At 46.2% G+C, this 288358-nt stretch overlaps 4 protein-coding genes across 7 annotated transcripts in view; 1 reads left to right on the top strand and 3 right to left on the bottom strand.

The window, feature by feature from the left end:
* Positions 1 to 72506, bottom strand: part of LOC119433924 (transcriptional activator protein Pur-beta-like) — a 186046-nt gene extending 113540 nt beyond the window's left edge. The window contains exons 1-2 of one of the 2 annotated variants that reach the window (XM_037701209.2): positions 72249 to 72506; positions 9294 to 9347 (exon numbers count right to left, since the gene is read on the bottom strand). In XM_037701209.2, the coding sequence (XP_037557137.1) occupies positions 9294 to 9347; positions 72249 to 72291 (97 nt within the window). In that variant the 5' untranslated portion in view covers positions 72292 to 72506. Of the gene's footprint in view, positions 1 to 9293; positions 9348 to 42581; positions 42694 to 72248 lie in introns of those variants that run through there. The other variant, XM_049659105.1, reaches the window with a different exon arrangement.
* A 12408-nt stretch (positions 72507 to 84914) lies between these two features.
* Positions 84915 to 95949, bottom strand: LOC119433925 (60S ribosomal protein L32). Its single transcript, XM_037701211.2, has 4 exons — positions 95835 to 95949; positions 95147 to 95247; positions 92796 to 92948; positions 84915 to 85089 (listed from the first exon to the last, which is right to left on the bottom strand). The coding sequence occupies exons 2-4, from the start codon at positions 95237 to 95239 to the stop codon at positions 84931 to 84933; spliced, it is 405 nt and encodes a 134-aa protein (XP_037557139.1). The 5' UTR covers positions 95240 to 95247; positions 95835 to 95949; the 3' UTR covers positions 84915 to 84930.
* A 15302-nt stretch (positions 95950 to 111251) lies between these two features.
* On the bottom strand, positions 111252 to 237050 carry LOC119433923 (leucine-rich repeat protein SHOC-2-like). Of its 3 annotated transcripts, XM_037701205.2 has the most exons (16): positions 235566 to 237050; positions 176021 to 176146; positions 172468 to 172599; positions 168565 to 168663; positions 165476 to 165544; positions 163079 to 163294; positions 161481 to 161576; positions 160044 to 160164; positions 157896 to 158004; positions 155856 to 155949; positions 140800 to 140904; positions 139463 to 139577; positions 133384 to 133596; positions 131033 to 131170; positions 126329 to 126498; positions 111252 to 113590 (listed from the first exon to the last, which is right to left on the bottom strand). In XM_037701205.2, the coding sequence occupies exons 1-16, from the start codon at positions 235845 to 235847 to the stop codon at positions 113555 to 113557; spliced, it is 2121 nt and encodes a 706-aa protein (XP_037557133.1). In that variant the 5' UTR covers positions 235848 to 237050; the 3' UTR covers positions 111252 to 113554. The 3 variants fall into 3 exon arrangements, with proteins under 3 accessions (XP_037557133.1, XP_037557134.1, XP_037557135.1); XM_037701206.2 differs by lacking the exon at positions 168565 to 168663 and having other exon boundaries at positions 235566 to 237045; XM_037701207.2 differs by lacking the exon at positions 176021 to 176146 and having other exon boundaries at positions 235566 to 237043.
* Positions 237051 to 279007: 41957 nt separating this feature from the next.
* On the top strand, positions 279008 to 283637 carry LOC119432425 (uncharacterized). The gene is made up of 2 exons (XM_037699592.2): positions 279008 to 279482; positions 282669 to 283637. Exons 1-2 carry the CDS (start codon positions 279228 to 279230, stop codon positions 282894 to 282896), a joined length of 483 nt encoding a protein of 160 aa, XP_037555520.1. The 5' UTR covers positions 279008 to 279227; the 3' UTR covers positions 282897 to 283637.
* The last annotated feature ends 4721 nt before the right edge of the window (positions 283638 to 288358 follow it).

Genomic DNA, 288358 nt, shown 5'->3' with positions numbered 1-288358 from the left:
AGGTATGACACCGGTACAAAATTTCACTGGGAGCTGCGTCTAACGCCGCCGGTTTCCCGTCGGGCACATCTCAGACACACCATCAAAATTCAAAGCGACTCGCGGCTTTTGTAAACACACGCCAGCGTTTCGAGACACCTGGTACACAGCTGCCGGGGCGGTTTTGGCCTGCATGCAGCAGGTGCCATGCCCGCTGCGTCGCGCCAACACGCCACACCCACGTATGGTTTATAGAATACCGTCCGAGGAGAGTTCGAGCGCAACGCTATAGACGTTGCTGTCGCTGTCAATTGCTTCACCCGTCCGGGCGAAACTGCCAAACATTTCCAGTGGGAAACCCAACGACGTGCGCAGTCTACTTACAGACCGTTTTCGTGTCTATGCGCACGGAGCTCCCAAAGTATACTTCCTGTTTCGCCATTCAGAACAGCCCGCTAAATTTAGCGGAGTAACGAACTGCGTATTGCGATAGCTTGCGAATGTTTGACGTAATAGTACAGCGGAAACCATCTAGTGGATAGAAGTAATTAAATGGAAAATGAGACATCCACCCATTCGTAGCAATTGCTACAAAGGAAACCCGTACGGTTTCCCCGAAAGAAAAGCCTCGCAGCTGAAGAAAAATTCCTCCTGGTGCGGGACTCGAACCCGGGACCACCGCCTTTCCGCTCTACCATCAATAACACGCGAATGTGCAGGACACTCTATATATACTCTGCTTCATGCATAGCAAGCGACGCTACTAATTAGGCTGGATACATTGCTCTCGCTGCTCTCATTCACGGCCGAGAAATACAGTGCGTCACATGTGACAGAAAGCTATAGGTGCGCGTCATGTAATTTGATGCAGCATTATGTGTGACACTTTTTCTGTCGCAAAACATGACGCATTTACTACGTTGAAGGGGTCGCAGGTCTGAACGTATATTTGCCACCGAACGAGCAGAATGACCATGTTTCTGTAACCAGCAGCCACAGCGCACAGCTCGCGACCAACACATGGTCAGTTAATTTAGTCAGATCGCACACTGGAAGCACAAGGCTGTGCAAATAATACGTCATTTGACATAGCCACGAGTTGAAGTAGTAATACGTGAAGTAGTTATTCCGTAGAAAACGTGGCAAATCTAAAACTGCATTGCGAAACGCGCGGAGTGACATTTCTTTTCTACACGCCAGCTGCACACCAGACATTTCTACACACCAGAGTGACACCAACTTTTCTACATACCAGTCAAATGGTACACTGATTTTATCTAATTTTACTCCGAAATGCACGGGAAAGCTGGATACATGTGCTCGGCGCGCTAGGCGCGTTTCCTATATTTGAACACACCAAGAACATGTACCTGTATACAGGGTGTTTCAGCGAACACTTTCAAAATTTATTTAAGGTTGCCTGTGGCAGATAGCCCAATTCTAGTTCATGAGCTGGTCTACTCGAAGAGGCGGACATTACTTGCACAAGAAATTGAAATGCATAATCGAATGATTAACGAAAATTCACTAATTAAGTTTTTAACTAATTACCTGATGGCCCATATTGCAATTTACAAATTGTAGCCGTGGAGTTCGCAAGGCGGATCCACTTCAAATTAATTCTCAGGTTGACACCAGTTTCGAGATATTCCCGAACTTTGCGGGAAAAATGCATTGACGTTCCAGTTAAGTTTGTGCTTCAAGGCAGAAAGCGACGTTTTGTTAAGAAACTAACTGGAACGCCAATGCATTTCTCCGCAAGGTTCGGGAATTAATATCTCGAAACTGCTGTCATCTCGAGAATTCGTTCCAAGTGGATCCGCCTTGCTAATTCCACGGCTACAATTTATAAATTGTAATATGGGCCATCAAGTAATTAGTTAAAACTTAATTAGTGAATTTTTGTTAATCATTCGAGTATGCATTTCAATTTGTTGTGCAAGTAATGTCCGCCTCTTCGAGTAGACCAGCTCATGAACTAGAATTGAGCTATCTCCCACAAGCAACCTTTAAGATTTTTTGAAAGTGTTCGCCGAAACATCCTGTATATTCGAATATATACGTGACAAAACACTTAGTTTTTCTTCAAGAACTTGGCTGCACAAGAACACGCTACCGGAAGCTGACTGGAATCACAAACACACTGCTACCGCAGCGAATAAGAGTGATCTACAGAGAGGCTCGACTTCGTATTGGCTTAAACGGAACAGCTGCGGCTAAAGAGAAAAAGTACGGGAAAAAATTTACCGCCCTTGCCCTGTCGAGAAAATGAGGGTAGGCGAAGCTTGTGGCAAGACGACTGTGTCGCAAGCGTTCCGCTTCGTTTGCTCTAAACTCAGGGTCAGCGGCTCTTCGCTGACGTTTGGCCTCAACATCGCGCTCCCGCAACTCGAGGTCCGCGGCTCTTCGCCGACGTTTCGCCTGGTCTTCGGTCGGAAGCCCTCACACTACAATCGGGACGTCGACGACGAGCCCTTTCCCGAGCGAGTTCGCGGCGCCGTTGCTCAAACGCAGCCTGCTCCACGGCGGAAGGCACCACGTGCGGCCTTCCCATCCGGGCGCCGAAACTGATCTGAGGCGAGGGAAGCCCGGTGGAGCACGCGCCAAGCCCCTTTCCTTCCCTTTCCCTCCCCGTGACACACCAAACGACGGTCGCACGTGTCACGTGATCCGGCACCGGCGCAGCTTTTCCCGCACCTGCTCTACTCTGGGAGCAGCCGGGTTTTAGCGTGATACCCCCACCACCACCGACACTTGTGAGGCAATACAAGCTTCGCTGGAATAAAGCGGAATGCATGTGGAGCCTCTCTCTCTCTCTCTCTCTCTCTCTCTATATATATATATATATATATATATATATATATAGCTGTTCTTTAGCACTCGTAGCTAGCGAAGGCTAGCAAAAAAATCTAATGGCGTTTAACGTCGCAAAGAAACCATCGGGCCATAGATGCAGAACGCCGTAGTGGTGGTGCTCTGGATTCATTTTGACCTGCCGGGGTTCTTCAGCGTGCACCTGAAACTTCAGTGCACGAGCGTGCGTTCGATATGCGGCCGCCGATGCCGCGACTGAGCAGTGCAACTTTACTGCCACTGACGCGCATGCACCTCGTGGCGGGTAAACTGCAAGACTTTCTTTATTTCCTACTTTACTTCTTTCGCTTTGTTTGTTTCTCGCATTTCCAGGTGTCCGGTAATTTTGAAGACGGCCACGCAACTTCCAAGCAGCTTTCGCTGCGCGTAAATAGAAATGCCGGCACGTGAAGCAGCTTACTCTTAAGCCTAAGGCGGCTCCAAAAGACACTAACGTAAAATGTATACAACAACGACGACGACAACTTTATTCGGGTGCTGATGGCCGCAATGACACTAGATGTGCGTGTGTGCTTGCGACTTGCGTCGCATAGTGCGTGCAATATTATTCTCAAGTTGTATGGTCGTTTTATTTTTCTCTGGGTAGTGTCTGGGGACTTCGGGATGACCTCCCTAGACAGGCGCGCCTTACTTTCTTCGCATAACTTAAAGAAAAAAAAAAAGGAAGACAACGGAGGCCGCTCACAAATCAGTCTGCGACGCCTTTAGGCCAGCAACGACAGAAGAATAATGAAATAAAACCGTCTCCCTGTATGTATATCACCTCCTTATACGAAATGTATAAAACGCTTCGCGGGGCCATAAGACTAACTATACGTCATTTTCCTTTGATTAAAAAATATGTTTTTTTTTACTTTCTTTCCCAATGGGCGAGGGAATATCAACGGAGGCATTCCCTCGCCTTTTTGCTCTCTCCCATTACGGTCTCTTCTGCAAGGAAAGCAGCCGTCGGAGCTATCAGGCGAAGGAAAAAGAGGTAATGAGGAAGGCACTTTATATGTCACGGGTCATATCGCTGGTCTACGCACAGCGAAATTTTCACCGGTGCACTGTTCCATGGGAAGGTTTATGTATCGTCGGCGAGCTAGCGAAACCCAGTACGTCGACGAGCCATAAAAGCGACGAGACGGTGCAAAGAGGCAGAGGAGAGGCACTTCGTATAGTTAACGTCTCGCCGAGCGGGACCAATTAACAACCCAACGTCACTCGCGCTCTCTGAGCAGTGCGTATAGTTACATGTAATGTGGCGACCGTAAACTGTGTCCGTGGGCTGCTCTTAGAAGAGCCGACGCGTCTTGCATAACCACTTCAGACCCTGTGTCCGCGCCCCTCCGGACAACCGCTTTCATCGTTTTCGAAGTTAAACCGCGAATGACAAGCTAAAATAATCTGGTGCAACATAAAGATAGGTGCAGTGGACACCATATGTCAAGCACGTAATAATTTTGCTTCCACTGGTTTTCAAGAAAACTGATACGTACGGCTGCACCTTCATCGACGACGAAGAATGTATCTGTTGTGCATTTCAAACGCTATTAGACGACGCGGCAATCAACGCGAGAAACCGAGCCGCCATGTTAAACCTGTATCTGCGTGTTTAGGGAAACAACAGACGTTTTCATCTAGCGAACTGGAGTAATGGACTCTCAATCAAGGTGTATGTATACGTGCTGATGCGAGCAATGTACCCGAGCAATCTGGTCGTGTAAGTACTTTTTCGGAATCGAGAGAGACCGGTTGACAATGAGGACTGACTTTAAAAGGTGCTGCGTCACTGAGGCATTGTTGGATCTGTTGACGGTTTCCTCCGTTTCATAGACAGCAGACAGCGCTGCGATTGCTGGACTTTCTCAGTGCTCGCCTTCGCGACCAAGAAAATAGTGCGTCACATGTCAAAGATACAGGTACGGCTACAAACCCCTTCCCTCCCGTCCCCCCGGTGTCTTGAGCGCGACGGAAGACGGTGCGCTTCCTCCCCGCTTTCCTTCCTCCTTGCGCGCGCGACACTGAGCCGCCGTCGTCGGCTCACACTCGCACGCTTTCACTCGCACATACAGCATAGGGCGCGCGGCGACGATGCTATCGCCCTTGGACTTTATGTGGAACAGCACGGCGACGCCGACGGCAGAAATGCGCCTGGAGTGTCCATATAATTGCTATCGCAATAAAAAAAGAAACGAAAATAACGGCTTCGGTGGGGGCGAGCCAAAACGATATAGTGTACGCAGATTTAGATGCACGTTAAAGAAGTCCCAGCTGGTCACAATTAATACGGAGCCCCCCACTACGGCGTGCCTCATAATCAGATCGTGGTTCGGGTGCGCAAAATACCAGAATTTGATTTATTTAAATTAAAGAAACGGGCGATGAAACCAGAGATAGCGCAATCTGTGGTTTCGTCTATCATATCAATTACGTTTAATAGTAATTCTGGACGTATATGTATCTTGCTCTGATCTTGAAGATATTGTGTCTCTACAAGGTATTGTGGCTTCTTAACCTGAACACTAGAACATCACCCGGTCCTGATGGGCGTTCCTTCGTCGTTACGCTGAAATGCTCGCCCCATTCCTTGCATGCATTTTTCGCGCATCGATATCATCTTGGGATCTAACGGTTGACTAGCGAACGGCGCGTGCAGGTGCCCATACACAAGAAAGGTGACACTGCGGTGATTTCAAGTTATCGGCCTATATCTCTCACTTCTTCGTGCTGTAAGATGCTTGAACATATTGTTGCTAACTACATAATCGAGTTTTTAACAGATAGCATTCTCTCCTTTTCAACATAGTATTAGGAAGGACTTTTCTACGGTCACCTAACTAACCACAGTAATTCACAATTTTGCAAGCGTAATGGCAAGTCTAGTCAAACTGACGTTTTCTTTTTTTTTTACTTTCGAAAGGCGTTCGACCTTGTTTCACATCGAAAGTGAATCTTCAAGCTAAAATACACTGGCCTCCCCCTTTCAGAATAAATTAAATTTCCGCGTACTTAGCAAGCCGCGTGCAGTCGGTTTCTGTTAATGCTCACTACTCGCGTCGTTTGCCAGTCACTTCCGGGGCACCACAAGGCATCGTACTGGGACCACTCTTGTTTTTTTTTATTATTAATGATATTGTTACCTAGTTTTTAAACCAGTACAAATTCGTTTATTTGTGGACGACTGCAGTTTGCTTTATGAGATTGTTTGCCGAGAGGATCAGGAACTTTTGAATACTAACCTTCACAACATTTATTCGTGGTGTAAACAATGGGACATGAAGCTGAATTAAGAAAAAAACAGTATACATGCAGATAACCAAGAAAAGACATAGGTGGAAGTTTCGCTATAGTCTTCCTACTCATCCTCTCGTTGAAGTAAATGAATATAAATATTTAGGTGTGACAGTAACTAACAACCTAAGTTGGAATTCACATATCTCTAACGTATGTGCTGCCTCATTTCGTAAACTCTGTATTCTGCGTCATAAACTAAAACAACCGCCCCCGAAAACTAAGCATCATGCAGACAGATCACTCTTTCGGCCTAAATTGGAATACGCATGCACAGTCTGGGATCCACATAATAAATAAACACAGTATTAATGATCTAGAAATGATTCAGCGGAAAGCAGTTAGGTTTAATTTGTCTAAGTACCGTATAACCGGCTCACCAAAACTATCATGCACAATTATACAAACGTTACAACTACGCCGGAAAATTCTAAGGCTCAAATTTCTTTTTCTCCTCAAAAATAAATTCTCGATCGATTCGGGCATGGCCTGACTGTCCCAACGTGGGAGCGGCCCGCTGCGCGCTGAGTCGCGTACCTCTGAACGTTCATTAAAGTTTTACATCCATCCATCCATCGATCCTGCTCCATATGCGCGCTCATTAACTACAAGAGTAATCAGACATCACCACTCTGAATCTTTCTTCTTTCTGGGGCTTTACGCGTCAAACCAGTTCTGATTATGAGGCACGCCGTGGTGGAGGGCTCCGGATTAATTCTGACAACCTGGGGTTCTTTAACGTGCACTACAACGCAAGCACACGGGCGTCTTTGCATTTCGCCTCCATCGAAATGCGGCCGCCGCGGCCGGGATTCGATCCCGCGACCTCGTGCTCAGCAGCGCAACGCCTGAGCTGACTAAGCCACCGCGGCGGGTGACTCTGAACCCTTAACTTCCTATCAAACAAGAACTAAAACTTTCAAATTTTCATTTTTACCACCATGCTATTGAATAATGGAACGCACTACTTATCACTGCTAAACAGCACTGACTCAATAGATCTGATTAATTTTTATATCTTAATTTCGCAACAGAGACGTGAGCGTTTTTGTTTGTTTTCTTCTGAATGCTTGTATGATTATTTTTTTTTAACTTGACCCCTCCTGCTTGGGCCCCCATGGGCCTGCAGTATTTTGTAAATAAAAAAAAAAAACAAATAAATAAAAAAAGCCGACAGATCCCACGCCCTGTGGGAATCGATGTTATGCGAAGCAATGTGCTTTAACAATCTGCAAGTTAACGAAACGACCATGACAGCATCAAGACGTAGGCGGCTCTTTCATGACCTACATGACACGCATGTCATGAGTCCTCAGGAGTCCCTTTAGCTACACCTAAGATAACTAAGGGCGAAAGCCTTAGTCATACTCATGACTGACTTCTACCACCATCCTTTAGTGCTTCCTTCACTTAGTACCCACGTCCGAACCCATTCAGTGTTTTTGAGTGTTAATGTTTTTAAACCTGCTGTTGATAGCAATCTTGCCTCGTTCAATGAGTATTATAGGCCACTTACGTTCACCACTGAATTTCCTGCGCAGGGCAATATCAAGTTTTTAGATTTGCGTTTGCATTTCAAAGCTATACACGTGTGTTGGGTGTATGATGCCCAGAGCAAACAAGCAGCCCTTAAGGTACGGTTCTGCACACTCAAAACTCATAAAAATAAGTATTGTACGTTCTTTCTTGTCATGCGCTCTTTCTAAGTCTTGTACCCACATGCTGGATGAAGGACTTAGAAAGCAGGTGGCTCGTTTGGAAGCAAAGAACTATCCGAGGCATATCATTATCTCGGTTGCTGAAAGCCTGCATCGTCGAAGGAAGGCAACTTCACGCCTGAGTGAAGAGCAGAGAGCGGATGACGAAAGAAAAAAGAAATAACTAAGGGACAAACAAAAGGCGGCTGTAATTCCCTACTTTCATAGGGAACGGTCGGGTGTAAACGTTGTTTTTACAGCACCTAACAAACTTTTGAGTTTGAGTGGGCTGAGCTGTCCTACGAGGAAACGGAAGACAGTTTCCGCTACCGCGCATAAGGATCCTTTTGTTACATGCACTCGGAACGATGTGTATAAGGTTCCACTTTCGTGTGGGAAGTACTACGTGGGCCAGACGCGCAGATGTCTAAACGTGGGTCTGGCGGAGCATGGTAATAAAGTAGAGAGCACCGCAATAGACGGGCACCTGGCTGCCCACTGTAGAAAATGTGACGCGAAGGATCCATGCTACCCTCTCTTAAAACAAACTGTTGTCGTCTACCGCCACAGTAATAAGATAACGAGGGAAATTGTCGAAGCAGCAAAGATAGCTAGAGGAGGTGACGATTGCGTTAGCACGCCGTCTATTCTTTTATCCAAGAAAGAGCTTGAACTTTTTGGCATAGTAGCCACATGACTGCTTTTCCTTTTCTTCTTTCCCTTCAGTGCGTCTATTGCAGTGCCTTCCCTGTGAGTATAGATATGCTTACCACCTTCAATAAATCAATTGTTCAAAGTTAGCGCTCGTCCTGTGCTCTTCTTCGTCCTCAATTGTGTCGTTTTAGCGCTGTGTATCCCAGTTGAAATTACAATGACCTATGCATACCGTCATTCCCAATATCGCTTACATTCCAGTAATACTGTGCAATGAACAGCGTTTCCTGCAGAATTTTCTAGCGCTGCGATTATTCTGCTACCATGGGAATGGAATGGCTGTCTAAGTGTCGTGCTTAATGGCTTCAGACGTTCTTGCGGATTTACTTTATGCGCTTTATATCTTTCTAAATTTTCAATCAATCAATTTCTTTTTCTAAATGTGCGAAGACAGTGAGACTCTGTGCGCACATGCATAACCTTTGCGAATTGTTGCACTTACAGCGCAATATTGTGTTGAATGTGATCGATTTCCAAATTCTCAAAGTCGTTCGAAGCCAGAAGCACGAATATTAGGCAAATATACACGTGTTATGCATCTTATTACGGCTGAACCGGTCGCCATGCTCGAAGCTCCTGTAGAATCTGCCGCCACATTTCCTATAACAATTTATTTAAGAAACTATAGGCGAATCATACCACGATATATCTGCCGAAGGTGACGCGGGTGTCAGGTGGGAAAGTTTTACCTAGGAAATTAATCTTCGTTTTCTAAAACCAGAGAAAATAAAAAGAGGTGAACTTGTCACTGACCATTTTCCGAAGCGCCGTCATCTTCACTGGAGGAACCGTGCCCTGCGGATTTACCTGTTCGAGAGAAAAGAGAAATGTTCTGTACAGACGACATAACTTATCTTTTCCGTTTCTATATTACTACGTACCCGATTCTTGGCCTATTCAACACAGCGAGTATGTACAGTCGAGAGCAAAAGTCTGGGTTCAAGAGGTGCCGCTAAATTCTTCTTTTTCTTCGGCATAAAGGCTGAAGTTCGCCTGTTTGATCAGCGTCGTGAATTAAGACAATTTCACATCGCACGGTTAATTGTGCTACAATATTTTTCTTTTTCTCCCTTATGCCTGACTTTTGCTCTCGGCTGTACTTTTTTCAACATCGTCACTATCATCATACCTCATCGTGCTCCAGCGTGAAACACCAAACAAAACGTCCCTGCTCTTGCAGCAGCGCATTACGAAGACGTGCGTTCGATGTGGATGGCTCAACCTTCGCGTATAAACTCCCGACAAGGATCAAAATAAATGTTTATTCTATACCTCCCTCCAAATAACCGCGACAGCGCACTAATGCGCGTTTGCCCTTTACAAAGGTCTTTGAACCTGTTGGCGGAGGAGTGCTTACTGTACAAACATGGACGGCAGGCCCGAACACGCGGTTCAATTCGAACAGCCTTTGTCATCGTAGAGTGGCCGACTCCTCTATATAGCACCAAGTTAAAATGCAATGATGAATTATGCCAACCCCGCGCACTACGGAATCGGCGCAGGTGAAGCCTCTTTCGTTTATATGTTTGTGTTAACGCTGAACATGTTGACGTCATGTCATGTTAGATTATTGTAGATGCTATGTTACGTTATGTAGATGTTGATGTGGTGCATGTGACTTTGCTTGTGCTGAAGCAATACATGAGAAAGAACCGAGTGATCGTCACTGCTTCACATTCGATGATAAGCTTTTTTTTTTCTTCGTACATTTCAAGAAATATACAGGGTGTTCATTTTTAAGTTTTACAGAATTTTTAGAAATCACCTGTGGCAGGTAGCATAATTCTTATCATTGAGCTGGGATTATTCGATGAGGCGGACATTAGTAGCACGAGAAATCGAAACACATATTCAACTAATTAACAAAAAATCACCAATTAACTTCTTAGTTAATTACTTTACGACGCTATATTGCAATTTACGTATTGTAGCCGGTGAGCTTGTCAGGCGTATCCTGTAGGAATGAATTCCCAGAATGACACTAGTTTGGAGATATGCGCCATCAAACTCGCTGTAAAAATGCACTGTTGTTCCACTTACTTTTTTAACAAAATGCTATCTTCTGCATTGAAGCCCAAAAGTAACTGGAACGCCCATGTATTTCGTCCCACACTTTGGGAAATAATATCTCGAAACTGGTGTCATCCTGGAAATTCATTTCAGGTGGATGCGTCTTGCAAGCTCACCGGCTACAATTCGTAAATTGCAATATGTGTCGTAAAGTAATTAACTAAGAAGTTAATTAGTCAATGTTTATTAATAATTGACAATGTGTTTCGATTTCTCGTGCTACTAATGTCCGCCTCTTCCAATAACCCATATCAACGATAAGAATCATGCTACCTGCCACAGCTATTTTTAAAAATTCCAGTAAAACTTAAAAATTAACACCCTGTATACATGAGCTAAAGGCGCACAGCAGCTAGCGGGAGCTCCTGCACCTTCAGTATACAAACGCACATCACACAGAATGGGATCGCACAATTTTCACGGCTAGGATGCGACAGAATTCGATCTCTCTCGCTTTCTTTTCAGAAACTATTGTCACACAAAATAGGTTCGTACATCGCACTGTAATAATAAGCACACCAAACAATAATCACAATCTCTACAAAATTGTAGTTTTAGTGTATGGTCCTCAAACATACGCTAAGAAAGGTTTGCACCCCTTAGGGCTTATCACTTGCATTCCCCGATCGAGACGTTGGAAGGTGCCTTTTACGGTCGAACCAAAGTATAGGCACACGCGTTTATCTCTTAAAATCGTAAGAAAAAAAAAAGGTTTTGCGATTGCCGCTGCTCTGTCCTTACTGACACTTTGCAGAAATACCGCATTTTAAGGGGAGATGATACTCGGAAAACTTTTCTTTAAATATTTATGACAGCTCAATGAAACTTTCGCCATTTACAGAGTTCGAGCTCCTCTATTCAAATCTGCTTTAAGTTTTTGAATAGCTTAGTTGTTTATTTTTTTTTTTTTGCACACCATGCATTTGTAAAAACAATGCATTTTTGTGCAAGCTTAGGCGATACAGTAAGCACAGGAAAACACTTAAAATAGCTCATATTGCTCCCAGTGAATAGTAGAATTCATTTCAGCAAGAAAATAGTAGTGTAACGTCTTGTGATTTTAGTCTAGAAGAAAAAATTACAACGCTGAGCTTCAGTTTTACCATTCTCAAAGAAGAAACTTGAAATTATCTTACTGAATATGTTTGTGGAAAGCTCTGAAAGTAATTCCTTTGAATTTAGGACATTTTAAAGCATAAGCATCCCAAATTTTATTATAATCAGACTACATAAAGCGTAGAAATTTTAGTGCACAAACTCTAAAAATGATACCGAAATGAAAAACTGAGAAAAACACGTTTGACAGTATGAACAAAAAAAAAAAAAAAATAACGCGCACGCTAGACTTCGATAGGTGAAACCTTTTTTTTTCTTTCGTATTTTCAGCAAGAATGCGGCGCTGCCGAAGTGGGCTCTGTGAGAAGAGGGTTAGGCCTACATCCTGACGAAAATTCAAGAGCAGGCAACGCCGCGGAGCGAAATGCCGCGCGCGCGAAATTCGGGTAAATTCGCACTTTCACGAGCCATCACGAGTGCTTCTTGCATTTTTTACTAACTTCTAGTTGATTCTCAGCTTTGATTTTTTAATAAAGGAGGACGCCCCTTGGAGGAATACAAAACACAACAAAACACAAAATCGACTTCGGAAAAAAAAGTTAGTTTTACAGCGGAGTTTTACCGGCCGTTAATGTGGGCCGATCCTGGCGTAAGTGCAGAAAGGCTCCAAGCGCAATGGCACATACCCCTGTGAACTTGCAAAGCTGAGCCTGGCTAAGTCTAACTAAGCATGGTTGGGACTACTTAAGCATAGTCACAATCAATAGATAATCGGTAATCGATCAATAATCAACGAATTCCGGAAAATGCTGGGGATAACTTGATAGTGCTTAGCCTAGCCCAAAAGCCAGGACTAGCTATAGGACTAGCATCAGCTCCGCTGTCTCTTTACTCCAGTGCAAGCTACGCTAGCTTTTCTTTTTTTTTTTTAATCCTCATCTCCCCTTAAGGTCCCCGTATCTTTCAGTGCAACACTTGGCACATTAACTCGCCTGGGTTTCAAGCCAGAAAAAGTAAGCGAAGTTGCCTGTGTCTGTGGGGAAGCTAGCTGCTGCGAAGGCGGCGCTACCATAAACTTGTGTCGCCGCCTATCGGCAGCTACAGAAAGCAGCCGTTCCGAGAGGGCAGCCGCGTGTTGCCCGCTCCTCTACAGTACATGCAATCGCACCGCGCTACGGAAAAAAAAAAATGTACGCAAAAGATAGGCGCCCATCGGCTCGTTCTGTTCCTGCGCCTGAACCAGGACGCGCATTGCTTCGAAACCAGTACGGCGAAAACCAGTTTCGGAGAGCATTAACTACTATTAACAGCGCGTGCAGTATTACCGAGCCCGTCAGTTGCGCGCGGGCTTCCATCCTGCCTATCCCGCGGACGGGACCGCACTGGCAGTTTCCAGCTCACTGCACACAACTACGGGGAGCGGGTGTGCTGCCATTACGAAGAAGGCACACATCGTGAGAGACAGCAGCACGGCTGCAGGTAGCGCCAGACTCGAGGCGTAGGATAACTTTGATGTGCCAGACGAGGCGCCCATGCATCAAGCCTTGTCGTGATTCAGATCCACTAATCATCGGTCGTTATGCATGAGGAGAGGCGAATGAGCTAAGGATGATGGTACTTGGGCTCGCTTAATGATCAGGCCGCGCCGCACTGTGTATAGTAGTAGCCGAAGGACGGGCTACACACTGAGAGACGACTTCTTATTTTTATTGACACGCAGTTAAGTGACCCACAGTTTACACAAAACTTGTTTTAAACCCATAACCGCAATGGCTAGTACAGGGTCAAATTCTGAAACGCACCTGGCATGCGGCAGCATGTCGACACAACGGATAAATTATACAACAAAAGCGCGCAACACTTACAAAATCATGTTCTAAGCTTGCTTGTTGTCAACAATTGAACTAGTCGGAACTGTCACCTCCAAAGCAAGTCCTCCTTATTAAATTTCTTCATAGGCTTAGAAACAGTGCACATTGATTTACCTTGATTGAGTATCGTGTTCCAGTGAGAGCACCGGTAAATTGCGATAGCCGCCACCCGCGTGTGTTTCTAGCAATTGGTACGTTAGGAGTGACGAATGTACCAATGGTCCTAACTTAGAACCATTGGTACACTCGTCACTCGAGCTTCTAGCCTCTGCTTAGCAAGCACGAAACATATATACGAGGTGTGTCTGCGAAGACATTTCTCGATTTTGAAAAATCGCTTGCGCCAAACAGCATAATTCTGGTCCGCGAGCTGGTCCACTCGAAGAGGCAGACGTTACTTGCACGAGAAATCGAAACGCTTAATCGACTAAGTAACAAAACATTCACAAATTATGTTTATAACTTGCGGTATATACTGCAATTCACAAGTTGCAGCTGGTGAGACGGCAAGGGTCGACTTGAAGCTAATTGTGGATGGCACCATTTTCGAGATATGCACCATCAAACTTGCAGTAAACTGTCGTCTCACTCACTTTTTTTAACCAAACGCCCCCTTTTTTTTTCATTGAAGCACAAAGGTAACTAGACCCTTAATGTATTTCTCCGCAAAGTTCGGGAATTAAGAGGAAGCTTTAGCTCCCCATATGTAAGTGCATGGGAAAGGACAAATCGTATTATTCGGCAACCCCTGCACCAAATTTGATGACGTTTGCTGCATTTAACCCTTTAACTGGTAGCTAACAATATTGTTGACCTAACAAAAGCACCTGCAAGAACTAGACAAATCACAATATTAGTCTGTACCTTTCAATTTACCTTTACTTATGCATACCTGCTCACCAGTGGCATTCACTAAAATGTCAAGCGTGAGCAGCAGCAGATGTTTTGGTCATAAAACCTGAACGCCTCGTCGTTATCTTCTGAACGCACGTGAGGGTCATATTCTTGCCAGCGTGATTTTTTCCCCCCCCTTTTTTTTTTTTATTTAAACAAGCTCTTATTTCTTAACTCCACAAAGGTACATCTCATGAGCCCACATTGACCTTGCCATAGCAAGTGCCAGAGCATAGCAAGCGCTTTGGACCATACATTTACGTTTCACTCTCTGGTCATCAATAATTTTGACCTACTGTATCTCGCAATTAGTTTTTAGAGAAGCCGCTTAACATTTCAATTGTTATGTATTTGACGAAAGTAAAGAATAACAAATCAATAAAACCATGTTAGGTCAAGTCTTTCTTATCTTGCTCCTTCTTGCCACTTAAAGAGTTAAAGGGACACTAAAGCAAAACACTAAATCAGTTTAGGCGAATGAAGCGTTCTTTGAAAACTCTGTTGTCGTTAATTTCGAAATAATACGTTGATTATTAGAAGAGAAAATGAAGGTCACAGTTTCAGTTCTGGAATTTCGAGCCGAATCGCCAGCGCCGATACGTCACCGTGACGTCAATGATTTCAAAGAATTTTCTTTTTTTTTTCGTATTTACGCCGCGTTGGGTCAGCAGAAGTTCCCGAAGATCAATCTTTGTTCGATCTTTGGCTCATTTAGAAGGCGATATAGTCTACCTCTAACCCGCCGCGGTGGCTCAGTCAGCTAAGGTGTTGCGCTGCTGAGCAAGAGATCGCGGGATCAAATCCCGTCCGCGGCGGCCGCATTTCGACGGAGGCGAAATGCAACCCCCCCCCCCCTCCCCCTCGTGTGCTTGCGTTGTAATGCACGTTAAAGAACCCCAGGCGGTCAAAATTAATCCGGAGCCCTCCACTACGGCGTCACTCATAATCAGATCGTGGTTGTGGCACGTAAAACCCCAGACAGAAGAAGAAGGTAGTGTACCGCGAAAGGATTAACTATAGGCCCTAGAAGACGGTGTCAAAATCTATGACGTCACAGCGAGCTGGTGCGGAAACATCAAGGAGGCGTCGCCACCCGGCCGTCTGTTGTTGCCGCGCATTTTCCGGCTTACCAAGCGCCTTATCGCGGCGAGGTATTGGGTTTTTTTTTTTTTTTTTTTTTTTTTTTTTTGCTAGGGTAATTTACTAACACAGAAGAAATCATGTTTCCCTTTAAGGTCCCTGTAAAGGAAACGGTTAAAATGTAGCGACTGTTCGAACCCGATTTTTTATTCAAACCGTCAATGTTTACACCGAAAGCTGTATATGGCTAGGTGAAACGAAAAACCGTTCGCCACATGTTTCGATAAAGTTCTCCAATGGCTGCGCCGTCAGTTACGCCGTCCTCTACGTCGCACCCAAGCGCGCGCGCCATTGGCAGCACCGTTAGTGACGTCGTTCTCTGCGTCGTACCCAAGCACGCGCGCCAAGTGCCGCTCAAGAAACTCCCGCCGAAAGCGGGCGTTGGCCCCGGCGAACGCGTTCCCGCCATTGCCACGTTGGCGCTGCTAGAGTGTACTAGATTGGGGGAGTGGGTCCAACGAGGGCTCTGCGCTGAGGCATTTTTTTATTGAAAATCAAGGTGACGCTACCGTCGCTTTCTCCCGAATGAGTGGTCCCGCTCGCCGGCCGGACGCTTGTCGCGTCGGAGACCCTACCGCAGCTGCATGGAGCTTTGACAGGCGGATACTCGGTGGCGATAACACTGAGATTATTCCCCACCGATCTATTGTAAATAAAATGGAAAAAGAGCGGCGGAAAGAACGCAAACCACGCAACAACGACGGTGCGTCGAGCAGACGACAGTTACTCAGCCCGCGAGCTCGCCTCAGCCTCAGCCAATGAGCGCTGCCGAAACAGTCGGAGCCAACGTTTATTGGCCGGAGATTTAGAAGAAGGCGATGACAGCGCCGCCACATTTTCCGCGTTTTTTGCTTCACCCTCGGCGCTTGCTAAGGCGTCCGCAGGACCCACTCTCCCATTCTAGTACACTCTAGCGCTGCTTTGCCCGCAACGCCGCCTCCTCGGCTCGCCATTGTCGCATGCGTTCGATACCTCGAGTTAGCTCTGAGTCGTGTTTAGCAGCATCCGCCCGCCATTGGCGCTTGTGTTCCACTAGAAACACAAACATGTAACCAATAATTGAGAAACGCTTCAATACAGCGTCGGGATTAACCCACTGCTAAAAACCGGGGCCGCACGTTTCAGCTTATCTGGTTAACCATCTGTATGGAGTGCTTGGGCGGTGTTTTTTTAATAAAAATTGTTGGAAAACGCAAAATTTCAGAAAACGATACTTTGAAGTTTACAACTCTATAACTTGGCAACGAAAAAAATATCTCAATTCTGTCAATTGCATCTAGTAAGACATCTAAAGCGGACAACTGTTGTACTTTACGTGGTATTTAAGTACAGCACTAATGTACGAGTAGGACTTTCGCAAAACCCTTGTAAACATTGTAAAAATTCACGCATGATTTACCTTAATGTGTCAAATTTGACCACTTTGGATGTTAATGGATGCAGTTTACAGAACATCGATAACTGTTCCTGGTGCAGAGCTCCGGATTTGTTAACTTCGCGCTATATATTTTTTTTTCAAGATTACCGATTTTCGGCAATATTAACCCATTATCAAAGAAAATATTTGTTAATACAACACGAAAAACACCCGATGCAGCTTTCTGTTGCTAAATACGTGCCACATAAAAGTGTTTTTCCGAGCGTGAAAGAAGCCCGCGAATACACACAAAATTGCCGTGCGACTGGCCGCTCGAGCCACTTTGCGTGTATTCGCGGGCTTCTTTCTCGCTCAGAAAAATACTTTCATGTAGCAGGTACTGAGCAAAAGAAAGCTGTATCGGGAGTTTTTCATGTTGCTCTACAATTTTCTCATTGACACTTTTCATCTAATTATAGTATTTGAGAAGTTAATTAATAACATCGCAGTTAAAGCACGGATACGCTACAATTCTGCCAAGTGGAACTCTGCAGAAACACGACTGCATCTAACTTTTCAACACAAAACGTGCCTGCTTACTGCAACCACTTAAAATTATTCATTTTTTGTTAACTGCACTGCTAACTGCGATAATTATCTCACTTTGTGTCCCCCTCGCCACATAAGCCTACTGTAGAGGTGGTGCTCACGTACGTCTCAGCACCTAATTACAATACCTGTGAACTTAACTTTGATTAACCTGTATGTATATGTATATATAAAACTGCCGCCTATATGCATTCGCCTTGCAAAGACACCGGCTACAATTCGGAAATTGTAATATGTGCCCTAAAGTAATTAATTCCGAATTAGGGAATTCTTGTTAATTAGTTGAACATGTTTCGATTTTTCATGCAAGTAATGTCCGCCTATCAGAGTATTCCAGCTCAAGGACTGCAATTGTGTTATCTGCAATAGGCTATTTATTTAATTTCGTAAAACTTAATAGTGATCACCCTGTATGCTACTCAAATAATCTCGTGGCAAAGCTGGTAACTGTGTTACTATACTCGGGGACAACTTCTCTCGTCAGTGCAGGAAAAGCTATGGGACCGAAGCACACAGTCTCGTTACGCGCCAAGAAAGAGTTCCCTAAATTCATTACAAATTTTCACATCTCCCTAGGTCAAGTAAATTCTACTTGATAGATTATTATGTGAACAATGCTATGAGAAGCCATACATGATATACAATAACTATTGTGCGCTTTGAAAAAGAATTCCTTGCATTTATTTATTTTTTGCTTCTCGGTTCCAACAACACTTACTGAGCACCTGTTCTGTACAGTAAACAGGGTGCGGGCTCACGGACAACCGAGCAGAGGGGCGCGTTTGTTGATATACCCGATAAAAAAAAAAAAAACGCTTTGGTGAAACATGCGGGATCTAGATATGACATTTTCAACGGTAAAATCAATAGTTTCGTCAAATTTTATTAAACACCCAGGGCTATATCGGAGGTTGTGAAAACGGGCAACGGCCGCAGACACAGCGTATAAAAAACAACGAAAAAAAAAAGCGAAACTTTCACCGAAAGCAGCTGATAGCTGCCACACTACTTGGCGGAGTAACACGATTGTGCAGAGGCTCCGCCCCCTCTAGCCTTTACTTCACTGCCAAGATGAGTTGTCCGCGAGTATTGCAGCCTTTGAATCGCACCTAGACAGACGACGCGGGCAGCTGGTGGTTAGCGAGTATGACGTTAGTCCCGGCACGTGTCACCTTCGAGATATGCTTGAGCGCACCTTATCTCGGTGGGCATGCCCAGAGTCATGCTGCGTAAGACGGCTTTTCTTTCTTTCTCCTTTTTTTTTTTTTTGTGTGTATAAGAAACGCATAAGTTTGAAACGTATTTCAAACTTACGCGGTCCAGAATTTCGTTCCAGTTGGCCTTTGATGTGGAACGGTGTTTAGACTTCGTGGGGATGACGCAACCTACTCCTATTATTACTGCTGCAGCAGTTGTAGGCAAAGATGCAACTGTATCGATTCGCCCGACCAGCTACTGTTCGTGCAGCAGTTCAAAGCTTGAAAGAGGGTTATCTGAGCGTGCGTTCGTCGTTTCTTTTACGCCAAGCGCGGCAGTCGCCGACTCATCGTCGTCAGGCCACCTCTTCAACCTCAGCTTGAATCTCGCGATATAGAGAGAGCGAATAAAAACAAAACATCGCAGAGCCCACCAGTGGGATTCGAACCCGCGTCCCTGCGGCAACGTGCAGTCGGGATCTGGATGGAGGACGCTCTACGGCAGCAAAACGAGACAGCAGCTCTCTATACAAATGCTGAGGTTCTATAGGGCAAGTTGAGCACACACCACGCAAATACATTACGTGCATAAACCAATTTCCAGAAAAAAAAAGAAAGAAAAAACTATTTCGAGGCATGCCAGGTTTCGGCATGCCAATCGCGAATCCTACTTGGGCTATGAAGATCACTTAATTAGCACATACCAGAGATCTTCCGTAGGATATGTATTTCTTAAAGGCGAAAAATTCCGGCAGGACAAATCTCGCTATGACTGTTGACGTCAATGTGATTAGCGATGCAGCGAGTGACACACCGTATTGCTCAAGACACCTGTACTTACAACCTGTATAGTATAGGCTAACAATGTTAACCTCATTAACACACACACGCGTGCCACATGCAGCGCCGCCACACAGCACAGCGTCCTTTGGAAGCCACCAAGCGAACTTCACTAAAGGTGGCCTCCCAACCTCAGCCAGTTTTTGTCACGCTGCAGACACTGTAGAATTGGGGTTCAGCGTATCTGACCGCAAAACAACGGCGCGGTTGAATTTCGGGCATAAAACTTTAATTTACACTGTCACCCAGAAGATCGCGTTCTCAGATTAAACAGTCAGACATGCAATTTATTTGTTTCGCAAGCGAGAACAACGTTCCGGGGGCCAGACGGCAGCTTCCGGTGAAAGTGGGCGAAGTAGGCTAAGTATGCTAAGCGCGTTAAAAAACGAATTCAGATGGATGTCGACGAACTGCCGCCTATACACGTGATCGTGAATGTGGGACAGTGCTTCGTATGTATACAGCAGGGACGCTCTCTTTTTTCTGGCGCTGTCGCGAAGCTTTTTTTGTTTTTTGTTTTTTTGCGCTGAATAATTTGTCCAGATTTGCGTGTCACGCAGAATCCAGGAGTTGGTGGCGTCTGTGCGTGTATTTCAGACGCCACATAATGAAACACTGCAGCCGAGGAAAACGACGTTACATACATCGCAAAGAAGTAGCTCTCAAAGTTATTCACGTTAAATCCCGCGTATCAATCAATGATTCGTTCAATCAGCCACAGCAGGAGATGTGTTCATTTATCGACTGGCTGAATCAATCATTCAACCTGCGAATCACGACACCGTGCTATGAACGCACAGCCCACTGTCAGATGCGCCCTCCGCACGAGATCTCAATCCGGCTCGGCAACAAACTTCGGTTCTTTATTTTTTTCCAATATTCTAAAAATTACCGGAGTTTGTCGACCTTGTCTGCGCTGCGCAGACACGCCAGCTTCGCGATTGCCGAATCCGGCGATTGGATCAATAAGCGCGCCACCGGGGGCTCCTAAGTGGTTCGCCCACATTGGGAAACCGCACGACAGGTCGGAAGAAATGAGTGAAGGCGGGTACTGCCCCTCAAGCCTTCGTTTGACTTGGCAGGTGAAGCTTTTGTATAATATTATTATTTAGTAGTGGTAGTAGTAGTAGTAGTAGTAGTAGTAGTAGTAGTAGTAGTAGTAGTTGTAGAAGTACTAGTGACCTTCAAAAAAAAATTTCTCACTCTCAAACTGGTGTAGATACAATACGCTACTCCTACATTATTCCGAAACTATGGCTTTAAGTTCTACGCGGAAAACACACCGCGTGCAATTTCAATACACCCTTCGGGAAGCTCCGCAACCCACGGTGGATGAAAGACCTTGTTTTGTGTGTACTTCGACAAAACGCTAAGCTTCTCTTCACACGCTAAATACGCGAAACAACGTGCCCTAGTTTCGCGCTATTGGAATTGTTTGTCGTATATCGCATGACTGCCATTTTCCTGTAGCGTTTCTGAAATTGTATTCGACTGCGTGCATTCCACTACTACAGTGTGTGTCTCTGACCTCATCGAACAAGTCCCCCCCCCCCCCCCCCCCCCAAATGAATTTATATTCATTTCCAAGCTCCGCTTTTGTCGTTCTAGCGACCATAGTACAGCCCTCTCAAACATACCTCATCTCCCACCTCTAAAACCAAGACGTATAATAAGTCAGACCCTTTATTCCTCTATATAAGGTTGTCCATGGCATTATGCAATGCCCAAAGGTTCTCGATCACGTGCCATTTACCGTGCCGCAAAAGTATACCAGCCAACATTCCGCATTTTCTGCCCGGCCTTGCTGCATTAAAGACAATCCTATAAGGCTCGACTACAAAAAAACATGTAATACGTATTCTGCCTGTATTGACACATTTCAGAGTTCCTTTCCAGCGTTTTGTATAAATGTAGATAATCGTGTTGTATCATTAACTCCCTTTTACGCCCGCCTCCTGGTTTTCTGTTTCCCTATTTGTTACTCCATCTCGCATTGTTTTTCTTCTGTGCACATTTTGTCTGGCGTGTTACTTTTTAAGTGCACCAGTACGAAGGCTCCGTAGCTGTACCTGCAGTGGGTGCTATAATAAACATTTGATTTATTGCAGCGTTAGCTACACTGGCCTAGCCAAGCCCGTTTCGCGCGGCACATCAAGAGCCGTGCTGCGCATGCGCAAGGATCAGTGATGTCACACGGCTTGCGCACCGGAGCCACCGGAGCCGGCACCTCTGGCGCACTCCGCCGCCGCCGCGCGCGACTCACCGCCGCCGGTCTGCGCATTCCAGAGGAGTGACGTCGTAGCCGTGGTAGACGCACTGGCGCCGGCGCGCGCTCGCTGTGCAGTCGCCGTCTGACACTGCGCTGGAGCCGCTGCGCTTCTGACTGGCGTTTGCCAGTCTGGTATAGCCATGGAGAAGGAGAGCGCAAATACTGCTCAACAGCGCAGAAGAACGGAGAAGCTTGACTCATAAGAATAATCTTATCTTAAGAATAATCTTAAGAATAAGCTAAGAATAATCAGCTGAACCTTTGCTAACGCTACGTATATCCTGGCATAGCCGAGCTAAGCCACTGCAACTTTTTGATTCATTGATTGATTGATTGATTGATTGATTGTCCAGGATAAACCCTGACCACCTGGGGTCCTTTAATTAACGTGCACCCGCAGTGCACGATACACGAGCGTTTCGGCATTGCGCCCCCGTTGAATCGAAATCGCGACGTAGCGCTGAGCCGCGTAATACACAGACGATGACAGTGAGAGTCAAACGTATTCAAATAACGGTGCACTTGGGACCTTAAAAAAAGCATTTCGTTACACGGGTTACTCTGTGTTGTAAAGACGGCGCACCGTGCACCACTCGCAGTGGAGCAGCTCGCGCGCTTTCAGCAACACATTCAACGACTTCGCGATATATTCAGTGGAGGCTCTCGAACAGCGAAATTTCTCAATCGAATCGAATAATCGAGAAAAACGACCTCCGAATATCGAGTTAAATACCGAAGATTTCCCATTTCCAAGCAAACTGAAACATAAAGGTTTGGTAGAGTAAGTTTTGGCAAGATATATAGGCTTGTTCAGGTCCTTTGATACACGCAATGCCGTTAACAAACGAATGTAAAGGTCAACTGATTGGCTTGCGAAAGAGATACAACTGAAAAGTGATCGCACCTGGTCAAGCACGACGATGAGAGCAATGAAATAAAATAACAACACGTCACTACACATGCGCGTAACTTAGTGTGTTGCGTTCGTTGAAAGAGCTGAGTGCTGCACTACTATACAGCACCGCGCGTAGTAATTTGTAGTAATGTAGACATTGCGAAATTGCTCAAATAACACGATTATTTGTGTAAATCGATACAACCAATCCGTAGGCTGCCTATGACGAGGCACGCTTACATATTTACGACCGCAACCTATTACGCACAAGTTATCCCCCCCGTGCGTTCTCTCAGAAACGGGCGCGATCTGCGCAAAACCCGCGGTTTTCCCGCAGCGAAATCATTCATTGGGATGAGCTTCCACTTGCATCGATATTTATATCCATAGACTACTACAACTAATCTTATCCCTTGCAGTATTCCAATCGATTGCGAATAATCGACGACTCCCAATAGCAAATTATCGGATCGAGTGTACGCGAATCGGACAGCAATGACTATTAACGCGAAAGCGTTATACGGGCCCCGTGTCGCAGAAAACCCGGCGTCGGCGGAAGCATCGGCGTCCGGGGCATCCGTGGCGGAGAAATTCATCCCGAACCAGCCCGACCACGCAGGCCCTCCGCATGGAGCGAGAGGATCGATAGTGGACAATAATTGAATTTCTCAAATTAAAATCCACCAGAAAAATCGCTAAGTAAGACTGAACTACAACCTACAGACATGATAGCGTCGGACTGTAATTTTAATATACGAGAAAAAAGCCTGATAAGCAGCAGCCGGGGATATTTTAAAGCTATCGCGTTCCACTCTTGAAGGCGAAGTTTAAGCCTCCTCCAATTCTGATGGTGCGCGGCTCAAGCAACCAACGCTCACGCAACAACTTTGGACATGCGCGCGCCTCGGGGCAACAGCAAATTGATAAAATAATGAAAAAAGGTCCTAGGGCCTTCACATTTTGATATAAGACGGCATATACTGTCCCTGTAAAAATGTCTTCCCAGCAATGCATTCATGTTTAAAAGTGAAGCCGACTTTAAGGGGATCGGTGTAAGCTTGGTCTCGGTAAGCTGGCTTTCCCACGTTGTGTGTTGCAGTGAAGCCTACTCATAAAGAAAAATGCGATGCCAACGGGGCCCGATAACGCTATCGCGTTCCACTCTTAATGGCGAAGCTTAAGCGTCCTCCAAGTTTTTCGATTCGTATTCGAAATCTCGAAATCTCGCTTCGACCGACGGATTGTGTGACTGCAGACGGGGTTCACTGCACTCTCCGCGGCGAAACCCGGGAGCGACGCGAGGTACAGCTGCTGCGCGTCGAAGCATGTACCGAAATTTCTTACCGTTTACTGGGTTAACCGAAGCCGTGGATGGCATGATGATCATATGACTACAATTGATGATGATTTATTGGCACTTCCTTTGAAACGGGGCGGGTGACAAATAGTCACAAAGACTGCTTGAGTTAATCGTGGTATGCTAAACATGCTTTTCCGTTTAGCATTTTGGTACCATCATCATCATCAGCCGATATTTATGTGTATATTTTTCTCTTCCTAAAAACGTCTATATCCACCTTGTACCGCTTACTTATGCGTGTAACGGATTCGGTTGTATTATTCTCTTCCCTGCCTCCCCCCCCCCCCCTTTTTTTTTTAATTTTTTTTTCCAGTACTCCTCCGATACGACCCTCCCAAAGCAGGTCTAGTGAAGCGATCGCTTTGTGACACTTCGATGCGTTTGAAACATTTTTGTGTTGCGTGACTAGTCGACATCATGATCACTACGAATGCTTTACAGCGGCAGTTAAAAGTAGAACACGGAAGGTCACGGCGGTGTTAGCTTTGTGTGCTCTCGATGCGGTTAAACTCTGCGTCACAACACGTCGGCTACCAGCATTGTTACTACCGTACACGCCTCTCCCGTAATCCGGCATTCCGCAAAGCTAATCTACACGGACAAGCTCTAGCCCTTGCCGTAGAAGTTACCATCAGTTCGACCCTTCGTCGTTGGTGCTTTCGTCAGCCGTCGCCTGCTTCCCGTCCTTGGTGGCTTCGACGACGTCGTCAGTTACGAGCACATCATCTGCAGTTACGCGTCGTCGTCAGCCACGATGTACTTGTCACACGGGGCGGGGGTAGAGGGTCTACCATATAGCTACCGCGAATTCCTTATTAGGAATTCCCAGGAATAGGAATATGCTGCGAATTCATTATTAAGGACTCGCAAGTACACCGGTTGCCGAATCTAAAATGCCCGTCGTTGCAAACGTGCAAGTACAACCACGGTATATAGGCGAAAGAGAAGCGGGTTTTCCACGAGGAGAAAAGGGCGGCATCGCGGTTGTAGGTAACGAGGGTGCAAGGATTGTCTCTCGTAAACAACCTGACTCTTCTAACTGCAGAGTATTTTCTCCGCGGTATATATAGTATGGCTGCAGTGTGTTTGCGACATTGGAAAGCTTCCGGTCACGTATATTTCGCACTCATGTCAAAAAAAAAAAAAAAGGAAAGGTATAGCATTTTGTCCCGCCGTGGACAATGTGATCATAGGTTTATGTTCTTCAAGTGTTCGACTATGAGAATTCCTCGTATCTCGAACTGACTGATTTCTCGCGCAATTCCGAGTAATGTTCATTCGCAAATCTACGATTCAACTGTGAGCGAAAGCTGGTAACAGCCACAGAAGGCCCTGCATATATCCGACTATTGCAACTCGGTATTCTATCTGTCACCAGCGAAATATGGTGGCCGGCGAAATATAGCCGCCAGGCAGCTCTTCCTCAAAGTTGGATGCGTATATTACATATATACTAAACAATTATATGCGAGCTTAAGCGACGTCCCGCACCCATGTGACCACCTTCTGTGTCATCGTCGTCCTGTGTTATAGCGTCACGACAAATGCACCTCCTGGGAAACGAAACCCAACGAAAGTGGTTCGTAAGAACCTGTTACACTAGACTATTTATGAAGCTCTAAGGCTGTGACAGTATTTACTATGGTGTTTCGAGGTCCAAGACGTAAGTCTAGAATGTCACTTCAGTATACTCGTTTACAAGTTTAGCCAAAGTGGTTATTTAGACGCAAACATAAACCTCGGTGCTCGGGGATAAGTGCATTTCGCCCACCCCAGACACGGTGCCAACCCTGGGGTCCAGTTAGATGTGGGAATATTTTAGCAGTGTTAGCGCAAAACGAGAAATTGATCTAAATCGAGGAACATTTTCAAATGTTACGTCAGGCTTCCCGCTCTCAGCTAGTACAACATAAAAATCCGTTAATCTTCAACATCCCTTACATTGTGGATATACTATGAAACATACCGTACTTGGCGGTTGATATTCTGAAAGAATTTCTTGCTTTAAACAGATCGCTGTCCACAGTCCGAAAGTGTCGAAACTAAATACGTTATAGTTACTTATAGTCCTTTCTGATGGGTTAGGTGGTAAAAAAAACAGTACTTGTGAAAGCCCGATAACTTATATTCAGATCTCGTTGAAGGTTCTAAAACATTTAATTGTGGGGCCTAACGCCCCGAAATTGCCGTAATGAAGGATCCCGGATTAATTTGGGCACCTGTGGTTCTTTAAAACGTGCGCTCAAAGCACGTTTCACAAGCGTTTTAGTATTGCTAGCTCCCCGAACAGAGATTGCGACTATCGCGACCAGTAATAGAAGCCGCGAGCTCGTGCTCCGCGCAATAAAAGGAACCCGCAATTTGTTGGAATCCCTGTAGGTGTTCTGAACGATCCACAGCGCCAGCCAGCACTGAAACTTAGCACGGAAACTGTTGGGCTATATATAGTTGGTGGGAGAACACTGCGCACTTTACAGAAGCCCCCCCACCCTCGTTGATCGAAAAACAGGCTTGTCAACAGATCGGTCGCTTCAGCTAAAACATGTCCGCTTCCACGACTGCCGCTTTTCCCGCTTCTGCTGCGCGAATGCGGCCCCCGGAACATGTTCGCACCACAGCGACTCGTTAGGCTTAAGTTCTGCGCTGCCGGCCGCTTCTGTCTTAAAAGCACGTTTTGCACAAACACATACGCGATACTATGGACCAAATCACATTTAGCTTTAAGGCTTTTTCTTTCTTTCTAGGAATCAGTTGCCGCAAGAGGAAGCGCTGTTTGAAGGATGCAAGAAATTTTTGCGTACGCCAAAAACAACACCCCCTTTAGCAGAGAGAAAAAAAACGCCCGAGTGCCTCCGGCTGCCCTTCGTAGGACCCCTCCCCCCACCCTCGGGAAAAAATGAGCGGGAGGAAGAGGGGGTGGAGCACAGATGAACGTAGAACGCACGGACGTCGGCGCCCCTCCTGAGTCAGCGGCCGCTTTATAACCAAACCGGACTTGGTTCGAGGCCCCAAACCAGCCAGCCAGCTAGCGAGTCATCCAGACAAGACACACACACACACAGGCACTCACGCACACATGGCGGCGTCTTCGTCACACGCCCCTAGGCCCTCTCTCTTAATCTCACCCGCCACTACACACCGAGACCGGCAGCAGACAAACTATAACGAAACCAAAGCATGACGAACCTAACACGCCTTCCCTCGCCCTCCGCCCTTTTCATGCGTAACTCTTTCTGCCACGACGACTTCGCGAACGCTGCGCGGCGCGAACGAAACGTCCCATGGCGCGCACACACGACGCCGCAAGGTGACGCGACCGCGGGCCATAGGAGAGCGAGAGATAAGGTGAGAGAGAGAGAGAATCCGCACGCTCCTTCTACGCGCCAGTTACGTGCAGCGCCCCGAGAACACCCAGGAACCGCCGGATCGCACACAACCGCCGTATCCGACCGCGCGATAAAATAGTGCCGCACTACGACTGCATTGTGCGACGCCGAACACACAAGTGCCCTCGAAAATATTGGCACGAGAACCCCGAGTGCTGCGCCAGAAAAGACTCCCGAAGAGACGCTGAAGCAGAGGGCGGTCACGTGACCGAAGCACGCGGGCCGGCGTAGGTACACAGTCACTCGGCCGAACGCCCGTCCCGCCACCCACCTGATCAGTCACGCCGTCTGGTGAATTCATCGGCGCAAACCAGACGCGCGTAAAAGAAATGGGACGAGACGACGCGGGCGTCAAGTACAGCCGACAGTCACGTGATCGCCGTGAACATACTCGACACACAGAAAAAGGAAAAACGTGAATGCCAATTTAGCTATGAACATTGTGTCGTACACGTCTTCCTTGCGTCCTGAAGTATGAATCACTACGAGGGCGCACGTCGTTCGCCGATAGTTCTGAAGCGCACGCAATTGCGTACGTCGGGCATCGAAGACTTGGGGGAACCGCCGGACGCCGGACGCATTGACGGACGCCATTGCAGCGTCGTCATCCCTGCCTATCCGACGCACGTGTCCGGGGGGAACCGCCGCGGTATATAGACCAGTGGTTGCGCTGCTGAGCTCGAGGTCGTAGGCTCGATTCCCGGCCATTTTTCGTGGAAGCGAAACGCGAACAACGCACGCGTACTCAGATTTTAGCAGCACGCTATACGAACCCCGGTGGTCGAAATCAATCCGAAGTCGCCCACTACGACGTGCCTCATCGTAACATCGTCTATTTTGTCACTCTCGTGCTTTCAGCCCCCCCCCCCCCCCCCCCCCGAAGCCTCGTACACGTAGCGCGGAACACATGACGTCCGCAGAGAAATGGGAGACCAATATGCAGGCGAAGACATACGACAACAGTGTTTCCTGTAAAAAATTAGTACGTTCGTGGGAAAACTACGAACAGGACCAACTTTCTGTGCAATTGAAGGGGGAAAGCTACGGAGGCAGAGCGCGCACAAGGGCGCTCCGCAAAAAAAATTTTTTTTTTTTTAAGAGATCCCACATTTTCATTCGCGTTAGTTTAAGCTGATGAAGAGACAACATAAACACCCTTATTTAAAACCGCCAAATAAGTTCACTTATTATCAGGAAGTTCCCCATTCCGTGTCTGGGCAAACTAACCGTCGCACGTGGAAGCTGCGTCGATTCAGCGTCTGTTCCCAGAAGCCAAAAAAGCGCCGTCAAACGATGCCGGACTACTTGGCGCAGAGACACGCGTACGGAAGCTCCGCCCCCGTAGCTGTCTCTTCGTTGCCAGAGAAAAATCAAGTTGTTCGGCGAGCATGGGAGTGTCGAGGTGACGCATGCTATTACTCTTCGTCCTTCCAACTGCTTCGTGACATTGCAATGTCACAATTGGCGATGATTGCGCCTGTGTGCAGACGGGGTCATGGTCAGCATCGTTACCATGGCCATCATCAGCCGAGCGACGGCAGCGCCAAACTTCCCCGGTGATTTTTTGAAGGAAACTCCGTGCATCAACAACATCTGCATCGTCATCTACGTGCGCAGTGACGCCTCGTTACACACTTCGAGCGTTCGGCGCAGGAAGCGGTCAACCGAGACTCGTCTGCAGCGCCGTGCGGCCATACAAAACCACGCGTAACGAATGGATATACCACGTGACGCGGTATCTCGTTATAGTTGGCAGGCCTTCTTTAACAGGCGAGAATAGAAGCCACGCAAGATAGCGTGACGCAAGCCATTCGAAATGGATGTTCCCGAAGTCGCTTATAACGCTGACATGTGTGCTGTAAACATCGTAACGAAGTTACTTAATTAGTTACTAAATTAGTAAAAATACACAATAGAAGACGCTTCTTCAGGTTGCTGCTAACGACATGGAATTGCTTTCATCCACGTAGAAGGCTTCCATTGTGCGTGCAATTAAACGACAGCCCGAACATGGTGAACCCTAGAACAAATACTTGCAAGCGTCAGAGCGTGCTAAACAATTGTATGTGTTATTCGTTTCAATAATAGTTTCGGTACCCACAAGGCTATGACACCACAATACACCGGCTCGCTCAGTTACTAAGATCACTGCATGTAAGTGTCCACCTAGTGGACACATCAATTTCGTCTGGTGCTGCAGTTCTGATTGGCTGGGCTGGGGTACGCGTCAGAAGGAGACGGGCGCCCCAGCCAATCATGTACTACAGCAACAGACTAAATGGACATATCTACTAAAGGCGGTCACTTACAGAATAACCCCCCGCCCCCCAACCCGTGTATTGCGGTGCCGAAGCCCCGTTCTGTAACCACTACAGAGGGAGGTGGCAGCAGAGGAAGCCTGTCCTTTCCCCGAGCACTCCACCACCACGGCATGCAGACGTTCAGACGCCTCAAAGCTGTCGCGCGACAGAGCGCGCCGGCAGGCCCGGCTAATCTCGAGCAACTTCTGTTAGGCTTAGCAGGCGATGTCACGAAGGCATGTCTGCAACTGAGCAGAGCTACACCTTCGCATTGTCGTCCATTGCCTACATATTTATATTTCCGCAACCACCACAATAGCTCTGGAGTTGACCAAATACACGAGCGTATACCCACAAGCGGCTTAGCGTATACAAAAGCCCAAATATGACTGTAGGCCCCTTGTGTTCTTTTTTGCTCATGCCCGGCAGTAGGCCTCCCCTAACTTTGGGTCCCCTAAAACTCCCTGGTTGGCGTTCACTGACAAACGTGTTCCGCAACTCAGTAACGCGAGAGCACGCGTGTTTGCATCGAGAGTCTGATCACCGAACACACACACACAAACGGGCGATAGAGTGAAACAAATATATTCGCTCTAATAAAATGCCAAAAAGAGTGTGGCGCACGGGTCGCGACGGATGCCCTGTCGTTCCAATGAAGAAGGGGCAGCCAGCGCTGCCATCATAACCCGCGCGAAAATTGTGAATTGCGTTCATCTCGATAGTCATTCTGTTGACGCCAACAAAAGAAGTCAATTCAAACGCAACAAAGCATCTCCGGGGGCATTTGTAATGGGAAGGGAGTCGTGACCACATCCGGGCTTCCGGAGGTTCGATGCCTTTCCTCGGCCCCGACGTCCAGACGCGCAGCGCGCGCGGGAGGTGTCCGCCGGGGTTGACCGAGCGCCCGCCACCGATGCCGCTCATCGTCCACCCACCGCCAGCTCGGCCGCGCAACCTTCACCCAAATCCCGCCAGACGGAGCGTACAATGCCCCCGCCGCCGCCATCACCCCTCCAGACAGTCTCGAAAAACCCTTTCTCGTCGAGACGAATTCCGCCGCAGCCTCGCCTTCCTGCTGGGCAGCCAGCCGCGATCGCCACACGCTGGGGATCACGACTCTCGCCCTCCCCCCCTCTCACTCCCTCGACCGTCTGCGCCGCCACGCCCTCCTTTCCCCTCCCCTCACCCCGGGGACCGTCTGGGCCGCGCGCGGACACGAGGTCCTTCCACCCACCGCCACCACCTAGCCGACGACGTCACGCCGTCTCAAGCACGCTGTCCGACTCAAAGGAGTGTTTGTTGAAAGAGACGTTGTACGAAGAGAAACACTATATCAGTTCAGACTCCTCGTCAAGTACTCTTTCAAAACTCCGTATTTCGTTCGGTAACTTCGCGGTGTGAAGTTTAGTGGTACAGAAAATGAAGGCCAGACTTTTATTTTTACTTTTTAGCGCCGAATCCTCAGCGCCGGTGAGTCAATCTGAAGTGAGAAATTTTAACGACCCCCCCCCCCCTTTTTTTTTTCTTTTTTTTTTTGCGCCTTTTGGGTCTTTGAGATTTCTCAAAACTTCGTAAATTTCGTCTCCCATTTCATCAGAATACAATGCAGTCTTTCTGCCCAGACAGGGAAAAAAAATTAACTAAGCTAGAGCAGACGAAATCCATGACATCACGGGCACAGTCGCCACCAGTCTTTCGTTATAGCGAATTTACTGCGCTACCAAGCCGCTTCTCATAGTGGCTTTTTAGAACACTTTGTTAATACCACTCCAATTAGCCTTCCTACAGGTGATGTCCAGAATTCGACGTCTATGACGTGTTTCCGGCTCCCAAAGTCGCTTCATCCGCATTCAACCAGCAGAAGCGTAGCCTTTAAGAACCGCATTTTAAATGCAGAGAGCGCGACCCTTCGGGACGTGGATATAGACGCCACCCCTTAGGTTTGTTCGATTCAGAAAAGGTGTACGGCACCACAAACGAAAAGGTGCAGGTGGTGCCAATTATGGTGTGCCGGGCTGCACCCACTCACTGCAAGTTTCAAGGGTGCACTGCACCGCGGCGGCACCTTGCCTTGAACCCCGTGCAATCGAGCACGGGCGTGCAGGGTGCACCGCCGCCCCTCGAGGAATCGGAGGCTTAGGTGCACTGCACCGTTAATAGGTGCAGAAGCTTCAGAGAAACTTGGCTGAATCGAATAAACCTACTGTTATCCCTTTAGGGTAATCGAAGGAATAGACGTTTATCCTGAACATAAGCATTCGAGGCAAGCTATCAAATATGCAAAGACCAGAAGTGGCCCTCGGGAGATTCTTGGCTGCGAGCAACATTCAAGAATTAATAAGTTTCAAACCTCCCACACGCGTACAGCTTCGCTGCAATGTAAGAGACGCCGTAGCCGGCGTGGTTGCCTACAGTCGAGCCTCGATGTAAAAAAAAAAAGAAAAAAAAAACGGATATAACAAGCTATCGAATATAACGAAGTGAAGCTAATTATGCAGTCTTCGCGTTTCTCGCCGGTGTGAGCGCGTAATAAATATACGCTTACAACGAATATCGGATTTACCGAAGGTATTTTCTCGTTTCCAGCGACTTGGTATTTTATTTTATTGCAACATACTGCAGCCCCGACGGGCTATCGCAGGAATGGGGATTACAGGATACAAAAATCGCAAAGGGGCACAAAAATCAAGAACAAGAAACAAAACAGGATGCAACGCAAATCAGTGTTTAAGAATGCACAAGAGGAATTCAGCAGGCGATAATGATCGAACATTACCGAGGACTTTCATAAGTTGGATGCGAGTTCGTCATAACGAGGTTCCACTGCATATGCGCTCTTTTGACAAAACATTCACAGTTGCGAGTTAAAACGTGTGGTGTTTTTTTTTTTTTTTTTTTTTTTTTTTTTTAAGGGGGGGGGGGGGGGTATCCTTTTTCGTTCTGGGTAGCATGCTGCATACGACTACCGATGAACCTATGGACTAAAGAACTCGGGCCTCGCGTAGACGCCAATCCCTAGACGCTCCAACAAAAATTGGTAGAGGAAACTAATCATAGCTTTCTAAACACAGTAAGACAATAAGCATCTGCAGACACGCATAATCGCTGAATTGTAGCATTTATAAAGCAGTAATTTGATAAAGATGATCAATCAGCAACATTCACAAATCCGTTTGACGCCAAAAGAAAACGAAGTACAGGCCAAACCGTGTTGACAACGTTAATGACGATTATGATGGTGGCTTTGATGACGATGACAATAAGCAACGACCGACTGATTTTAACAAATTCCAAGCAATCGTAGTTTTCTTAACGCCGCGATGCAATAGGTCTCGGCACCACACATGATCACCGCGAAATGTCGCCTTTGTAAAGCAGTATTTTGTTGATAAATATGCAAAAGTCACAAAGCTGGTCGAAGTCAGAAGAACGATGTTTGGGCGAATGCTTGTATCCTATATCTACCATTCCCTGACTGGCTGATCCGTAGCACTTGCAGCTTCCGTATAGCGCCGCCATAGTTCAAACTCGCAATTTCCGTGCAGCAAACTCTGTATAGTCCGTCACGATCAAAGTGAGGCGCGGCGATACTTCCGGAGGGAACTTCCGGTCACGCGTCATCCTTTCCCGTCACGTGTTCCTTCAGCATACCGCCAGAATCACGCATTGGCGCCATGTATACACGCACTGCTCCACCGCGAGGATGTAAATTTTAGGCGGCGTACTGCACAACACCGACAGCATAAAAAATACAGCGAACAGATGTAATTACGAGACACCCATCCTGCGCGCGAATACTGAAAAGGGAAGAAGACTCTTCCTCTCATGACGCGCATTTCACCACAAAAGTTTCATTCCAACTTACGAACCCTTAATTACACGCGCCTGTGAGGAAAGGCACACATGTTGAGAGGAGAAAGTAAACAGCGTTAATTTATTATGTGTATTTAGCTCAAAGGCTGAAGGTTATTAGTTACAAGAAAAATTGGCGAAACTGAACTCCTTCGAGCCTGTTCTCGCGATTTCGTAAGAAGGTAATGACACGATATTTTCGAATTTTGATGTCTGTGTGTTTCTATCGTACGTAGTAACTGTTAAATGAACTTCATAAACATTCTGATTATGCTCCTGGGCCTCGAAACACTAGAAAAAAGAAAATAATAGAGTGCCTCAGCTCGGCCAACCTAGCTTCACTATATGTAACAGCATTTCTACATGGCGGCCCTTGTGGTGCACGTTTGGTGTGCCGCCACGCCCTCGCCTTTTTCGCGCCACTGCATCTGTTACTGGATAAGTACCGCTTGTGCCAGGTCGCTCCATCCCATCTACGCTTGCAAATTTTCTAACCATATCGCCCCACCTCATGAGCCCGTGCCATCCAAGACTGCGTTCACTTGCCACCCGCTCTGTCACTCCAAAGAGATCACCGGCAATCTCTCTTTGCACAACTGCATGTTACAAGCCGGCCAGCATACGCCCGCTCGCTAGAAATACTGCGCCTTGAGCGATGGATATATACACAGCCGACGCGAAAATAACGACAGAAAGGCACGAAGAAACGCCCCGTCCGTGCCTGCGCTTTCTTTTTCTTTCTTTTTTGTTTGTCCGCGTGCTCTTCGCGCCGCTTATGCGAGCTGGCATGCAAGTACCAGCTCGCCCGACGTGCTCTGTAATGCGGGCCTTGCGCCACTTTCGAGTAATTCATATAGCCATAAGACATCTTTGAAACTCGCGTATGAAAACTGCTACCTTCTTGTATGAAAACATACGAGAAAATATTCCATCGAAGAGCTGACAATTCTCGCAACCTATTGGGAAACGTGCCGAAAAGGGTTTACCAAAATGCGTTATTCAACTGATGTGTGCATTGGTTCATATTAGACTGACATGCTAAGTCCTCAGGTGATGCAGAAAACCGGTGCAGCGTGAACATATATACCACATCGACAGCGCACTCGCGGAGTGATGTGTTGTGGACACACTATAGTCCCCAAAATGGTTATTTACCGCTCGTTGTTTGTGCACCCATAAACTGCACAGTGCTGGCCTGTAGCCTTTTGATGAGTATATATGCCATTATTTACGAGCGTAAGTCATTCGCGACAAAAATAAAAGGAAACATCGAAGGAAAGCTACCACTCCGCAACGCAAGCGCAAGGCAAGCTCACAGTCCAGACCAAACAGGCAACACTGACACATACTCTCTACGCCACACCGTCGGAAGCGCCCTCGTGAAAACGCCTGCGGTGGCGACCGGCAAAGCGTGACCTCTGAAATCACCGGCGCAGGTTACGATACCTACTTAAGTGGCCCCGTCGTCGTGGAAGGCTTGAATTGCGAAATGATCGTATCTGAGAGGGTGATCGCATTGCCGAAGCATCCTGATAGCCCCGGACTGGTGCCCAAGGCGATGATTACAGCCAATGAGCGGTGAATATGCCGAGTCTCGGACAACTGTCAGGGAGAGATAATCAAAGAAGCCCACTGAAAGTGGTCGCATCCTCGAAAGTGATCGCATCGTCCTTCTACGCAGTAAAACGTCGCGGATTTATCACATGAAAGGCGTCGGAGATCTAAATCTACTAACTACCATATGAGTGGAGTAACATATACTTCTGAGTCGACCAGCCAGGGTGCATCACTTGCGCCGGGACCAAAACATAGTACGTCGCCTACTGGAAACAGAAACATGCACAAGTATTCTGTGGTTTGACGTAAACTTCCGTCCACAAGTAGTAGTTGGAATAAATGACGTAGTTATTTCGTAGGGAAACGTTGCAGATCAAAGCGAGCGGAATGACACCGCTATATGACCACACTACATTGCGTAGCCTCCGCGCGCAGCGTTGTCTGCTATATATGTATGGAACGGGGTATAGCTGAACTCAACGCCGCAAGATGGCGCCACCAGCTCTGCTGCTGAAATCTACGTCTCCGGCATTCCGTAACTGGCAATACGCGCCACGGCCATGCTAAATTTCCGTAGTACAGCTGAACAAACAGCCCCGTGCAAATAAGCGCGCAACAAAGCGCAAGCCCACGTGGGGTACAGACAAGAGCCGCGTGGGAGGGCTCGATGCAGACGACGTCTCTGCCAACAGGGCGAACAGACGGCGCGACCAGACGAACAACGCACAAGCACTAAATCAGACGATTGGACAGAGCGACAATCAGACGAACAACGCACAAAGAACGACGTACGCCGAAAGGAAGAAGACGTGGCGCCCCCCAGCGGCAAGGGAGTAAATTAAAAAAGAACGGAGAATAAAAAACTGCGAAACAGACGGGGTGGCGGAGGGTGAGGAAAGGCTATATACGGAGAGCGATGCCCCAGACGTCGAAAACGACGCAGCTACCAAATGGACAGACGCGACGCGCTACAGAAGAGATACTCGGCGCACGCCGAGACGTAACGTAACGCATATGCGACACGCCTCCACTATGCAGAGCAAAGCCCCATACCCTCGGAGCAACTTTGCAAACGGAGACTAGAAGAAAAAAAAGCAAAACAAGGAGCAGACGACGGCATACAGGGGCCGCATTGTAGGCAGCTTAGAACGACGAGCGTACAATGGCCGATATACGAAATGGCACGCCAAGTCAGTGGATGTCGAGGACCAGACGACGACCATATATAACAACAAAAACCACAACACCACCACCAACAACAACGACGACGGCCAAATGAGCCGCTCCATAGAGGAGCAATGGCACAGGACGGTGAAGACTTGGTCACGCTATTTCTTATAGTTTCTTATAGTTTATTAGTTTCGTTATCCCTTTTTTCTCTCTGGTACCCCTCCGAACGCTATGCAAGGCAGACGGTGAACTATAAAGACGCAACTTGGCCAATCGGAGCGGCCGGCCCTCCACATTCGCTTGGTGAACGAGCAATCGGCGAATACGAAACATACCAGACAAAGAGATAGAAGAACCGTTATGCAGTTCTAGAAAGACAGATAACCAAGAAGCTATCTGCACACAACATTTAACTTAAGACAACAGCTGCGTACATTACTGGGATCATTTGCTTACTGAAATCCTTCGTATTACAGTATTTAGAATCGCATTACTGTTTAAGCGTTACCGCTATGGATACGAGAGAGTATCCTATATCAGCTATCACTGCAGTGGCCAACCATATTCTACTTAGCTGCCGATGTAAAGCGTCGGCACCGACATGTGCGCGTTAAAACACAGTCATTATTTTTCCCTTCGAAGAGAACATCCATGTTACTCAAAGATGTTTCTAACGCGGTGATCGAGGTCGGAAAAAGCGGCGCAAGATGTTACTACCACAGTTGCTATCGCCATTTACTTCCATATTTCTCTGTCGCTGTGCTTTGCGATGATTAACTCACCCTCGCCAAGCCCATGACATTCGAATAGAGCCAATAAGCGATGCTAGCGCCACCTGGATTATAACGGTAGTTGCACTGATACCAGAAAAATGTTTACTTACTAATACTAGGTGATGTTTGGAATATTATTCATGCACTTAAAATCTAAATTTAGAAACCACAGGCGACGCCTGAATAATTTGTAGTTGCTTGGAAAGTTAAACGTGTATGGAGAGCGCAATGACGCTTCTCTGGAAAAAAAACAGCAGACGACCGACGACACAGCAGACGACCGACGCCGGCGTCGTCCGCTTCTGCTATTGCTGCTGCGCTGCCTGCTTGCTTTGGCCAGGTATATCCCAGTTTTGTCTCGCTCACATATTATATATATTTGTCACTCAGAATTAGCTTGGCCTATGCAACAGCGCGAACCCTTGAAGGTTGGCACTGCTGCATAGACCGAACGAAATCACAACGCCAATCACACCAACTTGCAGCAAATAAACAGTTTTATTATAACAGAATCGATGTTTACAGTAAATAAAAGGCACGTGAATAGCGTCTCAGAAGAAATACTGGTGCGTGTAACATGTATAAGTGTTTGTGTGCAAGAAGATACTACGTACAGTCCCACCAAACATTTCTGGTGAACACAAGCTGTCCGCCGCTGAATGAAGAAATACATCCGAACTCATAGCGCCGTCGCAGGCTGGTATGTTGCTAAAGTTCCTCCACTTTTGTAGCTGAAGATGTCACACCACTTCGTTCACAATATTCAACAAATTGCAGCTCGATTTGGGCACAATCACGTAGCTTTCACACAGGCGAATTCTGTCGCGACTGTTCGTCTTCTAGTCGAGACTGCCTACTCTCTTGCCGTTACCATGGTTACCCATTGGAGAAGCTGTCACGATATAAAACCTTTCATCGTTTAAGCGGAATTTGCTTCAAACAGTTTCAAATTTGAAAGATAATTTTTTTAGTGTACGTATTGGTTTATTATAAGCGCTACAAAAGTTCACAATATAAAGGTTTAGCTGGCGGTTCGATTACCGCCGCCGGCGGTGCGCTGTCTTCGTTCCGATGGTGGCGACACCCCAAGGCTTGCACGCGAAACACGCCACAAGGCACAGGCTTGCCCTCGCCTTGCGATCTGCTAGAGGCCTGATTAGCTCAGATAGCAGAACGATCGCCACGGAAAGGCGCTGGTCCCGGGTTTGTTCCCCGAAGAAGGACGAGCTGACCAAGTGCGAACTTTTCATTCTGAGAAGCACGCATTACCTTGCGGAGTTCGGCAGAACTCATTCACCATGGACTACATTCAGTGATAGAAGCCACATTTTACTTTTTGGAGCAGATTTCGGCGCAGAAAAAATGCTAGATTGGATGGAGCATGCTATTGGTGTTTTCGGAACAGATGGCAAACTATGCCATACTGTATACTCCTGGAGTTAAAAGCATCACCGAAGCGGCTCATAAATATTAATATTTATTATGGAACACACTGCACATACAATAATCAACGCAAATCGCAAGAAACAAACAATTAAGAATAAGTTTATCGAACGCGCAGTAAAATGAGCTATATATTTAATATATCAGTACTTGTGGCAGAAATGAGATCAAACCAATAAATTGAGCACCGCATTATGAAAGTAACCACAATCACATATAACCGTTGCCAAAGCAGTAGTTGATAATCGGTATGAGATCTAAGTAACCTCAGTCACCTTCACGTTTCACCAAAATAGTGTGCATGTCAAGTTCAAAAGTACAGCTAAATGAGCTATATGCTCAAAATGCCAGTTAGGAATGAGATCAAAGCCGATAAAGCTGAGCATCACAATGTAAAAACAATCATTCACATATCACAGTTGCCACAGCAGCACTTGGTAATCAGTATATATAGGAGATCGAATTTCCCAGCGCCGTTTCGGAGCAGCTTCGGAGCAGTTACTAACAAAAATGACAGTTTAGAGCAGCATTTCTCTTTCGGAGAAATTGGAGCAGCACTTTCATCACTGACTACATTGCATTCTAAAGGAGCCAAAGATTGAACTTAGCAAGTCTTTTTCCAGCGCCACGAGGGTCCAAAAACATAACGTACTAAAAAAAAAGAAGAAAAAAACTCAGAATTTGGAAGGAAAACAATTTTTTCCAACGGAGAGGCAATCGCGTTTAGTGCCCCAATGCCGTGCGCGCACACCGAATTTTCGCACGCTGCCTACACTGTAAAATAATTCACACAGCTTACACGTGAAAAAGGGTGTAAATCTGTCTCTAATTCACACCCTTATCATCAAGAAGCGTGTAAGGGTGTGAGTTAGACATATTTACACCCTTTTTCACGTGTAAACTGTGTGAATTATTTTAGTGTACTTCCGCATGCCACTACTAGATGGCGAGAGCCATCTACAGCGGATCTTACACGGGACGAACCAAAAGGTTCGGTCCCTTGTAAGGGCCGCACCTTGTCCAAATTATGAAAAAAAAAAGTGTGGCCCTTACACGAGTCTGTACGGTATGCCCACAGTAATCCGATAAGAATGCCTCGCTTTCAGACATCCTAAAATTTATTGTCTAGCTTCAGGCAGAACAATTAATTATTTCGCCAATCTCCCCGCGTTTCCGTGCCTGTCAGAACTGCCATATTTTGGGCTAAAATAATAAACTTTTTGGGATTTCACGTGCCAAACAAACAATGAGATCACGAGACACGCCGTGGTGGGAGACTCCGGATTAATTTTGACTACCTGGGGTTCTTTAACGTGCACCCAACGCTCGGTATACACGGCCGTTCTTGCATTCCACGTCCACCGAAATGCGGCTGCCGCAGCCGGGGATTCAATCCCGCGTCCTCGGTATTAGCAGCGCAACACCAAAGCCAGCCACTATACCACTGTTGGCAATTAAGGTGTGCGTTCCTTTAAAATCACGTTTGGTCTTGTAGTATTACGCATTCCTCTCATTCAGCGAATACCGCACGCACGCTCCGACACCCAACGACGCAGCAAGGGCGTCGCTGTTGAATTGTGCCCGCGCATGTCCTCCGTGCACTCACGCGATAAAAAAGCATGCATGCAGCAGCCACGCCGAGACAGACGCAAAAACAAGACGACGCATAGCGGCCATGGAGTATTTCTAGCTCCTCCAATCGAATCCGGTGCTTGCAGTACACAAAAAGAAAAAAAAATGGCCTTCAACACCGGCTTCTTTTTCTCCAAGTGAGCAGTTTCCTAAAGCGAAATTTCATTACGTCACAACCCAAAGTAGCCACACTGATGTACAATTTAAATGCCGATATAAAAGAAACACAACTCGAAATACAAATGTTGTACAGCAGCGAATGCGCTCATATTTTGTCAGCTTGCTGTGTGACGCGCAAGGTTTAACAAGCAACGCGTAACTTGACAATTAGATAAGCTCGGAAATTTAGCAGGAAAGCACAATATATACGGGACCAATGAGAGGCCCAATATATTGAAGGGATTATGTTATTTACTCGATTTTGTCTGATTCAGCCATTCGGTATATGTGCCACTGGATGTGCGCCCATTCCTGGCAAACCACCAGGGATGGGTACCGCAACCGGTACCGCAACCGTAAGATGGGTAGCCGCAACTGTGACACTTAAACGTAGCCATGCAGATATGTGTCGTCTCCGTGCATGCATCTGTCGTTGCCGTTCTTCTTCCCTCGACTAGCATCCTTCATCGCATCCGTCCTCGTGAAATCGCTGCGTATAGATTTTGAAGGTGAAAAAATTCGGCGCGAACACGCAGCACAAACCACAAAGAGACGAGACAATCACAGGCGCTCACTAACAATGATGATATGTGATGTTTAGTGGCGCAAGGGCCAGGTCTGGCCAAAGAGCGCCATGCAAATGATTATGAATATTTAATTGAACAGTGAAGTGGAAAGGATTGAACACGGCTGTATATGGGCCTAAAAGCAGAGTCGCTGTACAATGCGTAAAATATAAATGTATTAAAATTATGGCAGTGGCTTTAAAGTGTCCTGTGAGACATAAAACATGTTTTGAGAGGATGATTTTCAAAAATTTCGCTCACTAACAATAGTTGATAGTCAGCGCCAGTGCTTGTCTCGTCTCCTCTTTGTGGTTTACCCTGGGTGTTTGCGCTGAATTTTTTCACCTTCAAAATCTACGTATGCAACCCAGCCGAAGTTTTTATCGCTGCGTAGATGTCTCACACTGTGCATGTGCCTGATCTGGTGCTTGCATTTCATATTAGCCTGTTAGCGGTGCAGCGAGTAAACATGAAAAATTGCACGAGAATGAAGCTGTAACCTTTGTGGTTGATAAATGTAAACATTGCATGAGGTTTCCACGCTGCCCAGAAGTGAACACAATTGTTGGCATCGCGGACGTGGTGTAAAGGATTTAATTGACACCGCTTGGCTGAAGCTTCGCTTCACGTAGATTCCGAAATGTGCGCTGGATCTGCATAATTATTTTGTCTCGAGAAACTAGGCATGTAACAGTGCCCGGTGTCACACTGAACGATGGGGAGCGCAAATTCGTATTTTGCTGCGAAACTTCAGGAAGAACGGGGCCGGGGTAGCGCGGAGTGTCTTTATTACTATGTGCAGGGGAAAACGGGGATGTGTGTACGGTTGGCGGCTGCAATAAAGTCGCGTTTTCCGCGCGCTCACGCGCTTCGCCACAAGATGGCACCACCAACTCGGCTGTACTAAAGTCCCGATATAAGAAAAGTACCGCCATCCTTTGATAAACGCCGCTTCTCTCTCTCCTGTATCTCCGATTGGACGATGATAGCGCGCGCTTTTCACTTCTTTATGTTTTCTTTTTTTCCGCCTCAGAGCCATGTTGAAAGTCCTCTGCGCAGGCGCAGTCGCCGGCGGCGGCGCGCGCCCGGCCTGAAAGCTTCAACGTGGACTTTCTAGGCGCGCCACCGTCGACTTGGCTTTCGCAAGCAAAAAGTAAAGAAAAAAAGCAAGCGCTTTAGGAGAGGAGGCGGCGGAGGAAAGAGTAGATGGCGGTACTTTTCTTATATAGGGACTTTAGGCTGTACGCGCCAGTCTCCGGTAGCCCGGTTTACCTTGTCCGTAAACGCTTCACCGATTGCAGGATACCGGGCTACCGGAGTGATGCAACGGCAGCAATTCAACGCTAGTTGCTACATTTCGCGACGCTGATTTCCACCAGAGAGCACGCAAAACTAATACTCCGTGACGTCTCATATTTGACATCGCTGCTGGTGTAAATAGCGGTATATACCAACCGTTAACGTGCCGAAGTTTACGGGCAATCTAAAAAACTCACTCGGATTAACCCTCCGCTGTCAGCGTCCCTCGTACAGCGCGAGTCGCATTAGGACGCTAAACGCACTGATTTTGATATGAACGTAACGCGCAGCAGACGCTCGCCGCGACGCGGTATTAAACAGCAGCGGGCGCGCGCGCCGGCCTTCACCTCGAAAAGCGGCGCACTTCCGCTCCAATGGCGGCGCCCACAGCCGGCAGGAAGGCGGCGTCCCCCTCCTCCTCTCCCACTGGCATCGCCGTGCCATCGGCCTCGTGTCCGCGCTCTTTTGTCTTTCACCCGCCGCCACCGACGGAGAGGGCAACCGTCTGGGTCAACTCGACCCTCTCTCTCTCTCTGGCGAGCTCCACCCTTGGACTACGCGTGCTTTCAATACCGCGGCATCACCACCGCCGTCGGCGACCAAATGGCCAACGCCGGTGCGCGTCCGAGTCACGTGCCGCGACGAGACAGTCGGCGCTAGTGCGGACATTATGAAAAAAGGAAACAATACCTTCAAATGGACCCTAAAGAGAAACATTTCTTCTGTATCAGAAAGAACCCTTCCACAATATCAAAAACACCACGATAAGGCGCTTGGTACGCCCGAAAAACCGCAACAGACGCCGGATGGCGACGCCTCCTAGAAGTTTCCGCACCAGCTCGCTGTGACGTCATGGATTTTGACACCGTCTTCTATGCTTGTAGCTAATGCTTTAGCGGTAAAAGAGCCTAAGGAGTCTAAAAGAGCCAAAGATCGAACATGGCGAGTTGCGGTAACTTTTGCTGCATGAGCCAACGTGGTGGCCTAAATACGAAAAAAAAAAAATAATAATTTGAAATCCGTGACGTCACAGTGACGCACCGGCGTTGGGGATTCGGCGCGAATTTCAAAAACTGAAACTTCGACTTTCATTTTATATTCTAATAACCAAACTACTCTTCCGAAATTCACGACAATAGTTTTCAAAGAATGATTTATGCGTCTAAATTTGCTTTAGTGTTTTGCTTTAGTGTCGCTTAAGACATGCAGTATAAATTCGGTTCTTTCTTTTTCTGGTTTTTTTTTTCTAGACTGAACATAATTTATAAAAATAGTGTGCGGCAGATAGCGCAATTCTAATCCTCGAAGTGGATAACGGACATAACTTGCACATAAATCGAAGTGCATAACTGAAGGGCAAATTTTACTAATTAAGTTTAACTAGTTACTTTTACGGCACATATTGCAATTTAAGAAATGTAACCGGCCGAGTTTGAAAGGCATATCCGCTTGAATGAAATTTTGAGGATCCATGGCAGGGATCCATGCGCAAATCATAGGACATAAGAGAGGCACGAGGCTGTCCACTACTGTCCTCTGCGCTAGCTATACCTGAACGATGAATTCTAACCAACCCGCCCAACTATCCTTTCCTTCGCAGTGAACGAGTATCGTGCGCTATAGCGCGCTTGCCTCATATTTAACCTTGCTAGCAAGCGTCACAAAACCTCAGTCCTGTGCATGTGCATTTTTTTGAGAGACATGTATCTCCGGAAGCACTCCTCCGAGTGGTGGTCCTATCCGAGAAACTGTGCCCCAAACACCTGCTGCCTCTGTTTCGCTAGTCGGGCTCAACGAATCGAGGCACATTGCTGGCTGAAAGAATGAATACTTTGCTAGCCAGCGACGTTTTGTCTGACTTCAAACTGCCTCTCTATAGCAGTACTATTCCCTGCTCCTAACAGGGCCTGCAATTCGCGCGTCTGCAGCAAAGCAGACAAAAATTTCGAAATTACTACTACTACTACGACTAAAAACTAATAAGACTAAGACTACTACGACAAAAACGGCAGCAGCAACATCAACGACACGGCCGGCCGACGGCGGCGGAGCCCGCCTTCTCCATGGCGGTCGTAGATACGAAGGGAAGGATCCGAGTCACGGCATCAGCGAGGCTGCCGTCGGCCGAAGCAGCGGAGGAGATGGCCATAGCCCTCGCGGTACTCCACGGAGGTACGGAGGATAGCCTGATCATAAGCGACTCCAAATCAGCGATCCGGAACTACACCAAAGGTTGGGTGTCCGCGGATGTGGCGCACATGCTCAACGCCAGAGCCGGGGACTTCGTGTCCGGCACAATTACGAACAAGTCCCTCAAATGGTTCCCCGCGCACGTCGGGGAGCTCGGTAATAAAGAAGACAACAGCCGCGACAACAACAATACTAACGGCCGAAAACACACCGGCATCCCGCACAACCACAACGAGCGTGCCCATCTCGTCGCGAGGAAACTTACCCGCCGCGACGCGATCACCCAGAGGGCAGCCGCCGTTGTTGTGCGGGACCCCAACGGAGGAATTACCAACACAACCCAAATCGCGGCGGACGGAGCTGGGGGCCACGGGGACGCCGACCGCGATATCGAGGAGTTTCCGGCCTCGTACCGAGAGGTTCTTGCACACTACAGGAAAGAACGTATGACATATCCACAACCACACGGGCGGCTGGACAGGTCCCACGCAGTCGACCTGAGGCGGTTGCAGACGGGCACTTTCACCAACCCCTACCACCTGCACCGCCTGTGGCCCGCGCTGCACCCGTCGCCCGGCTGCCCGTGGTGCGAGCACGAACGGGCTGATATGGCCCATATACTTTGGGAATTGCAACGCCCTGAAGAAGAAGGACCAAGAGGAAGGGGGAAGATAACAGCAGGACCCTCTGAAGCGGGGCGCCTCGCTGAGAGATGACAAGCCGCCCTCCTCAGCGAGGCACCCGAGGACCATGGAGTGGGCCGTCCAGCGGGCCAGGGCCATTGCCGAGAATCTCGAAAGAGTTTTCTCCGGCGATGGACCCCTGGCAGCCTAGCCCCGGGCACCAAGAGCCATAACCGCTGGACAAATAAAGTTTATTCCTATCCTATCCAGCAAAGCAGCTCCAGTTCCGAAGCAATGCTCCCCAATTAAGTAGTTTTATTGCGAAGCCCACGACGTCACGTGCAAGCCATACACAAGCGAAACGCCGAAGACGGGCCGATCGAGTCGAAGACTGACGAGGAGGCAGAAAAGGCACCTTGACACATTGTTTACTGACGCGTTGTTATGCGAGTATACAGCTGGCCTCGCAATAAAATTTCGTGTTGAAAGTAAGAGCTGTGCGTCTGTCGTTTCTTTTGCAGTGCCTATGTCCCTGTATTGCGTCAGGATTCAACGAGACTGACAAATAAGCCACTTTCATTGAAGACGCTGTAGCGCCCGGAGCCCCGAAGAGGGAGGCTGCGCCGCAGTGCACCTCGCCGCCACGCCGTCACGGTATGGGAACGGCGGCTTTGATGTGAGAGAGAGGGAGAGAGATCAACACAAAAAGTCGTGGCGCTGTACTAGACACACTGGTTTACGCACTGCTGCGCAGTGGGCATGCGCGGCGCATCGTTTGAAAGAAACCGCGTCCCCCTCCCCTTCTCTCCCTGACTCCACAACTTTCTTCCTCAAGCAGCCAGCGAAAATGGCTATACAGTTTACGCTGCACGCCGTCACGTCCAAAAAGCGTAAAGGCCCAAGCCACAAGAAACAAGTTTTCCGAAGGATTTCCGGCGACCGCGTGCCGATGTCGGCCGGCTTTCATGCTTTGCGAACCACATGGGACGTCGGCGCTCTGATCTGGCATGGGGGCAGACATCGGCGGCGAGCGAGCGTCGCCCTCAGCGCCGCATTGTTCTGACGACGCCGGCCGACGCCCAAAATCCGTCGGAAGCTTGTTCCTGGTGGTTTAAGAAAACCCCTTCCAAACTAATGGGCGCGTCGCTCGTGCTAGGTTCGCTGTACTAGCACGAGTGCCTCGTCATGCTAATGCGAACATTCACGCAGCTCGAATAGTCAGTGCTCAAATATTCGCGAACCTCAAATATGCAGCTCTATCGTAGAGCACGAAAGTCGGGACGGCGCGCGAAAGAAGGCTTATTTCTTAGCGACGGTACAGGATATGATATATACGGGTAAGTCAACGATATGGAAACTGCAACCAACTTCATACCCGTGCCATAGAAGCAAAATTAGTGTCATCAAGTGTCTAGGATCTTAATTGATGTCATTGTACCTGTTACACAACCACTTTCAATGAAATTAAACGTCGCGATGACCACAGCTGCAACGAATGTAATAAGTTTTCGTCATACTCCCATATCCTCTCAAAAAAAAAATATTTGGCGAGCAAACGTTCAAAAATAACACTAGAAACATTAACAGGCATAATTTATGTAAAATTACTTCAGTTTGCTTCAGAAATTTATTTTTCAACTGCAGCCATAATTACAGTATTGGGAGCGAGAGCACGCATTCTACGGCCGACGAAGTTGTCAGAACGCACTATATATGCGTATGTTCATATTGCGTCAAATCAATTGCACTAAATACTAAGGCGTCAAGCAATTGGCATTTACCTATTCTTGCCCGTGTGGCACGCGTAATAGGACAGCGCAAGGGCAGTCAGCTTCTTGAAGCGGACGACTTAAGGGCAGACGGCTCAAAGCTGCATTGTTCAATGAACGCCACAATCAACGCGCAAAAATGTGCCTTCGTAAGTCACGCGCCGACACCGTCGTGTCGATGCGCCATGCCGGTTCTCCACGAAGGCCCAGTATAGTTCTGGGTGTCCGAACGGTAACTGTGAAGTGAGAAAATGAACAAAAAACTATGACTCGCTATCCAGGTCCTGCGAAAGTGAATGTCCAGCGCCAGCTGTGGAAAACCACCACTACAACTGGTGAGGGGGGTATTCTTTATAAATACGAAATCATTATATGGCCCATGAAGCGAAAAATCCGGCGTTAACATCCGATGGTACCAAAACCCATGTGACCAAGTGGTGACGTCACGTTTGACAGGATGACGAAACGTGATTAAATCATCACCTCAAACGTCGCGTCGTCGTCACACCAAAGGTCGCCTGATGACATCACGTTACGTTGCGTGACAACGGCATCGCACGTCACGATATAGCCTGATAACGCCATGTGATGACGTCATTACGTCAAACGTGACGTCACGCGATGACGTCATTGTCAGTTGATGTCACCTGATGACGTCATGTGATGCCGCCTGGAGAAGCCGCACACTGCAAAGCAAAGCAAAGGTCGCGCACGCGGACACGAAGAATCCCGGCCGACTACAGGCTATAACAGCTTTGCTGTAAAAATTATGCTAATGATGGTGAATGACAGACAGTGCAAGACCGGTCAAGTCCCCATTGTGGCATAGCTTACTGCGTGTGCCACATCGATTGCAAGCTGGCGGAAGCTGATAACAGCTGCGCTCTTGATGTCGGCCAGCGATAACAAGAAACGACTTTTTTTGCCATTCCTTCAAGCTGACGATCCCTCGCAACTTGGGTAGAGATCAACGCCCATGAATGTGAAATTAGCTGAATGAGTGTCAAATTTGATGACGAATATCTCGGAACAGAACCGCTCCAGGAGAATCAAACAGAGTGAAGTTATTTTCAAATACGATTACCTTAACGTTTCGGATATAAACATATACCATAATCGTGACATCAAAGAGGTTACTTAGGAAGTTTTGTTAATTATATTTTTCATTACTAATTGTTCGCCAAAAATTGTGTCCATCAAAGCGCATAAACCACCTGTGCAAGCAGGTTTTATGTAGATAGCATAGCGTTTTTTATTAGAGGTTGCCGGATATCAATTTTTTCGAATGCGTATCGAATACGCATAGTATATATGCATCCGATGCATCAAATATCGAATCGAATATCGAATGTTCAAACGCAGACGCACATAGCAGGAATATTTATTTCGGTACAATTAAGTACCACGTCTCAACTTATAAGTACAAGGAAGAGAGTTATACTACCGAGGACAAAGTATCAGTTTTAAACACGTAATCACTAATTGCCATTAAAAAGTGCTGTAATGCAGTGATTTGGGCTTGTTGGTATGACATCGTGAGGCTTATAGCGCGTGAAAAGACACGGATCCTCCGCCTTCGTTTGGCAGGTTACCCTACACATGTCCTTATTAGCGTTGCTGAGTCTGCTCAAGTCGAAGTTATCAAAGAATCCTTCCAGCCTGCCTTGTGTAGATAAGAACGTAGCTGTCATCCCGTATATCCACGGCCTATCACACCGTTTAAAGAAAATAGGTCAACGTGCGAATGTTAGGGTTGTGTTTTCAGCATCCACAAAATTGCAATGTCTGTGCAGACTAACCAGACAAGGCCTGTCTGAGAAGCGCATGTGCAAAAAGAAACACCAGGACCCGTTAGTTGAATGTGCGGGAGCAATTGTTTACAACCTTCCTTTAAAGTGTGGAAAAAATTACGTGGGACAAAGCGGAAGGTGCCTCAACGAGCGTTTAAACGAACACCGGTATAACGTAGCAGAAAAGCGGGGTGGGTTCCTTGACGCTCACTGCAGGCGTTGCAAGTGCGCTGTTGCCGGTGCCGATGATGGTGGCCAGTCGACGTGAGCTCCAGCACACAGAGACTGCTCCATCGTGGGGAGAGCCCGAGGAAGGTTAACTGGCGAAATTATCGAAGCAGAAATTATTGATAGGATCGGGGAGAACTGTGTTTCAAAACCATCAATTGCCCTTTCCCGCAAAGAGTTAGCTTACCTGCGTAATGGTGTGTAAGGTATTTTTGTAAACAGCGAATGTATGATGATGTATGCGAAACAGTTGTATATATGTGTGGGTCCTTTGCTCGACATAAATATTGTTGCAAGTTAGCGCCTGTGTGTGTCACCTCTTCCTTCGTCCTTGTCTTTTCACGCGCTATAAGCCTCATCATTAAAAAGGCTGCACGAATAGCCTCCGAGCAACTTTGGATTTGGTTGCAAACAAGCTTCCAAGAATGAATGGCAGCTGTGTAACGCTTTTCAAGAACGCTAAATAAATGGTTCCCGAAAAAAAAATCACAAATGAGAAGTTGATGAAAATTGAAATAAAAAGAGAAAAGCTGGCGAAAGACTTGGCATACGTAAAAATGCCAGTTGTGCCAGGAAAACAGCATTGGTTGTAGCGTAAAAGATAAAACTGCTACATGAATAGCCATGGCGAAAAACACTAAATGACCGACCTCGAGCAAAAAGTCGCAGGTTCTCACGTTGGCTTCTGCCGCGAAAACGAAAGGAAAGCCTGCATTACCTATTTTATTCCGGCACTGCTTCAAAAACATTGTCATCGTTTCACTTCTCATCATCTGAGAAACTCAGTTTAGCTGACGGAGAACAGCTAGTAGGCACACTGTAGCGAAATAAATGGTTAGTTTCGAATAATCGAAAATGCCCAATAGTTCCTTTTCAAATAGGAATAGTTAGGTGCACCACATGCACACACACACGCGCGCACACACAAGCGACAGTTGCTTTCGCAAACAACGAGCGTCGAGCGAAGGTGGTTTTTCACGCATCTGCGACTACGCGGACCACACACGACGAGCATCGCGGCACGTTCTTATCTTGCGCGCTATGCGCGTAAAAATTGCGGGAAATTGGCCGAAATTGCGCGCGTTCGCTCCTCAGCAGTCGCTTTACTATACAGCGCCGCCACTCAAAATGCGCCGACTGTTTTAATCGCGCTGCCGTAATCATTACTAGCGCCGTGTGTGTCCCTGTTTGTCTTGTTTTGCCCTGTATTTTAATCGCGCTGCCGCAAACCCTCCAAGATGCGTTACCAACAAGCCCACATTACTGTTACGAGCCCGCGCATACCGCGGGCTGCGAATACCCGTTAATATACTTTGACCCTTACCTTGTCGGATGGGCTAGAAAGGCTGGCATGCATCTGTCGGAACCTGCGGAGCCGTGCTGCCCCTTGGCCGCTTAGACGACAGACCGTTCACGGAAGACGAGGCCCCGGGACCCGAGGAATGCATTGTATACGCGCAAGGACAACAGAACGACGCCCTGCGATGCACGACACAGCACCGCTGCGGTATATATATAGCCAAGCTGTGTATGGCTAGGGTTCCACGTATTTCTCGTGTTCGTGCGTCAACAATACACCTAGGTGAGCGTGGGCCGATCCCGGAGATAGTGCAATATCGGGCCGACTCGGCGGCGGCGGTGAATCGGCCTTCAAGCATTCCGCCAATAATAATAATAATAATAATAATTCAAGATGCATTGTTTCAAGTCGAGAAGTCTATCTGACCAATCTCGCCACAGAAGTACTCGGGGCGCCTACGCAGATGAAGTGGTTTTATTTATTTATTTATTTACTTATACATACATACATACATACATACATACATACATACATACATACATACATACATACATACATACATACATACATACATACATACATACATACATACATACATACATACATACATACATACATACATACATACATACATACATACATACATACATACATACATACATACATACATACATACATACTGCAGCCTCAATGAGGATACTGCAGGAGTGGGATGAACAAACATACGAACATTCATGAACATGAACAGGTTTCCAAGAATTCTGTCAATGGTAGTGAACGGATGCTTCCCGGCAACGAGTTCCAGGATTCAACTGTTGACGAAAAAAAAAAGCTATATTTGATTTAAAGAGGTCGGTGCGAGCGAAAAAGGTTGAAATGTTAAGGGCGTGGTTGCTCCTCGTAGATATAGGTCTGGAAAAACTATGATAGTTATCTACATTATCGAAGCGGGGAGAATTGATTAAAGTGTAAAGAAATTTCAGTCATTCAAGATGGCGACGCATCGCAAGTGTAGTGAGACCAAGCTGGGGAAGAAAACTGGACGGTGAAAAATCCTTGTAACATCTTCAAAGCGCTACAGCCCTTTCTTGAACGGACTGTAGATTTTTTTTTTTTTTAATATCACATTTTCTATAGGGGTTCTATAGGTTTTCTATAGGGTTTCTATAGGTTCCAAACAATGCAACCATATTCGAGAATGGGACGAATGAGAGTTTCATACGTAAGAAGTTCGGTTTCTTGAGGAGCAAGACGATGTAAATAACCTAGTCCTTTAAGGGCCTTGTTACAAGGGAGATCAATGTGTTTGGTCCATGACAAATTGTGTGTTACAAGGACACCGAGATATTTGAATTCAAACACTCGGTGTAACGTAACATTGTTAAAAGCATAGTCAAAGGACAAGGGGCTTGGACGTCGGGAAAATGACACGATGACGGTCTTGGAAAAGTTGATATTCATTTGCCATGATTCGGACCAGTTACAGAAGTCAGAGAAGGAATCGTTAAGGGTGGCATGATCAAACGGAGATTTTATAGTATAAGACACAATAATCTGCGAAAAGGCGTATCTTAACAGAGGTGTGTAAGGAGAGATCATGAATGTAAAGCAGGAACAAAAGGAGACCTAGCACTGAACCTCGGGGAACCCCTGATGAAACAGGCATCAAAGGTGAGTTAGTAGAGTTGAAACATACATATTGTGAACGCTGGGAAAAAAAAAAAGTCTGATATCCAACCAACCAAGGATGCGTTTTTTTTTTTTAGTACAACGAATAACTTATGCAATATTTTGGGATGTGAGACAGTGTCGAAGGCCTTAGCAAAATCTATGAAAATGGCATCAAGTTCATCACGTATGTCTAAAGAGCTTCTGATGCCGTGAACGAATTCTGTCAGTTGAGTTATAGTGCTAAGGCCACGTCTAAAGCCATGCTGGAAAGTGCTTAAAATGTTGTTCGTTTCAAGGAATTCTATGATATTGTTACGTAAAACGACACAAGGCGGGACTACTGACACTGTATTTACAGTATGGGAGAGACACAGTAGACAAGATGGTGGACAGCCACCAGCACCAGAGAGAACCGTCTTCTTCGTCGTCTGCCCCCGGCTGAATGTCTCTCTCGTAGCAATATGATTAAAGATAATGTGTTCTAACAATTTACATGAATGCGCTGTTAAGGAGATGGGTCTATAGTTAGATAATAATTGAGCATTACCTAGTTTCCACGATGAAGGAAGCGTGGCTGATGAGAGAGCTTTTCTAAAAATAATTGTGAGGTATCTGCTACACCAAACAGAGTATCTAACTACAAAAGCGGTCTGGATGCCGTCGGGGCCACAGGATTTTTTGGTGTCCAAGTTTAAAATTAGATTAAGTACACCCTCTGATGACACCGACACATCGTCGATTCGGGGGTGAGGTTCTGAATCAAAAGGAGCTGGATTACTGAATTCTCAGTCGTAAAAACAGGGTGGAAGTAGGCGTTAAAGGCAGAAGCAATTGTCAGTGGATCATAAACTGCAACATTGTTAATTGTCAGCATGTGCGATGACGACCCAGATGGTAGGATAGCCTTCCGGAATTTGCAGGGATTAGCTTTCATTAGCTTCGGCAAGGTAACATTGTAATCAAATTCCTTTTGCGGCATTCATTTGAGCACAAAGCTCGTTTTTGCCGCTAACAAATTGCATGTGCTTTGTCGAGTCACTGGAGCGTTTTGATCGACGTAATCTGGCCACACGGCGTGATAAATGCAGCAGGTCCCTAGTAAACCAACGAATTTCTTTGTTTGTTTTCTTTGTTTTTAAAGGAATGAAACGATTAACACACTCGCTGACAAGTTTTTCGAGAAACGTTTATAAGGTATTAATATCACTAGTGGTGCTTATTAGCTCAAACTCGCGAGGAGAGTCGCATAGGGCGTCTGTTATTGCCAGATAATTAGCGCGATTAAAATCAGGAAACGTGCAGTGGGTAGAACGGGATTTCGGTGCGATGTCCGGAACTGAAAACAAAATACCCTTGTGATCGAATAATCATATAAATAATATCACACTCATAAGCGGTATTAATTAGAGATGAAGTGAAAAAACAAGATCAAGGATAGCAGCTTGACGAGCAGAATCCTTAACTATTTGGTGAAGGCCACAGGACAATGAAATGTAGATTAACTCTCTTCCGATGGCTACTTCATGTCCGCTCGCTGTCATAGATGACCAGTCCTCAAACCATCGCCCATGCAAATAATGTTAGTTGACGAAGTAATATAACTACGCAGAAATTGATTTAGATTGTGTAAATGTTCATATATTGGAACCAGGCGGACGGTAAACTACCCCGATAATCAAGGACATCATTTTTAGTTGGACCTTACACCACAAGTATTAGGTGGGGTAGGAAGTACAGCAAAGTTGAGGTTAGACTGAAGAAATAGGGCAACGCCGGCCCCCTCTCCCGAATTCTCTGTCTCTCCGAACAACCTTGAAGCCAGGGAGTGTTCCGTCAGAATCATGAACGCCATCATGCAGCCAAGTCTCAGTAACGCCTAAAATATGCGGGGAATAAGAGGAGACTAAAGAAAGAAATTTGGAGTAATTACTGACAACACTTCTTGCATTAATATTTAAAATGGAAAGTTTATTGCAGGTACCGCGTGGTCAAGAGGATGTAGCCTTAGGAATTGTTTCGGCGGATTTAGTTAAGCCAGGAGATGATCTGAGAAGAGTATTGGATGTGCTATCCCAATCATATCGCACCTTGTCAATAAATACATGATCAAAACGAAGTTGAACAGATGAGCCGTTATACCCCTAAGAGGCAGACGCCTCCCAGAGCCTCTTGCGAATATTGCGAACCTGGGGAGAGAAGTCTTCTGAAACACGGAAGCCAGTGTTTCTAAGTTTATAGCAATTTTTCAACACGAGCACCTTATCCTGAAAATCCTAGCGCTTCATGATAACGGGACGCGCCCAGCCTCTAATATCATTGCCAAGTCTATGACACCTTTCTATGCGCGGGCATGTCCTGGAACCACTTGGCAACATTGGTAGAAAGTACTTCATAATTCTCGTTAGCGCCTTCACTGAGACCACGTATAATGATATTGTTTCTACGCGACCTGTTTTCTAAATTTTCATTTCTGCAAGAGAGAGTTGAGATAGTGCTTTTTAATATTGCTGAATTTGAGTACGCAGGTGATCATTCGAAACCTGCGCAACACTAGACGTTGAGGGTGATTACAGACAACATGCACGGTGATCAAAGCCTCAAACCTTGCGCTGACAGATAACTGAAACATTTCGATTTCAGCAATATCCTGAACCAATTTCTTTTGATTATATGAAGTTCAGTAAACATTTCCGCAACCGTGGGTTGATCATTAAGATCTGTCAACTGGGGTTGTGAAGCAGGATCGCGCTGAGAACAAGCGTCAGGGCCTGGGTTAGATTCCACATATCTGCATGGTAAACTAAAAGTCCGCGGACGGCACTTAAAAGTACAGAATACAATGAAATATAGACAAAGCCGCGATAGCGATCATGTGGGCGAGGAAACAGCAGCATACATCGGTCATCAGAACGGATGCACCGAGAAGATCTTTATATACGAGATCAGGTGGGGCGATGAAGTTGGGAAATTTGCAGGCGCAAGTTGGGAATCAGCCAGCACAAGACAGGAGTAATTGGAGACCGCAGGAGAGGCCTTCGTCCTGCAGTGGACATAAATCTAGGCTGATGATGATGATGTGATCACGTCCTTCGAATAGACATCTGCTTGGAAGTCAGCCGGTGTCCTTCGTCTCCCTTGTTACCGCGCTATACACCACCTCGCATCATGGAACGCCGACTGGGCCCAATTAAACCCGCGTTCTTGCGGTGTGTGTGTGTGTGTGCAGTGTGAAAAACCATTCTGCCCACAGGAATCCGGAACACCGCAACTATTGAAGAGACACCTCGTTCCAAACCTTTAAACCAGTTTTGGAAGATCGTCATCTGGTATAGTGGAAGCCTGAACTGTTAATTCACTGTGTTTTGGACTATATTCTTACGCATAAAAGTGAATGAACCGCTTGTTGCTCGTGTGAAGTGAAAGTTGATCGCGCGTCAGCAGTTATTTACTGAAACACAGTAGTAGAAAATAGTAGAAAATTTTGAAAATGTAGATTTTGCTATCGTTTCCCGAGAAGACTAAAAAAAAAAAAAAAACAGCGGATTACAAAGTTTTGTCTCTGTATCACTAAAAACGTGAAAGAACATCAGCCGACCTAGCGACAAATCAGTAGATGTGGCAACGCCGTGTCACACTAGCTGCCGCTATAGAAAAGAAAGGGGGTAGACGGGCGCGTTCTCGCGATTATAAGCATTCTATGGGACGTATACATCACGAACGCGAAAGGCAGCGGCATAAGATTGCAATTCCCACGTTCCATTCCTGCGTCTGTAGCCTATAACTGTGGCATCTGATCGGCACCTACAGGTTGGTGTGTCGTCATGGCAACAAGCCCGGCTAACAACAATTTTACAGCCCAGTGCGCGCGCGCGCGTGCACTCGCGTTTCTCAGCGAACTGTTGCTATGCAACGCGGCACACGCACCAATCGCCACAGCGCGCTCTTGCACAAGCGATGTGTATATGCGTGCAAAACGGTACAAGTGCGAACGTTAAGTGTGCCGTTATTGCGTGCATACGCACAGTAGGTTCTGAATTGTTTCGTCGGCGTCAGTCAACAAAGATTATCGCCTAATGGTTACAGTATCGAGCTGCTCTGCTGTGAGATCCGACGTTCGGTGCCACCATCAGACACTAAATTCTTTTTGAAGATTCCCGAAACGAAGAGAGACAGAAACCTACTGGTATAGGCAAACAATGCTTCGCCTAACTACTCTTCCGCATCTCTTTCACGACATAAACTCCGCAACTCTACGACCAAGTGACGCGAGGAGCCCTGTCCGCAGCAGCAGGAGCAAGACAAGACATTCCGCGCCTCTAACGTGGTGACGCTCCTGCCTCTCTATAATATCCAGCGGATTACTACACACTCTTTCCTCGGCACTGCCTCCATAACAGACGACGCATTCTTGGCGGCGCAGACAACTTATGCGCGACGAACCCAAGAGGTGGCAGCACAAGTGGGCGAGGCCCATACTTTGCAGACGACAGCTACATATAACGCAGTGTCGTCACGCCGGGTTTTTGACACTATAGCCGCTCGAGACGCTAACGTATACGAGCACGCCGGTTCAACGACCTCCGGTCATTCTTTCTTACGTGTACGCACTCAGCCGAGAAATAAAAGTCGACAGAGGGCGCCGCATACCAACGGAACGAGAAGAGGTCATGGAGGAAACATGTCTGACTGACGCTTATAGTGCCGATGGTGGCGCGCGAGGCTCGCGATCCGAGTGCGTGGTTCGAAGCAGTATTCGAGAAAAGAAACGGACAGCTTTCATGAGTACGTGTATATCAATACGCTTCCGCAATATCAATAAGGTCAATCTTAACTGTGACAGGAAGTGTAGTAAGACAGGAAATACTCCTATAGAACAAACAGGCAACGTTCCCTCACCAGATCGTTGTAATGAATTCATGGATTTCTACCGCATCCGCTCGCGCCTAATGAATATTTAAGGACAATGTTGCAATCTTAATAGAAGCGAAGACTGAACTGGACTAAGAAATTCATAAAGCTTTTCTAGCGCGGCGAAAATGGCCCAAATAGCAGAAAATACTATTGAAATTTGACATACGCTGGCACTGACGTACCAGCGTAAAGGTCCCGTAGACCCACGAAAGGGGCCGGTTGTAAGGAAATATCCCAGGTTGTAGCACTGCTACATGACTAGGCTGCCAAAAGCTATACATACTAACACAATACAAGCAAAAGTCACAGGTTGCCATGACTAGCAAAAATCGGTCCCCCTCGGTCCGCCTTCTCGTTCACTGCGCGGCAAAGGTCACCACTCCGGCAGGTCTTCGCACACGAGAGTTTACTGTTCAGCTACGGGCTTCTAAATGTAAACACGTGCTACGTGACGCTATTGGTCAAAAGGATATATGCGCCGCCATGTCTAGGGATGACTCTGGTTAACACTCCCCGGCTCATATCTGGTAAACATACACGAATGCCCAAGAATGTAGACGTGGCAACAGCCGCCCGCCGTAGCATTGCCGGTATTGCAACGCACCCGTAATGCGGATTTTGTAACAAGTGTTTTCGTCCACTTACGAGCCTAAATTTACAATTAAAACCGCAGTTAATTTCGCTCACGCTTTCCTCGGCTTCGTTACCTGTTGCGCTCGCGTGGTTGTGACTAACGAAAATCGGGCACCTCGGTTCCCTTTCTTCTCGTTCGTGTGGACGCCGGTGTGCAGAAGGTTCGAATCTTCGCGCATATGCGGAAAGGATGGACGCTCAGAGCAAATCTATTTCACGAGCTTTCAAATGATGTCGATGCAACACTGAACCAACGCTCGGCAACAATGCAAGCAGGAAGCAATCTTTCAACCGGAACGGAGGTACACACAGTGATCTATAGAATCAAGGACATGCGAGAGGAATGACCGCGCGCCTCACGAGGCTGCCGCGACCACGGAAGTGTATATATACTATATGGTGCGATTACACGAGATATTATCCCATACAAGACATTTGCGATCATACTTCTTCGGCTGTTTAGCCTTAATATCTTCATAATTCATTTTTTTAGTTTTTGGTCGGGAAGAATGGTCAGACTTTCCTATCTTGAATGTTGTGCCGAACAGCAGCGCCGATGACGTCACTCGGGCGTCACCGATTTCCCGAAACTTTAGCGTTTAGCCAGGTAATTGTTTACCAATTAGTAAATAACTGCGTTACAGCGCCAGTGTCGTGTTTTTCTTCTCTGCTTGTGTCCTTGTTTATCCAGCGCTGTTATTTTCCTAAACGTAAATTCTCACCAACTCGCCCAAGTATCTCTTCTAGTAACTGCGTTACGTTCGTTCTATAATAAAGAAAAAGAAAAGTCCCCAAATATTGCTTTTGTCCTGACGTCATGTTAATGTCGCCAACAACAGGTCCAGCTTTTTGAGACTAGTTGCAGCTAAATGCCGTATATACTTGTTAAATGTCCAAATTTGTTGTGTCACACGTTTGTGTGCGACAGGCGGGCGGTAGAGTTTTTGCAACTTCGGCAACGTGTGCGTCAGTATAATGTTTCAGGGCCGGAAACACTTCGCCATTGTCGGAGCCTGTGTGCAATAGACCGCTAAATGTCGGACGCTAGAAATGTTAGTTCGACTGAAAGGGCACCTGAATGCCACCGAGTGAAAAAAAAGAAGAACAAGAAAACAGCTATTGAACTGATCTTAATAAAACTTCTTCGTGGGCAAGTTGGTGCAATTTGGAAAACACGATTTTAGGGCGCTAAAGACACACGCAAGGGAGAAACACACAATGTGTCTGTGTGTTTCTCCCTTGTGTGTGTCTCTTTAGCGCACCAAAATCGTGTTTTCCAGTTATGGAAGTAGCGATAACTTTCAACGCGCCGCGCATGTTTTGGAATCGCCGTTCGCTGCGCCGCCGCTCATAAGAGCTGTTCCATATATGATGCGGAATACTTTATTTCAAAAAGAAACTCACTTTAAAAAAAAAAAAGACGTCCCTGCCGTTGTAGCTGATAGGCTCTATGCGGACATTGGCAGCAACAAAATGTGAACGATTATTTCGCAAATTAACTAAAATGTGCTTATCAACTTTTTTAATTACTAACTTTAGGGCACAAGTTGTAATTGCGTAATTGAAGCCGAGGAGTAGTGAAGTCACCTTAAAATGTGCTACGAAATACGCGGCTGTTCCAGTTAACAATTTGATTAAATCGTAGCAGTTCGGAACTATCTGAAGTGGTACGCCCAGGCTTCTTCCTTTTTTTTTTTTTTTTTAAAGATTTTGGGGACGGATATCTCGAAAGTACTGCTAGTTCTAGGACGTCTGCTAAGCAGACGCCTCGGCTTCAATTTCGCTATTACAAACTACATGGGCCTTATAGTTGGTAATAATAACGGTAATTAGCATGCACTCGTTAATTTGCGAAGTTATCGTGTGAAATGTTCTTGCTGCTAACGTCCGCCTAGCCGCGCAACACATCTGCAAAAACGGCAGGGGCCCAGATTTGTGTAATGCGTTCCGCATAAAAAAGAAACACCCGGTAAGTCGAACGCCTCTCAATGCCCCTACAGCGAAATGACCTGTATAACGAAGGATTAATTATGTCCCGGCCGAATTCCTAGTCTTTCATGCGCACGGTGAACGCCTCTACAGCTAAATCCACTACAACGAATTTGTCGGTACAACGAAGGAACCGAGGCGCGTCCCCGACAGGCGAGTGGTTGATTTTTACAGCGAACGCCGCCTGCCGGCGCCATCCCTGTTCGCAAACATCACCGAGATGCGCTCTTCACTAGCGCTACAACGGCGAAGATACACTCGACGAGCATGCCGGTGTCAGCGAGTGTTACACTCGTGCTACACTGCTCCAGTAATCGCTGCTGCTTGATAACACAGCAGTGAGTGCGACGGCTGACGAATACGTCACATTTGATGCATCGACGTGGTGATGTAATCGTAACCGATGACCGACGACGTCTTCAAAGCTATATAGGGGGAGGGAGAGGGGGGAGCCAAGAATTTTGACGGCAAGGGGGGTATGATCGCAAATGTCTTGTATGGGATAATATCTCACTCAACGACCTGCCCCCAGCTTTATGCCTTACCCAGCTCCCAGGTTTCACCGCGCGGCATGCCCTGAACCTCGGCGCAATAATTAAGGCCGCAGTCGCACATTCCGTCAGCCGTATAAGTGTTCGCAGCCCAATTATAGCGACTCATTTCAACCTGTGGATATCGCAAACGCATTAGTGATGGCGCTCTACGGAAACGTCGTTCAAAGCGAGTTATTTCGTCGGGTCTCTCTCGAATTCACGTGAAATAAAGGTATTCGCTCGTCGAACATGCTCAGAATGCTCCATTGTGAGCGGCGCGGTGCGCGATCGCTATAACGAAGTGACCCGTGTTGCGAAGAATATCGAAAGCCCCGAGAACTTCGTTATGGGCGTTCGGCATATTATCGCCCGTGTAGGTCACGTGGCATAATCCATTCAATGCGGCGAATCTTCTACCGCCCAAGAAATTCGGGGAGGGATGTACGACTACGGAATCAATGCACATTTCTCTTTAGACTCCGTTTAATCGTCAGCGACGTTCTTCGATCTGCAACAATTCGTTGGCGCGGCATTTCGCTCAATCTGAAAGAAAGGAAGAAAAAGCGCCGCCATAAAGCTAACCTCACTGTGCCTTTTATTTTTTATTTTCTTATTCCCATAAAAAGAAATCGCGAAGGATAGAAATTCATTATTCCAGCGAAGCTACACCTGGCTTCTAAAAAAGCTGCGGAGGAGGAAGACGCCCGAATGCGCACCGGCAACAAAAGCCTCAATTTACATTTCACCGAGCACACGCGAAGTCCCATTTTTGCTTTCAAAGGAGTTCGAGCTGAAATTACTATATTTGATTTGTAAACACAATCTACAAGCCTGTGCCGAACATGACAGTGTCTACAAACAACACGACAATGAATAAAAAAAAATGGGAGGGGGGGGGGAATTCGGCGGGAAACCAACCAGAACATTTCTCAGAGACAAGCCGTGACAAGACGGTCCGTTGCGACGCAATATACGTCGTGCAAATAGGGCTTCGCTTTGACTAAATAAAATTGTAGTAAAAATTAAAAGAGAAAAAAAAACCAAGGCCGAACAAAGAGACAGCAAATTCAACGAGACAACTTCCACGTTAGGTCCCCAAGTGCTGCTTAAGAGCGACCGTTTCGTCATAGCCCCGCCTAATGAATAATAAATTGGCGAAGGTCGCGCATGCAGCCTTTTGAAGTTGTACACCCTCGCGAGACCCTTTGAGCAATATACAGTGTATCGCGCATACACTTTTCTTTATATTACCGCCCAATTAGGGCAAAATCGATCACGTAAAATATTCATCCCGATAACAAAGCAGGATGCACGTGGAACTGCACGGAAAGTGCTTCAAAGAGACACCATAAAGCAAAATTTTAAGTCGAGCTAGACTGAAAGATTAGGCATTCTGCAACAACGAATTACTCATTAGTGAGAACAAAGTCTTTTGCGAGCGAGAAAATAACGAACACGGGAAGCGGCGGCACCTGAATTGGGGACTATGATACCCCCCACGTGACGTCGGAACCGGTTTGATTCACATGGATGAATTGAGGGATGGATGGATGCTATGGGCATGCCCTTTGAAACGAGGCGGTGGGTTCCGCCTCCAACCTGAACACACACACAAAGAATTCCCAACATCACACTTTCTAACCCATATTGGGAACTTCCGTTTTTGTACGCGTTCGTTCTTTGTGGTCTCCCTACTTTTCTGCCACCAAAGCTCCAGTCGATCCCTAATATCCCCGAAATCAAGGGCTTCGAGGAGGCCAGAGCAGCCTAAACAGAGCGTAGAGTTCCTATACAGTAACTGTAAGACAGAGCAGCATAGGGCGACATCGCGTGGAGATCACGTCAGCTCGTCTGGTTTTGGCGTGTGAGGTTAAAATTGAGGAGCAGCAGCCGGACCGTTGGCGGCAGTTATCGAAGCAACAAAGTCATGCACTGCCACTCGCAAAACAATGATGTCGACCTTTAGACGAATGGCTCTAGCTCGACAATATTGTTTCCTCTAGTGCCACTTTAAGAGCATTCTTGGCGCCAGATTTCACGAAAACTTACACTAAAGGAAACAGCTGTGAAGTGCGTTTCGAATACCATGAATATTGCGGATGCAACTTCATCACGCCAACCACCACACATCTGTGTTACAGGGACACCCAGAAGAAACTCTAAATCAGTTGAGACTAACAGTGTCCTTTATAATCTGTTAAATCGTTAATTTTGCGGCAGTAGGTCGATTACTCCAAGAGAAAAATGAAGGTCAAAAGTTTCATTTTTTTTAATTTCCCGCCTAAACTCCAGCGCTGGTACCTCAGTGTGACATCACATGTTACAAAATTTCTTGTATTTGGACCCTTGTGGCGCAGGAAGTATTCGAAGCTTGGTGTATAAGCTAATTCTTTGGCTCCTTTAGAACACAATGTAGCCCATATCTTTGCCGATAAAACGGTAACCAGGCGCGAGCTAACGCCGTCGATATCAATGACGTCACGGCGCGCTAATGCGGGAACTTCGAGGCGGTGTCGCCCCGTCTTTCGTGTCTGCGTCTTTTCTGGCTTACCGAGCCTTTTCTCAAGCTAAGGGTGGCGTTTTTTTTTTTTTTTTTTTTTTTTTTTTTTTTTTTTTTTTTTTTTTTTTTTTAGGGGCGAAGCTCCTTATAGCGGCACCCGTTCCGTCCCCGTCGTCGTAGTAGTAGTGTGTAACCAGTCTGAGAAAAATGAGAAAAAAAATTCCGAAGTTGTGTCCGTAGCGCGGAATCGAACCAGGGACCCCTCGCTTCCGAGCGCGCGGCGTTAGCCCACTACGCCACGAAGCGGACATGGACACACGCACCACGATGGCAATAAATACCCAACATTAACGAAAGGCCGCGTTTCTAGCGTGTTTCTAACGCGTTTGTGCTAGCGCGTTACGGCCCGTGTAAGAAGCTGGTGTAAGACGCTGTGGCCTCTCCGCCTTACCTTCAACGCGTTTCGATCGCGCTGCCCAAGGCGGTGGCAAGTCAAATTCAAGTCGAGGAGCGTTTATGAATACGAGGGGTATACTCTCTCAGAAGTCATGTGATGGCGTCGGCAAACGCGGTGCACGTTCCGGCATGTGTAAATGGCTGCGTAAGACGCTGTGGCCGCTCCCCCTTACTAGATAGTACTGCACGTTTCTAACGCGTTTGTGCTAGCGTGCCCTTAAGCGGGAGATCCGATGATTCCCTCCGGAGCTTCGCCCACTCATCATCATTCACCCCGTGTATAAGCTGTGAATTCTTTTTTCTATCGTGCACGAATAATATACCGACGCAGCTCAAAGGAAATTTTCTCTTTAGCATACTCTTAAGGAGGGACGAGCGGTGTTCCCGACAAGTAACGCTTTTAGCTCCCGTTGTCGGCGACCTTCAAGAAACCTTGAGCGAAAATCCAGAGCCGTTATCCGGGGACTCAAGACGATAATGGGCGCGAGAACGAAACGAGAACCTGCGAGAACATCCGGGCAACCAGTAAAAGCTAAAGAAAATGCGGTCTCTGGCCCGTAACCCCTTGTACAGGTCCCCATTACATACGCTAGTTACTGCCCAAACAAGTTACAAAATAAAATATTGCTTCCGAATTCTTCCGTTCGTTCACAGCATCACTCAAGCTATTTGTCATTTTCAATAGCGTCGTTCAAAAGGCAGATACAGTGCACCATATACACTTGATTGTTATCTTTTGGCGCCGAGGCAGGGTTGCCTGTGCTCTTTTCAACGCCAGCAGTCCGTGAGTTCAGCGGCGCGGGTTTTGCGTCGCCTCCTTCGAGAAATGGCGCCACGTTGCGTGACCAGGCCAGTAGCCTCCAGCGCGGATGGCTCTTTGGCCGAGACGAGACTTGCAACGAGGTTCAGTTCAAAACAGGTTCATTTCGGCTCAGTAAGCTTTCAGGTCTGCGTCACGGCACCAATCTGCTTTGCCGGTAGCCATGTCGCACTTACTACTACTCTTAATCATAAAAAAGCACGCCGTTTTTTTTTTTTTCTTCTTTTTGCCCACGGCGAGAAAGTCGCTAAATTTAGGGAGTTTTCAGTAACCTTTACGACAAATTGGCTTTTTTTAGAATCCTGGCAACATTTGCGACAATTTTTACTGACGTAAGCCGCCAGTAAATAGAGTCACTAATTTTAGCGAATTTTCAGTCACCTTAACGATAATTTTGCCGTTTACTGGCTGGTAAGTAGCCAGTAAACGGCCACGATCAAATTCCTTGCGAATTCATGCAGCTAAGTCCAACGCTTCGCTCCCATTTTATCCCAAGGGATAAATGTAGGCGCATCTATATTTGTCGCTACTTCTAAAGACATGCACTCCGAAGAGCTTCTTAGTGCAGCCATCTGAGTGCATCAAAGCCGCCTTTTAGGCAAAACACAATCTTAAGATGCGGTACCGTTTTAGAAAACCAGGGTCGGTTGCCCCCTTTTCACATTCCGAAACTTGATCCGCCGCCACAGGAGATAAAGTAAACAGGAAAAAGAAAAGAAAGAAAGAACTATTAATAAGGAATATGGCCAGCTGGTGCAATCCGCAACACAGCGTTTCGGCTTCGCGCGTGTGTTCTATTCTGTATTTTCGCTTTTGTCCTGCCGATATTTTTTTATTGTATAAGTAATCATTCTTTGTTACTGATGATTGCAAACCACCGCCCCCTTCATGTAATGTTCCACTACGGCCCACCCATTAAGGGAAAAATAAATTATCATTGTTATTATTACGGCGATCTTCGTCATTGTCAAATAGTCGTCCTCGAAGAAAAGCTACACATTACCCACCACTGGGATTTGAAATAACGTGCCTGCTGCAAGGTATACCGCCGCGTAGCTTTGGCGCATTGGTAATACGTCGTGCGGGGGGTGATTTTGAGCGTCACAGAACGCTGTAGAGGACAAAAGATGACGACACAGTGTCGTGAATCGCAAATGCCCCCAACTCGCTCGCTAGAAGAGGTGACCCGATTTTCAGTTTAAATTTTCAGTTTATTGTTCGGACGCGTTTCCAACGCGCCCACGGGACGTGACAAAAGGAGGCAAACGTCGCATCCCTCCCGACGAAGGTCAGCATCACTGGATAGTCTGCTGTTACATAAGCAAACGCTAGAATAAATAAACGCGCCCGTATAATACAACGGTAGGTAGGATATAGTACTCCACAAACCGAGACGAGAGTGATAGCGCAAGTACAACTGGATGACACGCAGAAACTAATATAGCGGACCTGATTTCGGACGAGTAAGGTACCCGGTCAAAAAAAAAAAAAAGTGTCTGCTACAAGCGCCTGCTGCCAGTGTACGAGTTCAGAGAGGGATCGCTGCAGTCTTCTGATCTTGCTTTTCTTTCAATCCTTCTTCCTTCCTTTCAACCATTCTTTCTTTTCGTCCTTCCCTTCACTTGATTCATTCTCTCTCCCCAAGCCTGCAGAAGTTCCCCCTTTGGTGCAGCCGAATGTTTGTGCCGAAAGGGGGACTCGCGCGCGAATTCCAGCGGCGTTCGCCACGCGAAGCAAGGCTGATTCCGTCGGCGTGCTATTCTCGGTATTCGAACGCGGCCGCCGCCGGAAGGCCAGATGGGCGCCCGAGCGACGGCTGCACGAGCAACGCGAGCTGCTCCGGCGGTGATGCAAAACGCGACGCGCGGTGGCTGCGCACGCGCAGTGGAACGCCGCGGAGGCATATACAGTTCCGACTGCTACGGAGAAAACCTCGGCGCTGGTGGTGTCTACGAGAGCTGCCCAGCAGAGAACGAATAACGGGCATCTTTGCCACGAACTTCGTACTCCCGGCTTCACACGGCTTTGCGACATTGCGAATCGATCCCCGCATTCAACAATAAATACAGTGCGCTCTAAGTGCAACGATTCTCGATCATTATGGATTTGCGCGCAGAGAAACCACGATTGCTTGAAAATTTAGAAAGATAAAGCCCAACAAACAACATCACATAGAACGTTTTGAAGCCGCAAGCACGAAGACAAGACAAATCCGTGTACTGCGCAGAATTCCCGTAATGTAGTACATGTACGAACGATCGCATGCAGCGGCAGACTTGCCTCCGTCACTTTCTCTCGGTTTTGTTTCATTTCTTTCTTTCTTTTTAAATATCAAACTTTACGGATATTTCCCCTGTGGTCGCACGCGTTTTTTTTTTTTTTTTTTTTTGAAAGAAATCTTTATTCAAGCACAATATATTACAAAATGGTTGACAGTAACATCTGGATCCTTAGCCTATGTGGCTAGTTTTGGATCCATACCATAAACGTCGGCATAAATTGCAATCCAAAGCAAAAAGCAAAAGTAGGTAATTATACATACACGCTTTGAAGTGATGTTTTAATGATGGAATAGCATTTGGAAGTTTTCTTATTAAGCTGGGCTATTCATTCCATATTTTTGCACCGACAAATGATAGGGAGCGTTGACCGTATACATTATGAGCTTTGGCCAAGTTGAATTTATTATGTTCAGCTTGTCTAGTGTCCCTTGTAGGCCTGATTGATGAGAGATCTGGCTTGTCGTCGCCGCGGTGGCCACGATCATGTTTCCGTTTATGAACACCTTACAGAGCTTCTCTACAATAGACATTGCTCGATAGATCGCCTACGGTTCACCTTGAGGAGGGCAACTCCGGAGGTTCTTAGAAGTTCACGTGTGTCTTACAACTCGTTACTGCACGCTTCCGGCCCCGTGTGCCGATCATTTACATCAACCTGTTCCGCCTCGTGATGTTTTGTCACACAACATCTGATGTTCAGCGTCGCACCTCAGCCTACAAGCGTCACAAACGTTTCCCGAGCGATCGCTTACACAGTCGCCCCTAGGCTATCGGAAAGGTACACTCGCGATTCACGGTGTTGTCCGAGCGGTGCACCTGACCAGCCTGCACCTTCGCCCGGAAAATGCTCTGACGTCAGCGCTACGTCACCATTAGCATAGTTTCGGTTTTAGTTCGGTTCTTTTAGTCAGTCAGTTCTACATCTACACATTTCGACGCTGTAACGCATCCAGCGTCTGGCTGCTCGGTTCATGTGATTATAGACGGACGCTATATGTGAGCGAATAAGCAACTGGGAGTGGGTGCGCTATGATTATGTCCATACTCAAGTTTGCCACAAACAATGCTGGCTTGCTGAAAGATACTTATTCACTACCACAGGTCCTTCCGAGTAAATGACTACGAAGTGGTACGACCATATTTTTCCAGACCAATTTTCTTTTTTCCATGGTGTTTCAGCAAACACTTTCAAAATAGTTTATAGGCTGCCTGTGCCAGTAGCACAATTCTACTTCATGAGCTGGTCTGCTCGAAGATGCGGACATTACTAGCACACAAAAAAAATGAAATGCATATTCGACTAATCAACAAAAATTCACTAATTAAGTTTTTAACTAAATACATTATGGCCCATGTTGCAATTTACAAATTCTAGCCGTGGAGTTCGCAAGGCGGATCCACTTGGAACGAATTCTCAGGATGACACCAATTTCGAGATATTAATTGCCGAACTTTGCGGAGAAATGCATTGGCGTTCCAGTTACTTTTGTGCTTCAATGCACAAAACCACGTTTTGTTAAGAAAGCAACTTCACAGTTAAGAAATGGTATAAAATTATTGCTGAGACGTTCCTGTCGTAATAGACCCGTGATCAGATCCGAAATACTAATCTGGTTTCTTTTTTTTAGAACACAGCTTACTAACTCATTTCAACAGCCAGTTCTCCCGCATCGTGGTTCTCTTTATCAGTACACTGATAACAGCTGGACGACCACGTCATGGTCTCCAAGTTTCAAACGGGTGCGTTTGACGCTGCATTCTTACGTTGTCACCGATCGTAAAATGTTTTCGTTTAGTCCGATGCGTGGCGTTAAGCAGCAATTGTGGGGGCACGACAATTTTAGTTCCCCTTTCCACCCCTTCTCCCGTTCTTGTTTGCTTAACAGCGGAAAACTTAACTTGTATTCCGGAAAGTATTTGCAATCCCCTGGTCGAGCTGCAGCAAAAACCAACCACGTGAATGTTGTCTTGCTTTGTACACCCAGAGCTGACGTTTTTCAATACGCATTTTTGTCGAGAACTATAGTTCACTGGAACAGTCCTGATCCCCGTGTGTTTGTCAACTGCAATTCTGTTGACACATTTCAAGAAAGACTTGAAATGCCGTTTGTATAACTTACGTCGTTTTAACCACCCTGCAACAGCCTGAGGAGGCTAACAGTAGTAAATAAAATGAAAACAAATATGGTAAAAAATAAATATGTACATTTTTTACACTGTTTGGGGCGGTTTATGTGGTTTACAAACAATAATCACCTATATTTCGTGCACATCTTTTAACACTACATTCCCAGTACTTCCTGCTTAGGAAGGGCACCTGTGTACCAGCATGACGTCATAGCGTTCCCGACGGGAAAGCAGCGAGCGCCGAGCGTTAAATAAAGGTAGTATATATACGCAAGGTTGATGAAGATTATCGCCAGGGGAGAAGATATATGCCTTGAAAGTTATAAAAATTTATGCAGAAGAACTTTGAGAGAAACGGAAGCTGGAAGTGTGATGCCTGCGAGGTGTGCCCGGGTGAAAAGACGGTTGCAGAAGCAGGCAGATAACGTTCCTCCCGGAGTTGCTGCAAGCATGTAGAGAACGCGCGAACAAAACACGCTATACGCAGAGGAAATCCAGCTTTCGACCTGTCCGGCTTTGCGGAACTAAACAGAACTCTACCGACGGTAGCGCAATTGCCCGCCGGGGGCATTTAATCACGCCAGCGACGAAAAGCCGCTTCATTCGTATTCCAGACGAAGCACGCCGCAAGACTAGATCGTCTGCCAGACTGGATCTAATGAGCGTCGTCTGCCGCGAGAGGAACAGGTGCGAGCGTTCGAGAACTAAACCAGAATGTTGAAACACCAGGAAATGGCATATGTGCTCTGCTCGACTGTTCACTTAAAGGGCGAAGTCGTCGTTTTCGGAAATTAAACGAGCGCGCAGTCGATAAACTAAAACAAAGAGCCTGCCCTGTTTCTAGTAGCTTTTACGTTCTGAAAACACCCAAGTGCGTTTTTTGGCAGTCTGGTATCGTAATTTATTAACACTATCGAGTTCTGAAATGCCGGATTATATATAGGTACTACGATCTAGAACTTCACCATCGAGCCCAAACCGCATGAAAGCGATTTTGTGCGCGACGGCTTCGAGCGACGAAACAGGCCGTCGCGCGAACAGATCGCTCGTTCTTGTCGCTCGATCGCTCGGTTCTGGAAATCTAGAATTCGTCGCTCGTTGCCCGGAAGTGCTATGAGCGACTAGCCAATAGCGCGAAGCCGGAACAGGATGCACACCAGTCAAGTACTACCAATTGTCGCACGGAACGAGCGAACAACGAAATTTTCATAAGTGCAAGGATAAGAACCTAGTGCAAGACCTTTAAAAATATTTATGCTGCTCTTTACAGTAATAGACATCAACTTAAATTAATAAAGCAAGCGTCACGGCAGTTTCGGCGCATTTTTGCTGCCCTCATGCCGGCAACACCGGGGAGACAGACGTCGCTCAAAGTCGTCGCTCGCATGCGGTACGACTTGTGGGCGACGAGCGAACGGACAGCCATCTCCATCGAGCAAGATCGCGTGCTTATACTTCGCTTGACGCCAACATTTTATTATTATTATTATTATTATTATTATTATTATTATTATTATTATTATTATTATTATTATTATTAGCTGGAAGATGCCTGCGCCATCTATGTGCGAACAAAGAACACACATGGGATGAGTTTCGACTGGTATTATTTCATAATTCAATTTTGATTCATTTTGCAGTGAAAGATCATTACTACTGCAGTTTTAAAATAACTAGGGCCAAGCTTGTGATTATTTCATTTCACGCCAAAGCCTCGGCGCCGGTGCAACAGCGTGACGTCACAGATTTTGAGGAACATTCCTCGTAACTCATGCAGTTGGGGCGCAGGAAAGTTCTCGAAATTCGCTACTTTAGGCCCCTGGTTAAATGCAACGTAGTCCGTCTTTGCCGATAAACAGTTAACTAGACCCAAGCAGATGCTGTATATGACGTCATGGCTATGTGGTGCGGGAATTCCTGTGCAGCGACAACAGCAGTCCTTCGTCCTTGCTTCCTAATTTTTGGTTTACGGAGCTTCATCGCACTGTAAAGGTGGCCGGTTTCCCATTTTCGAGGCGTAAGTTAATAAGATTCTAGATATCCATTACCCTTTTCTTTTTAAAACAGCTGACGTAACGACTCTCAAACCTCGTGTCTGGCATAATCGGCTATTCGGTGATCGAAACTCGAAACCTGCGGGCAGTGTCTGTGACGTCACAGTGTCCAGGTTTGAATTCTTCCGAATCGCGGTTACTGTACCCCATTGCAATGAACACTACAAGTACAAATGAACAACGCACCCAGAAAAACAAGCGGCAGATGTTAGAAAAGCGCTTCGTTTAAAACCGACACCAACCGAAAGTTTATGCACGGAAGGAAGGGCACAATTTGGACGAGCTGACGCGTCGAAAGGATGGGTGGCGCCATCCCGTGGATTCTACGTGAACTACACTGTCAACAACGCAACAGTCAGCCGGCACTTCTTTTCTGATCTTCACGCTGGTCCAACTAAGAAAGCAGCTCCGAGAAAGGACTAAAAAATACCGCATCTTAAAAGCTCGATACTCGTTTTTATGACAGCTGCAAGACGTTGTAACACATCGATGTGGCTCGAGCGTCGCTTGGAAAGCATATATATGCATACGCGCTTCCTTCGCAATCCTTGAGAGGGGCCGTCTTGCTCGTGGTGTCCACAAGATACGATAGCACGCGGCGTCGAAGGCCGCGGCAACGGACTGCGCTTTATGTTACTCGAGATTGCATCCGGCACGCTGCCGATAGCGGCGGCGTGATCGCAGGAAAAAGAATGATACTAGCGCGAGCAGCACTGAAAGGCGCCAATTAAAGAAAGAAAAAGGAATAAAGCAGTATCGCTTGCGCCATGCCAGGCGCGAATCCACTCGAATCCAACAAGCAGTTCCTTCTGTTACTACCTGGTCCGTTTAAATGTGACCAGAGCGCGAGAAAACGGTGATCACGGCACGAGAGACGGAAAGCAGAAGTTTTGTGTTGACGCGCGCATGTCGCAGAATTCTCCGCCGGCGGCGCCCCAATCGATTTCCCCGGCGAGACAGCGTCGAGACACATATGAATGGATGCTGGGCGCGCGCGCGCGTGTGTTGCTATGCGAGGAGGCTGGCTGACTGCACCGCAGCAGCAGCTGTGAGAGGCGGCGTGCCTTCGGCAGCCAAGTGTCGCGCGTCTCTAAAGCGTGCGCCTTCCAAGTCGCAAAGGCAAACGTGGTGGGGATCGCATCCGTCGGGTGACTACACGAGCGTTCAGAAGTGCGGCTGCTGCACATCGCAACCCGAGACGGATCTCGGGAGAGGGAGGCACGCGAAAGGGGGGAGGGTCCGTGCCATTCAAACGCGCTCGCTCGAGACTAGAATCGCAGTCCGCTACAGCCAACTCGCGAGCGTTGTACCTCGTTAGGATGGCTCCCCCGAACAACAATAAAATGTCAGATGCGGCGTTACATCATTCGGCGACAGAGACGAAGTGCCACTGAGTGCCTTATAAACGCGCACAGCGCGCGGTCGCGGCCGGACGGTGAGTGGTGCAGGTGATTGCGAATATGAGCTAAGCATGGCCGTAAACCGAGATAACTGACCAAGCACACGGAGCGGTAACGTTGAGATCAACTCGTGCACTAGCCATCAGACCGAAAGCGGGGGCCGTGCGTAAACCGCGAACGCAAAGCGCAATCGGCAAGCACCGTGCGACTCATTCCTCTCACAGCCTGCGTCGGCGTTTCTGTTACTATCCCAGCACGAAGCAAGCATCGATAGCGACCGGACAGGTTACCCTAAGCATTCCGAGCGGTGTTTCGAACACCTGGGACGGCCGGGTAGCAAAGAAATTCAGCCGCAAAGCGACGCGATCGGAACGCCGACCGATCCCGACGGCTGCGGAGTACGGGTGTTTTAGGCTTAACGCCGTCGGCTCCGGCGACAAGGCGTCGAGCGCGGCACGAGAGCCACGGGACAGCGCGTTTGCCCGCGCCGGGGGCACGGGCACCACGCGAAAACCGTCAAAATGACAGCGTCCGCGAGAGCCAGCCGCTAGCCATGCTCCGCTCTGACACGGCCATCTTACCGCGGCGGCGAACTCGGGAGACAGGGGCCCGTGCTCAATGAAAAAAGAAAAGCGCCGCTCGGGCAAGGACGCATCGGAAGCGGGCGGTGCTCTCCGCTATGGCCGTGCAGGCGATCGCAAGAAACGCGGCGGGTGAAAAAAAGGAGGCCGTACGTACTTTGGGATTGATGTTGCTCATCGACGCTTTCCCGATCCGACATGATGCCCTTGCAAACTGCTGGCGCTACCCCCCGGCGGCACACACACACACGCACACAAGCCTCGCCGTGGGCCTTATGAATAATTAAAGCCCCTCGGCCAATCGCAGGCCAAGGTAACGGTGTCCGGTCTGCTCTCGGTGTCGTCTGCTACCAGCCGCAGCACAACGTGCCGACATTCAAAGCTCCACTTCGGGGCGAGGAAAAAAAAGAAAGAGAACGTAAATGCGACTGCTCGCGCAATGAAAAGATAAAGAAGAGACGCGCTTGCTCGGGAGCGAACCTGAGAGGCAGCGGCGCCGCCGACCACTTGCGCCGCGTAGGAAAGAGAATGTCGAACGCAAGCAGCCGACAGCACGCGCAGACGACGACGGCTGCCCAGCCACATCGTACACAATGTCAGCTGTTACTTGTTACGCCGCTTCGCACCAACGATGAGAAATGCGGCTTGCTGTTTGCATTGTCGCAGCACTTTTCACGGGACCTAGTGTCGACCAACTAGATTGTTTGGACAGTTTCAGTTTCAAGCAGCTGAAAAACACCATGGCGTCGTCGTCTGCTGCACCAACTCGGTTTAGCTGGTCACAAATGAATAGGCGAAGTGCACGTTCATTCCTTTTTTCTACGGGTTGCCTGTTGTAACAAACTCATTACCACTCTGTTCATGTTTCTGCGCAACGATAATTTACGAAAGCAGTAACTATGACTATGAGGGTTAATTCTGCAAAGCAGAAACACGACATAATAATTAGCACTAAGGAAAGCACTGAATTTGCTGCAGTTTTAACAGCAGCGGAAAAGCAATTTCTCGTGTACATAAAATTGTGCTGAAGTAATAGACTGCATTTCAAGTCATGTGACCTGAATTCTCTACATGCTAGGAAAATCTTCAATAGAAATGTTATATATTGGTTTCTATAAGCTTCATCTTATTGGATTATGAAACAATAAACCTGATACACCAATTAAGCTGATAGCCTGTGTTTGTCTATGGGAATATAAAATAATAGACCTGATACCCTGTCAAAATTGATAGCCTGTATTGGATCATGAAATGGACTTAATACACTCATAAAACCGATAGCATGCATTGGCCTATTCGCTTACAAGTGCATTAGTGTAGATAGGAGCACTGCGTACTAAAGCGGTTTTTTCTAAAAGGCACATTAATGGTTCATTTTAAAGGGAAGCTTTCTAGGCGAACCCTCTCGGGCTTTGCTGATCCTGGTTGCTGCTGTTCCCTTGCCAAGTTGCTCACACAGGACAGCAATTATATAATCGTAGCCTATATATAGCTCCACCTGTACTTTCCCTACGGATGTACTGGCAGTCAGCTCCGATCTCTGTGCAATTACGAAGTGAAGCAACAAACGGTGCCTAAATATGCTCAGTGCAAGAAATTTATAGCTTGGAATGCATAATTCCTTTACTAAAGCGACACCTTCTGTGCCTTCATTCTCTACTTTGGTGCATCTCTTTGGTCAGCTTCTTGCTGAGCAATACCACCAACACAACTTTGTATTCCACTACTTCTATTCCATCTATTGGTACTAATAAAGCAGTTATTTGTCCAATACGGAGGTCACACCACTACTCCTATTGCATATATTAGGACCCATAAAGCACATTACTTGTCTTATAGAACACTGTATTGCTCCGATACAGGACTGGCAAAAATCTTTATGGGACCTGTACATTCTGCAATGGGACCTGTAGGTTTTCCTATTTGACCTATATATTTCGCATAAGACCAATAAAGATTTCTGTTGGAATTTTCCCTAGGGTCAAATAATTTGTACCAACCTTGTTCGTTCCCAGTGACATGCAGAAGACAATGAAAGTCGCTTGTAACACTCAAGAGTGCAACTGAATGGTTATTTGTCAGAACTCATCCTAGTGGAATTACAGCACTAATGCAGTTTTTAAAATTGTGGACTGCCGATGCCTAGGGTTCCCCCTCCTATTGCAAAGCTTGTTCCAGGGGGAAATCGCAGGCCACCACCTGATGCGACTGCAATCGAGAAACGCCATCTGTCAAGTGTGAGATCACGACCTTTATAAGTTTGTGTGATGCCGCATTCTCCACACTAATTCTGATCAAGCTGAAATCGAGACATGGCATCAACTTCAATGATCCGGCAGGCTTCAACCGTCTTCAATGGGACCCCTTCACTTCAATCATGGAGCATCATATATTTTTAGCAACCATAAGGCTTCGACCAACACACGGTAAATCCAACGCAAAGCCAATGTAGATAGACAAATCTTTGGTGGCACCCATTTATCTCATTCTCTTGTCCTATGCCAAGACACACCATATGTGACCACACCATCTTGCCAAACTTTTAATCGTGCTTCATTTCACTCAACACAGTACATCGAGGTACCACTTTTTCCGTTGAAATTTCCAAGTCTATTATTCGGTTGTCCAGGAACCTTGGAAAAGCTGGTTGAAATGACTGCGACAGCTGAACGTTTGAGAAGAACTGCACTAGCATGTATCATTTTACTACTGTTGCCACCACTAACTTCGCCGTTACAAACATCTATATCCTCGGCACAGTCATTGTGAAGCATTTTTACTCAACCTTTCGACGAGGCTTCGCAGAGATGTCTCAAAGAAAGGATATACAGGCTTACACCACATGAGACGGTCGGAAAAATAACAGCCCAGCAAATAGAATGTGCAAAGGTTTACCAACAAAAATTGCACCTGATAAGTGGCACTCATTGCATTATGTAATGCAGGTTCTAAAGTGGCAAAGCAGCAAACCCACAACTTTGTGCAACCAACGAGCTAGGTAGCAGAAGAAATGCAGAATATTGCTTGTACGAGCGTGCAAGTAAGAATAATCACTGGGATGAGACGATCATGTTGGCAAGCATATTTTTATCTCAAAGGAACCGTGAAGGTTTGGTTTGAAAAAATGAAGACGAAATTGGGGGGGGAGCTGGGATGCATGCAAGGAAAAGATGCGTTCCCTGTTCGGCAAGTCCGCAGGTAGAAAGGCAGCAACAAAGAAGGAGCTGGCATCTCGTGCGCAGACTGCGACAGAGTCATACCTGACTTATATACAGGACGTGCTTGCCCTTTGCCGCAAAGACGACGACGGCATGACGGAGTCTGAGAAAGTAGGCCACGTGTTAAAGGGCATAGCAGATGATGCCTTCAACCTGCTCATCTGTTAAGACTGCGACACCATCGATGCCTTCATCCAAGAGTTCAAGCGCTTTGAGGCCGCCAAAAGTCGACGCATTGCCCATAATTTCGCTCGACTTCCGAACACGGCAGCAACGTGGTCCTGCAAAGACGTACCTGAGTCGTCGGCGCCGCTCACCGTGGAACACGTGAAGAAGAAGATCATCCGACGTGAACTTGACGCTGTGTCTCCTGCTTCTACGTGTGGCCGTACCTGTGACCATAGCTCCCAGATGGTGCCACTAGTCCAAGCTATCGTTCATCAGGAGCTCTCCAATGCTGGCCTGGACTCTGTGTGCGCCACAGCTCCTTCCCAGCCGATCGACCGCCGTCCGTCACTTTTACACGCCTAAGGTCAAAGGCCACCGTTCTGTACTCGCAACCCAGCCGAGTGGAGGACTGCTGATGACCGTCCCATTTGCTTTAACTGCCATCGTATTGGACATGTGGCCCACTATATTATGTACAGCCGGTGGTATTGGTATCAGGCTCCCTATGGAAACAACCGTCGCCCCAACATGGATCATGGCCGATTTCAGCCCTACCACGAGCATCCCCAAACCACCGCTGACGACGCTCCCTCCATGCCATATCGTCGTTCGCTATCCCCACGTGGTCACCAGTCCCGTTCGCCGTTGTCGCGTCGCCAATCATCTCGCTCGCCCCAATTTCGCCACCCTACGTCGCTGATTGAACAACTCCCTCGGGAAAACTAGACAATGCAGCTCCCAGAGGTGATGCTGCATCGACGACCCGCCTGCCAAATCCTCTGACCACACTGCAGAACTGCTTCGTCGCCGCCCTAAGAAGGTCCTAACAACCACCCACTGTACCGCTCATTCGTGTTGCCTATGACGGAACGTTTGCCGTGCTAAGGATGTGCTCCGCACGAGTAAGTGTTGCTGACCGATTCACAAGCGTACTACTTGCCGTGCTCGAGAAATGCTCTCATGACCTCATCCTCGGTATGGATTTTCTGTCTGCCCATTCTGCCCTTATTGACTGTGGAACCGGCTTGCTTCAGCTAGACCTTATACCGTGCTACCATGACGCTCCTACTACATGCCAACCACGCTTGTGCTCAGTGGATTACGTTCGTCTACCTCCTCAAGCCGTTATGTATGTGAACTTGCGGTCTTGTTCTCCCATTCCCGATGGCGATTACCTCTTGACCCCGATCGTTGACGTCTTATTCGCCAAAAACGTCACTCTTCCTCACACCCTCATTAGAGTTACGGATAATCGCACGTCTCTGCCCATATTGAACTTTAGCCTGTGCCCGCAACTCATCCCAGGTGACATGACTCTAGCCCACATTTCTTCTATCGATGAGTGTGCCGTTTCTGCATTCGTCATCGACACTTCTTTGTCCTCTGCCCCTTCCTCTTCCTCACACAATCTTGTCGATGGTGATATTGACAAGATGATAGCGTCTGACCTCCTTCCTGCACAGACAGCCGATATGCGGCACATATTAAAGTCCTACCACGACATCTTTGACTTTAATGACCGTCCTTTGGGACAGACATCTGTGGTCACTCATAAGATTAATACTGGGGACGCCAGCCCAATCAGACGACGTCCTTATCGCGTGTCCCATGCCGAGCGAGTGATACAGCGTGAAGTCGACAAGATGCTCACCAAGGATGTCATTGAACCTTCATGCAGTCCATGGGCATCACCGGTCGTCCTAGTCAAGAAGAAAGATGGCAGCTGGCGCTTCTGCGTCGACTACCGCCACTTAAACAAGGTAACGCGCAAGGACGTCTACCCTTTGCCGCAGATTGATGACGCTACTTCTCTTCTATTGACCCTGAGGTCATGCTACTGGCAGATCTCCGTCGATGATCAAGACCGTGAAAAGACCGCATTTGTAACGCCCGATGGACTTTACCAGTTTAACGTAATGCCCTTTGGACTGTGTAATGCCCCAGCCACATTTGAAAGGATGATGGACTCCCTCCTCCGTGGATATAAATGTCGATGTTGTCAGTCCCGCAGAATGTGCCTGGATCTTTTAGCTGAGCCAGGACGACCGTTGTCATTGCAGCCGCCTCGGTGGGCGCAGACACCTCTTCCGCCATCGTGGATAAAGCCAAGCGTCGGCCGCTGCGGAGCCCCGTTGTACCGTCTGGGTACCCCGCACCTCCACCAAAACGCCACGGGGATGGGAAAAGGGATAGGAAAATTATATTTACAAGATATATACAGAGAGAGACGGGTGCAGGCCAGATGGCAGAACAACAATACGAGCGCTACTCAGATCGTCGTCTTCGCCGTCTTTCTGGTGCATTCTTCCATGCTCGGCATAGCAAGTAACAATATGAGTCATTTTAAAAGGTGCCATTGCAGCACTGCATTCTGAAAAACTGTTTCTGTATACTCGTTTTTATTTTTTTTTTCTCAAGGATCTGCCACAAGGCATACAGGGAATAAAAGGAAATTAAATAAATGTTATAACCCTGCAACATGCAGGAAGTGCGGCAATGTCTCTGCAAACATTGTTTGTCATCCAAGGGGTGTAGTTCTTAGGTATGTCTGGCTTCAGTCCAGTGGCGCACCGACGGGGGGAGTTTCAGGGGTTGCAACCCCCCCCCTGAAGCCGACCTACCCCCCCCCCTTTTTTTAACCCCTTTTCTTTCCTTGCGCAATTGAGTACTGCAACTAACATGTAAGATGCGCAATCATATGCACACTCGCAAAAAGCACATTTTTTTTAATTTTCCCGTGAAGAAATTGAAATTAGCACTGTTTAGATAGTATTGGCAAACTGTCAACCCCCCCCCCCCCCCCTGGCAGAGATCCTGGGTGCGCTACTGCTTCAGTCCATGCAACCTTTCTTAAAATCCCCCAAGTTGGATTGCCCGCATTCCAGGGCCCATCCAAAGCAGGTGTCTGCGCATACCTACTAACTGTGCACTGTACCATATTTCAAACCAATAAATCAGTTTCCTATAAAAATCCCTGTGGTGCTGCAATTGTTCAGTTACTATGGGACCGATCGGCGATATCTAATTTTCTGGCGTTGCTTTACACACTTTATATATTTGCTGCAGTGCAAAAAGAAGCAGACGAGAAAGACAGGACGAGCACTTTCTCGTCTGTGTCTGCATTTTTTTTTTTTTTGCACTGCGACAAATATGCTTATTTGCCAGACCAACTGACCCAACTATCAATCACACTTTATATGTTTGCAATAAATCGAATCCCTAAACACAGCAAGGCACATGCGCATGTTTGTCTCCGTTTGTGCATGCCTCTGTACACATGCATAAACAGGGTGAATCAGTGAAAATAACCTAGTCAGAATTGACTACTACAACTTTGTATCATTCACACAAACTAGACTAGCTAGAAATGAACAAAACAAGCGCTTCGACAGTAGTGGAATCCGCACAGACACTTATGTTTGTTTTTTTTATTTCGTGCACAACCCGAGACTGGAACCTTTTGCCAGAGGAAATCGTAAACTGCCCATCTATTGAATTATTTTCAAAAAAGTTATCCGAGTGTATCGTCTAACCTAGCGGCAGCAGCCTACTGCACATTATTCTGTATTTATGATGCCTACATATTTATAATTGTGAATATCTTCCCGAGATTATTATTGCGCACTAGATGCACTTATTCGTCGAATTGATTTCCCAATCTTGCCACAGCCTGAAACTGAGGCTAGCAGCATGCATACATAAATAAAATAAAGGAATATATTGTTGCCTGTATAACACACAGATTAAAACGATCAATTTGCAGTCACAAAGCCATTTGAAGCTAGGATGAAGTTTCGGCAAATCGTCCACCCATTACTCCAACACTGGTTGAACTGCCATAGCTGCAGCTCCTGGATAGACATTGCGGCCAGAGTTCCATCTTGTAATTTTTGTAGACAACTGTATGGTGGTTTCCTGCTGGCTGCCAGGCACAGCCTTTCGGGCCATTGAGGCTCTGGCTGGCCTGCAATTTGTACTGTTGCACTGACTGGAAATAAGCGCGTGTACATCACAGATGGAGAGACAGCACACCCTCTGCGTCAAGTTGTGGAGATAGAATCTCTTCGGATATGGATATCGGTCACTTGCAACAGAGCGGAGTTACGAAGTACTTGGATGTGAACGTAGCAGACACCTGTAGCTCCCATATGCACTAGCGGCCAAGCTCTCTTTTGCAATTTTAGTAGGATATGCGATGCAATGAACTCGAGTCGAGCAAATAAACTACAACAGAGTGACAAAGCTGGATTAAGCGCTAATCTCGCCCATAATGTCCAGCAGCCTAATATCAACAGCCCGGAAATAGCTTACCCTCTACAGAAAGGAGCATTTTTTTTTTTCAAGATACAACTAAACACATCTCCTGGTGCAGTAAGCTAGACATCTTTAACCAAGTCAGCTTGACAACACACAGTGAATGCCAATGAAGCATTTTTCCTTATCGTTAGCCTCATTGCACAATCTTTGCCACTAAAGTTCCGCAAGTGTCTAGGACTTCAACTTATTAATGCCAGTGATATTTGTACTTCCAGCAACATGCACTAAAGTCGCCATGACAATAAATGGAGTAAATACAATAATTTTGACAATCCCAATAAAAAAGATCAGGAGTATAGTGCCAAGAATTAACCCTAAAAACCTTACAAGGTGTACTTTGTGTAGAATATTTGCTCCAGAAATTTGGACCTCTGAGAAGCCATAACTGTCAACGATGGGAACAAGAGAATGTATTCAACAACCGGATGAGTTGCGCAAACCCACCCCTACCCCTCAAATCACCTGAACTTCGAATGCCGTTAAATTGTCACCATCTTCTTTGTGCTTCAAGTTTATTAGTTATGGAATACGAACGAGCCCACTCTCAAGTCTTGCCATTAAAGGGGCCCTGAAACACTTTTTGAACATAGTAAGAAAATGCTACCGATCTGTAGAAGAGGCTCCTGTGAACATGTAAGCCAAATATTATTGCACTGCAGGCAGTAGGGAATTTAAAATTTCATGCCAGAAACAGTGAAAAATCGCTTGGTCTCACTTCTGCAACGTCGTCATGCAGCAGCATCACATACTATAATTGCTAATTACGAAAACATACAAGGGTGGCTCAAATGAAAACGGAGCAGTGCTCAGAAAATTGTATGAATCATGTTTATTCAAACATGATCCTTGTGGAAACAACAAAAAGGACACCATCAGCACTTCTTCATCATGGTACTCAACTTCACACAAGATCCAAATATACAATTCGATGTCCACAACTCCGGGTGTTCCATTTCCATTTGATCCACCATCACATTCATTATTTTACCTTCACATTTGCCTGCAATCTCAAAAAGACAGCACAATCATTTTACCTTTGCACTGCCAGTCTAAACATTGACAGTTGCACGAAGCTGCATCTGACATGCGTGGCCTTAGAGATAGCAGTGGCGCCCTGCATGGTGTAGTCTACCGGGGCCGCCATAGAGTTCCCTACAATTACTAGAGGGAACTCGGGCACCATGGGAATGGATATGTCTGATCTTCGTGCTTGGGGCTTCAGACGTTCTTGTGGCTTCGTTTATTACGCTTTATCTGGGCCTAAATTGGCCTGCACTTCTAAGCAACTTATACTTTCTTTAATGCAGCGGATAATACGACTCTGCAAGCACACTGCCAACTGCACTAGCTCCACTTGTCCATGCGCTCGTGGCACAATGGTTTCAATATCGGGCTCCTGTGCGAGAGGTCCTGTGTTCGTATCCTGCCCTCGCCCAATTTCAATAATGTTTATTTAATTATAATGCAGCACTTTCTCAAAAATGATCACTGTGCAGAGTGACGAAGACATTTAAAGCCATAACGACAAAGTTTAGGCAAATCCATGTTCTACCCATAATTCTCATGCTGCCTGAATCGGCCTGCTTGCAGCTTGCGTAGACACTTGAACCCTCTAAAATTGTATAAAACCCTATGGCAGCCACTAAGAACCCAGTCACCGTCGAGATGCTCAACTTTTGGGCAGGACTTTGCTGCCTTGACTTCTTCCCTGTGCAGCTTGCAACGCACTAGCACAGATGAAAACGGAGAAAAAGCCGAGCACCACTGCAGCGACTCCACTTATACTTGAAGTATTTGAAAAAAAAAATTTTTTTTAGCACGACATCCTTTAATAGTGAGGCCATTGTACGATTAGTTAGGATTTCGGGCCCCTTTAAGTGCATTTGTGTGGCACTGCATATTTGGCACTATGTAAAGTCAATTTTTGTGCCCTTGTGTCAGTTGTATTACTTTAACCTGCAAAAAAAAAAAAGGGATCTAAACCAGTGCAGTTGGTCTACTACATACAGCCAAACATATCACAGATCAAACAAATTACGAGATGTAAATCTAAAATTCAGCTGGTCACTTTATTTTAGAGCATGGTACTGATGTAACAAAACCGAAAATGCAGAATCCAACAGAGTATGTTTAGCAATGCTTGCAAGTGGCTCGGAACATTATGCAAGCAACAAAACGCTGGAGCATACTCAGAAGTAACCTTAAATGGGCTTCATTGTACATTAAAGCAATTACAACAATAAAGGCTCGACGCTAACCTCGACAGTATTTTATTGCACCAAGTATTACCACATATTCGTGCCATCAAGCCATTCAGACTTATCAATCTAAAAAAAAAATAGAGGCAGTTATTTCAAATATGAATACCAGGTACCAAATATTTAATAATTCAACACAGATGCATGTTTACGGCAGGAATATTTATTTCCCTACAACTAAGTACCACACCTGTTCAGACTATTGCAAAAAGGACACCTGACTATAATATACAAATGACCACTATTTACAAAAGACTTGTCATTAAAATAACTGCAAACATTGCCTCTTCATAGCCTGGTTGCAAACAAGCTTTCCAAGAATGGATGGAGCTTTCCATAACGCTAATAAATGGTTGCCAAAAAAAAAAAACATAACTGCTGGAAGACATATGGACTGTAAACGAATGTAACAAGACCTATTGCTGAGAAAACATCATCGACTGTAGCTTAGAAGACAGAAATGCTACCAGACAAAGGTGCCAAAAATACTAAATGATAGCCTACAAGCAAATCTTGCATTATTCATTTCTTCCAACAGATCTGCCGTTTCAGTCCCAATACCTTGCAGTAATTTATTTAGCAGATGGAGAGCCGTATAACAAGGCTAATAGTCGGATGCAAAGTATTTCGTTAGTTCCTGTATTGAAAAATTCTGAATATTTACTTGACAAATACAAACTGTTACTGTGAATTATTCAGATTCGTATTTGAAACTTTGACCACCCCTACCAAAAAGCTGAAAAGACACCATCTGCTCCCACCTTCGAGTTTTTCTCAGGACTTTGTACCCTTTGCCACTCCAGTATCAGCGACAATTGAGCAACTGCACATATAACTACTGCAACAGCCAACTCCTCAGGTAAAACCCCTTCACTGGGGCCGTTTAGCTACTGTAAATAAATTTATTAAAAAGAGAAGCAAACAGCTAATCTCTTTCAAAAGGTTTGCTTGCGTAATGCCAATACACAGCCACAGCTGTGCACCTGTTGACATATCAAACTTTCGCTTGTATCTAGGCGAGTGAGACTAATTCAGAAGCTCGAATGGCAAACTCAATTTGTGTTGCACTACATCATCGCAACAGCAAGTACTATTCCAAGCCATCACTTTCCGATGCCTTAACGTGAAGTTAGTCACTGGGAGTTCACAGGGACCACAACCTCACTGATGAAGTCATGTCTTCACAAATGTTCTTGAAACTGCATAACTTGCATTGTGCTTGCTCAAAAATTTCAGTATTGAAGCAAGCTGAACGTCTCTCACTCTAATGGTTATTTTGTTACAGTGTTTATGTAAAGTTTTTGTAATGCAACTATCAATGCAAATGTTTAGTTACAGTGGTGGGAATGCCCTTAAGTGTTTTGGAGCAGGTGTAACGTCCCCACAAAAGTGCACACAGAAACTAAAAATTTAGTTCAATTTAGTTTACACAATGAATTCCTCATAAGAACTAGGAACAGTGATTCACTGCAGCACACGTCATCAGAAGTGGAAAGCGTATCCAATGAAAACTACATGCTGCCGGCTTTAGAGCAGTTCAGCCATAAAATATTCTTTCAAAACTTCTCATTTCACAGTAGTGGGATCATTACAAGAAAAAATCAAGGTCACAGTTCCACTCATGAAATTTTGCACCAAAATGCCTGCGCTGGCCATGACACCACAGATTTCAAAGTATACTTCCTCGTATTTGGGCCATTGCGGCCTGGTAAAAGTTCTTGGAATTTGCCAAGTACAGCCTTCTGCTCTTCTAGCATGAAATGCAGTCCACCTTAACAAATAAACATAACTAGGCCCAATCAGTTGCCGTCACAATCGATAATCAGCGGTACGAGCACATTATTGTGCCACTAATATGTGCTCACAGGGCAAGGCCACTTGCTTCTTGACAGAGAATGAACAGAGGTCCAGTACCAAATCATGTGTGCTTTAAAGCCTAATGCTAAAACTCAACTACCTCAAGTTCTCCAGAAAGAAAATGTAATATGAAGAAACTATTAACTTGGCAACTTGCAAGCAATAGAAGTACAGTGGACACTGATTATCTTAGTCTACAGATCACGTATCTGCACTCCTAAAACTACCATATAGACTCGTGTAAGGGCCGCACCTCCCAACTTGGTAGCCCAAAACTTTTTTTCAATTTCCAACAAAGATGCAATCGCATTTGGTGCCCCGATGCCACGCACCGGCTAATTTTTGCACTCCGCTACTAGATGGCAAGAGCTGCGCAATCACCTCCGATGCAATGGTACATCCAAGGTGTGCACAATTTTGACCAAAAAAGGTTGTGGGACAAAATTGTGGGGGAAAAAAAAAAGTGCAGCCCTTACACCAATCTATGCAGTATGGCGTTGATCAAGCAGCACGGCCACCCAACTTTTTGCAGCATCATGGTTGGGGCCTAAATGTAGAAATTGTCTCACCGATTGTAAAACAATGAACGAATGTGATCAATAAATACAGCAGTGAAACGCTTTCCATTATATTGCGCGGTATATCTCTCCCAACTTTCGCACCAACGAAACTGTTATGGCACAGCAATGTCGTAAATAAGGTAAAAAAAAAATAATCTTTTAGAGCAGTACGGTCCAACAAATTTCAGTCGGCGCAGTATCCCCACCACTGCAGTTTGAAGCAATAGAACTGTGCCCTTTAACAATTCTGCTGGGTTTCTGAAAGTGTCTGTGTGCATTTGAATTACAATGCTAACAATAAAATACATATCACCTCTATTATAGTGAATGTGGTAGGAATGCAAACAGCCAACATTAACAGTATGCTCATCAGCAAATAAGCAGTCATTGCTCATCAGCAAATAAGCAGTCATTGCCCCTCGAAAAACGGAGAAGCACATTGGAATGAAATGGGTGAATGTTTATTCGTTCTCTTCGGAGCGGAGCCTTGCGTTGGCATTTGTCACCCTGATGGAAAGCTGCTGAGCACGTTCAACGAGTGTCTTGCGCTTCTTGGAGGACACGCCATGCGCAATCTCAGCACAGTACCGCCTGTTCATCATCATCAGCATCTCCAGTTCCTAGAGAACAAACAAAAGAAAAAGTGGTTCACAATCCATTTTCAGCCAACATGTTGCTATGTGCAAACCTGTGACATCGCAAAGAAATGTACAGGAAGTTTGGACTTTCTGCCACCACCAGAATTTCACATTGCTGCGAGTGTTATTTGTCTACTGTTGAGGGCCTTGCAACAAACTGCTATTGCATTTTGTTTCCATGCTCAACACAAAAAATTCAGTGGTGCTGGGTACCAGCACCCATATACAGGACACCCCTTGAAACTAACGACTGCCACAGTATTTTGCATCCTTTGTGGCAGCCACAGAAGCCAAACTGGGAAGTTTTATATATAATTGCAACTTTTGTTAACAAGTGCTGGGAGTTTCAGAGTTTAGCCCGACTGACTATCAGTGCTCACAAACACAACCAATCTGAACATCAAAATTGCTAAAATACATTGTAGGCTTACCTCATTTAACATTTTGGCTTTCACTGAGCACACATACACTCTTAACCATAATTTACCTTTACACACAGCAGCAAACTTGGTCGAGCGAGATTGACAAGCAACACAGTGTTCTTATTCTTAGATCAGAGCGACTTTGCTGTAGCTGGTATTGTCAGAATTGTACTTAGTCTCGAAGCAAGTACCCACTCGTCTGGTATATGGCTTCTTGTGCTGCCACAAGATGGTGGCACAAGTACCACCACTATTACTATTTAGTGGAGCAAATGTCCCACGTAAGGCGTTGTCAAATTGGGCCACTTGCGGCACCAATGATTCTTGCCCGGTGGAGATAATGTCTCGAGCAACCATTAGCACCAGTGGCACAGGAGAGGCGACACACTGGTGACTCTTGGCTCGGCTTACATGAAACAGCGTCTTCAAAAAACATGGCGCCAATGCCACCGAGTTTCCTCATAAATTTACTAGAGGAAACTGGTGCTGCAATCAATTGCCGACCGTGAGATCGATGGGCTCAGATTTGCCTGATCATGCTCTTGGATGTTGACGTTCTTGTGGCTCTGTGTTTATCATGCTTTATCTTTTCACATTTCACTTTGGCTAAATTGGTTGCACATAAGTTAAAATGCTGCAATAGTAATACCATAAAAACCCGCATATACCGTAAAGTTCCGAGCAAGCGCCCCCCCCCCCCCCCCCCCTCAAGCAAGTCGAAATTACCGGCAATGTTAGGGGGAGCGCTATCCCGGAACAGCACCAAAATTCAAGATGGCAACGACCAAATTTTCCCGCCAAAAAAAAAAAAAAAAAAGAAGTGCAGTGGGAGCGGCATTCAAATTTTATTGAACTTTAACTTTATTAGGCCAAAGATTTATTAGTGATGTTTATCACTCTCAAAACCACCGAAAGAACTACAGAAAGAGCGCATCGACGCTGCACCGACGCGTCGCCGCGACCGGCGACACAAACATTGGTTATGCAGCTTCTATTCAAGGCAAAATTATGTCCGCTAGAGTAAAGTGACGCGTAATGTTCACTTTATTAAAAACCATGTCCACGGTGAAACGTTTAGCACTAATGAGAGTTCCGATACAAGTCGAGTACATGGCTACCGGCGGCGGACAGCGAACCGCGGCCATGCTCGCATCGCAGCTGGTGGCGCCGCAAATATCAGCATGTTTTCTTCATCGTGTGAATATATTGCGAGGAGAGGGTAAAGCGGCAACGACGGTAACAGTACTGCATGGGAGCGTCGGCGGTTCGTTCTGAAGCACCGACGCTACAGATTCAAAGTGAACTGGAAAAGGCCTAGCGACGATATCGATGGCGAGTGATTAGCAGCAGTGAAACTGCCGGCGACCAGAGCGTAGCCCGACCACTCCTCTATCGCCGAGTGGTCAGGTCGCTGTGCCGCAGGGAAATCCTCTGTGCTGTGTGAGAGGCAGCAGATGTCGCCGTCGGCCCGTGACCACCAGCCGCAGTCGCCCCGATGCGCACGTGTGCCCACTGGAGCGCCGCCCGGGTGCGACCATGATTCGATGAAATGGCTCATTGGGGCACCCCGATGCGATTTTGCCGAATTGGCCATTATTTTTCGTGGACTGGATGTGGCAGGAGTGTTGGTGCAAAGCGGGAAGGGGGGGGGGCTCTTGCACAGAATTTTACGGTAGAAGTTTTTCCCCAGATCTTACAAGAAATTTTCGTCCAGTACTGTATGTGGATCCCAATAATTTTCAGCCCAAGTTCACTGTTTCGATGTTGCTCAGTGGTATTATTAGGTTATTGTGCTATTGTAGCCACGGTGACTTAATGACTGCTACATTTCCCATTACACCAGGACCACAGAAGCAGTATTCGGCTACTTTTAAGGGGGGACGCGGGCATCAGATCGCGAGCAAAATCTGTTGTTGGAAACCACGCATTCCGGTATGAGCAACGCCTAATCTACGCTGTATCAAAATGGTTTGGCTGAAAACGCACTAAAAGTGGCCGAAAAAAAATTTCTTTGTCAGTGCGCATGGCAAGAAAACAGCTGTAAATCGCGCAAAATCAGTTTATGGAGCCATATCTCGTATTTCCCGCCACCGTGTGCCGCCATCTTGGTATCGTTCGAAAGCTCAAAGTTTCGCCGTTCCACTTTTCAATTCGTCGGTCGTCACCATCTTGTAACAAACGTACAAACACAAAAGAAGCGCGGGTCTACTGAAGGTAGTAACACAGGCCCTCCGATTGGCTGCCATGCTGAAAGGCATCTCTCCATTGGTTGCTGCTGTGGCAGCAGGCAAGATGGCAACCACGGTTGTCTGGTTCGCAAACCACGCCAGCGTCTTCACTTGACACACACAATTCGGATTTCTGAGAGCGCCCAGGTTAGTTATGGATCGTCGCTTGTTGGAGAAGAAAGTTTGGACAAAGCACACCTTTGTAATAAGGAAGCGCAAGCCTCCTACGGCGATTAGCGGGAGAAGCGGAGGAGCACCCGACTGAACGTGTCGTGCTATCTGACTCAAGCGGCGAAACAGACAATCGCCATGTACCATCGATACCAATCATGCAGTCGACCGAAGAAGTGCCAACGGAGGCTCGGTGCTTCTTCGGTCGACTGCATTATTGGTATCGATGGCACAGGGCGATTGTTTCGCTGCTTGAGTCAAAGATAGCGTGATTTGCGAAATTTGCCTTGGGGTGCGGCCGCGCGAATCAGCAGAGATCGTATCGACGCGGGTTGAAGGTCACCATCGCCGGCAAAGACGGTGTGCTCAGTTTCTGATGCATCGTGCGACACGAATACGCCGCCTCTGAGTGAGCCCCAACCGTTGACGAGCTGGTGTGATAACCGAAGATTCACCGGATAAATAGTCACCCGAACGTCGCACCACTCGGACATGCCTCAAGCCACATTTCGCATCAGCGGTGACGCCAGAAGAGCGAGCATGCAGCGTTGGCGACTACCTTCGCGCGGTGTCCGCAACAGAACGGAAGTTCAGTGTGATGGACTAGCCAGGCTATGAAATTTTCTAAGCCCACCAAACGAAGAGGCAAAGGTGCAAGAAGATGTATTCCCTGAAGTGTGCTTGAGGGTATGACAGTCTTCAATATTTTGTTCAGGGCTTAGTTTTTTTATACATGCTAATTTGTGAATGATAAGTTCTGGTACAATTAGTGAAGATGAACATTATGTTGTGGAAAGAAAAATAGAGGTTAAAAAATTTTTGGAACGGTTGTACCCTGTAGTGCTCTTTTCAGCAAAGATTAAAACTAAAGGCAGCTCCCTGGCATGTTTCGTTACTGTGCCAGGTTTTCCACAAGCAGAACACATGTAACATTTTGTAACTTGGAAAACTAGTCAAGGTATCGTAATGAAACTGCATATTTCTTTAAGACACTCTTGGGTGTGGCTGCCAAATTTTGTTGCTCTAGGTGAAAGAACAAAAAGTTAGCTCTGATCCCTACCTCCCCCCTTAAAAGAAAAGTGATCGTAGCTGCCAAAACTATCAGCAACTGTGCTGAAGAGCAGCAGATGTGTGAACAAGCACAGCATTTGTGGTTGGAGGAAGCAAAAGGGTGCCCTCTTTGTGTCCAGCGGCCTGAGAAGTTTATGGGGGCCGGAGAATGGAGTGTTTTGTGAAGTTGAACTGGGCCTGACACACATCGTGCTAGAACAAACTGCACACGTCACTAGCAACATCGAGCTGCTGCAAGCAAAGGCAAGAGAGATTGCTAAAGAAAAACGCCTTCCGTGGACGGACTTCAAGGCGAGTAGGCACGACGCTCACTTTCTCTATGTTGGTACAAGGCGATATTGCAGAAGCTGCCAGAAAGATACTGAGAGCTGCTTGTGACGTTCAACACCACGCAATTTCGCTGCAAAAGTCGGTCAGCTTTTAGCTGGGCCAGATTGGCTATGCTGTTTAAAGGCCAGTATATCTGGACATGCCCTTGGCACTAACGGCACAGCAGAACGGCTCCAGGCATGTTTTGGTGAGGTCAAGTGGAAACAAGAAGATGCAGGTCACCGTAATGTCCTGCACAGTAGACGGTTGCAAGCTACCACTCTACATGGCGTTCAAATGGAAGACTGCCGAAAGGGGTCAATTAAAATATGCCGTTGTCCTCTGTCAAGAAAAAGGGTGAACAGATAAAGCACTGGTGCTTGATTGGATAGGGTCTGTGTGGCTTTGGCAGCCCAGAGCACTGCTGGGGCTCCCATAACTACTTGTCCTGGACGATTCTCGCTGTCACCAAACTTGTCAACCTGGGAGGGATGACATCCCAGTTGCAACCATGTGGGCATAAATAAACCATAAAAAGACCAAATCAAGCACTGCTGTATCAAGCACTGCTTCAGGCTCGGGAGAGCCTGAAGAGACTCCTGCCAAACTGAAACGGGCCTCTCTAGCGATGCTCTGCTCGTGGATCGCCGACGCTTGGGCCTGCATTCCAGGAGGTTGTCCACGTTTTCAAAGAAATGTTAGATTTCACACGCAGATGATGGCACGGAAGACAAATTTCTATGGGAGGATATCTCCTACAAAGGACTCTCGGAGGAAACTGCATGGACAACGATGACTAAATAGTGAAGTGCAATGGAAATTTATGCTTTCAGTGACCGTTTCAGACTACAGTCGCCGACCGATAAGTCGGACACTGATAAACCAGACAGCTTCGCAGCACCGCCAACCAATATTTCGGACAGCCGCCTGCTCTACATTCAATTATCCAAACATGGAACGTTTGAGTGAGGGGGGGGGGGGGGGGGTACCCGGGAGGTTCCAAATGCATAAGTCAGCATAAAGTTTTATCCTCCTCAGTGACTGTAGTATCATATGCGGATTCTACCGCCGTGTTCTCCTCTGGCAACCTCAATGAGACATGAAGTATGGCCTCAGAGATTACATGTAAAACGGTAATCCCTGAGGCTTTGTCTCAGTCGCAGCACGCCTCAGATTAAATTACAAATGCTGATCCTTGGAGGCTTTACCTCAATTGTGAGGTTGCATCAACATCACATCCTATTCTGGCATCCCAGCACATGGCCCGCTCTCGCCATTCTGCTTGTTCAATTGGCATTCCAGACAGCACTCTGCTGGCTTCAAGGTCTTTCTCGTGAAGTTATCGAAAGGCCGCGTCAAATGGCACCAATGGTCCCCTTGCAGTCAGACTTCGAATGAGTCTTGAGTCGCAGTCCAAATGACCCCGATTCCGCAACTCAACGGCCGCCTACTACAACGAGCTCAAATGCGCACATCATTGATGACCTGCTAGGCTGTGATGTGCAGACTCCTGCCGCCGTTACATATGAAGACTTTGCAGACATCGATGTTGGCGGTGTTGTGTGCTGAGCAATAATTGGGCAAGTTCTCCCACCGTCAAACAGCGACTAACTCGAATGATGATGTGCCAGGCGGATCTGACTCGAGCCTTTGCTGTCCTTGCATCAGCATACAGCGACAACAGAAAACCGGCACAAATATTGACCCTTTTCGCGGAGCAGTTTGTTCCACAGAAATTAGATGGCGCTTTCGGTGGCGCGTCGTATGTTGCCTCTGCGACCGCGCACGAATACGAAACCATTGCCTCTTCTACCCTGATTCTTTGCATCAGCTATCGGAAATGCAACTGAGTGTTCGCTAATGCACTGTGCTCCAATCATGCTGGATTGAATCATGTGTATTGAAGACTTGTGCAGTAGTTGGCTGCAAAAATAGTGACTGGCATAGTAAGGAATGTAATGAATAGGTGTGGCCAAGTTCGCGGACCGCTGCTGCAACAGTCCGTACGTGTTTCCGGCACTTTCGAGACGTACGGCTTTCTTTGAGGATACAGAAATTTGCTCATCCGCCCGCGTTGTATCGAGGAAAGGCTTCAGCAGCCCCCCAGCATACGTCGGCAAAAATGAGTACCAAACAATGATAAAGGGGAGTAGCGCCGCTCCCTGTCATAGTAGGTTTCGCGCACAGTATCTACACACAGCTACCCCAACTGACACGGAGACTTTACGCCCATTCTTTCGCCAACGTGTCAAGAAGGCGCACACTTGAATATATGCGCACTATATACGCACAATTAATGACTGTACTACTCCGATAGCGCACGAATGGTCGAAGTTGAATGTCTCGCGACGGTCCACAAGAGTGAGCGAGTTACTAGAGATAATACGTCTGCTACAAGGTATTACAATGTACAGAACAGCTACATTTCAAGCCTTGTGCGCAACAAGAACAAATCTAACGAAACTGGACACACCCACGAGCGATTAGGCAGAAAATTATCAGATAGTGACCACACCGCGGAACCTTACAGAGTCAGAAATATTTGCCAAATAAAGAAACAAAGAGCAAAACACACTAATCCTGTTTTAATTCATGAGCGGTAAGTTTGGATAGCTTGGAATACGTATTTAGCCCCGCTTATAGAACAAGCACCATATATATGCTTCCCGCGCCATTATGACAGCTTAATCAGCTCCGAAACCGCTTTTGCATGTTCTATAAAGCTGTGGCCAAAGCTTCGTGTCGTCCACCCAGTCACCGTCTACAATATCTCCCGAAACAGAGGTTTGCTAAGCCGCACCGGCGTCATACACATCCATTGCAAACACGGAGGTAGTTGAGGCAAGCAATGGACGCATCACCATGTGGTCAAACATGACAGCGCCCACGGGATCACCACGAAAAGGATCAATAGACTTGAATGACTAATGAATAACGACTAATAGACTTGAATAGCAATGAATCAACCACTTCTTCCTTGCACAGGGGCATTAAAATGCAAATAAAATTATCTTTCCTTGGGCACATTAGTTTTTTCGGACATTCGATAGTTCGGATGTATTTACATTCCACATGAAGTCAGAATTATAGGTCGTCGACTGTATTATGAGTGTCTGAGATACAAGAGCATTTATGGTACTGTCATAGCAATCTAGCCAAAGCTGCAGGGCATTTTTTCCCCTTTGTTCACAGGATTTAAATGACATCTAAGCGGACAGTAGATATGGCACGAATTCCACAACATGGCCTAAAGAGATTTACGGCCCCTTGCAGCCACTATCTAATCTGTCATGCCAAGACACACTGTTTCTAAACATTCAGAGGTATGCCATTACTGTAAAGCGATAACAGTGGCATTTTTAGCTTTTGTGTTATGAATGCAAGCGTTAGCAAGCTCACTCACTACGCTATCAGTAATTACTAATGAGGTTCGTACACGATTTGAAATATTGTTGCAGTTGGTCTCCGGAAGATTTCCAAAACTTACCCTCATGTTGTGAACGAGAACTTTGCGGAAGCCGTTGGGCAGGATGTGCTTGGTCTTCTTGTTGCTTCCATAACCGATGTTGGGCATCAAGTACTGGCCCTTGAAGCGCCGCCTCACCCGGTTGTCAATACCTTTCGGCTTCCTCCAGTTGGGCTGCACACAGAACAAGACAATGATGCATGCCGAAAAGACAGTGCAGCTACAAATTCCCACACGGGCCAACAACAAGAAAAATATGTGGTTGTAAAGGCTTCTTTCTGCATATCTCTAGCCGTCTCACAAAACTCTTGGCTCCGTTTGACACATGTACAAAACTTCCACAGGATAACTCAACATAGCCAAAGTAACCAAGATGCACTGCAGTGTCATTTAGAAGGAAGTATCTGTCAGCTGGAACAGGTTAACTTACACATGCTTACAAAAGCTACACAATTCCTAAACGCGGGTCTGTGTTAGTCTTCAATGTTTCAGATACAAGACTGGAGTGCTGCTCTGTGTAATGCCGTGTTTTGAAGTGTACTACACTAAGCGAGGCCTCCCTACATGACCAAATGTGACTCCACACAGCATCACAACTCTCACAGAGCACAAAAGTCTTGCTTGGGAATGCATTTTTTTTTACTTTATAGCCACTGAAAATGAACTTTAAGCAATGCAGTGAAGCCAACTTCCTTAAGAATTTTTTGGGCTTGCTGTTTAAATATGTTCTGAATGTATTTCCGGAATTTATTGTGCCAATTCCATCAAACATTTTAAAATATCAGTACTTGGAGATAATTTTTTTTTCCTAGAATTAAAAGGGTTGGCTACACCGTGTGCAAGTGCTTGTCTTATGCTGACATACCATTAAACCTTTGAAACCTTCCAGGTGTCACTAATGCACGAGCCCTACAGTTCAGTATGGCATGATTTATCTCAGTTTGAAAACCAAACTACATGGACTGATAAGCAAATCCATTAACTTTTTCGCTTTTTTTTTTGCCGTTGTTCCCTTTATATGAAGATATATTTGGAAGTAGACTCAATATTTCAAGGAAATATTTTTCATAATGCCTGTGTTCAATAAAAAAATATATTTTAGTAGTGTATTTATTGTATGTAGTGTATAGTAGTATTTTGCTGGGCCAGTTGGTGCATAATGACAGTGTGGGGTCTGTACCTTGCTGGAACAACACTCATGAAATTATTTTAACTTTACTACATCTGCACAAAGTAAAGAAAAACATTTCGAATTTTTTTTTTACTTGACCAGGATTGTGAGAGCTCAGTGGGTAGAGTAATGCAGGCATCACGCGGAGGTTGCGGGTTCAGCTTCCGTAAACAGCAAGTTGCCTTTTCTCCCTTTATTGAGAATATGAAGCTTGAAAATTTGATCCTCCATTATCTAAACTTTTCCTATGCTTTCAGTGGCTTCATTATCCAATAGCTACTACACATGACAAAAATTGCGTCCTGCGGTGCCTCTAGCTAACCAGAACATGTCGATGGTTCACCGAAAATGTTCCACAAAAGCATTTTGTTACAGTAACCACTGCACAGAACAAACCTACCACTTACAGAAAAGACATGTTGGCCGTATTGTGACCGGTGGATCTTTCAAGTGACACACACCAGCGCATATTTGGCCGTCTCTTTTCGAGCATATTAGCACCCGCTGGCCAAAAAACGCCAACAGGTGACTCTTAGCTCGACTTTGTCAAGCACTTTTGTAGTTCACTAAATACAAGGTAACTTTACCTAGTAAGCTCTGTAGAAAGACACGAGAACGGAGAAATCAGTTTTCTGTCATTATTGCACCGAATTTTATGAAGTTTGTTGCATTTTAAAGAAATATTGATATTTAACTGTTATTTAAGAAATCTGCACACCTTGCAACACCCAAACTGGACAAAACTGATGTTATATTATGATGCCGTATTATACACTGCTTTGAAATACACCAATACTTCGTAAGTAAAACATAACATTTATCTGCTTCGCGTGTTCCAACAGTTAACAGGACTGAAATATCCGTTTATGATGCGGGGGCGTTCGTTCGTAAACTTCGTGCGTAATTTTTTGTTACAAATTTTCTAATTGTAATAACTACCACGGCCCTAAACCGAAATCCTACTTCATGCAGACGGTAGAATTCCGTACTCTCAGTTAAATGCAACAAATTTCATTCAAAACGGTACAGGGGTTTAATAAGGGCACATCAGCGCTTGCATTCGGATACAAAATCGAAATTTAAACGAGTTAAAAGCCTCCTCTCAAAAGCTGTCTTGCACGATCGTATTCTCACCACTCGAGTCGAACATGCCACGCGAATCGGTATCCCAATTCACTGATTGGCGAGAGGAGAAACTCACCTTCAGCTTCACATATCGGTCACTCTGGTGGCGGATGAACTTCTTCACCCGCTTTTTGATGCGGGGAACGGTCTTCAATGGCTTGATAGCCATTGTTTAAACTGAAACACAAGCATGCAAAAGGACTTGGAAAAACAACATCCGGAATCGCCACACACGCTGTCACGCGAACACTAAGCACGATATTAAGCAGCAACCTGTTCAGAGAAAACCAACTGGGACAACCATACGGACTGGACAACATATCCAATATAAACTACGTATGCAGTTTTATAGGCAGTCAGTGTGATCGGTGAATCATTTTGTGAGATGCCACCGACGCATAATGGTGCCGTCTTTCTACGAGCTTCTTAGCACCCACTGGCCAAAGGGAGCCAACAGGCAACTCTAAGCTCGCAATATGACCAATAGTCATACACACCAGTAAATAAATCACGAATGTTAGAACCAATACGTGCCGAAACACGCCGCCGACAATAAATAACTGTTAGCACTCGTGGAGGCCATGATTACAGAGACACTGGAAACAGCTGCAATCTGACGATAATTTCATTATTCCACAGAATAAATGTTACGTCAGAAAGAATACTAATCTATACACACATAATTCTGCCACAACGCAACTTCAAATCAAGCAAAGCTAACGAAAGATTCAAAGGATTAAGAACAGCGAGGAAACAATCCTTACCCGCGGCGACCTGCGCTTGCCGGAAAGACCGGAAAAGAGACAGCAGGCGAAAGTGCAAGAGGAAATTACTTTACAAATAGATGAATGAAACTGGTATGTTCATGAGCGCCCTCTTTGAAATGACATGGCGCCTTGAGCCAATAAGCTGCTTTGGTATTTATTTTCACAATTTTCTACAACTTTCCTGTTTTCACAATTCAACAAATTATTTATGGCACATTTTGTTGTGCTAAAAAGTTGCTGTCGTTTTTTTCTGTGTGTTTTTTTTACCTTGATGATGATGTTAGAGTTACGGTGCTGTCGCAAATACGAGACTAAGTGCATTATTTTTCTACCGCTCTGTCATAGCCTAAATTTCAAATTATTATTTTTTCCTTCAGAACACTCGCAGATGCCATTTGTCAAGGTGTTGTTCAACTGTCACTCCAAGCGATGCCTCCCTCAGAACAACAAAAGTATTTAATCTCGAAGAGCCACTGTACTCGAAGGCTGTGCTATGGCAGCCATATTTCGAGGTGCGTGGCCTCCAAGACGTTCATTGCGTACGCCGACCATCGGACGCATAGAGTTTCTAAATAAATAACCTTATAGTAATATGAAACTCTATGATCGGACGTTATTGGAAAACACGGGAAGCAGAGAGGAAGGGTTCAGAAAACTCCATCAGTGATGGTGCACGCGGTTTTCAGAAAAACCCCAAAGTACCGAAAGCATCTTCCTCAAGTCTACCGGTACTAAAACAGAAAAATCAGACATGTGCATTAGAGTACTGTATATGCTCATACAGTAACTCTAATGTGCATCAGTTTTGCACGCCATCTGTGCTAAATACAAGCTCCACCCACGAAAACGCAGTGCACCTGCCCTTCATCTCTGAAAGAGAGCTGAGCGAACTGGAGTCCGTTCATAGCTTAATTATTTTGCTCTGCTAATGTGAATGCTGGGCTAGTTGGAAAATAAAAGCTTGTTGTTTCAAGCTAAAATATGATCTTTGGGTGAGCCGCGATATCAGGATCACTCAAAAAATTTGCCCAGGAGCTTCATGTTTCATCCTGAAACTATATAGTGACACAAAGACAAATCTGTACGAAAAAAAAAAAAAAAAGTTGTATCAAAAGCGCAAAACCCGCTTTCGAGTGTTATTGGTTGCATATAATGGGTGTACAATGTCTCTCTTGGCAACTGCACTGCCTTTTTGTGGGTGCAGCACATCGTTTTGAGGTTGTCACTGCAGCTAGAGTTCTGCTGTCTTCGCTTGTGCTCTGAGAAGTGCAATGCGTTTGCGCAAGAAGTGTTTTGTCCTCAACCAAGATTTTAAGCACTACAGCCTTATATAATTCCACCTAACAATTACACTGCAAGTAAACAGAAAAGTAAGACGATCTATAAACTATTCATAACTTCAAGTGGTACACAAATCAAGTGGTTCTTCGCAATAGATCATATGTCTAGCGAACCATATGGTATTGACTACTACGAACTGTTTTTCAGCAGCCAAACAAAGTTTTAAAAAAAGTCTATTCAATTCAACCAAGGCAAAGTGCTGCCATGGTGCAGTGCACCCTTGAACCTTGTGGAGAGCAAGCTGCACCACAACCGGCACCACCTGCACCATTTCTGAATCTAACAAACATATACATAAACGTATCAGGACTTGTTGCTGGGCTAGTTGGTTCATCTTATTCCGTAGTGTTTAGATGCAACCAAGGACGGAAAAAAGTCAGGACAGGAAAGAACTCTCTTTCCTGTCCTGACTTTTTTCTGTCCTTGGTTGCGTCTAAACACTACGGAATATACATAAAGTTTCTAAGTGCCTTGCTCTGTCTGATTACAGTGAACAGAATGAACTGGGTATATGTGCACAACAATAATGAGCATAAGATCAGCAAGCTCGACACTGAGTGCTTATCATACCCTTGCTCAAGCCTCTTGCATATGCACATGTGCTTCACATCAACCACATTGACACCCTGGCAAACTTGCAGCATGCCATTTTTGCGTTGGCACTGCTGAAACAGACCAATCATCGAATTAATGCAGCAAAGGTAATGAGCTGCGCTAATTGGTGGAGGCTGAGAGGATGCATTCTTCCAGTAGGACAATTAATAATATTAATCATCTTTATTAGCGGAAACTTGGAAATCTAGATGGCTCGCAAGGCTAAGCAGAAAGCCTGAGACCTGTACGCTAGAGGATCTCATAGCCAGCCACCTAGCTGGAGAAGGAATTTGCAGAACACAGAACAAACGTTTGCACACACACTCACTCACTTGCAGAGCATGTGACACACACACAGGGCAAGAATTGGGCAGTGGACAACAGCAGAAAGGGCAGTTTTAGTGATACCAGTGGCATGAGATGGAGTGCTGATTCAGTTAGGTCATTACATAATCTAAAAGAACAGAACAACTGCTAAACTATCAAATAGTGGTTCACTTCCAGAAAAGAGGAAGCATATAAATATGTGAAAACTACCAATAAAAGCAGTGCAGACACTTTACACATGCATACTGGTCAAAACAGGCTGCAGAAATTCTATTTCTTTTTTGACAGGAACACAGATGGCTTGCTGACACAAAGTTCTCGTGTTCTTTCAATTTTTTGCAGATGCCGTACAAGAGAGGAAATCATCGAGGCGCAGCACACGGCTCAGACTGCCAGGCTGTCTTCTTCGGCCGCTGGAAGGGAGATTCTGGCGCTTCTGGGCTGTAATCCATCGCTGGAGGAAGAACACAAGATTTGCCTAACCAAGGAGCAGAGAGCCGGTATAACTGTCTCCCCGTTTCCCCGCAACGTGCATCCGCAGCACAATGCGGGCAGGCGAAGGGCCAGAGGCGAGGCCCTACTAAAACAAGTTCGCGACGACCCGCACTCCGCGTGCTTTGTGGACACCGCGCAGTACGGCCGATCGGCAAACTTCTCGACCGTGATGGTCGATCACAGTGGCGCAGTTCTCAACTCTGCATCTTTCAGGTATACCACCCCGGCTAGAGCCGAGCAGGCCGCGGTAGCTCTCGCCTTACTTGACGACAATAGACATCGAATTTACACCGATTCTCGCACGGCCATCAGGGCCTTTGCATCAGGTTCCGTTTCGCCCGAGGTCGCTCGCATTCTAGGCGATAGGGTCATTTCCTCACACACCATCACCTGGTTTCCGGCTCACCTCGGGTCGCACTTGTCCTCTGTAACTAACCTCAACGAGGTCGCCCACACCCGCGCGCGCGAACTAACCCACCGTGCCGGGTCGGACGGAGGTGGTACCTCGGAGACTAGTCGGCAGGTCTTTAGAGACACTTTATTCACATTCAACGAGGTTACTAAGCACTATCAGCTGGGCAGGCGAACGTTTCGTCTTCCGCACGAGAAACTCTCCAGGCCGCAGGCAGCAACGTTCCGAAAGTTGCAGACCAGGTCTTATCCTAGTCTATCCACTCTCAGCTCTTACACGGACACTTTTAAACCGGAATGCCCCGATTGCGGCGAGCGTTGCAATTTAGAGCACATGCTCTGGAGGTGTCCCTCATTACGTGGCCCTCAACGCATCACCGAAGAAGAGTGGAGCTCCGAGCTAAGGAGCCCCGAACTACTGCACCAGCTAAGGGCCGTCCAGAGGGCCCACGACGCGGCGGTGAGGCTCGGCCTTCCCGTCCCCACGTGGGAGTGGCCCGCTGCGCTGCCGCCCTGAACAGTGGCGGTGCTCCTCAGGACCTTTAATAAAGTTCATTGTCTGTCTGTCTGTCTGCCGTACAAGAACACGTACATGTTGCCGTGAAATCTGGCATTCACCTGCATCTTGAGCAATGGTCGGCTGAATGGCCCCCTTAATTGCTCTCTTCAATCATTCTGTTGGAAGGACGCATCTTCTCAATCCCCAATTTCTGCAAGTAAGCGCAGTACGCATCATCATTACGCATCACAGTACGCATCGTCTGTTAGACAACTGGCCCATGAAACATACGTACACACAAATTAAGCTTGAATATGCTGCGTCTATTTGGAATCCCCAACAAACGTCCCTCATTAACACCATTGAAGCAGTCTAAAACTGTACAGCACGGTTTATATAAGTTCTAATTATGACTACAAGCACTCTGACTACTTTGGCTCTAGCATACTGATGCTGAATTGCCCTACTCTGCCTATTTCACAGGATATGCTACACTTTTCCGCATTTACATGGAACGCTCCATCTCCCGCGAGTCCGCACTTCTCATCTTTACAATCAATGAGCATCAGCTCAGCGTCTTCACGGTGCTACTAATGCCTTTAACAATTAGTTTTTGCCTATTGCTATAGCAAAATGGATAAACTACCCGCACTGGACGTCCTTGAATGTGATGATGACGTCCTTGAATGTGATCTTTACCAGTGCTTCTAGTTATATGTTACATACAACGTGGCACTTTTGCATACCATGGCATGGGCCATGTGACAGTACTTGTACTTCGTCTGATTATCCTTCCCTCCAACGTAGGTATAATGCCATGAATCGGTACTGTATGTTACCTGCATAAATAAACAAAAGTAAATAAATACCTTAACTGTCGTATTTCAAGGGAATGATTCACTATCTGCTGCACATAACCACTGTACGTGTAGATAGTCATTGAAGAACAAAAGAAATCGTTAATCTGAGTTGATAACAAAGATTTGAAGATAACTGATTTAAAGACACTGCATGTTTCAGCAGCTAGTGCAGATGTGCTGATCAGATTTCGACGATCGCCGACTGTGTTCGCCGCTATCGCTGTGCTTTGAGTGCAACTTGCTTTTGTGGGCACAGGTTTGCCCAATAAAAAGTTAGTTTCATCATTCACAGTTGTGCTGCTGTGTTCTTCGCTGTCATTAGTCATGTGGGTGACAGTGAAGCTCCTTCCCTAAGCAACATCAACATGCAGCTATTTTCAATCTTTCAGCCTACTAACTTTTTTCTGTGCATCTAGTTAGTTGCAGGCTGTTTCTTTGTGCCATTACACCGCTTACATGATTACATGTGATGACTCTTAATCACTTGTAATCTGTATAAAAGCCACACAAACTGCACAGCAGACTAGATTTCTTCCTTTCATATGGAGCTATATAGGTGTACTTAACAATGTAAATTGCTGCTCCTTGCAGTTCTGCCCTAATTTTATGCATTTTAGAAAGAGAAGGACACTCAATATTCGAAATATTTTTTTTCTAACATTTGTATTCAATTTGATTTAAAAATCAAACATTTCTAACAATCCTGCAATCGAATTAAACCAGGAGTCCAGGCCTAGTTATTCAACACCCTTCAGAAAAATGGGTGAGGTGTGCTTGATTTGTCAGCTTCGAGTTTTATGCACTGCTAAAGACAAATTCATGTACTCTAAGCACAAATTAACCACCCTGTCAAAAAAAGCAATTGACTCCAATAGGGAAATTTGTAATTGGTACCAATTGGCAATTTCCAATCGTAAATTAGTACATGACGACCAATTGAACCAACTGGAACATGACCAATTGGTTTTTGTTGGAGTGTCCAATCGTACCCAGTTGGTGCCAATTGGTTTGAAACCAATTGGTTGGAATGACCAATTGCACCAATGGTCAATACCTGTACACATATATACCCCACAAAGCAAACTTAAATAGGATTCCAGCTGTCAGAAACAGGTTTGCTATAGCCTTAGTACTGTATGCATATACAGGGTGTTTCAGCGAACACTTTCAAAAATTCTTAAAGGTTGCCTGTGGAAGCTAGCGCAATTCTAGTTCATAAGCTGGTCTACTCGACAAGGCGGACATTACTTGCACAAGAAATTGAAATGCATAACGGAATAATTACCAAAAATTCACTAATTAAGTTTTTAACTAATTACCTGATAGCCCATATTGCAATTTACAAATTGTAGCCATGGAGTTCGCAAAGCGAATCCACTTGGAACGAATTCTCGGGATGACACCAGTTTCGAGATATTAATTCCCGAACTTTGCGGGGAAATGCATAGACGTTCCAGTTAGGTTCTTAACAAAACGTCGCTTTATGCATTGAAGCGTCAAATTAATTTGAAGCACCAAGATAATTTTCTGCTTCAATGTATAAAGCAACATTTTGTTAACTAACTGTAATATTGTAATATGGGCCATGAAGTAATTAGTTAAAAATTTAATTAGCGCATTTTTGTTGATTATCAATTATACATTTCAATTTTTGTGCAAGTAATGTCCGCCTCTTCCAGTAGACCAGCTCATTAACTAGAATTGGGCTGTCTGTCACATGCAATCTTAAATAAATTTTGAAAATGTTCGCTAAAACACCCTTTATAGCTACTATAACTCATTCCAGTTTCCTTGAATGGGTTCATAAACTGAAAGTGTGATTTCCCAGTTGGTTACGTTCTAGCTAGTTTATTCCTATTGGGAGTCCAATTAGACTCAGTTGGGAATGTAAGGTGGGCCTAGCTGGTTCAAACTGTAATTCAGCAGAATGCGATGTTGGACTACTTGGTTCATGCTGGTGGTTCTTACATGGTTTTCTGTGCATGGTTCTGCGCATATCAATCCTGTTTGTATAAAATATGGCTGTTTCTATGCAATAAAAAGTTTCAAGTTGGCGCTCTTTCTGTCCCTTCTTCTTTCCTCTTAGTTTTTTTGCGCCAGAACCACATTTCATTTCATGGTTCAAATTGGCCAGTCCAATTGGACTCAAGTGGTTGCATCCCTGACTCAATCATAATTGGAGGTAAGGATTTCCCAATGGGCCCAGTTGATTCCAATTGGCAAGTCCAATCTGACTCAATTGGTTTCACTTTGACTCAAATCGTAACCAGTTGGAACTAGGGATTTTCCAATCGGTTCCAATTGGGTCCAGTTCATTTCAATTGGCAACTCCATTTGGTTTCTCCTCTGACCCAATCGTAACCAGTTGGAAGTAAGGACTTTCTAATTGGTTCCTATTGGTCCCAGTTGATTCCTATTGGAAAAGCCAATTGGAGTCAATTGTTTTTTTTTGACTGGGCAGGAATGTTATCCCCTCACATCCTGCGTGGTGCACTCTAAATAAATAGATAAATGTTTTATTTTCACAAGTTCTGACACAAGCTTAGGTGAAGAGGGGAGGACCAGAACAAAAGCCAAATATATTACTTTGGTTAGACAAATAAAATAGAAAGCCCCGACTTGCCCCAAATCCAGTGCTGGTGGCCAAGCGCACTTATGGTCATGTAAAAGAGCAACTATAAGCATTACTGCTAACATATAAGCAGGCTCAACTAATGATTATACAGTCAGAATATCACTAGCATATCCAATTGTTCTTGTAGTGCAGCTTTAAAAATGCTTTTCACAACCTTTCTAGCACGGACAGAGTGCCGGCTCTCAAACGACCACCTGAACATGCCACAAATTAATGTTGACCACCTGGAGATCTGATATGCGTGCTCAAAGCACCATGCACAAGCTTCTTTGCATTCCCCTGCTATTATTGGAACACAGCTGCAGTGGCCGGGAATGGAACCCTTGTGCCAGCAGCAGGATAGCATATACTGTATCTAACAAAGGCATAGCTGAGCTATGCCTTTGTTTTTCCCTTATTCACCAGTACTTTACACAGACATTTATTCAAGTAGTACTGTGTAATCGCAGTAATACACTGTGGAGCAAATGGCTGAGATTGCGTTTCACAGTCTGTCAAACGTCAGAGTAATTTGGAGGTTGCGTTACTGAAAACGAGGATGCATATCGTTGCAGGCTTTTTTTTTTTTTATAATGTCGAAAAGAATTGCCATGCGCACATATACATGCATAGGTTCGGGGTAAGTAAGCTGCCATCTGCTAATACTTCCTCAGCAGACTAACTTGCTCAGGAAAAATTTTTAAAAATCCGCCTCCATTCCACCCTGTGAAAGTGCATGTACAGCGACGCTGTTGCCGACGTTAGACAAGCACCACCACCGCAATCAGCCTATGTCACACGTGCACACCTGACATATGTGGAAGTGCAGCATACATCCTCATTCTTCTGGTCCCTTCGCCAAAAGCGCAATTGCCTTATTGAACTAATCGAATTTTTCAAAGTAAATTGTGTCAGACAATTTGTAAAGTGCGACTTACAAGCTGCAGACATGATAGCTTGGGATTGTAATTCGAATATACGAAAAAAAAACATAATTCTGTTACGCGGAAACTAAAAAACAAAGCCCTTTTCCAGCCGCCGTTTGAGGTCCGTCTGAGGGGCTGCGGCCGCGAGGTGATGGTACTGTTTTGGGTGAGCACAGAACGAGCCCACGAAAAATCCCGACCAACTAGAGGCCCACATACAGCTTTGCTGTATCAGTGCAATGCTCCAGTACAGTCGGAACATTGATGTAACGAACGCAGATATAATAGTATTGGCTACCATTATGAAACAAGTCTAAAATTTGTTTGGCTGTGTTTAATTTCATTGTGTCTTCACACAAATCCATACCACAATCGAAACTGACTATATTTAAAAATGCATTGACAGTCACATTGGCTCTTGCGCAGGAAAACTTATGGAGCACGCATTCCTTATCAGAGTAAACAATTACCTGGAAGAAAACGAAATATATCCAAATACTATGTTGGGCTTTCGGGCTGGTCTTTCTACTCGGGACGTTATGCTGCAAATCAAGCATCAAATACTAGACAGTAAAACGAGGTCCACCAGAGCTATATTAGGGTTGGATCTCAAGAAAGCATTCGACAAAGCAGCACATTCAGCCATACTCAGTCAGGTCAGCCACCTAAACCTTGGAGAAAGGGCGTACAATTACATCCGAGACTTCCTAACGAATAGGAAGGCTACCCTCACGATGGGGGAACTCAAGTCAGAGGTGAGGGACATGGGCAGTTCGGGTACGCCTCAGGGCTCCGTGATATCGCCAATGCTCTTTAACCTCATTATGATAGGATTGCCGGAAAAGCTCGAAGACATCGAAGGAATAAATCATTCCTTGTACGCGGATGACGTTACCATATGGATCTCGCAAGGCAGTGATGGAGAGATAGAACAGAAATTACAGGAAGCGGTATGTAAAGTAGAGGAGTACCTTACAGGCACGGGGCTTGAATGCTCCCCAGAGAAATCAGAGCTTCTCCTTTACAGACCCACCCTCAAGGGCAGGCCGCCCAAGGGGTACATCAAAGAGAGAGAGTACGAAGAGATACACATTCGTACAAAGAATGGCGGGGCCATCCCCATCGTTGAACAAATTAGGGTCCTGGGACTCAATATTGAGTCCCAGGACTCAATATTGAACCCTTAGAAAGCTCGTGACCAAGGTCACTAACGCTATTAGGCTGATTAGGAGAATCACGAACAAGTATCAGGGAATGAAAGAGGCTAGCATTGTTAGGCTCATTCAATCTTTTGCGATAAGCCACATCATTTACGTAGCTGCATACCTTAACTGGTACAAGGCAGAAAAGGACAAAATCAATACGCTCATAAGGAAAGCTTTTAAGCAGGCCCTAGGCTTGCCCGACAGCACCAGTACAGAGAGATTAATGCAGCTGGGCATGCATAACACCTTAGAAGAATTGATCGAAGCTCAGCAGATAGCTCAGCTGGGAAGACTCGCCAGCAGCCGGACTGGCAGAAGTATACTCGACAAATTACGAATAAATTACCATAACCAGCAAGGACCGAAGGTTACGTTGACCAGAGAGATCAGGAGCAGGATTAAAATCCCCAATTTACCCAAAAATATGCACCCGGAATTCAATCAGGGCAGGAGAACGAGCAGAGCTGAAACTCTACTCAAAGCCTGTGGCAATGATGAGGAAGTGCTGTTCGTGGACGCCGCGGAATATTCAAATCACCCAGCATTTACAGCAGTAGCAATTAATACAAAGCAAGAAAGCGTACGCACGTGTTCAATCAAAACCAGTGTCTCTGAGGTTGCGCAGGAGGTTGCCATCGCTCTGGCTATCGCTTCTCCCAAATATAGATACATTATTAGCGACTCTCAATCGGCTATATGAAATTATGCCAGAGGACGGATATCAGTTGAAGCTGCAAAAATTCTAAACAGTGAAACCAAACTTATATCATCTGAGGAATGTTACGACAAAGAAATAATCTGGTTTCCAGCCCATACAGACTGCGAATCCACCGCCAACCCAAACCTTAACGAGTCTGCCCATCGTGTTGCGCGAGGACCGCGCCCGACTAGGGGGGGCTCTGACCGAGGAGGAGATGGAACGGATGGATAGGGCTAGACTTTTCTCATTCAGTGACATTACCCAATTATACAGAAAGTCGAGGTGTATATATCCACCTCCTAACCCAAAATTAAACAGGTCTCAGGCGGTTGACTGGAGGCAACTTCAAAATAGAACTTACACGAACCCGGTACATCTTAACCGCATGTTTCCAGATTTATACCCTGAGGCCAAATGTAAGTTATGTAATGATAGAGTAGCCACCCTAGAACACATACTCTGGGATTGTGAAATAGTTCAGAGGAGAATTGCAGTCCCCGCGGATGAACTAAGGGCACGGTGGAGAACCGCACTGACTAGCTCTGATCTTCAGGACCAACTTTGGGCCATCCAGCAAGCCCGGGAAGCTACCGAGAGACAGGGTCTCTCTGCTGCCCGCGGCAGCGGCCTAGACCCAGGCCATCAATTTGCTGGATATTTATTAAAGTTGACTCACTCACTCACTCACATTGGCAGTCACTGAAACAGGGGCTCTTGGCATCTTCTGGCTATTGAAAATGACACAACATTGGCAATTACATCCAATTATCGCCAAGACGAAGTACTCTTGAAGGAAGAGAATTGATGGTAACCATGACGTCAGTTTCCAATTTTTACATCAGCTACAACACTACATGTGAAGTATAATATGTAGTGAACTCCGACTTACTCGGGAACTGTACAGGTATTTGTAATTACAGGTAACCTGTACCTGTAATTTAACCTCGGTTAATTCAACTTATTGCTTAATTCGAATGCACTGGAAAGTCCGGGCGAGAAACCACACATTGGGGCATGAAGTAGTTCGAATGCGGAAGCATGCCGCCTTGGTTATTACTACCCTCACTGGTGCCCCCTAGTGCGTAGGTGGCGCCAGTATCAAAGCACGAAAACAAAATAAATTCAGCAGTCAGCGCTACTGCTTTTGTCTCTTTTGAGAATTTTGTCAGCGCCGACGACAGTGTTCAGGTCTGTGGGCCACTGACCGACGACACCTTTGTCAGCAATGCGACAGTCCAACGCTGAGGCAGCGTTTAAACGTTTTGGTGCTCTTCACCGCATTCTGGTTCAGTCACACTTCAAAATCAAGAAGCAAAAGCATTATACAGACTACTTCAAGCAATAAAAAAGGTTTTGAATTCTTCCACTTTGCTGCCGTTTGTTGATTCGACCTTTCAGATAATTAAATCAAATCTTGCACAAGGGCTGAATTAAATGGAAGTCGACTGTACGTACAGACTTTTGCTATCTAATATCTATCCTCTCTCCTTATGCTTTACTTCCATTATAACTCCCACTGCCAACCACCATTCATGTGTTGGCCAGTGTGGCAAGCAGGATTGTCCTTCCTTCCTTTATTTTATCTCCCAATTCCCCAGTTCCATTATCCTTAATAGGCCGATAAGCCAACCCTCTTTCAATAAAGCTTTACCACACGATACCATTAAAGTGAAGCTATCATTGCTTACCTCCCGCGATTTGGCATGTTGTCGTCATGGTTGTCGGCTGTGGTCATCGGCGTTGCCAAGATCAAGAAGGAGATCCATGTCGAGGACACGATCACTTTTGCGAGGTTTCACGTGACGGCACTGGACGTGTCCACGCATACGGCTTGCAACGTTCCTGACAATGTGCCAATCTCACTATCTTCATAGTGCCAAGTACGCTTCCAGTCATCTACTTCGACATGTGCAGCTCCGAGTCACATGAAATTTTGTGAAAGTGACATTATCTCTGACAGAGATTACTCGAGAATGTCACTTCCAAATAAAACTTACCTTTGCTCTGCAAGGCAAATCACCGTGGCTGCATGATGACCGTTACGAGAAGTATTCGTAGCCGAAATCCCCTGTGCATTTATCGTGATGCGCCGTTATCATTTGCCGGCTAATGAATGCTTCACTTACATGAATTGCCACAGTGTGTGGGATCTGAATGATTTTTTTTGGACAACCGACTACTAGCTGCAACTACTATAGTCAGCTCCTGTCAATTCGACCCTTGCGGGAGATTTGGTCGAATTAGGCGAAAGGTCAAATGAACAAATGGCAGAACATGAAAGTTCAAGGAGACCCTGGAAAATTTCTTTTTTGACCTTGATGGACAGTGCCATGTACCTGCAACGTGACACTGTGCTGAACAAATGAGAGAGGCTGCTGAATATGGGTGCGTAACACGATACAAATCGAGCAGGAACTGATAACATTATGGGCGCAAGGAGTGTCATCCACTAAAAGATAGAAATAAAACTGCTTCACGCCTAGGAAAGCAGCAGCGTCGTCTGCTAAATTTCTTGCGTTTTCTAAGCTCTATATTAACCGCAACCCTCATGAGCTAGTGGGGGTCGAATTAACCGAAGCGGCACATTTTTGTGTTCACTAAAGAAGTTTTCTTTTCAAAGCCATGCGTGGTTTCTGTATGAGACTTTCCAGTGCCTCTGAATTAAGCGAAAAGTCAACTTAACCGACGTCGAATAACCAGGAGCCGACTGTACTACGGTAAAGCCTCATTAACTCGGATTTCACGGGAGCAAAAAAAATGTCCGAATTAACCGAATGTTGATCATGAATTATCGAGGGTATCAGGAAAACAATAAAGAAATGCTTGCTACGTCAACACGCTTTTATTTACTGAATGAATCGGCAAATCATGTTTTTATTTTCCACAAAAGCAGTGCGGAAGCTGCCATTCTCGTCATCTCGTGACTAATTAGCGCTCGCAGCGGCGAAGGCTTCGTACCGCGGCCGCGCGTCCTCACCTGAGACACGCTTTTCACTACAGCAAGCGCATCCCGATTATATTTTAGCCAGTGAGCTGTTCACCAACAGATCAGTCCGTCGATCATGATGTAGCTGGTGCTGTTCATACTCGACAGCTTTGCACCAAATTAGAACGAAAGTATATCGTTTGCTGCAACAACTGCGAACGAAACTGCGGTGACACAATTCTCTCGTGTATCAAAGAGCGGTTTGCATGAATTCGCACTCACATGAATGCAGGCTTATCGAAGCTTCATTAAGACAAATAGTCGCATTTGATCTTTTCGATGGAGAACGCCTTCAGAACCAACCCAGGCGTGCAACTTTCGCTGCTGCCTAGGATCTCCCGAAGTTGTAGTTCGCAGCCACATGCAGAAACATGCGCGACATAAAATGCGTGCTTATATCCTCTTTCTTTTTTACTTTTTGAGAACGCTCCCAAAGGCGGTCATTACCACACCTTTCCGTCTGGCCAACATAAATTTCTTCACACGACATTGGGCAAATGACTCCAGTGAAGCATTTTACAAAGGAACACTCCTGCATACCTTCTTCGGCGTCAGCGTTTACCTTGAGCGCAGATGCTTTAATCAGAAACACTCTTTATCGAAACGAATGTCTTTATTCGTATTAGTGGAGCATAGATAAGCTTGCATTGGTCCGAGTCAAGCAATCCGCTCTTTGATACGCCAAAGCTCTAGCCAAAGTCTTGTGTCGTGGTTTCTTCGCTTGTGATGCGACGGCGCGCATGCGCAAGAAATTGTACAAATATCGGCGGGTGGCATGAGAATCAACAGTTTCTAACAGCGTCCGTCCTTGTTGTTCTTTGTGTTCGTATTACTAATTTATGCTAATCTACCATAATTATACTGCAAGACCAACTAACCCATCAGTCCTCCTGCAGTGATTATTGTTGGCCCGGTGGTTGCTTTTGAACCTCGTTACCTCATCACAGCAGCCCGATATTAACACGAACTAAGCGGCGAGAACACAGCATGCACGAAGCTATCAGCACTCTGCGCTCTATGTCCCCATCGCAGATCACATTCAAGATAGGGGCCCGCGCGGCCGCACCACACGCACCACACCGCGGGAGTACGGTTGATCACGGTTCGTAGCTGGATAAGGCGCTGAAGGGGAGATGCTACTCGGAAAAACTTCTCTTTATTTGCGACAGCTCAATGAAACTCAACGACAACGCTTTAATGTGTCTCAAACGCTAAAAAAAGCTAACTGACCCCTTCCCTAGGGTTGGACAAGCTTCGCGTGCACCCCTGTTCCCGCTAGGGGAGGGGTTTTAATTTTTTTAACACATAAAAGAGGAGGCTCGGAGGAATACAAAACAAAACACAACAGGAAATCAACTTTTTAGGAAAAAATCTAGTTTCTTTAATTCACATCTTTCCTAAAGAGAGATGCCGGCTCACATTGATTGCAACGTCATCAGCACACCTGGCACCGCCACCTGCAGTAGTTTGCTTGCCTCATCAATTCACCTTGCGCCACCGTCCCCAACAGTTTTGCTTTGCTTAATTCGACCTTTTGCTTAATTCGAACACATTTAGAAAGTTCCGGCAAGAAACCACACATTGGGCTATGAAAGAAAAACTTTAGTTCCAACACGTAAGCATGCCGCCTCGGTTAATTCGACCCCCACTGATGCGATGATTTAGGATTAACCTTTTTAGCACTGACCTTTTCAAACTTTAGGATGCTCAAATTTTAATGGTTCATTCCAATCGCACATAACTGTCTGGTATGAGAGCTTTAAGAGGACGACATATTGCTATGGCCACTTCATTGTATAGGTGCAGACGTGTAAGCATAAACTGTGAAGAGAGTAATTTTTTGTTTTGGTTTTATGTTGGCGTCCTGTACCATGCTTTCCTGTTTTCCTTCTTTTTTTGATCTTGAAATGTCGTTGCTGGTTCTGTTAGTATAATATAAACGGTCTGTTAGTATTATACAACTGCACGATCACTTCTTGGCTGCTTTGTATTATAAGTGCTACCTCACACAACATTTCTGCTTAAGTTACATGGTTTGTTTTTATTTCTCTCCTCATTGCTGTTAGGGCTTCCTTCTCTTGCATGATCCTGCTAAAAACGTTCACGAATATTCTGTGGTGTCCGCTGACGGGCAGCTCCACGCTGCCCGTCAGCTCTGCCCCTCAAGCCGCATTGGGCTTCATAGGCTTCAGTACTATCATGTATTGGTGCTGATGAAGCTCTTATGTTAATAAAGTATTATTGTCATTATTCTGCATCTTGTTTTATTTCGACCCACAGGATAATTTGATCACTTTCGTCGGTCCCATTAGGGAATTAACGGAAGTCGACTGTATTCATACTACCACATACTACAGCTTGACAACTTTCTACTTACCTGCTTTCGATAGAGATTGCGACTTCACACTTGGGAGCAGGCAGCCAGGTCTTGGGAAGCTCAAATTGAGGCACAAGTCTTATTTCAGAATAAATGTTCTTTCAATTTTATTGGCTAAAAATGCAGCCTTTTGTGAACCATCCCCACTCAACAGAAAATAAAAGAACAATCAACAATGGCGTGCAAGTCCGGCTCAGCGTAATCGTAGAAGCACCGAATCGTTGGACACGAGTCTGGGCGGGAACAGATGACACTGATGTTGAAGAGAGGGGATGTTTCGCAATTAAAAGCATGATTATAATTTAAAAAATATTCAAGAAAGCAGCAAAATGGCATAAAAAGTGTTAAAAAAAAGAGGCACAGATTCTATGCAATAAAAGCAAGAAATGGGCTTAAAAAATAACTTCCCATTGCTTGGTCACCAAGTTAAAAAAATTGCAAAAAAAAAAATAAACGAACAACTAAAATGCGAGAGTATATAAATAATTGTTGCATCAACAGTAAAGGAATCACTTTTTTCTTTGGCTCCACGCGGAACAAGTTTTCAACATTTGGCGACATTGTCTGCCGTCCATTATCTTTTTCTCGGCGCGGTTGTCAACATTTAAACAGGCTGTCCATCACTTCCTCGGGGAGAGTGTTACAGCAGTCCAGAGTCTAGTATATAGTGTGAATGCTGTGTTAACTCCAACGCCGAAATACATTCAGCTGAAACGTTTTTCACCGACGAAGCTTTGTCCAAGCCAACGAGACGTTACGATCGTGTTCAGTGCATGACACACGATTGAAAACCAGCAAAATAGGATTAAAAAAAAAAAAGAAGTTAGCAGCGAGCACTTGCACAAGGGTGAGTAATGGAGAGACGATGCCGTGAACAGCTGATGCAAAAGGCCAAACTTTGCGAAGCCAGCAAATTTCCTCCACACACTCTTCTCTCTTTCAAGATGAGGTGAACCGTGTGCACTTTGTCAAAGTTTTTGATCTTCCGTCCTTTGCCGGCTTCAAACCCAAATTTTTGTTACACCATCACTGATTCTCAACAAAGAGGCATTTCCTGCAACACCTTAGCTAAAGACATGGTGCTGCATGAAGTTGCAAACCTACGTCGGGGCAAACTTCACACAGTGATGCCAGCAATTCATAAACCAAGCTTTCTTTTGTTGCTGCCGGTGATAAAAAAATATTAGAATGACAAAGAAATAACACCCGAGACAACAACAAGCCGCGGTTAAACAGGCCGGAAGACGAAATGGCTTCTGATTTCTGCTCGGCAAAAACCCCATGGCAACACGCCAAAACCATTTCTTATAGAAAGTTCTACTTTCTGTGCCTCCTTTTTCAATGGAAGCATGTAATGTTTCTCTTGGAGAGCTTCCATTCATTTGCTTGTTGCCAGCTCAACCTTTCTTGAAACTGGGAGATCAGCTCCATCGTTGAAATATGCACGCACCGAGATCAAAAACAGGGGAAACGTCACAAAATGCCTCACAAACAAAATGGACAACAGAAGGCAGCCCGATGACTTTCAACAAACCGACGATAAGACAGCCTTCAACTGTATCGCTGCCGGCAATGTCAACATGCAGTGTTGACCTCGTCGAACTTGAGCACTGCCTTCCGTTCCACAATCTTTTGAGATGAGAACGCTGTTCTTCAGGGTGGAGTTGGCAGCACCGACAAATGTTAACATCTTCAGGGTTACATTGCTACTTCTCCCTGCACATAAATTCGTTGGCTGGCATTAGGGCCCGCTTTTGCACCTACATGAGCTAGCCACAAACCAGCACCCAAAACAACTATTCCCGAACCAGTGCTTCAAACCACTGGCCTGACTCAATGTGTGTGTGATCCGATGCTTACTGTATTTCTCCCGTGTTTCAAGCACTAGTCTGTCGGCACTGTCTTGTTGCACCGGTGTCTGCAATAAAGCGACGCTTGCACCAGGGTGTTTGAAAGTTTGGGGGTGATCGCCGACCTAGAACCCAACACGCGCCCGCACCATTGTCGCACACTTTTGGATTTCCAGTCTCTGCACCGCAAGCAGAAATCCCGGCAACGTTGCGCAGGTGGCGGCGTGTGTCACTGTTGGCACGTTTGGGAAGTTAACGAGCGAGGGATCGTTGTCGGCAGAGAGTCCATCGTGCGAGCCCGTTGCGCTGCCCATTGCCGCAGCAGAGGCCGCGGAGCACTGCCGGCAGAAGTGGGCTCTCAGAGCTTCAACAGCGTGTTGCGGAGACACCTGGCAACAGTGGCAAGGGAGTCTCCCGCGAAGAGCGCGTGCCACCGGGCCCTGGCGAGGCCATTTGCGTTTGGTGTAGCCAGACGGCCAGTGGGGTGCCACCGTTTCTTGCCACCGGGGGTGGTCTCCGGGTTGGATCGATGTCACAGCGTCCGGTAGGGTCCCTTCATCTTGAGGTACTGCGTAACAGACAAAATCAGATGCAGCTTGACAGTGCTGGTTTGCACACAGATGAGAAAACTACCCTCTCTCTCATGCTGTGAAATTATAGCAGCATTTCCATGAATTCAACAAGTAGCGCATTATTTATGCCACATTTCTAGCACAACGCATCCATATAAACAGTGGTAATGTGCTAGGAAGGCACATAGCATGAATCTTCCTGGACAGGATAGTTTGAGACGGGCAAGATGCCGCATGCCTCAAGCTTGGCAGCATAATGCAACGACCACCAAAGCACCCTGGCGAGTCAGTACAGTATGATAGGTGAACTGTTCAGGATCATGTGACCTGTGGGTGACATGTGCCATTACACTGAAACATTCCATTTTAATCCTGAGAGTGTGGCTGCATAATGTGCTGTCTGTTTTTGTTATCACCATAATAATATCTTGAACAATAAATAAATAAATAAATAAATAAATAAATAAATAAATAAATAAATAAATAAACAAACAAACAAACAAATAAATAAATAAATAAACAACCAAACAATCACCGCCCAAAAATCACCCTGTACAGGTGGTAAACCAGCGAAGCTGAGATGTGTGGCCCTGATATGAGCCACACGTGATTTCTTTCTTTCTTTCTTGTCCCTGGTTTATACCCGCAAATCCCTGGCTCATAGCTGCATATCCAATACGGGTATGCGCCACATGTGATTTTATTAAGGCGAAAGCCTTATACGTCTCATCGTCTAGTTGATCTTCAACGTCCTTGTGCGAAAACAGTGTCGTCGAAGCAAAATCTACTTAGTTACTTCACCATTCACTTACTACACTGACCCGACATTGTGTCTTACCTATAGGCAAAGGCTCACGCAACATTCCTGATGGTGTGCAGGTCACCACTGTCATCGTCTTCTGTGAGTAAGCAAGCAATGCAAGCAAGCAAGCAGTTTTTTTATGATCCCAAAGTTTAAAAATGCCGCCATCCCGACGTTTTCATACGATGCCACAAGGTGGCACGACGCATCTGAAATTGTTAGGGTGCCTCGATGTCCTCCTCGCCCGCCGCTCCGTACAGGGTGGAGACATTCTTTGACGGCGTTGGTGCCGCCAGAACCGGTTCGTCCCAGCCGCCGCCGCCATGTTCATGCCCGCCGCGCACGCTGCCCGGTGCAGGTGGTAGGACATCGCTGCGACGAGTTCGCTGGGTGTCGTCGGTACAAAATGCCTGGTCTAAGATCTACGAAAGACCTGTGGCAATTGACACCTCCTGACAGCTGACATAATAAAAACCTGCATGGCGACTGAAACGTCATGACAGAAATCACGTGTCTACTCGTCACTTATTGACCTCTTTTCTTTAGCACCGACATTTTTTTACGTAATAGGAATTTCCAGGGCTGCATAAGAACATGCTGACAAGCAACACAGAAGAAGAAGTAGTTTAATGATTTGAAAATGTAGAGAGGTCGGCCGGAAAATGGAACATCTGGCCTGCTACTCTACGTAAAGGAAGGGGAAGAGGGAAAGAAAGAGGGTCACATTGGGGGATGACAATGGGAGGAACGAGGTGAAAGGATACATTGCATAAATTTTATCACAATCGTGAGTCCAGGCCCGTGTCGCCTAAGAAACGTGAAATAGCACGCATTGTCTCTATCGTCTGCCAAGTCTGTGGCCATGCGCCCAGCAAGAGGTCTTCCGACAGTGGTCCATTGTATAGATGCCTCAAGGTAGCTGCCAGTGTCAGTCTTGCGCGCGCATACTCAGGGCACACCACGAGCACATGGTGTATAGTCTCTATAACACCACACACTGAACAGTCCGGGGAGTCTGTCCGTCCAATGATGTGCAAGTATTTGCGCGTGAAAGCGACGCCTAATCGCAGTCTGTGTATTAGGCATGTATGAGGGCGTAGAATTCCACGCAGAACAGGAAATTGCATATCGGGATCCAGCCTTTTAAGGCGGACGTGACGTTCGTCTAGCTGTGTCGTCGCACTCATTAATTTTGACAGGAGGCATGTGATGTCCGGTCTAGAGAACGGCACTACAGTTCGTAGGCCATTGCTGAGGGCGCGCTTTGCTTCAGCATCGGCCATCTCATTATCATTGAGCCCACAGTGTCCCGGGATCCATTGGAACACTATGCGGTGGTGTTTTTCTTGAGCGCATGAAAGTAGCTCGGTAATCTGTAGTGCCAGAACTTGATATGCGGTGTGGCGCAGGTAGCATCCCAAAATTTGCAGCGCTGGTTTTGAGTCCGTGAAATGCACCATTCTTGAGGTCTTTCCCCGCAGATGTGGCGAATCGCTTCCCGAATAGCCACAAGCTCTGCAGCGGTTGATGTTCAATTGTGATCTATAATGAAGCCTCGAGTCATCTGCTGGGCTGGTATCACCACAGGTGCTGTCGATGCATTTGGTGACGCGGACCCGTCTGTGTAAACATGAACATAGGTCTGGTATTCTGACCAGGTGTATGCCAGAGCAAGTTGTTGTAGTCCGCTAACGGGAACTAATGATTTCTTTAGTATGCCGGGGACATGCACGCATACCGAAGGTTGAACCATCACCCACGGTGGTTGGACGGGGTGATATGGAAGGGCATAGACTGTTGTTATGTGGGGTAGATGCCAGCGGAGTGCACTTGTGAAATTGCTGTCCGGCCGCAACACAACAACAACACAGCAACACAGGTTCACCGCGTAACTGCCCGAATAACAGCAATGCTGGCAACGTAGCAATTTTTGCATTCCTCTACGAACGCTTGTGTTAAAAGCATTATTTCCCACTCTGAAACAAAGTCAGTGATTGCCGCGCAACCTAATTTCTGTATTTACAGCTCGTAAACAAAACACGCCACGCTGATGAGCGGTTGCAACGCGTTTTACGAGGGTATTTCCAGACGACAGCATTAAAGCGCCACTAAACAGAAACTGGAAGTTCAGCTGGAATAAAAGAGGGGTCTTACGGAATGCGCACAGTTTTTGTTCGGTGCAAAACGATGTCTTATTAGTGGAGAAATTCGTAATCGAAGTCCAAATATCTCTTCCTCAATTTCTGTCGTCCCTGATTCGGTATTGCAGGATCCTTCAGTTTTTTGCTGTTTACTCGCTTATTAAAGCTCTGTTCGCAGTAAGAATGACACGACTGTAATCGTAACAGGACTGCAATCCACCAGTATACAGCTCAACTTCCGGTTTCTCGTAAGTGTCCCTTCAAATAACGTGACGAAGATTATTTAGCTGTTCCGTTAAATCGGATGCCATAAAATATATTGCTACTTTACTGTCATGACGCGTTAGTGCCTGTTTGAAGTGCTGTCGTCGACAAAAACAGCGCATTGCTTCCGTCAAACCGCTCATCACACGCGCGCCTACAACGCGCCGCTCGCAGCGGGCAAGAACATGGCGGACGCCGTAGCAGACGACGCAGTTGTCTCCACCCTGTACGGAGCGGCGGGCGAGGAGGACATCGAGGCACCCTAGAAATTGTTGATCTGCTTCCGGTTGTTGCTGGATGCGATCTCGTGGAAACTAGCCTATAACAGCTTCGCTGTAAAAGGCTCTGCGGAAATGCGTGAGGCGGTGAAGTTTCGAAAAATGCTATCGACACAAAAAGGCGCCCGGAGCTACAAAAGAAACAGTTATGGCTTTTTGGGAAAAAACAAATTCTGGCTGGTTGGTCTTGCATAATAGTAGGTGAATCATAGCATTTTAGATAAGGGTCGATAGGGGGGGGGCAACAAGACACACACAACTCGGCTGATGTGTTTTGTTTCTGTGGTCGTCCCTTGACTAGTCTAATGTGCTGTGCTGTGATTTATGAAACATTGCACATGAAACATTGCCAACTCCAACAAAGTTTCACATTGCCTAAACAGGCTATAAATGGGAAGTACGTACTATGTAAATAATCATGGCAAGCATTATGGTAAATTATTTAAGCACTTTATTTCGTAAGCAACCATGGCAAGTACAGTTAAACCTCCATATAACAAACAAAATTCTCAATTTAACTAAGCATCTACCTTTCTTTAGATTTTTGTCCATAGAACACCATGTATTTTGAACCCCAATATAGTGAAACGTGTAGATAAAAAATTTCACGGCCACTAAGCAGGAATACTGAGGCAATAAATAGAATTGCACGCTACACAACAGAGAGTGGCTGCCAAAGCGGAGCAGTGTCTGATAAACATAAAAGTCGTACTAAGAGGCAAGGCCCTCTGTCCATCACGTTCCATATAGTGTCCAAGTGTGATAAGATGCCATGTGTGTGCGAGGCAAAGCGTGCGAGGGTGAGCCGAGAAGAATGGTGCCTTGATGTGCAAGGGGGAAGGCACTAGGAAGAGGAATAGGTGAGTGGCGCATCTACTTCTCGAGCGTGACTTCCCATGGCTGTCAGCTTTGAGCTGTGAGTGCATACACGGACTGCACACTTGCATAATCGCAAGTTTCGGAGACGCATTAGACGAAGCATTTGCTGCCCTTTGTACTCTTCATCACGCCAGCGTTGCAGTGGCGGGAGTTCGCTGCGATCGAGTGAGATCTGTTCATGTTTGCCTGTGTGTGCATGATACCATGCTCGTTAATTAAATTAGGAAGCAAATGTTCACTGCAATTTATACGGCCAATAAAACAACAAACATTTGTGTAGTTGTATAATAACTTTGCTATCGCTATAAATGTTTCGCCTTTCAGGAAAAACTACAACTTTTTTGCTCACAGAACCAATACTACAAACAATGCACAACAGCTACCGAAATTTCAAATGCCGTACCAGAGCTTGCTCAATTTCCTGGACATGATGCACGTACACAACCATCGTAAATTTACAACAAACACGGCTGGTGTAAACAACAGGTCGTCACCCGTCAACTCACTTTGATGTGATTTTAAAGGGAAACTTTCTTAGCAGAGTCCAACAGGTTTCAAAACTGAATTGGTCTGACTGTACGGAGAGCGGTCCGCTGATAACGTCGTCTCACTGCAGGCGACACTGTCAGTCGCGGTTGGTGGATGGAGCGAAATCCTTGCAGGCTTCGCTTTGTACCGCCGATGTGAAGATAAAATCTGACAAAATTAGTTTTTTTTTCCACACTGCTTGATAATTAGAACATTTTTATGGCCCTTTCCGTGAGAATATTTGTCAGAGACTGTGCATATTTTCGTTTTACCATGGGCGCAGATACGCGAGAGATCCGCCGTGTTTTCCTGACCTTCGTGCACATGCCTGAGCTGTGACTCGCGAGAGAAAAATCTCGGGACTGCACCTAGGTACTGCGGAGGAGGAATCGCTTTGCTCTGCGTGTCTATAGCCAAGCTTCACTATGCAACTACGGATAAATACTCTGGAATACAATCTCTCTCTCTCCTTGTGGTTTTGTAGTATAGTGGTCACAGCACTGCACTCGAGATTGGGAGGTCCCTTGTTCAAATTGCACACTTGACAGTGTTTATTAAATAATTAAAAAGAAATCTTATTAAATTTGCATTACTACCGTATTTACTCAACTGTAACGTGAGGGGTGACTTTTCATTGCGTCTATCAAGAAAATATAAAACCGCGAAAGTAACGCGAGGGGTGACTTTTTGTTGCGTCCAGCAAAAAAAGAAAAAGAAGAATAAGAGAGCTTAAGTAACGCGAGACCACTGGATGGATGAAAAAGTCGCAGTTTCGCCCGAAAGGCGACGCATCAATTGCGATAGCAACTTAGTAGAGAGCTACACGGAGTAAGGATAGTAGTAGTTTTATCGGCTGCATGAACTTGGACACAATCGCTTATTAACTGAATAAACAAGAATGGGGTCAGCGCGCACAAGCAAACATGAATAGATTACACTCAATGACCGCAGACAACCAGTGTCAGAACGCTGGCCTGAGCAAGTGCGGCCGCAGCAGCGAGCAAAGTTTCGTGTGGTCTATCACTTCAACGGAAACTGAGCGGCGAAAGCACAGCGCATACAAAGGTCAAAGTCGTGTGGAGATCGCTTTCAAGATACGGTGTGCACGACAGCCCGCAGCTGTGCAAAGTACATGTACACAGTTGCGGCAGAGTAGAAGCCTCCCGCGCTGCCTTCCTGCTTTCGCGTGGGAGATTGAGTAGCCAGTTCCCCTTGCGCCTGGTCGCAAGATACGTATTTGGTGCCGCAGCTAAACGTTGCCTCCCTTCCCTCCCTCCCATCCCCCCATGGTCTTTTGCGCGACTACGGCACGCGACGAAGACGTCGCGTTTACTCTCCGCCTAAATTCGCTCTACGTGAAAGCGCGCGTCCTTCGCGTGCTTTCACTCGCACATTTCACTTGTTGATTAGAATTGGGTGCATCATTGCACTTTTTAGACAACACTTCCGGTATTCAATTGTAACGAGAGGATCGACTTCAGGTAGCAAAAATCTGGAAAAAGCTCTTGTTACAATGGAGTAAATACGGTATATTGTTTTCCCCTTTGACACATGCAGTAGTTGTCCGCTATCTATGCTTCACCACCAGGCCTGAACGGAGCATTTCTGCCAAGAGAAGCGAAGCAAATCAGCGCGAAGCATGGGGGGTTAGGTAGATGCCACTTTAGCGACCGCAGACAAATGAATAATGGCACGTTGTCACTGTGTATTTGTTGTATTTTGTGCGATTCACCATAACGAACTCTGTGTCGGTCACCGTGATCCCATTTAGACCGACGTTAAGCACTGGTTCTCACACAGTGAGCATTACCATCGCATGTCTCTGCCCTTGACAAAATGGAAATACGCGGCAACTGTACTTATTTGCATGAAAGGTCTAATTTCAAAATAATGAAATTTCAATATAATGAAGTGTAGTGACAATTTTGCTGACTTCGTTATATCAAGGTTTAACTGCAATTTAGTAAATTATTCAGGGCCCTTGGACACCTGCCAGCATTTTTTAAATGTTTAAATGGCTTAGACCTTCATTTACTGCAAAAGAATGACAAGTGACAAACGTTGCGTTAGCACATTTAACTTCCAATCCAGAGTTATACTCCTCCTGGGAAGTTACACCAATATCGCCAATGACGAGTCACACTCGTTCAGCCTGATGTGGTGCTGCTCCCAACACCAAAGACGAGTTACGGTCGGTAATTGGCTTAGGTTTCACTTTTCAACATTAGAGGGTGGTAGAAGTCCGGTAAGAACTGCGTTTAGCACCTTTACTGCGTGCTTAGCCTGGCAACGGAGATTTAAAAATGGCGGCACATATGAAGAATTCCAGTGGCTCCATCCCCCCATAAGGAGAGTGATGTGTCAAGTGCACGAGTGCCGTGATCAGAGCGTGTCAGCCATGCGAAGACGACGACGACACGCTGCAGTGGTTGCATGAGTGTACCGAAGAAATAATTCGAAGACGACGACAACAAAGGTGGCACAAGGTGTGAATTGAAAGCATGAAGCGTTTAGCCAATGAGTGGCCTACACTGCAGTGCCGAAAAAAAAGAAGAAGAAGAAGAAAAAGAATCGGGGGGAGACGAGGACGAAGACATTATCCGTCAGGAAGGAGTTCACCAGTGCTCCAGGCGCAGGAGTGAAGTCGTTGGGTGTCAGGCCCGTGCTTCATGCCTCCCACTGGACCAGGGCGACCTTTCAGACGCACGGTCACAGCATTCTCCTGATCACACGCAGGAAGGTGCCGAGCAAAGTCGAAGAAATGAAGTCCATACACCGGGAGCAGAGGTGAAGCCATTGGACTTGGTGCCCGGCACCGCGACCTCTTTCATGCCAAGGCTACCTACCTGCCCTTGTTCCCGACATCACAACCGGACTTCCTCCTGCATTGTTGGATCGCTGGTGTTCGCCTGGGCGTGACCAGAATATTTCTTCGACAGTGCCTGTCTTCGGCACCGCTACTCCCCTCTGAGTGCCGCTTGAATCGTTAACTCTGGTCTATCTCGCGGCTCCAGTGCAAACCATCAAACTGTAGGCCTTCCAACTTTGATCCTTTCCTTGTAGACTTTCTTGTGTGTTTCATTAGTTTGTAGAGCTTTGTTTTCTCATTGTGCTGTATTTTCTTAAATGACAGGCTTGTTGTATGGTAACGAACGACTTCGTCACTTTGTGCGCTGAGGCTGTGCATCAGCAGCGATTATTTCATTGAAAGAAGCTTATCACAAGGAGGGATGTGGCTTTGAGAACCAACTTTCTTATTCCTTAACGGGTGTTGGTGAAAAATTGGCACTGTCTGCCTGAACCTTCCAAACAAGTTTCAGAGTGATATCTTGAGAACATTTTATTCAGCAGAACTTTTTTTCTTCTTCACACTTTCTGGAGACCCTGGGAAGCTTGAAAATCCAATGGAAGGTTCATTGAATATTGATTGCATAGCTAAAGATGTGCTGAAGGTCCTGACGTTCTTGCTCTTTTCTTTTGTTTTCACAACACAAAATGACGAGGCAACACGCCCTCATGCATGGTGCTAAATGCAAGATTCAAAATTCCAGCAGAATTGATGGCGGAGAAGAAGGGAAACTCTGGCGTGGCTCGGCAACTCGACTTCAACGATTCGCTGATGGCAGGACCAGCCGGAGGCCCTCTTTGAGTGCAAGACCGGTAGGAAGGGCTCTGTGGACGTTGTAGTAGCCTGGTACTGTCCCCGAATGAAATGGTTGTGCGGCCTCTTAAGAAGTACTTCATCTAAAACAAGCTCGATGATGACGTGATCTCGTGCAATCACTTACGGAGATAGTTTCAGTTTCACAAGACTTGGCTCGTCCTGGCACCGAGCCCTCTGGAAGTGTATGAAAAAAAGGGGGTTTTACAAGCCAAAACCAGGGCGTAGAGAGGGACTCCGGAATAATTTGGGCCATCTGGGGTTCTTTAACATGCACTTAAATTTAAGTACACGGATGTTTTCGCATTTCGCCCCCATCGAAATGCAGCCACCGTGGCCGGGATTTGATCCCCTGACCGATAGTGCTCTTGGCACTGATAACGAGCTTGGCATAGCGCCAAAACATTTGTCGGGGACGCTTTCAGTGCCATGCCACGCTAAATTTCGTGGGATTGCCCAAAAATACCTCCAAAGGAAAATTGTCTCCACCTCAGACAGCGACGACAAGTGAAGAGAACTTGTTTCCAAATTGTGGTTTCTTAAACAAAGGTACGATTTCTTCTTCCGTTCATCTTGCTTTACATTCGACCCTCCCCCCGGACTTGTCGGGTGCGCGTGCGGCCCCTCGGACCGCTCGGAGCATTGCGCACAACTGGAAGATGGCGCGCTTCCTTCCCGCTTCCCTCCCTTGAGCTTGAGACTGAGCCACGATTGCCAGCTCACCCTCACATGCTTTCACTCGCACATACAGCACACGGCGCACGGTGACGATTTTATCACCCTTGGACTTTATGTGGAACGTGACGGCGAAGGCCAGTTGCGTTTTCTTTTTCCTATCTCGAACCTGCGAGGTGCTTGTGCACCAGCAGTGGCGGCAAGCATGCGCTCAGAACAGGCCGAGCGTTGTCGCGGTCACTCTTTCTGTCAGGTCCCAAGTGACCGTGATAATGCACAGCCTGTTTTTGCCGCATGCTTGCTGCCAGTGTTCTCTTGTCATGGCTTTGCCGTCAGCTTCTCAGTCATCAAATCCACCACCACTGTCGGTGTGCCACAACGGCTGGAAACGTAGATAAGCAGCCAACATAAGCTTACTGTAGAATTTTGTTTATGTGACCTCTGCATTTCTCATCTGGCATCATAATTAAATATTTCCAACACAGCGATGGACATCAAAATTAAGTGCGCCTGCTTTAAACAGATGTGTGAGAGTAAAAGGTTCTAGGCTCTCCGGAAAACTACAGCATGGCTATTTGATTGCGGGACTGCACAGGAGCCAAGTTGGAGATGCAATTATTATAAGAAGGAAAACAAAAAAAGCTAAATTTTCAAGAGTGAAGTTGGGGGTGCGTTTAATATGCGAGTGAGTTCATTACGCGTGTATATACGGTATATGACTCGGGTTCAACTCCGCCCAAGCAGCAAAGAAATTTAAACAATTTTCTTGTCGCTGAAGAGCGTCACATACCAAGTGGCACACAAACAGTGAACCAAGTTGGTCCGACGGTTGGTTCCAAACCATTCCCTCAGCACAGCAGCACGAGGCTGTAACCATTCGACCATGGTCTACCCAGTGACCCAGTTTTGTGGGGAAATGGTTAGAGACATAGGCAGTGATGTTACTGCACTCTAAAAACAGTTGCACCCTTTGGGGCATATTTTTGCCACAGAACAATAATCGTCATCTGACTTGCGTGGCTTTCCTTTCTTTAACGCTGTGCGCCCGGCACATCTTGGTCACGAACGACAAGAGCGTTATCAGCGTGACACAGCGTTCTCGACAAGAAAGTAGCAAGTGCAGAGTTTTCAAGATAGGAAACGCAAGCAAGACAGATGACGATTATTGTTGTGTGGCAAAAATGCACCCCATGCAACTGTTCTTAGAGTGTGGGCCATGGCTATTCGAAGCAGCTTTTCGAGCAGCCAAAAATGCGTGTCGGAGCACTAAAATGGAGTTTCGGAGCAGGTTTATGAAAGCGATTGCAAACTATATGATATGGGGATTTTACAGTAGGCAATGCATGCGAAAGCAGTAAGTGGTCACTGGTTCACAAATTCAACCCAAACACTAAAAATAACCACCACCACCCCTCCCCCTCCCTTTCATTGCAGTCCTTACTGTGGACTGCGACGAAGCTGTGGTGTCCCAAGATGTGCTTAAAAAAGCACGAAAGCACTTGGATGCACTACGTGCAGAATTCGGAAGCATTTTCTAATCCTTCAGCGTGATCTTGCACCTATAAACGTATCCTTTAAGATGAAACAATGTTTTGTATAAGGTGACTGCCAGTGGTACGAAAAATTTACTTAGTTTTCCCTGTGCTGTGGTTCACTGATTCTGTGGTTCACTGAGTCAACGTCCGATTTTTCGGACTCCCTAGGGGCCGCGAAAACGCCAAAAAAAACCTTATGCAAGCCTATACTGCCCCCAAAGGCTCAAATCGCTAGAGGCACGTTGGAAATAGCTCTGAAGGCCTTCCAGTACACTTATTAGGCGTATCGGGGCTCTTACTATGACAGGAGATGGAGGATGCACGCGTGTGTACATACTGTGTCGCGTGACAATTGCCCCTTCCCACTCTTGGTATGCTTCACCGCATTACACTGCGGTATTGAGCCGAAGCTGACTTTTGGAAACTGGCACTATACAACGCGTCATGGTTTCCGGGCTTCGAAGCCATTGGTGAGGGCTTCGAAGGGCTTCGAAGCCATCGTCTATTGTTTCCTCGAGCTTGTACCGTACCGCGGTTGATGGGCAGGCATGCGATAACTGCGGGGAACGATGGAATTCCCCCCATATCCCGACAACATTGACTAGGCATATGGGGAACGTGGCGGTGCCGCGAAGGCGTCTGAATTATCGGGCATGTCCGTAAAATCGGTCGTTGACTGTACTTGAGATACTGCAATGGTCGACACTGCCGTAGCGGTTCGCTTTTGTGCGTCACGCAGCTCCATCTGCGTCGCACACTGTCGCAAAATGGAGATATTGGTGAGGACCTTTGAGTGTGCACATGTAAACGCTGTTAGATTAGGCTGTGAGCAGCGAATTCAGTTTGGAGCTTTCTGCCTACACGCGAGCTTTCGCCATACTGTCCAGTAAGTGCAAAAACAAACTTTGCGAAAGCATTCACGGTAGTTGCCGGCACGTCACCCGCGGACACAATCTTGGCTACAGGCCACCAGTCTAGCCCGTGATTTCCCGCCCAATCACCGAAGAGGTTTACTCGTCTGAACTTATCGGAGGCAATCTCACCGCAACGACCATGCCCCCCAACGCATCAACTGGCAGTGAATTTTTGTCATGGCCGTACGATACAGCAAGGCTTAACCAGCGGCGAAAGTTGCCGCTTGGTGCCGAGTAGACCAAGATCTTGGCCGTATGCCATTCTTACACTGTGAAATTGCCACGCCAAGCAAAGTGGGGGCGACAAATTGAATACCGAGAAATTGTTAACGGCCGCCATGTCCAAAAAGCGAGGTTGTCCCATTGCCTAAGCAACCCGCATGCGTCCGGGTGGAAGGTACTGAATATAGACTGCAACCCATGGAAGAAACAGCAGTACGATCCCTTGACTCGGTCCACCGCAGAGCTAATGCAGCCGCTAGTCCATGCAATGCCACTTTAGATGGTGCGGTAAAATGGCACTTGGGGACATAGTTACATTTTTGAAAGCCACAGCAACCCTTTCGGTGTAGAATGAGAGCAGATTTCTCATATTTTGCTGAAATGTAGCAGGATGTAGCAAAGAGCCTCTTGGCGCAGTTCAGCTCAGTTGGCGCAGTGGTAGCATCACTGCATAGATACACTGTTAGTCCCCCAAAAGTTTGTGAAGTACCCCAAGAATGCTAATCGCATGAAAAGTGTCTTGTCACTCCTGTACAGTTCCCACTGATGACAATGGTGATGCGGACACCACTGCTTTGCTTTGGTTGGACATTAGTGCCGGTCTTGCTCTTTTGCAGCACACATTAGCAGCACTCCACGCTTGGCAGGCTCCAGGAGTCACCCGAACTAAGTGATGACAGGTCAAATTTGTCTAAATTAACGAGAGCCCGATGGCATTAAATAATGCTTGTGATTGTCGAGCACAGAGGGCAAGTCCAAATGACCTAACTTTCTTAACGAGGGTCAAATGAAGGAAATTTCACTGCATCACAGATAAAATAGCACCAACACCTACCTGGATGACAAGCGAGGGCCCGCCGTTGACAATTTCGGCGGGTATCTGTGATAGGGGGCAGTTCTCGATGCTCATGATCTGCAGGTTGGTGCACAGGGCCAGCTCGAAGGGCAGGCTGTGCAGGTTTGGGTTGTCGTTGATGTACAGGGACTCCAGGTTCTCCAGCGTGCCTGTGCAGGAAAGCCCACATGCAGAGGGTACTGCGTTGCACTACACACTCGTACAATTTCAACTGAATTATGGCTAATGCATTGTACTGGTGTTTTATCGTAGCAACAAGACCAGCTGGAAAGAGAAATAACAGAGGCCAACAACATTCTGAAACATGGTGACAGCCAATTAGCTAAATCACGATAGCTAAAACATTAAACCAGTTTAGACAGATAAGGTATCTTTTCGAAACAATATTTTTGTTAATTTCGTGTAACGACATTGATTACTAAACACAAATTGAAGGTCAAGCTTGCATTTTTAAAATTTTGTGCCGGAACCTCAGCATCAGTAACCTCGGTGCGATGTCATTGATTTCAAATCTTCTCTTCTGGGCCAATGTGGCTCCGTAAAAGTTACTGGAACTTGCTCAGTTCATTCTTTGGCTCTTTTAGAACAAAATGTTGTTCATATTTACTGATAAGTTAACTAAGCTTGAATAGACCATCAAAATGCATGACGTCATGGTGAGCTGGGGGGGAAGTTCAGAGCGGTGCAGTCGGCCGTTTTTTTTGTTTTTGCATCTGGCTTACCAATTAAGCCACTCTCATGGCAAGAGTGGCTTCTTTCTGGTATTGTAGAACGGTAGTTTACTAATGCAGCTCAAATTAACTTTTTCTCTTTAGAGTCCTTTCGGATATTTGACTACAGCAGTATGCACAGGACAGGTGCACTATATTTGACCCCTGTCGGTCAGCAGGATGAGCAGAGATACTCACTCGTTCTCATTCACTAACATGTTAGCACGCTGGTACTCACCCACGTTCCTACTCACACCCACTGATGCCAGCCAACACTTGCTCTTGCTCATAGCCATTTCCCTTTACACTTACCTGCACTCACTCACGCTACACTGGCATCTGCTTCCACTTGCCGACAGTCACTAACGACCAATCAAAATCATCATCTCTGGCTTTCATTCATACCCATGTTAACTGGCACTGACTACAGTATAGACCACTTATAACTTAACCGCTTATACGGTGCAGTCCACTTATAACGATATCAAGAAGAACGAAAAATCCGATCGTTATAACCGATCATCGCTATATCTGGACTGCCGTAAATAACAAAATATATATATATATATACTTGCCGTCCCGAAACCAAATTTGCCACTTGCGATAAAAAATCTTCGTTGTAGGAAGTTGGCTGTGAAAAATGAAATGTTTATTTATACCTATAAATAGCGTCTCAATCGTTAGGCGCACTGAAATAGAAATATCTGCACTTGCTTTCGCAGAAGTTTCGGATTCGCAACCACCGTGTGCATTGTGTCCAGCTGCTGCGCCAACACTGGCGGCTGTAATTTAGCGTGCATGAAATCAACGAGCGACTCGATCGACGACAGTGCACTTTGGGTGAACATCGGAGTTGGTGTCAAAGTCGGGCCATTGCCAATCCCATCGTCCGTGCCACTGCTGTCGTCGCCTCCGTCCCACAACGCTGCCGTCTGTCGCGACAACGATCGCCCCGTCGGAGATCTCTTCGCAGAAAGAGGCAGCACTATCTGCACTTGAAAACTTCTCCATCGAAGCACCTCCTATTTCATAGCGACGTCAGTAGCGATGTGCTCACAGAGTTCGGTAATGTCAGCGGGTTGAACCGTGTTGGTTTCGCCCATGGGGGTTTGGTCCGGGCGCACGAGGCCCGCTTTTCCCGTTTATCAGCATGGCCACTGCTTCTAGCCTTCATGATCGTGGCGCTCCCGGTTTTCATAATCGTCGATAGCATTGACTGCGCGAGCTCGTGCTTCTTCGAGTCTTGCAAAATTTTCAGCTTCGTCTCGAGAGGCACAGCTTTGCACTACGTCGGTGCACCTTCCGCAGCTTCCGCGGCGCATTTCCGCGCTCGCTGAGAGCGTAGGCGGCGAAGGCTGTGTAGGTGCCGCTCACTTATCGCTTTCTTCCCCTCCTCTCTGGATGCTCGCACGACCGCCGGTGCAGCTGGCGCCATCTTGTGCAGGCTGCACCAACTTGCGATGCTCTCCGTGGCTTTTGTTTGCAATTGGCGCACGGGCGGGATGCGCTCCACGGTAATGGCGGCAGATACGAACTCGCGTAGGCAAACTTTCGCCCCATCTCGATTAGGGGCAACTTAGGAATGCAAATTTCACGATTATTCTGCATGAAAAACACTGCCCAGAAGCAAAATTTCTATCCTTATATCCGATATGCGATGAATAACACATCGTTATATATGGTTTTTTTCTCATAGCCCTAATGCATAAGTTGACACTCTTATGTTGGCTCATCGTTATATGTGGTATCGTTATAAGTGGACTGCACTGTAGTGCAGGACCGGATATAATACGGTCTTTTCAGACTCTCGTTAACTTTCCCATAGCACTCTATGTATACGCGTATCGCTTATAGTGCAGTTGCGGGACACGAAATACCAGTTACAGTGCGGCTGCCTGGAAGTTCGGCAGTCAACCTAGACAGCAAATGCTCCCCTCAAGCCACAAATACCGTATTAACTCGAATCTAACGTGCATTTTTTTCCTGATCAAACAGGTCCAAAAATTGCGTGCACGTTAGAATTGAGTACGACCCTAAATCTGCGTTAACATACAGCCGTCGGCATTTCGAAATGGCCGCCTCGCACGCGCGTCGAGCCTAGCTACTCTCGAGCCTAGCTACCGTAGCTTCCTCCATGTGCTGCAGTACACGTGCTTAGGCAATAGTCTACAGTCTGTCTTCACGTTCTCTGCATCTGCTCTATCAGCATGAAGTGCCGAGTTCATCATGATGCCGCATTTAAAAGGAAAGTGATCATGTGTACGGAGATGGACAGAAATCGGGCCGCATCATAGGCATTCGGAGAATCCGAAACTTGCGTTCGGGACTGGTGCATACAGAAGGAGAGGATTTTCGCCAGCAAAGCAATACGGACCAGTTTCAGTGGACCGAAGCAAGACGTAATCTGCCACTATCAACTTCGGCGATACGATCGCCTTGGCCCTATCTTGAAAGCAATCTGCAACGGGGAAAGTCTGCCGCGCGTCGTGATTTCGCCGCTTATAGGTCGCGTTGAAGCATGATAGTACGAAGGTCAATTCGCTCGCCGCGCTTCGTCACTTGAGCATTTTGACAGTTCGTTTCCGTGGTCAACGAGCGAGATGTGTTTACGTTTGCTTGTGCGTGCGTGACACCGTGCCTGTTAATTTATTTAGTAAGCGAATACGGAACCTAGAGCACGGTGACAGCGACGGCATAAATGCGCCTGGAGTGTCCATTATCGCCATAAAATAGTTGTTTTGGTTATAGTGCAGATATTCGCCACTCCAGAGACTTAAGTTATAAGCGGTCTGCACTGTACTATACCGGCACTTAAACTCTTCACAGCTCACTGACACGCCATCTCATGCCTGTGAAACAAGTGTGTAGTGAATATGAGTCAGTGTACTCGTGAGTGACCATGCGCCGACCTATATTGAGCCTCGTTATAATCAAGTGGCATCCAACACGAAAATACCTGCACATTATCCAATATTCATTACAGTGAACTTTCGTTAAGACGAAGTCAGTTAAGCCGAATTCTCGCATATAACTAACAACATGGCAACGTTTGTTTGGTTTTCCATAGACTCAATGCAAAAAAAATCCACTTTAGACGAACTGCCTCAGACGTACTCTTCGGTTAAACATTCGGAGAGCAACAAACAATACACAGTTGATCCCTTGGCTCCTCCGCACCTGTTGACAAATGCATGGAAACAAAGCAATGATCATCAATTTGTCCAACCATGCAGAATTTGTCGTGCCTGACAGCTTGGCGCAGGATTACTGCGATGATGACACGGATGAGGCAAGCTTGCTACCTATGCTGGGCAGTAAAGGTGTTCTTGAGGACATGAGCATCTACGTCACTGTCGACGAAGATTTTCCAACGTGCAGAGAGGACACGGTAGAGGTAGACGCTCTCATTGAATAGGTCCTTGAGGTGCCTTTAGAGGAAAATTCCGACGAGGACGCTAGCTCGAAGGCTGCACCAATGACCTGTGAGGCGGCAGATGACGCGCCTGAACTGCCTAGTGAACGTTTTCCAGCAGCACGAAGGTACAGAAGGACTTTAAGGTCATTAGGCAAGATGATGTCATTTGTGACTGGTCACCGATTTGCACAGAAGTGACAAACACACATGAAAACCAAGCAAGAGTACCACTTGAAGACAGCTTTCTATTAGGTTAAGCTAAATAAGTGCTTTATAAGTCATTCCCCCCCCCCATTGTAAGTCTACTTCATTTACCAAGTTTGTCTGTGAAGACGAACTTCTGATAAGAAAAACAAATTTTCACGGACGTTTCGAGTTCGTCTTAAAGGGAGTCTACTGTATAAGCATGCATTCCTTATGTGCCAATATTGGCCAGAAACATTTTAAATTGACTTTGTCAAATACCACAATTCGTCACATTTGTGTTCGTTACATTGAGATTCGACTGTAGCACTGGGGATGATCGTACACAGCAGATAAAACCGAAGCAACACTCACCGATCTCCTCGGGAATCTGGTTCAGGTTGTTCTCGCCGACACTCAAGTAGGTGAGGTTGCTCAGGTAGCCGATGGCACGCGGCAGGTTGGTCAACTGGTTGCTCTGCACCACCAGCTTGTGCAGCTGCCGCAGGTGCCCTGTGGATGATTCAGAACAACAAAAATTGCTTTATTAAAATGCAAACAAGTGTTGTTCCCTACCGTGCGAAAAATAGGTGTTTTTTGTAGGTTACGCCAGATGTTTTTTTCTCCGAAGAAAGTACAGCACTCAATATCTTATGTAATACATAAACAAAAAGCAGTACGAATGCACTTTTCACGCATAAAAGTTTTATTAACGAGATGCATGTCATAAAAACAATATAAATTGTCATAATCAAGATTGTAGGATAAAACTGAACAAAGTTTGTAAAGACACGCTTGGGTATCTACAAAAAAAAAAATGGTACAAAAATGATGAGATATACAAAATGTATTGCCGTCTAATAGGCACCATCTCCGAAAAAAAAAAATCGAAATTTTTAATTGAACAGGTATTCCACTACAAAACGTTAACTGCAAGCACTACAGCTGGGCATGCCGGGCTGTGGCCGCCAATGTTCCAGGCTGGTTTGTGTCGTCGTCGCTCTGAGAGTCAAAGTCCGCCGAAAAGGCAGCATCTGCAGACTCGTTGCTGCTCTATCCATCGATAAAATCAGCCACAGACGCAGCGGAATCATGAGATCTATGATGTTTTGAAGCGTGCGCACCGCTCGCCGAGTTGGCCATTTTTGCTTTCTACTTTGACGATCACGAAACTTTGGGAGCGCGTTAAATAATTCTCGCCTGTCGGGAAAAAAGCGAAATGCTTAGAAAACAAAAATATAGTTCACCTCCTTGACGTCTGATAGAGCAGTGGTCTGTGAGCATTGCAGAACGTCTCGAAAGCGGGATTTCAAACCATCGATAGCGATCTATCGATGTCCAATGGGTGTGGTATGGAAAGAGTTAGCAAGTTTATTGACATGACAGTTAAAATGGTAGGGTTCATCACAGATTTTGCGGAAACAAATGCAAGGCTTTTCAAGGACTTACAAGGACCCTGACAAATCATGTTCAAGAATTGAAGCGCCATGATGTCTGCGTTTGAAAAAAAAGAAAAAGAGAAGAAACTGCCTTAAAAATGCACAAAAATTTTTCATTTCAAGCATATAGAAAAAGTTACCTTTTTTGCATAAACCCTCACCAATCACAAGCAAGATGGATGCCTAGACAAAAGATGCTAATTAGATTGGGTTGGCTTCACTCTTGGCTTGTGTAAGCCTTGTGGACCACGGACCACTGACCTGCGCGTCGTTTTCTGCTTTAACCGACAAAAAATGCCCGACTTTGCACTTCACCCGTTGGCTGTTCATATGCTCTTGCCTGAAACTAAAAGCCAATGTACAAGTACCTTTTCAGCAACAAATCTAGACAAACTGCAGCTAAGTACATCCGCAAATGTGCAGCTCATGAAGGCAACTTTTCTATGCATGTAATGCAGCACGGAGTCTGCAACAGCCTGCATCTGTGAGTAAGATAATTTTATCTTCTTGGAAGATCAGCTAACCTTCCTCTGTGACACACATACATCTAAAGCAGACAAAATTGATATAGTATTATACACATTTGTGAAATATATTACTAGGCTGCGAATATGACTTTTGCAAAACTCTTGTAAACATAGTAAAAAATCTATGTGGGCTCTAAATTAATATACCAAATGTGTCCGCTTTAGATGCTCTAAAGATTCATTTTACAGAACTGCAATACCTGTTTTTGGTGCAGAGCTACAAGTTTGGAAACTTCGTGCTTCTATTTTGTAAAACTTATTCATTTGTATAAATATATACTCGGGCCATAAATAAAAATTCTGCTCCCTACAGTCACTGGAAGGTTATTTTCTCTCTCAAATGCAACAAACTTCATTCGAATCGGTCCAGGGGTTGTTTCAGAAAAGCATTTCTGCATTTTACGCGTACAGTCGAATGCCTCTATAACGAACTGCTTGTGGGGCCTGCGAAATCATTGGTTATAGAGGTCACTTCGTTGTATAGGTCTCGCAACGCACACCTCACAATAGAACCGGGACAGAATAATTCCTTCGTTATACGTGTCATTTCGTTGTAGAAGTCGCTCGACTGTATTCGAATAGGGGGAATCGGAATTGGGTCCGAGCTAAAGCTTCCTCTTAATGATGAAGCTCAGTGCAAATCCATGTACTGCCCCCCATCATTCCCATGTGAGCAGCGCCCTTCTCGCAGAACTGTGGAAACTAGTGCCAGATTTCCTCCTAGCGACCTCAGTGCGAAACTCTGTGTGTTCCCACTCACCGATCTCGTTTGGCAGGCTGTCGAGGCGGTTCTCCTCGAGGTCAAGCACGCGCAGCGCATTCAGGTTCCCGATGGTGGAGGGCAGGCGCCGCAGCAGGTTGTTACTGAGCGTAAGCACCTCGAGGCACACCAGGTACTGGATGTCGTCGGGGATCTTGCTCAGCTGGTTTGTGCCCAGGTTCAGCTCCACCATGGTCGTCCACGTGCCCAGGTCTGCACAATCACCCCCCCCTCACTGATGAACAAGAGGTTTCAAGGTTGCCCTAAGACGTACTGTTGGTTAGTCATGATGGAATATGGCAGTGCACTTCGAAAGAACGACAATGCACAGAGTAAAGGTTCCCTTCAGGGTTCCCGTTCCAGTGGAACTAGATGCATATTTAAGGGGAGACCCTGCTCTTTGGAGCCAGAAATTGGCCTAAATATCTTTATGTGTCCCATTGCTCCAGATTGGTGTAGAACATATATTCTTGCTTGATTGGATCCCTGTATCATCCTTGATTGATTTAGCCTCTGCTATAATGATCATAAACAGGTTGTAGAATGTTATTCCTCATTTTCTCAAAGCAGCATTTCTGGCAGTGTCACCATTTTCGAGTGATGACATCTCTGGTTCTACTTATCCTCCTATCACAATAATTATTTGTTTGACAGAAAGATAGACAAATAGCGATTGCAGTGGGTATAGTACTACATAGACAAATATTATAAGAGAAATATAAAAAAAAGTAATAATTTCTCTTGGGTGTTACTATGGGCCCATACTTTGAACACTTTGACATGCTGTAACTTTTGTTCAAACCAGTCTAGAGCCTTCATTCTTGTACCCCTGCGTACTCCGATTACTCAAGATCATTTTTATATGTCCACATATATTACACAATATATAGTTTAGTAAATAGCCCTACTCCAAGCAAGTTATGAATTTTATTAATTTCTAAAAAGATATTTACTACTACGCAAGAAAACTGAATGTATATGTCAGCTTAGCACATGGAAATACATAAACTATGCAAGTTTCATAAAATCTACTGAAAAAAAAAAAAGTTTGTAGATGCAGTCTCCCTTAATAGAATTGAACAGTAAATTCCCGCGTTTTACACGGCAAAACCACAATCTGATTATGAGGTACACAGTGGCTCCTATCAATTTTGACCACCTGAGGTTCCTTTACTATGTGCACCCAAAGCACGGTACACAAGCATTTTTGCATTTTGTCGCCATAAGAATGCGGCGGCCAAGGTCAGGATTGATCTAGTGACCTCATGTTCACTGGAATACCAAAGTGAGTGCTCATATACTGAGGGTGCGGAATGCAAGAATGGTTGCATATAGAGCTTTAGCTGGGCTTGTGCAGCAGCCGCAGTGATCGCAGGAACAGAGCCAGCCATTGTAACATCAGAGAGCTTCGTCGTCTTCTGTATTGTCCTCAGCATTGTCTCGAGCATTGCTTGGTAACATGACCCCCGTCGGCAAAGGCGCCGTCCCGGTGCTTGCTAGATCGTCCGAGTGGTATCGCTTAAGGCTTGTGACGTGGACGACATCGGTGGAAGGTCGAGACGTGGTGGAATCGAGGGGCATGATTTCATATGTGACGTCAGTCACTTGGCGTAAGACCCGGTACGGGCCAAAGAAAGGTGAAATCAACTTTTCGCAAAGGCCAACTTGTCGTGATGGCGTTCAAAGAGGGACCCTATCACCATGGTTGAAGTGGGCATCGCGGTGGCGGCCCTCGACAAATCAAGAACGGCGGGAAGCAGTGTGTCAAATGGCAGCGTGGGATTTCTTCTGTACAATAGGTAAAACGGAGAAAACCCCGCAGAGTCATGCTGGGAGGAATTATAGGCAAATGTGACGAAGGGCAGAGTGGCGTGTCATGATGGTCGGCGGAAACATACATAGTAAGCATGTATATGATACAGTCGAATCCCCCTACAAGGAAATTTCCGCCACAACGAAGCTTTTCCGATTCCCCATCAGCTGCCCATAGAAAGTTATACAAAAAAAGTCTCTCCATAATGAAGGTGTTTTATTTGGTATTTCCGCTTCAACAAACATTTCGATAACGAAACTGGGACTGAATTGAAATTGGAACTGCCGAGTATTCAAATTAGAAGGTCCTTCCAAAGCTGTCACGATCGTATGTCCGCTTGAATGACATTTTCGGGAACGAAATCAAGTTCAAAGTACCGATTTACGCCACTGCAATCCATAGCCATGCGTGGCTATCACGCACCTGCGCGAGACTGCAGGGGATCACCACAATCGCTGCCGTTTTCTCTGGTGTGTGTGTCCGGTCGAAATGGGTACGCCAACGAAGAAGCGTAAATTTCGCTCGAGAAGGCACATAAGATCACCGAGGCAGAAAGCAGAAGGAAAAAAAAGTTTGCAGTTTCGTCCGAAAGGCGAAGCATCGATTGTGATAGCAGATTAGTAGAGCATCTATACGAACTAAGGATTGTAGTTTTATCAGCCGTATAAACTTGTAAACATTCGCTTACTAACTGGTGTTACTAGCATGGTGCCACGCGCGCAAAGGTAAACATGAACACATCTTGCTCGACGACTGCGGCAACTCAGTGTCAACACGCTGGAATGAGAAGGCACAGCAATAGCAGCGAGCGGATTGACTTCCGTGCCGTCTCTCGCTTCAACGCGAACTAAACATCGAAAGCACAGCGCACACAACTCTACCGGCACTAGTTGCACTTTGCCCACATCGCAGATCGCTTTCAAGATAAGGCGGCCGCGCCACAGCCTCTGTTGTCAACGTGATGCCAACGTCTCGTCGTCTGGGGAAAATGACAATCCGCTAGACACACTGACTCCGGCGACTGCTTTGAAAGTAATGGATACTTTTGACGGAAATAATCATGCTGAACCACATCATCCCCAACCAACCCGACCGGGCGGGCCCTTCGCGTGGCACAAGGTGTTAGTGAACGAAAATTGAATTTCTAAATGTAATAGCCGTCGACAAAATTGTAAAGTACGATTTAACCACAACCTAGAGACGTGATAGCGTCGGATTGCAATGGACCTTTATCCAGTAAGCGACCCCTCTAGCGGCCGTCACTTCAACTAAACTTGACGGGCAAGACACATAAGCTCCCGCCGCTTCTCGCCTTTACGCAGAGCATGGTAGCGTTTGACCAAGCAGTCTCTCGCGACGGCCGTCCCTGCTTTTTTTTTTTCCTTTTGTCGCTTGTGTTGTTGAAGTAGCCTCTCATCGTCCTGCTCAAGCGCGTGCGTATTTGCTCACGTGTAGCAATAACACATTTTACATTTACCGACGCGACGGCAACATGCTGATGCAACATGCAGGCCGTTTGTAACCAAGATTTGAGAGATGCACCAGCCTTTATTCTTCAACAGCTTGGTCAGTACTTTGATTAAACTCGCGAAGGCATGTGTGACCGTCAAACGCGCCGCGGTAGGACTTTCTTCAGGATAAACTCGACCGGTATTTCGGAGTGGCTCGACTTGGAGGAGGCGGTTAACATACGCATGCACGTACATGCTTGCCCTCAATAGCGGGCATGCAAGCAGCTCACTATGATGAAAAAACAACATGCAAAACTTCTGCGCACGTACTGCGAGTGTGCTGCAGGGCAAGTATTGTTTTATCTCGAAATATGTATCGTATATGGCATGGTACTGGGGACTAAGCGGACGCAACACAGTATGGGGGGCTAAGTAGAAGGTAAGTGGACGCAACACGTTGTTTTATCACGCACGTAAAGCTTCATTTGCCATCAAAGGTAAGACTCGCGAGTTTTGCATAATGTGGCACTGCTAGTGTGTCACTTTGGCCTCGCATGATGCATTCTGATCGGCTGTGTGGCGAGATTCTTCTTTTCATTTGGCCCCACGTAACCGTACAGCTATTTCCGTCTGCATGCGGTAACGCTTTATTCAGCCAATGGTAAAATCCGTGCGGTATACATACCCGTAGATTAAAACATCGCTGTGACTTCCGAGTCAGTCGTAGGGCGAGAAGTGCAATAATCAGAGTGATACAGAACGCAGGCTTCCCTCACTCGGCAAGAATCGCGTGATAACTCACTGATAACATGGGGCATTTTTTTTTATTTGACAGTGCGCTCCACTCCCGTACAATACGTTAACCATTCCACGCCGGTTTGTGCAACTGACAGTACAGCAAGTGCCCGGCATGAGATTCGTCGCAAACGCTGCACCTATCGCTCGAGCGTTAGTTCACGGAGTCGTTTTCATCGACAAAAGTGCTTGCAGTCTTTCCCACTAACTGCTAAGTGTTTTGATCGCGGGATCGAATCCCGGCTGCAGCGGCCGCATTTCGATGGAGGCGAAATGCAAAAACGCCCATGTGCTTGCGTTGTAGTGCACGTTAAGGAACCCCAGGTGGTCAAAATTAAGCCGGAGCCTTCCACTACGGTGTGCCTCATAATCAGAACTGCTAAGTGTTTCCTTTAACCAATATCCTCGCCCAGAACATTGTTGTTATTGTTCAGCTCCTCAAGCTCAGGAAATTGCCGCGGATCATGCAAGGGTTCACGCACTCACTTCGCACCCCTGCCCTGCGTTAATGGCGGCACGGCATGGAATGCAGCTGGGGCGAGGTTATGCACATGCGCATCACTGAATTGGAAAAAAGGTCAATTAGAATATACGAGAAAAAAGCCTGATCAGCAGCTAGGGATCTCTGAATGCTATTGCGTTCCACTCTTAGACGAAGCTTAAGCGTCCTCAAATTTTTTTTGTTTTTTGCTGTGCTGCTGCTTCATGATGGCCGCTAGAACTGGTTTTTCACTTTGCCCATGAGTACCATACACTTGTGTAACGGCTGCACTTTCTTGTTTCCTATCTTGAGGAGATGCCGCATGGGGGCAAGCCATTTTTGTCCAACTGATTGGTCCAGCTGAAAATGCCAAACTAGCTTGAATTGCAGTGCACACATTTTTTCAAAATTATGGTTCTTGAAAAAAAAAAAATTCAGCTGCCAAGCTTTGGGTGTGACTCTCACACAAGTGCAGCCCTTGTTTAAGTGTATATGCAGTTGAACCTTGATATAACGAAATTCCCGATATAACAAAGTATTTAACCTTTTATAACTCCTTGTCCACCATGCATCTAGAACCTCAATATTACGAAGTACATTTATACACAATTTCAATAGTTATTCTTCGACATAACCTTCAATGTAACGAAATTCTCGATATAACGAAGTATTTAACTTTTTATAACTTCTAGTCCATAAAAAAGCATGTATTTAGAACCTCAATATAACGAAGTGTCTTATACACAATTTCAATATAACGGGATTTCACTGCCACGGCGGAAGAATACCGTGACAATAAATGGAAACTTCCGTTTATTGCACAAGTAGCAGGTAATCTGATGAGTGTGCAATGAGTGGGCGTGAAGAGATAGCGTGGCATTATGTGTGCTGTCTTCTCACACATTTAGTACTGGAGGCTGCATAATCTCGAGTTTCGGAGACGCATTGAAGCGAGAGGCAGCTCTCTGCTGCTGGCACTTTTTGTGATAGTGTCATCCCACTGCGGGCGACATTATCAACCGTGAGGGCGGAGCGGATGTGAAAGCGTGGTTGGCTTTGCTTCGTACCGCTCATATGAAGATATCGTTGACACGGCATGAAACCGTATCTTTCATCGCCGACTCTCCAATTACACAAAATTCATTTTTTTCTCATAAAAAAAAATGTTTTTCCGACTGCCCGATGATTTGGAAAATTCTGGAGTCCATTCCATATAAAAAAAATCCATCAGTGACTACTGACTTGCACAAAAGGTTGAATTTCAATGTAATGAAATTTTGATATAACGAAGCAAATTGTTGATTTTACCGACTTTGTTATATTGAAGTTTAACTGTAGTACACACACTTAATCTTGTTTACCATCCCCTGCAAACGCATTCTCTTGCATGCTGTAGATTGACTGCCGCTGCGCGTGCCATTTCGGAAAGGGGGGGTAGGGGTATGGGTGTCACACAAACTGATTTGTCTCGTTTGCGATCTCTCCCGAGAGTTACCACTAGACCTGTGCAGTTGATGCTTGTCTCGAGCCCAGACTCACCGAGAGGTAGTGACGTGAGCTGGTTCTCCTTCATGTTGAGCTTGGATAGGTGCTTGGCACGTGAGAAGATCCCAAAGGGGATCTTGTTTATTTGGTTATGCTCCATGTTGATGGACTGCAAACGGAAGAGAAAAAACAAATGGGGCCAACACAAACACCCGGCACACTTCTGCAACTGATCACCTTCACATGGCTCACACAGTGGCACTTGTACAGTAAACGAGTGAAGTACAGTGAGTTTCTGTTACTACCACCATCATCATCATCGTCACTATTATAATTATTATTATTACTGTTATTATTTGTATGTGTAGAAGAGTTTGGCATCATGGATGATGCCAGCTACTCCTTGCTAAGTCAAACAGCAGATATAAGTTTAGGCGGACTGAAATGAACAAACAAAGAATAGTAAAATAAAGTGTAAATAGAAGTTGGATTGAGCTCACGCACTGTTCACATAAAAAGGCTTCAATGAGTGCACTGCCCATTACAACGAACACAAATAGCCCACCAAGTAATAACAATGTGTAAAAACCGGAGTGAAATAAACGTAAAATCGAAACACAGTCACTGTCGGTTCACATTTTATTCGAGGCTTAACCATATACACTTGTTGCAAAATATCCATAACTTGTAAATAGGGGTTCTGCTATATACTCCCAAAACAATGTGGCAACTTCACATAAGCTGCGAACTAATTCATCCTAGCTGTCTGCTTCTGAAGCTCTAATCAATGCAGTTTCCAGAATTGTGATATAGCACCTCTTTTTTGTGCAAGCTTACTTTTTTTTTTAAAGCTTACTGCACTTCAATAATTATTGTAAAAAACAGTTTCAAGTGACCTTAAATAAAAATTCTACTCCTTACAATCAGCAGAATTTAGCCTTCTCTCTCTAAAATGCAACCAATCTCACTCAAATTCAAGTAGGCTTAGTGAGTGAATCATTTCCAAAACCCGACAAAGCGGGCAATGCTGTTCTGACACTCAAATTAAGCCAAATTGTCAAATTCAGGATCTCGTCATCTGTGATTGGCTCAAAACGTCGCAACACTCTGGAATTTGACAAGATGGCACAATCTGACAGTGTCAGCAGCCTCGCTAACAGGACTGCATTGGCCTGACTTTAGATTGTGCCAGACTTGCGGCCAGATGCATAAACAAAATTCACTAAGCTTGACAAGCGCACATTTGCCACTTTCAGGTTAGTTTAGCTTAGAACGCAGTCAACAAAGAACAGGATTGTATGTCCCAAAATGCGATGGTATGAGACAGATCCTTGCAGGAATCCCGCCGAATAGTGAACACTGTAAAAGGGTTAATCGTGACCGCCACTTACGGTGACTGTAGTGAATTGGGCCGGTCCCCCCGACGGGTACGAAGAGAAATTGTTTCGCGACAAAGTGAGGGTGTGCAGATTCGTGAAGCTCGCTAAAAGTCCTTCCTGCAAGGCACAAAAAGAAAAAGGAGAAAATGTCAAAGGTGCAGTGGTGAAGACAGCATTGTCTCAATCCAAGCCTAAAAGTACTGAAAGTTGGGCGAGTTGGTAGCTATTAATCTTGAAACTGCAGCGCGCACACGAGAAACGAGGACACAAGCCTAAAAAACAGTCAATTGTGCACACAATACTAACATTTAGCGCGTACTAATTGCATCACAGCCATTCTTAATCCTGCAATGCCCAAGCACAATTCCACATAAAGCAAAATTATAAAAACTTGTTCACCTTTATTTATGGCCATTAAGAGTAAACTTGAACAGAAGACAATTAAATGTTAATTGAGTTATAACTTAATTAGTATAACAATCAATTATTCAGATCAGTGATTGGTGTGCTGAACTATCCACAATCGAAAACTCACTCTAACATATCAAAAATGGGGCTACGCTTCCCATGCTTAAATCAGAATTCTGATTTATCAAAACAGCATAGCATATACGATACGCTGGGCATTACAGAGTAGTTATATTCTTGTTAAGTTAGTTATGATTAATTTTATGATTAGGTTAATTTATTGGCTATCATTCACTGGTTTAGCACCCCTTCACTTTGGTAAATTGTGCCTGTTCACCTGAGCGGTACAAAGTGAAACTGTTTTGCTTCATATTTCTGTATGCTCCTGTGAAGTTTTCCAAAGTAAAGTTTGTGCTGGTGTAAATATGACATGTTTTGTAAGTTTCTGTGGAAAACAAAAATTGCCAGGTTTTTACGTACTTCCAAGGCACTAACAAACAATTTTTGAGGACTAAAGCTACATTATGTTTTGATGGCTTGCAAACAAGACACTTGGCATTTAACTATAAGCAAACTGCTTTCCATTGTACAGTTAACTTTGATATAACGAACTTCAGTATAATTAAATACTCATTAGTATTAATTTTTTTAACTTCTTGTCCACAGAACACAATGTATTCTGAACTCCAATATAGTTGAACCCACTTATAACGATCCCAGATATAACGGTCTATCGGTTGTAATGACCATGCACATTTCAATGCATTAACGATTTTAAGACCCTCCCAATGGAAACTGCTTCCAGATACAACGAACGTTTTTTAAATCACCGTACTGCTACACCGAACGCTTTGAACCCAATCACAGTAAAAAGACAGCACACGTGAAGTGCCAAAGCACGGAAGCGCAGGCCAAACTGGGCGCACAATAGCGCGCGCCCAGCCCCAGTTCAACCGTGCCGATGATAAAGCCTCCGAGATGAGCGAGCGACCGCCTTGTGCGAATTTCGGAAGCCGCGAAGATGGTCACGCGTTTTCAAGGCACTACAGCATAAACAGCATGGCGTGGGGTGTTCGCCGGTACATTATCAGATGCCACGACGGCATTACTCTCATTTTAACGTGAGAGCATTAAGGGTCCCATGTTGCAGAAAATCCAATGTCGGTGTCGGGCGTCGGTGGCGTTGTCCATAAGAGAGAAATCATCCCGAACCACGCATCCTGACCCGCGCAGGCCCTCGTGTGGCGCATAGGCGTTACTGCACTAACTGAATTTCTAAAAGCAAGATGTGTCAGAAAATTTTTGAAGTACGACTTACACACAACCTACAGACATGCTAGCGTCAGATGAGATCGAAATTTGTTAGGTGTTCATGCGCGTAAAGAATAGTAAAGTTGTAGACGTTGATAATATGCAGATTGACCCCGTAAAATATGTTATGGATATCATTTCCCATCGCCTTGCAGATATATTTAATCAGGTATTAGCAACTGGTTGTTTTCCAACTGCGATGAAACATGGAAAAGCGACTGTTATATATAAAGCGGTGAAAGGAACCAGTTTTTTCGAAAGCTCTTGAAAAAATTATTTTTTACCGCTTAAACAACTTCTTTACCCAACACAACATCATTTCAGATTGCCAGCATGGATTTCGCCAGGGAAGATCAATAGAAACAGCCTTATTAACACAGAAAGAAATAATTATTCGCAATATTGAAGAAAACAAAGTAACTCTTGATGTTTTTATAGATCACACCAAAGTCTTTGATTATTTAAATCATAATACTCTTTTAAAGAAATTGTACTGCTATAGTGTACGTGGAGTAGCTTATTCCTTGTTTGAGACTTACTTGAATGATCGCCAGCAATGTGACGTGATTAATAATTGCATGTCCTCTTTTAAAAACGTTGTCTCAGGAGTTCCACAGGGAAGCCTCCTGGGACCACTTCTTTTTAATGTGTACGCAAACGATGTTACTCAAGTAAATAACATTTCCTTTGTAATGTACGCGGATGACACAAGCCTGTTTGCAACCGGCCGTGAGGTAAATGAAGTTTTCATGAAAGCTCTAATAGTGCTTTCAGATCTTTGGAAGTGGTCGAATGATAACTTCCTTAAAATGAACGCTTGCAAAACTAAAGCCATCTTATTTAGGGCCAAAAACAAACATGCGTTTCTACCAGCAGACATGTGTCTTGGCGGGACTCCAATCGAGATTGTACGAAAGCACAAATCGCTAGGCGTCAGCTTTTCTGCTAATATGACGTGGACAGCTCATATTGACTTTCTGCTAAATCACTTTCTTCAGCTACGGGAGCGCTATCGCGGTGCCGGCATTTCTTTCGTAGCAAGGTCAAGATGAAAATATACAATACTCTGTTTCACGCTCGCATAAATTCTTGCACACTTGTGTGGGGAACAACTACGCTGACAAATCTGCGCAGAATTTTTTTGCTGCAAAAGAAAGTGATACGATGCATTGCTAAAGTTTCGTACGCCAATTCTACTCTAGAATTCTTTCTTCGCTATAAAATCATAAACGCCATGCTGATTTATCAGGACAACCTGCTACACGCGTTTTTCTTTTCAAATAAGAACACTAAAATTTCTTTGAACAATCATTCCTGGCTGAAAAAACAAATAGGCAAGCCTCGAACCAGAAGCCATGAGAGATGGTTGGTACTGCGATGGCACACCCATATTATGGCAAGCACTCACTGACTTTCAATGTATAGTATAGACCACTTATAACGTAACCGCTTATAGTGCAGGACCGGATATAGTACGGTCTTTTCAGACTCCCGTTAATTTTCCCATAGCACTCCATGTATACACGTATCGCTTATAGTGCAGTTGTGGGAGACTAAATACCGGTTACAGTGCAGCTGCCTGCAAGCTTGGCAGTCAACTGAGACGGCAAACGCTCCCCTCAAGCCGCAGATACACTCCAACGTAATGCGAATGCGCACGTCGAGCTCCACGACGTCACGGTGGCGAACAACCAGCGCGTGTCGCACCGTCGGGCGTGTTCTAACGTTGCTGGTGCGTGAATAGCTCTGTTCATATTTTTCGCCCGCCGCACCAAGCTGCACCAGCCACCCATCCCAGCATTCCTCATGAGGTGCGGGTAGAATGACATAATGGCGGGAGTGCTCGAAAGCACGTCCATCGCCACGGCTCTCTGCACACGACGCTTTCCTCCCTTGCGTGTGCGAGATTGACACGCGATGACCGGCTAACCCTCGCACACTTTCAGTCGCACATACAGCATACGGCGACGATTTTATCACCCTTGGACTTTATACGGAACTTTGCGGTGACAGCTACGGCAGCTAAAAATGTGCCTGGAGTGTCCAATAATTGCTATCGCAATAAAATCGTTGTTTTGGTTATAGTGCGATACCGCTTATAATGCGGATATTCGCGACTCCGGTGACTTACATTATAAGCGGTCTACACTGTACCATATTTTTTGAAGAAATATCAACAGCACGGGATCGATTTTAACAATGCTTCTAAAAAACAGTTGCACGAACACTTTATTTCATAACCGTACTAAGCGCTGCCATCCATTTCTTACCCCTACATTATCATTTCATTGTACCTGATTGCCATGTCTTTCTTTCACATCATATCTTTGAGTACGTTTATTATTATTATTTGTCATCTTTACCAATTATTACTGTGCTGTAAATATATGATGTCATTTCTAAGTTTTTAGTTCTAGCAACATCGACACATATTAAGTGTATGTATTGGTTATGTTAGCATTTTATGTCATAGATTTTTCAATACTAGCTTAAACATAGTTGCTCGTTATGTATGCTGTATTTTGTGCATGTTATCTATACATTTTGTGTATGCTGCCTTGTGTATGCCCCAGGCATCTTCGAGCTGCATTTTGCCGCTTTTCGCCTGAGGTGACCCCCAACTATTATGTTGGAAATAAAATCCTTTGCTTGATTGATTGATTGGTTGGATTGTAATTTGAATATACGAGAAAACATAATTCTGTTACGCAGAAACTCAAACACAAACCCCTTTTACAGCTGCTGTTTCAGCTCTGTTTGAGCAATGGCGGCACGCGCTTTGCAGTGGAAAGAAAGAAAAAAAAAAAAGAACCAAGAAGCTTGCCTTCGTGCATAGTGTTTGTCGCCAGCGTTTACAGGTAAACATTACGGTTACACAGGGTGTTTTTTTTTTAGCTGCACCAAATTTTTAAAACGAGAAAAATATATATCTTGTTCACGTTATCTTTACCATTCGAGTGCACGATTGGCGGCCTCCAGATACAGAGCAATTTTCGCACTTAGGTGCGTAATTAGCAAAGTTACGCTAATTAACTTTCTAATTATCAACAATAGGTGACTACAACCAATGAGTACTTTGGGGCCCGCCCTCGACACTACCTATCCCAACGATCAAATTTTCAATAGCGGAGTTCATGTGAGAGCTAAACGACCAATTAGTTCTCCCTGGCAGGCTCTTTGAAACCGAAACTGGCCGCAAAAAGAGCGTCGTTGTCGTCGATGTCGCCGCCCATCTGCCTTTCGTCACGTCTCCGGGGTAGGCGCCGGTCCGGCCCGCGAGCAGCTTGCGTTATCTCCTTGCTATCTGCGGCATTCGCCGTCGACGCTACAGACTGATATGATGCCGTGCCTGTAGTATCTAAAAGCCCAAGGAGCGGGGTTCGCGCTACAGCGCAACGTGGTGCCCGAAGGAATGACGAAGTAAATTTGGCGGCCCGCCGGCATTCAAGCGTTAAGCCAACGCCGCAAACAGCAAGGAGATAACACAAGCTGCTCGATCGTTGGGCTGGACTAGCGGTGACGTCGGAGACGTGACGAAAGGCTGAGGAGCGGCGACATCGACGACACAGACGCTCTTTTTGCGGCCAGTTTCAGTTTCAAGCAGCCTGCCAAAAGGAACTAATTGTTCGCGTAGCTCCCACTTGAACTCCGCTATTCAAAATTTGATCGTTGGGCTAGGTAGTGTTGAGGACGGGCCCCCAAAACTAATTTGCTATAGCCACCTATTGTTGATAATTAGAAAGTTAATTAGCATAACTTCGCTAATTAAGCACGTAAGTACGGAAATTGCCCTGTATCTAGAGGCCGCCAATACGTACACTCGAATGGTAAACATAACGTGACAAAGATTTACATTTTTCTAATTTTAAAAACTTGGTGCAGCTAAAAAAAACACCCTGTATAAGCTGCAGTTGCCGGGAAGCGTGATCACAGTCAGGGGAAGCGTGATACACAGTCAGGGATCTTTGAATGCTATCGTGTTCCACTCTTAAAGCACCATGTGCATTACATCTGTTTCAACGATTTGGAACGCCCATCTGTCTTTCCACCATGTAATTAGCGGCCGCTCAAGCGCTCCTGTCGACGCGGCCTGAGTCGGCGAGAACGCCACACCACGCGCTGCTGCCACACAATGTTGCAAAGGGTCGGCGGTTACTACATCGTTATCAGGAGATCACGATTCGGCGGCGCTTCATTTACGCATTGCCGATTGCTGATAATGGTTTGCAGCTATTTTCTTGCCTTTCGAACATCAATTTTTTTTTTGCCTGATGCGACATAGATAACATAATTTTACATCAGAGACGTTCGCAGAATGGTGGCATCTCGCAGTAGTTCCCAAAGTTTACGCTTCCGGCCAATTAGAACGCTTTGCTCTTACATGCAGAATACAGTCATGTCTCGCTGGTAGTAAAATATATCACAAGCTCTCAAATAAAAAATGGTGGCTGCGCCTTGCCGTTTTGGCTCCATTTTGAAAAAGCTACATGACTCCGCATTTTGTTCTTTAGATGGACGATTCTGACAAATTTTGCAACTACGTGTGGGAACACACCGGGAACAACACTTAAAATCTGGTTTTGAGGTCGAAGCGCTGCCGAATTGCAACTGTTGACACCAGCTTCAGCGCGGTTAATTTTTCAGTGTCTTTAAGGGCGACTCCATATATAACTAACTACGATTATAACGACCACTTTTTGTGGAACTATCGGATCGTTATAAACGGGTTCGACTGTATCACGATGTACCTAACAATACAACAATATAATTCTTGATATAACGAAGTATTTAATTTTTTTAACTTGTCTACAGAACACAATGTATTTTAAGCTCCAATATAATGAAGTATGTTCATGTGCGATTTCAATATACAAAAATTTCACTGTCACTGTAAAGAAATGCTGAGGCAATAAATCGAAACCACCGCAGGTGCAGATGGTCAAATGGTTGAATCACACGCGGTTGCTAGCGAACGCACCTCTCAAACCGCATCCTCGCGACAGACAGTAGCTGCTGAAGCGGAGCAGCCTTTGATGAACATGAGTAGCAGTTTAAAAGAGTTGAGTGTTGGGCTAGTTGATATTTTGACATGAGAACCATATTGAAATGGCACGCAACGGGAGGGCCAAACAGAAAGGAAGACTAACGCAGGCGCTTTGTCTTCCTTCTGCTGTGCCGTCCCGTTGCGTGCCATTTCACGATGAGTAGCAGTACTAGTACTAAATGCAAGATCCTCTTGTGTATAAAGTCCACATGCAATAAGATCCTATTGTGCTTATGCCACATGTGCTGTGTGTGTAAGGAAAAGCGCGCGATGCCAAGAAGGATGGCGGTTTGATGCGCACCGTCTTCTCGCGCCTGCGAAAAGGGAAGGAAGTGGGGAGCGCACGGTTAATGTGCATAGTGCCTGCAGATCACGTAAGTAATCTCAAGTTTAGGGGACACATTCAACAGACAGGCAGTATAAGCATTCATTCATTCCCCTCTGTGCTCATGCCAGCTAGTGTTCCCAGTCACTGAGTCAGATGTGTTCGTGTTGGCCTGTGCACACGCGCGACATTATGCTTGCTAATTTAATTAGCAGGTGAATCTTGGTTACAATTTATACGCTGATACAATTATGCAGTTGTGTAATACTTTGCTATTGCTGTCAATGCTTCACCTTTTTGGCGAAACTGCGACCTTTTTGTTATTGAATTTCGTTTTTTCTGGTTGCCTGAGAATTTACACATTTTTCTTGGCCCCTTCCAAGTTAAATAATTAGACGGTGACTGTAATTATTCACACAGAAAGTCGAATTTCAATATAACGAACGTTCGATATAACAAATTAAAGAGCTAATTTTACTGAATTTGTTATAAACTGTACATGAAATGTATGCACAAAGAAGGCTTAGTGAACGAGCTGCAACCAGCCGTTTGTTGGATTTGGCTCTTGGATTACACCAACTTCGTGGCCACATCTTTAAAAAATTCAATTAATTTTAAGCACCTAATGAGAGAGAGAGAGAGAAGGAAGGAAGGAAGGCAGGGAGCTAAACACCAAACGAAATTTCGTAGTTGTGAAGGTCTTGGACCCAGAATTTTGATATTCAAGGTTTTCCAAGAGGTTTGAAAGACCACAAATCTAAATTTGGGCTATGTATAAATACCAAATATGAGGTTTATGCTTTCTTCTTTGTATCAGTGTTTAGTGTCTAACATTACCTTTATTTTGCAACATTTTCTTTAGTTTGCTGTAACACTTAGCAAAATAAAAAAAATAAAAAAACATTTTAAAGGAGGTTCCTTTATATCCCAGTGCTTTGCAATCTGCTCATGTAAGTTATGATCGGAATGTTCCTTGTTAATGAACTTATGAATAAATATGTAAAATCTGGAACTTAAAACTTGTGAGAGGGTAAAGATGTCATCAAAGAAGTAATGAAACCTTCCCAATAAGAGAATAGATTCTGAGACGGAAGTTGTGGGAATCCACAGGTCCCATCACAGTCACACACGTAGTAAGGCGGCAACCACCTGCATGCGACATTCAAGCTAGAGCGACAGGCACACCCAGCCATGCTGTCGCATTGCGGCATGGAGCAACCACATTAACGCGTAATCGCGAAAAAGAGTAGCGACAGATTTACATTGTGGTGCGAATAAATGTTATGGTGCGCTCGTAAAGAAATGTCAAATGTACCAAGAGGTGAACATTTTACCTAGATCTAGCTTTAATATGCTAACATCCGCAGTGGCCTTCCATCTCATGCTGCCAGCGTAAAATGCCGTGGCGCCATAAAACACTTTTGCGGCTCTCGGTGGTTTCTCAGGCCTACCAGCGTCAAAAGAAACAACCGATCTCAATAATAACGCCAACAGAGTGCCGATACTTCGTCCTCAGCTTGAAATGGGACGAAGCGATGACTGATTTTACTATTCATTTTTTGCTGTCATGGCAGAAAGCAAGTTGCAAGACTGAATTCAGATTGAAGCAGGTAGACTGGGAAGGACTGGTTGCTGCCATGTTGTTGTGCAATCGCTGTCCCCAGCAGATGTCGCTCCACTGACTTCCGGGCGACAGGCAATATTTTCTGGCTAGGCAAAAACCGGCGACGCAACAAGCGACAGTGACTGATCACCGTCTGTGACGGCAAAACCTGTCGCTCATTGCAGTCGCTTGTCGCTTGAAAACAGTGTGGATATGGTAGTGCCTTGAACGTCGGTTCGGATGCAAGCAGGTCTGGGGAGAGGGGAAGCCTTCCCTTCGCGGGCGGCACACAGGAATCGCAAGTGCTATCAGCGCCGCCGGGTGCGTCACGTGAAATCCCTCCAACATTGTCCGAGCCTCTTTGGTAGCCAGCAAACGGCGAGTGTGAAAGGCTGCGCCACAGCTCCCGTACTCCACCCCAGCTGGTAAGTCGGCAGCCCCTCTTTACGTAGCGTATTATTCTTTTCGAGAGAGCCTTCTGTGATGTACACTATAGCTAGGTGGCCTGCTTGAAGTGCTAGTTGCAAGCGTAATAAATGCTTTCCAAGTGCACACGTGGTTGTTGTCCGTTTCCTTGAGCTCGTACTGTGCCGTGGTTGATGGGCATGTGTGCGCCAACCCCAGCACACGGTGCGCTGTAGCGCCGCTCGCATCCCCCCCTTTCTCTACAAAGTTGGGACTGCACACCCAAACACTTCCAGGGATAACAGTCATTTTGTGTTTATTTGGAAATAATTGGTGAATTCGGTTAATCCTAAAGTGATCCTGTGAGCTGTACAAGACTGTTTTGTAACCAATGCTGTTTCAAATAACCAACTGATCGAATGAACTAAATTTGTGCACAAGATGCCAGACCTCTGCACAACTCTGCTTCCTGTGGGCATATAAAGCTAACTCCATCCATAATTAGTAGCTGTTCACAGTGCACAGCTGACATGATTGAGAATATGATAAGAAAGACGAGGTATTTGATGAGGAAGGCATGACTATTTGATGAGGAAGGTATGACTATTTGATAAGAAAGACATGATAGAGTATTTAAAGGGCAACTCCGGCGATGTTTCGATGTCAATGAAATTCGCTGGGTGCACTCCTCTCAACAGTTCTGTCATCTCCTCAAAAAAAGCAGGTTTGAGAGTTGCGCAGATTTTGTACAAATGAATTTTGTTAATTCCTTCTAACCAACTCGCTTGCCTGCTCCTCAGCTACTGGCAACATTACATTGTTTTACGATGTAAACGGCGGCATACACGGAGCATGCTGGGAATGAATGGCAGACGACAGTGTCGAGGAGCTGCCAATCGTGAACTATAGTGTTTGACGTGAGAAGTTGGTGTTGTGACAAGTTACATTCTGTATGAACAGGCAAGTGATGGGTGGCAAGTGATCTTGTGTTGTTGGCTGCACAAACTTCAGCCCCTGCCAGCCGCACACAGCGTTTAGCCGAGGTTAGGCCTATCACAGTCACCAAGTTCATGCATCTACACTACCGTTGCACTTGAGCGACTGACCTAAAGCTAACTAAGCCATTAGGATGAAGAAAACTGCTTTTGTAGTTCAGTTTTGACCATACAGCCATGTATTAAACTATTCATTTTGTACAGTGCACACACAAAAAGCAAGAAGCGACGACACAGAGCACTATTAACATCAGTACGTTGCCGTTCACGAAGGCTGCCGGTCGCATTCGCAGACACTCCCCTAAACTAAATGGACTACAAGCGGAGGCCCCTTCGATACAGCAACTTAAAACAACCGCCAAGGGTGTCAGCACTGGCGTCGACGTTCCCGCGAGAAAACTATGCATTCTCTAAATGAACGATCATACGCACAAAGTCTTATCTACGATCTTATCTTATGGAACACGCGGATAGTGCGCATGAAAAAAGTACAAAGAATGCTAAGCAGGCAGCATATCGACACTCCCCTACTACGGTCCCCTGCTTGCTGTTTTTGAAGGTGCGTGGTCGCTCCTACCAGCATGACTCAGTGTTATGTGACGGTGCCTACATGCACAAAATCTGCACGTTTTGCTATACGTTCTGACATTATTTGATGTCACTGACGTATTACATTTCAAGCGAACGATGAGCGGTCGCTGTAACATGCCGATGTACACAAATGCACTGGCCGGTGCTTTGGACACAGTTCTCCCAGGGAAATTGTGCTCTATAATTTCACATACAAATGCGGAAAGCAGCGCTCCAAAACATACTATAGTGAGTATGCGAAATGCTTCCCTGAAAAGGGGTGAAAGATCTAAAATAGCAAGCAGCACGTATCAACTCAGTGGTTAGTGCTACCCTTGGTCTTCATGCTGCAGCGCGATGTGTTGTGCTGGGCGTTGGCTCGAATGCAAACAGCGATTCATGGCTTCTGAACTCGTTGGAATTGTAGGCACTGATTGACAGCTCCAAAGAGCTAGTGCAGCTGACATTGTCATCTAAAGACATTATACAGTAAAACATCGTTAATTCAGATTTCACGGGACTGAAAAAATGGCCGAATTAACCGAATGTCGAATTAGCGAGGGTATCCAGAAAACAATAAGCAAATGCTTACTACGTCAACACGCCTTTATTGAGTGAATGAATGAGCAAATCCTGTTGCTATTTTGCACAAATGCAGAGCGGAAGGTGGAATTCTCATTATCTCGTGACTCATTGGCTCTTGCAGCGACAATTGAGGCCTCGCGACTTCCTTTACAGCACGGCCGCGGCGCGCGCCTTCATTTGCGACACGCTTTGCACTACCGCGCGCACATCCCGATTATGTTTTCGCCACCGAGCTGATTGCCAACAGATCGTCCACCCATCGCGATGTAGCCGGTGCTCTTCATCCTCGACAGCTTTGCACCGAGTCAAAACGAAACTGCCGCAACCGCTGCGAAGAAAACTGCGGCTGCTATCGACGCAATCATGAACGGCAACTTTGCGGTGCTGAAGGCACGCGGATGACACACGCATCGAGTCAGAACGAAACTACCGCTCGCTGCAACAAGTGCGGACGAAACCGCAGTCGCTATCCATGCAATCATGGATGGCGACTACGAAGTTTTTTAAGCACACAGCCGACGCGCGTACCGAGTGAAAACGAAACTACTGTTAGTCGCAATCATTGCGGAAGAAACTGCGGCCTCCATCGACACGATCATGCATGGCGACTACTGTACGCAATTATGAAAGCCCACGGCCAACGCGGTGTTATGCGCGGTGATAAACGCAAGAATAAAGGCTTTAAAGCCACAATTGCGTCACACATTTGCGGTGCTCCTCACTCGCCGAGCTACGAAAGTTGTCCGAATTAACCGATGTGCAGCCAAATACGTCTGAATTAAAGAGAGTTTGATTGCACTGAATAATACATATGCTGGCCGGGACCAGAGGACTAGGCCGAATTATCAAATTTTCCAAATTAATGAGGGTCGAATTAACGAGGTTTTACTGTACCAATGGTTCGGTGCAGTCATGAATCAGCTGAGCGCCTGCTCTTCACTCGTGCTCTTTCTCAGCGCTGACGGGACCGGCATGCCTTGCGCACCTTCCCCACTGGTGTGCTGCTCATGCAGTGGTGCAACAGCCAAAATAGGATTTGGATCAATTTTTGGAGCAGGAAAATCTTGCTTTTGGAGCAGGAAAATCCAAATTTGGAGCAGGTTACGGGAAAAAAAAACCCACTGTTTTGGAGCACTAAATCCCAAATTTAGAGCAGTTTCACAAAGAATGCTTACTCATAAAACGCCACAAAATTTACTCCGCATAATAAACGCACCCCCCAACTTTGCATTGGATTTCTGGGTAAAAAGAAAGTGCGTTCATTACGCAAGTATATACAGTAATTAACATTAGCAGCGTAGGTGAGGGCAGGGGCACGATCGGAGACCGTTGTTCGCAGCGCGCGTTCAGTTTCGCCGTGCACGGTTGACCATGGAAAGCCCGGCGAAATTGAATGCACGCTCCGAACAACGACCTCGATCGCGCTCCAGCAGTGCACTGCTAGCAACTTTTTCTGCCAAACACGTGGAAAGTACACATGCATTTCTTCGCAAGTGGTTCCCTTTTGTTTTTTTTTTTCTGGCGATATGTCGCAACGTTCCGGCGGTAGTCGAAACATGCAGTGACCAAACCCTTGCTAGTTTTGTGCATTGCGTCACCTACAAAGCTCACGCCGTCAGTGCTCGGTGGCTTGCTGTACCGTACAAGCGAGGTTCCTGTGGAGCATGGGTTCTCAAAGTGGGTTCCCCGGAACCCTGGGGTTCCGCAGGTCCCTTCTTGGGGTTCCGCGAGCCACTGATAAATTTTCCATGGTCCCGCGCTCGCCAATTAAGTGGCTAAAACGGCGAACAAGAAGTGTGCTCGATCCACAGAACTTCCATTACCCATGCCCGACTGTCAAAACGCACATCACAGAGCGTAACGGCAGTGATGAACTGCGCAATAAATCCGCAAGCAGCTTGTAGCCACCCAACCTTCGAAAACGGGCAGCGCGCCTAATATTTCGCACTTGCATCTCGGAGGCCGTAACTTACCACCGTGCGCATTTCTCACGTTTATAGACAGCGTAGGTGCCGATGGCGTGCGCACGGACGTATACGTCGGAGGAATAAAAAAATTAATGCGCAGAGCACCACAAATGCGCGCCGTGAAAGAGCAAAAACGGCGCTAGCGTCCAAAAACGAAGCGGCGCAGTCCGCATCACCATGGTCCTCAGCGGCAATCGTATGCGATACGTGACTGACAGCAACGCCGGAATGCTTTGTGCTTATTTGTGCCCTCAAAGCCCTTATTGTTGCGTTATTCGCCGCGCGTAACACCGCGTTGGCGGCTAGCCGCGTGCTTCCATAAGTGTGTAGTCGCCATCTGTGATCGTGTCGATAGCCACCACAGTTTCGTCCGCAGCGGTTGCGGCAAACAGTAGTTTCGTTTTGACTCGGTGCGCGCGTCGGCTGCGCGCCTTCATAACTGCGTAGTCGCCATCCATGATCGCGTCGATAGCGACTGCGGATTCGTCCATACTTGTTGCAGCAAATTGTAGTTTCGTTTTGACTTGGTGAGTGCGTCGGCCACCTGCCTTCTGAACCGCAAGGTCGCCGTCCATGATCGCGTCGATATAACGGCCGCGGTTAGGCCAGCAGTGGTTGCGGCAAGCAGTAGTTGCGCTTTGACTCAGTGCAAAAATGTCAAAGATTAAGAGCACCGGCTACATCGCGATGGACGAACAATTTGTTGGCGACCAGCTCCCTAGCGAAAAAATAACCGGATGTGCGCGCGGTAGTGAAAAGCGTGTCTGCAGATGAAGACGCGCGCCGCAGCCGCGCTGCGAAGGATGTTGCGAGGCATTCGCCGCTGCTAGCCCCCCCCCCCCCCTTAATCAATCATGAGATGACAAGAATTTCAGCTTCCTCACTGCTTTTGTGCAAAATAGAAACAAGATTTGCTGATGCATTCAGTAAATAAAAGCGTGTTGACGTAGTAAGCATTCATTTATTGTTTTCTTGATACTATGAATAATTCGACATTAGTGTAATTAGGAGATTTTAAGTCGGTCAATTCGGGGGGAGGGGGGGGGGTTCCTTTGCGCTTCATGGAGCTTAGCAGTGTTCCCTGGAACGAACATGCTTGAGAACCCCTACCTTGGAGTATTAGTACCCGCTCCGCTCGTGACCGCGTGCACAGATACGGCGAGGATCTTGTTGAGTCAACCGGCAATGGCGAACTGCTTTCCTTACTGCAAGCAACGCGCACTCCGCGAGATTTTACTGCATATACAACACGCCGCACTGCAATCAGCAGCGAAAATATTCTTCGGCGCCCACCACCAAACATGCCAACATCTCATCTGGGCACTCCAGTTTGGAGCTCGTCTGCGCTACTGGTACTGTAATGGCGTGTCAAGCTGCAAGTTGCCAACGCGGCCTTTATTTCCCGCTAAAACTAGCGTAACCAAGAAATTTCGCGGCCGGTCGGGCATTTTGGCACAGCGTGGCCGCAATTTCAACGTATATCACGGTTTTGGCGCAGCTCAGCGCAAAAATACGAAATTGTATCAAAATGGCGCAATTGGCGCAGCTGTTACACCCCTGCTCATGACATCACACGAAGATGTTCTCTCGGCTGCTCCGTCAGGTTTTGGTTTGGCATTGCACCTTTTAGCTTATTCAAAATTATTTTCGAATTTGCGGAACAATTCTACTATCAGCCGTGTCACAGGGGGGTCTTGGGAACCTAAAAAATCTCAGTCCCTTGACATGGTAAAAAAACCGGAGCTGTTCTTTAATGAGAAAGAAATGACTAGATGATGAGAAATACATGACTGAATATCTGAAGAGAAATGTGCGACCATTTGATGGAGAAAGAGTAAGAAAAGAGGGGACTGACGGGTAGTTGGGAGACCAAGTTGCTCTCGACGTTGAAGTCCGTGATGAGGACACAATTGCTCAAGGACTTTGGCACGGCCGTCAGCTGATTATACCTGTAGTGGAGTTGGAGCAAGGTAAGTGAGATGCCACTGCACAAAGGCACGAACATGATAACGGGAACTCAGCACAAATACACACAGACATACACACATACTTTGTTTAAATAAGTTTTCTGTGGCACGAATGCATGAAGTAATTTCAGACAAAGCCAAGACTCACAACCTATGTACAGGCCATCTGCTATAATTAATTCTGGGGTTTACATGCCAAAACCACAATCTGATTATGAGGCCCACTGTAGTGGGAGACTCCGGATCAATTTTGACCACCTAGAGTTCTTAACGTGCACCCAATGCACGGCACGCAGGCGTTTTTGCGTTATGCTGCTGCAGCTGGGATTGAACCCACAACCTTGAGCTCAGCAGTGCAACATCATAGCCACTGTGTTGCCGCAGCAGGTCATCGGCTTATTGAAGGCAGTGCTTTGGTATTCAAATGCTTACAACAGTGACTTTACTTTTCAAAAACCCGGAGCAGCTTGAATCGTTCTTGAGTAGCTCCTTCAGGCCCTAGTTATGGTTGATTGTTCTTACGGCCATAAAATTTATTAATTTTTCTAGAAAAACAGCTGAAACTGCGCAGAAAAGTTTTTGCACATTAGGCCAGTTAAGGGCCTTTTGATGCAAGAAAGAACACTAATTAACAGCCGTGATAGCAATACGCCCAACTTCTCGTCGAATGTGCGGCACTAAGACCATGGCGAACCAAAGAACTGCGTCGTCTTCCTTTTTTGCTATCAGTGCTTCCTTTCTTTTTGTTACCTTTGCTGTGCTGTAACAATAGTATTGTTTTGCATTGCACTCCTTTTATGCATTACATTCTTTACTAGAGTAACTTGTATAACATTTTTTATAGTTAGCCCATGATTTGTTCAAAATCTTTATTTTGTTGTCCCTAGTCAGAATATTAAAAAGTAAGTTGCGTTTCCGTATGGAGTCACCGCGACTAAAGGAAAAATATTAGGAGGAAGCTTTACCTCGGAGCCAACTCAAATTTTGCTATTCAAATACATGTAAAACACAAACGCTTTTATGAGAACTGCTGGACTGATTTGAAAGAAATTTCTTGCATTTGAGAGAGAAAGTTAGATTCTAGCGACTTATTGAAGCAGAATTCTGATTTAGTGCCTGGAATTTTGAACGAAAATTACAGAAAACTAGTAAGTTTAATAAACATTGAAGCACAAAGTTTACAAATCTATAACTCTGCACCATAACTCTTGAGGGACTTTAGGAGTCATCATCATCATCATTATCATCAGCCTATATTTATGTCCACTGCAGGACGAAGGCCTCTCCCTGCGATCTCCAATTACCCCTGTCTTGCGCTAGCTGATTCCAACTTGTGCCAACTTGAGTCATTAAGCTCCTAAAGTTGGAGCTTAATGACTCCAACTTTAGGAGTATTTTGAATTAATAAATGAATGAATGAATGAATAAATGAACAGAAACAGATGTCATAGTTATTTCAACTGCATCAGTTCAAACATCTAAAGCGAACAAATTTGACATGTAAATTGACAGCTTACTTGAACTTGTTACAATGTTTATGAGGGTTTTGTAAAAGCCCAACTCACAAATTAGTGGTATAGTACTTCAGAAAGGTGTACAACATATCAATTTGGCCCGCTTTAGATGCATTACTAGGTGCAGTTTACATAAATGTGACATCGTTACTTATTACAGAGCTACAGAGTTGAAACTTGGTACTTGAGCTTTTTTGATTTAGCAATTTTTAACAACTTCTGTAAAAATGATGGCCTAAATCAAGGTGTGCCACCTGCAGTAACTTGATGTTAACTGTTTCTTTTAAATACAACAAACCTTATCAAAATCGGTGCGGCGGTTGCCGAGAAAAACAATTTCTCTGTTGCTATGTAGCTAAGACGTTCTCTTACAAGAAGAACTGCTGCCAGTGAGAAAGGAAGTGGTGGGCTGACCTTATGCCGAACCGGGAAAGCACCGTGAGGTTGCCTATCGTGTCGGGCAGGTCCACAAGCTCATTGTGCTGGACATCGAGCGTCGACAGCTGCACACAGTTCCCAATCTCTGCACAGAAGAAAGAAAACGTGCCAACCACAGCGATTCATTCATCGAGAGCAGGCAGGCACATATACAAGCATGACAGGCACGGTGGGGTTTCCCACGCGAGAACTTCTGTACAGTTGTGCAAAAAGTCTTATTCAAACAGACTTACAAAGTACAGTTATTCAAGTTATTACAAAAGTACAGTTATTCAAGCAGAAAAACATTAGCGTCAGTCTCAAAAGAGCAAGTGGTGCTTTAAAATGTGCAAAGTGCCACTTATACCGGGAACAGGGCTAAAAAAAAAAAAAAAAACAGAAAAAAACAGAAAAAAAAACAAACAAAGAAAGCTGGCAGAAAATTGGAATTTTCACTGTTGTGGAACAACAGAATCAGCTGGCAATAACATCTTATGACTGGTACGATGTTCGTGACACGTAAACCATAGTCAACCGGAGACAACATAAATTATATGAAGTTCTTACCTCCTATCTAACATCAGATTACCAACCAGAGTGTTCTACGACAACTGCATTGTTTATCACGCTATTCACACACCTGACCATCAAAAATAATTGCCCAGTGGTGCAAAGCTCTGCAAATGTCACTCAATACAGTGTAGTGCCGGTCGCATTCCTTTTGACAGGCCGACCTACATAGCTCTGCCACTCTGCCTCGGTTAATTTTCTGACCGAAAGTCCCGGCCAGTGCTCATACATTTCTATGGGACCAAACTTTCATGATTTCGATTGTGCAATTAGCCTTCATTAGATAAATCAAACTTAGGTGGTAATCATGTACGTGGCCAGCCCCAATGGGTATCTCCAACAGCGGCAGCGTCCGCCTTTGCAGTGTGCTACGATACAGTGAATGTGTTGAACACACGTCATCGTCCGTCGAAAACGCTCGTTTTTGACCTTCCTCAAGAAGATTTTCAAGCGAGAATGGTAGCTCACAATGATTATATTAGAGTATTTACTTGATTTTAAGTGCAATCCTCCACGAAACCAAAACTCTGTTCGCAGGAGCCTAGCGTCAGGGCTAACTTAGCCAGCGTCAGTGCCAATGCCATCAAAAGCTGGTGTCCATGGATGCCAACAAAATGAGTTTGCGCATCGCACGATGACAACGATGCGCCTTTTACAGTCTCATTGCGAAAGCACATTCAAAACAAGTTTTTTTTAACATGTTAAGCTAGTGGCAGGAAGCTGCATCACATGTTCTTAGCATTCCGGAGAAGTGCACGCGTCGTAGGACAAACTAGTGAAGTGGTTAGTCAAGGTGTGAGTCACCATCCTGTTTGCAGTTGCTGTGAAGTTTCATAAATGCAGAATAATAAACGTACAATAGATCATATGGAGGACAACATACTGTGGTTCATTACAGATAGCGATGAAGTGTTGCTTGAGAGTGATGACAACGAACATTATGTACATAAATTTCCATTCTGTGAAGGTAAAGTTTGCGAGTTTTGTCCTTTTCTTAGTATACGAATCATAGGCACACTACGTATTTCTTGCTAAAAAATTGGGTGCGAGTTCAATTTTTACTTTTCTTAAGAGCCCTTATGTTATTTTTATGTTATTTTCCTACTTTTAACCCATTAAAAGTAGGTGCATGTTCGATCCGGCGACATGTTAGAATCAGAGCAAACACTACCAAATGATTCAACAGTATGTTCTAGTGTTTATCTTGTCTCTTGTTTAACTTGGCTAATTTCGTCGGTCCCATCACGGTCGCATTAATGTAAGTCAACTGTATTTTGCAAATGTTGATGTCCCACCACATAACTAGTAACAAACAGTGCTGTGGTAGAAGCAAACTACTACTGGTCTCTCACTCAATCACCCTTTCGCAATAAATCAAAATAAGACAAAAAATAAAAAATGCATCAAGGACAAATTTGACTTCTGGCACAGAATTCCTTTTCTTTAACCCTGCAATTTCATAGCAGGAACAGTTCCCACAATGTTTTTGAATGATGGCACGACAGGCAAGTTTTGTACAGTGACACACGTACTACGTGTCGCCACATTTTAACTGCACTGCAATCATCAGCTCACCCGCAGGCAGGTGCTTGAGGTGGTTGTTGGAAGCGTCGAAGGTGACCAGTTGCGTCAGCTTGCCTATGCCTGCTGGAAGCTCCCGGATCTTGTTCTCCCGCAGGCTCAGCATCGTCAAATTCTGCGCAGATGAACCCGTGAATAGGGCTTATCATTTCCTCACTAAAAATAACCAATCATTTAAAAAATTGACACAACGCAGAAATAAGTATGCTAGATTGACACATTATGCTTGTGATGGACCACTGAGACCATGCTGGTCTTACTGATGGTAGAGGCTTGCTGAACCCACTCAATAGTCACTGCTGTTCAGTTTTCAATGCTTATTTGGCCATAGATATGTCCAGGAGCTCCAGGACTAATGGCAAACGAAGATGCCCGACAGGGTCCTGGGATACTCAGCATGGCACAACAACAAAAGACAGGTTACAGCGCTTACAGGCATGACAACAGCAGAGGGGAGCTTCAACATGCCGTTCCCTAGGAGATTATAAAACCTTGAATGGCGAAATTTGCATATAACCTGCATCCCGACGTTACTGTGTAATTTCAAAATTTTTGGTGCACGTTATACGCAAAAAAAAAAAAGCTTTAACCTTGCACTCAGCCGTGCAAGGCTTGAAACAGCGGAGCTGGGCGATCGTAGCCCAACATTTTCCGGAAGTGCGCGCATACTTTTCATCTTATTACTCATGATGATGATAATGTCTTTTCATGCATCTCGGACTTACGGCTGTCACTGCGCGTTGCTTAGCGCAGCTTGCAACACCGACACCGTGTTCCACTGCGTTGCAATGCTGACAACGTGTTCCAGCAGACCCGCTCCGTGAATGCGTGTCTCTCTCGCTCGCTCTCATTTTCTTTATCTCTCTCCCGAGCATACCGTGCAAAATTTCTTCTTCACCTCGCAGAGCATTGGCACGAGCGTGTGCGAACGCGCCAGCTGTGGACAAAGACGACGACGCTCGAATGCAATCATATGGTTCGCATAAATGCATGTTCTGCAAGTGTGGCTGTATAGCCTAATGGTTACGACGCTCGCCTTGGGACCGTGGGTACGCAAGTTCGAAACCAACCTCGGCAAGAAAGTTTATTTTCTTTTATGTCTATCTTCATTGCTGATGATGATAGTTTCTCGATACGAACCACAAATTACGGCTGGCTTAAGCAGCTTCACTGTTAATGTGGTATGCAAGCGTTTGATTGAGCCCAAGAACAGCCTAAATGTTAAAAAATTGCATAAGGTTTGCGATGTCGCAGCTCTGAAGTTACAGCATTAAATCTTGCAAACTTGCATAAATTTCACACCTGTAAGCAGCACAGGCATTTGTGCCACTTCTAGCAGGACATGGAAATAGCTGAAGTTTTAAGAACAATACTCATTAAAATGTTGAAACAAAAGTAAAAGGTGACAAAAAGAATGCTCTCTGTCCTCACCGTTAAATTGGCTATGTTCTCGCTGACTTCTCGTATCCTGTTGAAGCGCAGGAACAGCGTGGTCAGCGATGTCAACTTGTACACAACTTCGGGGATCTGCAAACCACAAATCCATGGAAGTCAATAACACTCACTGAGACAGGCCTGACTGAAAATTAAAGGCAATATTATCAAATGCTAATCAACTGATGGAAGTTCTAAGCAAGCTGGCAAGCAGTGACTCGGACGAACACTTTTCTTGAAATCTCGCAGCTCTTGTTCTAGGGTAAACAGAGGAATAAAGTTAGTCTTATTGAATTTCTTTAATTGTATAGGAGCCACCGGTACCCTGTTTAGTGAAATCTGAGGAACTTATTTTCCCCAGAACTTTCCAGAAAATTTTGCACCATTCGCTTTAATATGAGTGGATTGTTGTCAACATCCATTTTCAGTGTTCTGAAATGTATGCATCACTGACTAGCCTCCTGAAAATTTTAGAAGTGATTATCAGCGATAATGATGTAGTGATCATGATGACAGCATGACAACTGCAACTATGACGATGAACATAGCATGACAGTGATGGCAAGATATGGCACAATTACGACAAAGCAAAATTAAATAAATGGTTCATACACTCTAGATCTAGGATAAAATCGCGAATGGGGACAAATGGGAATGTTCTGGTGATTTATTCTCCTACCAAGTAAACAAGATCGTTATGAACGTGATGATGATACCTATGACGTGCACCATGATGATTGCCTGAAGTATCTTGAACCAGTTCTACTAAAACTCATTTTTCAAAATATTTATTCTGCAAGTTATGACCTTAAAAACTTGTCCATGTATGTAACTCTATGTGCTTATTTTGAATACGAGATTCATTTCTGTTGATTTAACAAATAAGTTTGTGCAAGTTTCCTCTGCTTAATATTTCAGGAAAGCTTTTGAGAAAACTCAGATTATATTTTTCACTAAACAATGACTTCTGCACAATTAAAGAAATCCAATAAGACCAACCTTATTGCTTTGTCTACTCTAAAGCTAGAGTTGCGAGTCTTATAAATTCACACTAGGACAAAAGTTTTTCTTGAAATCTTGCAGCCCTTGTTCTCTAGGGTAAACACAGCAATAAGGTTAGTCTTATTGAATTTCTTTAACTGTGTAGGAGCCACCAGTACTTCTTTAGCAAAATCTGAGAAACTGACTTTTCCCAGAACTTTCCGGAAAATTAGGTAGAGGAAACTTGCCCAAAGTTAGAACCAAATCACATAAACACATTTGGACCTCATAATAAATAAGCACATAAAATTACTTCTATCTGCAAGTTTTCTGCAACCTAACTCACAGAATATAAATTTTACAAAGGCTTTTGGCTTAAGTCCCAGCGACCCCCTTAACCACTTAAAGACTCATTAAAAAATAATAAAACTACCATAATGTCTCATTGTTTATGTGGAATATTTTAATAAAATGGTTAGAACACAAAAGTATGTATGCAAATAGTGCAAAAAATCTAATTCAGTAAAAGTGATGATAATAGAATGCCCTTAAATGGTCAATCAATTCTGAAGCGCTTCAAAGTCAGAGTGCCCGACTGTAAATGTTGCAGTTACCTCGTTGAGCTTGTTGTGTCGGACGTCGAGCACACGTAGTTGCTTGAGGTTCGCGAGGGTGTCCGGAAGGGTGGTGAGGGAGTTCTCGGAGAGCGCCAGCGTCTCCAGGTGGACCAGGCTGCCCAACTCGTCGGGCAGCGTCGCCAGCTTGTTGCCATACAGGTAGAACTCCTCCAGGTGGCTCAGCTCGCGCACCGACGACGGCAGTACCGTGATCTGCGCCCAGACGGGCCAGGCCCGAGTCAAGCCATCGCTTTGCACCGACCATGTGCCACGGTCATTATTAGGGTGCTGGGCACAGACTAAAATTGTAACTTAGTAAAAAAACCTTCGGTTAATTGGATTAGTGAATTTACATATGCGAGCTAAAGAAATCAACAGGTCTGGCAATCTAAGTACACAGACGCCTCATTAGAAATGAGCATGCGATGTTTGAATATACAGATGCCTGTCGCCAACACTACCTGAGTGGATACCAGACATAGCAGGCTCATGCTGACGCAACTGAATGCGAGACTGCCCAACTTATTAGCAGCTATGTGAGTTGGCAGTGGATTTTCCCTCTGTTGGCTCAAAGTGCGGCTTGTGTTCCAAGACACCCGCAGGTGCTTGGAGCATGTAAGCTCAATCTGTTGTTCTCCACCTCCCGCTCTTAAGCAAGTGCCAACACTTGCCTGATATTGCTCATGCGAGCTCAACTGTTCGATTTCAAAAAATTCAAAAAAAAAAAAAAAACGTTAGTTGTAATCGAAGCATCAAGCGAATAATTGGAAGGCCAGCTGATTCACAGGAAGTTTTATCAGGAAACCCCCGGCCCCTCCCCTAAAGGTAAATAAAACTTCATTCATTCATTCATTCATCAGGAAGTTAATTGATGAACAGCCCAGCACTAGTCATTATTCATCCTCCTTATTGCCATTTGATTATCACTGTGATCAGCCTAAGGCATCTAACAATACGCAAAACCTGTAAGTGCCAATAATGAATATCTTCGAGAAACACTTTAAGATTGCTATAATTTTAGATATGCAATAATTTGTTACACAGAGATCAGTCTTCATCTGTCTTGTATAACACACATATAGCACGCTAAACTTAGGTTTCCTACCACTTGCTGCATTTTCAACTTTATTACCACTTACACTGAGTCAGGAGGCCCCTCTGATAGGTTTTGAGTGGACCTCCGACTGCATTAATAATACTGTACTCTCTCTGTAATCGGCAACTGAATAAACATGAACTTGAATTGTATGGGCTCAATAGTGTTGTGAAGCTATGATGAAGTAAAAATCCGTGTGTAACTTGCCTCCCGCTTTGGCATTTCTCGAATTTTTGCTGCAATGTGGGAGAAAATATGACATCAGAGAACTTGGTCGGCCAATATATGTACTGATGCTTAAGGATTAGCGTCATAACAAATACTGGTGGCACGATGGGGCTCAGAGCCATGACCTATTACATACTACAGAGACTGAGTATGCCAGTCTTAGGTGCTAGTGTAAAGGCTTCAGCAATGAAATAACTTTTATCAACACTCAATCATTCTTTTTTCTACAAACACCCTCACACGATACACATTCCCGACACACTGGGGATGAACATAGCATCGCACAAGGTCACCAGTTGCTGCTGCTTTTGTCGACATCTCTGGTATTTGGTAAACAGTATTTTATGAGCACAGACAGGCTAAAACTGTCGACTGTTAACAATGCCTTTTAGCAAAACAACGCAACGTACTATGTTTCCGAGGCTAACAGCACGGTCAATCGTCACCTGCATGTTTATGCCTCAGCCACAAGTTTAATGGTTTGTCCCTTGAATGCGCAATTATCGTGCCTGCTGATCGCCTTTCGCTCTGCGAGAGTCATTCTAAACCCGTGAACCTGCCGCCTGCGCACACTCTGTGCATGTTAATTCCTTTTTCATCAGAAGAGCGAACGACTAGAATCACCTGCTCACTGATGCCGCACACCATTTGAAGTCAAATTATGCAACAAACCCTCCCCTCCAGTGATAATCTACATCTGAAGTATCAAAAAGGTAAATTAATAAATGAGCAGTAATTACTGGGGTATGATTGTCAAAGTCAAGCAATAACTTCCTGGTAGACCTGCTGAAATGTGCTGCTGGGAACACTTTATTGGTTAGCTGTATTGGTGTAATGCTACGAGGTGTAAGAATGCTGTAATGTTGCAATGCCTCCTGAATTGGTCTGCATTACGGACCACATTAAAACCCCTACAGATGCATACTGTGCACTGGTTTCAGAATTGGCCCACCGAGTCACCACCTTTGATGACACCGTTTCCAGGATCGGCCCGGTAGCCACCCACGCAAAATGCAGGAAAGAGCCAAAGAAAGGTTCATTTTAAAACAATACAGCTCTCCACAACTCACGCTAGATTTGCTGAGGTCCAGGCGTGTGGCACCTTGGTCTCGACAGCGGCACAGCTCTTTGGATACATCCTATAGAGAAACGACCATCACAGAACGAGGGGGAGGGAGAGAAAATGTCAGCAAAGATAGACAAGGCGTACATCAAGGTAAGCACAACGGAGAGGTTCAGTGAATGAACAAGCAGCTGCCTTCTCTGCACTATCAGCCCTCAAATAGATGCTAAAAAAGATGCCATTCTACTTTTTGGCAGTGTTCTTTTTTTTCACCGAAATATCACTGTTATCCAGTTATCACTTGGCACAAGATGCGCCTACTGTATTCTAAATTTTTTAAATATTGTCCAGAATGTATGGTGAAACATGTCTATAGTATTATATCAAACAAACTATATCTGAGAGTTTAGATTTGACGCCAATGACCACACACGCTGCTACCGTTGCGATTTGAGTGTTGCTTGTCTTTTTGTATACAAGTCCTTGTGCACCATTTCGGCTCTAAAAACAGCAAAAAATACAAAACACCTTGAAATCAGAGTCGTCACACATGCATACCTGCACGACTGTACTGGCATGAAATCCTAGACTGGAAGATTGGGGCTTTATTTTCACAACCAGTAATCAAACTTGATGTGTTAAATGCATGAAAATGCAATTTTGAAAAAAAAAAATATTCTAGCAGTTTTCGGAACAGACACAAATTCACAAAAAATTCAACCTGGGGGACCCTTCACTACCTTACTTCCATACTTAAAAAAAAAAAAAAAAACTCAGGACCAACTGGTTAGAAAAACAGATTTTTCACAGCACCAAACTGCGGCAAGCAGCACCAAACTACTCAGAAGAAAATTAACATTCACAGAATGAATGTCACACATTTTTTTTTTTTTCATCTTCGTGGGCACACACACCTTGTAAAAAAAAAAGGTGGTGTTTAATCAGCAGGTGAAGATCCTGCAAAATTTCTAGCCTGTCCTTACACTCCATTTGACCTCGACACGCATGCACACCAAGCGAACATCAACTAGAACAGCACAGTACTGATTTCATGCAACACTGGTGCAAGGCACAGATCAGAATCGACATGCGAGTCACGTGCAACTGCATTAGCAAACCCTTAAAAGGCCATTAATAAACCCCATTCAGACAAAAAAGCTTAGTGTCACTTTGAGTGAATATGTTGCGCATCACTGAGTACAATTTTGCCAGTTCAATGTCACGCAGCGACCCAAAATATTGCTAGGATTTTATGGCCGTGATGATTTGGTGCTATGAAAAGCACCAGACATTGTTGGTAACAGTTAAAAGTTAGTAATTATTGTCGCCTTTCTACAACAAAAAGCTGATCTCGTGAATCTCAAAGCATATAGAGGCCCCAACGCCTCGTCTGTGTCATACTTTCTGAGTGTGATGTCCACTCGCGCTTTGTGTCTGAAGATGCAAAACCAACTTGCCCAAGCCTCCATCATGACGTCTTTAAGAAACAGTTTGCATGGCGACACCATTGTGTGCCTAATAAAGTTTCATTTTACTGCTATCCATGGAGGGCTACAGCCGTGGCCACTAAAATCAGTCACTCGAAGCGCAAGATGGTTCTTTCTGCTGATCAAAGCAAGTGCAGATGGAATCAGCATTAGTACAAAAATACCATGCTTTTGTTTGTTGCTCTCTACTGTTGCCATTGTTGAGACTAAGTACTTCTGGCACTGTACATCTATTATACATTCGTCCCTTGTTTTTACACGCTGGTATTTGATGCTCGTGATTAACCAACTAGCACGAACTTCAACTCTAGTGAACTTTCAATGCGATTTCTGCTAAATCGTTCAGATACGGTGTAAATTAGGCACTCCTGGCTGCCTAAACAAATGGTTTCCAAAAATTTTTTTTTCCGCACTTCTTGGGTTTTTAGGATCCGCGTCCCCCCTTAAGTGGACGGTTATGAAGTACAGTAATATGGAGACAAACGTTGACTTCCAACAATTATGCAAAAAATTATTTTAGCTTACTTTTCTGTTAGGCAATTTTCTTTTATCGCTCACCCATACTTTACTTTAATGTATACGTTTTGATTTGCTTATAATATAAAAAAAGACTGTACAACTGCGGTCTTCTTGGCCCGGCCCCGGTAACGGGTAAGAGCCATTCTTTGGAAACAAGAACCACATTTTACTGGCAAAATTAGTGAATGTTTATACAAGCAAATAAAATCATTACAGCGATACATTAGAGACACTTTATCGAAGTCATGGTCGATTTAAATACCATACACAAGGGCAAATTTAGTGACATCTGTAGCAGATGCCCTTCGCTGAAGCGAGTGTACATTGCCAGCTGCAACAAGAGAAACAAAAGTGTTGCTTGAAATGAATGAAAATAGGTAAATCGTAGGCACATTATATATATTTGTTATTTCAGATAACATTTGCTAAATAACACTGTGTTATAGTTAAGAACAGTATTTAGCATGAATTTTAGTGTAAACAGAGCAAGTCATTACAGCAGCACTAACATGATCAGTCGTCACAAGCCAAGACTAGCATAGAAAGAATGGCTGTTTACATTGCTGATAGCATGGGTAAGCTTATAACATTTAAAATAAAAAAAAAGTAGTTTCAGGGTTGGTGCTGTCCCACCACTGACTATTACAGTCAAACCTCGATATAACCAAGTTGTACTTACATCGAAAAACTTTGTTATATCGAGAATTTCGTTATATTGAAGTTTTGTTAATTCAATAGAACTAAGATGGGGAAATAAAATTGTTCGTTGCATCGTGAATTTCGTTAAATCGAGGTTCGTTATATCAAGGTTTGACTGTATTTCATTTATGAAGCACTGCTATCGAGGCTACACATTTAATGCAGCGCAGTGAATCCGACGAATGCATTCTCTGGCGAGTGCGTTCCACAGTGAATGTCGCTAAATCTTTCCAAGCGAGACCCTGCGATTGACACAAATGACAAAGTGCATTCGCTCAAAGTGACACTGAATTTGTTGGCCTGAGAGTCGACTTACACTGCATGACAGGGGTGTAACGAGGGGCAGGATTTGCTGGAAATGTGAGGGGTGGAAAGGGCGGGGCCCGCTTACCGTCTTGACCTTGTTCGACAGGTTGCTGAGCCACTCGTCCATCTTAAATTTCACCCCGGCCATGATGCGCTGCGACGAGCTGTGGCACTGGGCGTACAGCTACAGTGCGCGTTTGTTGTTGCGTTTCATCATTTTTTTGTTTTTTTGTGAGTGAGGGGTGAGGTCGGGGCCGGTGCGCAGTTGCGAGGAGCAAGAGGAAGAGGGCACGAGAGGACACGAGCATGGCGTGCATGTGGGGGGAAGACAATGTGCAGGGTGTCAGTGAACGAAACTAGACAATGACAAGAAGTGGGCAGCACAAAGAAAAAAGAGAAGCATCACATCAACAGCCAGCCAGTGCGAGTAGTGTATTAAAAGGAAGCAGAAGGACTCTTGGACCAAACCTCGAGTTGCTCTCCCACAGGGAGCAGAGTTGCGTGTTTGTTTTCGTATGCTTGCACTTACATTCGCCAAAAAGTGTGGTTCGTGGCTCAAAATACAAACGCGGTGAATGGGAAAGTCGCAATCAATAAAAAAAGGCACAAAAACAAAAAAAAAAAACAAATTTGGCAATAGCAGCCCCACCATGTCAGGACAGTTTGGCCCCTTCTTCGAACGACTAATGCCCAGACAACTGCTTTTGAAATCAGCCTGGTCTTTCGTTGGCGCAAAATTTCGGATAATGACAGAAGAAATGAGATGACAGACGAATGCTAGCATTAATTTTCTTCCCCGAATTTTTTCAGTTTTTCAGGATTGATGGTCAGGATGTGTTTTAACAGATGATCCCTGAGCAGCAAAGGATTCTGTGTTAGTCAGCATGTCGGAACATACTGAATACAAGCTTAAGAACTATAGCTCAGACGTGTTTAGCTTATTTTATTTATTTTAGTATTACCCTTCCAACCTAAGGCATTATAGAGGGGGATGGTTACATCCATTTCAATAGCTTACGCATTATTAGCAAATACAATAGCATAAGAAAATATATATGTACAAAAAAAAGGTAACTTGGATTACTTCGGTACACAATGTTAGCTAGTGGGGAACAAGACTGCTGCTGACTGGTGACGGCGACTGCAGATCTGCAAAGTGGTCCTCAAGTTGTACCACATAAAGATAATTGAGCACACATACTAATCACAGGTACCATAGCGAGTTTGGCTCCTGCTTTATTTTGTGCACAGGATGGCAAATCTCCGCACGAATCTACTTCTGTGGGATCCCCATACACAGTTAATCTTAACCAAACCAGCTGAGTCCTGGGTCTGGTTAATGCTAATGCAAGAAAGGTCTGCTAACAACAAAAGCAACAAGAAAATCTTACACCAACGAACTAGGGAAGTGAGTGGAAGCTAAAGACTGCTCTACAGCAGTTGCACAGGAGTACAAACTATGCTAACACAGCACGATCTCGTGTACTTTACATTATACATCCCTCTCTCTGTTCAAAACACAGCCTTCAACAGGTTACAAAACTACAGTATGGAAAACACTGTCATGCTTTGTGCTTCACTGCCAAGGGGCAACAACATTAAAGCTGAGATTTTATTTTACCTTCATAACTTCTGCAAAGACCAAACATTTCAACTGTTTGATAAGAAAATTAAAGAAGTTCTTTGATTTACTTCTGTTACTTTCATATGACCGGATGTAAGCTAGGTAACTAATGTAAATAAAAGGACAAAACCAAAGCACACTCGATGTGGTTTCAGATTATAGAAAATTTAGCATCGTGCTATGGCACACCATTATGGCCCATTACCACTACCAGCCTGGAAACCTACAAACAATTAGTGTAGTACTGTATAGTTAAACCTGCATCTCACATGCAGCATGGATAGGCCAGCAGTTGTGAAGGCTGGCAAATGGTTGGAGTGGTGGTGGTAATGGTCCAGTGATAACCTGACCTGTGTTAATCATGTGGTCTTTTCATTGACACGATAATCAATGAAGATGCCCCAGCAGGCCTTTTTTACTTGTTACCGCAACCGCTGATTTTAACCAGAGCACACAAAAATGAAAGATCGTGCAATGCTTGGCACATAACTCAAAAGCACACTGACACGCACTAAAATTGGGCACAGACAAGCTGGCATGCAAAACTCTGCGAAACAATAATGAAGCAGCCATGCTGTCTTCAGCAGTCACAGCCAATAAAATAGAATTACATACGCACAAGGCACTCACAGAAAGGAAGTAAGCACACTGTTCTACCAGCCAGCTCTTTAGAGCCAAGGTAATGAGTGAAACGAGTTCATGTTTCACTCTAATGAATAATCTACAGTTAAAACTCGGTCTAACGAAACCCAATTTTACGAAGTTCCCGATCTAACATAAACATCTCCATTCCTCAGCAGGTACCCATAGGGTTCAATGTTGTCATCAATCTGAATTAACGAAACTAATGGTCACCAAACCCGCTTGAACGAAGTTCTTCCTGAAGTAAATGAGTAAAGAATGCAGTGATTTCTTTCTAATTTTGCCACAGACGAGTTTTTCTTCGAGTGTGCACTCTAATGCTATTGCGTTAAAACATCTAGGCACCCTAGTCACGGCCCTAGCATTATTTAATAGGCCCTATCGGCAGCCTGTCATAGCTTCATGTGACCATCTACCTGCCCTACGTCGCACATCACACAAGCAATTCGGACCCCTAGCAGATCTTTCACATGCGCAGGTGTGGGTTAGTGGCAAATACAATGCCGCGGTAGCTTTTGGGTGTCATCACGTTACAATTTTAGATTTCGAAGGACCGATAAATCCCCCTTTCTCGATTTTACGAACTCCCGATTTAATGAAATTATTCGAGCGCGGTCATCACTTCGTTTAATCAAGTTTCAACTCTATCAATCTAACTTGGCTTAATGTTTTCCTTTAGTGCCCTCTCCTCGAAGAATATCAATTAATTCACACCCAGAAAAGGAATGCTCTGCATTTGTAAGTGCTATATCATATCGCACATTTATGACAGATTAAGAATGAATACTTTGCTGCAGCTGGCCTTTAAGTATATTCCCACAAGCAGATGCAATACATATATTTGGTTTGCATTTGTATAAACTGACTATAAGCAATAAAAGAATAAAAAAAGAAACACATATACATATTAGCTACAGATTTATGAGTGATCTTGCTAGGCTTCAATATGCAACACCGTGTGCCACCCGACAAAGCAATTATGCTGATTGCTATATACAGGGAAGAGTGGAGCTTCTGTCAAGCTGTTCTTTGGATAGCTTTTACCCACAGCCTCTACCATCTTTTTGATGGAAATAAAACACTCCTGTAAATACTATAATAATCAGCCACTAGATAGATACCAGAATAGATACAAAATAGCCAGATTAACCTTTCTACATGCGTTACTCCAAAGAAAACTACATCTGCAGGATGTGTTATCCCTGCAACCAACACAAAGAACCCATCAGTAACACAGTTTTAAACATACACCACGCATTGCCAAGACTAATGTAAGCAAGTTCTCTTACTTTCTGCAAGCAATGAGTGGAACGCCTTACCAGAAGCTATTGTTACTCGTGAAACCTTTCAGCATGTATAATCACCCCTTTCTTGTTGTTTTGCTGTCTCTTGTAGTTCTCGTCTCTTTATGTATCAAACAGCTTTTACTGCACCTTTTCTGTGCTATCTTTTTGTATTTCCCCCCCCCCCCCCTGGCTTTTCCACAAATCTGGGTTTAGATCTGATGCTTCTAGGCTACATATAATTCTTTCTATTTTGCTTCTATCAAGGCACATACTAAATAATTTTCATGTTTTATTGCTCTTTAGTGTTACCAAAGCTGTTGCAATGAAGCTGAGAGCTCCTCAAGCTGTTAATTGTGGCCATTTGCAGAATTCCCTCTATTTATTTGTGCAAATGGGACAAAGAAAAAGAAACTTTGATTTCAGTTCTGCGACTCACGAGATCGGCTTGAATGGAGCCCTTCTTCTTGGATGTTGGCTTGGGCTTCGTTGTTCCGGGGTGCGTGACAGTCACCTGTTTCGGCCGCGCTGCATCGCCGCTTCCGAGTGACCCCGAGCTCAGCTTTTTCTCCTAGCAAAGGGCAAGGGTAGAAGAGGAGGAGGAGGAGAGCAGAGAAACACAATAATGTAAGCATAAACCGCGTAAACAGAAAATTTTTTAAACAGACATGTGATAGTACACATCCGCTTATCTATATTATACAATCTACAATGCACCCTCGACCACCAGAGGCACAAATCTCTTATGGACATTTTCTCACCGATAGAAGGGGTGGGGAGTGTACAGGAGGAAAAACACAGAAAGCCACAACCCCTAAACTAAGCAGTGTTGCTAGTCCAAGTCAAATCTATTTATTCGCAGGAAGAATACAACAATAATCCAGCAGGAGGCAAAGGCTAAGGGCGAATTTACACTGGCAAGTCACCGGTGATCACAAATGATCGCTTCGGTTGAAAAGCGATCATTTCGAGTCAGCCGCTCCCTGCTTGACTTTTCAGTTATGTGACTAAACTTGCAAAAGTGGTGAACCAATCTGCAGCTCAGGAGTAGGATGTCGCGATGCTGGTCTGAGCAGATGCAAATGGCAACAACTGCAACACATTTCAGAGTGGCAATGGCCAAGCAATGCTTGCCAGTATGAACATCAATCTCTGTGAGTCAACCCTTGGTCACCTGTCATCCATGCAACCGCTAGCAATTGCGTCTGAATCTGTCCTGAACACCTGACGAGGCCTTAGCCACCAGAGTGACAGTCACCTGTCATGTGGTGTCTATTAGTCACAGTCAGCTTATATTTATTATCAGATAACATTTTCTATTTGGGGAAAGGGCCTATAGTTGCCAGACTGGCTGGATAGGGGAGGCAGGATTACACAAGAACATTACAGCAGAACTAAAAATAAAAACACACAAGAACACCTTGAAACTGCCTCGTATCTTTGTCCAATGGCTATTTCCCAATAGAAATAGCAGAACCTAGTTGCCGGCTAGTTTATTTACGCTCAGTTACAAGTAAAATCTTGTCAAGTTTGCATGTGCAGTGGCCAGGGTTAGCATAATGATTGCAGTTAGGTTTTTCATGTAATTAAGCATTACTGTAATAGGCTGCAACCGAGACTACCTTAAGTGGGGTTGGCATCTATCTGTATCCATGGCACTAAATTAGCAAAGTAATACAGTAATACTTGAGATTTAAATTACCGTGTAGTACAGAAATACTGTCAGTGCTTTTCCTTCTAATGTCAGTACAAATGCATCGGCAATAGCAGCCAGTAGCCACTTCGAGGTCAATAATACCGCTTTGTGATTTCCTTCAAAGCCTGCATCGTAAACAGTTTGGTTCAAAGCAGTGTCACACAAGGTCGCCACTAGTACAGGACAGCAGTGTCGACACTTTGCATGCCAATAGCAGCGCAGTAACACACCATCTAGTGAGCAGATGAAGCAGTTTTCAGTAGTACATGCTGCACTTTCACACTAACAAACAAATTAAGCACTCATCTTGAAGCACTGGTACCCAGCTTCTAACAAGCTGACTGGCATCCGCACACTGGAACATAAGAGAGTATGTGCTCTTTCGCATGCAGATGGTCACAGACTTGGCCTGGCTTGACACACTGAGTTAAACTTAAGTTAGCCCTGATGCAAATGCGTGTCTGTTGTCTTCCAATAGGCCGTGTGAAATCCCTATGGTATTATTATCTTAGCTTACAACCTACAACATTACTAGTTTACAGCAAATACCTAATATATTTTCATGTACAACAAAAGGGAATGACTACTCATGCGACAGCAGGCATGTTTCCCACGGAGGCGAGAGAGAGTGAGAAAGAAAAGGACGGTACAATGACACAGACAGTGCCCACTGCACCAAGTAAACAGCAGAAGCTGACGGCAGAAGCAGACACATGCTCTGAATCACATGACTGACAATGTTCATCATCTTATCAGTGCAAATATTATGTATGCATCCTGCAAAAATTAATCAGTAAATGTCAATGAGCGATTTCAAAGCAAATCCTTGGTTACGAGGGTCACCATCGTTAGGGGCTTTAGGTTAATTCTGAACATGTGATGGCCTTAAAAAGGCAACTCTGGTAGTTTCGTTTTTATGATGCCAGGATAAGTGGATTTTGAAATTACATAGATCCTCCTGTCGCAAGTAGGGTGGGCCAATTTGTTATAAACATGGAAATAATTTTGAACAATAAAAAAACAAAGTGCCATAACTGTAGCTGAACTGGGTAGCTTGGAGGGCTGCCTTCATGTGATGACTTTGGAACCTACCCATCGTGAAATCGGATGCTACGTCCTCCTTCAAGGGACTACCGTAGTTTGGCTTTGCAAGCTCAAAAGTTTCCTTCAAGTTCAATATATAAAGAACTGAAGAAATTTAATGAAGCCATTGAATATCATGCACTATTCCAATCAGTACCTTACCCAGGATCTCTGCCAGGGGGGGGGTTGACAGTTTGCCTTAGTTTGCCAATACCATCTAAACAGCATTAATTTCAATTTCTTGACGGGAAATTGTCAAAAAATGCGCTTTTTGCGAGTGTGCAGACAATTGCGCGTCTTACATCTTAGTTACAGTACTCAAAGGCACAAGAAAACAAAGAGGGGGTTAAACAAAAGGGGGGTTAACTCGGCCTCGGGGGGGGGGGGGGGGGGGGGTTACAACCCCCCCCCCCCACCACTAGATGCGCCACTGATTCCAGTAAAAGGTACAAGCACTTTAATACCCAGTGGAGTGCTCGTGCATTTAGGTTTTGGTGCTGGACAAAAAAAAAAGTTGGAAACCAAGTGGTAATATAAATCTGGAACGTTCCGCAGGAGTGTCCCTCACAGCCATGGTTTTGTTTTGGAAGTCCATCAATCAAAAGGTCACTGTAAAGGTACATTCGACTGGTTCCTACTATACTCTGATTCAGTTTGCCAAGATGCAGAGGCCTCTTATCATTGGAACCAGGGAAAGCATGCCCAAGTCGAACGTTCAGTTTCCCAGAGCAGTTGGAGAATCCATGTGGTCGGAATTCTGTTGGGTCTCGGCCACACTCCTAGCTCAAAGGTGAGAGATCTTTATGCACTTCAAGCTGGAGTGTGGTGTTCTGAACGAATCAGGTGAATGCATTCCCAGTGCTGGATTTCAACCAGCCAAATTTAAACGGAACTGTAAGAGTGCTTGAAAGTGACCAGTCAAATGTGCCATCTGCTTCTCATCTCATTCGATCAGAACTAGGACGTACCAACGTTTCTAGGCGACCAGAGCCTCGAAAGCTCATGGCTGTGACATCACACTATTGACCGAAGTTGGCACTTCTGAATATGCAGTGATGAAAGCAAGAGATGCAACAAGGTCGTCTGCTTGCTAGTCTGCTTCCGCGTCTGCCTGCACAAGCAGCGTCAGCCAGGCCTAGCTATCTGGGGCACGTTTGGTGTATACATATGTCACACCAAGGAGAGATAGGCAGAGAGAGAGAGAGAAAAAGACCTGGGGTGTTGGGGGCAAGGGTGATGGTGGCGACATGGGAGAGACGTCCCGCCCGTTGTCCTCGTTGGTGCCGGTAGAGGCGTCCCCTCCGCCACAGCATTCCACATGGCAGCAGCAAGACGCTCGCTGCAAATAGGAAGGCCGCTTGCCTTTAGAGGAGGGGACACCCCGCAACCGACACCGGAGACCCTCTTATCAACCCAATTAGTGACACCGCATGGGCAAATGCGAACCTGGCAAATCTGCAATGACCATGTTGTTCCTTGTCCACGACTATAGCTCTGCGTAGTAACTTAGCGACTCAGACCTTTCCTGGTTTATTGGAAAACCTTGTTACAGGCTGGCTGTTGATGTCTTCCTATGTTCATCCGAACCACAAGTCGGTAATAACCTAGGAATGATTCACAGATGTGAAGAAAATTTGTGTAGATGCGTCAGCTAACTATGGTTATCAACCTACCAACTCTCCCAAATTTCAGGTGCTTTCAAAGCAAATTATGCTCACTCACTTCTGCAACGTCATGGTGGAGGCAAACTTTTTTCAATATCGGCGTCTCTCGGATGTTTTGGAGCATGGAGCAAGCACAGAAGGCAGTGTAGTATTGCGGGCGGAGCTTGTACTGAATTCTTAGGTTGTCAGTGAATATGGCTACCTCACATAGTCCCTCGAGTTGCTTTGGGCACATGCGTGGAGACTGCCTTGACGTTTCTTTAACACTCACAATAATGACAAACCACAAGCACAGCTATATTTACCTTAGTATTGCTAATACAGCAAAGGCTGCTGATATGTTCAAAATTGCAAGCAATGTCCCTACAGCAAATATGATCCTAAAGGAGCTCCAATAGGTGACTCCAAAGGGATGGGTCTCGAAATTATTTGAATAGAAGCAAACGTATGTGTCCATCTTGCAAGAAATTTGTTGACCATAATGTGAGAAGTTTGTCACACTTTGCCGTTAAAAACACCAACAGATGGCATACTCAAATACTTGCGGCCATAGAGCTACAGGTTACACTGTTATCCTCGTGTTCAAAATCCATACCAGCATGTCATGGGTACAATAGGAAGAATTGCAAACCCTGTAAGGTTTCAATCTAAGCAAAATACTCTCGCCCACAGACTACATCATTATCTCAAGCTTGGAGCACTCGAGAGTCTGGAGGACATCACAAGGGCTCAGAGCCACCGATTGGCCGTGCAGCTACCATACTTTTTAAAATTATTCTTTCAGGAATAGCAGTCAAGGGCCCAAGGTACAATTTCTTTTTTTGTATGTTAGAGCTGTTCGCTTGGCTGGCTCGCTGCCCCCTTCAGTAATAATGTGTTCAACAACAAATATGGCTCCCAGCTGCTCTTATTAACAGTTGCAGCTTCAGAACTTTTTCTATGAATATGGGCCCAGGGCATTGGGTTTCATCTCTGTGTACTTATCTGCACAGGAGAAAGTGCTCCCCTCATTCTGCATTGCTAGGATGTCACAACTCCCCAATTCCTGGTCTACCCCGCCCTCACAAAGACCCTTGACTTGTTGAGAGGCATGGAGGCAAGACGCCCTTCACCTTTTGCTATTAAAGAAAAGAACAGAGACGGGCTGGATTGTGAACAAGCCTTGGTTGAAGAAGTGCTTTAAAGGGCAGCTGACTTTCACGTTGCTGCAAAATTGTCCTCTACTGCAGATTAACGAGGTGGGTACACGTACCCTTCCCTACCTCTCGTTATCTCTCTACCCCTTCGTTAAATATGGCCTATGGTATGACCTTGTTACCAAACCTCCCAAACAAAAACACCCGCCCCTCCAACCAATCCTCAACAACTTGAGTATTTCTGGCTAAGGCATCGCTGGGTACTGAACAGGTCGTTGTAAATGCAGGCAAGAGTGGCATGTCACTAATGTCAATCCTAACACTACTAGCGCTCACACGAGAACAAACAATCCTTTTGATATCAAGCCATTTTCTCCCTTTCTTTTGTTTGGTCATAGAGCTTATCTTAATTGGGGTGACATTCCTATGTAATTGAACAAGGACGAATATGATGGTGCCAGTTTGAGGAAACCACTCGTGTAGCATGCAATCACAAATTGGCTTGCCATGTGCCAGTCACACATCAATCCAGCAGTGCGTTTTTGCAGGAGTTGCCAGTTGGCATGAATGCCAATCTGCTGCACATCAGGAGATTGAAGAAAACAGACAAGTTGTTATGTACAGTGAATTATAGGCATGGCGAATGTTTCAACAGGTTTGTCATTTCTAAGCATCATCTGCATGACACTGCCTCAATGAGACACCTTGGCACACGTTTGAGTGCCCCAAAGATAACCTTTTCATCGGAGCTAAGACCCGTGAGAAACAACAGATGCAGTGGCTACTGCACCCGACGCTCATCGTGCACGGCAATCATGCGCCACCGGAACGACAGCACGTGCCACACACGGGAAAAAAGGAAGCAGCAAAAACGGCGCCAACCAGCCCCGCAAACTAGGAATGACCTCGTGTGCCACTGCGCTCGCGTGCACCACGGCAGAGCTCCCGCCCGCCTTTCTCCATTCCTCCCCCTGAATCCCCGGCCGCTTCGACGCACCGCATTCCCGAAAGCGTTGCCAGCACACCCGCATGGCGCGCTTGATTTTCGCGTTTACAGTCGCGTTGTTCTTTTTTACCTCCTTCGCGCCGCTGAGTCCAACTACGGACGAGGACGCCGCGACGGCCGCGTCGCAGTCGTCGTCCATGCCGCCGTCCGCCAGTCAGTCGCGAGCACGGTGGGTGCAGCAGCCGAAATGGGGAGAGAAAGGGAAGCGCGTGGGGAAATCGGGAAAGCGGCCAGGGAGGCAGCGGCGGCGAACAATCCCGGTGGGGCCGCGCTGGGAGAGAAAGAAAGCCTTCCACGGAGCACCCGGTCCGCGACGCCGCCCGCACCGTGCGCTGCTTGTGTCTTCCTCAACCACGCCGAGTCGCACTTTCGCGCACCATCGTCCCCACGGCACTGGCACCAGCAGCAGCTGCTGCTGCCGCTACGTTACAGCACAGGCACCTCGTAGGACGCTTCGACGAGGTCTGTGTAGCTTCGCGTGGACGCCGCTGAGCCCCGGAGGAGAGCGCGCTTGGCGCCGTCGCCACGCTCGTGGGAAAGCTGGCGGCCACCGCTGCTGCTGTTTCGGAAGCGGCGCGAGAGGGTTAGGGCAAGGGCTCTCGCCGGTGGCTCGGCTCGCACCCTCCGCCACAGTCTGCTGTATCACGGTCAGCGACGCGCGCGATTGGTTCGCGCTACCGTCACGTGAATAGAGAAGCGTAGGGAACGGGACGCGTTGTCACAACTGCCTAGCGACGAGGGAGACTGTTCCTCTTTTCATCTGCTGTGTGGCATCCTTCAGCTGTGGTGTTTGTAATCGCGTCAGTTGCGCCTCGCCCGAGGAGCGCCTTCAAACCGGCGCGAGCAGACGAAACCTGCGTCGACAGCAAGAACGTAACAGTACGGAGATTAATCTCGCAAGAGAAAAAAAAAAAAAAAAAAAACGCTTTTCAACGAGGGAGACGGCTACTCCCCGGCCTCAGTGCATTTCCCCCACTGTTCGCTGTGCAATACGTCCGTGAAACAAGTCCAGACGATCGAGCGACGCCATCTTGATTTCGCAGCAGACGACATCCATCGACTTACGACATCCACTGACCAAAACGGGCCGCGATAAAACGACCGCAGTCGCGTTTCTTGCCCGCTCGGAATACGCTTCTAATTTTTTTTTTTTTTTAATGCGAGGCACGACGAATGACTACAACCTGACGCATTATTACGCATGTCACCATATTACAAACAGTGACCGCGAGAGTGCCTGAACCTGCGAATACAAGTCAAACACATTCCATACCAGCGTTCTCAATACGCACTTTCCCAGCAATCCAAAAAGAATTGAATAGAATGAGAACCAAAAAGATCTTGAAATAACGCTGAAAGTTGGATCGGGGACAAACAGAGAAAAAAGGACGCACAATAGGGGTGCAAGTAACTTTCCGACTGCTGCGAAGCCGGATCCGGTGTCGACAATGACCGCTAAAACGGCAAGGGCCGGAGCAACGCTCTTAAATTGGCGGGAGCAGGGGGCTGTCGGGAGATAATCGAAGGGTAAGGGAAAGAGGGTTCAAGGTCGCCCATCCCCATGTGACAGTTATAAACTTCCTCCAGAACGGAGCCGCCCGAGGGATACGCACTTACGTGCGCTGCTATAGGATGACAGCTGCTGGAATGGCGAGGGGATGCATACCCACTCTCCCATTGCGCGCGCGGGCGTGAGATCACGCAGCGCGGTCGACCATCCGCCCGTCTGATTGCCCCCACCCACAATTTAGGCACAAATAAGTACCGTGTTTTCTCAAATTTAGCCCCCACGAAGCCCAACAAATCATTTTTGATAGGCTGAATTTGGTACCTCATATTCCGCTTAATCAAAACATTGAGGTATCAAATTCAGCGTGTTAAGTGAAAGTTACGCGTTGTAAACGTTACACATAGTCCGTACTAACGTTTTTGATAGATGGAGGGAGTAAAAAAAAATTAACAGACCGTCAAGCTGCCCATATGGCTGCTTTTTCTGTTAACTTTTTGTCACACACCCATGGACATGTCGATGGAACACGAAATAAAGTGAACTGAATTGAATTTAGATGCAAAAGAGACAGTCGGAAATAAGGCCTCCTACGTGTCACGTCGTACACCTCTCGTCAAGGACGCCGGGTGGCCAAAATGTATTCGAAGCCCACAAACTACGGCGGCTCTGACAATCCCAGTGTCGCCAAGGGACATCGAATTTCATCAGCCATTTCAATCACTTAATGGTAAAGCCGGTACGAACCAGTCTTCCAAGAGCAACGCTGCTGGTGGCCAGCGGGCGACGGAAGGAGCGGTGAGAAAAGCGCGCTGGCAAATTTAGACGGCGTCGGGGTATTTTTAGCGGGCACAAAATATTTCCGTTTGCACCGCGTTCCTCGCAGTTTTGGCCCACTGACTGCTCGGTGGACACGTGAGCAGAGATTTCGGCGGTGCCGCAGTGCGCTCTGGAGCCCGGGAAACAACTACACGCCGAGGCGTATTATATAGTTCGGACCAAGTTTTGTCGCTCACAAACGCGCCATACGGAATCAAGCAGTCTTGGCACGACATTTGCGACTTGCGTTTATGAAGGTCCGAACCCTATAATAAACCCCAGCTGCGCGATCTTGCAGAACCACAGCCCAATTTCCAGCCGAGCTGTTTCTTTCGAGCACCTCGAATCAGAATTAGAGTTGCCTGAAAAATAAACTGCACACTTTCAAACGTGTCCCGCCTGTGACTCAGGCGCTGACTCCCCCGTTTAAAACGTTGCACCGTATAACGCCGCTTTTGAGAAATCAAAAATACTTTTTTTTTTGCGATAATTGTTACACATTTCACTTTGTATGCACACGACATGAGATAGCGACCGACCCACCAGCCAGACAGCCACGTTGAACCCAGCGAAGATGTGGGCAAAGGAACCTTCGCTTTAAAACGCGCATGCGCATGCGTGCGCACTTGCAAGCATGATCCTGGCCCTGCCCTTGTGCTTCCTCACATCACCTCGACTCTCGCGGAAGTGAACAGTGAGAGGCAGATACGTAAATGAGGAAGGAAAAATGCGCAGAAAACGACACACACACCTACGCGCGACCACACGCTTGAAGAGTGAGTACCGGCAGGAGAAGCGCTTACGGCGCCGTCGCCCATTTAGCTATTAAAAAAAAAAATACACTGTGCGGGAGGTTCCTGATTAATTTCGGCAAGCCGGCGTTTTTCGACGAACACTCGAAGCACGGTATACGCGCAAGATTTTGCACTCCGCAACGCGGCCTGCAGTCAAACCCGCGATCATGCTCAGCAGCACAACTGAGCCACCGGTTCATCTAGCGACGCCCCACCAGCCACAAATCATTCCAAGCAAAGTTGCGTAGGCTGGCAGATGTGGTGGACGCCGAGAGGGAGCGTCTGCTTCAACCACGGAGCGCAAAGTTGCTATGGCAAGAACGCTGGTAGCTCACGGTACATTGCAGGCGGATAACTACAGTCGATAATAAACCACATGACACACATTGGACGAACGGACCCTTTGAGGGCGCATCTCTTACGACGCCCGTTCGTGCGGCGAACGAATGAGCACAGCGAAGGATAGCAGACGGCGTTGGCGAAGAGAGCGCGAGGAGCAAAGCAGACGAGGAGGGTACGGCGAAAGCGTGAGAAGAAAAACGCAGTGCCGCGCAACACGGGATCGGCTACGAGATGGCGCCAGAGTAGCGCGCGTCGTCTGTTCACCGATGAACGCTACCGATACCGTATATGGAAACAAAGCGCTGCGTGAGCGGAGGTCTGTCAGCGGCGGCTGCTGTGGATCGCGCCCACGCCACAATGCCGTATAGACACGTTTTCGTGTTCCGTGAGTGTTCATGGCAAAAAAAAAAAAAAAAAAAAACTTCAAAAAGGCAACGGCTTCACGACTGCGCCCCTGCCGAAAATTTACACCAGCAGCGAATTAGAACATACTTCTTAAATGCAGTATTAGCTCCAGGCTCGTCTTGTTGAGCCCTGCGCCACCGAACCCATTTCGTAAGACCCGCCAACATCGAAACTCGGATAAAGGCCTGTGCGTGACCAAAAAGAAATGGCGCGAAAGGCGGCGAACAAAGAAGGGAGGGAGAGAAAGCAGCGAAGAGGAGGGGGGGAGCGCACAAACCGCGCGCGCGTTTCCCAGAATAGCAACAGAGCCGAACCAAAATAGCGGCCGCCAACGCGCTCCTCTCCCGCTGGGGCTCGCTGCTGGCCCTCGGTCAACCGTCCTTCGCAATCGCAGAACACGGCGCGCACAAAGGACGGGGCCGAGTTACGAAACCCGGCGCGGACCGCTCGCTTTATCGGTTCGGGTCACTGTAGGCACTAATGCCATTGAGAGAGCTTTAGTTTGTCCGTAAACGCATTGCCATTTACGGAATACTGGAGCCGTGGACACAGCAGCAGCAACATCTTGAGACGATTTGTCCTACAACAACGCGTTGGAAGCGTTCTCGTTACGTGCCAACTCCCATCTCTTTATTCAAATCGATGTGAAACGAATAAATTCTCTCATTAGATAAGCGCTGAGCCAATATGTGAATGAAATTAGTTGCCGTTAAGAGTGAAAAGCTGAATACTGAGGGAAGCAGAATTTTGATTCAAGGGCTCGAACGTTTTTCAACAAGAACTGCCTAAAACTGACAAGCATAAAAAGAAAAAAAGAACAAGCGGAAAGTTCACAAATCGGTAACTCTGCACCAAACACTGACATCGCAGTACAGTAAACTGCATCTGCTGGAGCACCTAAAGCGGACAAATTAAATATACGTCACACTTTACGTGTGAGATGGAGATACATTATGATACAAAAGCGGAGGGGACGGCCTGGATCGAAGTTCAGACTTGCTACTCAGCACGGGGAAGAAAGTAAAAAGAGAGAGGTATTGATGATGATGACGAACATCTTACGTGAAGCTGCTACAGCACTTACGAGGGTCTTACAAAAGTTCTACTCGCAAATTAGTGGCATACAGTAGAACGGTGTATGATACGTCAATTTTGTCTACTTTGTGTGTTTCAAAAGGCTCTGTTTACGGAATTGTAATATTGCAATTGTAATTATTGTAATTGCAATCTGAATTGTAATTGTAATTTATTGCAGCGTTACAAGAAATTTCGTAAAAACTTGGGAGCCTAAAAAAAAAACAAAAAACGTTTTCCCTTTGGTCGACATTGCCACGCGACTGGCGGCACTTTGCGTGCATTCACGGGCTTCTTTCACGCTCGGAAAAACACTTTTACGTAGCACGTATTGCGCTACAGAGAGTTGTATCGGGAGTTTTTCATGTTGCTCTACAATTTTCTCATTGACACTTTTCATCTAATTATAATAATTGAGAAGTTGATTAATTAATTAAGGCTAATTGTGTAACTAGGGGGAATGCAAAAAAAGTAGTCTGAGTATCTCCAAGCGACGGCAAACAACATTACCTTGGTTTTGTCCAGCTACGTGGCATTTGCATATTTTTAAATCTTGGTGCATGATAGTTGGGACACCCTATAGTATAGTCATGTATATGTCATGTGGTTTCGCACAAGAATTACCAGATGATCGAATTACCACTCGCGCTATAATTAATGCCTACGGGAGCTGCACGCGTGGCAGAAAAGCCCGCGAGGGAGAGAGATGGGTACAGCATCTGGATTTGCCTAAAAATCGTCCTTCTTGCCTCAAACGGCTTTGTGACATTGCAGATTTATCACTTCCCACAACAGATTCCGTTATAAGTTCACCAATTCGTAATGATTATGCATGTGCACAGAGAATTCCTGCCCTGTTGTGCCGAGAAAAATATGACTGCCTATATATTAAAATAAAGCTTAATTTAAAGTTCTCACGAATTTACAGAGCTAAAACAGACACACAACCCAAAGGCGGCCATCTTGAGGCCAGCAGCGCAAAAAAAAAAAAAAAACAAGAAAAAAAAAAAGAACCCTGTACTCGGCCACGCAACGCTTGAAACAGCGAAGCTGGGTGATCGTAGCCCAGCATTTTCCGGAAGTGCGCGCGAAATTTTCATCTTATTACTCATGATGATGATAAGTTCTTATCGCGCGTCTCGGACTTACTACCATCACTGCGTGTTGCATAGCGCAGCTTGAAACACCGACACCGCGTTCCAGGAGACCCGCTCCGTGAATGCGTCTCCCTCTCTCGATCTCATAGCGCGCAAAACCTATTCACTTCGCAGAGCACGAGCGTACGAACGCACCAGCTGTGGACGAAGACAACGACGCTCGAACGCAAGCATATGGTTCGCATAAATGTATGCTCTGCAGGCGTGGCTGTATAGCACTCCCCTGTATAGAATCCAATACAATGATGGCCCAGGTCAAGATGTCTTAAAAAGGGTAAAAAACATGCCTGTTAGAGGAGGTGTCAAAAGCTTCTTTTTCGAACTGCATACTAATACGCTAGAAGTAAAAACATACATGGAAGAAAAGGGAATGTTCGTGCCTTGGGGCACTCACTGTTTTATATGTAGGAAACCTGAGACAATTGAACACGTTTTTCTAGATTGTTGCGGAGGTTACTTCTTTTGGGACATTGTTCAAAGAGCCTTAAAAAAAGACTTACCAATAGATAGCTACAGCATTAGATTTTTACCGGTCAATAACGAGGAAGGCTTTCCATTCGACATGATAATGCTCCTGGGCCTACATAGTATTTGGTTGTCAAGAATGGCCGATCGTCATGCAGATCTTGACGCGAGGCCAATAAGGAGTTACTTTCGCGAATCTGTAAGCAGAATAGTTCAAGTGTATAAACTTCATGAACCCGAACCAGACTGGCTTCCTAGGTTAGAAGGGCTGATGTACATGCCCGAGTTTTGATTGTTCCCCTTTTCAGCCCTTGATGGGCTGGTATCATTGTACACCGTATTTCTGTGTGAATTGAATAAAGGCAATAAAGAAAGAAAAAAAAAGTCTGTATAGCCTAGTGATTGCGACGCTCGCTTTGGGACCGGGGGTACGCGGGTTCGAATCGCGCCTCGGCAAGAAAGTTTCTTTTCTTTCTCGGTAGTTTCTTGATACGCACCACAAATTATGGCTGGCTTAAAGAGCTTCGCTGTTAAAAAAGAAGCCGTTTAAAGAAGGTGGACGCAGTGCTTTTCCTTGCATTCGTATTACGGTTTTTTTCTTCTTTTCTTTCCCCCCTCGCGCTGCTCGCTTTAAGCATGGAATACCAACTCGCTCAGCAAGCCATTCTTCTGAAGATGACAGAACGGGCGTTGAGCATTACCTAGTTTGCATTGGCATTATCCGTCAACAACAGTGGTGGCAGTGATAAACATAAATATTCAAAACCAAATTCGCCCCTTACCGCGAAAATTCGACTGAATAAAACAAAGCCAGAATATATGAAGCCACAAACACCTAGATGTACTATATACCAAATCGTTCTCATGTGCAGGTGACTGATCGCCGCGCCAGAGCCCCCTACCGCTAGTGATTTCTATGCGAAACTCCCTACGCCGTCTGCAACTCGGCGCATTGTCCGCTGTGTTTCCTTTCCCAATATCCGAGCGTGGTTTCGTGCTGCTGCCGCCAAGGACGTAACAGAAAGCGTGACGAGCATCCCGATCACTATACTCTCGCCAAGGTAGCGCCCTCTTTCGAATGTGGCGACCAACTTCACCGGCGAGGACAGGGCGCGTTTTAACGGGACTTCCTCTACCCGTCGACAGGCGGCGAAAGAACCGTGTGGTCTCCCTATGTCGCCCACCATCCCGTACAGGTGCCGAAAAAAAAAAAAAAAAAGACCAAGAGTGGCCCGGGCCTAGCGACGGTTTCCAGACGTGCAGCTGTTGCCCGCCTGCGTGCTGATTAAACCAAGAGGGAAGCAGCCTCGGTTTCGCATCCCCTCGTCGCGGAGAGCCGCAGTAAGGCATAGCCGCCGTTTCGCACGGACGTCGATCGCCGCGCGTCCCTCAAGGTCAATGTCCCGTTTCCCTGGCGTTCGTTCGCTTTTCTCCTCCTCGCCAAACCCCTTCCCAACACGTTCTCCTCCTCGCTTCCCCACTGCCGTTCCCAAGGTCTCCCTACGTCATCCCTAGGTTTTCCCCACGGCGGATGACGCCACGGGAATATCCGACGGCGCATGCAGTGCGGTAACAAAAAAGTGAATCATGAGGCGGGTATCGGTTGACGACAGGCGAAGCTTTCTCCGATTTCACGTTGGTACAACAACATTCTTTTTCTACAACAATACTGCGACTGAGCATGCACGTTTCCACAGTGAAGTGTGGTACAGAAATTGGTTCCAGCTGGTTACAAGCGAACCAACTTGGAGATACGGGCGAACCGGCCATATCACATCGCGAAGTTGTGTCAACTTAAGGGCAAGGGGATTTATCACATGCCTCTGAAACGAAATCAATTCCCCGTGGAAGTCGAACCCACAACCTTTGGTGTTAATTAAGGCACTGTTAATAAAGATAGAGGTAATCAAGGCACTCGAACCCTCGACATCTGGTGGGAGCCGTACCCACGATCTTTGGTGGAAGTGACAACGCATTCGAATGAGAAAGTCAAGTAATTTAATAATTGTCTCTTGAGCGCGCAGGCTTTCGCCTTTACGCTCTTTGGCGTATGCTAAAGTTACTGTCAATTTATCGTGAGGTATGAATCCCAAACACCTGTGCTATAAACGAGTCTATCCTTCGATGAAGGATTGCGATAAGGCACAATGTTTGATATGTGCTGTATGTATGGCTCAACGGCTGCGTTCCACACGATTTCAAAAATTGTTTTGCGGCATCCGCTATTCTGTACCCAGCGATCATGGCTAGACGAGGCACTGCATTGGGGGCCGCGGCTTGCAGGAGATGTGAGCGTTCTGTTCTGGTTGTAAAGCTGGACGAGTCCACATCAAGTGGCGAGCACCTGCTTCCGTCACTGAAGGGGACAGTTTGTACATGTTGCATCCTGTGGAGAGTGCGGCTAATTACACGAGACAGTGGGCGTAAGCGCCACCTTTTGATCTTGAAGAAAGTACGCACCTGCACGTTTGCAAAGTCAATTCCGACCATCTGCAGTGCTATACGATCGCCAGATTTTGTATAGAGATTATTTTCTGGATCGATTATTTTCCGTGTTGGGTCACTAGCTCACGCACGCATCAGCGCACTTTCTTAGACCGGATTCGCCACTCAAAGCAACGCGTAGAGGAAACGAATACAACGGGTGGAAAAAAGCAAGAAACCTCACAAAATACGTGAGCCGTAACCACGCCAGGGCCGCTACAAATTGATTTAAAATGAATTTGTTTATATTCGTGCACAATGTGCGATTTATGCCAGGTCATTACACCAGTGAAAAAAAAACCGCTGAGCTCCAGTAAACCATCAAGCTACGTGTGAAATTGTGTGATTGAGACCAGCCCAAGCTTAGGGACCGGTAAAACACGTACTTCCCAAGGAGCGGTGACAGATTCGTGAAATAATCACTAGACCAGGGCAATTATATATATATATATATATATATATATAAACTGGCTTTCCCATATTTTTTCTAAGCAATAACAGATGCAAAGTGCCATACGTTTGTCTCCATACACTTTTTTTTTTAGATCTTTGTTGCTACCATGCTTTCCGGTTCCAATTATTCACGTCACTTATGAGACACAACAAAGGTGGGAAACGTAACAAGGTTTCGGCCTCAACCTCACCAAGTGAGGCGAGGATAAGACTGATAAGAAATATCATGATGAGTTAAACAGTATCGACCTCAACCTATGTGCGATTTCGAGATTAGGCGAGGCAGAACGCTCGGTGAGGTCGAGTTTTGAGGTCAAAGTTCTTCCGCAGCTGCTTAGCTGACGTTTGCTCCTACTGAAAGAATGAGTCGGCTGTATTTATTATAACTTCTTCTGATGTACATTTTTTATACCTTTAGGACGTTTTCTATATTTAGGCGTAGTTTACCCTATCCATAAGACGAATTGACAGCGCATGTGTCGCAGCCCAAAGTCGATGGTGAATAAAAAGAATATCTTTACGAAGCATGACACGGAATTCACTGTGTCATGGCTTTGAACCTTTGGCGTCAGACGCACGAGACCACGAGGATTATGCACAGCAAACACACTAGGTAAAGTTGGACATTGCGTACCCGACTTCATATTCAGAAAACGAGGGTGAGTTTGAGGGCCCAACCTCAACCTTGGTAAGCCTGAGATGAGGTCGAAGTGAGGTCGCCTGACGACCGCTGCATGCTGCTGTGAGGTCTCTTGAAAGCCCCTCAACCTCATGGATGATGTTGCCGTCAAGTCGGATTCTAGGCTGAGGTGAGGTCGAGCCTCTGTGAGGTCGTTTCACCATCTTTGTGCGAGAAATACGAAGAGGAATGTGCAAATCGATTTCAAGATGCCGTAGTGGCTAAACAGACATTTTACCAGAACATGCTCAACGGTTTCCGATTCCCACAAGAACGCTCCGTGCGGATCGACTTCACCGGAATGTATTTTATAACCGCGCGCTTTCGGAGATACACTTATCTGGCTTCGAACAGCAAAGCATTGTCCTCCGAATTACCGTAAAATGTCTGCCTTCTGATCTCATTATTTGCTATTCATTGTAGTTCCCATCCATTCTGTAACTCTAACGGTCCACCGGTTATCCATCCTACGCATTACATGGCCTGCCCAGCTCCATTTTGCTCTCTTAATGTCAACTAGAATATCGGCTATCCCCATTTGTTCTCTGATACACACCGCTCTCTGTCTCTTAACGTTAGGCCTAACATTTTTCGTTCCACCGTTTTTTGTGCAGTCCATAACTTGTTCTCGAGCTTCCTTGTAAACCTCCAAGTTTCTGCCCAATATGTTAGAGGACCTGTAGAATGAAATGATTGTACACTTTTCTTTTCAACGACAGTGGTAAGCTCCCAGTCAGGATTTGGCAATGCCTGCCGTATGCACTCCAACCCAATTTTATTCTTCGGTAAATTTCCTTCTGATGATTAGGGTCCCCTGTGAGTAATTGACCTAGATAAACGTACTCCTTTACAGACTCTAGAGGCTGACTGGCGATCCTGAATTCTTGTTCCCTTGCCAGGCTATTGAACATTATCTTTGTCTTCTGCATATTCATCTTCAACCTGACTCTTACACTTTCTCGGTTAAGGCTCTCAATCATTTGCTGTAATTCGACCCCGTTATTGCTGAATAGGACAGTGTCATTTGCAAACCGAAGGTTGCTGAGATATACGCCGTTGATCCTCCCTCCTAAGCCTTCCTAGTCTAAGAGCTTGAGTACAACTTCTAAGCACGCATTTCCTTGAGGAGAACCAAGTTAACTGTGGAATCTGCAGATATTTGCCAAGATATTTACGTATGCTGCACTCCTTGATTACGCAATGCCTCTATGACTGCTGGTATCTTTACTGACTCAAATACCTTTTCATTCAGAATACAGTTACAGAGTGGATACCAAGAGAAGGGAAGCGCAGTCGAGGGCGACAGAAAACTAGGTGGAGGTGATGAAGTTAGGAAATTTGCAAGCGCAAGTTGGAATCAGCTAGCGCAAGACAGGTGTCATTGGAGACCGCAGGGAGAGGCCTTCGTCCTGCAGTGGACATAAATATAGGCTGATGATGATGATAGTTCCCATGTAGCTGGTCTATTGCGCCCATCCAGCAAGCCACTGCACCTCTGACTATTTTAAGCGATATGCAGCTTATTTGCTGCTCTAGCCACTTTCCGAAGTCGTTGGTCGGGAATTCAGGTTGACGTTTCTAACCTAAAACGCGGCTGATCGGCCGACACACGTGAGGGTTGGGTTTAAAGCGAGTGAATGTGTTCGTCAAGGAGCAGACGACTAAACGGTTGCGAGGCCGACGAATCAGCCTATACGACCATCTGTAGTTCCGCTGACCGGCTTTGTTCTCAATACGGAATTAAGAAACGAAACAACAGACGGTACCTAAATTTGGGTACCCCCACCAAAAAAAACAACAAAAAAACAGCCTTCAAGCAAATAATTATCTTTTTAAAGCGGAGCCTTCTTTGCCATTCATCCCGGGCCTTGGAACGTCTGCTTGGTTGGTTTCACGCCTAGTAAAATATACCGATCCAGGAGATGGTGTATTCAAAACTGTGCCGATCCCGAAACAGTGTAACATTAGGCTGATGTCGGAATTGGTGTCATCAAAATTGGGTCGATCCTGGAATCTAAACCATGGGTCAGGTGCGTCACGCGGTGGCTCGAGCGCCGCGCTAGACCGTGCTACCGGAGTCAGGGCTTCGGCCTCTCGGGCAAAACTGCCAAATCTTTTCACACCTTTTTTTTTTTCTCCGCTCTTGCCTACCACGTCAGCGTAATACTTACTGGTTAGTTTTCCCAATTATTTTTCTCCATTCTGAGTGAAGATTTTTTTTTTTCCTTTACCGATACGTCGGTAACCCAGTCACCTATCTATTTTCGTTCCTATCCATCTGCGGTCTTTCCGAGCATACTTTTGCTCCGAGCCTTCCAAACTTGAGAATGGTGTCCAGTCTATGCCTCTCTGTACTGCTTAATTTGTGGTTTTCTCCATGCGCACCCCGCGCTAGCCTTCCAGCAGCCCTCTGATTAATACTCAGTCCCACCTGCACTTCACATCTTAAGCATGGCACCAAGACAGCAAATGAGCCAGGAAACCACTACCCCTTTATATACACCATGTACTACATATCACACACCATCACCATAGCGGGCTATGTTTTCATCATGGCCGCGTTTGTCTTGTGTTTAGCTCATTACCTCCACGGGTTTTTGTACGTACCCATTTCCCTCTTTGATCCATACACTCGTAGGTATTTGCGCTTACCTATGCCTTGACGTATCATTTACCTGCATTGTGACCAGCGGATCGGTCGTATCAATGAACGCCACAAGGCGCGATTTCTTGCCACTAAACTTAAATCCCCGAGCTTCGCCCTCCTCTCCACGAATACCCGCAAAAAAAAGCTCAATCTCTCTCTTACTGCAGAAAATAGCATCCTCTCCCTCTCCTCAAACGCTATCTCTTACTGTCCGCCACCGAAACGGTGTTATCGGCGTACATTAAACAGGAGACAAAGAGAGAGAGAGAGATCATAAGGGAAAGGCAGGGAGGTTAACCAGGCTGAGCCCGGTAGGCTACCCTGCACTGGGGAAGGGGGAAAGGGGACTAGAAGAGAAGCAAGAGAGAAGTTCACACTTTGCACAGTTACACTGACATAGGATATGATAAGTTTTATTAGAAGAACAATCAGAGTTTTTTGTTGCCCTCGAAGGGGCACCGCTAATGGTCGGGGCACCTAGGCCAGGGCTCCGCTGGCTATTGTCATCTTCTCCGTTCGCTGGATCAGCTTGAGCTGGTCGTCGAGCGCCGAGCTGGACAGCAGTGGTTGCTCCACTGCTCCCTCGAGGTGTTCGTGTCGTGGTGTTCTATGTCGTGTAGCGTGCACTCCCACATAATGTGGTATAGGGTTGGTGTGGCCCCGCACCACGGGCATTCGTCCCTGTAAGCTTCGCAGGGTGTATGCGATGTATTATGTGTAGGTGCCTGTCTGGATCCGACGCGCCAGGCCGCGGCATCCTCTGTCTTTAGTTCTCGATGGGGTGGTGGATATCGCAAGCGACTCCCTCTGTTCAGGATGGCTGAATACTCGGGCTTAACTGGGTCTGGGTCATCTGCAGTCGGCGTGATGAGTGCTCGGTTATCGCTGAGTTAGTCGCAGGCGGTCATACAGGCCGGTGCACCTCAGATAACGCAGCAGCGCCTTTGTAGCCCTGCACATAGCAGACGCAAGAGGCCACCACGGCCGCAAATTCTTCTCCTCCGTAAAAGACCTGTCGTCTAAGTGCCCCAAAGCAGTACGAAGGGCAATCCTCTCTTCTTTGTATCTGGGGCAGTGTGGTGGTTTCCTCAGCACCACGTGTGCTGCAGTTCGCACTGTCCGCCATTCCAATTAGGAATGAATAGGGGTTTGTAGAAGGAACTCCTGTTCGCAGCCGGCACAGTAACATTTCTTCCCGTCAGTTAAAACGCGGTAAAAGTTGTAACAGCATATGGGGGTCCATGGCATATAGGCGCCGGTTGGTAACAGGAAGACGCTGCTCCACCTACACACCTACGCGAAAGCGGGCGAAAGAGCAGAAGAAATCGAATAGCTTTCTTCGACTCTTTCGCCCGCTTTCGTGGCTGGACGTTGGACTTTGCGCCGACGCATACAGGGCGAGTTGGGGCCCGCGTTCACTGCCAAACACCAACTGTTACAGCTCTCACCTTACACGACCGCTACAGATGTGCTGGTTAACGGCTCTGTTCTCTACAAAATAACGCAATGATACAATAAAAACAACCTAAAATATCATTCATTCAATGCCGTCAAGCGAACCATTCCTTTAGTAGAATTGCACCCGTTTCGAGATATTACTTCCCATAGTGTAAGACGAAATTACCCTGTCTTTCGCGTTACAGTTCATAATGTTCAGTCAGTACTAACTTCCTGTTAAGCCAAAATTGAACTCTCAACGCTGGAACGTGGGGAGTAATGGTAGAGCGACATCGGCATTCTAAATCTTTCCACTGACTCATGAGAGATGGAGACACCGTTCCGTGGAAGCGAATTCGACCTCTTTTATTGCTGATTTGGTACACCTAGAAACCCAGCTTATGTACCAGCTGACTGCCCTATTAAATTGTCTATTCATGATCATCAGCCTATTTACGTTCACTGCAGGATGAAAGGCCCCTTCCCAATGATCTCCCATTACCCCTGGCTTGCGCCAGTAGCCCTGATCTCATGCTTGCAAAATGATAATTTCATCACACCACCAATTTCTGTGCCATTCTCGACCGCGCTTTCCTTCTCTTGGCACCCATTCTGCAGAACTATAGTAGACGACGGGTTACCCGTCCAACACATTATTAATGTCCCAGAATGTCGGCTTCACTTGTTTGCGCCTTAATTCTCACCACCGCTTTCCTCTCCTTTAACGTTACGCCTGGTATTTCTCGTTCCATCGCTCGTTGCGCGGACCTTAATTTATTCTTAAGCTTATTTGTTAACCTCCAAGTTTCTGTCCCATATGATAGTACCGGAAGGTTGCACTGAATGCACACTGTTCTTTTGAATTGAAAATAAAGTTTCCTAAATTGTGCGGTTTTACGTACCAAAACCGCGATATCATTGCGAGGCACGCCATAGTGGTGGACTCAGAATTTGGACCACCTGGCGTTCTTTAACGTGCACCTAAATTTAGGCACGCGAGCGTTTGTGCAATTCGTCCCCATCGAAATTCGGCCGCCGGGGCCGGGATTCGATCCCGCGACCTCGAGCCCACCAGCGCGACGCCATCGCCACTGGGCTACCGCGGCGGGTTTTCTTTTCAATGACAGCGGTAAGCTGACTTCCACTATTTCGTTGTCGCCGTTCTTCAAATCTCGGCATGAAATATAGCCTCCCTGATAAAGCTTACTTTGCATCAATGATAAAATATTTACTGCTGTTCCTGGTAAGCACCCGATCCACACAACGAATGCATCAGCAGGAAGCGACCGCAGAGTTAAAAAAAAAAAAAGAAGAGCAAGTAATGCGTGGTTAAGAGATTACCTCGCCCAACACAGAGGCACACTGTTTAACCGCGGAACTTCCAAACCTTCCCTAGGAGCCTTTTTCGCGTCCGATCGTTCCCTAGGACGCCCGGCTGGCGTCATCGAATACGATCGTCTGCTACCATCCCTCGTTCCATCGTCTGCTCTTCCCATCCAGACTCCAGACGGGAAGCTTTGCGAACGCTCGGTTTAGGGATTCTCCTTTCCTTTCTTTTTCTAGCGCGTCGCCCTATTCGAGCGGCACATGACGTAGTGCTTGCGCGCATAAAAGGAGTCGAGCGGGGCATCACGTGACGCTATAGAGAAGGAAAAGCAAAATTGAATAAGACGCGCCGCTGCTCTGCGGGGTAGTGGACATGGCGGCCCGAGCGAGCAGACGAAAAAAAAAAAAAAACGATAACGGCGCCGGCTGCACGAACGGCGCGGTTGGGGAAGGTAAGGTGTGATTACCGAAGTGCGCAGTAACGCCGTCCGGGAATGGGAGGGAGGGGCCAGGGGTGGGTGGGAAAGAGGGGCGTGGTCCTGTAGGAATGGGCGCGGCCACGAAAGCTCCACGCCTTTCAACTCGTCCCTCCTCCTAGTCGTTTTTTTTTTTCTTTTTCAAAACTCCACCCCTTCGAGCAGACGACGACGGGCTCCGGTAGCAGACGACGCACACCGAGACCAAGCGGCTTGTCCGCAAAAAACACAATATTTTGGGGGTGGAACGCGCCGTGTAGACGCCTCTGCGCCTACCAATGGCCATGGAGTAGCGGTTTCTGGGGTATGGAAGACGAGCAGTCCCGAAAAAGGAGGGAGCTACGAAGCACCCATGGCACGCCGAGTCGAGTCCCGGTCTGCCTCTGAAGCACGTGTCGACGGCGTGATCGGCGCCACGCGAAAGTGAAGGGAAAAGAAATACGACGGTAGCTAGGGACGGTTTTCCTCAAGACGTTTCGGCAATCGAGAGAGAAAAGGGGCGATGCAAAAAGCCTGGGCGTATTCAATGGGCATGCGTACAAATGTGGGCGCCGATTTATGCATTTGTTAAGTTCAACGTCACAAAAGAACTACAAAAGGGAGGGACTACGAGAAAAGCCGTAGTGAAGGACTACGGAATAATTTTGTCACCCAGAATTCTTTAAACGTGCACCTAAATCCAAGTACACGAACGTTACTGCATTCTTCCCCCACGAAAATGCGGGTATCGGACCTGCGACCTCGTGCTCAGCAGCCGGAAAGCGTTAGCCACAGAGCCATTAAATATTTTAGTGCTCGCGAGTTAAACGAGTCTAAACACGTTAAAAGCTTCCAGTGCACTTACTGTGATTATGCAAATGCGCACGAGCAGAGATGCATGAGACGCGTTTGCCAGTGGGATCACATGAGCCGCTTAAACCTGATCTGGCTGTTCACTTAATAGCGCAACCACGTTAACGCCACTCCTACACTCGGCCAATATATGAAACACTAAGAAGTAACAGCCTATCAAGGCTTCCGGCTAACACTGACTACACAACGGCGGACTTCACAGCTACGGGCTATGAACGAAGACGAATGTTTCGTGTTGAGCAAACATTTATAAAGGCGCGTAGAACGTGAAAAAGTAAAAAAAAAGATAACGATGTTCTAACGGATAGTAATTCCGACAAATTCCTGGACTAGACTCCTTGAATTGCAGTATTTACGTCTAACACCACACATTACCCCATCGACTCGCCAACAGCTCAAAACGAAGTGGTGCCTGTAAATCAGGCTCCGCCACCGAATGAGACACACCGTGGCAAAGTATCCCCACAAATGAAAGGAAAATAACTTGGTTGTGAAGGAGTTAAGGCTACTTCCATAGAGAAACGAATATTCAGGGAAGTGTTCACACGTTTATTCACTCGAATAATTTGACACAGAAGCTGATCAAAGCTCATTTCAACCCACAACCTTCTGTAGGATTGCGCGGTGGACGTTTTCAACAACGTGACCAACACAAAACGGTCACTGATTACGTCACGGGACTCAAGAAACTAGCAGCGGATTGCAATTTAAAGATCAGCGCGCACCAGGCTGTGAAGCCGACAAGTGCTATACCTCTCGACCACGTCGAGAAGTGACAGCGACCCCAGCACGTGACAGCGGCCCCAGCATCGGTTGTGAGTCACCGGGAATCAGCAGGCACGGCGCTGTACGCGATCAACACCTTAGCTAGTAGGCACGTCTATAGAGCACAGAAAGTCATGATCCAGCTACGCATCGATGGCCGGTAATTAGGCGTCAAAGCTGACTGCAGTGAAGCCCGTAAAAGCGCATCAGTGAGGCCACGTTCACAGCCCCGCACACACGACCCTCCACTGGCTCCAGGCAAACAACGTACTCCTGTGCACACGGTCAGGCCAGTTTCTTCGAGTGCTCGGCTGTGCAACAATGGAAGCAACCCACAAGGACAAGACCTGCACACACTACCGCACTTGGTTATCACAGGAGCGGGATGCAACCTCCTCGGAAAGAACCGGTCTCTTCCACTTGGTGTACAAATCGCAGGTACTCAGGCGAACAACGTTTCCAATCTCCCGGACACGCGCAAACCTGTTGCGGGTACGCTACAATCAGCTACAACGCCACCAAGCAAGAAGACCGTCAAGTGTGGATTTGGCACGCAGAGAGGAACACGGCAGCGCGCCCAATCCTAGCGGCCGCGTCGGAGTACCACGCCCAGAACGTCCTCCAGCCAGCGGCCAGGACGGTCGGCAGCCTGGCACCACTCCGCCGCTTCAAATAAATGTAGCGGCGGTCGCCTGCAAGGGCAACCTCCACATTGTTAAACGAAGTAATTCCAGGACACAAGGGTCCAGCTGTACAACTCGAGCAATTCCAGAGCGAGCGCTGCGGAGGCAGATCAACTAGCGATAGCGTTAGCCATCACGACGAGACCGCACTGGGAGTGCGTCATAGTTCTGACGGACTTTCAGACGACATGCAGAAATTTTTCCAGGGCCAAAATCTGCAGGGCCGCACATTGCATTCTGAGTGGAGCGCACCAGCTCCCGCCATGCATACAAATCGCGTGGACTCCGGCGCACGAGTACTTACGCGGCAATCGGCAGGCACACGCCTACGCCCGAGCGCATGCACACAGGGAGCTTTGAGAGGGCCGAGCCAAGCAGTTCCACCCCGAGCCCATACCATTAACCTACACGCACATCCTACAACACTATCGCCGTTCACGAACAAGATCACCGCCACCTCATAATGATGCTCTGACGCGAGAGGAAGCCGTAATATGACGAAAACTCCAGACAAACACATATCCACCTTTGAGTCTCTACCACGCCATACACCCTGCGCTGTATTCCTATAAATGCCCACACTGCGATCAATGCGCAACGCATTACCACATGGTATGGGCTTGCACAAGCACATCACAGCTCACACCCGTAACACACTCCACCACACGGCAATGGGAGGCAGCGCTGTCCAGCTGCGACTCGACGGACCAGCTCAACCTGGTCAACAGAGACAAACCTTCTGAAGGCAAGGTCGGTTGCTTTTGCTCGGCGATGGGCTGCAGAAGAAGTCAATCGACCGCAAGATCAAGGCATAATCGAACATACTGAGCATTCTGATTGGGCAACGCCTATGACCGCCAGAAAAAACGGCTCATTGCGCACACGCCGCGACTACCCTTGTAGTAGCTGGTACCGAAGAAGGCAGCTTACTCGATTCTCACAGAAGACGAGGTTCTCAGCCATTTGAGGGGAGGAAATGCCTTCAGCACACTGAATAGAGCGCAGGCCGACCAACAATCTACAATCGGATCTACAAGATCTAACGGTACACATTTGCAATTTCCGCAGCACCAGCCCCTGGTTCCGCCTGGGTCGGTTGGTCGCTGGTGGGGTTCTCGCCGAGTGGTTACAACCTCTCTTAATAGAGAGAGAGAAAAAAAGGGAAAGTAAAAAAAAAAAAAAAAAGGAGCGCGTCTGGCGGCGGGATGCGAACTTCGTCCCGCCTGCTAGGTGCCCGATGGACCAACCATTAGGCCACAACCCCACGTACGCTACTCTCGTGTCAACGCCATGCTAGCGCTTTCACACGCTCGCCACTATAATAATTTCCATAATATGGCACACACCGACAACGGGGAATTGAAAAAGAGGCGGTCGGTACACATTGCGCAAACGCCAACTAGCTCCGAGATTACGATTTCCTTACTATGGCACATCCAACAGGGTATAGAAAGAAGCGTGCTTATGATGATGATTTCCATACTACGGCGCATACCAACAACGCGGAGTTGGCCAAGAAGCGCGTCCGCGCGTTGATAACGCCGATGATTATACCCAGAACGGGCGGTGAATCATCGTCAATTTGCTCTTTCAGAGGATCGCCGTGCATTGATTACGATCATTTCCATGCTAAGGCATATACCCAAAATGGGCGATCTGCCAGGAAGCGGCCGGTACACTTAAAATACATTAAGAAAAAATGAAGAAATACAAGCCAATTTAAGATTTCTCACAACGCGCAGCCCGGGTGTGCGAGAGAACATGAGCGCACAAGTTTCCTTCACGCCAAAGACGCAGACCGTTTACATCAACACCGTACGAAAGCCGTACAAGGCAAGTCCTGATGCCACAGAGGTGACACTCACCGGAGATGTGTTCACGTCGCACGGACAAAGAGCGACCGCACTTCGTGATTGCAATAGCTTAACGCTCGCATCTCGGGTGATCATTCCAAGCTAAGGACGGCCTCACGCTCTGCCGCTGTTATGACTGGCCACAAGGGAAGGTGGCCATGAACAATCGCACAATAAGTTGCGTACAGCGGCCCAGACTTGACGAAAAAGAAAACGAAGAAAACAGTGCGACAGTCTCGTGGATGCCAGACTATACCACCGTGCGACCGACAAAGCAGAAGAGCCCACCAAAAAGCTTCCATTCGAGTTTGGGGCCTTCTCCAGAAACCGTGGCACACAGTGGTTGTTCGCTCGGTCGCACCTACCTTAGACGCCGCGAGCGTACAAAAAAGCGGGTAGAGAAGCCTCACGTGACGTAAGCAATGTCCGCAGCTCCTGTAGATGTATTGCGAAGCTGCTCCGCTACGCTCGGCCTACCACAAGAAGTAGTAATTGGAGAAGACACCTGACAGTCTGTTCCTAGAGAGATAAGGCGCTTTCAGCCGTCTTGTGGCACATCCATGTGGGCGAAGTCAGAACACTCTTTATAGTATACATAGTGCAACTGACAATGGTCTGCTCCTCACCACCGCCAGTTGCACTTCCCTCCTCGAAGAAACAGGGCGTGTGTCGAGTGGGCTCCTGAACAACACTTTGCAATGTATAGTGAACGCGGCTGAAATCATGGCTCTGGGACCCCAAAGAGATGCGACGTAATGCTTGCGCATTTCTCTCGCATTTACCGCTAAATCTCCACTGAATTGTTTTCTCTATATTTTTACATCCCACCGTCCGTTTAACCGCCGGATTGTTGGCAAATACACCGTAGTGGGTACGCGCTATGACATAGAGAGCAAGAAAGCAAGCGAGCTTGCGCTAGGTTAGGAGTCAGGACTGCTCAGCGCTGGCTCCACCGCTTATAAAGACACCGTTGCATTCGGTGGAGCTGATGGGTACCCTGACGCCTCACACTGAAACTCCGGAACCGCACTCTTCCCGCTATGCCAGACGACGCCGGTGAGCGATCAACCTCTTTAACTGTCGCTGTTACCTGCGGTGCCTCTCGCCGTCAGCGCGACCCAGCTGTGTTCAGTGGCACCGGTGACACTGACGTCGACGATTTGCTGTCGTCATACGCACGCGTGAGCAACCACAACCGACGGGACCGATGCGACTCGAAGCTTACGAAACGTTATCTTTTTTTGTCTCGCGGATGTGGCCAACCTTTGGTTCCAGAACCACGATATAGAAGCATTGCAACTTGGGCTAATTTTAAAACTGCTTTTGTCGACGTGTTTGGGCGACCGGCGGTGCGGAATCTTCACGCCGAACAGCGTCTCTGGCAACGAGCGCAACAGCCAGAACAGAACGTCACGAGTTACATAGAGGACGTCATCGATCTTTGCAACCGTGTGAGCCCAATATGGAAAGATCAAAAGTCCCGACAAATCTTCAAGGGCATCGAAGGCAACTCCTTTAAGAAGCTCCTGGCTAGGAATCTCACCACCGTTACTGCAGTCACCATATATAGGTTAGGTTTTGAAGAATTATATCGGCAACGAGCACTCGACCGCCAAAGAGGACCGCCAAAGGAATGCCTTTAGAGTCTGGTGGTTGCTCCCGGTTATTCTGATAACGGGTCTCCGCTGCCCCAAATCAAGGTCTTAATTCGTGAAGGTGGCTCTCACCCATCACCCGCGAGCCTGTACGACCTCTGTTCTCGACCATACACCGAGTCACCCGTGAGCAATTTGCCGCGGTCCTTTTCTCTGGCCACCGGCAAGCTCCGGTCTTCGCGCCGCTGACGTACGCGGAAATCGCCTCGCACCCTAGACCGACGACGCTCCCCTACTCGATGCCACCGCGCCCGGCCCTACTACCCGTACCTTCAATGCTTCCGGCTTCGAGATCCCTGGCGCACGCGGGACAATAGACCAACATGCTTCTTCTGCGGCATCGCGGGACATGTGGCACGCCATTGTCGCCACCGTCTGTTGCGCGTGAGGACCATACTGTTGAGCCACCTAACCGTGCCAGCCACCAGGACGTTGACCCGAATCCGTCGTCAATCTTTTGGTCCTCCCGTCATAACTTAAACGCCCGTCATTGACCATCGCCGCGTCGCCGATATCTAACGCCGATGCGTCGTCGATCCCCTGCCAGCGAGGCAAACTGAACGAACGCTGCAGTTCCGAAGGCCAAAACTGCAATAAAACTTCGGTTGGGGCTAATTGCTACACAGTATTTTAAGGTAAAAAAAAAAACCACAACGAAGAGACGAGACAGCGCCAGTGCTTGTCTCGTCGTCTCTTCTTTGTGGTTTGTCCTGGGTGTTTGCACTGAATTTTTTTTTTTCACCTTAAAAATAACTGCAAGCTTCTCGAAATTCCCATAGACCTCCGCTGTCGCCGCAAAACATTAACGAAGTACAGGCAAGGAACGGCTAGATTTGCGCTACACTGGCGCTACATTTTTCGTCATACACGCGGTTCTTTGTCCAAAGTCGGGAAAGTCACCACGTGCACTTTCCGAACTTTTACTTCGCACTGCCAGCACGCAACTCATCGAATTTTAATCCAATGTACTTATTCAGGACTTCCTTTCTCGTACTTCCTCCTGCTCCCACAACGTCAACCTGGGATAGGAATTTGTCGTGTCCCAGTGCCGTCATTAACTGCGCCCGTGCCGAAGTCGTTCGGTCTGCCCCCAGCTCTGCCGTTTACCGCTCGCACCCCGCTGAAATTATAGTCGCCGCCGATTCTGATCTGCCACCAGACACTTCAACGTCCGTCTTATCCATCTGCACCTGATGCACCGGTACTGTGCATGCCCTCATCCGCTTTTATCTACCGCAAACCTCTACCGCCTTCATTCGCCGCTCTCAACGTTGCCGCTGGTGCCGCAATCATGCTAGTGCACAACCCCCGTTCGCATACCCAATGACCTTCCTGAGTGTTTCCAAGTTTGGTCCCTCTTCTGGTCTTGTCGCTCGACGTCCTAACGCCGTTTCCGAAGTTCCTACGATTGTCTACCTCAATCATTGATTCGAGCATCGACGCCGACCTTTCCCTGGAACACCCCGAGCAACTCCTGTCTCTCCAATAAACTTTACGCGCTTGCTACGACTGCACGGAACAGGCCTTCAGTCGTACGGACAGTGTTACTCATCACATCGACACCGGATCGCAGCATCTGGCAACGTACCTATCAGGTTTCAAGTATAAACCGCATTCACGCGATCTTGCGCGCGACAGCGACAAGCGACGCGATGGAGATAGCTGTCGCGGTCGCTCGTCGCCGACAAGTCGTACCGCATGCGAGCGACGACTTAGAGCGACGTCTCCCCGGCGTTGCCGGTATGAGGGCAGAAAATACTCGCCGAAACTGGCGTGACGTTTGCTTTATTAATTTAAGTTGATGTGTGTTAGTGTAAAGAGCAGCATAAATATTTATAAAGGTACTTGTACTACGTTATTATCCTTGCACATATCAAAATCTAGTCGTTTGCTCGTTCCGTGCGACAATCGGTAGTGCTTGACTGATGTATATCCAGTTCCGGCTTCGCGCTATTGGCTAGTCGCTCATAGCACTTCCGGGCGACAAGCGACGAATTCTAGATTTCTAGAACCGAGCGATTGAGCGAAAAGACCGAGCGATCTGTTCGCGCGACGGCCCGTTTCGTCGCTCGAAGCCGTCGCTCGAAGCCGTCGCTCGTCGCCGTCGCGCACAAAATCGCGTGAATGCGGTTTGGGCTTCAACGGGAGAGCGGCGTGTTAGCAATCACCAAGTGAATGACATGCCGGCACGTGGCGTCATTCAACTCAGTCCGTGGTCGTCTCCAGTTGTGCATAAAGTGCAAGAAAATAATAGAAAACGTGGTTTTAGTCGATTCTTTGTCGACTACCAATGTCTAAACAAAATAGCACAGAAAGACGTCTACCTATACACCACACTGACAATGCACTTGATTCTTCACAAGACGCTGAATAATTTCCATCATTAAACCTGCGGTCTGGTTTCTATGGCCGCATGAGATCACCTTAAGACAGCATTCGTCTCTCCGGATGGGCTATATGAATCAAACGTCATGCCGTTCGGACTCTAATGCACCGAGCAACGGAACAATTCGTGCATTATTGCGCTTCTGTCGGATTCTACCGCCATCACGCCCTTGCGAGCCTTCAAGCATCTCATTTTACCGTGCGAGACCATTTACACTACAGTCGCAACTACAGCCGTTTCCGGTAACAGTACGAGCACCGAGACATCTAATAAGTTTACTTGCAGGCCTTCACAGTTTTAGGTAGACACCCACTCTCTTGTTGGCTTTAAACATGCCCTCGACATTGAGTTCTCTTTTTCGTCTTACCTCCTTGCTTTTCGCTAGCTTTCCCAAAACACAGATGTCTCTTCTCCATTTCTCGGTGCACGGCTTAAGAAACGCGTACTAAAGCCCGTTAACAGCCCTATATACGAGACACGCATGGCGGGTGAAACGAGGGCTCAAATCAGCACCGCAACGTCAGAAACAGCTCTGAATGGCAGCCAGTATGCTTATTATGCGTCTAGGTGCTCGTACTGTGACCGGAGACAGCGCATGCTCGCCTGCATAATTAAGAAACGCGTACTACGTCCCGTGATAGTGGCGTACTACGTCCCGTTCTTGATATGCGTCACCGTAATAAGTCGCGTATGGTTCACTGCAAACCACGGTTGTATTGCGTCGAAGTTGACCAGTCAAGTTCGAATTATCCGGCGAATGCCAATTTTGAGATCGAAATAGCGGAAGTTTCGGTCCATAGAAGTGGGCGCCGGCCGGGACCTTCGGCGGGGATCGAATTAAGCGAAAAATCGAATTAATCAGAGTCGAATTAACGGAAGTCTACTTGATACGCCTGATTGGGGCAAGTGGCTTCTCGTAATCTCCCGTCACATGCGTTCCGACATCTGCGCTGCTTTTCAAGCTGACCCACAGAGTGCTCAAGCGGGCGTGCTGAAGACTTACGCAAGGTTACGCCAACGCTTCCACCGGCGTAGGACTTAGTTTCGTCCGCAAATACGTCAGTGCTTGAGCCGCAAGACTTTAACGCAAGGTTCCTCCCCGAAGCTCGGCCAGCGCGCTCCAGCCTCTACTTTGCCCTGCGCGTCCTTTCGATCGCGTCGGCATCGACTTATCCGGCTCACTCCCGTGCGCTGGATCTGTGAGCCGAAGGATAATCACGCCCTTGTGTGATTGTGTTGACCCCCTCACCCGATATGCTGAGACAATCCAAGCCACTACAGTATGCGAAAGTGTTTTCTTCAGCCTGCTCAAGTTCGTGCATCGGTATGTTTACCCTCGGGGACACCTAAGTTACGGAGGGCGTGTCTTTCTTTCCCAAGTGGTCGAAGCCCTGCTTGCCGAGTGCCACGTAATCTATCGCACATCTACCGCGTACCATCCTCAAGCTGACTAATGGATCATCAATGACTAATCCTCAATGACATCCTCAGTACCAACCTCAATGACTAATGGATCAACTGAGCGCTTCAAACCCACCCTTGGCGAGATGCTCACTACACACGTTACGTCCGACCACTGAGACATGCTGAAACAAGCTACTCCCCTTTGTAACCTGCACTTAAAATACCGCGACGCAAGCGACCACTAGTTTCTCGCCATTCTTTTGTTTTACGGACGCGAACTTCCGTGCACGCTCGATACAGTACTGCCGTAATACCAGCCCGACGCCTTCGAATGCCGGGCCCTATCAGAAGTATCCAAGTACGCAGAAGAATGTCAGCAACTTGCTCGTACCTTCGCGACGGATGATCAAGCTGACCAGCAGAACCGACATGACAATGCCCTGACCACTACGACATACTATACCGGCTCCCTCGCATGGCCGTGGATTCAGCCCCACGTTCCCGGTCTTTCGACCACGCTCCTGGCTCAATAAGACGGACGTTACAGCATCGTCAACCCCACATGTCCCGTTAACCACCACCCGAAGCCGTCTGATGACCCGTGGCGTCGCGGTCGCAAGACCGTGTACGTCAGCCGTAAGAAACTGTACGAGGACCCTGTAGCGGCGCGACTATCGCCTTCACTGCAGGGAGCGCGAGAAAAAGGATCACACCAGCGCTCTCTGAGCGGCCGCGGCACCTGCCGCTCCCGAGATCCCGCGGCACCGGGGCTGGCCGGTCTAAATAAACCGCGGCCACGGCGGCTCCCTGTTCGCGCCGCCTCCCACAAATTGGTAACCCAGACGACCGAGCCCAGCCATGCCAGCCTCATCGTAGCGACTTTACCAAAGCGAGATTGACGTGGTCTCATGCGGTCCAGCAAACGTCCCGCGGTGGTAGGGTGTCCTGGAGTTCCTACATTGACATGCCAGACACCTGGTTCATCAAGCTAGACAGCCACTTCCGTATCAACAAGGTTCCAGCTAGCTCCAGCTGCGTTCCTGGATCCGGCTGCAACCCACCGGCCCCGACTTCTACTAGGATTTCCGGCAGCGCCGTCCTTGCTTACTACGCCACCTCGTGCTCTCAAGTCACAACAGCCTCTCCCCATTTCAACCGTCGCGTCATTTCGCGTCTTGTCGTCACTCGTCGACTGCGTCCACCCGTGCCGATCGTCAGCACGTACCGGCCGCAGCATCAGGTCCGTGAGCCTCCTCACCTTCTCAAAGGCAGCTGCGCGAAGACTCTTTCCAAGGAATTCACTGGGCCAAACGCGAGCGCTTTCCGCTACCCCGTTGCTCTCCTACCTTGGACGTTCCCGCAAGCTATCAGCTTTCCGTTCGGGGGCACCTTACTCGTCACCGATTCAGTGGCTCTCCCCAGTGGCGCTCCACTAGGCGCGAACGTCACCCTCGCAGGCACGGCGGCGCCACAAGCACGATCTTCGCGATGCCTTTAGCGACCACCGCAACCCTGATGCTATTGGCATTCGCGATTTCATCGCAAGCAGCAGCAGGCGAGCCTTCCGATTTTCTGTGCTCGCACCTTCCGCGGATGCATGGCCTGCCGAAGTTTTGCAGGAGCAGCTCTTCCATCTGATTCCTTCAGCTCGAGAATCACTTCTACGTCAGCAATTTGACTGACCAACCCTTGCGCTATCTCTACGGAAGTCGCGAGCGGCCAAGACGTTTTTTTTTTTTTTTTCCACAGTTCCGCCTCCACGATTGGTCAAAACATTTTACGGTCACTCCCAACTTCGCCTGTCTGTCACGCGACGTCACGAAAACCGCGAAAGCTCACCATGTCAAAGTGACGTGTACGCGAAAAAAATGCATTATTATGCCGAACAAAACTTGAAAATTTTGCTGAATAGCCAGAGACTGCCCGTACTGAAAAGAATAAAAGATGGCTGCCCACCGATAGCTCAGGCTCTCGCTACTCACACCTGCCGGTGAGCATGTATTTATTTGCGCATGATAAACATTTTTTGCGCAACAGTAAACCGTTATCGAGCCCTTTCGGCATGCATACGACATCGCTCTGCCAACTTTTCTATGCTGAGGTTCCGTTTTAGCGGCACCCTTATACTTCCGTTGCACGCCGTCGCGATTTTCGACCAGCTACCGCAAGCTAAGTAAGGCGAACCGGACCAATCAGAGAAGCCGGCACCACCCTCTCCATGCGGTTATCTATTTTCGCTGTGCTGGCTCGGCCCCATCGAACCCCTCTCCACTAGAGCATGCTCCTGGCCTCTTGTCAGCCAATTAGATTGGTTCTGAAAGAGAACAAAGGTGGCCTCCTATAAACGAGGAGTGTTTGATTGGGTTGTTCAGACAACGCTGCGGGTCACCGCCCGATGCTTGCGTCGGTGGTTACGTAACTTTGACGTCAGGAGTTTGGAATCAATACAGTTTTGAATCATTTTACGTTATATCGCCCCTGAATATGATGCAATATTTTTGGCGCGGCTGTGCACAAGCTCGCCTTCGTGCATAACGTTCGCCGCAAGCGCTTCCCGGTAAACATTACAGTTACATAAGCTGCAGTTACAGTTGAGAATCAGTCAGGGATCTTTGATTGATATCGCGTTCCATTATTAAAGGCAAAACTTAGGCGTGCTGGACTGGACTGGAAAAACTATATTTAGGTGCTGCAGGACGCGCTTAGGGCGTAGCGAGCGTGCTCAAATTTTTTTATTCCCTTGTAATATTTCCTTCTCATTATGCAGGCAGCGTAAAAGCTGTCACCAGGTGCCACTATATGCATTTATGCATTTATGTAATCACTGAGTGTACCATAACTATCACGCAGTAATCCAGCCGATCAGCCAGGCTAACATCTTTAGCACAGCATTTCATTGAAGTTTGTCCCTCTCTCACCAGCGAAATAAAGTGAGCCCCGAAGCCGGCTTCTCCGCACTAAGGTGCCCATTGCGGAAAAGCTAGTTTTCAGTGAAAGCCTTTCTGGCGCGCGAGCACCAGACGCACTGGCTAGTCGGGCACGCAAGGGGGGGGGGGGGGGGGGGGGGGCACGTTGGACGTAACGTTCGCAGGCTCTCGCCCTGACAACGTCTACCACGTCCTCCGAGAGTGCAGGGACGTGTTGAGCGAAAGTCGGGCTGGTGCCATCTCGGAGGCCACGGTCTTACCGCAGACGCACGTACGGTTTGTTACCCTGCACTGGGGGAAGGGGGTGCAGGGATGAACAGAGAGAGAAAGGAGATAGAGCACAGTTTCGCGTGCATTTGAAGCTTCGCACCAAGTCTACAGATGGTCGCCAAGACCTGTCGACTTGAGGTATCGGAACAACGCTTTCGTGGCTTTCTGTGTCATCGACGCATACGGCCGTGGTCCAAGGTTCTTCATTTCCGAAAATGGTCTAGAGTCGAGCCGGTTCAATGCTGTCCGGAGAGTTTAACGCTCGACGTCGAACTGGGGACAGAGACATTAGACATGTTCAATTGTTTCTCTGGTTCCACAAGAGTCACACATGGGCGTATACCCCATTCCAATGCGGAACGAGTAGGCCTTTGTAAATGCCACCGCGAGCCCGAGGCGGCCCAATACTGTCGCCTCAGAGCGGGAAATGTTTGATGGCATTTGTAGCTTCAAGGATGGGTCTAATTTGTGAAGATGGCACTTCGGGAGGTTAGCAGAAGACCAGTATTTGTGTGTCATAGCTTTATATACGATATGGAGCTTTCCTGCAGCGTCGGTCCTGGATAAGGGGATTGGGACTGGTCGGCCTTCCAGATGAGCAGACCGGGCGGCTTCGTTGTCGAGGTCATTACCACCATTACAGTAGCCACTGAAATATAATTTCATGCCCTTTAGCGATAATTTGATGGTGGTACGTCTTCTCTTATCTCATATACCAGCTGCTCATGAGTCCTGCGATAAAGGGCAAAATGCAGACTTTGAAGTGCTGCCTTAGAATCGCAAAAGATGACCCATTTATGAGGTGTATCTTGCAAGAGGTATTTTACAGCAGTACGCAGGGCAGCAAGCTCTGCCGCGGTTGATGTTGTCACGTGTGACAGTTTGAAGTTGATTGTGGTTTTCGTAGCCGGAATGACAACGTCAGAGCTGGTAGATGAGACCGAACCATCGGTATAGTCTCCTACAAAAGTTACTAGTGGGAATTCTAGCGCTGCAGCAACGATTGTTCCGCTACGATGGGAATGATTGGTAATACGCGCATTTGTCTAATATTTGTGCTTGAGGCGGCTTGAAACGTTGTTGTAACGTTATTTATTCAGCTTTATCCCAGATTTTCAAGCACTCGATCGTATTCTTCTAAACACAGCAAGGTGGCGTAAGGAAAACCTGATGTTCCTCCCGTGTTACTGGCTCCCGCAATCGCTTCCACGGCTCGCAGCACGCAAAAGCATGGCCTTCGAGATCTGCATTTGTAACCCAGAGGGAGCCACTGCTGAGGCGGGGATTTGGACACCACCTACTAGTCCCTGCGCAGACGCGCAATCTTCGTGAAATTTTGCCTTTATAACGCAATTATGTTATTGAAAATTACCAATTTGCAAAGTAAAAATGCCGCTTGAAGGAACAAGGACGATGCTTAGGCAAATCAATGTGCTCTATACCCGTCGTTCCTACACGGGCTGAACCGCCACGCTAACGACTCCCGTAGACAAACCACTATGGCGGCCCGGTTACCTCTAGCGAGTTTAGTAGAAAACCGTACGGCCTGTGCAGCTTTACCATGCTGCTGACGTAGTGCGAATAGCGCTATCGAACTTTCGAGACACCCTCGACGCAGGTAAAAGTAGCTCATATACAATGTGATTTACATAACTAGAACCAAACCCTAAAAAGTAGAGTGGCACACTTTAAACATATGAGACCAAGATCATATTGTTCATAGATGTCTTGAGCGTCGCTCAGACATTTTTTTAGGTGTCATTGGTTGGCTAATTACGTTTAATTAGGCAAGATCTAAATAATCTTTAGGGCACAAGACGTACTTCAAAAGCTTTGGAGCGTGCTCAGAAGCACCCAATAAAGTCGTTTCCGTGTCGTTATCTCTTACGTGGTTCCTTTTTTTCCGGGCCCAGAAGAAAGTCCGCGCAATATGATAAACGCGCGCGCGCACACACACACGCACACACACACGCACACACACACGCACACACACACACACACACACACACGCACACACACACACACACACACACACACACACACACACACACACACACACACACACACACACACACACACACACACACACACACACACACACACACACACACACACGTCACGACGCGCTTGCTTACAGTCCTGTGCATACAAACAAACTGCGTATTTGTTCCTATGATCCATGCGCGCCCTAAAGGACCCTAATAAAGTTTTTCATCCATCCATCCATTCATCCATTTGTGCTTTGAGCAAACGTTTTCGTAACGTGCAATCTAACGACAGAAACTTGCTGATGTTATGGAAGTTAGCATGCGATAAAAATATGAAACACCGTTCTATATTTCTCGCTATCTTTATATTTTTCATTATTCGAAAACTGTTCAAAACAGTCATCGATACTAGATCCGATTCGCCTTCTGGCACTATTTCATTATTATCCGATTTGGTCTGAAAAATTACTATTCGCACGTCCCTACATCGCAACAGTTACTGGCGTCACGGTAATTGGCGCAACAATGTGTTAGCTGCCAATCAATATATGATCACTAATTAACAGGCGCTTAATTATAAAACCCGCCGTGCTGGCGTAGTGGCTGTGTCGTTGCGCTGCTAAACACGAGGTCGCTGTAGAGCAAATCCCGGTCGCGGCGGCCGCATGTCGATGGGGGCGAAATGCAGAAACGCCCGTGTTACCGTGCATTGGGTAAAGAAACTCGGGTCGCGAAAATTAATCCGCAGCGCTACGGCGTGCCTCCTAATCAGACTCTGGTTTTGGCACGTAGAACCCCAGAAGTAATTTTTTATACTAACTTAATTATAAAGGCAGTTACTCACGAAGAACGCTATAACTTTCGATGCCCGCCCCATTCTTGCCGCTGGTTTTGCTCACCTTCGTGGTATAAAATTAAAATCCACAGCTCCGAGTGTGTTTTTCTTTCAGTCTTGACCACCTGGATCAACGCGGTTAAGGAGCAGTAATAAAAAGCGCAGACGCTCGCCGCTAAACTGCTGTACTTGCCAATCATTCAAAGTAATCTTGACATTGGCCACAGTTGCAAAATGTAGCTCGCGTTACAATCGTCTTTTATCCACTGAGTGCACATAAAACCAAACCACTCGTATTCTGTTATTGTTCCAACCTTCTTCCTTAATGTCAGCTCATTACTTCAAGAAAACAGTATTCTTACAAAAACAGTATCTACAGCCTCGTAGTAGAAAGCTGCAAATGAGGCATCAAAACAAATCCCCTGTCGGTTTATTGATTGTAAGCTAATCACTCAATTTAATTACTTGTAAGGTAAGCCTTGTCAGCTTAAAGTGGCTCTGAATAAAAATATTATTTGAGATGCATTATAGTAAATAACGCTTCCACAATAATGAAGAAGAAAAAAAAAGGGGGGGGGGGGGCTGCTCTTATACCATGAGAAGTGGCTTGTTAAGCCAGACAAGACGCAGTAACACAATACTGGTGGCGACACCACCTTGAAGTTCCCGTACTATGTCGCGTGACGTCACGAATTATAACGGTGTCTACTCGAGCCTATTAAGTTATTTTTCTCAGCGTTAAAGGCAGAAGTACACACTGTACAACCAGTATTAGACACCATTGCCGCCTTGCTCCAGTCAACAAGTAAGCGCCCATCTCGCCAGAGAAGACCCCCCTGCAGTACCTTGTCCAAATAAATATACCCGTCCCGGTACCTTATTTGCTATGGCGTTGCGCTGTTTGAACTCGAGGTCACTGGTTCGATTCGCGACTGCGCCGGTTGCATTTAGACGGGAGCGAAGTGCGAAAACATTCGTGTCCTTAAGGCTTCGGTGCACGTTGAAGAACGCCGGGTCATCAAAATAAATCCGGAGTCCCTCCCTACGGCGCGTCTCACAATGAGATCGTGATTTGGGCACGTAATACCCCACATTTTTTTTTTTAACCGTCTCGTACATGAAACTCCCCAGTCGGAGAGCTAGATCTCGCTTGAGTTCACCGGCACACCACGGCACCAACCGGCAGAAAAAGCACCTGCACATTCTCATCGACCGAAACGGTATGGATTCAGAACTTGCGAGAGTCATGGCGGCGCCAGCTGCTACAACTCATCCGTCACGTCAGCTTCAAGGTGGGCGGATGCCGGCGAGACCATTGCTCGCCAAATGGTGCAGGCTAACTCACCTTCTCAAAGTGCCACCTACGGCGCGAACCAGCATTTCGCTCAACAGGTTGCATTGGCGACAGCTCGAATACCCTCCACAACGAGGTCTTACTCGGAGACTCGTAACGGGGCTACCAAGGTACACGAGGGGAGGGGGGGGGGGGGGGCGAGTAACCTGCACGTCAGGGCAAAGCTACATGCCGTTGCCTAAGAACAGCTGGCCCAGAACAATGCAATTAAACGGGCGCCGACTCACCGCAGCCGGACCTAAAATATCCTAGGTAGCCAACGCAACCTCTGCAGCCAGCCGAGATATCGCCCCAGCTACAATGCCACCCCAACGATTGCACCTTGGAACGACATACACCCGAGCCAGCTGCAACACAAGACTATCTACACAGCCGGCTCAATGGCACAACATAAGGAGCTGACACGCTTGCTGACATTGCCTGCAACATTGTCCACTCCGCTAAGTGTCTCACGACGAGCCTCGCGCGACGTCAAAACTTCGGAGCTTGAAGCAATCAAACTCGCCCTCGACCAAATAGACAGCTCTCGTGCTACGACCGCGACACCGACAGCCAAGTGGTTACTGCGCACTCTCCGACAGACCACGCGAATCGGCACACGACGACACACACCATTAAACTGAAGTGCGTGAAAACATCTACAACAGCATGAAGTCACAACAGACGCGTGGGTCCCCAGACCAGACGGACGGCAACCGGGACATAGGAAGACCGCTCCCTCATGGCGGCTGGCACAGTCGCCCATCTGGCACCGTGCGGTGTCAGTTAGGCCGCAACGAACTCGTCGATACAGAAATGGTTTTCGAAGGCAGACGCGACGGCGCTAGTACCACGCTCGACACAGCCGCTTCCACCGGTCTGCCAAGTGCTCGCGCATAAGGCATCATCCGATCCCACACCGAGTGTTACGGCCCAATATGAGGTCGTACGTCCCTTAAGGGGGTTACACGATCAGCTGTCGTACCCGAGGATACCGCAGCCGCCCCCGCCGTTTACCCGACTGTGGAAGGACGTCCGTCACTGCTATAACGTCCCGCACCTGATCTGGTAATGCGACGCGCACAGACAGGCAAGACGTCGACACACAGCACCGTGCAGAGGTACAAGAACAATGGACAGCACCGACCGGAAGCGACGTGCGAAAGACAGAGGTATACTGGCCAGCCTCAGGGCTTTGACGTGCGAGACGGGCGTCATCCACTGCGTGTAGGCCAAAGGAGGAATCGGAATCACGGACATGTTTGCCTTGATTCCCAATCCCCCGTTTCACAATGACTAGGCCGAAGCGCCATCTAGTAAACGGTCGTTCGTTCGTTCATTAATTCGTTGCCAAAAATGGACTACATTGTAAATTTAAAAGACCGAAAGAGTGAACTTGCGAAGCTTTCATAACTTTTATTGAGACGTAACGGCCGAAATACGAAAAACTTGGCAAGTCGTAACGTCAGGCTCACGTACCAGCGCTGGGGTGATTTCGGCGTGATATCCAAGAAATGGAACCTTGGCATTCACTTTCTCGTCTAATAAAAAGCCCATTAGCGCTAAATTAAGCAAAATAGCCTCGAAAGGATATTTTATACGTCTAAACCAATGTTATGTTTCTCGTTAGAGTCCCTTTAAACAAATATTCAAAGAAACACTATCAGTTTAGACTGAAAAAGTACTCTTTCGAATATCTATTTTCGTTACTTTCTCTGAAAGAGGTTGCTTACTACCAGACGAAATGACGACCAGAGTTTCATTCGGTTCAATTTCCCGCTAACACCCGCAGTCGGTACGTCATTGTGACGTCACTCGTTTCCCATTACTTTTAGCCGAGTCACATCAATTTGATTTTCAATTATTTTCAGCGCCGAATCGCATCATGCAACCTGTGCACTGCGTCACGACAGAAGCTGCTGCGGACGTCGGCGACGACTGCGTGCATATTCGGGCTAATCAAGAGCCCCGGAGCAACTACTGCTCTACGGCAGCACATATTTTGTAAGATATGAAAGCGAAACTTTCTTAGCGAACACTCCCGGAATGTTATGACCACTGAACATCATGACCTGCTGTCTTGACGAATACTAGCGTACATAAAAAAAAAGAAAATAGAAATCACATAGACTCCCATCACAACAGCCCAACGCTCTAACCGCTGGGTCACAATTCGCCCGCATGCGTCTCTCGTTCCCACGCCAAGCTATGCGAGACGATTAGCGCGTGCGTCACGTCACGTGGCAGAGATACACAACCGCTTCACGAAACTTTCACTTCGCATAGATTCCAGCGTGTACGTGGCACTGGATCTGCATACTAATTAGTATTTTTTTTTAACGCGACGCTGGCGACACGGTACGGAATGTCGGAGCACTGGCGGCGCCATCTTGTGACGCTGAGTTCAACTGCAGTCAATAAAACTAAAGCTGCGGCAACTACTTTCTGCTCAGCTGATGTCAAGGCGTTCGCAGGCAGCAACAATGATCAGCGTATGCTGTTTTTTTTTTTCATGCCTCTTTTAGCGAAGGTACCTATGTGAAACCCCCACGTCCCTAACACGTCGTTGCTGAGCAAGGCATCCCGAGATGTCGCTAGCGGTGCTGCTGACATCCGGTGGTGCGGTATTCCGTAAACGGGAATAGTATAAGATCACGCCCACACGTACTCTCTAATAATTATAGCGCGGGTTCTGTGGACTTCACAGAGGAGTTACGGGTGGGGTCGACTGACTGCAGTGACGTGGGAAAGTGGAACACACGCTAACGGGCCACACCGGCGCACGATTGCCGGCACCGGAAGCGTTCAACAGGAAGCCGACAGAGCTGGAGTCGCACATTGTCCTCTTCCTGTCTCACGTAAACTTGCCAACGCTGGTCGAAATGGCCCGGCCATCTTCCGCGACATGCACGAGCGCGATACTTGAGGCATCTAAAATTGAAACCACCCTGCTTATATGACAAATTTCGCGGAAGTCACACGCAGTGGAAATCAATGTTACGCAAAAGCGTTTTCTCGGGTCGCGTAGCGGGATATCTAGCGTAATTTTGGGCTGTACAGAGTGTCACCAGATTGCGCAATGTATCCATGTGATGTATAATTAAGGATGAGAAAAAGGCTGGAGCGAAATTCTGGGCTTTTGCGGCATCCCTCGACAGCCGACCGACGGAGCCCACGATTCGCGACGAGGAGACAGGAGAGAGGACGCCAAATCTTCAGCTCGCCGTGACTGCTCACCTACGTCAACTGTACGAAACGCCACAACCGGTGAGAGAAGATAACACCGGTATCTCGGCGCGTACACTTGCAGAATGAGATACCGAGAGGCAAGTATGCCGAACGGATGTCGACAGGGCGATTGGTCGCCTCAAAACATGCACTGCCTGTTCTCTGGATGACATACCAGCAGGAGTCGTCAAGCATCTGGGCCCAGATTCGAGAGAATCGCTGGCGAGAATTTTCAGTGGCATTCTTGCTCGCCGGTGATGACATACCATCAGAATGGCTCGAGAGCAAGGTCGCCCTCATTCACAAGAGAGGCGGTGACCCTGGATTGCTCCGAGATGACAGGCCGGTCACAGTTACATGTGTGTTGTACAGGGTTTTCGCGCAGATACTGAAAGCCTGGATGGGAGCCTGGGCAGAGGTGAACAACCACCTCACCGAACTCCAAAACGGATTTCACCAGGACCGGCGGCTGGAAGATAACATGTTTACCCTGAGCCTGGAGTATAGAGAGTGCCAGAAAAGAGTCCCACCCTCTTCTGTGCTGCTTCCTAGACGTGGCGAGAGCACACGATAACGTCCTCATCGAGAGCGACTTGACTGCCTATGGGATAACTAATATGCCACGTACATGCGCTGCGGTTCTTTGCCGCCTACACAGGGGCAACAAGGTCGCTACAACCATGTGCGGCGTCAAATCACATGAGGTAGACGTGAACAGAGGGTTAAAACAAGGATGTCCGTTGTCCCCTCTGTTATATATGCTCTATGCAGCACAGATGGAGCGAGAGCTGCTTAAGTCGGGGTGAGGCTTTACCCTCGATTATGTCAGCGCAAGACGTAGGCCTGGCATCAGTGGAATTAACCCGGATTAGAGTTTGCCGATGGTTTCGCACTACTGGCCGACAGTGGAACGCAAATGCAGAAAAAGATAGGCATCTGCGCGAACATGATATCGGAGCTTGGGCTTACATTCAACGCCAAACAGTCTGCGGTGATGTGCCTCTCCGGTTCCACGTAAGACACGAGCGGGCTAACGCTTCCAGGGGGCCACGTCATACAGCAGGCGACACAGTGCAGGCACTTGGGTGTAAATCTGTGCGCTCAACTCGAATACACGCTCGCGCATGAAGACCATCTATACAAGGCTTCAAGGAGGGCCGACAATGTCCTCCGCAGATAGGGGCTCTGGGGCTTTAACAGTATCCTCATGGTTCGCGAGTTATGGAAAGCGGCCCACGTCGCCGTGCTTAGCGTTGCCAATGCACTGATCTGTCTGACAGCCCAAACACGGGAACGGCTGGAGAGAGGTAAGCGAACGGTGAGCCGTTTAGGAGCGGGCTGCCATGGTAGGGTCGCGAATGAAGCCATACAGGGAGACTTCGGATGGTCCGGCTTTGAGGCCAGGGAAGCGCGTAGCAAGATTGCGTATGATGGCAGACTCCGGCGGATGGCTAGAGAACGCCTCGTACGTAATGTGTACGAATATATCAGTACGAACTGCGTCCGCATGCACTGGCTGAAGCAGCTTCAACACCTGCGCCGGAAATTCAGCTTTTTCGGCGACCTTATGCGAGCGGACAATGCGCAAAAATGTGCCAGAGCGGTGGACGAACGCGTGCGCCAACAGGAAGGAGATGGAGGCACGGCGCTCTGGAGTCAAACACCACGCTGCAGCAATACGGAGCCTGGAAGACGGACATCTGCGTGGAGCCAATACACGACAACAGCGTTGGTAGCCGCCAGCTGTTCGAGGCGCGGGCAGGAGCCTTTAGGACTTACCGCAGGCGCTTCGACACCACTGTTGAATGCACACTGTGTAGGGCATGCGGAAAGGCAGATGAGGACGTAGAACACATCGTCAGGCGACGTGCAAGTCTGCAAACACCCCCGCAGGTTCAGAAGGCAGCGTTACCGACCGCGCTAGGTTGTCGTGCAGATGGGGAGGGCACCCGAGTCCTGGCAGCGGCACTGACTAAACAACGCCTCGCGGTGTGGTGGACAGTCGTGCGCCGATAGAAAGTAGTGTGAACAAAGGATAGGCGACGTGACAGTGCGCGCTACGTTTGAGCCCCCATTTAGTTTATATTGATTTTCTACTACTTTTATTCATCTATTGAGACCAGGGTAACAGTTAACCCGCCAGCTACAAAGGGAACATATCATCATCAGGATTGCATGCCTGACGCCGAGATGATCGCATAAAGACAGCGGCATATGGCGACGACGGTGGCATGACGAAGGCCAATACCGAAGGCGGTGTCATGTGAGATAGATTGATAAATATTGCAAACAAACTGTTACTGGCCAGTTGAGAGTTTTAGATTGACCGTGTACTCATCATCCTTTACGGAATACCGAAACAATGCTGTCGAGGGCCGCAGTAACAGCGCTGGTAGCGACGTACTGTGACGCTTTAGTCAACCCAACCTTGCAAGACAGCGCACCGCCAGGTCTCGGAGGCCACAGACAGAGCAAGGCCTTAGAGATCCGGCCACACACGCGAGCTTAAAGGAGTCCTTTAACGCGCATTGTAAAGTTTACTGGGCGACACCGATCGCAGTGACAGTTATGGAAGCGATATTTTACTTTTTTTTTTAGCAGATTTCGGAGCAGAAAAAAAATGACACTTTGGAGCAGCCATAAGTGTTTTCGAAGCAGAAAAAATGCTAGATTGGAGCAGCTATTGGTGTTTTCGGAGCAGATTGCAAAATATGCCATACGACTCCTGGAGTTAAAAGCATCACCAAAGCGTCTCATAAATATGAATATTTATAACGAAACATACTGCACATACAATAGTCAACGCCAATCGAAAGAAACAAACAATTAAGAAGATGGATGGTTATCGAACGCGCAGTAAAATGAGCTATATATTTAATATATCAGTACTTGGGGCAGAAATGAGATCCAACCAGTAAATTGAGCACCACATTATGAAAGTAACCACAATCACATATAAGTGTTGCCAAACCAGTTGATAATCGGTATGAGATCGAAGTAATTTCAGTCACCTTCACATTTCACAAAAATAGTCTGCTGGTTAAGTTCAATAATACAGCTAAATAAGCTATATAATAAATAATGCCAGTTCTTGCGGCAGAAATGAAATCAAAGCCGATAAAGCTGAGCATCACAATGTAAAAGTAATCAGTCACATATCACACTTACCAGAGCAGTGCTCAGTTGGTAATCAGAACGAGATCGAACTTCCCAACGCCGTTTTGGCGCCGGTTCAGAGCAGTTACTAACAAAAATGAGTTTAGAGCAGCATGTAGCAGCATTTCTCTTTTGGAGCAGTTTGGAGCAATTGGAGCAGCACTTCCCATCACTGCAGCGATATCGTGTACTTCGCGCAAGGGAAGTGACACGAAGTCTGCGGCAGTACAATAATTCGTTAAAAATGAAATGTGCGATTTACGGTAGTCGCGATAAGGCGAGCGCTGCGAAAAAACCACGTTACGTTTTCCAGCCATCTTAATTATCGCTTCATTGGCACCTACGGTAAGGCTTGCACATGGCGCACCAACTTCCGCCTCGCAGAAGCTGTCGCGATAGAAACGACGCCATCAACAAACTCAGCAGGCTTGGCGACCATCGCGGAGCAACTTCCGCTACGTAGCGAGAATGCCCTATTGCTATTGGGCGCCACACTATGACGTCATGGGAGAGTCAAATGTGGCATCCAGAGCCGCGAACTCGAGCCAAGGGCAACTCCCATTTTGATTGTGTTTTGAATCTTAATTCTGAGACCGATAACTTAAGTTTGTGTGTGCGTTAAATATTCTTTTCTTCTTCTTTTGCTTTTATTGACAGGCGGAGAACCAAGCTAGAGCAATAATGGAGGGCCTTGAAAAGTGATTGCAGGGCCCCTCTTACCATGCGTCGATCTTAAAGGCTATGGAGAGAGTATCGCGAGAAGGTGAAGATTTCAAGTGATCAGCAATGGTTGCACAAGGAATCTCCGAGGCTGGTCTTAAGGCGGCAACTCGGGGCAGCAACACCGTCGACGAAGACAAGTTTATCGGAGGCAATTAATGCTTAATGATAATTTGTCCGACAGGATCAAGGACCAGAGGACTAGCCGCATAAACAGTTTTGAAAAGACGTGGCCGACCCGGACAGAACAGACACATCCGACTCGAACAGCTGACGCTGCGAAACAAACGACGTTTGGCAGGTCAGTGTATGTCGACTGCTGCAGTTACCCCACTGAATGACGCACGATACTCCGAAAGGGAGAGATTGCGCAAGTCTGTATGCGGACGTGACGTATCCCGGCAAAATGCGGGGCAAAACACGCAATCTACAAGAGGTCCTGAGCGCGTTCAACCGTCACATGGCAGCTTTTCTTTTTTTTTTTCGTACGGCCTACACATGATTCCAGGAAACGTTGACGCTCGTCAACATGCTCGAATTTCGGCGAATCCGCGCGAGCGCGTCTGTTTTGGAGTGCACGATTAAGCAGCGATTGTGAGCATTTTTTTTTTTTCTGAGAAGCTGAGTACGCACGCCGCACAGCCGACAATCGAAGGCCGCAGGTTGTCGGTGCATAAAATTTGACAGTTTCTCCCGAAGGCAGTTTCTCCCGCTGCATCGACAGCGACAGCAACGTTTAGCGTTCTAACCGTACTGATTTGACTGATGTTTTTACTCGTACGCTGGATGTGCGACATGCTGGAGCGACACAGCGTACAAGGCAACTCCTGCCGAGCAGAAGGAATAGCGCCCCGGCAGCTATCGGGAGTCTCACAACGGTGACGTGTTGGGGAGCACCGCCAGCGGCGTTGCGGGCGTCGCACATCGACGGTGCGCTACATGAGACGACGACAAACCATCGGCGTTAGTCAGCGACCAGTGAGATATATCGGATAACGTTAGCATGGCGTCCACTGCTCAGACCAGCGCATATGCACACAGCAGGGGAGGTATTTTGTAATAGCCCGCCTATAGCGGACACGTCCATTTCGTCTGCTGTTGAAGTTTTGATTGGCTGGGCTGGGGTGCGCTTCTGCAGGAGCCACGTGCCCACAGCCAGTCAGCACTTCAGCAGCAGACGAAATGGATGGGTCTGCTATAGATGGGCTACATAATACCTCCCCAGCTCAGCAGGAACGCCAGTGCGCTTCGAGTATGCGTGCGCGCAACGCTCATGCTTACAGAGGACGCCAGAACGCTGCCCTTGTACGGCCCAAGGAGGTTCAACCACCGGGCCGATTGAGCGTAGTATGAAGGATAACGCGGCGCGCTCCTCGTAGGTTTGGCCACGGCCGCTGGATAAAAAAAAAAAAAAGGTGTCCAGTGGCCGTGGTTTGGCTGTCGGCGCTCAATAACAAAACCACGCGGGAGCCCTCCTGGCCATTTCTGTAAGCACTCTCGAAACGAGGGACATTTCTTACTGTCGAAATAGTAATCTTGGGCAAACACAAAGCGCAGAATAGTTTACAGACGCTACCTCTTCACCGAATACGTACAGTGAACGCCCATCGCGCGCGGTCGACGCGATGGAGTCCAAGAACCAGCTTCTAGGTATAGGCAATCGCTCAATGCAGCGATCGCACGGGTTCGCAGGGTCCGACTGCGCGTCTGCATGCATGTCCGCGCACAATGTTTCGATTTCGCTGCGAGCGCGTTTTCGCACCGTGAGCTTTAGGCCGCAGCATATGAAAATTTGAAAGTACACAAGCAACCATTGTTACGTGGACGCCATCAGAGCTGTGCAAAAATAATTTTGTTATAACTAGGGATTCGTCGCTATACGGCGACTCGTGATGTGCCATCACGACGATTCATTTTTTCCTTTTAAGTTCTTGGACGTTTCAATATCGTTATTTCTCAAGTTGCGTATACTGTATGTTTATCGGTGTTTTCAGCGAGGAATTTCCCGCTGCTTCCTGTTGTTAATCCAGTACATTCATTGTTTGGTGCTAACAAAACATGAGCATATGCCATGCCTTTTTGAATGTGCTTCTTACTGTTCCCTTTCCATTCTGGTGAACTTGCCAGTATCTAGCATCAACAAGTTCATAGACAAAATCTTCATGACATTAACCGGGCCACGCGCGCGGGCGAGCTTTCAGTACGAGCTTTCTGCTACTCACCGAACATGGCAGCCCCAATGCCGTAGCAGAAATCTTCCTCACGGAAGTGCTTGCTACACACCCGAGTTGTAGCCGATGGCTGCTTGCCGGTTCTAAGTTTCGCAATCCAAGCTACACACAGCTTCTTGGCATGCGGGTACGTGTGAAGGCTGACAACGGGCTCCGTTGCGTACGCGTCCGGCACAGCGGTACCGAGAAACCATGTCGGACGCCTTCAAAGGCAGCCACTAGCTATTATAGTGCTTTCAAGTGCTGCCGAAGCGGCAAAACATCCCCACTTATTCACAACCGTAGCGCAGATGGGACTAAACTCTCGTTTTCGGCTCGCTTCGGCGCTTCCGAAGCAGACGACGCGGCCACAGTGCCCACGTGATCCCTCATACCACGTCACGGCCGACGGTGGCGCTAGCTTTTCCAGTGGTGGAGCTAGCTTCCAATACTCGGGGACAACTTATCTTGGCTACGGTGGCTATCTTGGCAGTACAGTGTACTAGAAGAGTATTCTAGTACACTGTACTTGGCAGTGAAGCGAAGGCTAGAGGGGGCGGAGCCTCTGCACAATCGTGTTACTCCGCCAAGTAGTGCGGCAGCTAGCAGCTGCTTTCGGTGCCAGTTTCGGTTTTCTTCACACGCTGTGTACGCCCGTTGCCAGTCGTGACAAAATTTGACGAAATATTGATTTTACCGTTCACAATGCCATATCTAGATCCCGTATGTTTGTGAGAACTACGTTCTCACCAAAGGGTTGTTTTTTTTTTTTTCCCCGGGCATATCAACAAACGCGCCCCTCTGCTCGGTTGTCCGTGAGCCTGCACTCTCGTTTACTGTACAAAACAGGTGCTCAGAAAATGTTCTGGGATCCGAGAAATGAAAAAATAAATGTACGGAATTCTCTTTCAGACAGCACAACAGTTACAGTATATCATGTACGGCTTCTCACTGCACTGTTAACATAATAATAAATGAAGTAAAATTTACTTGAGCTGGGGAAATGCGAAAATTATTAACGAATTTAGGGAACTCTTGGCGCGTAAGGAGACTGCGCTTCGGTCCCACAGCTTTACCTGCACTGCCAAGAAAGGTTGTCCCCGAGTATGTACGCTTCGTTGGTTTTTTTTTTTCCCCAGCCAAACGGCACTCTGCGTCTCGGGACGCCCCCTAACCCTCAGAGCACAAGCCGCGAATGCACCGTCCACAGTGGGAGAGCACGCAAGGCGGCAGAAAAGCAACTCGAGCGTCGTTACAATTGCTATCGCAATAACAAGAAGAACCAAGTGCGCACACCGGCATAACCTCCCCAGGCCTACAGGAAGCTCGGAATAATTGTTTTCAAAGTCGGTTCTTATTACCGACCGGTGCGCGTTACCAACGTGAAAAACCCATTTGTCGTTTAAATGGCGTTGCTATAGATACCACAAGCAGCACATCAATGCACATGGCTAAAGTAAAACCATATCCTCGTGTTAGATGTATTAAAAGCTTTTTTTTTCTTGCATCAACATAGAGATGAAGATTTAACATTGTATAATGGGTTGTAACATTGACGCTGTCTCCTGGATTTTCGCGTCATCTCGCGGTAATCAAAACGCATTTCACGGCTGCTTCTTCTCTGTGACGAAATAAAGACTACTTCAAATTAGTGCCATTTCCCCCCAGTGTCATTTCCCTTCAATCAAAAATAATGGTAAATATGTTGCTCCACAGCGAAGCCGTGGTCTGAGGTGGAAAATGGTTCAACCTTTTGTTCCAAAGATGTGGCGCAAGGAAATAAGGACGTAGAACACATAATAAAACAGAAAGTACAGTCACAGTTTGCGAAGCGTCTGCCAGGAATGGTTACTAATGGCAATTTTGTAGCGTTAGCTACACTGGCCTAGCCAAGCCCGTTTCGCGCGGCACATCAAGAGCCGTGCTGCGCATGCGCAAGGATCAGTGATGTCACACGGCTTGCGCAACGGAGCCACCGGAGCCGGCACCTCTCACGCACTCCGCCGCCGGTCTGCGCATTCCAGAGGTGTGACGTCGTAGCCGTGGTAGACGCACTGGCGCCGGCGCGCGCTCGCCGTCTGACACTGCGCTGGAGCCGCTGCGCTTCTGACTGGCGTTTGCTAGTGTGGTATAGCCATGGAGAAGGAGAGCGCAAATGCTGCTCAACAGCGCAGAAGAACGGAGAAGCTTGACTCATCGGATCCCGAAGTAGTTGCCTGGCAATTAGCGGTTGAGCGTAGGAGACAACCAGGAAAGCTAAGAATAATCAGCTGAACCTTTGCTAACGCTACGTATATCCTGGCATAGCCGAGCTAAGCCACTGCAACTTTTTTTTCGATGCTGCTTTATTTACCTCACAAAATACTGCGGGCTGATAAAGTGTCGTACACACCTGTCAGTCCACTAATCAAGAAGCAGCCTTACTCACGTACGCACAGCACACACACACACACACACACACACACACATATATATATATATATATATATATATATATATATATATATATATATATATATATATAAGATGAAGGGTTTCGCGCCAGACCCGAAGATATATATTCAAAAAAAGGAAAAAAAGACGAACGTTTATGGCATATTTACTGACTGACGTTTCGAAGGCCGGTCCTCCGGCCGAAACGTCAGTCAGTAAATATGTCTCTACATCTACACCAGTGTTTCAGTGTCTATGGCGATTTCATAAGGCGCAAGCTACCGGCAATTCATCTCTCACTGAAAGAGCATTCGCCGAAGGGACAACCTTTGGAAAAGCAGTCGCAAATGAATGCACTGGGCACGTTATAAATCGCATCAAATTCCGAGATTTAACATCTCTCGGTGGTGGAGGTCTTCAGATCCATCCCCCTAACACAGCACGGGCAAACGACACAGAGAAAACGCGAGAAACAGTACGAACGCCAACTACTGATCGTTCGTTCAGGAAACGGTCATATTAGAGAGCTTTAGATTAGGGAGACGCAAGCGTTAGGGCCCCCTAGCACTCGGGGGCCACGGTACCGCGCATGCGCACACGCCTACGTAGGTGTCTGCGCATGCGCAGTACTGTGGTCGCAGGCGCTAGGGTGCCCAGACGCTTGCGTCTCACTAATCTAAGAGAGAGATAATTTATTTGAAGGAAGGCAGAGAGGTCGGCCTGAGCTAGCATGCTCTAGCCTGCTACTCTGCACAGGGGGAGGGGGAAACGGGGACATAAAAGCTGGATGAGGGGTGAGGATGACATAGAAGAAGGATGTACAACGGTAAAGGCAAGTTCAGCATCCTCATGGCTAGCAACAAAGTCCAAAAAGGTCCTTCAAACGTGTCATCTACCTTCTATAGAGCATGGACGGAGTCACGAACACAATTGAAAGCTCACAAAAACTCGCCGCGAAGAAGCTTGTGTATGGGCTTCTCCTGCGTGAGCAGCACAGGTGCCAAGCAAGGTAATTAAATTATGTAAAGAGCAGCGATCAGCTGCTCCAGTACGGCGAGGACATGCACGGCGCTTTTAGCGGCCGGAGTCTGGAGACCACAGAGACACTAATCTAAAGCTCTCTATTAAACACGCACAAGCGTTTTCGTGCTTAACGCGTGCGCGTGCGTCACGTCAAATCGCAGCATCTCATCACACGACTTCCAGAAGTGCCATTTCGCTATCTAGCAGCGCACCAATGAATCCGTACCATCTAGCTCAAGTCAGCGCACCAGGGGAGGTATTCTTGTAGGAGTCCATCTAGTGGACATGTCCATTTCGTCTGTTGCTGAAGTGCTCATTGGCTCAGTGAAGAGGGACACACGAGCGCTTACTCACAAATGTTTATTTTCGGAAAAATACAGAACATAAATACCCCAGCTATCTGCATTGAGCATGTGCAACAAGAGTCGTCAGTATAAACAGAAACAGATTAAAAACAGATTAAAAAGGTTCAACCTGTATTCAAAAATGCAAATTCTTTGTCAGTAATTGCAACCGATGGTTGACTTATGCATTTTTCAGCACACTTTTTAACATGGAACGCTTCTGTTATTTCACATCTTAGTTTTTTATCTGAAAACAAAATGTCACTGTTAAAAAATACCGGATCACAATGACGTAGATTACAGTGGTTCGACAAGTGCGAAAGATTTTCTTTACCGACAGAACGTTCATGCTCTTTAAGACGGGTGTTTATGCACCGACCGGTTTGTCCTATGTACACGTTGCCACAGGTTAACAGAAGCCGGTATACAACACCTATGCTGCATTTTGCGATTTTTTTTATCTTCTTTAAGACCGCAGCTGCATCTTTTTACCTTATTGTCAAACTTTTTTGAAATAGCTTGGCACAGTTTTTTTGCACCTTGTTAGGTGAGCTGAAAACCACTTCAACGCCATACCGGGCTGGCAACATTTTTAACCCATGGGAAAAATAATGGACGTAAGGTACAACTATGAATTTCACTATGAATTCGTACCAACTCGCCCAACTATCAGTTCTGCTGATTGGCTGTGGCGCGTGGCTCCTGTTGAAGCGCACCCCAGCCCAGTCAATCAGAACATCATCAGCAGACGAAATGGACATGTCCACTAGATGGACTCCGACAAGAATACCTCCCCTGGTGTTCTTTCAACGTGCCCCTACACCAAAATGCAGATTTTTTATTTTCAGAACGCGGCCGCCAGGACCCGGCATCGAACCGCCGCAAAGGCAACGCGTCGGGTGTTGAGGCAAGAAATGGCTCAGCGCGTCGGGAGCGCCATCTTGTTACTAGCGAACAAACTTTAGTTGGTCAAAAGCTTTTATGCAACTCATTTATGACCAACTTAGCTAAAGTGAAATTTCTCTGCAATTTGGTCTTTAGAATTCGCGCTATCTTTAATCTTTTGTTAAGAGTTTAAACAGACCAGTCTCTTCTCTTTCTCTCTTTTTTAACCATATCTGGAGTAACGAGCAGTCCGTCCTTGAGAGTAAAATTGGTACAAATCTAACAAGCATAAATGAGCTCTACAGAAAACCCGACGTCACAGCAGCACGAACGATACAGTCAAGGGCGATTTAACTGTGCGGGTCAGCGGACAATCACACTTAAGCGCCCATCAAAGGCATAATTTCACACAGGTGCTCCGATTACGCGTCGAGATGTCAGAGTACAAAGGCACACCGACTCTGCTTTATCGCCTTTACGATCTCTTCTGTAATCTTTAGAGCGCTCGTATCTGTCTTGTGGTATTAGACCGGCTCGGTATTCTTTCCCGCAATAACGTTCTCCCTAGAACAGGCGCTAAATGTGGTCTCGGTGTTTTGCGGACAGAGCCTTTCAGTTAGGCCTAAGCCCACCGTGCTTGTCTCGCTCAAGAATGCCGTCCGGTTATGATGAACCGAATCACTCCCAGGTGCATCCGCGATCTACAGTTAGTATGGGATGGCTGCATAGTTTGTGCCGTGACGTCACACCAGAAGGCAAAGCGAGAAAAGTCGATTGATTAATTGGTGGGATTTAAAGCGGCACTGCAACATTTTTTTTTTTTTTAGCACGACGAGAAAACGCTCTCAATCCGTTGACAATGCTGTCAAGAACGTGCGAGCCAATACTTATTCCACATTATGCAGTAGGAAGGTGACATTCTCGAATAAAACATCGATCCCTCTCCCATGCACCTTTCGAAGCCTTCTTTCTTCATAGAGTCATAGAGTCTCGAGACGCACCATAGACGCCAGCCAATGGGCGATTGTTCGTGACCACGGGCGCGAATAGACGAAGAGAGTGGGCAGCCGTACAAAGACGAAACAGCACTGTGTTACTATTTAAAATAGTACGCCCTGAACGGCCCATGACAAACAACAAAAGAGAGTTTACACCGGCAAAGTCCAAAGGTAGGTTGGAGAATTTAGGTGCAAAATACTAAGATGACGCGTTGAATACTCTGGCAAGATAACAAGAGTTCGCGATGGGAATAAGTCAGCCAAGAACACGCATATCTGGGCCAATTAGTGACAGGGGACACGGATCATGAAGAAAGAAATCCGCAAAAGAACAATAAATGGGGCGAGGCCCATACGGGGGTATGACATTACAAGTGAACCGGTATCCTTAAAGGAAAAAGAATTGCACAATCACTGTATTTCACCGGTACACTAACAATTAATTTCTGGGGTTTTACGTGCCGAAACCAAGATATGATTATGAAATATGAGGCACGCCGTAGTGAGGGGCTCCGGATTAACTTTGACCACCTGGGGTTCCTTGACGTGCACCCAATGCAGGGCCCACGGGCGTTTTTGTATTTCGTACCCATCGAAATGCGGCCGCCGTGGCAGGGACTTGATACCGCGACCCCGTGTTTAGCTTAGTAGCGCAACTACGTATCCGCTACGCCACCACGACGGGCAACTTGGAGCTCGTGAAGATGCTGAAGACCGCGAAAGAGGTGATGGAACGAAAAAACCATGGGCATATAACGTCAAGAGACAGGCGGACGGCGGTATGAATTGGACGGCAAACAAGTGCTGCTGATGTTGCAGTAGAGACAGTGGTTGACATCCCCGTAGATTGCGCGCAACTGCGTGCATATTTGGGACGCCCGAGTGTGTGCTTGAACGACTCCAAACGGGCACTGGTGCATATTTTTCGAGTTGCAGCAACTGCGTCGAACGCTTCAGGTTCGCAAAGGGATGACACTGAGCGAGGTTAGGAAACACTTCATTTAAATGTGATGCCACTCGGAATTCCTGTGTCTCGACGTCACCGTGACGTCAAGGCACAGAGCGAAGTTCGCTGACGGTGCGTGGCACTAAGGCCAGTTACTATGATGGTGCTGATCGCTGAATCGGAGCGAGCCGGCGCATTACGACGTCGCGACGCAACAGTCCACATGACTGAGCGAACTACCAAATTTATTTATTCCAATATACCCCTAGAGGCCCTTACGAGAGCATCAGGAAAAAAAATCACGAGAAAAAAAAATAAATGAGGAGGCAATTACAATTATATCAACAGAAATGTTAGGAGCAAAGATAAAACGAGTGCAAACAAAAATGCACAGTAACATTGTCGAACATCGGCAGTAGTTAATTATAGGTCAATGAAGAAAATGATAAACAATTCGACAAAAGAAATTCAATAGTCAATCAAAAATATCTGCGCCGTCAACGAACAATATAAATGACAACCCTTCTGCAGACGACCACGTAGGAAGAGAAGACAACGCGTTCTTTTTCTATGCTAGGTGTTTTACGTGGGAAAACCACGATCTGATTGTGAGACACGGCGTAGTGGCTGGCTCCGGAATAATTTTGACCGCCCGGCATTCTTTAACGTGCACCTAAATCGAAGTGCACGAACGTTTTTGCACTTTGCCCCCATCGGCAAGGCAATGCGTTATGGTCTAATAACAGGACGTTGAGTGGAAACGTATTACTGGTACATTGGGCGGACGTAATATCAACAAAGCGAGCCATAAAGGCACTGTCAGAATTATTAACACAGGCCTAGATTCAAGGCTGTGAACGGGCCCTTCAGACACGAACGTGTACACTCTCAGCCTATTTTGCCAATCCTCGTCAGCACTTCTCATACATCTCTTTCCCTTCCCCAAAACTAGAGGATATCAACTCAGGCCAACATGTCCGCGTTTCTCTCTCTCTGTCGCATGGCGATGCCGGCATTGCAATGCCCACAGAGCTTCGCTACCTACCAGCATGGCCCCCGAGATCCGCGGCGCCACCAAACCTCGGAATTTAAGAGCAGAACTGCCAACGTATGGTGCTGTTCTGGGCATGGCCAAGCTTAGCCATAGTGCAAAATTAACCATCTGGTCGGTTCGGCTTAGGGGCTGCTACGGCTTCTGTGATTGGCTCGAAACACGCCGGAGCTTGACTGTCCAGAATAGCACCCCTTATTTAAAGAGTAGCAGAGTCGAAGCCAGAAGATATTAAAGTCAAGTAAATAATTTCTGAAAGCTGTTTCATTACTGAGGATGTTAAAAAAGATCGCAGATTTCGTTCCGTAAGAACTCCGCGACATGCGTCCAAGACAAGTTCGCGAAATATGCACGTACCAGTGGTTGAAATTGCGGTCGCCGTTATGCAGTGGTTAAAATTAACATTGCGGGGTTTAGTTCAATGAATTGCACTGTGGGTTTTGAGGGATGCCGTGGAGGGAGGACGCTCAGGATTAATTTTGACCACATCGGCGTTTTTTTAAAGACGTACTGACATATTTTTTACTGTATTTTTTTTTCTTTGTATGAACGTCCGGTAGCTCTAAATTCTATAAAAATACTCTCAAGCTCCAAGGTGCCCTAAAATATTTAACACGACAGCTTCTCTACAACCAGTTTTTGGTTTCCACGAAGTGACCATGTCGTGACGCCAAGTTGCGACTCTCGCTCCAGAGCGCTGGGTCGTCCGCCATGCTGCTACATCGGCCGTCATAACGAGTAGCAGCTCCAGGAGGCAACCAAACGAGAATCAAAACCCCGCAGTGTCCTGTTCCCATGGGACCACCCACAGTCTAATGGCGTCCCGACATGGTCACTTCCTGGAAAACGAAACCACAACTGGTTGCAGAGACGCTATCATTTCGGGCGCCCCGAGGCTTGAGAGTATCTTCACCTGGGTTGAGACGTTCCGGAGATTCATTTACCGCATAAACACGACAAGTGGTAAATATCGTATCAGTACGTGCACCCAAAGCACGGTGGCGCGCATTTTTGCATTCCGTCCCTATTAGAACTTCAGAGCTTCTGCGGCGGGTTAGATCCAAGGTTTTGGCAGTTCTGCAGAGGGGGTGGCGGTGCTGCGCGTAGGTTCGAATAATCGAGCAGGATCAAGAGATCAAACGACCGAATAACATTCTTACGCCGACACTGTTCGTAAGATTGAACGCCAGTCAATCGCGGTGATGGACGCATTATTAGCGGATGGCGCCGATCAATAGCATGAAGCACTTACGAGCGAAGAGATTTTCAGCCCGAGAGTCCTCTGAAGTATCAGTCGGCGACTGTGCCCGTGTTCTTTTACACTCAGTTTTTCGGTGAACGGGAAGCAAGTAAACATGATGGTGTTCTGTGGCGCAAGGCCAGGTATGGACAAAGAGCGCTGCAGTGATATGGCAATGAATGTGGATGTAATAAGGCTTTAAAAAGGCCAAAAAACCATGGTTGTAAGAGTGCTTACATGTATGCATTAAAAGTACGACCACGGATGCGGTGAGGTATGTTGTGATCATTTGCTCTGAAGTGGTCGCGATGTCAACAACAAATTAAAATTTACTGTGCTCGGTGATTGTTTCTGCCTCATCGGAGTCACTGAACGCGCGTCACTGGAGGCACATGCTAACCAATGCTGCTCTATCAGCAACGCCTCCGATTGGAGGCCGTGCTACGGCAAATAAAAAAAGTCGCGTAAAATTATTGCCGTCATTATGACCATCTTAGACAAGCGTGAAAAATCGAACATTTTACGATAACTTAGTAAATGTTGGCAGCTATATGCCACGTGCCTCCGACACAGCCTCCGTTTTATGGGACACGCTCGTTCTCACAGTTTTTCGTTCTGTCAAAGACACTGCTTAACCGCGATCTCCGCACACATCTGGTCAATGAACAGCCATCGTATTTATTCGTGCGTGACAACAAGAGCGGCGAGAACTTCAAGCTGCCGTAAAGGGCGGACGGCCTTCCGAACGATATCGCGGGCTCCCTGCCGCGTGTACACACGCCTGGTAACACTATGCGGAGCAGGGGGTTCTGTGAAGAAGAACGAGTTTCTCACGAACTCAGACCGAGGGCCTTAAACTGAACAATGCACTGCGACATTTGTAATGACAAGACTGAACTGCAGTCTTCCGCTTTGACTTACTTCATCAGGGAGAACCCCCGCACCGCATACTTTTGATCTTGGGTGACTCAGCTGGTGTTCGCTATGACGATGCAGGGCGACTGGGCGCGTTTATTTACCACGGTCAAAAACACGGCGTGCAACGGCCCTTTCAGAAGACTAAAGTTTTCGGTGGCGCTCATTAGACCAATTTCGACCCGCTCAAGAATGCAGACGTAACGGGCCCTCCCGGCGACATCATCACAGCATTCCTCTCCGCTGTCCCGATGTACATGGGTTCGAGGCAACACTGAAGGGAATGCCGAAAAGAATGGCCTTACCTCATTGTATAATATTTTAATTGTTATCATCACCCCGCAATTTAATCTCGACGGGTAAGCTGGTACGGCTTATTTCACTTGGGTAAGCGGGTTTGCCATGGCATAAACACAACATGATCCTTACTATAGTTGCCCTTGAGCCTGCTAAGGACAACTGATACCGGCATGCTTTGTGGCAGTGTGATGAAACTTGTCCTGGAATAGCAGCAACACAGACTTCGGAGTAGTCGCTTATCAATTTATATGTGATAGTACTAATTTGCATTCCTGCCAGCAGTTGAGAAAAGGCCGTAAGAGTATTGCACTCAGCTTCTGCAAAACTAATGCCTACCTGTTGCTTCACATTGTATAGCATCATATTACACTGAAAAACTTTACACATATTATTCAAACTTGCGCCATAGGCTTAGGACAGAAGTATTTGAAGATGCATGCAACATGTCTTAGACACTATTAAAGATAAATCTTGGCACGCACAATGAAGCACTCAGCACCTGAAGGGGTTATTTCCATACGGCCTCGACAACCACGACTCCAGCAAACTTAATAACAAGGCAGAAGCCAGAATATGCCGAGAGAGCTATTTAACAGATGTGAAACTGTTATGCTGGACCGAGATTACCTTGAAACACAGTTTAATCGCAGTTGCCACTCAAAAGTGACTGATAGCTTGTGACGTCAGGTGAATGCCAAGTAAATAACTTCATTTTAGACAAATTCTATAGAGCGCAGTCGCTGATGATCGTGAGTCTGTATATGTAGATACAATTACTTTTAAAGCATACATCAAGTATGGCTTCCAATCTGTGTTTCATTGTAATATATGCACAATGTTGTCCATGCGGGACAAAACTACACTTCACAATGGTAAACTCAACGTAGTTCTACAATCGGAAATGACAGAAAAATTTTAATTCTGGGGTGTTACGTGCCAAAACCACTTTTTGATAATGAGGCACACCGTAGTGGGGGGCTCCAGATTAATGTTGACCCTCTGAGGTCCTTTAACATGCAACAGATCAAAGAATAATTGGAAAGACAGCTGGAAGGCATAGGTCAGATGCACCACTTGGTAGCCTTAAACTTGTGTACCGTTGAACGCCTTTTAATTTACAAGTACTTGGGCTTCAATGATTCTCTAGTATTACTTGTATCATACCCATTTACGATCAGCATAAATTGAGACGTGAACAGGAACGAACACCTTTTACGTGTTTTTATGTGGAAGTGGGACATGTTGAATTGGGCAGCTGTCACAAATTCCTGTGAAATTGGAAATGGAACAATGCACTGTGCACTGCAGTAGTATTTAAATTGTTGACATTTGAATTTTTGATGATAGTACCTTGAGCTGAACTTAGCATAACACTTTCAGGTGCCTATTATTTTTGTTGAAGATCTAGTTCAGACAACTTTCTTGCAATCTTAAGCTCCACATACAAACAATAATTGTGAAATAATAGTAATAATACAGCAAGACTCGTAGTCTCCGAATTTTCAATTGCTATCAAGTTCCACAGCATCTAAAAATGTGAACTGGGTGCATGAACTCCTTTTTATTTGGGGTACAGGAATGGCTTTTCCACATGCAGTGTACTGGGAAACACCCAACTTTTTTTTTGACATTCACCAAGTAGAAGTCATCGCTGAATGATTGGATAAATTATGTGCTTCTATGCCCACGAACAACACTCAGGCTGCAAGGGATGCCATAGAGGCGAGCTCTGGATTACTTCAGACCACCTGCAGTACTGGAGCGTGCACCCAAGGCATGATACTTGAGCTTTCTTTTTTTTTTTTTTTTTTTCTTTTTGCCACCATCCAGATGTAGCTGCTACATCTGGGTCCGGGATGCACGCAGGATGTGTCTGTCACACCTGAATGGGAGGTTAAATATATGATTGGCAGGCCAGGCCCTTTGCACATTCAAGAAAATTTTGATTTCGTAACCAGAAACCACCAGCTTTATAACTTTAACCTCTTCAGGCATGGCACCAATTAATTCTGTGCATTGCAAATTCAGTTTCGCCACATTTCCTGCACTACACCCATCCTTTCACGCGACAACAAATCCATGATTGATAAACCAAGAAGCATTGCTAAATTAAATTAATCCGCCTTCTTGGGCTGTCAGTACAAATACTTCGGCATTCCTTCTGAGTTCAACTGAAAAATGAAGTGCTTTTTGACAGAGTCAGTGACGCACATTCATTGTTGGGCAGCTAATTCTAATTTTATTCCACCAAAATATCCCACACAAGTATAACTACGCCGGCCGTTGCTACGTCACTTCAGGTTTGGCATGCCTGCACACCTAGAAAAGGAGCTATCGGCCGGAACACCACGAAGTTGGCTTTATCTTCTGAATTCCAGCAGATAAGGGCGTCGCTAAACCAACAGCTCAAGAGGGGCACTTTAAAATGTCGCACTTGCACAATGCAAGTTACACTCAATTTTCAACCCAGAGTTACCTTAAAAGCTCACCAAGCAGGAAGATTTAATAAAAGAAGCTGCGTTTAATAGCCAAACAAATTAAAAAAAAAGGACAATAAAAAAATGGACACTTGAAGGAATACACAAAACATGTCGCATTCACACGGCGAACAACTGAAGCGCACACACTGCATGAGACATGGTAGTCTGCTGCTGTACGCAAGGTCATGGGTCTGATTCCCAGCTGCAGCGGCTCCATTTACATGGGGATGTAACACATGAACACATGTCTTCAGCATTGTGTGCAAGCTAAATAACCACACGTGGTCAAAGTGGATCTGTGACCCCCAATGCGGCGTCTTTCACAGCTAGATTGAGATTTCTGACATTAAACCCATTAAGTTGATACATTTCTGAACGACAGACATGCATTCACGTGCCAGCTCTTTGGGAGATACTTGAATTAGATTTTTTTCCAAGTCTGGGTGCTTCATCAGGTGTTTCCTTTCATGTCTCAATGTGCAATACCAACTGAGCAGTCAATCGAGAAGTTTGTTGTATTGGGAAACGTGCACCACACTGAACAATGGCCACAAACAGCATCCAGCTCAAGATATACTCGCAAGAGCAGATATGTTGCAACTAGAAGCCTTGCCACTGCAAAAATATCAGTGACAAATCAGCCATGGCAGCCGTCGTTCCACTAACATGAAGCTCGACCCAGCATAGATAAGTTGACACATTTATTTTCCTTGGAACTTAACACTAGCGCCATACACCCTGAAGAATGCGATCCCATTAGGAAACACCTTAAGGATGGTGCTTTAGACATATCTTATTCCAGAAGACAGTATCTCTGCAATTGCAACTCACTTGTCACATATATCACCAAACATCACAAACTGGCTATCTCGACGGAGCTTTACCAGGCAGAACATGATTCGGCTTTCACGACTTAATACGGAGATACATGATAGGGGCATTGGCCAGCACGTGATGCAACGGTTCACAAACCTGCAATCTGCATAGCTGTACACAGTGTGGGAGCTTAATCAGGATGTGTATCGAACTAGCTGTACAGAGAACTAGCAGACCTGCCACTCACACTTGTTTAACAACAACAGCACAATGTCGACAACACAATCAGTACAACAGAAAAGCATGGAGGCTCCTCCTCTTGCATCTTACTAATGGAGCAGTGCAACTGGTGCACTTTTACATAAGTAGTTTGTGGGTGATAAGCGTCATTGCACTGTAAAACTAAATAATACACTGCATAGCCTACAGCCAGCAGTTGATATCCGAGTACAACAGCAATAAGTGCGGAATTTTACACACGCCAAGTCCCGATGCAGCAGTTGGAGGAATTTGTGCCTCCGCAATAACAAACAACGTTATTAGACCCCCCAAAAAAGCGACAAATCTGCATAAAGCAAGGTGACGCGCCCGAGTCCTCTGCAGTACACAGCTTGTAACGAGACGTCGAAAAGCACCACGAGTTTCTGTCTGCGTGTAATCTCAGAAATGGCCAGATTTCTCGCGCCCTGATCGCCGGAACCGCCTCTGCGAGGCGTGCCAAAGTACACCGACGGTCTACGATCAAAAAAGAAAGCTCGGAAACGGAAGGAATGCCGCCGCTATGCTGAAAAGAAACGCGGCGAATCGCAGTGGCCACGGGAACGGTCACTGGCGTCGTCTGACACCTGCCCCAAGCTTATCGGTGGCTACCCTCGAAATGCACCCCCCCGAGAACGAAAAAAAGAGAGAGAAAACGCCGGCGCCGTGTTGTTAGGTCCGGGGCTTACTTCGCGGGCGTGCGCTCGCAGGGCGCGGGGCCGGAGCCCGCGGCGTGACAGCCCACCCCCGCCGGCCGGCGAACACCGAGCCCGCACGCCCGAAATGCTAATGCCCCCGGCATCAAACAATCGATGAAAAGCGAGGGAAAGGGGGATACCACCACGCGGAAAAAACACTCGCGCCTGCCTCGAACCCACTACCCCCGGTTCTCCGGGAGTGGCGTGGTTATGTGGCGTAGTGTAGTGTACGCACCTTGACAACGTCCCCCCGGCTCGTCGACGGCTGGTCGAGACCGCTCATGGTGCGCTGTTCGGGCGCCGCGGCGGCAACAGGTTCCGACGAACTCGCCCCGTGGTCGTCCTCGGGCGAGCTAGGACTAACCTTAGGGCTTTCCGTCGACGACGGCACGGACACTGCCGCTTCCCCGCCGCGGTAGCTGGCTAGGCGCAGCGCCGTCGCGTCGTGGGACCCGCCGCCGATGGACGACGACGCCGCCTTGTCACTGCCGCTCTTGGACTTGGACAACTTGCGCATGCCGCCGTCTCGGACGTCAGCATCGGGGCTCGTCGCTGCAGCCTCTACGCTACTCGCTTTACGACAAGGCCCATTCAACCGGCGGCGGCCGCACCGACAAAACCGCACGCACGCACGCACAAAACACACACAGCGTGGGGTTGGTTGGTCTTTCGCCGATCGGATCGCTGGAGCCGAGGTTACGAGAGAAAACTTTCTCGGCTTCCCCTTCTCTCGCCTCTACCGCGACTTGTCATCAAGTTCGGCACGAGAGGCTAGTGAACAAAACTCGCGGCGAAAAATAAAATCTGTCCGGTCAAAAGTGGCAGTCGCGTACGTTTGTCTTCCGATGTCCTGCGACCGTCGCGTTTTCCGTTGCAGCCGGGGCCTCGCGGTTGCAGACGATCTTGGGCCAGTCGACGAGGGGATGCGCTGGCGTCGAGGCTAGGAATCGTGCGCTCGCAAAACTTTGCGCGACTTTTTGACAGTGCGGCCCACCGCACGTGAAGGCGAAGATTTGCGCATAAATAAGCGAGCGTCTCACGCCTTCGTTCCTACGTCGACGTCAAAAATTTGCTGCAATCTTCCGCTGCCGGTATCATCTGACGCGCGCCGTAGCCTTCACACGGCTTCGTTTCTAGCCAAGCGCTGCGCAGAGCCGCCGGCGAAGCTCGCTGGCTTGGAACGCTTGCGAAACCAGAGTAGGGTCGGCCGAGCAAACTGTCGGCCGCAATAGCCCGCACCGATACAACAAACTACTCGCCGGCCGGCTTAGTTGTCCTGGCTACTTCAAATCAACCAAATCACACAATGACACGCCCGATACATTCGTCGTTACGCTTCAGAAACGTGGTTCAGTGCGAGCGTTGCGTCGTCCGCTGCTAGGCCTAGACAGGTTGCGCTACCTGGTTGCAAGAGTGCGCCCTACTCCGGCAGCGCCTGGGCACAGCTCTCTGGAAACGCCGCCGAGCGCTGCAAAAGACGGTGCCGAAAACTCGCCGTTGCGCCTCACCTACGCATGCTTCTGCTCTTTCCGGGCGTTACCGGCCTTCCTTTGCACTTGAGGCTCCTCGCTTTACAAGATGCGCTGCAAATTCGACCTGCGAACTTGAAAATTTCTCCAAAGTTGCATCCCCTCGCGTTGCAGCCGCCAGCCGCGTCCGCGGCCATACGCAGGAAAAAGTGTCCCGGCTGCGTAGTCGTCGATGCGCACTAAACCGCGGCCCCGGGCCGCTACGTCACGCCCGGGGATCGCCCGGGCTTCCCACCGACGCTACCGGCAGCGCTACTACGCGGGCAAATCACGAACCTCTCAGTCGAGCCGCGGCTCTGGCCCCGAGCACCGGGTTTCAAGGATTCCGCGAGCTGCCATCGCAGAGCTTGATCCGAGTAGGCGCCTTCGAAGTTTGCTGCCCCGCAAGACCCGTCATGCTCTCTGCGGTGTTTATTATTATTATTATTTTTGACATTGTGACGCTTCCTGTTAACAGAAGTCGACTTCCGTTGCAGCGGTTGACGACGCTCGTACGCCGTTTTATTCTAGGGGCCATCTGCTTCGTGCGGTAAGGCATATGATTGACGGCGACAGGATATTGCGGCACCTCGCGCGCCCGCGTTCGTCGCTCAACCGTCAAGAATGCGGCACGCCACGTTATCGGCGGTGATGCGTGCCTTATCTTCGCAACCGTTTGCGCGGCGTGTCTTTCTTCGCAACCGTTAGCGCGACCTGAACGGCCAACTTTTTTCATCACACATATTTACACGTACTTCGCACTTAATTTTATCGTTGGTGTTCTTTTTTTTTTTCTCACAAAAATAAAAGTCAGCGTTTCGTGGTATTAGAATGCAAAGAAAACACCCGGGTGATTCTGCTCATCAATGTTGACACCCTGTGTATCGTTATTGAGCGGCCATGAATTTACAAACTTGCCGCGCTCTGTCGCGATTGGACGCGACCCGGGGCCGGGGCTTTCGAAACCCCGGGCGCCAACCTTTCGAAGCGACACATTGTAAAACTCGTTCCGATGCCTTTCGCGAAGCCTTTCTACGTTCAAGTCACACAGCTTGGTGCACATGGTTCGTCAGAGTGAGGCGAGCCCTTAAAATCCCTTTGTAGCAGACGACGCTGGCCTGTGCAAAAAAAAAAAAAAAAGAACTGTCTAACTCTCACAGTCACGCAACCTGACTTCAAAAATGTAAGTTTTTGCAGCAACAATCTATAAATGCTAACATACTTACGCGTCATCTATAGAAAAAAAAAATAAACATAACTTGGTTACAAACGCCGCGAGTTTATAAAACTAATGTTTATGAAAGTTGGTAGATGGCGCAGCAATCTGTAAGTTGCATTTTTTCTGGTAAATTGTTGCGTCGTTTAAAAGCGGCAAGCTTTCGGCGAGTTTCCCGGCTGGCGATATTCTGCGGACCTGGAGCAAGGGGCTGGGCTGGCGGCCATCGTATGGCCCCGCCTCCTCTTGAAGGTCCATGCGAAGTCCCGGGCCCCGGGCTTGCCCGGGGTCCGCAGACCCTAGATGGCCTCACCCTCCCCCTACTGTCAGCCACTAGGTCACACGGTCGCTTTCCCTTTCCCTGGTCTCTCCTTACCGGCGCTAAGCAATAACGGCAAATAAAAACCTCCCGCAGTGCGCGAGACGGCAGAAAGAAAGAGAGAGAGAGAGAGAAAAAGAAATCGAGCACGCAACAGCCGGGCTAGCAGACGCTTCGCTTTCACTCTCGTAGCTCGTTTTCTTTTGAAGCGGTGAAAAAAAAATATTTTACGAAACACGCCAGCCAAGGTGGGCTGCAGCGCTAGGCCAAAATTTGAACGTCACCCCGCAAATCCCACTGTCGCCTGCAATCGCCAGCCCGTTTTTCGTCTGCTATGCAGCCAGTACAGTGCTAACGTTCAGCAGTATACTTCGGTGGCATCGGAGGGGGGGGGGGGGGGGGGGGTTCGTTATTAAATAAATAGACAGATAAAGGAGGCGGTATGGTGGGGAAGGGGGGTAGAAAGGACGTCCCTGACTTGATGCTCTCGCGCCAGCTGAGGAGGATGGCTTGCGGCCCGGGGGAGGGAAGAGGTAAGGAGCGTAGTAAATCTTACGCTTCCCGAAAAGTAGGTCAATGCTCGCGGAAATGCGCTCCGTCTACAGTGGGCGCTGTTGCTGTCCGCAATAAGCGATGGCCTCGCCGCGGCCCATTCACATTATGCGGAGCCCGTAGAGATGGCGAAGCAAAACGCGACATCCTGGCTCCATATCGGAGCGCTGCTTACTGTGAACTGCTCGCAATGTTGCACGCATTTGATTCCGTCTTTTTGCTGGTGCGTCCTCTGGTGCGTCCTGGTGCGTCCCATAGCATGCTGGGAGCGTGGTACTGGCATAAGTACGGTGCGAATCAGTCAAGGAATGTGGTTGTGCGAACCCAGATGAATTGGTTGCGATCAGTGCGAATGTCGCGAAACGAACCACTGCAGAGAAAATGATCATTTATTGACCAATGTGTGGTAGAACGCGGCTGAAAAGGACGTTATTTTATCAAATTTCACTATCTTTGCTGTGCTTGCTATCAGATCGATGTATATGCATGAATATTGCCCGAGTGACCAGCAATACACGTTACAAAATAATTTGCGAAACTACCTCGGTAATTAGTGATCCGTTTATTGTAGTCGGAAATCAATGGCATCGGCTTTAATGCAGAGTCCGAAATGCACAAGAACGTATAAACTGGCTTCACATATTACAGACTTCTTTATTCATTTTTCTCTATGCGCACGTGCGCATGTTACTCCAGTTAGTGCAGTTGCACAGAACAGCTCCAACAATTTAAACTTGGCCGCCGCATATTTGTAAATTGCGGAGGTAGTGAAAAGACACGTTATATGTGTCATTGCAAGTATAAGCGTTCATAAAATATTGTCCTGCTTTCATGCCGTGCAATTTAGAATTCAGGCATTCCTTTACTCTGCAAACGAAACCAGCAACTGGGCGGTTGGTAGCTGATCCAAGGCAAGACCGACACACACACACACACAGAAAAAAAAAAAAAAAGAAAAGAAAAGAAAAGGAAACGTTCTATGCTAAGTGCATGATGTTCCACGCTATGCTTCATGCAATGTTTCAAGCTCATGCTCTTCGATCATGTTCCATGATGAGTACATGACGCATGAATGCTCTATGCTATATGCTGCAAGTGCAAGCGTATTACGCCCCATATTGTGCAATGCTGAGCGCATGCATGGGCAAAGCACGAAAATTTATTGTGCTATTCTGCACATTATGCGCATTATGTCCAGTGATGTTTCACGTTGAGCACCCGATGCATCAATATATGTTTCATGCTAAAGCGTGAAACGAAATGGGCGGACTTGTTTTTGATACATATGGTAGGAACAAAACCATTCACCAGGGAAACAGCTGTAGGGACCAGGTATTGGCATATATTGGATACATTAGGAAGACTTAGAAAACGTCCGGCATAACTCATCTACGATGACTATCCGACAGCGCGAACAGCCGAAACGCGTTATGTATGAAGATGCCCTGCTGCCGTGGGCTCCTCTCTCGCTCTTCGATAACGATGACGACGATTTATTGGCATCCTATTTGAAGCGGGGCGGTGTCAAATAGTCACCTATCCTGCTTGAGTTAATCAGGTATACTGGACATATCTTTCATAAACGTTTATATATATATATATATATATATATATATATATATATATAATATATATATATATATATATATATATATATATATATATATACACATCTCCTTAACCTTTTTTTTCTTCCTCAAAACTTCTCTACTACCCTGTACCGATATCTATGCCTGTAACGGATCCGGTCGTGTCAATCTTTCCCCAGCTTTTTTGCCACCCATACTCTAAACGTATCTTGCTTATCTCGACTGCTGACCGGTTGATGCTTCCGTCCAATTTAAATCCAAGCCCTTTTGGAAGGATCTACGTTACCTACCGTTCTCGCTGGGTGGATCCCGTCGCATTCTATTAGGATGTGCTGAGTGGTCTCTGCATCTTTACTGCAGCATACACATGTCTCGTCTAGTTCCGAATATTTGTTCCGATATGTTTTCGTCCTTAGGCAACCGGCTCGAGCCTCAAATAGCAAGGCACTGCCCTTTGTGTTATCGTACAGATTTTCCCTTCTAATTTCCTTCCTCCCATTCACGTAAATCTCAATGGTCCTTTTTGTTTCCATTTTTTTTTTGCATCCAATTCACTGTCTCTATTTCTCTCGCTTTCTTTGTGATGACTCCTGCAGTTGTCTATTTACAGCTTAAATTATCCTTTACTTGGTCGCCAGCTTTCTTGACCTCTTCCTCCATTCGGTGTCCACGCTTTTCAGATCATATACTTGCGCACTTTAGCCGTCATTTATTTTCATCCATGTTCCCGAGTCTTTCTTCAAAACTGATTTTGCTCTGTGCTTCTCTGACTTCAAAAGAGGCCCAACCCATGTCACCCTGCACTGCCTCGTTTGTGGTTTTACCGTGGGCTCCCAAAGCCAACCGGCCTACCAATCTTCGGTTAAGAGGAAGCTTCTTCTTAAGCTCGGGGCCTCCTATCTAAATAAGTGAGAAAGCAGAAGTTGACGAGATTTGTTGCATTTAAAAGAAAAAGTTAAGCTCTATGACTATTGGTTGCGAATGTTTTATTTAGGTCGTCAGAGTTTTAGTAAAAATTGTTGGAAATCGCGCATTTTCAGAAAACGAAACTATCAAGTTTACAATTCTCTAACTCCGCAATCAAACATGATATCATAATTCCGCGAATCACAAGTAATAGTACACCTAAAGCGGACAAAATTGATGGATTATACATGACTCTCAAATAGCGAGACCACAAGGTTGTGAGTAGGACTTTTGTAAAACCCTTGTAGACAATGTAACAAATTCACGTAGGATATAAATTGACACATCAAATTTGTCCGCTTTGGATGCTCTAATGGATGCAGTTGACAGAACTGCGCTATCACTTCTATAGGTGCAGAGCTACAAATTTGCAAACTTCGTGCTTCTATTTTTTTTCAATTACTTGCGAATTTTTTAAAATTCCATTAAAGATCTTCAGGCCCTAAATCAAAATTCACTTACAGCAGTAAGTAGAATTTAACGTTCTCTCTCAAATGCAACACATTTCATTAAAATCGGCCCAGTACGTGGTTACCTCAGAAAAGCGTTTCTGCGTTTTACATTCATTTAAATAGGCGGCATCGGAGTTGGGCCCGAGCTAAAACTATTATCTTAGTTTATATCTAGTATCTAGATATTTTATTCACAGAATGGCATTTTCGAACGTTAGCACTGGCACCATTACTCCTTTCCACATTCCACAAACCACCTCATATTTATTCTAGCCCCATATTCGCAAGTCTCTGTAAATCGCTTGCATTGCCTGCTAGTAGCATCTATGTCGTCCGCATACATCAGTCCGGGGACCTTCTGTTGCACCATTTGTCCATTACGCATGTAGAATAAATCAAACCCTAATCCATTGTTTCCCACTCGTCTTTCTATGCCTTTAACATAAAGCGTGAACAACAATGGAGACAGAGGACATCCTTACTTCAGTCCTTGATGAATTCTCACAATTTCATTGCATTTCCGGCCTTCCCATACAATTTGTACTCGGCCGTCTCTATAAATATCCCTCAGCAGCTCCAACAAATCGTCATCTATATGCCTTCGTGCTATTCCGTAACAATTGCCTGTCTACGTTGGCTCCCTTGATATCTAGAAATGCTATCGATAAAGGTCTATTCTGACCTATTGAAATCTCTATGCACTGAGTTGGTACAAACGTATTGTCCTCTAAGCGTCTGCGTGGTCTGAGCCCATTCTGTAGTTCCCCATGCATATCATTTAGTGTGCTGCAGCCGGGCTTCTCTCTCCCTCTGGAAATGCTTCGCCTCCTGGCGCCGCCACCGTGAAGTCCGTGCATACCCAGTGTCCCGTACCCACGCAAACGGCCGGCCCACATATTTTTGGCGGCACTATCGTCGGGATCGACCCATGCTCTTGGCGGGGTAGCCAGACAGCTCGATAGCCGAAAAAAAAAAGTGTTCTGTAGTATGCCACTAACGCCATTCGCAGCTATAGCGGTGCTCTGTCTCTGTCCGCCATGCATACAAAAGAACCCAACACGAGTTAGGGTTCAACTTCAGCGGCATGAACAGTATCGCTGGGGATCATAGTTTCTCACTATATTACCTAGAGGGAAAACTGGCGCTGCTGCGCTGTGGTATCCATGGGAATGCCGGTATATTGTGGACTTCGGATTGGCATCGTTCTTGGAGAGCCAGAACGCCTTGAAGACACGCCTGGCTAGCACCGTTCCGTCTGTCACAATGATTCATTTCCTGCTAAAACAGCACGCAAAAAACTGCTTTAGCTTTATTATTACACAAAAACATGTTTTGTTTAATTTTGAGGACTTTCTATTGGATGCACAATTATATGAAACGTAAAAATTATCAGCTGGTCGCTCAAGTTGGAGGGCAGACGACAAGATTATCGCTCGCTTTGGAACAACTTGTCGTCTGTTCTTGCTTTTCTTCACTTGATTCTGCATTGTAGGTGAGTAAACTTTATTGAGAGATGTAATATGGCTGAATGAAAGCCTTTTATGTAGATTTTACTATAAAAACGCATTATTTGTGTAGCCATATTCATGTTTTAGACGAAGCCTCGTTCAACACCAGCCAACACAAGCCTCGCAGACACATATCCCGTCATTCCCATGAGGGCACGGCGCCCCTTGAGAAACTCGCATAGACTGTGCTGCCAGTTTACCCTCTAGGTGTTATAGTGAGAAACTCTATGGCTGGGGATATACCAGGTGCTTCCTTTTATGCGGAACACTTGAAAAAAAAAAAGAAAGAAACTATCATTTCTATAGGCTCCTGTAGTTCTTGCAGACAGGCTACGTGGCTACAGGAACACTGGAAGCAAAAAGAAGTTCAGCGATTATTTCGCTGATTAAATAAAATGTGCTAATTAACTTAACAATACTAAATTTAGAGCGCATGTCGTAACTGCGTAATTGAAGCCGAGGAGTAGAGAAGTCATGTGTGCTTAGCAAAAAATCCTATGACTAGCGCCACTTTCGAGATATGCGACCCGAGATGTATGTGTACATAAGAAATTTTCTTCCTTCGGCTCTCCGATTGAACTAATGAGAACTAATGACATTCCGTTACTTCAATTGCGTAGGAAAAATTACGGCTGGAATTTGTTTCCCAACGACTCAATAACTAACTGGCACTCGACCCCTCAATGTATATAAGTCCACTAATGACGAGATCATATTTCTGGGGTTTTACGTGCCAAAACCACTTATGATTATGAGGCACGCCGTAGTCGATCAACTTGCTGCAATCATCAAAAGGCTTTGACCCCCTATTTTGCCCGAACTAACATATTTAAATGCTCATTTTTTACGTGTACCATTGATAAATGGAATCGCTCGGCATTTTTGACAATTGTATTCGCACTTTTGTGCTTTTGTGTTCACATGTCTCGTTCATTTTATCTTTGTTCATTGTTATCTCATTGTTGCCTACATGGACGTCGTGTCCGCAGTGTGCATTAAATAAATAAATAAATCAAATACACAACGAAATACATGGCTGTTCCAGTGAACAGTTTTCTAAAACCAGGCCTCTAACAGTTTGATACCACCTTAACTGGAACGCCGAGGCATTCCTTGCGGCAATGAAGGTCCAGTAAGATACTGTAAATAAATAAATAAATAAATAAATAAATAAATAAATAAATAAATAAATAAATAAATAAATAAATAAATAAATAAATAAATAAATAAATAAATAAATAAATAAATATTCTGCCTATGGGCTAATTGAATGGCAAATTCGGCAACATGGCCGAGTAAGTCAGTGTGGTATTTATGGGTGGTATTCTAGAGATGGTCAAATTAAATCGTATTGTCTAATTCTGTAATGACAGCATTTTGAGCCAATTACAGAGGCCGCAGCAGCCCTATGGGTTAATCAGAATTTACAAGATGGCGAATTCGACAATATGGCGGAATTTAACCATTTCCAGAATACCCACCCCAGAATAGCACAGCAGCAGATTTCCTGCGATACTCCGTATACTCGAATGGACACTAGTGTGCAACACTCATCCTGGTTACACTGATAAAGTATATCTTGTCAAAAATTCATTTTTTTATTGATTTGCGAAAAACGATCGAATATACAACAAAACGGTGGACAGTTGGACGAGTTGGTACGGTAACATATTCTTGGTTTAAGCACACCGTCCGTGTTCTTTCGCGCTTAAACCAAGAATACGAATATACAGGGTCATCATTTTTAAGTTTTAGGGAAGTTTTTAAAGAATAGCCTGTTCCAGTTAACATAATTCTAGTCCTTGAGCTGGATTATTCAGGCAGGAGGAGATTACTTGCACGAGAAATTTAAACAAATATTCATTGAATTAACAAAAAATCACTAATTATATTTTGAATTAATTGATTTGTGGCACATATTGCAATTTACGAATTGTAGCCGGTGAGCTTGCAAGACGTATCCACTTGGAATGGATTTACAGAATGACGCCAGTTTGGAGATATCCGCCATCGAACTTGCCGAAAAAATGCACTGTTGTTTCACTTACTTTTTTAACAACACGTTATTTTATGCATTGAAACACAAAAGTAACTGGAATGCCCATGTATTTCATCCCACACATTTGGAAATAATATATCGAAACTGGTGTCATCCTGGAAATTTATTTCAAGCTCACCGGCTACAATTCGTAAATTGCAACATGTGCCATAAAGTAATTAAATAAGAAGTTATTAGTATATTTTTGTTAATTAGTTGAATATGTGTTTCGATTTCTTGTGGTAGTAATGTCCGCCTCTTCGAATAATCCAGCTCGAGGACAAGAATCATGCTATGTGCCACAGGCAATCTTTAAAAGTTCCATGAAACTTCAACATGATCACCCTGTTTAGGAAATGAAGGGCCAAGTTTCCCACTTCGAATTTTAACCAGATACGCTCGTTCCGGTGTATGTCAGTATGGCGTCATGAATTTGGTGCTATTTCCCCATATTTTGGGCCGTTCTAACACAGGTGACGTTCTCGAAACCAGCTGTAGGTTGAGTGTCTCGTTGTTTCGAACTTGCAGTGTAATCCTTCGTTACCGATTAACAACCCACTTGATCGCAGCAGACGCTTTCAAAGTTCATGACATCACGGCGAGCGCATGAGGCAACTTCCGGATGACGTCACCACCAGTCTCTCGTTCTCTTCCGGACCACTCCTCCTCTCTCGGTAGTAGAAGCGCTATTCCAGAAGCGCAATTTAGCAACACAGCTTAATTTAGTATTCATATTCAGTTATGTGCTCTTGCAAATCGGTTGCATTGTAATGCCGGAGGTGTAGAGCGAAAGGCTTTAGAATACTCAACTTTATTCAAATTAGAAGCATACGCAGATAATTATGTACAATATATCTGGATCGATCCTAGCTCCATAGTTATCATCCATACCAATTATAACATTTTACAACGGCACAACAAAAAAGAAATATATAATTGACCACATATACACGATTACATATTCACATTAATTACGACAAAACCCAAAGACAGCGCTTTATAATTGACCAGTGAGGTAACACAATAAGTAAAAAAAGCATGCAAATGCCGCACAGGATTAATGCTCTAAATGTACAGTAGCAGTGCATAATAATTTTTCAGTGAGGATAAATTTTTGGCGCGCTTAAGTTCTGATGGTAAGTTGTTCCACAAAAAAATATCCAGTGCTACTTAATCCGCTCTTTCCATACAGGTAATGAATTTTCGGCAGAAAATACTGCGTATATTTCATCTGGAGTTCAAAAATATTGCCAGGGGGATGAGAGTAGCAAAAAGGGATAGGAAAATTATATTTACAAGATATACACAGAGAGAGACACCTGCAGGGAGAATGGCAGAACAACAACACGAGTGCTACTCAGATCGTCTTCACCGTCTTTCTGGCGCATTCTTCCATGCTCGGCATAGCGCGTAACATAGAACCCCCGCCGCCGAGAGCGCCGGCACTCTCTCGGCGATGATCGATTGTCCAATGGAGTGATCTCGTACGTGACGTCAGTGATCTGGCGTAGGACCTTGTAAGGCCCGGTGTATCGGGAAAGAAGCTTTGACGACAAGCCAACGTGGAGGCAAGGCATCAAGAGGAGCACCAAAGAGCCCGGAGAGTAATGAATGACTCTGTGATGGCTATCGTAGCGAGCCTTCTGGGACATCTGGGTGGCATAAAGACGATCCCTTGCAATCTGGCGAGCCGTTGCAGCCCGAGAAGCTGCATCGCGGGCGTATAGTCGGTAGTGATGGTGCACAGGTGATCTCAAAATAGTCTCGAAGGGCAATGTGGGATGGCGGCCAAACAAGAGATAAAAGGGGGGGAAACCAGCGGTGTCATGGCGTCACGAGTTGTAGGCAAATGTCAGATAAGGCAAGGTGCTGTCGCAATCACGGTGGTCTGAGGAAACGTACATGGAGAGCATTGTGGTCAGCGTGCGGTTGAGGCGCTCGGTAAGCCCATTGGTTTGCGAATGGTATAGGCAGTGGTTAGCTTGTGACGGATGGAACACGAACGAAGAATGTCGATCGTCGACGACTTTGGACAAAGAGGAACGACCATGGTCGGGCAGCAGCTGTCGAGGAGCGCCGTGGTGAAGAATAACGTCGTGAAGTAGAAATTCCGCAATGTCAGTGGCACAGCTTATCGGTAGTGCCCGCGTGATAGCGTATCGTGTCGCGTATTTCGTAGCGACGGCAATCCAATTGTTCCCAGTCAGAGATGTTGGAAATGGACCCGATGAGATCAAAGCCGACGCGGTAGAACGGGACAACGGGAATGTCGATGGGCTGAAGAGGACCGCTGGCGACAAGGATGGATGCTTGTGGCGCTGGCAGGACTCACAAGCAGCAACGTGTCGGCGCACAAAGCGGTGGAGGCCTGGCCAGAAGAACCGACGCCGGACGCGATCGTACGTGCGAGTTGCTTCCGAGATATATGTCCAGTGGTTGGGGCATCGTGAAGCTGTTCGAGCACAGTGGAACGGAGTGTTTCGGGAACAACCAGTAGAAGCTCTGGGCCATCGGAGCTGGTGTTGCGTCTGTATAAGATGCCGTCACGAAGCACGAATTGTAGGTATGGGACACAGTGACGAGAACATGGACGGCGGATAATTCACCGCAAATTGGTATCGCTGAGTTGTTCGCTACATATGTCGGTTAAATCGGATATCGCGAACACACAGGCGTCCGAATCGTGCGCTGACAAGTCGGGGGGGGGGGGGGGGGGGGGTCCACTGGATGGCGGAGATCGGCGAAGATCTGCCAGTAGCGTGACCACAGGTAGATAGAAGAGAAGTAGGCAGAGCCGTGTAGACAGTCGAGAGCGTCATCGATCCGCGGCAAAGGGTAGACGTCCTTGCGCGTTACCTTGTTTAAGTGGCGGTAGTCGACGCAGAGGCGCCAGCTGCCATCTTTCTTCTTCACCAGGACGACCGGTGATGCCCATGGACTGCATGAAGGTTCAATGACGTCCTGGGTGAGCATCTTGTCGACTTCACGCTGTATCACTTCTCGCTCGGCATGGGACACGCGATAAGGACGTCGTCTGATTGGGCTGGCGTCCCCAGTATTGATCTTATGAGTGACCACATATGTCTGTCCCAAAGGACGGTCATTGAAGTCAAAGATGTCGCGGTAGGACTTCAATATGCGCCGCATATCGGCTGTCTGTGCGGGAAGGAGGTCAGACGCCATAATCTTGTCAATATCACCGTCGACGAGATTGTGCGAGGAAGAGGAAGGGGCAGAGGACAAAGAAGCGTCGGTGACGAATGCAGAAACGGCACACTCATCGATAGAAGACATGTGGGCTAGAGTCATGCCGCCTGGGATGAGTTGCGTGCACAGGCTAAAGTTCAATATGGGTAAAGACGTACGATTATCCATAACTCTAATAAGGGTGTGAGGAAGAGCGACGTTTTTGGCGAATAAGACGTCAACGATCGGGGTCAAGATGTAATCGTCATCGGGAATGGGAGAACAAGGCCGCAAGCTCACATACATAGTGGCTTGAGGAGGTAGACGAACGTAACCCACTGAGCACAAGCGCGGTCGGCGTGTAGTAGGAGCGTCATGGTAGCACGGTAGGTCTAGCTGAAGGAAGCCGGTTCCACAGTCAATTAGGGCAGAATGAGCAAACAGACAGAGAGAAACGTGGTGGGAAAGGCAGGGAGGTTAACCCAAAAAGATTCTCGTTTGCTACCCTGCACTGGGGGAAGGGGAAGGGGAAATGAAAGGCGGAAAGAATAGGGAAGAGAAAAAGCAGTCACGAAAAAAAATTCAAGGAATAAAAAAAAGAGGAGGTTGGAAACGTCTGTGAGAACTATAGTCTCTTAGACCAGTCGATCGCAAAAACTTCAAGAGCGCCTTGACTGACTTGTTGTGTGACGACTGTATAGGCCGGCGTTCCAGGACTGTCTGGTCCGAAAGCGGCCGGTCGTCAAGACGCGCCAGCGCGGTCGCGAATGACTGCCTATGTGCGCTTTATTGGGGACAGTGACACAGTACGTGCTCGATTGTTTCCTCGTCGCCGCAGTGGTCACACGCAGCACAATAATCCAGTCCGATGCGGAAAGCAAATGACTTTGTAAAACAGAAAATCCATACCGAGGATGAGGTCATGGGAGCATTTCTCGAGCACGGCAAGTAGTACGCTAGTGGATCGGTCAGCAACACTTATTCGCGCGGAGCACATCCCTAGCATGACAAACGTTCCGCCATCGGCGACACGAATGAGTGGTACTGTGGGTGGTGTTAGGACCTTCTTAAGGCGGTGACGAAGCTCCGAACTCATCACTGATATCTGAGCCCCAGTATCCACTAAAGCGACAACATGTGCGTCATCCAGTTTGACGTCTATTAGGTTCCGTCTGGTCTGCAGTGTGGTCAGAGGATTTGGCAGGCGGGTCGTCGACGCAGCATCACCTCTGGGAGCTGCATCGCCTAGTTTTCCCGAGGGAGTCGTTCAATCGGAGACGTAGGGCGGCGGAATTGGGGCGAGCGAGATGATGGGCGACGCGACAAATTAACGGTGAACGGGACTGGTGACCACGTGGAGATGGCGAACGACGATATGGAATGGAGGGAGTGTCGTCAGCGGTGGTTTGGGGATGCTCGTGGTAGGGCTGAAATCGGCCATGATCCATGTTTGGGCGACGGTTGTTTCCATAGGAAGCCTGATACCAATACCACCGGCTGTTACAATGGCGGACCACGTGTCCAATACGACGGCAGTTAAAGCAAATGGGACGGTCATCAGCAGTCCTCCACTGGGTTGCGAGTACGGAACGGCGGCCTTTGACCTTGGGCGTGCGAAAGTGAGGGACGGCGGTTGATCGGCTGCGAAGGAGCTGCGGCGCACACAGAGTCCAGGCCAGCATTGGAGAGCTCCTGATGAACGATAGCTTGGACTAGTGGCACCATCTGGGAGCTATGGTCACAGGTACGGCCGCACGTAGAAGCAGGGGACACAGCGTCAAGTTCACGTCGGATGATCTTCTTCTTCACGTGTTCCACGGTGAGCGGCGCCGACGGCTCAGGTACGTCTTTGCAGGACCACGTTGCTGCCGTGTTCGGAAGTCGAGCGAAATTATGGGCAATGCGTCGACTTTTGGCGGCCTCAAAGCGCTTGAACTCTTGGATGAAGGCATCGATGTTGTCGCAGTCTTAACAGATGAGCAGGTTGAAGGCATCATCTGCTATGCCCTTTAACACGTGGCCTACTTTCTCAGACTCCGTCATGCCGTCGTCGTCTTTGCGGCAAAGGGCAAGCACGTCCTGTATATAAGTCAGGTATGACTCTGTCGCAGTCTGCGCACGAGATGCCAGCTCCTTCTTTGCTGCTGCCTTTCTACCTGCGGACTTGCCGAACAGGGAACGCATCTTTTCCTTGCATGCATCCCAGCTCCCAATTCCGTCTTCAGTTATTCTGAAACCACACCTTCGCGGTTCCTTTGAGGTAAAATAATGTTTGCCAACATGATCGTCTCATCCCAGCGATTATTCTTACTTGCACGCTCGTACAGGGGTAGCCAGTCCTCGATGTCGACGTTGTCAGGCCCGCAGAATGTACCTGGGTCCTTTAGCTGAGCCAGTTGCAGCCGCCTCGGTGGGCGTAGACACCTCTTCCGCCATCGTGGATAAAGCCAAGCGTCGGCCGCTGCGGAGCTCCGTTGTAGCGTGTGGGTACCCAGCACCTCCCACCAAAATGCCACGGAGATGAGAGTAGCAAAAAGGGATAGGAAAATTATATTTACAAGATATATACAGAGAGAGACGTCTGCAGGTATGGTTTGGTTTGGTGCCTATAGAAATAGCACAACCCACTACGGGGGATTGGCCATGAATCGGGCGGCAGTGGGAAGAAATATGATGGATACTTAAATGGGATTTTCTTACTTAAGAATGAGATAATAAATGAATTATAATCATTAATATTAATTTTTATGCTATAGCATCTTAAAATTTGAAGCAAATGTTTTTGTCTTGTGAAAAAAAAATTAGCAAGGCAGTCGCCTTGTTTCCATTACAAAATTAAATATGGCATCACATACGTTCCTATTACAGTGTCCTAGTGCCGACGCTCCCAGAGATAGAATGATAGGTAGCGTAATGGTCAATCCAAGTCGTCTGCAGGCAAGATGGCAGAACAACAACACGAGCGCTACTCAGATCGTCGTCTTCACCGTCTCTCTGGCGCATTCTTCCATGCTCGATCGGCATAGCGTGCAACAATATGATGACCTCTGAAAAAAGTACTGGTTACGCTGCTGTGAGTAATTACTGTTGTATTAAAATTGAGTAGCCAATTTAAAGGCAGCATGTTTATACTTTTAAACAGCGGTAGTTTTTAGCATTATAACTCGGAGAACGTCATAAATTGCAATGCTCTCTCCTGAATAAATAGCGGTTGCCATAATTGGTTGTGATCTACATAAATAAAGTAAATAAGGAAAAAAGATTGGCGGCTCATGTTTTCTTTGGAAATGATTGGCGACGTTAATTGGATTCGTAATATTTTTTATGATCGCTGTGTAATTGGTTGCTATTGTGTTTTGCACGTTATTATGAATACTGTATCCCCATGCTATGATCCCACGTCATATTGTGAATCATGAAACGTTATGGGTACATCAGCTGGCACACGAAGTGGCACTCTCACTGCAAACCACAACGTCCGATGATACCACGATACTGTATACCATATACTTTATAGCAACCCTCGCTATCTCTATAGTGTTGTGGCTACAACTTCGTTGAAATGTCTCTCCATCAAGCGATCGCACTCCACGCGGAGGTGTCTGTTGCAGATTGGGTGCCATCGCTTTAATTTACGTAAGGCTATAGGCACTTCCCTCGTTGTCATCTTGGAACATCCATTCTGAGGGATTTGTCAATAGGCGCCAATACCGATATCGTATACCCCTGGCGTGATTTTTGCAGCGCAAAGCACTGAAGTGCGGAAAGAAAATGAAATGAACGAAGGGTAAGCGAAAGAAGGTGCTGTCCGCCTAAAGTCCAAGGGCGATAACATCGTCGCCGCGTGTATGTGCGAGTGAAAGCGTGCGAGGGTGAGCAGACGATGGTGGCTCGATCGCGCGCGCAAGGGAGGAAGCGCGCCGTCTTCCGTCGCGCGCAAGGTACCGGGGGGAGGGGGGCATTATACTTTGGCGGTACCTACGTATGGTGCGGCGCGGGCGGCCGCCCAGGCCCTATCTTGAAAGCGATGTGCGATGAATACAGTCTAGGAGATTCTATAGGCGCACCGAGAGCTAATAGCTTCGTGTGCGCTCTGTACTCGCCGCTTAGTTCGCGTTGAAGCGAGAGGCAGCGCGAAGGTCCTTTCGCTCACTGCTGCAGCCGCGCTTTCTCACTCGAGCGTTTTGACAGCGAGTTTGTGCCGTCATCGAGTGAGATGTGTTCATGTTTGCTAGTGCGAGCGTGACAACATGTTTGATAATTTCGTAAGTAAGCGAATGTTTACAAGTTTATACGGCCGATAAATCTACTATCCTTACTTCGTATAGCTGTCCACTAATTTGTTATCGCAATCGATGCTTCGCCTTTCGCGCGACATTGCTACTTTTTTTCTCGTAATGTCAACTAGAATATCGGCTATCCCCGTTTGCTCTCTGATCTACATCGCTCTCTTCCTGTCTCTTAACGTTACACCTACCATTTTTCGTTCCATCGCTCTTTGAGCGGTGCTTAACTTGTTCTCGAATTCTTTGTTAACCTCCAAGTTTCTGCCCCTTTTGTTAGCACCGGTAGAATGCAATTATTGTACACTTTTCAACGACAGCGGTAAGCTCCCAGAAAGGATGTGGTAATGCCTGCCGTTTGCACTCCAACCCATTTTTATTCTGTAAATTTCCTTATCATGATCAGGGTTCCCTGTGAGTAATTGACCTAGATAAACGTACTCCTGTATATACTCCAGAGGATGACTGGCTATCCTGAATTCTTGTTCCCTTGCCCGGATATATAACATTATCTTTGTCTTCAGCATAATAATCTTCAACCCCACTCTTACACGTTCTCGTTTTAGGGACTTGTGAAAGAAGAAAATGGAAGAAAAAGAAACGCGTTGCGAATTATTCGACGCAAGCAAGCCCCCGTCGATCCGGTCTCATTGTGGCAACATTTTTTTTTCAATAGAAATCGTTTGACGGAAAGCGTATATAAACAAGAGCATATAAAAAAATTGAGGCAAATCCAACGCCCTTGCTGGAATAAATGCTATGCTAGGAGATATGATTTACGCAACCGTATGTGATTTCCAACTTACGTGTTTGTTTGTACCTTCTGCTGAAGTCCAAACTCTAGTTGACACGGAGTTATGGTATACCACTCGTATGCAGCGCTTACTTGCAGGATAATGCAACGTGTAGATAGTGGTGAAAAGGGCATTGTGAGCAGAGGAGTTCAATTCCAATTAAAGTCGTTTTTATTGATAAGTAAATTAGTACACAGACAGCAGTATACAGGGAGGGGTCCCAAAGTGAAAACTGCAGGCGGGACCCCCTACAAGCATAGAGTTTGTACAGAGAAGTACAAAACATGGCGGTGCATGCGTTAAATAAAGCCACGCGTGCAACCAAAATCAGCAGTTTCAAGGACAACGCCGCCGCGGCCAGCAGCTTGGACGTAGCCGCAAACACTGGGACCTCGATCTCGCTCGCGTTCCGCTGAACCCGAGGCCACACGCTTCCCAGCGGGCCGGCGCGGCAGCGTCGGCACTTGCTCCATATATTGTCAACTATAGCCGCGTAGCGTAACACGCGGAACCTCCGGAGAGGAGGAAGGAAAATATTGAGAGAGGGGGAGACGTCGGCATGCTCTCCCAGCTCCGAGGCGAAACCCGTGTGTGCGTGTTTGTGCCTGATTCCCTCTCGACTCCTGGGTCGGCGGCGGGGGAGGGAGGCCCGGGGATTCCCCCTCCCCATTTCCCTCCTTCTTGCTGCTTCCCGGTTTCCCCAGTCGCGTCCCCAGGAGTTTGGGAAACACCGATTTCTACACGGTGTGTGTGTGTGTGTGTGTGTGTGTGTGTGTGTGTGTGTGTGTGTGTGTGTGTGTGTGTGTGTGTGTGTGTGCGGGGGGGGTAGTACCTGACAGCCTACAATGGGGTGGGTTCAACTGCTCCTTAAGCGCGGCTTGCAAGTGCAAAGTGTTCAAGGGTAGCTTGTTCTTTTTTATTATTGGACAAAGGAACATATAGGAAGATAAACTTCACTGCAATCACGGAGAAAGGTTGTGACGATTGCTTTTATACTTGTACGCACGCGCACGCACGCACGCACACACACACGCGCGCACGCACACACCCACCCACCCACCCACCCACCCACACACACACACACACACACACACACACACACACACACACACACACACACACACACACACACACACACACACACACACACACACACACACACACACACACACACACACACACACACACACACACACACACACGCACACACGCACGCACGCACGCACTAACACTGTTGTTCTACTTGTTTAACAAAACGTCTTTTTATGCACTTAAGCACAAAACTAATTAGAACGCCAATTCTATATCGTCGCACACTTTGGTGTGTCTCATTGTCATTATGGCACGTAAAAACCGAGAATTAAATTTTGCGTTTGTGTGATTGTATCTCGAAACTGCCTTCGTCAGGACAAATGGAGCGATATCTCTAATGACAGCCTCACGGACGGAGGCAGTGAGCGCGATATGTCTAGGCACAACACACCACAAAGCCAGCGCCGATCTGTAAAGACGATTGTGGAGGCGGGACGAACCAGACATTTTCGGCGCAAAATGAATACTTCCAACACTTGAAGCGTCCTGAGTTCGAATGCGTGTCGTTCAGTGTAGTGGAGATGTTGTATTTTGTGAAATAAACATTTGGCAGCAAGAAACACAATGTTTATATTTCCTTCGTCAATGAAACTCGTATATCATCATCACCATCATCATGAATATTTATCTCTTTATTTTTTTTGGGGGGGGGGGATACGCGAGGCAACCCAATATTTATATTTCCTTGCGTCAATGAAACCCGCATATCATAATCATCACCATCAATATTTATCTCTCTTTTTTTTTGGGGGGGGGGATACGCGTTAGAACAGCAGTGTATATAGTTTGCGTGCGCCATCTTGCTTCATGCAGCAGAGGGTTAATGGTACAGCGTAGTCATTATCGTGTCGACCCTCTATCCTTTTTCTGCGGTTTGGCTGTTAACCTCGCTTCAAGCCCATCAACCGAACCAAACCAGCTGAACCAGAATAATCCTCTCGTTATCATATAACAAAGTTCAATAAGTTCAGTAACAGCCATATGAAGTCAATGTACAATGTTGCGTCATGCGAAGGTTGTGGGTTCGGCCGCCACCGATATCAGGTTGTTTCTTCCAACATCTAATTTCCTATTTGCGTAATTAATAATGCGAAGCTCTCCAATATTTCGCACTCATTCCAACTTAACTATACATTTCAATCTTAAAAGGAACTGTTAATTTCCCCGATGCTTTCCTTGGCTTCATTGCCTGTTGGCCGTTGCACTGTTTTTACTAGTAAATATCGACCCCATCGGTTTTATGAATTCTTCGCGCTCAGTAGCGTCAGCGTTTCTCTTTAGTGCCCCTTGAAAAGTAGTTGCTGTTGATGACAACCCATCAGTCGAGCAGCTCAAGGAGTAAAACAGAAGCGGCATGCGTCGGCCGCCGATCACGTGGTCATCGAAACGCGCGCGGCCCTTCTAAGTAGTCGGGAGGAGCACTGCCCGGGAAAGCCCGCGCGAGGAGGAGGAGGAAGCTACCTCCTCTCCCTCTCTCGCCTTCCCCCTTGCGGGTCAACGGGAAAAGTCCCGGGCGCCCCTCGTTTTTTCCTCCCTCTCTTTCCCCATCGGGAGAATCCCGGGCCCAGCCGCTGTGACCCGATGACCGTGCCAAGCGCCCCGCTTTGCTTGGTCGTCGTCGCGGGCCCAATAATTGTCGCGTGAGGGCGCAACTTGTGGATTTGAGATAGTCATAGGTAGCGGTACAAGGTATAGATTTTGAGGGGGAAAAAGATTAAGGAGATGTATACAAAAATGTTAGAGAAAAAAAAACGTATAGCATACCTGATTAAATCAAGCCGGTTAGGTGACTATTTGTCATCGCCCCGTTTCAAAGGGGATGCCATTAAATCATCATCATCATCACCACCACCATCATCAAATTGATTTGACACATCATTTTGTCGCTTACCTTTAGTAGCAGAGAAACGGGCTTGCTGATGTGTGTACCTTACTTAGTGCTACCCTCGTATTTTTATTGGCTTCTTTGCGTTCAAAACAAAGGCGCAGAAAAAAGAAAAACGCAAAATAAACCATAAAAATACTTTAAAAAAACAAGACAAAAGCGCACAAACCAAGCTAGATTGACAGACCCAAATTGACTCCCACCGGCAGAAGCGTGCTACTTCGGCTCGGTTACGATGCAGAGACAACTACGAGATCGGACGACAAATCGAGACTCCCAACAACATACGAGACTCAATCTCAGTGGTGCCAGTATATCCCGCAATATGTATCCAAACGTTCATAAGGAAAGAAGTCAGGCAAGAACAAGAGCATCTTCACAAAAAATGATCTAACACAAGATGCACGGATGCGACAAAATATCCAAGGATACCTGTTTTCGCAATAACCGCAATTAATACCCATGCAAGGCAAAGAAAAGGCCGCTGACATAATACTCACAAGAGATTCGGACACGACCGAAGAGGTGCCAATGGCACTGGCCATATGCACCGAAAACGCCGTAATACTAAGCGGCTCGCAATCCGTGTGGCATAATTTAAAAAAAAGCAGGATAACCACCAAAGCTCTGAAAATTCTTCAAGAAATATCGAAACGCACGCGAGGCCCCCCGAAGTCTACGTCGCGTAGACCCCTGGCCTCGAGTCGGTGGCGGGGAACAAAGCGGCACAGGCCGCAGCCCGAGATCATACAAGCCGGGCATTCCTGACTGAGGGGTTCCGAAAGCCAACGAGGTCCTGGGATATTCCCAAGAAATACACAGATACCCTGCAGCATTACAAACTTGAAAGAAGGGCATACCCCTTACCCCACCCCAATCTAACCGGATAAGAGACAGTCATTCTGCGGCGTCTCCAAACAAACTCCCATGTATACACGACATTATAATGAATAGAATGCACCCAACCCAGCTCCCATACCTTTGCCGGTCCTGCGGTGCGCCGGACACCCTTCGTCACATGGTGATGGGGCGCCCTAACCTTGCAGAACCAAACAATAAAAAAATTGAAGACGGAGAACGAAGAACCGAAGGCAGGAGCACAGATGAAGACCTCCAAGAATTGTGGGAGACGATGCTCACGGCCCACGACTTGGAGGGCCAGCGCAAGCTGGTGAGCCAGGCCAGGGAAGGAGGCTACACCCAAGGCTGAGGAGGCCACCCGCCTTGGGTGTAGAAAGAAGCACTGTTTCTCACGAGATTCAAATTATTAAACGTTATTTAACGCGATAACGTTAAGGGCGCCGTGTCGCAGAAAATCCGGTGTCGGCGTTAAGCTCCCCATCGGTGTCTGGCGGAAATAATCTTGCCGAACCACATCATCCCGAACCACCCCGACCACACAGGCCGTGCGCCAAGCGCAAGGCGTTATAGTGACTGAAAATTGAATTTCTCAAAGTAAAATCCGTCAGAAAAATCGTAAATGCGACTGAAACACAAACTACAGGCGTGATAGCGTCTGATTGTAATTTGAATATATGAGAAAAAAAGCTTGATAAGCACACAGAGATCTCTGAATGCGATCGCGTTCCACTCTTAAAGGCGAAGCTTAAGCGTCCTCCAATTCTGATGGTGTTTCGCTGTACTTTAATTCCAGGCAACAATGAGGGGAATGTTGAAAACCGAGCCTTTCTAAATTTTGTACACGCGCGCGCCTCGGGGCAACAGGAAATCATTAATAAAATAATAAAAAAAGGTCCTAGGGCCTTCACATTGTGATGTAAGATGGTTTAATTGCTCTTGTAAACGTGTCTTCTCAACAATGCATTTGTGTTTAAAAGTGAAGCCGAGTTTAAGGGGATCCGTTTAAGCTTGGTCTTTGTAAGCTAACTTTCCCACGTTGTGTGTTGCAGTGAAGCCTACTCATAAAGAAAAATGTGATGCGAACGGAGCCTGATCACGCTATCGCGTTCCACTCTTAAGGTGGCGGTCCCACTCCGGCGGCACGAGCCCCTGTTTTCAGTACTTTTGGAGCAACCGTGGCGGCTCTTCTACTTAGGATATGAAGTGGTCGTATAAACAATAAAAGCTTAATTCTTGTAGATTCCAACTATATATATATAAAGAAATTGATTGATGCGATTTGGAAATAAATGTTCAAGAACAAGCATGAGATACATGGTTTTAGCGAACTGTGTCTCAGTTGTGACCATATTTAGAATAAACTACCGCACTTACTGCATTGCGGCTCGCTCTGTAGCTTTAGGACATATTTATCTAGTTCCTAGACGCAGCAAATTAATTTTGAATTTTTACTTTTGGGATAATTTGCGGTTGAAGATTGCCAAATATCGCAATCTTCTGTTGTAAACAGCCCGACAACTACATGCTCACGGAAGCTAAATTTTGGATAGAGTTCAAGGAATTTACATTTAGGACGCAAAATTTCATTCATGTCACTTTATTAGTTTTCCTAATAATGCGGCCGAAATTAGCTAATGTTTGGAATTCTGGTTTTATTTTTGCCCATTTTTGCGGGAAGCTGCGAAGCTGCGGTTTAAAACTAATAAAGTTACATGAATGAAATTTTGTGTCCTAAGTGAAAATTCCTTAAACTCTACTTTATCCAAAATTTAGCTTCCTTGAGCATGTAGTTGCCGGGCTGTTTACAACAGAAGATTGCAATATTTGGCAATTTTCAAAAGCAAATTACCCAAAAAGTAAAATTCAAGATCATTTTGCTACGTCTAGGAACTATATAAATATGTCCTAAAGCTACAGAGCAAGCCGCAATTCAGTAAGTGCGGTAGTTTACTCTAAATATGGTCACAACTGAGACACAGTTCGCAAAAACCATATGAATCTCATGCTTGTTCTTGAACATTTATTTCTGAATTACATTAATAAATTTCCTTATATTATATATAGTTGGAATCTACAGGAATAAAGCTTTTTACGGTTTATACCACAACTTTATATCCTAACTAGAAGAGCCGCCACGGTTAGTCCAAAAGTACTGAAAACTCGTGGCTCGTGCCGCCGGAGTGGGACCACCACCTTAAAGGAGAAACTTAAGCGTCCTGCAATTTTTAAACGTTTATTCTCTCTCTCTCTCTATGTTTTGCGTTCTTTGCTATATCTGGTTTATTAAATCAGCCTGCGCCGTTTGCACAGCCGTTTTTATCTATCTATCTATCTATCTATCTATCTATCTATCTATCTATCTATCTATCTATCTATCTATCTATCTATCTATCTATCTATCTATCTATCTATCTATCTATCTATCTATCTATCTATCTATCTATCTATCTATCTATCCTCTTACGCTGAACGAGTGGCCCAAGTTGTCTACCTGCTTGGACCACTAAACAAGTGCTCCTGGTCGTGATGCCGTCGTGGGCATTCCATTGTCATTTGAGCTTCGTGATATCTTACTCCCGTCATGCCATCGTAGTCACGCTTTCCACCCCAACCCAGTGGCCCAAGTTGTCCAATAGCTTGGACCACTAGGGGTCGTGATGCCGTCGAGGTCATTGCATCGTTGTCATTCCAGCTTTGTCATCTGACTCGCGTCATGTCATTGTCATCCATGGGAGTATCTACCGGGGGGCAGGGGGGTGGGGGGCACATGGTCCCCCTTTCCCACTGTCAGTTGTGGAAGTGCAAAGTGTGCTATTTGCGCCTCCCCCCCTCCCCCCCCATCCCCTCCCCCTCCTTTTGAACGCGGGCGCTTTTGGCGATACGCTGGAAAATCAAACAAAACAACAGCCGAGGCCAAATTATTATTGTGAATGCATTAGCCACGTAAGTAACGGCTTTCTTTAATATGTATCCGCTCTTTGCGCAGGGAGGATTGTCTTTCGTGCCTCGTCGCGAAGAGCTGTAACAGACGACGAAAGGGGTGCGCCATACACGCTGGCATTGGGCGGTTCCCACCACAGTAAATTTCACGTTGCGATTCTTGCATGATGCTCAGTTTTACAGCGAAGCTGCCCATGACTAGAATCCAGAGATATTTTCGAGGCGCAACGTCGACAGAAAGCTATCGTCATGCATGGCTCATTCATGAGCCCGCGAATACACGCAATATTATCGCGCGACTGGTCGATATAATGATGCAGTATCGATAGTTGTCCTTATCGAACTATCGATGGTAAAAATATCGATCGCGCTATCAATAGTAATTTCGATAGTACTATCGATAGTATGAAATCAACCGCGCGAACTCATTGCGGCATAAACTTGGTTCCCCGAGTGCGTGGCAAATGGTTGTGGTGGTAACTATGACAGGACTCTTCGTTATCGCAGTCTGCCCGTCACCGAACTCGGCAAATGTACCCTACGTACAGTTGCTGGATAAAGTGTTAGTGTCGCAAATGTCCTCGTTGTGCTGAAAACAGCGACCCGAGACGCACGGTCTGGCGCACCTCCTTCTGAGCTGAATTCGAGTGGAATTATTACTTCAGGACATATATGCTTGCTGTGTTTCAAGGTCAGTGCTTGAACTGAATCGAAGTGAATCGAATCGAATCGAACTGAATCGAAAAGCAAGGAACGAGCACGTTGCTCTTGACGACGGAGAAAATGCAGACACATGCCGACGATCTCCAGTTTGTCATCGGTTCATTGTTTTACACTGACTAATACAAGAGTTAAGCTAATACTAAATGCTCTGCTTCAATGAAACAACGCGTTTCAATCGTGCAATCTAGGAAACTTACAGGCTGATCATTGACAGAGTCCCACTAACGGTCGCCATCTTGGCTCGACTACGGCACCGCGTGAAAATCGCCAACATTGACAAGGCAGCGCTATCGCTCGAGGGAATTAAGTACTACCACATCAAGTGACCCGCGCCACCGATATTTCTTTGTTTACTTCTTATGAAGTTTCGAATCTGCTAGATCCGTCCAGGGATTAGCAAAGCAAGCAAATGAAGGTAGAAATCGCGAACGGAACTAGTATAGATCCGATACTGCCGATGGTACTATCGATAGTAACACCAATTGCACTATCGATGGTAATATTTACTATCGATTGCACTAGCGACAATACTATCGATAGTTCATCGATAATAATACTATCGATAGTATTTTTACACTATCGCTAGTTTAAAAAAACTATCGATGTTGGCAATAGTCAATTTACTGATAGTGTTGCATCACTACTGGCCGCTCGAGGCAATTTTGTGTGTATTCGTGGACTTCTTTCACGCTCGGAAAAACACTTTTATGTAGCTCGTATTCAGCAACAGAAAGCTGTATCGGGAGTCTTTCATGTTGCTCTACAATTTTCTCATTGACACTGTTCATGTATATATAATAATCGAGAACTTCGTTAACTAATTAAAACTAATCATCTTATTAGGCCGAATGAGTATCTGAGTATCTCCAAGCGACGGCAAACAATATTGCCTTGGTTCAGTCTAGCTAGCTACGAGGCATTTACATATTTTAAAATCTTGGTGCATGATAGTTGAGACACCCTATGTATCAAGTCGTGTACGCGTCAATTTCTTTTTCCAGAAGTTCGTTTTCTTTCTCATTTAGTGCAACAGATGGCGCGCTAACACACACGTCGTTTGATCGTAATGCAATATAGAATGCTTCGATGATCTCTCGGTGCGCTTGTTGGTTGTGCGGGCAATAAATAAACCGTGCTTGGTGTTTGATGTCCTTCACAAAGATTTGCATTTGGCGTTTCTAGAATGTTTACGTATGTTATGGTTTATCTTACTCTCAATGACTTGTTTCGCAACATTTGACGCAGCCTTCCCGTTCTTGTGCGTACGTTAAAAATTCTACCTACATCTCTGCACAAATGAATATCTCCATCCAAAGGAACCGAATACCACGTTACTTTTTTTTTTCCTGCAAAAGAAAGAGAGAGGCGGACGTTCATTATAATTATTCACTGCAATACAGAAAATGCTCATGCGACGGACGTGTTGTGAACAAAGGGTCCACGAATCGAATACACCTTCCCTTTGCTCAGCTAGTAAACTTATAGTTACTTATGCTCCCTAAAAACTCCCACCCGCAGGGGAGTAAATTTTTTACTCCCTCGTATGGGAGTGAATAAAGCACCAAGCGGGAATGCGCTATAGAGGACAAAAGATTTACTCCCATTCCGGCTTATTTTTGTTTAGTTTATAATTTATATTTTCGATATCAGACTGCGCTTCGCCAACATACCCAATTTGTTGGCGGTCTTTTAAATAACTCAAAAAGTGCTAATGGCCTTCTATTGATACCACATAACGGGATAAGTTCGTGATGAAATGAATCAAATGCTCTTGCAAAACATAAAACTACTGCTACCAATTATCCAGCATCCATGGGTTCCCGTATGAAGTCCACGAACGTTTACATTGCGGTGCTAGCAGAAAAAAACATTTCCTGAGGCCAAATTGGCGAGGCAAAGGAATTGTGTGTTTCTTTAAGAATGAGAGTTATAAGTATGATCGGTCCAGTTTACTATTACAGTACCTCCGAGATCGACCCACATTACTCGGCAAGACAAACGAAGACAATACGCAAAACCACGGTCAGGTAGACAAACAGAGCGTAGCTTAAAAGAAGAAGAAGAAAAAATAAAGTGCACTGTTCCCGCCATGGTGTATCGCTCTGTGCATGACAAGGTTCATTCGCTTTGCCCCGCATTTCGTGAACTATGGTAACCAGCCCGACGACCTCCTGCATCAGCCCTGCAATACCTCACGCGTAAGTTTAGGGAATGCTGTGTACTATCGTTCTGCACGAACCGAACTCTGAAGGGAATCGAATGGCGACGTGCAGACGACGCCATGTTGCGCTAGCGAAACAACGAATAGCGATGTAGGTGCAACACCTCGTGATCTCATGATATAGTTCAGGTGAATCGATTAATGGACTCCTCAAGTAATTACATTCCAGGTTTATTCATTCTTGTAGGCTGCGGCTCGTTGTTCCTTTTGTACCATTACAAGTGTGACTGTGAGTGAGTGAGTGAGTGAGTGAGTGAGTGAGTGAGTGAGTGAGTGAGTGAGTGAGTGAGTGAGTGAGTGAGTGAGTGAGTGAGTGAGTGAGTGAGTGAGTGAGTGAGTGAGTGAGTGAGTGAGTGAGTGAGTGAGTGAGTGCGCTCTCCTAACTTGTTTTTGACTTCTCTGCTCTTTCAGCCTCTTGCAACACGAGAGCAGAGCTATTGTATGTACTTACGTTTACGCATTGAAAGCGGGTCGTGTTTCCTGTTGCATGTACATGCACGCAATTATTTTGTCTCTTTTTCCTTCTCTCAGTTTTTTCCTGAACCTATACACCTATTTCGATAATTTTCATCCTCATCTCGCTTATTTTCTGTGCATTCTCCAACTCTTTCTCTCTCTTCTTTTTGTTTGCTGAGATTTCATGATAACCGGCTTTTCAGTGCCCAGAGTTTCCATACTTCGCGCCTGATAAACAACAACAGCCGAAAGCATAAGAGCAGCGCATCGGAAACGATGTTCACCAACCCGTTCTGCTTTGTTGTCCAGGTTTGTACACACATGCCTACTAAATGCTTTCGCAGCGATAACCGCTTTTTGGTGCTGCTGCCGTGCCCACTGATTATCGCGAACGTTCTATCTGATGTCTGTTCATTCCCAATGAATTTGTTAATATGCGATGTTGTTGAATCTAATCCACGCCTAACACATGAAGAAATGTTGCTTCAGCTTATTTATGGCCAAACTAATATGACTGCTTCAATTAGCACTTTACTTACACAGCAGAGTGCTCTTGAGATAAAATTGGCGGTTTAAGTGAGCGCATTAACAAGCTGGAAGCCACGATATCATGCTTTGCAACATTAAACAAAGAGCTCAGTAATCTAAAAACAGCTGTGACTCAACTTGAAAAAAGACAAGTCATACATGCTCAAAAAGATTGATGACTTGGAAAATAGAAGCCGGAGAAATAACTTGCTTGTTTACGGTTTGGAGGAGAAGGACAAGGAGACACCTGTTAGTCTTCAGAATATGGTAAAGAAAGAACTCTTTGAAGAAAAACTGAAAGTCGAAATTAATAGTGTGGAAAGGTGTCACAGACTGGGAAAAAAGAACGAAAGACAGAGCCGTCCGGTAATTATGAAATTTCAGGACTACAGAGATAAAGTTACAGTTCTACAGGCATGCTCAAAGCTGAAAGGAACCAATTTTTCTGTGACTGAAGACTTTTCCAGCCGAATTCGGGAGACTAGAAAAAAAGCTATGCCAAAGCTGTTCAGAGGAGAAGGCTAACGGTGCTAAAGTCAAACTGGTATTTGCCAAACTATTTGTTGATGGTGCTATGTTCGGGTGGAACGAGGAGAAGGATGAGCGCTATCGTATTACTAAAAAGAACGAATGACCGAGCACAGTTAGCAAGCAAATGTTCACTTCAGAGATCAAAGAGAAGCACTGTGGCACGTGCACATGCTATAAGAAGCAAACTGAAAGTCGTCGAGCCTTGCAAGAGCAAGAGTGTTATCGTTGTGGTTCTTTAGACCATCTTGCGAATAATGACCTTACGCGTCTCGACAGCCCACCGTTGTCGGAGGACGTTATTTTAGGCCCTTGGCCAGACACTCAATCAAGTTTCAAGGCCATGCAGGCGCTACTGAACTTTTTAAAAAGTACGGGCCTGGACTGTAGGCTTTGAGCATGCCAAAGTGCTTGCCATATGTTTCATATCCTCCTTCTCTCATCATCGTCACCCATCATGCGCCTTTTTCTTCCCTCTTTCTTTCCCTCTTCCCCTTCCCCCAACGCAGAGTAGCTGGCTAGAGGAATTTACCTCAGGCCGACCTCTCTGCATTTCGCATCATTAAACTTATCTCTCTCTCTCTCTTCACACTATTAAATGTCAACTGTCGAAGTATTGTTAATAAAGCTACACAACTTGAGGGTTTGCTTCTCACTCATGACGTAGAAATAGCTGCACTTACTGAAACTTGGCTAAGTTGCCACATATTTGATAGTGAATTCGTTCCAGAAAATAACCGAGTGTTTCGTAAAGACCGAGATGGAAGGGGCGGTGGAGTAGCCATACTATTCAAATCTTCATTGCAGATCTTCAAAATGCCTGATATTGATGGTGTAGAGGGCTTATTTTGTAAATTCTACAAAAATAATGTTCGTTATATTCTCGGAGTCGTTTACAGGCCTCCTAACTCTTCCGTTGAGGTCCTAATTAACTTGAAAGAATATCTACAGCACCATGTCAAATCGAATGATAGGCTCATTTTGACTGGCGATTTTAATCTACCGAACATAGATTGGACTACTTTCTCGTATTCCACTAACACTATTGAACTAACTATGCTTGATATTTCCCTTGCATTTGACCTGTTACAAGTGGTTAAAGACTTTACTAGAGTTCATAATGGCTCAGGTTCTACTCTCGATTTATTTTTTCTGAATGGTACTATTAAAGAAAGAGTGGAACGCAATGTAACGACTGGGATTTCTGATCACCAAGCTGTCATACTGACCTTGATTAATGCAAACTTTAGCCATGAAGATACTACCCATTTTTTCCTAACTTCTCTCGCGATCACGATGAATCAATTATTGATATGCTAGACCTTCATTATGACAGCTTCAGAAATTTTAATGGCGATGTGAATTGCCTCTGGCACTTTTTCAAAGACATTGTTTTTCAGTGCATTGAACGCTTTGTCCCCAAAATTGCTAAAAAGACTGCAAGATGTAACCCGTGGATCACACGAGAGACGTTACGCTCACAACGCAAACTAAAAAGAATGAAAAAGAAATTAAGAGTAGGAAGCTGTTCCCGGACAAGCATTGATGATCAATCAGAAAAATTAAAGCAGCAGATTGCCCAGGGACAAATAAAGGTATCATTCTACCGAGTTGTCCTCCTTCATTAAAACATCCCCAGAGAAATTCTGGAGGCAAATAATGCCGATCTAACGATACATTTACAGTAGATGGCAGGAGTGAGCGTGATGATGCTCGGGTGTGCACGGCTTTTAATCATTATTTCAAATCAGTATTTACGCAGTACGACGGCTTCCTTCCTAACTACACCACGAATTTACCTTCAATTCCTGATGTGATTTCCGAGGCCGGTGTTCTTATTTTATTGTTGAAAATTGATGTTAAAAAATCTCCTGGGCCAGATGATATTCCCAATGCTTTTCTAAAACGGTATTCAGAGTGGTGTTCAAAATACTTATGCATCCTGTTCAGCAGGTCACTAAGTGAAAGCTCATTACCGGATGACTGGAGAACGGCCAGAATCACGCCAATTCATAAAACTGGAGACAGAACATCTATTGAAAATTACCGTCCGATATCATTAACCTCAACAGCATGCAAAATCTTAGAACATATTATTCATAAACATTTAGCCGACTTTCTTGAGCAAAATAACTTTCTAACCAATGCAAAGCATGGTTTTAGACGAGGATATTCTACTAATACTCAACTAGTCCAAACCATACGTGATTTTGCAGCAGCAATAAACGAAGGAAAACAGACTAACGCTATATTTATGGATTTTAAAAAAGCATTCGACAAAGTTTCGAATAATAAACTTCTTCATAAACTAGGTAATGTAATAAAAAACGAGAAGGTATACTCAAACGGATTTCAGCTTACCTCAAGAACTGTCGCCAGTTTGTGGTATTAAATAATTCGTCTTCCCCTACAGTTTCTGTTGATTCTGGCGTTCCCCAGGGATCCGTTCTTGGGCCGCTTCTTTTCTTGATTTTTATCAATGGCATTGTCTCTAATACCTCGGTTTCTATCAGATTGTACGCAGACGATTGTGTGCTGTATGAAAAGATTAATACTGCTGAGGATCAAGCCAGGTTAATAAACAATGATTTTGCAAAAGTGTTACCTTGGTGTGACAAATGGCAAATGTGTGTTAATTATGATAAAACAGTGTTCATGTGCATAACACAGAAACGGAAGCCTCTCCTATTTAACTATACTGCTAATAATAATGATCTTTCTGAAGTGAACAGCTACAAGTACCTAGGGCTTCGGATCTGTAAAAACCTCTCCTGGACCGAACATGTAGATAACGTCACCGCTAACACCCTCCGAAAACTCTTTTTCCTTCGACGTACTTTGAAGCTCACGCCCCCCAGTGTACGTTTTCTCGCATATAATACCATTATTCGTCCCATGTTAGAATATGCCGTCATAATCTGGGATCCCTTCACTAAAACTAACACTGCTAAATTGGAGAGAGTTCAAAAGAAAGCAGTACGGCTTATTTATAATTCAGATGGCCCTTCATCTATCACTCATCTACTTAATCAAAGTGGTTTGCTTCCAGTCTCTTATAGAAACCGTACCTGCCGTTTAAAATTCTTTTTTTTCAATTACTTCAAGGTAAATACAATCTTAACACATCCAACATTATATCGTACTCCTCTGGACATAACACAAGACAACGGCGCGATTTTACAGCGACACCATTAAACGCTAGAATTAACTCCTATAAGTATTCTTATTTCCCCAGAACGATTACAGATTGGAATAATCTTACTAATGATGCAGTATCACAAACGTCACTGCAAATGTTTGAAAGCTATCTGCAATTTCTTAACATCGTTTATACTACATTATATCATTGCGTTGCAATTGTGTCTTATGTTTTTGCATTTATTTTCCTGGATCTTGACTTATGATTTATTTATGAATAGATTTATGATCACTTTTGGAATTACGTTGGCTGTTTCCAACGGATCTTTACTTGTATGTTGTATTCCCACCCTGCTAAGGTCTTGTATAAGATCGCAGTATCAATAAATAATAAAAAATAAATAAAATAATAGCCGGGAAGGGTTCTATATCGGCGTTATTTGGTACGACGATGAGGCTGCGTGACCTCTCCCCAGAATATGGACGTCACGTGGGTCATTCTCCTCGTCCACGCCGCCCAGATTCACTATAGCGCGCAGAACAAAGGGCCGTACATCAGCCGCTGCCTACACGCGACTCGTACGACCAAGTGCGCACCGGCAGCTTGCGAGCTGAACTGGCGGGGATGCAGCCGATCGTCTATTGGGGTCACGTGTGCAGGTACCCGAACGGTGGAGACTTCGAATCCAATCGAATGTTCCGGGAAAAAAAAAATATTCACTCCAAATACTAAACGAAATACCGAGTGCGTATAATCGCACTAATTAAGAAAAGAAGGTTGTTTGAATGGCGAAGAATTGCGAATCAAATGCGAATATTCGAGCTAAACCATGTTAGAATATTTAATTAATCGAATACAAATTATTTGTAATTTCTAATAATTAAGTGTAATATAAAGATTGCGTGCAGTTTGACTGAAAAAAAAATATTATTTGCGTAATTTTTGCTTGTAACGCCGTTAACAACTGTAGGTGCCAGGTCAAGTGATAAGCTTGTAAATTGGAAGCAACTGAAATGCACTCTGATCTGGCGCACCAAAACAAGGAAACAGCACGCATCCTCAGATGCACGTGTATACGATGAGAGTGTTGTGGGTTCACTAATGGAGCTACGGCGATACGCATCGTTTTAAAGGAATCCAGACATCGCGAGACTTGGCAAAACAATAAATTGCCCTGCATCATCATCATCATCATCATCATCATCATCATCATCATCATCATCATCATCATCATCATCAGCCTATGTATATGTCCACTGCAGGACGAAGGCATCTCCCTGCGATCTCCAATTACCCCTGTCTTGCGCTAGCTGATTCAAACTTGCGCCTGCAAATTTCCTAACTTCGTCACCCCACGTAGTTTTTTGCCGTTCTCGACTGCGCTTCCCTTCTCTTGGTATCCATTCTGCAACTCTAATGGTCCACCGGTTATCCGTCCTACGCATTACATGGACTGCCCAGCTCCATTTCTTCCGCTTAATGTCAACTAGAATATCGGCTATCCCCGTTTGTTCTTTCATCCACATCGCTCTCTTCCCGCCTCTTAACGTTAGTCCTAAGATTTTTCGTTTCATCGCTCTTTGTGCGGTCCTTAACTTGTTCTCGAGCTTCTTTGTTAACCTCCAAGTTTCTGCCCCATATGGTAGCAACGGTAGAATGCAATGATTGTGCACTTTTCTTTTCAACGACAGTGTTAAATCGGGACAAATTCGTAACATGTCTAAGGCGAAGCATATACTTATTAAACGCCTCTAAACTGTTATGCAAAAGTTACACTCGTCACGCGTTCGCCCACGAACTGGTTCAGCTGTATGGGCAACAACCGCGGTATCTTCTGCAGCAGAATCATTAGAAATTCTCCACTTGCATGATGCATCGGTATTTCTCTACGTAGGCCTTATACAGTATTCCGACAGTAACGAATGTTCGACAACTTCTAATAGCGAAATTTAAAATCAAATATGAATCAAATAGATTCGTAATCGAAATTTCGATTGTCCAACTGGCTGGTTCCCAAATGTTCACATATGTCCACTCAGCTGGTTTCGCAAATGTAATATCAACGCCAACTCGTATCACAGTATCGAGTTCATCAGTTGGACGTATACTGATTACAAATGCTGACACACTTGTTTCTAATGCAGGTACTATTTCATCAGATATAGGCGATCATTCTCCAGTGTTCATGCAATATAGTTCCTCACAAATGCAGCAGAACACCAGCATGAGACTACCATAGTTAAGCATATCTCTGATGAGGCGTTGCAGGCTTTCAAGCATGCCATTAGTATACACGACTGGTCTTTTGTTTATGCTATAAGAAACGTTCATGAAGCGTACCTAAAGTTTATATAAACTTTCACAGATATATATCTGTCTGATTTTCCTTTTATAAGGTTTAAACCGCAAAAGAAAATAAGAAAACAATGGCTGACACGTGTTCTTAGGCGTATGATAAACAAGAAAAATAAGATATTTCATGCGTTCTTGCGATCTCGGGCAGAAGGTTTATTAAAGCAATACAAAGCACTTAGAAATAAACTTCACAGTATGCTTCGAAAAGCAAAGATAGCGTATTACGAGAACTTGTTTTGTAGTATCAGTACTAGAAACCCAGATACTTGGAAAGCTTTAAGCAGTGTTCTGGGACGCAGCAAGAAAAACATCATGCCAGTTGAAATTACAGTAAACAATCTCGTATTGGACAGGTGTGTAAACCTTGCTAATTGTTTCAATAAGCGTTTCACTTCCAGTATAACGCCAGATAACGGTGTCTCACTCGCAGATAATTTAATTTTTAATTTAATTTTTTAAATCTGAAAGCAGATTTATTAATCCCACAGATGCATCAGAAGGTTATAGAACATTTATGAGTCTTAATAATAGTAGTGCATTAGATAGAGACAATCTTCAGATAAGACCTATAAAATCTGTTTTAAAGTATGTTGCCCTGTACTTGTTTATATACAGGGTGTTTCAGCGAACACTTTCAAAATTTATTTAAGGTTGCCTGTGGTAGATAGGCCAATTCTAGTTAATGAGGTGGTCTACTCGAGGAGGCGGACATTACTTGCACAAAAATTTGAAATGCATAATCGATTGATTAACAAAAATCACTAATTAAGTTTTTAAGTAATTACATGACGGCCCATATTGCAATTTACAAATTGTAGCCGTGGAGTTCACAAGGCGGATCCACTTGGAAATAATTCTCAGGATGATACCAGTTTCGAGATATTAATTCCCGAACTTTGGGGAGAAATGCATTGGCGTTCCAGTTAATTTTGTGCTTCAATGCATAAAGAGACGTTTTGTTAGGAACCTAACTGGTTTTCCTCTCATCTTAGTTGGGATTCTCACATAAATAATTTATGAAAGCAACTTTCTTTAAGTACGGGAGTTTTATCGCGGTGCCGCGAAATTCTCCCAACACAAATAAAAATTAAAATATATCACGCGATATACATATATTTCAATCACACATAAACTACTGCAGTTTGGTTTGGCTTACTAAGACTCAGCGTAATATAAATAGAATACTGCTTTTACAGAACAAAGCTGTCCGTCACATTGGCAACATTGGTTATTTATCTCCGACCTCCACATACATTCGCACTCACAGATTAATTAAAATCCAAGATTTGTACGAGTTTCGCATCCTGCGATCATTTTAGATCTGCTCTTTTGCGTTGAAACACTTCACTCTGACTACTGCATTTCTGCAGCTTAACAGTCATGATATCAATACTCGAAACGTAGGAGAGTGGCTTGTACCCCGTTTTCGTACCGACTATAAACACCAGTCTTTGAAACATAACCTTCCATCTATTCTAAATAAACATAATGACTTAGACAAACCCACAGTAAATATATTACGTGAAATATTTCTGAATTACTAATTTATTTATTCATTCAATTATCTATCAAAACACGGTCTTCATCCGTAATGAACTGTGTTTTACAAAAGAGGTTACGCTGGTTTCTGACGCCTTTTTATTATTGTTTCATTCTTGTTACTTGCTGTCGGTATATAACTGATGGTATTTTGTCCTACTGCAGTTAGTTCTTGCATTGGTGGTGTTATCATTTCTTTCTTTGATTGAACAACTTTACTGAGTTAGTAAAATTAGAGTGTTACGTATTATTGTAGAATTGTGTTTTGTTAGTTTCTTGAATTAATGTTTGTTTTGCATTGTAACACAAATGCATTGTTTTTTTTTCTTCCCTGTTCTACAAGTAAGAATACAGGTTTTCAATTAATGTATAATCATTTCTACTGTCTGCGTAAGTAACTTGTTTATTTTCGTGTATGATGCTTTTAAACATCTGTTATCTGTTTACCTGTCACTTGTCGCCATGTATGTACGGTCTCATGGGCCCCGTCAAGCTGTATTCTTGCAGCTTTTAGCCCAGGAGTCCAGCCAGAATATTTTCTGGTAAATAAAGAGAATTGAATTGAAAAATTGAATTCAAACATCCCTAAAGAAAAGTTTCGCTGGAGCATGTATGACTAACAAAGCTTACATGCAGAGCACCAGGGGATCCCGCATGAAATGTGTTTCGAGTAACGACGAAGGGAGGTCGGATGCAGGATCCGGAGAATTATTTCGTCCTCGCAATTTTTTTTTTCTGCCGTTGTAAAGCGCTGCATAATTTACTATATTCTGCTCATACCCGAAGACAGCTCGGGGACACACTCGCAATTCAAGTAGATTCGATTTGCGGACCAGAATGTTACGAACGCGAAAACTCGTTTTTACAGAAGACGGAACACATCCGTCAACGCCGAAGAGGACACAGACACACCTGAGTGGCCTAGCATGTCCCACCAATTATATCGCAGCGAAGAAGCCAAATCAGCCATCAAACACCTGCTTTGGGACTGTCCCACCACTCAAGGTAGCAGAGATAAATTTACCGGAGCACGTGGTGCGACCAGGCAGTTACGAGAAGTGGATCTCCGCACCGCCCAATCTCTCTCTGGAAACGCAGAAACGTCGCCTGATATCAGTATGGTAATTCGCCACAGAGACCGACCTCATCGGACTGACTTAATTGACTGGGCCTTAGCACCTTTAGTGACACTACCTGAATAATCCCGCTTATATATAGCAACCCCCCATATCCTGTCCAACTAGCTAGCGATCTCAAATAGAGCCATCCCTTTCTCAAAGAAAAGTTGTATTTACTGATTAATTTGCTTAAATACAACACTGCGCAAGACAGCGTTTCTATGTATATGTGGAGAAAATAAACGTCTCTGCATATGTTCCTAAATTGTCTTAAAAAGCGCTTTTCGTTGCTGAACACAAAGATTAAGGTGGAATATCACCGGATAGCTAGTTTGGCATGCTGATGCTAAAGCTTGGATTTTCATGTCAATTCTCGGTATATTCGAAACGCACTTTATGGGTGCATTTCGTCGACAGTGGCGACGAAACACTCAAGATCAAATTATTGCAAATTCTCGTGATAGCTGACGGCAAGAATATGCTCAAAGCGCTGGGCATGGAAGGGAGGGAGGGGGGGGGGGGGAGGGTGCTGTAATGAAACTTGCGGGGGCGTGCACCTGACCCTTTCCTCCCACTCTCCCATCTTTTCACACACAACCCCCACAAGTTACTCTTACTGAGTGCAATGAATAACATCACCAACCCGCAGTGACCAGTAGGCGATTCACTAGGCGTTTTCTAAACGAGAAACGAGTGAAATGCGAACACTTGTGGTGCGATCATGACGATGGTAACGTTAACCGCAAGCGCTTGGAACCGCTTGAAGTTAAAGTGGACGGAAGCATCAACCGGTCAGCAGTCGAGATGAGCAAGACACGTTTAGGCTATTGCTTGAAAAAAAAAAAAGAAAGAAAAGCAGAGAAGAGATTGATACGACCGGTTCCGTTATAGGCACATGTAGCGGTACAATGTAGATGGAGAAGTTTTGAGGAAGCTAGAATGAGAGAGAGAGAGAGAGACATAAGAAAGGGGAAAGGCAGGGAGGTTAACCAGAGGGAATGAAAATCATCTATAGCATACCTGATTAACTGAAGCAGGCTAGTTGACTATATTTGTCACCACCCCGTTTCAAAGGGGATGGTAATAAATCATCATCATCATCAACATGGTGCGCTTGCTGTAATCGTTTGAAGCTATACGGCGTGCATCCACTAGCTAGCATACCATTTCAGCCAGCTGTGGGCTCAAACAACCGCTGTTACCTGCATAATTTCATCCATAACCGCGTATTTAAAAAATTCGATTTTCAAATGAGATAAACGGTTTTTAACTGTATTTCTTGATTTCCAGAAAGCGCTTGATTATATTATGGACGGCATTTTTGTGAAATAATAGCAAAGTATGGTATTCGAGGGTTGGCTCAGCAATGTTTAGACAGTTACGTGACCAATCGCTGCCAGTATATATGTACCATTAGAGTTGCAGAATGGGTGCCAAGAGAAGGGAAGCGCAGTCGAGGACGGCAGAAAACTAGGTGGAGCGATGAAATTAGGAAATTTGCAGGTGGGAATTGGAATCGGCCAGCACAAGACAGGGAGAGGCCTTCGTCCTGCAATAGACATGAACATAGGCTGATGATGATGATTTTCACATTTGTTACCGCTGCCTTTGCTCTGTACTTGAACGCTTCTTTGCAAAAACGTGTATAGCTAATTCATTGCAGTGCATGTCACTGCTGGTGTACGCCACTTTGACTATCTCTTGCTCTGTGTCACATGAGTGTCGGCAGGTGCCCGAGACCAGGTCAGGCGGATATGCTACTTTATTCCCAGTATCGTGGACGGGGGTAGTGCGAAATAAAAAGTGAAATTGAAAAACAAATCTAATAAACAAAGGACTATTCGACTCATATTCGAGATTATGTATATTCGTCCAACGGCAGTCTGACGGGGTGTGGGCTCGCAAGCTAACATGCCTTCTGTTTTGTAGCAATCGAATTTCCCCGTTATTCAACGGCAAAGAAGACATTCCTGCTGCCCTGGTTGACGCCAGGCGCCGACAAGTGTGACTGTCCAATCTGCGCATGCGCCAACGTTCCAGTGGCCATCGGCTGTCCGGCAGTTACGCGAGGGGCAACTATCACGGACCGGACTGGATACAAAAGCGGCTGCAGGCAGCCAATCTGTCGCAGTCTGACGGGGTGTGGGCTCGCATGCTAACAGGCCTTCTGTTTTGTATGTAAGCCATAATTCTGGCGATAGCTTTTTTTTTTCTTGTTTTGCTTCCACCCCGTCTGACTGCGACAGGGCCTATTGCGTTGTGCTGTATATTTTTGTCATGGCCCTTGCACCAAGAATTGCAAACTGTGGTGCCTGTGGCGAACCGGTACCACGAGATACGAGCTAGCTTACTCATGTCCGCTATGCTGGATTCATTCGCTGAATGGGTAGAAAGAAGGTTATGATTCAATGATACCTGTACCACACCAATTCTAGACCTTGTACACATTAATATCAGAAGCATTAAAAAAGCACTGGGCTTCATTAAATGTGTACTTGAGCGAAGTATTGATATACGTACGTAGAACCCGCCGCGGTGGCTCAGTGGCTAAGGCGTTGTGCAGCTGAGCACCAGGTCGCGGGATCGAATCCCGGGCCGCGGCGGCCGCATATTTCGATGGAGGCTAAATGCAAAAATATCCGTGTGCGTCCGTTGTAGTGCACGTTAAGAACCCCAGGTGGTCAAAATTTTTTCGGAGCCCTCCACTCCGGCGTGCCTCATAATCTGAACTGGTTTCGGCACGTAACACCCCAGAAAGAAGAAGAATGAAATACGTAGACATCCTGATAGAGATAAACATAACACAGTCCGAATCTGCAGCGTATGTTCTCGAAGGTTTTCAGTCACATTCAAAGTGCCGTGCTGGGTAAGGGTGGTCGCATTTATGTTTTTGTTAGGAGCGAATGGATAATGGAACTGACTTAACCGCAGCGGAAGTCATTGCCTTTACATTATCCAAGCCTAAAGCTCCTTTCTGGTAATGGCAATGTACAGGCCACCTAATTTAGATGTGAAAGTATTTTTATCTAACTTCTGTATATTCCTCACCAAACATGCTCGTCATAACATAATTATAGCGGGAGACATTGATATCACCAAACCAAGAAAACAGGGAGTCGCTGATTATGTCGATTTACTTTCAACCCATAGTTTAGTACATCTAATACGCGTACACGATGTGCATCAGTGAAGAACTTTAAGCTTCTCGGCTCACGAGATCTTGTATTGAATCATATAGATGGCTTGCACTGACGTCATTGTAGCCGCCATGCTGGTGCACCGACACGATGATAAGCTGGGTCCCTCAGGTCACGTGAAAGCTTTCAATAAGAAGGATTGAACTGAAGTGCTCGTAGTCGCCATGTCTTGACCGTGCACCGATACGGTGATAAGGTGGGTGCGTGACGTCACGTGAAAGCTATCAACAGCGTCGAGATGCCCACACTTTGAAACCGATGGCGCAGTTACACATAAAAAAAAAAAAAAAAGTGGCGGATCATTATTTTACGACCTTATGTGTGTCTTATCTCTACTGAAGATGACGTGAATTACGTCAACTTCGTATAACCTGGGGAAGGCTGGGCATTATAATTTTCGGAATGCTCGGGTTAGTAACCTTAGGAACGCTACACTTTGAAAGCTTTGAAACGTTGAAATTCGCAACCTTTAGGACGCTGACATTCGCAACATTTGGAACGGTTGAGCTTTGTAGATTTTAGAAGGACGCTGGGCTTACTAACTTTTGAAATAGCGTATACACTTCGTAACCGGCGGAAGCCTGGACATTGTAATTTTCGGAATGCTCGAAAAAAAAAAAAAAAAAGGCGCTTGAAAGCTTTTTTTTTTTTTAATTGCACAACAGCACGCTGCCTAGCTTGCCGTTTTGCGTCTCAGGATTACATATCAAGATAGTTGTCGCACGCAAAATCGTCTTCGAGAACTAACCGATAGCATCAGAGGCGCGTTGCACCGCAATGCAGGCAGTGACGCTCACCCTGCGACCCACCGGCGTCGCTTCCAAAAAGCTGGGTGTGGAATTGATGAAGGCCAAACAGTTAACGTAACACGTGATGAATGTCGGGATGCATGCTTGCTCCTCACCAGCAGAAAACATCAAATTTTAGCCTACGGCGAAATCGCTCGGTTAATAATTAAGACGAAAAATCACCACAGAAGCGCGCGCTTCTCTGGAAAACTGGGTTACGAGACGGAATCAATTTGAGAAAAATCGCGCTGCCCGAACTCTTCCTTCAGCCACAGCTGGCAGCAGCAGACGACACGCGGTCCAGAATGTTGTTTTGGTTCGCGATCATTGCTGCGATTGGTCGTCCGTAGCATCACGTGCGCCTCCTTCTCGCGCCCATTGGCTCATTCAAACATGTCGTCATGGCAACGACGTTTTTTAGATCCTTGCGGGCCCGGAAGCAGACGACGTGCTTTCTTCTGAACAAGCAGCGCTTGTTGTCATCAGCCGCGAGTGTCGCTGAAGATATTCGAGGCAGCGATCGCGCGAAATAAAGAAAAGGAAGAGAAATGAGCGTGTACTGGTTCAATGGTTCGAAGGCGCGTGCCTTTTCAGGTGCGAAAAACGCAAGGTGACAGGTCTGGGACGCGCGGTTGGCGGTCTCCGCACCGAGCTTCCATAGCGAAGTGTTGTGTTGGTGGCAGTAGTGCTTTCTTATTCCGTGCTTTTCTTCTTTTTGTCGTCTAGCTTTCTGGGCTCCTTGCGACTAGGTCAACACGTGATCGCCCGGCGCGACCCGGGCGGTTGCCATGGCTACGGCGTGCCGAGGAGCGGACGGGTCAAAGTGAGCAGACGACAAGGGAAACGCGACAGAAGCTAAGCGAGGTCGAAGGTCTGCATGCCCGGAACCTCGCCGGCTGGTCGTCGCTGTAAACAAAAACAAGGCTAACGGGACTTTTTTCCCCCCATGTCATAGACTCTGTGCAAACGAACCGTGGAACGACAAGGCTGCAATTATAGAAGTCATAGATAACGAGAAAAGACACCGCTGCAAGTGAACATGAGGTACCCGAAGACCGCTGCAAGAAAGGGTTGAATTTTTTTTTTCTGACCTCCGTTTACCGGTATTAGACGCACTATAAAATTGCGCGGTTAGTGCATACGGTCCGAGCCAATGTCGCACATGCATTCGTTTGCTTTATATGTGGTTTTCAGCTTAATTTGCACTATAATGTTAGATGATCGGTCGGTATGCTGGAAAACTTGTTTGTTATGCATTGAAGCTTCGCGACACACACCAGTACGCAGACAATGCATGTGCGCTCTCTCAAAATATAGGTGCGAAAGAAGCAAGTATTCATGTGAAAAAATTGTATGTAAAAACAAATATAGTGCAAATTTATGCATGCATTGAAGCGGTCTTATATCAAGTACAACATGTCGACTTGCAAGAGTTACAACAGCCACTGTTTATTTTAGGCCGGCGCTTGGTGAACGCGCCGCAGGAAAACGTCATTTAACAGCATGCGTAAGACGCTGCATGCGTCTTACGCATGCAGCGCCGTAAGCTAATCGTCATCACAATAATTTGCGCACCATGCTAAGCCTCAAGTACAATATAATTTTCCATTTCCTTAAAGGAAAATTATTGGGGCAGTGCGCGAATGTGTGCGCTGCAGAAATCGAACAACATTCGCACTACTTTTAAAGTTTATTGCCTAAACGACTACATGCATTCATGCTGATAGCACAAAAAACTTTGTGAGGCATATCGAGAACTTGCACTACTTAGGTATTTGAGCTTTCGAATTTAAGAACAGCGGTATCGTGCAAAAACACAACTAAAAGACCGAAACCAAAACTTAAAGCGCAGTCGCGATTGTCCTACGATTACGACCAAATTGAAACAAGCCAATCCAAGTCGAGCTTGGCTTGTGCGAACTGCAGGCGACCGCACAGTAGCTGGTGCAGCGCATACTGCGATTGTGGAAGTGTACTTGCGTTAACCACCGAGATGCTTATCAGGGTTACCGGAAACTAGGAACGCTTTACCTTACTCTTTCGCACACGGACGTGTGCCGAAAACTTTCCTGACTTCAGTTGTGGCGGCCGGAAAGCGCGGCCGTGGTCACGCACCATGCGTTTGCCGAGCTTGAGTACGCTGATGCAGATCTCCGGTTGGACCGGAATCGGACTCGTCTGCAGCTCTTTCTGGTTTAAAAACTACCTGGGCTACAAGATGAGCGAGCTGGAGTACTACAAGATGGCCATGTCGACGCTTCGGGGAAACGCAGCTGCCATGAAACTTCTCGGCGAGCCGCTCAAGGAACATCGCATCGACATCGGCGACACAACCAGCACCTCGACGCGACCGCACCGAGCTCAGATGAAAGTAATCATCCTTTTTGACTTGAGCGGCGCGACTTGACTGACGTGAAGATTTAACTGATCGGCGGCAGTGGAGTGCTCACTGCGAAGGCGGCCAGAGCTGTCGAAATCCGTCGATTCACAAATTCATCGAATTCGAGTTCTAGCGACTGTGCTGTCGAACTGTGTGTTCTTTAAAACGATGCGGATCAACAAATGTGATCGCGTAGCTAAATCTGAGCGAGAACAAGGTAGCAGAAGGTGTACGATCTTCTTTTAGAGTTATTAGAATGCGCATCTTACCGTTTACTTTTGTAATAGAATTTCGACAGATAGATTTTGACAGCGACCGAATCTGAATTCACTGAAATAATTAATTTCGCCATTGAAGTCGACAGAACTGTCGGTAATTTAAATAGAGCACGAGAATGCGGTATTAGAGTAGAATGTTGATCTGTGATTAGGGTAGGAAATTCGCAGGCATTACTAGAAAGAAGTCTGCTGACACAAGTGGATCGTGCTGCAGACAGAATTTGCAGATGATCATGGTTACTTCTTGCTCTGTAGTCTGCATTCCATTTATTGTCATGCGTGTAGGCTATTATGATCGAAACTTGCATAGGCATCGATGGAAAGCTTCTTTTCCCCAAGTCCAGAACATGAGGTCGACTTGATTTGGATGCGATTCCCGAACTAGTTAAGGAAATTTTGCACCTCACCATTACTGTATTTACTCGAGTAAGAACTGCACATAAAAAAAAAAAATCTTGGCACGGTTACACCCACTAAAACTGCAGACAATATCGCAATTGATGCACATAATAATGAAAACATTGGCTAGACCATTGTTCCTCAAACTGCGGGCCATGACCCCCAAATGGGTCATGGGCCTTTTTCTAGGGGTCATGGAGGTCCAATTATATGTACGTTCTGCTTGCTGGAACAGAGATGAATTTTCTGTTTGGGTGCCCATACTCTTTAGCGCAGTTTTCTTTAGGAGTAAAAGAAGCATATATATATATATATATATATATAGATATATATAATTATGTTTATTATGCAGAGTGCAATATTAGTTTTGGCCACAAGATAGATGGCAAAATGGAAAAACAAATGGCGATCTAAGCCTTCGATCGCCACAAAGAAAACTTCACCGAACACAACCTTCCGACCGCAGCCAGTTTTGTCTCCCCGAAACTGCATGATTGCAGTTCAGCAGATATGGTTGTATCAAGAAAGCAAATACATGGTTGAAATAACTTAAAATGTAAATGTATCTGCGTCATTGAAGAAAGTAAATTTTCAGAAGGGGGGGGGGGGGGTCATGGTAGGTTTGGTACTACTAAAAGGGGGTCACATACTGGAAAATTGTGCGAAACACTTTTATTCAAGATTCAGCACTGCTAATCAAGTTCCGTTTCCTCGCTGGAGCTTGCTACCTCTGTGGCCCACTCCCAAAGATGTTGTGCAGAAGGAGGCATTGTGGCAGGGTTAACATTAATGAAAAAAATTTTTTCACCCCCAAATTATTGACAATGAAAGTGCGGAGTTTGGGTGTTATAAGAGTAAACACGGTAGTTTGACACAGTACTTTTAAGGTCTACAGAACAAAGTCGATTTGATTTTAGATGCGCTTACCTGAATTAGTTGAGGAAGTATGTACAATGTTGTGCATAAAGAACACGGACACAAGAAACAACGATGGGACTCACAACGCACAATTGGACACACAATGTGCCTTGTGTGCCCCATCGTTTTTTCTTGTGTTCGTGTTCTTTGTGTACAACATTGTAGATACTTATGGCATACCAACAGGCCCAACAGGCCCAACCTTAGCGAAGTAGTTCAGAAAATGTTGGATGATTTATGGATTTTGTTGGCACAAGGGCCAGATATGGCCAAAGAGTTCCAAGCATCAGGATATGTTGCATCTAACCATTCGTTTCACACAATCTGGTCCTCTTGCAGAGTAATTTCACATCATTCTTCGGAGCTGGGGTAGATGCAGTGCAGGAGGGGTCGGACATGTTTTAGATGTGCACTGAACCAAATTTATATGAACGTGCAACGTGCAGGGTGAATAAAATGGACCTGCTGGCTTTGAAATGTAGCAGACTTGCGTGTAAGTGACAGGTGCACCGCAAGGTTTCCAACGTGGTGCATTTTCAGATAAAAATCTGGTCCGACAGGCTAAGCCACGTGCTTTCTGTGACTTCTGCCGTGTGCCTTGAAGCCGCGAGGTAGTATGCGAGGGTTTACTGGTCCTTTGCTCGCTTCTAGGTTCACATACTGCGTGACACTTGCACTTTAAAGACATCTGCCGCCACGGCCGTGAATGGTGCTCGCTAACGCTCCCAGTGCTAGATCTAGGACACAAACCTCGGCAGGAGGTTGTCTGCTGGCGTAGCTCCATGACTCGTTACTACAAAAGCCTAATCTTTCAATCTAGCTTGACTTAAGTATTTCCTTTAGTGCTGCTTTAATGGCAGAGCACTGCACGCGTAACATGGAAGATGTGGGTTTGAATCCCATCTTTTTTCTTGTCTTTCTTCGCCATTAAGCTACCGCCGCAGGCAAGACCGGAGAGTTCTCAAGGCACGTCTAATTTGAATGAATTTTGAAATGAGCACCAGTTTGAAGACAAACGGCGTCAGACTTGCAGAAAAATACGCTGTTGTTTCACTTACATTTTTAACAAAACACTTCTTAAGCAGTGCAACACAAATTTAGCTGGAACACCAGTGCGCTTTCCAAACCATGGGAACACATTTCTTGAAACTAGTGTTGCTCTCAGAATTCCTTCCAAGTGGACCTGCCTTGTGAACTCATTGGCTCCAATCCGTAATATTATTATGAGCCCTGGAGTAATTAGCTGAAATTTTAATTAGCCAATAACGTATGTTGCTCTTTGATGCAAATAAATGTCCATGTACTCCAAGTTGTCCAGATTAAGGAGTAAAATTCTGCTATTTGGTAAAGCATACTTTTAAGAGTGCATATTAAAATTTAACATCTCTATAAACAGAATGTCACCTGTGGGCTGCCTTTGGTTTCAATTCCTTCGGATAAGTTAGGCCACTTTTTTATGAAAGTGCAGCTGTCCTGCATCCAAGAACAATCCTGGCAGCCCAGCTTTTATTTTAAATGCATTCTTGTTGATTTCTTAATGTATTCACTCGCTCATGCACAATTATGTCGCTTTTCACTCGAGGTTCCAGTTCAGGGCTCCAAGCAGCGTGGCGAGCTGTACCTGTGGGCCGAACGGCACGCGCTCGACGTGCCATGGGAGTTGCTGAGGCTTGAACTTGGCTTGGAAGCACACAAGGACAAGCGCCTGCTAGTCTACTGCAACCCAAAGTACGCCAAGGACTATGTGAAAGACTTTGACGTCGACGTATTGCCCGTGGTGGCTTCGGACAAGTCAAGTGACCCGAGTTAACCAGTGTTTTGTGTAGTGATATGGTTAGGCTTGTACTGAGTGTTGCTTAGCTATCAGGGCAAGCTATAGACCACTCTTCCAGCTAAAACACTGGCACATTTGAGCTGAAATTTTGCACAGAGATAGCTCTTCATGGTGGAATCACTTCAATACCATGTTTGTATGCATTACTTTCATGCTTCGGCCACAAGAAATCCAAAGTATGCATCGTACGTGGTGATGCCATTCAGAAAATGCCGAATTCACTGCAGTAATATGGTGGCACCATCCATCACCACTACATTGGAAAGTATGGTGGCTATCTGTCAAGACTATGATGAAATGTGCTATTCAACATAGTGGTGTCAGACTGCGCCACCGTTTCGTTTCAGCAAAATAGACATTTCTGAATGGCTTCATCACATATGACACATGCTTGGGATTTATTGTGAAAAAAAAAACAGGCAAGTCATGCACACACACGTGGTATTAAACTGAACCCACCATGAAATGCTACCTATGTGTAACATATCAGCTCGAATGAGCCAACAGTGGCAAACAACACTCAGTATATTTAAGTTATTTTTAAAAAGAAAAGGTAAACATTTGCTAGGACGAATACAATATTGATGCATCACCTGTGAAAAAATGTTTGCCTCTGTCCACACACGTTAATGCCAACAGTGGTGACTATAAAGAAACTGTTTAACACTACATAGGCTTATACAGCACTTGGTAGACAAATAAACAGGTTGTTTCTTTTTCATTCTTCCATTTGCCATTCATCTATTATTGGTGCATCCATATATTCACGTAGTGCTGCACTTCATGAGAGTAGACATTGGCGGACCACTGAACACGGTGGTTGTTACTGTTCTTCACAAAGTGTGGCTCATCAGTAAAAAAGACATACCTTGGTCAAAACACTTTGTAATTCAGCAGTGTTTCTAATTTAACTGATTTACAGAAAGGTTTGCCTAGTAAGAGGCATTTATTAACGGTTATAGCCGTTATAAAAGATCACCCACCGGCACTTGCATGGCTGGATACGCCATCAGAAATGAACCGCTAAAGAAAAATTAAAGAACAATAATCTTTACATCTGGGTGGTGTTTGAAATGTCAACTATTCAGTTGAAAGCCAGGGGTTCTAATTGCTGCATCACGACAATTCCATTAACTTCACAAAGCTTAAATGCCATTCAACATTGAGAAAAAATAGAACTTCTTTATGCCTTTACTTCTGGATATGGAGAGTAGCTTCATACTAAAAAAAACAAAGATTTTATGTGCATAACATAATTATCATGGTAATTAGCAATTCATTTGACAAATCATCCACAGCTGAAACCTCGTTCCCCTGTATCAAAAACGCTGTTATGCACTTTGCACTGAAACCTGAATTTTGAGGTATCAGGCTTAGTGTAGCAACAATGACACGTTGGACGTGGAAGGGTTATAGTGATGACAGAGTAGGACAATGTTACGGCAGTTTGACGCACGTGCGGTGATGAAGTAAGACATGTCATCGCAGAGAACTAATTTATGCTCCGTCTCAACGGTCCCTGTAGTGCAGTGAAAGCTATGGGTCGCGTCAGCCAACCAGAAATTCAAACCAGAAGGAAACATAGCAGGCAACATATAGGAGGCTAAAAAGACTTCTGTCACTGCTATCATTTCTGACCAAAAAAACATGGTGCATCACATATGAAAGAATGATGTAGGTATGTGTCGCATAGTTCCATGCAACATTCTTGATACGCTTACATTGCTAAATATGACTTAATCATTACATGGAAGGCGTCATAGACCTCAACTTATTCGCCACTGAACAAGCTGAGCGACACGTTTCTTTGAGGGGGCAAATGCCGCTGCCTTCTAAAGTTGTACCCGACTATAGATATATACTGAAATTTGAAGAACAGTGTACGAGGTCTGTTAGAAAAGTATCCGACCTTATTTTTTTGCGAACACCTGATGGATATGAAACAAGCTTGCATCAGCCGACCTTGAACCTTTGTGCGCATGTGCGAATTTTTTCCCGCCTGCCGATAGCGTCAGTCGCTGGGACGCAGCGTATGAGTGAGGTAGTGCGTAGTGCTCTCGTCGGTTTTCTTATTGCAAGGAAAATGACGGAGCGACTGGAGCAGCACTACTGCATCAAATTTTGCCAGAAACTGGGCGACAGCCAAGTGGAAACCATTCGGAAGATTCAGATGCCTTTTGGTGACTATGCTATGAGCAGCACACAGATTAAGGAGTGGTACAACCGGCTTAAAGATGGCCGCACATCGGTGGAGAGTGAGCCACGCTCTGGTCGGCCATCAACATGCCGAAATGACCAGGTCATTGCCGAAGTGAACGCTGTGGTGATGCGGGACCGTCGTGTGACTATCCGAGAAATTGTGGAAGAGGTGGGCATCTGCACTTTTTCTGCACTTCCGTTATGACCGAAGATTTGGCCATGAAGAAAGTTGCGGCAAAATTTGTGGCGAAATTCAAGGCGAAGCTGCTCACGGTGGAGCAAAAGCAACTTCGTGTTGAAGTCTCACAGGACATGCTGGATTCCACAAACAGTGACCCCGACTTCATGAACACCATAATCATTGGCGACGAGTCTTGGGTGTACGGGTACAACCCGGAAACCAAATCCCAGTCATCACAGTGGAAGCATTCCACGTCACCAAGACCAAAGAAGGCCCGCCAAGAGCGCAGCTATGTCATAGTGATGCTGACTGCTTTCTTTGACTCCCGCGGTGTGATACACCACGAGTACGCACCACAGGGTCAAACAATCACCAAAGAGTACTACAGGGATGTCCTCCGTCGCCTACGTGATGCTGTGACCAGAGTTGTGGTCAACAGGAAATTGGTGCATCCATCACGACAATGCTCCTGCACATTCCTCGCACTTGATTCATACTTTCTTTGGCGAAAAACCAGACTCCTGTAGTTCAACAGGCTCCTTACTCTCCTGATATGGCCCCCTGCAACTTCTGGCTGTTTCCAAAAATCAAGAGACCATTGAAAGGAGCGCGATTTCAGACAAGAGAGGACATTATGGCTGCAACGACAGCTGAGCTAAAACTCCATTCCGAAAGAGGCCTTCTCTGAATGCTTTCAACAATGGCAGCACTGCTGGGAGAAATGTGTGGAGTCTCAAGGAGACCACTTTGAGGGTGATTAGGTTTCCAACGCTCCAGTTATGCCAGCTTTTTCTTCGGCCAAAGGTCGGATACTTTTCTAACAGACCTCGTACTTATTTTACTGTTGTAAACACCATATCTAGAAGTCGTAGGTTTTTGAGAACTATGCTGCTCGCATCGAAGGTTAACTTATTACGATACACTTACTGTTGGCCTTTGGCAACAAATGTGCCCCATAACTCGATTGCACAACTAGAGCGCGCAACCTTTGTATCTGGAGTGAAAGTTCGATCACCAACAAAAAGGGCGAAAGAACTAAAATTTGCTTTAGAATAGAGTTTTGGACGGGGAAACAGCATGTAAGATGAGGACAAATGAAGGAACGACAACGCATGCGTTGACTAACAATGTTGTCTTAATTGCAACAAGGCAATATATAGAAACCAGGACAGCCTCCCCGCATGCGCCGAGCATATCATCAAGGATAATAGGCATTGAATAAAGTTTTTATGTAGAAGAGTGAATCATCAATTTGAAAATGTGGTTTTTCCTTGGGAACGATCTACAGTGCACTTTCTAGGAATGTGATTTATTTTCTGCTTAGAGCTTTTGAAGCCTTGCTCACGCAGGCATTGCCTACTTTGTGAATAGCGTGTGCTTTGGCTATCGAACACGCGTAAATCTGTCGGTATCTGTCGATAACCCTACATGTGTGAAAGTTTGGTTGGCAGCCACACTTGCCACGATGTAGCGCCAAATTGCTCCCTTGCTTCTGGCGAAGGTTGTTTTTGTGTTCTCCGAGGCGAACACTGAGGCATCGTCTGGTTTGCCCTATGTACGTCTTCTTGCAGGACAGTGGAATCTCGTACACAACTCGGACAGTACAGTTCACGTGCGGTTTTGTGTGCCTGATATCCTTTCTGGGTCCTTCGTGGTTAACATGTCTGCAAAGCCGGCCTAACTTGTTTGGGGCTGAAAAAAAACGACAGGAACGCCTACTCACTGAGCGACTTTCTTGATGCCGTGAGAAACAATGTGGACGTAAGGAATTGCGCTTGTTTTTGACCAGTCATGAGCATTCTGCCCATGTTGCGAGCTCTTGTATTAGCGGGGCTGGAAATCCCACGTCGGTCAATCTTCTGGAGTTTTGAAGCTCGGCGCATGCGGGGAAGCTGTCCGTGTTGCCTTGTTGCAATAAAGACAACGTTGTTAGTCAGCGCATGTGTTATCATTCTTTCAATTGTCCCCGTCCAAAATGCAACACCAACTAGCCCAACGTCTTAAAATAAAGGTCGAAGTTGTATTTCACAAATCTGCCAAAACTGCAGATCCTTTACGTAAATGTGCTGTCACGAATTTAAATGTATTTTTTCATATTTTGGCCATCGTGGTTCAGGACAAGTTTTTGAAACTAGCCAAGTCCACTCTTCGGCTCCTTTAGAATACAATGCAGTCTGTCGTTACCAATAGAAAAATAACTAGGCCTGGGCAGATGTCAGAATCCATGACATTGCGGTGAGCTGGTGTGGGAATGTCAGGGCGTCGTTGCCACCCAGTATCTTTTTTTTTTTCTTTTTTGTTTCTCTTCTGGCTTACCAGAACTCCTGTAACAGTAAGGGTGTTTTTTTTTTAATTGTAGAAGCATAATTTGCTAATGCAGTTCAAATCATTTCTCTCTTTAGTGCACCTTTAATTTACATCCAAATCATGGTACAGGAATGCACTATGCTCGAGCAATGAAAGCTGACAGGGAAACTTTCAAGCAGAAAACTTCTTACGCGTAATTCAATTTACTCGAGAGTTCGATGTCATGCTGCTATGCATGTCGTCACTAAAAGGTGCTAGGAGTAAGATGCAAAATTACTCCGATGTCAAACGAACCCGATGCAGTCGAAATGAAAGTACATATGTCTAGTATTAGCCCTAGTGTGACGCAGTAAAATTGCTAGTTGGACAAAATGGTACATCTTTACAGAAAAGTGAACAAGTGGACTGTCATGTAGGCATACCACATACGGAAGAACGAGCACATATGCATTAGTAAGCCTTCAGTTGTCCTTCACGAAAAAGGTTATGTATCTTGATTGTTTTGTTTCCAGCTCGCATCACACATGCGTGACTTCCTCTAAGAGCACTTGTTTATGTCATCTTCCAGTGTCCCTTGTTGTTTGCACTTTTCTGCAAAGCTAATTTGATCCATTTCATTCCATGAGTGAGGTACAAAAGCACGGTACGGGAATGTGGCCCTTGCGGTCAGGAATCGAAACTGCGACCTAACGCTCAGCAGCAGAATGTCGTAGGTACTGAGCTAATGTGGCAAGTGCACGATGAACATAAT

The sequence above is a fragment of the Dermacentor silvarum genome, chromosome 11 (genome assembly GCF_013339745.2).
Source record: "Dermacentor silvarum isolate Dsil-2018 chromosome 11, BIME_Dsil_1.4, whole genome shotgun sequence".
In the NCBI taxonomy this organism is placed as follows: Eukaryota; Metazoa; Arthropoda; class Arachnida; order Ixodida; family Ixodidae; genus Dermacentor; species Dermacentor silvarum.
The sequence above is the reverse complement of the archived record's forward strand: the minus strand, read 5'-3'. Positions and strand labels throughout refer to the sequence as shown.

What these genes read in the sequence shown, in the direction of transcription:
- LOC119433925 (XM_037701211.2), bottom strand. Translation starts at nt 95,239, where the DNA reads ATGGCTATCAAGCCATTGAAGACCGTTCCCCGCATCAAAAAGCGGGTG. An exon ending in ACCGATATGTGAAGCTGAAG is followed by an intron (nt 92,949 to 95,146) that starts GTGAGTTTCTCC and finishes TTCTGTGTGCAG; the next exon opens with CCCAACTGGAGGAAGCCGAA. An exon ending in TTCTCGTTCACAACATGAGG is followed by an intron (nt 85,090 to 92,795) that starts GTAAGTTTTGGA and finishes TTTGTTCTCTAG; the next exon opens with GAACTGGAGATGCTGATGAT.
- LOC119433923 (XM_037701205.2), bottom strand. Translation starts at nt 235,847, where the DNA reads ATGCGCAAGTTGTCCAAGTCCAAGAGCGGCAGTGACAAGGCGGCGTCG. An exon ending in CTTTCCCGGTTCGGCATAAG is followed by an intron (nt 155,950 to 157,895) that starts GTCAGCCCACCA and finishes ACTCCACTACAG; the next exon opens with GTATAATCAGCTGACGGCCG. An exon ending in ACTTGGTCTCCCAACTACCC is followed by an intron (nt 140,905 to 155,855) that starts GTCAGTCCCCTC and finishes TGTGCCTTGCAG; the next exon opens with GAAGGACTTTTAGCGAGCTT.
- LOC119432425 (XM_037699592.2), top strand. Translation starts at nt 279,228, where the DNA reads ATGCGTTTGCCGAGCTTGAGTACGCTGATGCAGATCTCCGGTTGGACC. An exon ending in CGCACCGAGCTCAGATGAAA is followed by an intron (nt 279,483 to 282,668) that starts GTAATCATCCTT and finishes TTTTCACTCGAG; the next exon opens with GTTCCAGTTCAGGGCTCCAA.